This window comes from Trachypithecus francoisi, unplaced genomic scaffold (genome assembly GCF_009764315.1).
Source record: "Trachypithecus francoisi isolate TF-2019V2 unplaced genomic scaffold, Tfra_2.0 Contig01579, whole genome shotgun sequence".
NCBI classification, from domain to species: Eukaryota; Metazoa; Chordata; class Mammalia; order Primates; family Cercopithecidae; genus Trachypithecus; species Trachypithecus francoisi.
This window is the reverse complement of record NW_022681442.1, coordinates 10,429,128-10,717,485: the sequence shown is the minus strand read 5'-3', so window position 1 is coordinate 10,717,485 and position 288,358 is coordinate 10,429,128. Positions and strand designations below refer to the sequence as shown.

General features: G+C 41.3%; 1 protein-coding gene and 1 long non-coding RNA gene across 3 annotated transcripts; one reads left to right on the top strand and one right to left on the bottom strand.

Moving 5' to 3' along the window:
• Positions 1 to 86,906: 86,906 nt before the first annotated feature.
• Positions 86,907 to 177,999, bottom strand: LOC117065772. Its single transcript, XR_004430034.1, has 3 exons — positions 177,520 to 177,999; positions 101,325 to 101,474; positions 86,907 to 88,767 (listed from the first exon to the last, which is right to left on the bottom strand). It is a non-coding gene; the product is annotated as an uncharacterized LOC117065772 (long non-coding RNA).
• A 3-nt stretch (positions 178,000 to 178,002) lies between these two features.
• Positions 178,003 to 234,981, top strand: WDR11 (WD repeat domain 11). 2 transcript variants are annotated; one of them, XM_033181016.1, is made up of 29 exons: positions 178,003 to 178,327; positions 179,347 to 179,458; positions 185,517 to 185,670; positions 186,661 to 186,834; positions 189,271 to 189,457; positions 191,564 to 191,729; positions 192,164 to 192,278; positions 193,431 to 193,626; positions 193,925 to 194,028; positions 197,666 to 197,842; positions 200,322 to 200,406; positions 204,757 to 204,863; positions 207,206 to 207,281; positions 210,452 to 210,560; positions 212,673 to 212,797; positions 213,547 to 213,694; positions 215,939 to 216,045; positions 216,447 to 216,561; positions 217,288 to 217,459; positions 225,337 to 225,445; positions 226,346 to 226,408; positions 227,571 to 227,636; positions 228,368 to 228,545; positions 229,468 to 229,563; positions 230,073 to 230,238; positions 230,741 to 230,838; positions 231,295 to 231,440; positions 232,202 to 232,281; positions 234,020 to 234,981. In XM_033181016.1, exons 1-29 carry the CDS (start codon positions 178,242 to 178,244, stop codon positions 234,175 to 234,177), a joined length of 3,675 nt encoding a protein of 1,224 aa, XP_033036907.1. In that variant the 5' UTR covers positions 178,003 to 178,241; the 3' UTR covers positions 234,178 to 234,981. The 2 variants fall into 2 exon arrangements, with proteins under 2 accessions (XP_033036907.1, XP_033036916.1); XM_033181025.1 differs by lacking the exon at positions 232,202 to 232,281 and having other exon boundaries at positions 234,009 to 234,981.
• Positions 234,982 to 288,358: the final 53,377 nt, after the last annotated feature.

Below are 288,358 nucleotides of genomic sequence, written 5' to 3'. Positions count from 1 at the left end.
GCCTAAGACAACTAAGCTCCCAGGTGGAGGGGCAGCAGCCGTCACTGCAATTGCAGTCTGCCATTTTTCCCCTGCTGGTGTCAGGGAGATTGGAGGGTTTGGACCCAGGAGGAATTGCCCACAGCACAGCACAGTGGCTGCAGCAGATGGTGGCCAAACTGCCTCTTTAGGCCAGACCCTGACCAATCCCTCCTCACTGGGTGGGGCCTCCCTGCAGGAATTTCAGCAACGCCAGCCAGGGATTTAGGGACAGAACTTTGATCTCCCTGGGACTGAGCCCCTGGAGGGAGGGGTGGATTCAGTCTCCATAGATCAGCAGACTTAGTTTTTCCCCCTGCTGGCTCTGAGGAATCTGGGCAGTCTGGATGAATGGGATTTCCCCTACTACAACACACTCCCTCCACCAAGGGGCAGCCAGAGTGCTCCACTAAGTGGGTCCTGGATCCCATGCCTCCTGACTGGGTGAGACCCCCCAATAGGGGTTGCCAGACACCTTATACAGAAGCATTCCTGCTGGCATCGTGTTGGTGCCTCTCTGGGACAGAGATCCCAGAGGAAGGAGCAGGCAGTGATCTTTGCTGTTGTTTAGCCTCTACTGGTGACACCTCCAGGTGCAGGAGGGACTCAGGAAAATAGGGTCTGGAGTGGATCCACAGCCAACCACAGCAGTCCTGTGGAAGAAGGGCCTGACTGTTAAAAGAAAAACAAACAGAAAGCAACAACAACAGCATCAACAAAAAAGTCCCCACAAAATCCCATCCAAAGGTCAAAGCTACATAAACTCATGAAGATGAGAAATAATCAACAAAAAGTCACTGAAATCTCAAAAAGCCAGAGTGCCTCTTCTCCTCCAGATGGTTGCAACACCTCTCCAGCAAGGACACAGAACTGGGTGGAGGCTGAGATGGATGAATTGACAGAAGCAGGCTTCAGAAGGTGGGTAATAATGAACTTCACTGAGCTAAAGGAGCATGTTCTAACTCAATGCAAAGAAGCTAAGAACTATTATGAAGCAATAGGAGCTATTTACTAGTATAACCAGGTTAGAGAGAAACATAAATTATCTGATGGAGCTGAAAAATGCAAGACAAGAATTTTACAATGCAATCACAATTATCAATAACCAAACAGACCAAGCAGAGCAAAGAATTTCAGAACTTGATGTTTATTTTGCTGAAATAAGACAGGCAGACAAGGTTAGAGAAAAAATAATGAAAAGGAATGAGCAAAACCTCCAAGAACTATGGGATTATGTAAAAAGACTGAACTTATGACTGATTGGGGTAACTGAAAGAGATGGAGAGAATGAAACCAAGCTGGAAAACATACTTCAGGATGTCATCCAGGAGAACTTCCCCAACCTAACAAGACAGGCCAACATTCAAATTTAGGAACTCCGGAGAACACCAATAAGATACTCCATGAGAAGATCAACCCCAAGACATATAATCCTCAGATTCTCCAAAGTCAAAAAGAAGGAAAAAATGTTAAGGGCAGCCAGCCAGCAAGAAAGGCCAGGTCACCTACAAAGAAAAGTCCATCAGACTAACAGCAGACTTCTCAACAGAAACCATACAAGCCAAAAGAGATTGGGGTCCAATATTCAACATTCATAAAGAAAGGAGTTTGCAACCCAGAATTTCATATCCAGCCAAACTAAGCTTCATAAGTGAAGGAGAAGTAAAATCCTTTTCAACAGGCAAATGCTGAGGGAATTTGTCATCACCAGGCCTGCTTTTCAAGAGCTCCTGAAGGAAGCACTAAATATGGAAAGGAAAAACCATTACCAGCCACTGCAAAAACACACTGAAGTACAAAGACCAATGACTCTGTGAAGCAGCTATATCAACAAATCTGAAAATAACCAGCTAGCACAATAATGCCAGAATCAAATTCACACATAACAATATTGACCTTAAATGTAAATGGACTAAATGCCCCAATTAAAAGACACAAAACGGCAAGCTGGATACAGAGTCAAAACTCATCAGTGTGTTGTATTCAAGAGACCTATCTCATGTGCAGAGACGTCCATAGGCTCAAAATAAAGAGATGGAGGAAAATTTACCAAGCAAATGCAAAGCAGAATAAAAGCAGGGATGCAATCCTAGTTTCTGACCAAACAGACCTTAAGCCAACAAAGATCAAAAAAGACAAAGAAGGGCATTATAAAATGGTAAAGCGGTCAATTCAACAAGAAGAGCTAACTATCCTAAACATATACTGCAATACAGTAGCACCCAGATTCATAAAACAAGTTCTTAGAACCTACAAAGAGACTTAGAGTCCCACAAAATATAGTGGGAAACTAACGCTCCAGTGTCAATATTAGACAGATCATTTAGATAGAAAATTAACAAGGATATTCAGGACTTGAACTCAGCTCCAGATCAAGTGTAACTGATAGATATCTACAGAATTCTTCACTCAAAAGCAACAGAATATACATTCTTCTCAGCATCACATGGCACTTACTCAAAATTTTTTTACATAATTGGAAGTAAAACACTCCTCAGTAAATGCAATACAACTGAAATAATAATATGTATATCTCAGACCACAACAAAATAAAATTAGAACTCAAGATTAAGAAACTGACACAAAACCACCCAACTACATGGAAATTGAGCAACCTGCTACTGAATGACTTACGGGTAAATAATGAATTTAAGGCAGAAATCAAGAAGTTCTTTGAAACCAATGAGAACAAAGAGACAACAGAGCAGAATCTCTGGGATGCAGCTAAAGCAGTGTTAAGAGGGAAATTTATAGCACTAAATGCCCACATCAAAAAGCTAGAAAGATCTAAAATCAACACCTTAACATAACAACTAAAAGAACTAGAGAACTAAGAGCAAACAAACCCCAAAGCTAACAGAAGACAAGAAATAACCAAGATCAGCATGGAACTGAAGAAGATAGAGATCCAAAAAACCCTTCAAAAAATAAATGAATCCAGGAGCTGGTTTCTTGAAAATATTAATAAAGTAGACCACTAGCTAGACTAATGAATAAAAAAGACAAAAGAATCAAATAGACACAATAAAAAATGATAAAGTGGATATTACCACTGACCTCACAGAAATGAGAACAACCATCAGAGAATACTATAAACACCTCTATACAAATAAACTAGAAAATCTAGAAAAAAAATGGATAAATTCCTGGACACATACACCCTCCCAAGACTGAACCAGGAAGACCTTGAATCCCCAAATAGACCAATAACAAATTCTGAAATTGAGGAAGTAATAAATAGCTTACCAACAACAACAGCAACAAAGCCCAGGACCAGACAGATTCACAGCCAAATTCTACCAGAGGTACAAAGAGGAGCTGGTACCATTTATTCTGAAACTATTTCAAAGAACTAAAAAGAAGGAACTTCTCCCTAGCTCATTTTATGAGGCCAGCATTATCCTGATACCAAAACCTGGCAGAGATACTACAAAAAAAAAAAAAAAAAACTTCAGGCCAATATCCCTGATGAACTTCAATGCAAAAATTCTCAATAAAATACTGGCAAACCAAATCCAGCAACCTATCAAAAAGCTTATCACCATGATCAAGTCAGCTTCACTCCCAGGATACAAGGCTGGTTAAACATATCCAAATCAATAAATGCAATTTATCACATAAACAGAACTAAAGACAAAAACCACATGATTATCTCAATAGATGCAGTAAAGGCCTTTGATAAAATTCAACATCCCTTCATGTTAAAAACTCTCAAAAAACTAGGTATGGAACATACCTCAAAATAATTAGAGCCATTTATGACAAACCCACAGACAATATCCTACTGAATGGGCAAAAGCTGCAAGCATTCCCCTTGAAAACTGGCACAAGACAAGGGTGCTCTCTCACACCACTCCTATTCAACATAGTATTGGAAGTTCTGGCCAGGGCAATCAGGCAAGAGAAAGAAATAAAGGGTATTCAAATTGGAAAAGAGGAAGTCAAATTGTCTCTGTTTGCAGATGACATAATTGTATATTTAGAAAACCCCATTGTCTCAGCCCAAAAACTCCTTAAACTGATAAGCAGCTTCACCAAAGTCTCAGGGTACAAAATTAATGCAAAAATCACAAGCATTCCTATACACCAACAGTAGACAAGTAGAGAGCCAAATCATGAATGAATCCCCAATCACAATTGCTGCAAAGAGAAAACTACCTAGAAATACAGCTAACAAGGGAAGTGAAGGATCTCTTCAAGGAGAACTACAATCCACTCCAGAAGGAAGCAAGAGAAGACACAAACAAATGGGAAAGCATTCCATGCTCATGGATAGCAAGAATCAATATCATGAAAATGTCCATACTGCCCAAAGTCCCAAAGTTATTTATAGATTCAATGCTATTTCCATTAAACTACCATTGACATTCTTCACAGAATTTGAAAAAACTATTTCAAAATGCATATGGAACCAAAAAAGAGCCTGTATAGCCAAGACAGTCTTAAGCAAAAAGAACAAAGCTGGAGGCATCACACTACCCAACTTCAGACTATACCACAAGGCTACAGTAACCAAAACAGCATGATGCTAGTACGAAAACAGACACACAGACCAATGGAACAGAAGAGAGATCTCAGAAATAAGACTGCATATCTACAACCATCTGATCTTTGACAAACCTAAGAAACACAAGCAATAGAGAAAGGATTTCCTATTTAATAAGTGGTTCTGGGAAAACTGTCTAGCCATATGCAGAAAATTGAAACCGGACCCCTTTCTTACACCTTATACAAAAATTAACTCAAGATGGATTAAAGGCTTAAACATAAACCCCAAAACTATGAAAACCCTAGCAGAAAATCTAGGCAATACCATTTAGGACATAGGCATGGGCAAAGATTTTATGATAAAAACGTCAAAAGCAATTACAACAAAAGCAAAAATTGACAAATGAGATCTAATTAAATAAAATAGAGCTTCTGCACAGCAAAAGAAACTATCATCAGAGTGAACAGACAACCTACAGAATGGGAGAAAATTTTTGCGATCTATCTATCTGAAAAAACTCTAATATCCAGAATCTACAAGTAACTTAAATTTACAAGAAAAAACACTCATTAAAAACTGGGCAAAAGACATGAACAGGCACTTCTCAAAAGAAGACATTTATGCAGCCAACAGACACGAAAAAAACTTAACATCACTGCTCATTAGAGAAATGCAAAACAAAACCACAATGAGATACCATATCATGCCCATCAGAATGGCAGTTATGAAAGTCAAGAAACAACAGATGCTGGTAAGGCTGTGGAGAAATAGGAACACGTTCATATGGTTGGGAATGTATATTAGTTCAACCATTGCGGAAGATGGTGTGGTGATTCCTGAAAGACCTAGAACCAGAAATATCATTTGACCTAGCAATCCCATTACTGAGTATATATGCTCAGAGGAATATAAATCATTCTATTATAAAGATACATGCACATATATGTTCATTGCAGCACTATTCACAATAGCAAAAACATGAAATCAACCCAAATGGCCATCAATAATAGACTGGATAAAGAAAATGTGGTACACATACACCATGAAATACTATGCAGCCATAAAAAGGAACGAGATTATGTCCTTTGCAGGGACATTGATGGAGCTGGAAGCCATCATCCTCAGCAAACTAACACAGGAACAGAAAACTAAACACTGCACATTCTCACTTATAAGTGGGAGCTGACCAATAAGGACACATGGACACAAGGAGGGGAACAACACATAGTGGGGCATATCACAGGGACACTGGGAGAAAGAGCATCAGGATAAAAAACTAATGCATGTGGGACTTAATACCTAGGTGATGGGTTGATAGGTCCAGCAAACCACCATGGCACACATTTACCTATGTGACAAACCTGCATGTCCTTTATTGTGTCCTGGAACTTAAAATTAAATTAAACTTAACTTTAAAAACAGAGTAAGGGTCAGCTTGCATCCACATTCTTTCTAGGAACTTTTCTCAATGCTCCAGCCTGACTGACCATTGCCCTTCTCTAGATTTCATAACACCTGTCTATACTAGAGGAGGCAATTATGATGGGGACCTATGATTTCCACCATTACTCATAGTTATTAACCACTAAATTATTACTTAACTCCTTATCTATGTGTGGATTTTTTTTCTCCACATGGACTCTAAGTTTCTTGGGGAAGGATTGTCTGTTACAAGTCTTTGCTTTCCCATAGTGCCTAGCATATTGCTCTGTCCGTATGCAAGACAACCAATTTACTTGAGTTAATGAATAAATAAATTAATAAAGAGCAGCCAGTTATTTTGGAAAATGAAATATATAAATATCTTTTAAAACTCCCTGAAAAGCTCAGAGCAAAGAGGGGAAGGGGCTAAGTGCATGGGCACAGGAGATGCACACTTCTGGGCTCAAGTTCCAGCTCTGCCACTGGCCAGCTTTGTGACCTCAGGCAATGTCAGTCACCTCATCTGTAAAATATGGATAATAACTTAATACCCAGACTAGAGGATTGTCATGAGTGTCAAATGAGATGATATGTGTAAATCCCTTAACCTAATTCCTGGCCTATTTACATAAATCATAGCTATTATAGTCAGACTAGCTCTTATTATTGAATCATGCTTTATTACATATCAAGAGCCTTTCTGAATATTGTCTTGTGTAATTATTGACAGATGTTTAATGAACACAATGATGTGGTGGGTGCACAGTAGCAAATACATAGGCATAGTCCCTGACCCCATAGGGCCTTTGTCACATAAACAGTGAAATATATAAGACAGCTATATTTCTCCCCATTCTACCAACGAGAAAGAAGGACAGAGGGGCATGACTAAGGCTTGTCATTTGGTGACCTGATATTCAAGCTGTACTGTTTTTGCCTGCTATGGTTTGAAGGTGTCCCCTAAAAGTTAATGTGTTGGATGTGTTGGAAACTTAATCTGCAGTGCAACAGCTTTGGGAGGACTAATGCAAGGTGTCATTATTGTGAGAGTGAGTTAGTCATCACAAGAGTGACTTGTTATGAAGCAAGTCTGATCCCTAATGTCTCTGTCTTTTGCATGTGCTCACTTGCCTTTCCACCCTTTCACCATGGGATAGTGAGCAAGAAGGCCCGTCAGAGATGCAGCTGCTCAGTCTTGGACTGTCCAGCCTCCAGAACCATGAGCTAAATAAACCTCTATTCTTTTTTTTTTTTTTTTTTTGAGGCGGAGTCTCGCTCTGTCACCCGGACTGGAGTGCAGTGGCCAGATCTCAGCTCACTGCAAGCTCCGCCTCCCGGGTTTACGCCATTCTCCTGCCTCAGCCTCCCGAGTAGCTGGGACTACAGGCGCCCGCCACCTCGCTCGGCTAGTTTTTTTTTGTATTTTTAGTAGAGACGGGGTTTCACCGTGTTAGCCAGGATGGTCTCGATCTCCTGACCTCGTGATCCGCCCGTCTCGGCCTCCCAAAGTGCTGGGATTACAGGCTTGAGCCACCGCGCCCGGCCTAAACCTCTATTCTTTATAATTATTCAGTTCATGGTATTCTTATAGCAACAGAAAACAGACTAGGATACTGCCTCATAAGATGTTCTTGCCATGACAACCAGGTGGATTGTGAGAGGAATATTCTGTGAGCAGGGCTGTTTCCAAACCAGGGAGATGGTGTTCATTTTAAATGTGTTCATGTGTATGGATATTAATTTAGCTATAGCCATTAGCTTTGATTTGTTTGATGTTAAATAAATCTCAACAGACATGATACAGTATAAAATTAAGTACTGTTTGAGTCCTCAGTATATTTGCTATTAATGAGTAATTATGAATACAATTCATAAGGACTGCAAATGTATAATTTGTATGTACATGCCTATGTCAGGATTGGTAGAAAATGTGAAATATTAAGTTACACTGCTTAAGATAGTCTATTACAAGTCTACTGATGAGGTCATTAGTTTTAATTGCCTTTAAGAAGAATCTCACTACCAACATCATCTCCCCATCACCATCTGCCCATAAGATATGCCAAGTATCTGTTTGAATCCCTTCTTTTTCAAACTCTTATTTTAATAATGAATTAAATGTGTCTGTGTTCCTATTTGGTTTAGGTTGTGATCCTTAATAGCCTCTTTATGATCTATGCAGTTCTGTAGATGAAATCTACCCATGATTACATTGAATATTTGCTATAGCAATGTTCCAGCAACCCTGGAACAAACTCAAAATTTAGATTCATATTCATTTCAAACTCTGCCAATTTAGAATTTTCTTTCTTTCTGCCTGGACTCTGATGAGAAGCATCTATAACTTCTCCATAGCCAAGTCTGATACCGGGGCCTTGAAAATATGGATCAATCTTGAGTGAACATTCATTCTAGGATTTATAAGGTGGCCCCTTATAAACGAATTTAACCCAGAAATAGCTACTCGCTGCCAAAAATGTAACTTAATAGTGGAAAGGGGATTCAGAAGACCTGCGGCCCTGGCCCTGTCCTTTACCTGTCCTATAACTGCAAGTAAATTTGAGCTTGGTTTCTCTGCTTTCAAAATGGAGATGACGTCTCAGCGGGCCCTTGTAAGAGTCAGATAGAGTCACATTCATGGAAATGTTTCTTGGTGTTCTACAGCTGTGCTGGATCACCTAATTCTTACATATTACCAATGCCTTGCTTTGTCCACTTCCATAGGGAAGGGGAGGTTCCCAGATGACCTACCCTCATTTATCCAAGGAGCAAGTAGCCCATAGTCTACATCACAAATGTGGATTTAGAGTCTCTGTAAAGACAATGGAAACTGGCAACCAAATCTCTATTAAAAAAAAAAAAAAAAGGCCAGGTGTGGTGGCTCGAGCCTGTAATCCTAGCACTTCGGGAGACTGAGGCGGGTGGATCACGAGGTCAGGAGATGGAGAACATCCTGGCTAACACGGTGAAACCCCATCTCTACTAAAAATACATAAAAATTAGCCAGGCATGGTGGCAGGTGCCTTGGGAGGCTAAGGCAGGAGAATGGCGTGAACCTAGGAGGCGGAGCTTGCAGTGAGCCAAGATTGCGCCACTGCACTCCAGCCTGGCAACAGAGCCAGACTCCGTTTCAAAAAAAAAACAAAAACAAAAACAAAAAACCAGGCCGGCATGGTGGCTCACACCTGTAATCCCAGCACTTTGGGAGGCCGAGGTGGGTGGATCACCAGCAGTCAGGAGTTCGAGACCAGCCTGGTCAACATGGTGAAACCCCACCTGTACTAAAAATACAAAAATTTGTTGGGTGTGGTGGCACATGCCTGTAATCCCAGCTATTCGGGAGGCTGAGGCAGGAGAATTGCTTGAACCGGGGAGGCGGAGGCTGCAGGGAGCTGAGATTGTGCCATTGCACTCCTGTCTGGGCAAAAAGAGCAAAACTCTGTCTCAAAAAGCAAACAAACAAAAAACAATAGTCCATGAAGTAGAAGAACAGGGTAAACAGCAATCAGGAAGGAAAAGAGAATGAATTTGAAATTATTTACCTGGCTCTTTTCCAAAATCACAGAAAACAACTGGGAAAGACCCTGAGAATCGAAATACCCTCCTCCTTCCCAACTCTCTCCTGTGTATGGTGAGATTTATGGATTTAAAGGCTGTGTAATAGAACATACACGGTCAAGTCTTCATGGGCAAACCGTGGCTTCACTTCGTGACAGCAGTAGGGTTGGCAGTGAAGTGAAAACATCAGCAAAACATTTCCCTTCAAATCTATTCATGGGGACACTAACAGGGCCATTCCACACAGCACATCCTTCTATGTGTGGGGCAAAGGCCACAGATTTATTTATCTTTATTATTATTATTATTATACTTTAAGTTCTAGGGTACATGTGCATAACATGCAGGTTTGTTACATATGTATACTTGTGCCATGTTGGTGTGCTGCACCCATCAACTCGTCAGCACCCATCAATTCATCATTTATATCAGGTATAACTCCCAGTGCAATCCCTTCCCCCTTCCCCCTCCCCATGATAGGCCCCGGTGTGTGATGTTCCCCTTACCGAGTCCAAGTGATCTCATTGTTCAGTTCCCACCTATGAGTGAGAACATGCGGTGTTTGGTTTTCTGTTCTTGTGATGGTTTGCTAAGAATGATGGTTTCCAGCTGCATCCATGTCCCTACAAAGGATGCAAACTCATCCTTTTTTATGGCTGCATAGTATTCCATGGTGTATATGTGCCACATTTTCTTAATCCAGTCTGTCACCAATGGACATTTGGGTTGATTCCAAGTCTTTGCTATTGTGAATAGTAAGGCCACAGATTTAGAGGCCACAACGTGAGCATGGCTGAGACCCTGGCAAGAAAGAGTGTGCACAGGTCAGAGGATTCCGGCATCCTCGATCATCAGAAACCAATGACATTTGTCTAGGGTTAACCCAGAGTGAGGCTAGCGCTGGCCAAGTGGAACATCCTGAGCTGTTCTGTGGCTCTCAGGCTGTGGCCTAGTTTGTTGTCTGTCTCAAAATAAGCACCTTGACCTCTTCTCCCTGTGGTGTTTTATTTTAATATGGTAGTTTAACAGTTATTAATATGAAAGTATAATATATGGAGGAAAATTTTAAAATCATAGAAAAATAAAAAGAAAAATTATTTGCATTACATCATAAGCCTTTCAGCATTTTGTTCTCTTTTCTATTTAGCCTTTAAAATATGCAGAGATTTTAAAATGAAACTGGACTCAGTTTGCATTTTCAGTGTTCTGTTTTGATTTTTTACTTATCATTATGTTGTGGACAGTCTTCTAAGTCATTAAACATTTTTCAGAAATAACATTTTTAATGTATCATAGGGCTGTCTTATGATGGCTGCCAGCATGGATTATGAAAGCATTGTTCTTAGGACAAGACTATTTCCAAACCAGGGAAATGATGTCCATTTTAAGCATGTTCATGTATGCAGATGTTAATGAAACTGTGGCCATTAGCTTTGACTTGTTTGGTGCATAGTACAGGTCAGATATCCCTTATTGGAAATGCTTATGAACAGAAGTATTTGAGATTCTGGATTATTTTGTTTTTTGGAATATTTGCATTATATTTACTGGGTCAACATCCCTAATTGAAAAATCTGAAATGGCCTTTGGAGCATTATGTCAGTGCTCAAAAAGTTTCAGATTTTTAAGCATTTTGAAATTTTGAATTTTCAGATTTGGGATGCTCAACCTATAGTCCATTGCATGACTATACTGTATTTTTATTAATCATTTCTCTCTATCATGAGTTGTTTAGATTCCTTCATCTGTTTCTGTACAAATAAGCACTGCTATGTTTTATTTAATATTATAAATAAAAGTGAAACAGATTAGTTATTGTTATTTCTAACAGTGGCATATATTTTAAATATGTAAAAGTAGTAACAGTGTGGCTTGATGCAAAAATAAGCCAACAGAGTAAGGAACTGGAAAAGATAGCCAAGGAAAATATCCTAATATATATAATGTATGGAATGATAAAAAATGTATCACATCAAGGTTAAGAGTTAAAGCCAGTAAAATTAAAAACAAAAATCACAAATCAGTGGGGGAGTGATTATTGAACAAACAATGCTGGGAAAACCTAACCTCATACTATATCAGCAGAATAAATTCTACATGGAATAATGAATTAGATCTTAAAATTGAAATCATGAAAATACCAGAATAGAACCTTAATGACTAATTGTTCTTAGAGTTTAAAAAGACTATCAAAGCAATGAAAGAAATAAGGAAAAAGTGATACATTTGCCTCCATAAAAATATATAACTTAGGCCAGGCACAGTGGCTCACGTCTATAATTCTAGCACTTTGGGAGGCTGAGGTGGGTGGATCACCTGAGGTCAGGAGTTTGAGACTAGCCTGGCCAACATGGCGAAACCCCATCTCTACTAAAAATACAAAAATTAGCTGGAGGTGGTGACACATGCCTGCAATCCCAGCTACCTGGTAGGCTGAGGCAGGAGAATCACTTGAACCCAAAAGGCAGAGGCTGCAGTGGGCCGGGATCACGCCACTGCACTTTAGCCTAGGCGACAGAGCAAGACTCTGTCTCAAAAAAAAAAAAAAAAAATTAACTTAAAAGAAAGAAATGCATATGTATTTTTTTGCTTCTGTATGTATGGTGGATGAGCAGTAGATAAAACAAATTCACTCTTCTAAAGGAGCCCACATTCGAATGGAGGAAGGTGGGCAAAAATATATATATTCAGAAGAATAAAATAGGGTACTGGAAGAGAGAATGAGTATACTTATTTTCCTTTCTCAGTTGTAATCATCTGACAGGTATAGATCCTGACTTTAATTGTATTTGTAACTACCATCAAGACAGTCTTTAAGTTATGGTCCTGTAATGATCAAAGGCAAAAATGAAGTACTGCCTTTCATTTCCTGTTTACTATGCTTCTTCCTTCTCTCTATTCTTGTCTTCTGTTAATATAGGTTGTGATTGTGTACATATATTACATTATAAAATTATTGCTTTATCTTTCCTTTCAATAAATATATTTGAACATTTTATTTTTGTAATCAGATTTTCTTTTGAATTTAACTTTTAAGCTAATTTTAGGATTTACTACAGACACATTTTTCCCATTTTAAGTACTTAGCTTTTATTCTTATCATGCTTAAAATTGATATACATCTTCAAGAGTTCTTTTTTCACCAAATAAGTAAAGATATATTTTTTCTGAGTTCTTGTCTTTGTGGTAATGTCTTTCTTTTAGTTTTTCACATAACCAGCAACTTGGCCTTGGAAAATCCCTGGGAGCAAATCCTTTGTCCTCATATCTCCTTAGTTGTTACTTCTTTGTGTTTTAGTCTTCAGCATTATAGAGGGAAAAAAATCATACCAGTTTTTAATCCTTCAGAGGTCATCTATTTTTCTTTTTACTTTTATTTCTAATTTGATTTGTTTTCTTGTTTTAAACACTTGTACAATTTTATATCTATTCTTGCAATTCAATAAAGGGCCAGGATATTTTTAAACATGCGTCTATTTTTATTAACATTACCTGATACATGGCAAATCTTCTCTATATAAGTATATATTGTCTTGCACCTCAGGAAAGTTTGTTTCTTTTTATGTCTTTATTATTTTAGTTTTAGGGCTTTTTTTCTTCCTTTGGGAAACCTATGACACTTTAGTTCAGTCTTATTCATTACCTTCTGCATCTTGTATCTTTTCTTTTATTATTTTGGTGTCTTTGCCTTTTCCTATGCTTTCTGGAAGAGCAACTCACTTTCTTCCTGAATATCCTTGATTTAGTTTTTATGTAAATTTTGTTCTTTCTTGCCTCCAGTTCAAGTTTTAATTAGACCCTTCCGTTTCCTTCTTAGTTTATCTGATTACCTTGCCTCCTGAGCTTATTCCTCCCTGCGGCATTCTATTTCTGTTTCAAAAGGACAAGTAATTTTATAAATCATTAAATATGTCTGATAAATTTCTAAAAAGGTGTTTTGATATCAGGAGTGAATCAGAGTGATGCATTTCCTTTGGGCTTTCAGAATGATTTTTCTTCTTACTCATTTTATAGCTTAAAAAAATTGTTGGGTCTTACTGCATTTCTTAATTTTTCCTGAAACAGAGAGCTAATATAGGGCTGGTGTTCTACAGACAAGGCCTGCCCTGTCTTGTCTGCTCACCTGGTATCCCCCACACAGTACATGGCCGGACACATAGTAGGCACACGATTATCCGTTGAATGAATGATTGGCTAGGGAAAGCAATTCAACTAGTTTTCATCTTAGACATATGCTTTTAAAAACCTTGTATAACAGAATCAAAATAAAGGAAGGGAGTTTTATTCCTTGGGTTGGAGGGAATTTATCCCTCAGCTGATGGCTCAGTGAACACAGCAAATGGGTGATTTTTCACCATCATCTTGCTCGGATGTATTTTTCTATACTTTCCCCTGTCCATTGCCAAGAGACATTAATGAATCTTTCAAAGGTCTGGACCACATGTATCTTCAGAAGTGTCTGCCCTGCGCAGCCTGTGGACAATTATTCAAGTCATTGGAGGTAGCTGGCCCAGTCAGGAAGGCCGTCTTCCTCGCAACCAAGGCTTGGGTTTGACACCTTGTACATCCGGCATAAAGAAACTCTGTTTGCTTCAGGCCCCAAGGCAGACACAAAACAAGCATTACCCACAAAGGGCGGCTGGGAGGCAGTTTGTCTGTTATCTGTGAGGAGGACAGAAGCTCAAGCTACCCACAAAACCTGGCTGGCTCATTTTATTAGATACTCCCCACCCCCACCGCCTCCCCCCCACTCCCCACCACTTCCTGACTCTCTGTCTCTCTCACATTCCTCATCGGAGCCCTGCCTAGGAAAGTCCAGGAGGCATACACATGCCTAGTGGGCCTTGTATTGTAGTGACCATTACAAAGAAATGTTTTAAAGACTTTCTTAAGGGAGGTAAAGGATTTTGCAGAATCCCATTTGCAGGGAAAAGCCTGTTCTGTGCTGGCACCTGCTCCTATGTTTCTTCTAGGCGCCTTTGAAGGGGTCTCTAGAGCCCGTGAAGAAGGCACATCCGATGTGTGGGAGGAATCAGTGCAAGAGGGTGCAGAGGTCCGGGAGGAGCTTCCAGAGGGAAAAGCAACCTGCATCCTAGCTCCACAGGCGTGCAGCTTCCCCTGCCCCAAATCCTGGAGCTGGCTTGGCATTTTGTCTGATGAATAACGCAGGGTTCTCCAAAATAGTTTTGCTCTAAAGATCGATTTCCTCAGATATGAAAATAGAAACCATGAGCAGCCTTTTCTCCAACCAAAGATAAGACATCTCAGGATACGAGAGGGTGTCACACAACCCCCGAGACTGAAAGAGAGAGACTTGTTGAAGCCACGTGGGAGTATACTTCATTTGGTAATTATCCTCTCCCATTTTTCACCTCAAGTGTTCTGGAAATGGATGGAGTCTGCAGACACTCCAGCTGATTTCCTAATGGGTTCAAAGGAGTAATCCTGCAGAGCTCCCTGTGAACGCCGCAGCAGGAGTGGGAGGGTCTCCGGCAATGTTTGTAACACCTCCTTTGGATGTTGATTCTGCCTAAGGTGCATGATGTTCTGCAGTGGAAATGGATTGGCTCCCAGCTTTGCTCAGACCTTCAGACATTATTCTCTCAGACAGATCAGAAGCTACAGTCAAGTCAGAATGGGAGGGAATGTGTCTGGGTGCCAGGTCTAGCCATTAGGGCCCTTCTCAGCATGACTCCATGCTTTCTTCTGGCCTTAACTCCAATGCTCCTTTATACATTGCCTTAAACTACAGTAAAACCCAGGAGCTAAGCACAACCTTACTTTTCAACTTCCATTTTGAGTAGGGTGGAGAGAGATCTTCACTTGTTGCCTTGGCCTGGAATACCCTCTACCTCTTCCCCACCCACCTATCAAAATGTTTTCTTTCCACCATTACAAACTTTAGTAAATAGCCTGGGTTTTCCCAGACTAGTCTAACCTGCGTACAGATAAGGGTTGGTTTTCCTCATCATTTCTTTCCTTTGGGAAAGGCTTAACACAGAATATTAAATTCTGTTCTGCTCACATTTTACATGCAGTGGTGTGTCCATCCTTGTCATTTTTACCCTCTCAATACAAACCTTATGTACTTAGAGGCTGAATTAATAGCAAGCTACATCTAAAAATAAGAGAAATTAAAGCTCAATATTAGAAGACTTTAGGAATAAGATAACCCTTTTAATAGCATATTGCTGAGCTTTTACTAAACACCTATTACTGTGTTATTATTATTTGTGTTATTATTTTTCTAGGTAGGATTAATAAAAATGCTGATATCTGTCCTGACAAGAGCAGAGGGAAGAGTGTATGCTTGAACCATCTTTATGTTAAGAGCACAATAAAATTCATGGCTTATAGTTTCCAAAATATTGCCATGCTCATTCTATGAACTGATTCCATAAGCAAGTCTGTTGCTACCCATTTCCTTATACCTCTTGCTCCACCCCTGGCTCTTTCCTTCCTTTCCTAGGCTACGCCCATTTCTCTCCAACTGTTCTTACAGTTGTGACCTCCTCCCCCAACTCCATCCATTTTCTCATTGCAGCCAGAGTGACTTTCCAACATGCAATAACTCTGTCTTCTGTATGGCCAGCCTCGTGTTAATAAGACTCTCTACTGCAATACAGTGAATCAGTTTCATCTGTGCAGCAGGCAGGACGAACCCATTGGGCAATTACAGGGCCAGGTACATAGTTGGTGCTTAATATATACTTATTGAACAAAAAGGTGCATGACTTAATATATAAATATGTGAAATATAGCTTCCTGGCTGGGCATGGTGGCTCACGCCTGTAATCCCAGCACTTTGGGAGGCCGAGGTGGGCAGATCACCTGAGGTCAGGAGTTTGAGACCAGCCTGGCTAACATAGTGAAACCCCATCTCTACTAAAAATACAAAAATTAGTCAGGCATGGTGGTGGGTGCCTGTAATCCCACTACTCGGGAGGCTGAGGCAGGAGAATTGCTTGAACCCAGGAAAGGGAGGTTGCAGTGAACTAAGATCACACCACTACACTCCAGCTTGGGCAGCAGAGCGAAAAAAAAAAAAAAAAAAGCTTCCTGAGGTGGGTAAAGCAAATGCTATGATTTTTAGTCTACTAACCCACAACCAGCAGGCCAGGGGTTTTGCTGAATGTCACGCAACTTCTATGAACAGGAGAAGCTTTAGAATCCAAGATTTAAACCTCTTAGATTGGTGAGTTTCCTTCCACATCTTCTTAGATCAGAGCAACATTTACTTCCACTTTTCTACCTTGGCTGTATGTTTCTCCCAAAGTAAAAGAAGGACACTGGAAATAATTCTACCCTCTCCCGTGAAGACAGCATCAAAGTTGTCAGGAGACCAAATTCATGTAATATGTGATCAGTCAATGAGTTATCACTACTGTTTAGGAACAGCATCAACAATGACGTACTCATTCCAATGCATCATTTTTGTGTGTCTGCAATGCATTGTACCAAGTCTGTGCTTTAAAATCATGTTTTTAAAAGTTGTCACTCTTTTATTTTAAAGTTGTCATTCTTGTCTCCTTGTAAGACTTTTGCAAGTGTCATTTCTTCTGCTTGAAATTCAGCCTCCCTATTGTATATTTTGGCTTTTGAGTATTTTTACATCTTACCACATCAGTGTCAATGCCTTAACAAAGCACATCAGCCAGAAGGTGAGTATTTGAGCATCTATTCAGAGTCAATGCCATGCCCACTGTTGTAAAGAACGGGAGAGATACCGAGATAGCTTTACCATCAAATACTGGACCACCCAGGAGTGGAAGCTAACTAATTTCTAAGTAATTGCTCAACCAGAGATCTATAAGAAAAAGAAAAAAAAAATGACCAATTGTTGAACATATTTACAAAGGTCTTACAAGTGAGACACAAAAGACAACTTTTAAAAACACGATTTTTAAGCACAGACTTGGTACACTGCATTGCAGACACACAAAAATGATGCATTGGAATGAGTGCATCATTGTTGACGCTCTTCCTAAGCAGTAGAGGTAACTCACTGACTAATCCCATGTTACATGAATTTGGTCTCCTGACAATTTTGATGCTGTCTCCACAGGAGAGGGTAGAACGACCAGTTAGAATTCCCTTCCATCAGCTGGGCATGGTGGCTTACGCTGTAATCCCAGTACTTTGGGAGGCTGAGGCAGGCAGACCACTTGAGGTCAGGAGTTCAAGACCAGCCTGGCCAACATGGTGAAACCCTGTCTCTACTAAAAATATAAAAATTACCCAGGCATGGTGGCGTATGCTTGTAATCCCAGCTACTCAGGAGGCTCACTTGAACCTAGATGTGGAGGCTGCAGTGAGCCAAGATCGTGCCACTGCACTCCAGCCTGGCTGACAGAGTGAGACTTCTCCGTCTCAAAAAAAAAAAAAAAAGAAAGATTTTGCTTCCACCACTACTACTACTATAGACTTGATGTGATGAGGGCCCTTCCCCGTGATAAGAGGAGGACTCAGATCTATAAGAGAAATGGATTTCACAGGAGGCACAGCAGGACTTGGCAATGAGTTGCAGGTGCAGAGCTGAAAGACAGGGACGGTCTGTGTTGTCTGTCAGGCTGCAAGCTCCATGAGGGCAGAAACTGAGTCATTTCTACTGACCATTGCATTCCCAGTACCTGGCCCAGGCCCACTGCATAAGGGGCACTCAATATATATTTTCCAATGAAGAAGTGATTAAGTGGAGATTAGGGATGAGAGGGGTCCCAGAGAGCTCTTATGTTCTAAATATGTGTAATGGGAAAAATGGTGGTGCTATTTACTGGGAAGTAGAATCCGGAACTGGAATTGAAATGAAGCTGGCTTTGGAGGAGAAATGACAAGGTGCACATTAGACTCAATCTGGTGATGTCAGGTTATCTGCGTAACCAGGACTTCCAGTCTCCAAACAAGGTAGACAAGAGGCAAGTAACAAGTGAAAGAATAGCATAGTCAGAGTAACACTTGAATGAAAGTCAGGAAACCCAAATTTCATCTCTGTCTTAGTCACCAATTTACTTCCCTTTTCTGGATGTTTGCTTATCTATACAATAATGAGGTTGTATCAAACAGGTGCTAAGGACCACTTTAGGACTAGAATTCTAGATTGTAGAGGATTCTATGCTAGGCAGGCTATGGTGAGTGATGCTCAAGAAGACCCTTCAGAAGTAGGTGATGGATGAGTTAGACAGGTGAGTGTAATGGTGACCAATGGCAAGCTCAAACCCACGCACGGTGGGACCATGAACAGTTCCCTCTCCTGGCGGTTTCTTCTAGGCAGAGCATCATGGAAGCCCTGAAGGCCACAGATCATCTAGGCCAGGATTTTTCCACAAAGTATGTTCTAGAGGTGAGGTGTTAATGGATGTTTATACATACTTAAATGACGTTCTATGCTCAAATAAATTGAAAAATACTATGTTAAAAGGCATTTTTCCTCTGGACTTTTAAAATAGCCCTTAATATGCTCATTTTCTCTCTAGGATGCTAATATACTGAATACACTTCCTTTAAAAAAAAATGAAAGATGTTGTAATCAGGCAAATCTCAGCATGCAGGATGGGGCAGCTGACTCCCCACAGCCTTGCTGAGAGCCCTTGATGACACTTGTCAGTGCAGTGAGATGGCTCCTGGTGGAGCCACTGAGGATGAAGATCAGGAGAGAAAACCACATACTGTCTCCTGGACACCAAGCGCCTCTCAAAGGCTAAAGGAAGCTTCCATCATTCTGGTGTGCATATCTGCCCCTGTATCCCAAGAAGAGATCGGAGCATGTGGGTGTTCCAGCTTCCAAACATACTGGGATCCCACTGGTGAGATGATATTAGCTACTTACTTATATTCACCTCCACACCCATGTCCTCCTCCCTACCAAACTGCCCCTTTGCTCATTTCTCGTTCTGTGGGTACTTACATTTTTGTAGCATGAAGTAATGAGGACTCTGAGGACTTCCACTTCCCAGAGCCAGGATTAATTTAAAAGTTTTGTCACCAGGCAGCAAAATTCCAAAGATTACTGTGCACTTGCATTCAGCTGGAGGCACGCTCAGAAAGCGTTCTTTTGTGCCTTTAGCACGTGTGGCAGGGGCGCTGGTTGGGGCTGGACATTTACTTGCTGTTTGATTGCTGACTGTGTCACTGTTTCCTGATGATTTTTGGCATGGGATAAATGCTGTTAGTCAGAAGCAAAACTTCCTCCGTGAGAGCTACTTGTTAAATCCAATCAACAGCATTGGTCAGGCACTTATTGAAGTGGATCCCTGCTAATCTGTCCCTCTCCCACTGTATGCAATTCCAGTAGGTACTTATCATCATTCCCATAGAACTCTGAGAGGGTGGAAAGCCTATGGATACAAGATTTTCTCTCTGAAAGTGCAAATTGCATTTTTAGAGAGAGACAAGCAGCTGTGACATCCTGGGTGGGACACAGAGGGTGGGCAGAGGACTGTGGGAGGAAATGATATGCATGCCCTGAAATGGTGTCTGATGTTGCCCCCGAATAGTGAGAGGATTTGTATTAGACATGGCTCCCACCCATCAACTGTGGTCTCACTGAGGGGATAGCATTATTTGGTTCATCTGTGTCCCCTGGCCCCACCACATAGTAGGAGGTCAATAATTTTTTTTGAGACAGAGTCTCAAAAGACAGAGTCTCAAGACAGCTTGCTCTGTCACCCAGGCTGGAATGCAGTGGTGTGATCTCGGCTCACTGCAAGCTCCACCTCGCATGTTCATGCCATTCTCCTGCCTCAGCCTCACGAGTAGCTGAGACTACAAGTGCCAGCCACCACGCCATGCTACTTTTTTTTTTTTTTTGTATTTTTAGTAGAAATGGGGTTTCACCATGTTAACCAGGATGGTCTTGATCTCCTGACCTCGTAATCTGACAGCCTCAGCCTCCCAAAGTGCTGGGATTACAGGTGTGAGCCACCATGCCCGGCCTGAATTTATAATGAAACCAGCAATGTATAAATGTCTCCTTTTCTTCACATTCTCAACACTTGTTATCTTTCATCTTTGTGATAATAGCCAATCTAACAGATGTTATGTAAAATATTATTATGGTTTTAATTTGCAATTCTCTGATGATAAATAATGTTGAGCATTTTTTTGGTGTATCTGTTGTCCATTCTTTTGAGAAATGTCTACTCAAGTCCTTTGCTCATTAAAAAAAAATTTAGATTTGAGGGTACATGTATACAGGTTTGTTACATGAATTTATTGCATAATGCTGGAGTTTGGGAGTTAGTGAATGCAGAGCCTAACAGGTAGTTTTCCAACTCTTTCCCCATCCTTTTGGAGTCCCCAGTGTTTATTGTTTCCATTTTTATGTCCATGTGTACTCATTGTTTAGCTCCCACTTGTAAGTAAGAACATGTGGTATTTGATTTTGTTTCTGCATTAATTCACTTGAAATGATGGCCACCAGCTACATCCATGGTGCTGCAAAGAACATGATTTTATTCTTTATATGGCTATAAGGTATTCCGTGGTGTATATGTACCACATTTTCTTCATCTAATCTACTGTTGATGGGCATCTAGTTTTGTTTTCTTGTTATTGAGTAGTTTAAGTTCCTTGTACATTTCAGGTATTAGCTTCTTGTCCAGAGAATAATTTGCAAATACCTTCTCCCATTCTGTGGCTTGTCTCTTCACTCTGTTGATTGTATCCTTTTCTGTGCAGTATCTTTTTAGTTTGTTGAATCCCCATTTGTCTATTTTTGGTTTTGTTGCCTGTGCTTTTGAGATCTTATCCAAAACTCTTTGCCCAGACCTATGTCATGGAGATTTCCCCCTGTGTTTTCTTCTAGAAGTTTCATAGTTAGGGTCTTACATTTAACTCTTTAATTCATTTTGAGTTGAATTTTTAATATAGTAAAATATTAGGGTCTGATTTCATTCTTCTGCATGTGGATATCTAATATTTCCATTACAATTTATCAAAACCTTTCCTCTCTCCATTGTGTGTTCTTGCACCTTTGTCAAAAATCAGTTGGCTGTAGATGCATGAGTTTATTTCTGGGTCTTCTATTTAAGTCCATTGGTCTATTTGTCTGTTTAAATGCCACTACCATGCTGTTTGGATTACTATAGCTTTGTAGTATATTTTGAAGTCAGGTAGTTTGATGCCTACAGTTTTGTTCTTTCAAAAATTCTTTGACTATTTAGGACCTTTTGAGGTTCCACGCAAAGTTTTGGATTATTTTTTCTATTTCTGTGTAGAAAGCTATTGGTATTTTAATAGGAATTGCATTGAAACTGGAGGTTTTGGGGAGCACCATGGATATTTTAACAATATTGACTTATCTAATCTGTAAACTTAACACATCTTTCCATTTATTTATCTTCTTCACTTTCTTTCTTCAATGTTTAATAGTTTTCAGTGTAGAGCTCTTTAACCTTGTTGGATAAACTTATTCCTAAGTATTTTTTGGTAGCTATTATAAATAAAATTGCTTTCTTGATTTCTTTTTTAGATTATATGCTATTAGTGTATAGAAATGCTACTGAATTTGTATGTTAATTTTGTATTCTGTAACTTTACTAAATTTGTTCATTAGTGCTAGTAGGTTTTCAGTGGAGTCTTTAGGGTTTTCTACGTATAAGATTATGTTATCTGCAAACATGGAAAATTAACTTCATCCTTTACAATCTCTCATGCCTTTCCATCTCTCATGCCTAAGAGAAAGAAATAAAAGGCATTTCTCTTGCTCTGGCTAAGACTTCCAGTACTATGTTAAATAGAAGTGATAAAAATGGACATTCTTGTTTTGTTCTAGATCTTAGAGGAAAAACTTCTAGCTTGTCTCCATTCAGTATGATATTGGCTGTGGGGTTGCCATTTATGATCTTTGTTGTATTGAGATACATTCTTTCTGTATCTAATTTGATTAGAGTTTTTATCATGAAGGATGTTGAGTTTTGCCAAATGCTGTTTTTGCATCTATTGAAATAATCATATGGTTTTTGTTTTCATTCTCTTAATGTGGTGTATCATATTTATTGATTTCCATATGTTGAAATATCTTTGCATCCATTGGATGAATCCTATTTGGTAATGTGAAATGATCTTTTTAATGTGCTTTGGGATTTGGTTTGCTTGTAGAGTCATGCATTGCATAACAATGTTCCAGTCCATGATAGACTACAAATATGACAGTGGTCCCATAAGATTATAATGCCATATTTTTACTGTACCTTTTTATGTTTAGATACACAAATATATACCATTGTGTTACAGTTACCTACAGTGTTTATTACAGTAATGTTCTGTGCATATTTGTCACCTAGGTGCAATAGACTATATTGTGTAACCTACATATGTAGTGAGTTATACCATCTAGGTGTGTTTAAGTACACTCTATGATGTTTGCATGACAATGAAATCATCGAACTACATATTTCTCAGAATGTGTCCTTTTTGTTAAGGGATGCATACTGTATTTTGTTGAAAATGTTTGCATCTATCTTCATCAGGGATATTGGCCAATAGTTTTCTTATATTATTGTGTCCTTGTTAGGTTTTAGTATCGAGGTAATGCTGGCCTTATAGAATGAGTTTGAAAATATTAATTCATCTTTAATCTTTTGAAATAGTGTAATAAGAATTGTATTAGTTTTACTTGAAAAGTTTTGTAGACTTCAGCAGTGAATTCTGGCTTCTATCAGGTTCTGGGCCTTTCTTTGATGGAAGACTTTTTATCACTGATTTAGTCTCATTATGCATTGTTAGCCTATTCACACGTTCTATTTCTTTATGATTCAATCAGGGGGGTTGAATGGGTCCAAAAGTTTATCCACTCCTAGGTTATCCAATCTGTTGGTATTTAATTGTTCATAATAGTCTCTTATTATCCTTTGAATTGCTATGGTATTAGTTGTAATGTTTCCTTTTTATCTCTGATTTTATTTATTAGAGCCTTCTCTCTTTTTTCTTAGTTATTTAGACTAAGGTTTGCCAATTTTGTATTTGCAAATAACAAATTCTTCATTTCATTGATCTTTTGGATAGTTTTTCATCTGTTTTATTTATATCTGCTCATATCTTCATTTTTTTCACTTTTTCTCAATTTTGGGTTTAGTTTTTTCTAGCTTTTTGGAGTACAACGTTAGGTTGTTTATTTGAAATCTCTTTTCTTTACTGATATCAGCATTTATTGCTATAAGCTTCCCTCCTAGAACTGCTTTTACTGTATCTTACAGGTTTTGGTGTGTTGTGTTTCCATTTTCATTTGTTTGAAGACATTTTTAAATTTCCCTTTTAATTTCTTCATTGACCCATTGGTTGCTTAAGAGCATATTGTCTAATTTCCCTGTATTTGTAAAACTTCTGAAGTTTTCGCCTGTTATTAATTTCTAGTTTTATACTATTGTGGACAGAAAAAAATAAATGATATTATTTCAATCTTCTTAAATTTGTTAAGACTTGTTTTGTGGCCTAACCTATAATCTATCCTGGATAATGTTCCATGTGCAGTTGGGAAAAATGTATATTCTGCAGCTGTTGGATAGAATGTTCTATAAATATCTGTTAAGTCCTTTGGGTCTAGAGTGCAGTTTAAATACAATGGTTTTTTTTTTTGTTAATTTTCTATCTGGATGATCAATCCATTGCTGCAAGTGAGATGTTGATGTCTACTGCTATTGCTATATTTCAATCAGCCTGTCCCTTCAAATCTGTTAGTATTTGCTTTATATATATAGACTGTTCCTGATCTATGATGATTTGACTTAACAATTTTTTGACATTATGATGGTGTGAAAGTGATTCACATTCAGTCCACTCCTTGTCTAATGATGGAAAATACTGTAAGTAAAAAACACACTTTCAACTTACAGTATTTCCAGTGTATGATGGTTTTATTGTAACTCCATTGTAAGTTGAGAAGCATTTGTATTTAGGTCCTCTGATGTTGGATAGACATATATTTACAATTAGTATATTCTCTTGCTGAATTGACCCCTTTTATTACTATGCAATGACCTTCTTTGTCTCTTTTTACAGCTTTCAATTTGAATTCTATTTTATATAATTTAAATGTAGCTACTTCTGCTCTTTTTTGATTTTCATTTGCATGGAATATCTTTTTCCATCTCTTCACTTTCAGTCTGTGTGTTCTGACAGGTGAACTAAGTCTCTTGTAGGCAGCATGTATTTGGGTCTTGTTTGTTTATCCATTAGCCACTTTATGTCTTTTATTTGGATAATTTAATCCATTTATATTCAAACTAATTATTGATAGGTAAGGACCTACTAGTGTCATTTTGTTCATTGCTTTCTAGTTGTCTTGTAGATCTTTTCTTCCTCTCTTCCTCTCTTACTATCTTCCTTTGTGGTTAAGTGATTTTCTCCAGTATTATGTTTTGATTCCTTACCTTTTACTTTTAGTGTATCTATTATAGGTTTTTGTTTTGTGATTAAAATGAGGCTTACAAAAACCATCTTATAGATATAACAGGTTATTGTAAGCTGATATGAAATTAACTTTGAGTGCCATAAAAAAAGTCTACATTTAACACCACCCACCACATTTTGATCTTTTACTGCCACAATTTCCATCTCTTTATACTGTATACCACTTAAATCATTTTAGTTTTTAAAATAGTTTTATCTTTTAACCTTCGTACTAAAGGTATAAGTAATTTAAACATCATTGTTACAGCATTAGAGTATTCTAAATTTGACCATGTAATTACAGGTACCAGTGAGTTTTATACTTTCAAATGTTCTTTGTATTACTCATTAGTATGCTTTTCTTTCAGCTTGAAGAACTCCCTTTAACATTTCTTGCAAGATGCATCTTGTGATGAACTCACTCAGATTTTGCTTGTCTGGGAAAAATCTTTCTTTCTCTTTCATTTTTGAAGAACAGCTTTGGTGGATAAAGTATTCTTGGTTTGAAGTTTTGCTTTTTTATTTTGTCTTCAGCACTCTGAAAATATTATTCCATTCTCTCCTGGCCTGTAAGGTTTCTGCTAAGAAATTTGCTGATGGTCACGTTGACACTCTTTTGTATATGATATGCATCTTCTCTGTTGCTGCTTTCAGAATGTATCAGATTTTTTTTCTTTGACTGATTTTTCCTTTTTTTTGAGACAGGGTCTAGCTCTGTCACCCACACTGGCATGCAGTGGTGTGATCATGGCTCACTGCAGCCTCAACCTCCTGGGCTCAAGCAATCCTCCCACCTCAGCCTCCCAAATAGCTGAGACTACAGGTGTGTGCCACCATGCCCAGGTAATATTTTTATTTTTATTTTTTGTAGAGATAGGGTCTCACTATGTTGCTCAGTCTGGTCTTGAATTCCTGGGCTCAAATATTCCTCCTGCTTTGGCCTCCCAAAGTAATAGGATTGTAGTCATAAGCCACAGCATCCAGCCCTGTCTTTGATTTTTTTTTTTTTATTTTTTATTGTATGTCTTGGTACACTTGTCTTTCGGCTGAATTTGGAGACTTCTGCTTCTCATTTCTGGGCATTTGCATCTATCCCTAGATTATGGAAATTTCCATCCATTATTTCTCTAAATACGCTTTCTGGCAATTTTCCTCTTTCTTCTCCTTCTGAAACTTCTATTACATACAAGTTTCGTCTCTTGATGGTGTCTCATAATTTCCATAGACTTTACTCATTCTTTTGTGTGTTTACTCCTCTGACTGGATAATTTCAAATGTTCTGTTTCCCTGCTCACAAATTCTTTCTTCTGCTAGATTGAGTCTACTGTAGAAGTTTTCTATTAAATTTTTCAGTTCAGTCATTGTTTTCCTTATCTCCAGGATTTCTACCTGGTTCTTTTTTATTGTTCCTATTTCCTTGTGAATCTTCCCACTCTTTTGCATATTATTTTCCAAATCTCACTAACTCTTCTTTCTGTATATTCTTGTAGTTTGCTGAACTTCTTTATTAATGTAATTCTGAATTCTTTGTCAGTCATTTCATAGATCTTTATTTGGGGAAGCATATATTATTGCAGCTTTTTAAGTTTCTTTTGGAGGTGGCATGATTCTTTGATTCTTTGTAATCCTTGTGCCATTGTGTTATTGTCTGTGCATTTGAGGAAACAGGCCTCTCTTCTGACATTTACCAATGTCCTTTGGCCAGGATAGAGCTTCCCTACTTAGTCTAGCCTATGATTATTGGAAGGGCCTGCTGATGATGACCCCAGGCAGGCAGAACTTGTTATGGGTTCTCTAGACGGCTGGGCCACTGGCTTTGTTCTGATGTCAAATGGGGCTACTGGCTGGGCTCCAATCACCAGTGAGACCACCAGCTGGCTCTACTATCAGGCAGAGCTGCTGGCTGGGTACTGTGATGGCCTCTGGCCAGGCCTGTCACAAGATGTATTTCCTGGCTGGGCAATTCCAGGATTTGGGATCTTTAGTTGGACAGGGATGCAGGTTGAGCTTCAAGTTTAGAAAGAGTCACTTCTCTGGATAGGCAGAACCTGGGGTTATGTTTCTTAGACATAAGCAGTTGAGGATTGTGTCCTTGTCTATGTGGAGCTGTGGGGTGGACTTTTGACTGAGTTGAGTCGCTGTTTGACCTCCTGGATCAAGCAGGACTGGCCTCTACATTTCTTAAAAATGCATGGAAGTAGGAATTTCCCTATCTACATCAGGTTGTTGAGCTAGGTTTTTGGCTGTGTTGAGCCACTGCTTATCTTTCCAGGTCAAGCCACTCTAGGCCCTTTGCTTCTCTGAAATCCATGAAGGTGGGAATCTCCCTACCTAGATGGGGTCATTGGGGTGGGTTATGAGGCTGAGTGGGAAAACTAGTAGAGTAGGGGCTCAAGCAGGACTACGCTTCCCACCATCCTTCTGAAGGCAAGTAGCTCAGCTTGGTAGGGTGCACTGTGAGGTGGCCTGATACCTTTTATCAAGTGCTACATCTGACAGAAACACAGAGGTACCACCAAGATCCATGTGCTGGTCACTTTCTTTGTTTCTACCTGACCCATGAGTAATCAAGCCATGCTATTTCCCCTAGTGTTTCCCAGGAGGTGAGAGGAGAGTGGGCTTCCTGGGAAGTGCCTCAGAATTCTAGGGAAGCTAGATGACTGCCTCTATTTCTCCTTTCCCCGTGTAGAAATTGTGAGCCCAGGGAAATTCTCTTCATCTGGCATTGTGCTGACTTTAGGGAGGGGGCAGGAGTGGCATGGTCATAGTGAACTCACCCTTCTAATTTGAATTTGCTCAATTCTGCCAATGATGTGGATGTCACAGGCTTTTTTCCAGATTGAGGTTGAGGTTTTCAACAGGAAGAGGAAATAGAATAAAATGTATTCTAAGAGGATGAATGATCTGATGCTAACTCCTTCCTGATGTTGGTTTACTATTGCAGTTGTCAATCTAGATGCCTTGGTCAGAAGGATCTTTATGGAATTTAAACATGTCCTCTGTTCTCAGAACTGAGATAACCAGTTTTACATCTTCTATTTCATAAGGAAAGTGGAAGAGGTTTGTTGAAGTTTTGAAAAGGATATTCTCATCTGTGGATAGTTGCTAGTAGAACTTTCTGTGGAGGAGAAGAGTAGAGCCTGATAATTCCCATTCTGCCATCATGCTAATATCATTCCCAAAGTACTGATTTTTTTTTTTTTAAGACAGAGTCTTGCTCTGTCACCCAGGCTGTAGTGCAGTGGTATGACCTTGGCTCGCTGCAACCTTCACCTCCCTGCTTCAAGTGATTCTCCTGCCTCAGCTTCCTAAGTAGCTGGGATTATAGATGCCTGCAACCACACCTGGCAAATCTTTTTTTTTAAGTAGAGGCAGGGTTTCACCATGTTGGCCAGGCTGGTCTCGAACTCCTGACCTCAAGTGATCCACCTGCCTCGGCTTCCCAAAGTGCTGGGATTACAGGCGTGAGCCACTGTGCCCAGTGCCAAAGTGCTGAATATTTTTACTGGCATCACCTTCTGAAGGTAAGGGTTCTCTGGTCATTTCTGTGCAGCAATTTTCTGCTTTAGCGGATTGAAGAAGAAATTTTGATACACATATATCTCTGCATTTTAATATCAGAGCTTATATCCTATTCAATTCCTACTTCAAAATGTATTTTCTTCAAGCAGATCCTGCCAAAATGTGTTACATTAATTTATCTTTCAGGATGGAGGTGTTGCTAACAGAGCAATTATATATTTGCCTAGACTAAACATTCATTTCATTTCCATCAGGAGTCTCTTCCACTTTGCTTGTGAAATAGAAGATGTAAAATTGGTCATCTCAGTTCCAGGAACAGAGGATGTGTCTAAATTACATAAAGATCCTTCTGAGCATGGCATCTAGACTGACGACTGCAACAGTAAACCAACCAGGCGAAGGAGTTAGCATCAGATGATTCATTGTCTCAGAGTAATCTTTTATTCTATTTCCTCTTCCTATTATAACTTTCTCATGAAAATGAGTTTACTGAATCTTAACGTTAAATGTGCGCTCCTTCTAATTATATGGGATTTTCATGACAAAAAAAATAACAAAATGAAACATAAGTCAAGTATATACTCTTGTTTCTTAAAATAATAAGGACAGAAAATAGTATACGTTGATTCAGTTTTTGAGACCTTTTGAATTACAAACAGAATCATCAATAGAAAAATTTACATAAATAGTAAAAAAAAATTAGTTGGGGGAAACAATATAAAATCTCCATTTCATACTTGTCATACAGTTGGCGAATTGTCCCGTAAGAGTAACAAAATTAAACTCAGGAAAGTAGTTGGCAGTCAATATTTCTCTGACCCCTGCAAGTTGTGACTATAATAAAACAAAATTTGACTTTTTGTGATTACTGCTTAAAGATATTGAATACAAACTGAATATCATCAGTCTTTCTCAAGTGATGACCCTTCTCAAATATTTAAGCCCAGAGGGCATTTAGATGATATTTTAGTCAGGAATTTAACTACATACTCATGTGTAAACTAAAACTGTGAAGAAGCCAAGCTCATACGTCTTCTACCCACTTTCTAAGTCTAGGGCAGCCTAAGCTGGAATTGGAGGACATTTTAAATTGGGTGAGGTTCTGGAATATTTGTATTGGAAGAAGTTCAACTTTTTCTTACCTGTTGGTGATCAGAAAAGCTGTGGGTCCTTTCCAAGCTACAGTGCCATCCACAAGGTGGGAAAAAATGAATCCTACCACAGTACTCAGAGGTAGTAAGTAGACTAAAGAATAAAGTTGCTTTTGGCTTGCTTTTAACCAAGTCTGGCTTATTAAATTAATTCGCTACATAGGCAAATTATTTAACACAAGAGTCAGGCATATATTTAATGATCAATAAAGTTTAGTGATTGTTATGAACACAATATAGTGTATATCTCAGTAGCTCTCCAGGTGGTTTTTGTTTGATTGATTGGTTTAGTTTTCATTTTATATTGTTTTCTATAACTGTGGGTTCTGGGGAAGGAGGCACAGTTCATACTCTTATTAGTCAGGACAATGCTCAGGTATGTTGCTGTAACAAATGGTATCAGTGGCTTAAGCCAATTTCATTTCTCACTCATGTCTGCCAAGTGTGTGTTGGTAGGAAGTGTAAAGGCTCCCCTGAGTTTCTCAGAGACTCAGGTTGACGGAGGCTCCACCACCTTGTGACGTTGCCAGCTGACAATGGCTTCTAGGGTCTCTGAGAAAGGACAAATAAGGCGCTGGATATCTCACCGTCTTAGGTGCCTCAAGCCAGAGAAGACACCTGCAACTTCTCATCACAGCCCATTGGCTGGAAGCAGTCACTTGGCTTGGCATATCCTTTTCATGTGCCCAGGAAGGAGAGAAGAATCAGGTGGAAGCAAACCCTAGAAGATTCACATGCAGTGTAATCTCCCAATGAAAAGATTCCCCCAATTTTTCAAGTGTTATATCTTATGAGATTGGAATCCCTTCAATAGCAAATATTTCTTTTGTTTCTTCCAAGAGAACTATTTGACTTATATGACTGTTTAGGAAAGGAAGGGATCTCCTTCTACTAATTGACATGGCTTAATTCTGTGGATCTGGGATAAAGCTCAGGCATTTAAACATCTCATCAGGAAGGTGTTGGCTGGATACTCCATTTAAAGGATGTCTTCCCCATAAGCCCCTCACTGTTGATCTCTTTCTTAGCAACCAATTTGCTTCTTTCATAGCAACATCACAATGTGTGACGATTTTACTTCATTAGAATTTTAAGTTTTGACTATTTTCCTCATGACACTGAAGGTTCTAAGAGGTTAGCAATGATGTCTGCCTTGGTTACTCTTTTGCTCTTAGCTCCTTAAACTATGCCTATCAGGTAGAAGGAATCAATATGTTATTTGCTCAATGGATGAATAAATAAATGACTTTTTTAAAACAAGCTTTCCAGGTAATTCTGATGCAATGTGTCCATTGGCCACACTTTGATAAATACTACAGTATATTTGCTTTTCCCTTTTGGAAATCAATAATCCTCAAGTTAATTAAATTTTATTTGATTTGATTCAATCCACTTTTACAGCAGCACCAGAAGGCAGGGGCTACTACTCTGTCAACCTCCTAAAAAGAGAGGATCTAGCCTCTCTCCCTGACCCCAATGCACTCACTCAAGCAATAGTCACGGCTTAAGCACCTATACTCCAACTCATGCACCAGCATGACTACTGTAAATACTTGTGATTTGTGGCGACTTGGCATCATTCTCCTTTCCTAACAGTGGCACGGAGTTTTGGGGATAGGAAGGCTGCTGTCTCCACACCTGTACGATCTACTTTGAAGGGACCATGAAGGCACCATTTCTGTAACCTCAGTGCAGTCTCTTCATCCAAACGGGCCACTTGGACTCCCTTCCCTTCCCTAGGCCTCTACATCTTGAGCTGAGTAATGCGAGGACAGAAAGAACCAGCCGAGACCCTCCATTCCAGCACTGGTGTCCAGCTGAGATGGCAGAGGAGTTCTTCCTGCCTTGTCACCAAGACTTCCCTGCTTCATACCTTGTCCCTGTGCTTTTTACTAAACCCAGACTTCCATCTTTCATCCATTCTGCCTCTCTCTTTCTCTCTGGCAGGGGTTTCTAGCTGGCCACTCAGTATCCTTCTGCCTCAGTCACCACCCTGATTTAATTGGGAGTAACAATATGCTTCCCAAAAGTGACACTTCCCTACTTCGCCTGCCACATGCCACAGTTCTAACTGATGGGACATAAGCCAGAGTTATTGAGTATATATTCTAATCGAGTTTCTTGAAAGGGGAGACCTGCCTCTCTTGAGTATTTGCTACTCAGCCTAATTAAGGAAGGGTCCCTGGGCGAGGACAGATGCTATTTCTCCCTCCTAGCCATGGCTGCGTAGGTATGTTCCATCATGAGAAATGGATTTGAAAATATTAATTTATGCAACAGATAATCTGATTCATTACATTACAAAGTTGTTTCATTTTGCCCAAAATACTACTCATTTGGTTTCTTTAAATATCGTGTATCCCTCCCTAACTCAGTTACATTTAAAATAAAATTTCAAATACTTTTTATTTCAGTGCTACATAGTGATTAAGAACTCAGCTGTGGACACAGGCAGAGCTGGATTTGAATTTTATATCTGCTATTTTCCCCAGGCAAATAATACAGCCATACTGAGCTTCAGGATCCTTATTGAGAAAATGGGAACAAAAATGTCATCACTTTAGGAGGCCCTAGGAAGGATGAAATGAGATAATGCTCATAAAATGGGAAATAATGCTAGCCATCATAATCAGTATTATTGATCACAAAATGCAAACTCCTCTACATTGATCCATTCTGATGTATGCACTGAGAGATTCTCTGGAGAGAATCCAGAACAAGGATTCCATTCCTTGTTGTGCACCAGCAAGGACAGTATTAATGGTGATGTTCAAGTTCCTATATGTATTTTCAGAATCAGACTTGAGAAATAAAGACATTTACCGCTATTGCTTTCAAATCTTTAATTCCGACTGCTCTAAAATTCTGCAAACATCTTTGTCAATAGAACTTCCTATTAACAGTATTATAACAGTATTATAGTCCCGGGGAGAAGTAGGTTCATTATTATTTTTTACACTGAAATACAAATACAATAAAATGTATCAACTCTAGGTACATCAGTTCAATGAGTTTTGACAATTGCATAAATCTGTGTAACCACAGTCCAAAAAAGATATAGGACATTTCTATCATCCTAGAGAATTCTATCATGCCTCTTTCCAGTTAATTTTTCTCCCGAAGTCAACAGATTTCTGATTTGTATTTCTATTTATTTGTTTTGACTGTTCTAGAACTTCATATAATATGCACTCTTTTATTGTCTGAATTCTTTCCTGCAACACGTTTGAGGTTTACTCATGTTGTAGTTGTATGTGTCAGCAGTTCATTTGTGTTGTTGTTGTTGTTATTGCTGAGTTGTGTCCAGTTGTAGGGGATATGAAACAATTTGTTTATTGATTCTCCTATTAGTGGACATTTGAATTATTTCCGCACTTTGACTATTATGAATGTATTTGTACAAGTCTCACTGTGTTCAAATATATTCATTCATTTCTCTTTAATAAATACCCAAGAGGAAAGTTTTGAGTAATAACATAGATGTATATTGAACCATATTAAGAAACATGCAAATCGTTATACAAAGCACACATACTGTTTTCTATTTCCACCAGGAATGTGTGTTCCAGTTGCTTCCTTGGTCTTGACAGCCTTAGCGTTTTCCCAAGACATTCTAGTGGGCCAAGATATTCTTATCTAGTGGGTCAGGATATCTTATCCTTTTGGATTAATCAAATATTTTTATTATTTCACTTTTTCTCTTATACTGACTTATTAGCTATACCTCTTTGTAGATTTTTTTCAATGTGCGTCTGTAACTTAGTACAGTCTATCTTCAAATGATAATATACAAATTCACAATGTAAGAACTTTATAAGGCTATCATTTCACTTATTCCTTCTTGCATTATGTGTCCCTCTTGTCATACACTTTATTTCCACATGCAATCACTGCCACAATACATTGTTATTATTTTGCTTTCATGGTCTTTTTATAAAATAAATATGTATGTCTGGGTATTTATCTTAAAATTTTTAAGAAGTTTAAAAAATAAATATCAGATGTTTATCATCTCTGAAGCTCTCTTCATTTCTATATGCTGACAGGAGCTTCTATGTGTATCAATTCCTATCAAGCTGAAGAAATTCTTTTTAGCATTTCTGTAGTTTAGGTTTGTTGGAGACCTCTCAGTCTTTATTCGTTTGAAAATGCGTTTATTTCATCATCATTTTTGACAAATAGTTTTGCTGGATAAGAATTCTTATCCTTATATATGGACAATTTTGCTTTGTTATTTTGTTTTCCTTTGCTTCTTAAAACCATGACTTTAAAGACCTTATTCTGGCTGGGGGCGATGGCTCAAGCCTGTAATCCCAGCACTTTGGGAGGCCGAGACGGGTGGATCACGAGGTCAGGAGATCGAGACCATCCTGGCTAACCCGGTGAAACCCCGTCTCTACTAAAAAATACAAAAATCTAGCCGGGCGAGGTGGCGGGCGCCTGTAGTCCCAGCTACTCAGGAGGCTAAGGCAGGAGAATGACGTAAATACGGGAGGCAGAGCTTGCAGTGAGCTGAGATCCGGCCACTGCACTCCAGCCTGGGCGACAGAATGAGACTCTGTCTCAAAAAAAAAAAAAAAAAAAAAAAAAAAAAGACCTTATTCTGTGTTCTGACCTCTACTGTTTCAAATGAAAAAGCAGAAACAACACAACTTCCATTTGTATTGTTGTTCCCCTGTATGTAATGCTCCTTTTTTTTTTTTTCTAGCAGCTTTTAACTTTCTTTTCAACTTACTTTTTAGAAGTTCGATCACAGTATGCCTAGGTGTAGTTTGCTTTGTATTTATTTATCTTTCTTGAGTTGGTAAGCTTTTTAAATTAATTGGCTCATACCTTCCATCAATTTTGGAAAATTATCAGTTGTCTATTTATCTATCTATCATCCATCCATCTGTCTGTCTGTCTATCTATCTATCTATATATCTATCTATCTGTCATCTACCTATCTACACAATTTTCTGGCCTATTCTCTCTCTCTCTTTCTGATCTCTGTTGGACTATTTAATTTTATTCCACAGGCACTGGATGCTCCCTTTCTAGTGTTTTATTTTTCCTTTCCTTTTCTCTTTGTGTTTCATTTTAGACCATATCTATGGACCTATCTTGAGTTTCACTAATCTTCCGATGTGCTCACTACTGTCAAACCTATTGACTGAATTTATCATTTCTGATAAGAGTATATTTTTTTCCTTTCTAGTATTTCCATTTTAAAAGTAGTTTTCATCTCTCTCTTCATATTTAGAGGAAAAGGTAAACACCTGAGTTAACCGATGGAGGTTTACATATTTGTCATTGTTATTTTGTTTTATTAATTAATTAATTAATTTTTTCTGAGATTGAGTCTCACTCTGTCGCCAGGCTGGTCTCCAACTCCTGGCTTGAAGTGATCTCCCCACCTCAGCCTCCCAAAGTGCTGGGATTACAGGCATCAGCCACTGTGCCTGGCCAGTTATTTTAAAGTCTTTTCCTGAGAATCCCAACATCTAGGTCATCTCTATGTTTACTCTGTTTCCCCACTGACCATAAGTCATATTTTCTTGTGTGTGTGTGTATGTTTCTCTTAACTTTTTATTGGGTGCTGAATGTTTTTGTAGAAGAACAATAGAGAATGAAGTAAAGGATATTCACCCGCAGTTTCAACCTTTCTCTCTTTTCATGTTGCTTCCTCTCTGCCTAGAAATATATTACTCTCTTGTTCCAAATAAATCTCCCTCTCTCTCTCTCTTTTTTTTTTTTTTTTTTGAGACAGAGTCTCACTCTGTCACCCAGGCTGGAGTGCAGTGGTGCGATCTCAACTCACTGCAGTCTCTGCCTCCTGGGTTCAAGCGATTCTCCTGCCTCAACCTCCCGAGTAGCTGGGATTACAGGCACGCACCACCACACCTGGCTAATTTTTGTATTTTTAGTAGAGATGGGGTTTTGCCATGTTGGCCAGGCTGGTCTCAAACTCTTGACCTCAGGTGATCCACCTGCCTTGGCCTCCCAAAGTGCTGGGATTACAGATATGACCTACCACGCCCAGCCCCAAATAAATCTCTTGAACTATATCTGCTGTAGTTACTGTCCAATCTGTCTCTTTCACCTCCCCAAAGAGGAATCTTCTCCAGCCTCCGCCTGCTCCTCAGCACACGACAGTCTGACTTCTGCCCCTACCAGATCAGGTCTCCGTAACAGGTGGCTCTAGAGACTACCCCACAAGACGAGGTCTTGTCCCTGCCGGATACTTCGGAAGACCAATTTCCATTGAGCAGCCACCCTTTTGCCCTGCCAAGCCCAAGCACAGGAGATAGACAGGAATAATACCAAGGGTATCTTGGGCCACATGTTTCCTCATAAAAAGGCCAGATAGCCTGGAATGGGAGGAAGCCCCACTGCTCCAGCAGCTCAGATGCTTGTGAGGAGGGCTGGACCTGTTGATAACTTGAAGAGGGAACTCTGGTCTGTGCTTTGCTTACACGTAGGTGGCCTTCCCTCTCTGTCTCTCCCTGAAAAGAACATGGGCCTATTCCAGGAGGCTGGCATGGTCCCTGTGGGATCAGCTGGAGGGAGGACAAGACCCACTCTCCTGCTTGGGGCTCATGTCCACCTCACTACAGCCGCTAGTGCTTGTACTTTCCACTTGCTGTGTACAAAGGCTGGATGCAAATATGAAATGTTGAGAGTAAATATATAAAGTTGGTCAGTCACAGTGGCTCATGCCTGTAGTCCCAGCACTGTGGGAGGCCAAGGCAGGAGAACTGCTTGAGGTCAGGAGTTCGAGACCAGCCTGGGTAATAGAGTGAGACCCTGTCTATATCTTAAAATAGATAGATAGATAGATAGATAATATAAAAATTATATAGGGAGAGATAGATCATATAAAATTAGATACACATGTATAATTTTTTAAATTAGGCAAAAATGTTAGAAAGATAAAATGGTAAGTGAAATTGTATACTGAAATTAATCAGGCCAGGCGCAGTGGCTCATATCTGTAATCCCAGCACTTTGGGAGGCCAAGGCGGGCAGATCACTTGAGGTCAGGAGTTCAAGAACAGCCTGGCCAACATGGTGAAACCCCATTTCAACTAAAAATACAAAAAAAAGATTAGCCAGGCTTGGTGGTGAGTGCCGGTAATCCCAGCTACTCGGGAGGCTGAGGCAGGAGAATTGATTGAACCTGGAAGAGGGAGGTTGCAATGAGTCAAGATCATGCTGCTGCACTCCAGGCTGGATGACAAAGCAAGACTTCGTCTCAAAAAAAAAAAAAAAAAAAAGAATTCAATCATATGACAAAGTAAAATAAAAGTTAAGGCTAAGATGACCAAATGGTGGAAAAATTGAAACTACTTTTTATGTTGAACACTATGGGATGGGCTCAATACAAGTTCATTGACTATTCGTTCACAAGCCCAGGCCCATGAGAACTCGCATTTCCTTTACTGACTCTGACTTGACCTAATTCAGAATTCATGTCCTACAAACTTCTAGGCTGGTGGGAAAGGTGATCTTGGTTATTTTGAAGACTCAACCCACTCTACCTCCAGGTCCTGACAAGGCTCTGGGACTATTTTCAGTGCCACGGACGGTGGGAAGGGGAGTAAGGTGGGAGGGATAGTCATTATAATTTTCTTTTTACAGTGGCCCCCTTCAGCTGTGGGGCTCTCAACTGACGCTGGGCTACTGTGGGATAAGGGTCTGTTTGTTGAAGCTGGGAGCCCTGTCCTTGGATCCTGCCTATGTGGACACCGTCAGATCATTCCCCTCAGCTCCAGCTGCCCCCGTGGGCCCTGTTTTTACAGGACCCAGAGATTTCTTCCTTTCTTTTTTTTCATGGACAAAGCCTTGCTCCATCACATAGGCTAGAGTGCAGTGATGTGATCACAGCTCACTGTAGCCTCAAAACCTCCTGGGGTTAAATGATTCTCCCACCTCAGCCTCCCAAGTAGCTAAGACTAAAGGCACACTGCACCATGCCTGGCTAATTTTCAAATTATCTGTAGAGACAGGGTCTCACTATGTTACCTAGACTGTTCTCAAATTCCTAGGGTCAAGTGATCCTCCTACCTTGGCCTCCCAAAGCAGTGTGATTGCAGGAGTGAGCCACGGCACTTGACTGAAAGACCTCTTAATAGCAATCCCTTTCTGCCTTCATCCTTCAAGACTTCCTTCTACCTGGTGTCGCCCTCAGAGTTGCCCCACATAACCCCTTCAATGGTCTTGGACCTCTAAGAACAACACCCAGGACAGAAAATGTTTTGCTGGGAGCTTTTTCTCTCTGGCCATAGATCCTTACTGGGTCAAAAAACACAGAGCTTGTCATCTACTTAAAAGGGTTGGGGTCAGGGGTGGGAGGAAAGAAAGGGTAAATAAGGGAGAAGAAACCTGTATTAATCTTTTCAAATATTCTCCAGCTGTGTGCATTCTGTTCTGTATAATACCAGACAGTCATTAAAGCTAATAACATGGGAAGATGTTTAAGATTTATGAGCTGTAAAGAGCAGGGCAAATGAGTTAGTGGACCATGAGGGCATTTCTGGTATCTATAAATATACGCAGACAGAAATGACAGGAAGGAAAACCATTCATTTTCTATAAGTAATAGGAGAACAGATTCATCTTCCCTTTTGATGTATCTCTGTGTGTGTGTGTGTGTGTGTGTGTGTGTTTAACTTTTCCATAGTGAACTTGCTTTAGTTGTGTGAGCAAACAGAACAAACGAGAACAGCCAGACAGATATATTAGGGATCAAAGAGAAAATAGCCTTACAATACTCAGTCTCTTTCTTCTGTGCCCCCCAACACAGTCTTTTTAGGAAAAGATGCAGGAGGCTGGGCCTGGCTGGCAGAATGGCTGTCCCCAGCAGACCTGTGTCCTGTGGGCCTGCCAAGGCTCTGGGCACTGCATAGATGATTTCTGCCTACTTTGGAAAACATCTCTGCACCCCTGAGACTCTGCAGTGAGGTTTTCCCCGTGCACAAGGCCAGGTTGGGTGTGAGTGGGAAGTGGACTCTGTCTTCCCCAGTGATGAGGACTTACGTGCTGAGTCAGCTGAGTTGTAAAAAATAAATGTTTGGCAGCCAGCATTTGGCTTCATCCATGTTTAAAATCAGCCTGTGGCTAACCTTTGCCTCCTGGGCAATGAGCTTGCTCAGGGCCTGCTGCAGGAAGCCTGCTGCACAGCTGCTTCTCCGCCTCACCTGGTGATCTCAAAAAGCCATGCAGGGAAGCACCAGCTCCTGCCCAGCAAACACTCTTTTTTCAGCTAAAAACAAAATAAGTGATGGAAATCATAGGAAAATCTTTCTTATGCTGTGCCTTGGAGCAGGAGCTACTAATGAGTGGAATCCATCCACCTTCCAGACGCCTTAGCTGTCTGCAGTGCCCTCTCAGGAGACAAAGCCCACGCAGTCCCTCTCTTTGTCCATTCATTGCCAGCAGCTCCATCAAATTCAGCTCCCCAGATTACACTTCAAATAATGGAGCATTTCAGAGTGCTCTCTGCAAACTGAACCAGGCTTTGTAAATGTGAGAGAAGATTGTGGTTGACATCCATCATTCAGGGGTGCATTCCCAAGTTGTAAGATTCTCTGTGTTTCAGTTGAATGTTGTGCTGCAGTGCTGCACCCTGGCCTCTGACCGCAGATATCATGGCCTGTGGGAAGTTCTGATGGGAAATATTTCACCCAGAAAGGTCGAGGCCTCTGCCCTCTGCAGGCTTTATCTTGGAGAAAAGTGCAAAGAGGGGAACAGCCCACTTGTAGTTTGTGTTTATAGTTTAGCATCTCTGTGATCTCTCAACATTGATTCATTTTACTTTAAACCCTATCCCAACATTGATTCATTTTACTTTAAACCCTATCCCATGCCTGATGAGTCATTTTTCAAGCAGAAATCTGCACAGTGTGTGATATGGTTGCCCACTGTATAATAGCCATGGGTTAGAGTCTAGGAATCATTGTAGCTTTAAGGTCTTTGTTAAGAATGCACAAAAGGAAATTAAAATTAACTCCATAGTAGGGCAGCTGGTTTCAGCAAATTCAGTTGTTAAAAAGAAAGAAGTGGATTCATAATGGATTCCTCAGTCAGCCAGGGAATTTCACAATTACTTCTGGAATATTTAAGGTTGAGAATTTCTTCAGATTTTCAAAGGAAATTTTGGTAGTCATATCATGGGCTCCACTTTACACATCACTGTGAATTCACCCTGGGTAAGTAAGCATGGTGTCTATGGGTCTGTGTAGGAGATGGTCCAGATATGATCTTCTGCCCCACAAGTTTTTGACAGGACTCCTTGGAGCAGCTAGAATCTGTGAGCATAAACTGAGCGTCACCAGAACACATTTTTACTGCAGTCACGCTAGGTCTGGCTATATAGGTAAAGCATTCAGGTGTCTTCATGTGTTCAGAACAAGGGCCCCCATCTTGGACAAATTCCACACTCTCACATTCTTCATATGTCCCACCATACATTTAGCATCTTTTCTTAGAACTTGATTTGTTAAGTTCCAAATTTCAGGTGCTCAACCTATGCCCACTGAAAATCACATGACAAATTAAAACAACTATTTTTCTAACATAGCTTTGGGCCTGCTAGAGCCCATTATGATTCTGCTTGTGGCTACACCAATTCATATCACAGATCAAGTCATTTTCACCAAAGCACTCCTTGCACAATCAGAGGGAACTTGGTGGCACACAGCTGCCTGGGAAGGGCTTAGTCATCATCTTAATGTTATGGGCTGTTGGTAGCAGATCACTCTACTGAGCCAAAGATAAGATCACTTTAGTGATGTTTGTGATAAACATCCTCTCATGGGTGAGAAGCCTCAAATCAAACCTCTCACTTAGTCTGATGAAGGCGGGACAAAGCAGTGGGGAAGAGAACACATTAAAACAGCATTCAGTGATGAGCTTGTAAAGGTCAAGAAACCTAGGAAAATGAGAAGGGAGTGCTGGCACTAATGGGCTGGCTGGGGACACTTGCTGTTTTGCAAACTGATTACCCAGCGGCATCAGTGATGCAGAATGCCTACCAAGCAACTTCTGAAACAGCAAAAGCCCCTTCCTGGTCATATACCACTAAGGGGATTTTTTTGGTCACCCATTAGAGGCGATTGAATTAATGTTTCCATTTGGGGTAGGATAAGGGAGAGAGTGAGAAACAATCAGAAAAGAACCTATTTGACTTTTTTCATAAAATTATTTCTATTTTGCAGTTTATGACGAAAGGAAAAAATAGGTATGTCCTTAATGTGTCTAGCAAGAAAATAAATCCAGTACAGAAATTTTTTAAACTTTCTGAAATCAGTTTCCAGAGGGTGATTTTAACAAAGCAACAAGAATAATAATAATAATAATAATAGTCCACTTAGTACCTTGAATACCTAAATGAGCTAATATATGCAGAATGCTTTATTAAACTCTAAAACACCATTAAAATGTGAAGGCATCTTATTAAGCCACAGAGGCATGCCTTCACTTCTGTGTATACTAAGAAACAAACAAAAAGTTTTTATGTTTTTCAAGAAAGTACACTGGCATTTCTGCAAAGGCAGTTTATATTTGTGTGTTTGTTTCCTGAACACAGAACTTCACTCTGACATGACTCTAGTGGTTAATTCCAAGTCACTCCCATACAGTAGAAAATCACAGAGCACTGGCCTCTGTCTTTGGGTTTCATGAGCAGGTGACTGTGTCCGCATATAGCAGTGGTTTTCAACCAGGAACAAATTTGTCCACAGGGGATACAGCAACATCTGGAGACATCTTTCATGGCCACAGCTTGGGGGTGGGGGTGCTACTGGCAACGAGTGGGCAGAGGCTAGGGATGCTGCTAAACAACCTACATTGCAAAGGACACCCCCCCAACATTGAGTTATCCAGTCCAAAATGTCAATAGTGCCAAGACGAAGAAACCCTATCTTAAAACATGAAGCTTTTTATTCCAGTCACTGGCCTCACAAAGAAGCAGAGCATGGGAGGATCACACCTCACCCGAGAGCAGCCTGGTTCACTGTGCTGTGACAGAGTAAGAGCCAAGAATAATGTCGTGGGGAGAAACAAACACGAAGATCAATAAGAGCCCTTCAGCTGACAGGTGTGACGAGCCAGCCAGCAGGGAGTGAGGAGGCACCAACATTACTTAAGAGAGATGCCAGCTTCAGAGGCATAGATGTGCACAGGGAGCTTACTGTGGCCAAGAAGGCCCTCTGAGCCAGAAGGCACAGCATTCCCTGAGTTGGGGGAACAATCACTGGCACGTGGCACAAAGTGGAAGGTGGTGAGATGTCAAAAAGCCCGAATGGGGGTAGAGAGTGGATATTCCCTTTTAATAGAGTATCTGATGCATTTGCAGAAAGAAGAGATTATTTCAAAAGAAAAAAGAAGTTACAGTCAGCGTAGCAAGTTCTGCATTTTAGGGCTAAAAATATTTCTTCTAGGAGAAACTGCAAAGTTCATCAAAGGCGGAAGTTGTAGGCCTGAAGTACTGTAGAGAAGCCTCAGCAGCTGTGGAATCTCAGCTGAGTCTTGAAATAATAGTAAGTTTTAGAAAGGAGGATGCTGAATGTGATCTTCAGTCACTCATTTGATAAATAACGTTTATCCATCTCCTGAGCCCTAATATCTTCTGGAAGGTTTGATTCAGAAACGCTGTTGTGAGCATCGACCTGATACAAAGGGGATTATGAAGGATGCATAAACAACCTAGACCCTCTCTCTGCACCTATGGGGCTTAAATCTACATGATCTTAAAGGTCTCAGCTCTTAACAGTCCCCGGAGAAGTAAAACCTCACTTATGATTCCATGACAAAACACTCTAGGCAATTTAGAATCATTAGGTCAGATGTTTAGTCCTTAAGAAATTGGAAATCTAGAACTTGCAAAAAGGGGAATAAATGGCAATCCAAATCCAACAGTAGTAGAGAGTGAAATAACAAATGTCCACCAACAGAAAACAAAGAATAGGCTGTTATTGTTGCATGAGTGATGTGCAAGGTAATGTGCAGACAGATCCCATTGTCAAGAGCTCAGACATTCAAGGTACTGCACCCAGCAGCCCTCAGTGAAATGTTTCCTTATGTAGCAAAAGGTCTGTGCAATCACCATACAGAATCAGGTGGTTGGTCTGAAACTGTAATCACCTGTCAAGATGGAAAGCACTTATTTATTCTTATAACTTTGGCTTTTGCCCTCTGAGCTGTAAGGCCTCTGTACTCTTCCAACTATACCTAGAGCCTGAAAGCCAATGTGAGTGAAAAAGAAAATGAGAATTTAGCATCAGAAATGAGTGAACAAGGCTGGGAGCTCCCATTTTTGTTAAAACACAGGTGAATCACAGGTGGTCCAGGAGCCCTGCAGTCAATCCCCTTGATAGGCCTTTTAACACTCATCACAACATTGGTGAGTTTTCCCTTCTATGAGAGACAAATTGAAATAGTAAATTGTGACCATTGTCTAGATCTTAAGTAAGTCTCTCCAGGACCTGTGAATACCTTTCTCTGAAGTATAAATTTCTCATTATTCTACAAAAGACTTGTGACATTTCTATGAGAAATCTTTGCCCCTGAATTGAGTCAGTTGTTTGCCAGGAAAAATAGAGCAAGACCTGTCATTTAACTGTCTTCAATGAAGTAATGAAGTTGTCTTTATGTCATGCTGGCCAGGAGCACCATAACTCTTTGTCCATTCTCTAAAAAGGTGAATGAGCCCAATTATTCTGGGCCATGTAAAAAAATTTACCTCAGTAGCAAAAGGCTGCAACCTTTGCAGCTATCTCTAGAAGTTCAATTGTGTAGTGTTTATTTAAAAAACAAAGAGCAGCAGAATAATCCTTTGCCAGTTCTCTAGGTTTCCTAGGGCCACAGAACTTCCTTCTCCTTGCTTATTAAAAAAAAAAAAAAAAAAAAAAAAGGAAAAAAGTAAACTCAACTCCAGGAAGGATGACAGCTCTGATTTTATCAAGTGCCTGATACAAGAGATAAAAGTTCAAAGCTTCTTTAGGCTGGGATTTCCAAAGGCCTGGGTCAGGGCCTTAACACTCTTGAGCCTCCTCCCCTTTGCTCCATCATAGTGTCTGCACAAAGAAGATGAAGAATGCATTGAGGGTTTTGTTTTGTTTGTTTGTTTTTGGTTTGGTGTGGTTTGGTTTGGTTTTAATAAAAGGAAATGTCTGGGGAAAGGGATGAAAGCCTGTAGAGAAAATAGTTGTCTCTTATCCATACTAGGGACATAGTGAAAAGCCATGAGATAAGGTGTTACTGTGGAAAATTTCAAGTCTCTAGGAAATGTCTAAAGAAGAATTAAGTGAAGTGTCATGATTTCTGATACAGTTGGTCAGATAATGATTTATCTCAATTGTAGATTTTAATATGTCTCAGTACAACTCTTCTCCCAATTGGAGTAACACTAGAAGGCCTTTAAGGTTCCTTATAACTCTGGGATTTTGTGGTTGTTCAAGGCCTGATAATTAATGTTAAATTTACAGTGATGTTTAACGAAAGTGAATATGTTTTAAATTTCATCTACAAATAAATTATATAAATATTAAAACAAATACCAAGATAGAAGACTTAAAGACAGCCATATCAAAAATTATATTAAATGCAAATGGATAAACATTTTAGTTAAAAAGCAGAGATCAAGTGGATTTAAAAAAATAAATTACATGTTGATGACAAGAAACATTTCAATTACTTCTAAGTTTCAAAATATGTTAGGCAAACACTAAGCATTAGAAAGCTGGTGTGGCTATATTAATATCATATAAAGTAGACTTTAAAAAAACAGTATTGGCAGACAGAAGGAAGAACATTTCTTACTGCTAAGAGAATCAATTCTTCAAGATCAAATGAAAGCTCTCGGTGAAGCAAGATGACTGAGTGGGAACTCTTCAGCGAATTGCAAAGCAAACAGCATTTTTAAGCACATTGCATTAGAATGAATATATATTCAGTTGCTTAATCTTGAAAGTGAATTTGCACTGTCTGTAATTCTTATATGACCAAACAACAGATTGTCCAGACAACATATTGTCTTCGTAACAAGAAAGTCTTTCAACAAAAGAGTACAAATGAGCAAAGAATGGTTTTTAGTTCATTTCACTCTGAATGTGACCCCTATGATTGATATAAACCAAAAATAAAATTTTAAGTCCTGCAACCAACTGAATGGACCGCCCTATTAGCCAGAGGACCCAACCAAACCTGGAAAACTAGTTCAGATCATGCCAGGAAGAAGAGTGGTCAGACATACCTCAATTACTCTCTTCCCTTGGTGTTCAGACACACAACTGGCCAGCATTAACATTAAAACACAGGTCTTAAGACTGACAGAACAGACTCTCTGTAACAGTAAGATAAAATTCCAACCTGACTCTAGTATAGCATCACATGATAGCGGGACCTTGAAAGAAACCAAAGTATTTTACTCCAAAATATATTTCTATGACATATTTTGAAATGGCCCTGCCAAGCTGTTTCTTGTGGGGGAAATTTACATTGTGTAGAGAATCCCCTTTCCTTACCAGGACGTTTTCCTAATCCTGAAGAGATTGGCTGAGAGCCTAGCACTTATTAAGGGTCTGAATAGGAAACACTTGCTATCTATTGCCTCTGGGCATGGCCATCTATGATACTTCATCTACATAATAAGAACCCTGCTCTTCACAACTCCTTATTTTAACCCAGACACTTCTTTCTATTGATTCCAGGTCTTTAGATAATAACTCTTTTGACCAATTGCCGATCAGAAAATCTTTGAATCCGCCTATGACTTGAAACCTCCCCACAACCCCGCTTTGAGTTGTCCCACCTCATTTGTATTGATTGATGTCTTAGGTTTCTCTAAAACATATAAAATAAAGCTATAACACAATTGCCTTGGGCACGTATTCTCAGGACCTCCTGAGGCTGTTATAGATCATGATCCACAACCTTGGCAAAATAAACGTCTAAATTGATTGAGATCTGTCTCAGACACTTTTTGGTTTATATACAGAAGTAAATAATTCAAATTAATGAACTACTGCTCATCTCAGAAGGAAGACTTTGAATTTAGTCTCTGTGTGTGGTAGAGGACATGGGTTCTCCCTGCAGTCTAGAGATACTTAAAGAAGCAGAAAGTATCAGAGAGAAAGAATTCCCTCTCCCTAATCCAAATATGGGAGATGAGAATAAGCAGAATGCACTTAAGGGATTGCTCAAATCTGGTATTTTCCACCCTAATTTATATGATTTTTATGGAGGATTAATAGACATTTTTCTCAAAAAAGAAAGTGAATGAAGTTCTCTAGAACAACAACAAAACCCAGAGTAGCTAAGGTAGAAAAGAATGCAGCCCAGGAGGAGATTCTAATAGACTCACACAGGCAGGACAAGTGAGAGCTCAGGACAGAGAATGCAGAAGCAGAAGAGAGAGACGGAACCTTGGAGCTAAGGAGAAACCAGAGAAAGTGAAAGTGTCGGAAAGTAAAAGAGGTTCTAAGAGAGAAAAGGCTAGTCATGGTCAAAGTCAGGCAGAGAGCATGAGATCACAGTCTGACCACATTTGTAAAAAACTTCAAAGCCTTCACCAGCTCAGGATTGGTGAGGAAAATAAAGGAGTGATATGACCCAGTGGGAACAAAACTCAGACTGACACCTAAACCCAGGTGTCACCAGGTATATTGACTTCCTGTGACTATTGTGACAAATGACCACAAACTGGTTTAAGACAACAGAAATATATTCTGTCATAGTTCTGGAGGCCAGAAGTCCCAAATCAATATATTGGTAACCTTGGTTCCATTTAGAGGTGGAATCCATTCCATACCTCTCTCTTAACTTCTGGAGACTGTCAGCAATCTTTGGCATTCTTTCCTTTACAAATGCACCTCTCTAATCTCTGCCTTTATCTTCGTATGGTCCTTTTCTCTGTCCCTCTGTACTGCAAATATTCCTCTCCCATCTCTTATAAGGATGCCAGGCATTGGGTTTAAGGCCCACCCGAAATCTAAGATGATCTCATTTTGAGAACCTTACTTTAATTATATCTGCAAAGACCTTTTTTCAAAATAAGATCATAATTTGAAGTTCCATGAATTTGGGTGGTGGAGGGGATATTATTCAATCCACCACACCAATTAACTCCAAGGTGAAAGGAATTGATCCAAACTACATTACACTCCAGAGGTCTCAAATTTGAATGTGCATGTGATCCCCGCGTGATCACATGTAGATCCCAATTCAGTAGCTCTAGGAGGTAGCTGAGAATCTGCACTTCTACAAGTTCTCAGGATGCCAGTGCTTCTGGTCTGGACCATACCGAGTAGCAAAGATTTAGTTGTCCATGTGGAAAGGTATACAATTAGTTGTCTTTGCTTAACATAACTCCCAGTAAAGCTGGTATGGCCACAGATTGTTTGGAAAACAATTTCAAGTGCTTATGGGTGAAAAGTAAGAAATAAAGATAAATCTGAGTGTGAGCCAAACTGTTTTCCCTGGGCGAGAAACAGCAGGTGGAGAGATGGCTGTGTGATCTCTGTTGTGCCCTTCAATCTTCCTAAAAATTACTAGACCGACACATACCTTTTGCTAGTGAGTCACATGGAAAGCTTGAAAGCACTGAGTTTTCAGACCAGATTGGTATAGAGAGGAACAAATATCTATGAGGCAAAAGTCCCTGGGAGTTTGCAGAAACTGAGAGAGAGGAGGTATTAGGGCTCATGTGATTTGTGATATTGAAGGCTTAAACCTTTTATAAGTAAAAGAAATATCTGAGAAGGAGGAAGGCATCTGCGGTATCTGGGTAATATCTGCTAAGGTCCCATAGAAATGGCCCTCTGTGTGGCAGAATATAGACAATTCTGTCTCTAGCTTCATCATAGTTTAGAGTCTTTTATCTGTAAGTCAGAAAAGAGGTAGCATGAAAACATGGACTTTAAGTTGTCAAATGAAAGAAGTAGTGGGCAGTGTAGCTTGAGTCTCAGTATTTCAAAATCAATATCCCATCTCAATTATCAGAAGGGACATTGCAGTCACCTAGCCAACTTTTAGACTTGGTTCAATTCAAGAAATCTTACAAAATTAATTTCCCTTCTTAAAATAAAGCACTTTTCACAGAGAGGGTTGTGGGGTAGGGAAATGAGGGGTTGATTTTCGAAATGATAACACTAAAGGCTTCATTTTACTCTGGCAATGTTGAACTTCAACTGAGCTTGTTATCCTGGAAAATGGTGACAATTAGGAACGCTACTCCCCCTGCCCAATTCCCTTATGCTCTGGAACTGGCCTACTACAGGGAACCATCCTTCCCCATATGATTTAAGCAAAAATCATGGATGACCCCCTTGTTCATCCATGGCAAAGCTAGGCAGACACCCTTCAGATTTTCATTATTTGGCCTCATAAATGATTAGCTGAACTGTCCGTGATCAATCCAAGCAAAATCCTTGCTAACCAAACCTTGCTGAGGATTCTCTCCTCGCCCCAGATCCCTGAATTTTGACCCCCCCTTGCCTGAGCCAGCACACATCTCCCCACTAGTGGACTCTCCCAAGGAATAGACTGGTCTCTGGATAAGACATTCTCTGATCCACTGGCCAATTATGTCACCCTTGCATCCCCCTTCCCACACTTGGCTCTTTCCAGATTTGCTTACTCCTCCCTAGGAAAGGAAAGCCCTTTAATGGCTGACCTTGGACTTGTAGATGTCATGTTCAGAGAATTTTCCCTATTGCAATGGGCCCCTGATCCTCCTGCAGCACCATGCCCTTTGCTGTAATCCTTCAAATAAAGTTTCTCCTTATACAGATCTGGATTTTTTTTTTTCACAGCAAGAGAAATAAAGGGAAACTTGGGCATGGGTCATTGTTTGCCTAATGACTTTGAGTTAGTCAAGTCGTGCAATCTTTCTCCCCCTGGGTTCCTGAAATAAGCCTTTGATCCTACTCCAAGAGCCCCCTGAGATTAGCAGTGGCAAAGTCAAGAGAGCATGGAGCTGAAAGGCAGGACACCTGGTCTGTGTTCTCACATCCACCAATTACAATAGAAACTGTGTGGCTGTGGGCAGGTCCCAAGGCATCTGGGACCTCAGCAGAAAGAATACCTGAAAGAAAATCTTGAGTCTTTTCTTTCAGTTCTAACAGCTGTAACGTTGGGATTGATTGGAGTTTTCTGACCACTAATACCCTGAACTCTAACAGTAGTTTTGGTCTGAATCTTTCACCTAGAGCCATATCAATAAGTTCTGCTGCTGTTTAACTGTTCTCTGTGTGGTAGTGTGTGCATGAGAGAGAGAGTGTGTGTATCTCTGTGTGTGTGTGTATGTGTGTGTGTGTTTATGCGCGCACCCTATGTGTGTATGTGATAGTCTTAGCAGGTGGGAAGTGTCTATGGTGTTCTGAACGGTGCATTTGATTTTCTTTCTTCCAGCCAAAGCCTTCAGCTAAGTTGATTTGCTTTCTTCTGGCTCTTTTGCTTATGGTAATGAATAGATTTGGGTGTGTTACATATATCCACTATTAATGTGGATCTGTAGTCAGTTCTCTATGATTTTCCTAGTATGTAGAGAGAAGCCCTCTGCTTAGTGTGTGAGAAGCTTCTATTTTTCTTATTTACCTCCCAACATTGTCCACAAAGTGTCCACACACATTTCAGTGAAATGTCAGAGCAAAAGCCTCAGAGCTAAAATGACCATGCCAACTAGTTTTTAAAATACAGGTTTTCCAATTTAATCTGACATAATTTATTTTTTAGCACAGGAACCGTCAGACAAACAAATTCGTATGTTGAGGCCCATCAGGATCACGGAACAGAAGATAGTATCACCTCTTTGCCTGTGAGGCACAAGTCCCTGAGAGTTTGCAGGTATTTGGAGAGAGGAGGGGCCCATTGCATCAGGGGCCCATTACAATAGGGAAAACTGGGACAGGGTTGAGGGGCAGGAATAGTCCTCACCTTGCCTTTTACACCCTCCATGGATCCCAAGGGGCCACCATAGTGTGAACATTGCTGCTGTAGGCCAGTCACTCATTTTGGCAGGGAAGCTGAAGCTCAGACAAAGTTTCTCGTCCATGGCCATGCAGCCAGTGAGGACAGGGCTGGGGTTCTTGGCCTTGGACAACCTCCCTCCCTCCAGGGAACTCCCACTTTTACTCAGCTCACCCTTGTCACACGGTCCCCATCCCCTTGCTGGAAATTAGTAAAATACTAGTTGTTTCCAGGGATGTTTTCCTTGTGTGGGCTCCCAACCCCCTTCCCTTTTGGACTGAATTATTCTGGAAGGAAAGAATGAAGGGAGGAAGGGAGAGAGGGAAGAAAGGCAATCATTCAGCCAAAACTTCAGCTATCTGTGGCTCTTGAACATTTTTAAGTTAAGAAATATGATAGTGATGTTTGCTGTCTGCTGATTGACAATATACATTATTTATTTTAGGGTAGACCAGTCAGCTTTAAAACGGGAGTTTCGATCTAAAGAAAATAAATCCTATTTTGAAATTATCAGGATCTCTCTGAAAAATACCAGAGCATAGATATGTAAGAATACGAATAAAAATTTGAGCTCTAAATGACATCATTAGTATTGTATCCCTGCAGGCCACCATTACTTGGTGGCAAGACATGCATCACTGCCAGGAGATTATGAAGTGAAGAAAAGGCAAATATTTTGCAGCCCAGTGGATTAAAGAAATCCATCAGGCTGATGTAATGCTGTGCTCAAGAGAAATTCGAAGCCCTAACTATTTAAGCTTCTTGTATTTGGCTCAAGTGTGCTGGTTTTACAAAATAGTCACTCACAAAATTCACTATTGCTTCCCAAATCCAATTCTCCATGAACTTCTTGGCACTTCCTGCTTCCCATGTAGTTAGTTTGGGACCTTGGAACAAGTTTCAGCCAAAGGGCTCTCACAGGAAATGTCAGGTGTCACTTCCAATCTGAGGCACTGAAGAGCGTGAGTCTCTGTGCCCTCTCTTCCTGAGGTGCTCTGAAAGTTCTTTGTAAATGAAGACCACAGAGATAAATTGTCATTAGGGTGCAATCTATCGACATGACCTCTCACTGTAGATGTTGATGTGGTTTGCCTGGCTGAAGAAATGTTTATCGGGTTCCTCAACAGTTAGGTTACTCTTTTTCTCCCTCCCTTTCCATGTTCTGTGCGTTGAAAGGAAATCACTAGATTTCAGCCCACAATTGAGGACTCAGCAGTTTTATTTTTCAAAGATGGAGCAACCATATAAATTACTCGGAATTCTTCTGCATGGGAAATTTCTCTCTTCTCCCTCAATTATTTGTTAATTCAATCATTTATTTGTGTCAGTATAGACTTGTGAATATTTACTTTATGTAACACTTTGGGCTATAATCTAATACTGTCTTATGTATTTAGCTAGTTTTACTAAAATTCTTAGCTTTAACCATTGAGAGCTCTTTCAGTTGGCTCCTGCATCCCTTTGACATGCCCCATCATTGTGGGGTGTTTTGTTTGTTTGAGCTTTTCCTTACGTTTCGGCATGACAAGATGTTCCAGGCTCATCTCGTCTATTTACTTCCTCAGTCCTACAGTCAGTATTTCTCCATGGAGCCCCGGCTCCTTCAATTAAGAATAGTTTTAGAATCCAAGATCTGGGAGTTAGGTGTGTGATATGGTTTGGCTCTGTATCCCCACCCAAATCTCACCTTGAATTGTAATAATCCTCACATGTCGTGGGAGAGACCTGGTGGGAGGTAACTGAATCATGGGGGCAGTTTTTCCCATGCTGTTTTTGTGATAGTGAGTAAGTCTCACAAGATCTGATGGTTTGATAAAGGGGAGGTCTCCTGCACAAGCTCTCTCTTGCCTTCCTCTCTGTAAGATGTAACTTACTCCTCATTCACCTTCCACCACTATTGTGAGGCCTCCCCAGCCATGTGGAACTGCGAGTCAGTTAAACCTCTTTCCTTTATAAATTACCCAGTCTTGGTGTGTTTTTATTAACAATGTGAGAACGGACTAATACAACATGCTTGTTGCTACTGAGGTATCGTTGCTTCTAGACTCTCTCAGCTAACAGAGCAAGGAAATATTTATGTGTATGTAACCTATGACTATATACATACAGTATCTATAATATTTCTATGTAATGCTTCTTTAGTTTTAATTTTTTGGTTTTAAAAAACCTGCTGAAATGGATGTAGATTCTTGATTTTAAAACTTGCTTATTTTTTTTAACATCTGTATTAAGGGCTATGAAATCTCCTCTAAGCATACCATTAGCTGTATCCTACAAATTGTATATGCATATTTAATTATTATACAGTTCAAAATACTTTATAATTTTTATTGTGATTTCTTTTGTGACCCAGGGACTATTTGGAATTACATTTTTAAAGTTTTGAATGTATGCAGATTTTATAGTTATATATTTTATAATTAATTTATGGTTTTATAGCTTAATCGTATTAAATTGTATTATACTCAGAGAACATACTTAATGATTGCAATCATTTGAAATTGTTAGATTTTTGCTTTATGATACAACTTATTGTCAATTTTGGTAAATGTGTTGTGTGTGCTTGAAAAAAATATGCATTCTGTGGTTCTTCAATGCAATGTTTATGTGTGTATATTAATCTTGTTTTCCAAAGATGTTATTGAAATAGTCTAAATTTTTACTGAATTTTTATCTGCTTGTTCTATTGGTTAACAAGAGTTATATTAATTTCTCCCTTGTAATTGTGGGCTTGTCTTTTTCTCTGTGACTCTGTCAAGTTTTGTATTATATTTTGTGAGACTATGCTATTAGGTATATGCAAATTGTGAATAGTTATAGCTTCCTGATGAATTGAAGCATAATGTTACAAAATGTCTTTTTTGTCATTTGTAATGCTTTTTGTCTTAAAGTATGCCTTATCTGATATGAATATAGTTTTCTTTATATAGTGCTTGAATGGCATATCTTTTATTTTCATTCTTTTCATCAACTTATATTTTATTTGTCACCCATTTTCATATTTTATTTGCTCACCCATTACTGAGCTTTTCTTGTTTCCTATTCTGACAGTATTTTTCTTTTAATTGTTTCATTTACTCATTTATATAGAATATATTTTGGTTTAACTCTACCATCTTATTCAATGCTATTTGTCCTGTCTGTTTTATGTTCTCTTTTCTCTCCTTTCTCACTTTCTTTTAGATTAACTGGGAATTTTTATTATTCCATCTTCCCCCTTTTTAGCTTGCATACTACACACCTTCAAACAATTCTTTTAATGTGTACCCTAGAGTAGCAGCCTGTGAATTACAGACCATGGGACAAATTCAGTCCATCGCCTGTTCTTGTATGGCCTATAAGAAGAATATCTCATGGCATCTGAAAATTTAATTAAATTCAAATGTCATTGCTTATAAATAAGGTTCTATTAGAACTTTTGTTGTCTTTCACAACTACATAATCTGTACATATCAAAGATTTTCCAAAACGGGAAACTACAGCACAATTTAGAAAATAATTGAATAGAAATTATAAAAATTCTGAGGTTTGTACAAATCTTAATTTCAGATATTTCTATTAATCAAATGATCTTTTTGTTCCATTGATCAACCTTATAATAATGTTACGCATTATACATTATACATTAAATATTGTACACTAATTATGTTATTTTAATACATAAACATGTGCCAAAAAACTCCACTTTAGCTTTTGAGTATCAGGAGATTAATTTTGAAAATAGGATTTCCATGCTCAAAAGTATGAAAATGAATAAATGAATCTAACCAACTAACCTGGGCTAAAGAAAAAAAAAAAATGATGTTGATTTCGTATGTTAGCACACCAAATAACCCATGAACATTGTATTATAAGCCTTCCTGGGCCTTAACCCAAAGCAGACACGGATAAGAATGTCAAGATAATTTGGGGTGTATTCAGCAATCCTTTAAGCAAAGGTTTCCAGCAGGTAACTTGTGGCTCAGATATATTTTGCCTTTACATTGTGTTAAGTCTTCCTGTGTTTGTTGCCAGCATTTTTATATTGGGATGTTTTATATGGAACAAAATCTACATTTCTGACCCCTCTTAGAACATGGGCAGATGTGCGCTAGCATATCTCACGTAGCAACACTGGGTTGAAGCTTAGTAGATGTTGTCATCTGTATTAGGTCATAGGGCTGCTACAACAAAGTACCAGAAACTGGGTGGTTTAAATAACAGAAATGTGTCATCTCAGCTCTGGAAGCTAGAAGTCCAAGATCAACATGTTGGCAGGGCTGGTTCCTCCTGCTGGCTGTGAGGGAGAGTCTGGTCTATGCCTCTCTCCTAGCTTCTGATGGTTGCTTGGCAATCCTTGGAGTTCCTTGGCTTGTAGTTGCATCCTGTTAAACTTTGCCTTCGTGGTTCACCTGGCATTATCCCTGCGTGCATGCCTGTGTCCACATTTCCCCCTTTTATTTTATTTTATTTTTTATTTATTTTTGAGATGGAGTCTCACTCTGTCATCCAGGCTGGAATGCAGTAGTACAGTTTCCGCTCACTGTACCCTCCGCCTCCTGGGTTCCAGTGATTCTCCTGCCTCAGCCTCCTGAGTGGCTGGGATTGTAGGCATGTGCCACCATGCCTGGCTAATTTTTGTATTTTTAGTAGAGACGGGGTTTCCCTCATGTTGGCCAGCCTGGTCTTGAACTCCTGACTTCAAGTGATCTGCCTGCTTCGACCTCCCAAACTGCTGGAATTATAGGCATGAACCACTTTGCCTGGCCTACGTTCCTCCCTTTTATAAGGACACCAGTCATATTGGCTAAGGAGTCCACCCGCCTCTACTATGACCTCATCCTAAGTAATTAGGATTTGCAATTAGTAATTGCAACAACCCTATTTTCAAATAAAGCCACATTCTTAGGTATTGGAAATCAGAACTTCAACATATAAATTTGCATTGACACAATTCAATCTTTAACACCCCCTTTAGAAGGGACACGCATTCCCTCATTCCCCACAATTGCCATTTGGTAGAGTATTCATTCCTTTTTGTTTGTTATTAAGAATGCATTTAAAATGTCTAAGTTTGTGATCCTTGTCCTAAATCCCATAGGTTTAGGAGTATTTTTGTACAAAAATAACTTCTTAATAATAGCTGGATATGAATATCTGACAGGTAGACCTAAATATTAGGAAATCATAAGATCACAGGATATCAGAGAAGGGAAGAACCTCAGAGATTAACTATTGTCACCCTCTTGCCCTATTGCAGGGGGGCAAATATAAGAAATGCTCTCACTGGTCTTTTCCAAAATCATTCCCATAATAGTACCTAAGATTCTTATCATTTACCTAAGATAAAAAAAAAAAAATCCATTGCATTAAATGTATTTGAAAAGGGAGACAAGTTTGACAAAACTGTCTTTTCAGTTCCACAACACAGTATACAAATCCCTTTCCTCGTAACTTTAATCAGAAACTGGCTTGTGGAATTTGGTTTATCCTGTAGGGCCTTAGTATTATTTTTTGTTTGTTTGTTTGTTAGAGTATTTGCACTAGATGCTCTGTTCCTTAGAAAATAAAGAGACTTTCCAAGTAAATAGGTCCACTGTGTACAAATTAGAGTTCAAGAAGGATGCTTCTCAATAGTTCTGCTGTTTCATAGGCTACTTAACATACAGCATGGGTAAACATGAGTTCCCATCTACAAAGGGTTTTTCTAAATTCATAGCTTCTAAACAGCCATTAATTTTGCTGCCATATGGGTCACAAGAGGCAGGCTGATAAATCTTTCATCCGCAGTGGATTATGTTTTCTCGTATGTATGTTTATTTTCAGAATCCATGTGTATTTCAGCTGGGGTGCAACTGATCTTTCACAAAAACTCGGCAAGTGCAGAAGAAATCAATAATATACTGTACCCACCTGCTCTTGATAAATTCTGACTCCTTAGGTATTCACAAGAGAACGCAAGGAGATCCTGATTCTGCATACCATCCCATATTACAAATGACTATAAAAGTTGGTGAATAATAAAGCTTGACCTTTAAGCAGCCAGCAGTTTTCATCCAAGTCAGTCAATAGTGATGAGACCTTAATCCAAAGCCATTATGAAACTCTGATATTCACCCCCCTCAGAAGTTTGTCTTTTTATTCTAGAACTACATTGGGAGTAAATGATTTTTCATCATTATTTAATAATAGCCTAAATCACTCCCTTAAGATATTTGCCAATTTAGATCTGTTACATGGTAAATATTAAATCACATAGTTTTCTGCTCAACATATTCCTCACTGACTATAATTTGCATGGCATAACTTGAATGTAATTTCAAATAATTTGGTACAATAAATATAATGAGAAATAGATTATACCTGCCTAAAGGACAGCACTATTCATATAATTGCTAATGTACTGATTCTTCCATGTATTTTGACATGTCTTCGTAGGTGGTTCTCTTTTTTTGTTATTAAGAATGAATTTAAAATGTCTTGAGTTCAGATTTTATAGTTTTCCAAGTGCTTTCATGTTACTTGTTTCAAGATTTTTCAAAATGAATAGGAACTGTAGGAAATAGTTTATGTTATTTCCATTTTCTAGAAGAAACTGAGGATCAAGCCAGTTAGTGACTTGTCTGTAGGATACAATCCATAAGGACAGAACTGGGCTCAGGTTCAGGTTTTGTGCCAAGTACAATATTCTTTCTTCTGTACTTTGTTGCTTCTAAAAATATTGTGCTTGGGTATTTTTTTTTACCCAGTAGTTTTAACAAGCCCCACTCCAAAGCACTCTAAAACCCTGGCATGCACTGTGTTTGCAGTCCCTGTTTTACTGTTTCAAAGTAACTCATTCTATTGTGTGCTGGGATTTACTCTATGATAATTCTGACTCATATAAACCAGTGCCTGGGATATTACCTCCAAGAGTCACTGGTCACCAAAGACTTATGTACTCTGTCCTTGATCAACTGAGAGGAGAGTTTGATATTGCGTTCCAGTGAGAAAGAAGCTACCCTTTCTTTATCTGTAGCTCAGAACACTTCCCAATTGTCTTACTCATCTCTGTACATTTCCCCTGTAGCTTCTTCAAAAGGACAAATTAAATTCCTGCAGGAACATCTTTAGACAAACTATACTTGTGTTGGCACCCTTGCATTTATGTAAAAATTAAAGGAAGGCAGTATTTTTGTACAAAAATGACTTCTTAATAATAGCTGGATATGAACTAATTGCTTTCAAGGCTTTGCACATGGTGGCAGGAATTATTACATTAATTGTACACTTTGGCTGCTGGCTTGGGCATACTTGGATGAGGGCTCAGCCACCAGGAGATCCCCATAGTTGTCATCTTTCCAGATAGATGAACTTGATGTCTCCTTTGCATTGAGTATGAGAATGGTACAGGCCCTCCGCTAATAAACTGGTAAGATTTGCATTTAGCAATAATAACAATACTAACTATGTTTACTGAGCTTTGCTGTGCCAAGCACTGGGCTAGGTGCTTTCCATGCAATAATGCACAGACTCTGAAGCAAAACTACCTGAATTTGAATCCTTCCCCGTCTACTGACTAGATGTTTAACCATATTGAGTTACTTAACTTTGTTATGCCTTAGTTTCTGCATCTGTAAAATGAGAATAAGGAGAGTACCTACTTTAGGTTGTTATGGGAGTGAATGAGTTCTTAATGTCCAGCACTAAGAACAGTAGAGGTATGCAATCAGAACAGAAGAAAGGGTAGTTATTGTTGTTATAATAATAATGAAGAGGAGGATGCTGAACTCTAACCAATTGAGAGTTAAAAAGTATATTTTCTTTTCTTGACTGTATTCTTTAACCCCAACTTCAGGAAACTGAAGGCTTGGACAATATTTCCATGACTCATTCAAAGTCAGATGTCAAACAGCTAGTAAATGGCTGAGCTTGGAAAAGAACAGGTTTCTTTGTCTATGACTAACACATTAACTGATTAAATCATCCAATCCACTGGTCAAACTAGTGAAACAGCCAGCAGGTTTATGATGTAGAGGTGAGGGGAATGAGCTTGATGGTGCTATAGGATGGACAGTGGGTTTGGAATCAGAAAATCTAGTCCTGAATCAGCCTTCACTAACTCAAGTAGGTTGACTTCTCTGAGTTTCTATTATTTCATCTATAAAACGATTTCCAATCTAACCCATTCAAGATGGTTTTTCAGAGAAGCAAAGAAATAATCATATTTGAGAGAATTTTATAAATCAAACTGCCATAAATTGTGCCATTTATTAATTTTTGAGATTTTACAAAATTATTTTTACTTGTTTTTACACAGTTGTTGATTAAAATGACCAGATCACTTGGTTATTGCTTGCAATATATGTGGAATCCAAAAGCTTTTTTAACCTACAAGTACACAAATCAGCCTTGAAAACAAGCACGATAGTTAATATTGAGTGTCAACTTGATTGAAGGATGCAAAGTATTGTCCTGGGTGTGTCTGTGAGGGTGCTGCCAAAGGAGATGAACATTTGAGTCAGTGGGCTGGGAGAGGCAGACCCACCCTCAATCTGGGTAGGCACCATCTAATCAGCTGCCAGCGTGGCTAAAATAAAGCAGGCAGAAAAAAGTGGAGTGACAGAGATTTGTTGTGTCTTCTGCCCTTCATCTTTCTCCCATGTTGGATGCTTTTGGATTCTTGGACTTACACCAGTGATTTGCCAGGGGCTCTTGGGCCTTCAGCCACAGACTAAGGGCTGCACTGTCAGCTTCCCTACGTTCGAGATTTTGAGACCTGGGCTGGCTTCCGTGCTCCTCAGCTTGCAGATGGCCTATTGTGGGATCTCACCTTGTAATCGTGAGTCAACTCTCCTAATAAACTCCCCTTTCTATATATATATGTGTGTGTGTGTGTGTGTGTGTGTGTGTCTGTGACTTGGCTGAGAATGCTCTTCAATAATCTGCTATATGCATAGGGCTTCTCTATTGGGTATCTTTGGGCAGATGTTTGCAAACCTGGCTTATTTAATGTATGAAGTTTCTACAACGGACTGTGTTTGCCTTGAAAAACGAAATGAGATTCTTTTCTCTTCTCAAATGGTCATAAAGAAGCAACTCATGTTTATGTAATGCAGCTCAGTGCTGAGGCTGAAGATAAGAGTGAATTTCAATAGAGCTCTTCCAAGCACTAAAACAAAATGAAGGAAATAAGATACGATTAGGCCAGAATTCATGGAAATGAGTCAAATAATACATCTCCACCTACAAAGAAATAGTCTCATTATCGCTTTAAAAGATTTTTGTGTGGGAACATCATGTGCATATTGTTCCATAATTACTCTTTAACATGCGGTAAAAATAATTTTGCATGCACCAGTTTGAGTGTTTATTGGCTTCCCTAAAAGCAAAGTCCTTGAGGCACTAATTAGGACAGAGGTGGGAGGAGAACAGGGTCAGAGAAGAGACCCAAGGAATGTCAAAATTGGTCATTTACTCCTAAGTGGTAGCAAACAGAGACATTTTTGGTTCCGAGTTGCTTGTTTGGGTCTAGTTAGAAAAATGAATTAAACTCTGGGCATTTGCAGGTTGAGAGCTATTTATTTATGTGGACTGGAAAAATGTATCTTTCAGGGCCAAAGGTATTGGGATGGATTCAGTGGAGAGGGTGGATGTACTTTGGGCTCAGAGCTTAATATTGATCCTATAGATCAGGGGTCCTCAACACCAGGTCAAGGACCCATACCAGTCCGTGGCCTGCTAGGAACCTGGCCACACAGCCGAAGGTCAGCAGTAGGCCAGCGAGCATTACTGCCTGAGCTCCGCCTCCTGTCAATCAGCAGCAGCCTTAGATTCTCATAAGAGCGGGAACCCTACGTGAACTGCACATGCGAGGGATCTAGGTCGCACACTCCTGATGATAATCTAATGCCTGATGATCTGAGGTGGGACAGTTTCATCCCAAAACCATTTCCCCCATCCATGGAAAAATTATCTTCCGTGAAACTGGTCCCAAACCGTTTTGGGACCACTGCAGATGCCTAGGAATACTGGACATCGGATTGTATAACAAAATTCATCCTCTGAATATTCATATCCATGAGTAGTGTTTGCATTATAGGAAGTGGTGTGTGGACAAATACTACAACCATTATAAATAAACTGTGGTAATAATTGTAGTAATAATACCTGCTTTGAATGAAGGAGGTGTGCTGTTTGCCTGGTATTTTAGATGTGCCATCTAGTGGTCAGAAGGAGCATTTTCAGATTATTAAAGTCGCTCTAGTACTCAGAGACACTTGTAATATTCTGAGTACTGATTATTTCACAGTAAGTATCTGATATGTTTCTTCCTCCAGAGAAATCATTCACCATTTTTGGTAATGTATGTCTGAAGCTTTGTTGAAATCTTTTCATCTATGTAAAGCTAGTTTCCATCTCATCCTCTTCTATAAAATAAGATACTCTCTATTTGCTAAAGACAATTTGAACTGGGTCTCAGGAGAGGAGCCAGAACATACCAAATAGAGGAGAGCACAGAACAGAGCAAAAGGACAGGTGTGGGCAAAGGGAGAGAAAAGGTGACTTGGCCAGATTGTGACACTTGTCGTTGTCACAGCTAAAATGTTTGAGGTTTGGCATTGAGGGGACACTGGAATGTCAGCCGTAAAGTGATGGGTCAGGGCTGAGATGCAGAAAGGTAGCTTGGTGTCAAGCAAGGTGAGGCCAGAGGCAGGACATCTGGATGATGGGTGTGACAGTGGCCCAGCCAAAACACAGACATGGCCTGAATCAGACACAGAGCTGGTGATGGGGAGGGCTGGGGGATATACCAAGATGACCTGTGGGAAGTGGGACATGGCTACAGGCAGTGTGCAGGCCAGTCTTGCACCACTGCATCCTGACACCCGGCACATGGAAGGTGTGGAGCAGTCAGGAGGGAGAGCCCCTGAGCCCCTGCCTGATCAGCTATTATTTCCTTCCTTCCTTCCTTCCTCCTTCCTTCCTTCCTTCCTTCCTTCCTTCTTTCCTTCCTTCCTTCCTTCCTCCTTCCCTCCTTCCTCCTTCCCTCCCTCCTTTCTTTCTTTCTTCTTTCTTTCTTTCTTTCTTTCTTCTTTCTTTCTTCCTTCCTTCCTTCCTTCCTTCCTTCCTTCCTTCTTCTTCTTCTTTCTTCTTCTTCTTTCTTTCTCTTTCTTTCTTTCTTCCTTCCTTCCTTCCTTCCTTCCTTCCTTCTTCTTCTTCTTTCTTCTTCTTCTTTCTTCTTTCTTTCTTTCTTTCTTTCTTTCTTACTTCTTTCTTTCTTTCTTTCTTTCTTTCTTTCTTTCTCTCTGTTACCCAGGCTGGAGTGCAATGCTGTGATCTCAGCTCACTGCAACCTCTGCCTCCCAGGTCCAAGCAATTCTCCTGTCTCAGCCTCCTGAGAAGCTGGGAGTACAAGTGCCCACCACCAGGCCCAGATAATTTTTTTGTATTTTTAGTAGACAGGGTTTCGCCATGTTGGCCATGCTGGTCTTGAACTCCCGACCTCAAATGATCCACCAGCCTCAGCCTCCCAAAGTGCTGGGATTACAGGTGTGAGCCACCATGCCCGGCTAGCTCCGTTTTCTTAATGAGAAAAAGATCTGCCCAGGAGGAGTGGAGTGGCACACTGTCAGGGGCTTGGAGAGGGAAAGGAAGGGAATAAGAAAATCAAAAGCATCCCAAATTGTACTGAAGCACTGCTTGGGCTGAAAACCACCAGTGATGTGGGCATCTATTCAGCAAGGTTGTGCCATTCTCCCTCTGCCAAAGCAGAGAGAAAGGATGAAGTTTGTGCAAGGCCAGAGAGGGAGAACACAACACTGTCATGTCCATCAGCCCTGTCCTTGGGTCATCAACTGTTAACTGCAGTCTGGCTCCTTGAGGCTTGATAGCTTTGTGGTTAAGACCCATCCCACCTCTGCTGCCCATGGGGCAGTCCTTAACCTCTCTCAGCCTCAATTTCCTCACCTGAGAAGCAGAGATCAGAACAGAACCTATCCCCCATGCAATGTGGTTGCAGTTCAGTGGGATAGTTCATACAAAGTGCCTAGCCACGACCCTAGCACATTGCTGGTGCTAAGTTGATGGTAGCTATTACTTTCTGCAGAAATGAGTATTCCTCCACACACTTCATATATGGCCTACAAAGAACTCACTGCATCATTCCAGAATTTAGCAGTTGCCTGCCACTTGAATCTTGGAGACTGAGAGCTAATGAATGATGGTTCTAGTTCTGCCGCTTGTCCCACCTTTTTGGGTTTTTGACTTACACACACAATAAGAAGGAGAACTCTCCCACTCTGAATATTTAGGCATGCCACATTTAGTCTTACTTATTCCCTTTGCTCAGTAGCCAGATATTTTTGCACTGAGGCCATCTACAAAATCAGAAAAATAAAATCCAATCTTGGCTAACTTTGTAGTTAATTAAAACGTTTCTTTAGGCTCTTTATGAAGGAAAAAAGAAACAAATAACTTTTCACTTCTTTCTGCACGTGCCTGTATGGATGGAGAGAAGGAATTACGGTAATTAATGCTGGATTTTAAAATACCAGCATGGGGAGATAACTAGCATCTTCCAAATAAGGAGATGAGTCAGAGCCTCAGAGATGCTATGGTGTTTAGATAAATGTGAGTTATTAGGTAATCAGGAAAAATACATTACAAAAGGCAACACACAGGACAATGAAGCTGCACGCCAGCACTTAATTGTGAGCCACAGTCCTGAGTGCTCTGGTGGATAGCAGGTTTGTAACTCTGTACAAAACCTATGTTTTCCTACCTAAGAAAGGGCAGAGGGTTTTGTCCAGTAACATGCCTACCCTCCAGGACTTCCAGGTATTGTTTGATTTCCATTTTTCTGACTCAAGGTGGTCTTCCCAGGGGCCATGCTTTGGGAAAAGCTTGTGTTTCTAAATTCGCTTGATCTCCTCTTTCTGATTCCTGTAGCATCCTGGAGAAGTAAGGGTTGAGGTACCTCCTAGACTTCACAGAGCTCTGGTCTGGGGGCCTCTCTCCAAACAACAGAATAAATTTTTGTTTTGTTTTGTTGTTAAGGCCAATTTTAAGAAAAATCAAACAGAAGGTTCTGGAGAGGGAAAAATAAAACAAATTGAAAAGGTACAAGCTAAAGAACTTAATACAAGAGAAAGTGAAGGATGTGGGGGAAGGACTAGAAGTAAATCCTAGAAAAGCTACAATTCATCAGGTTTGAAGTAAGTGCATTTTCTAGTGGCTCATGGGTCATTGGTTCATGAAATAAGAAACAAAGAGAGATGTAAAACCTGGAGACTGACCCAGAAAACTCATTAGCCATCAAGCTGCCTATAGCCTTGCCTGCAGGAGGAATGGGAGCAGGACGAGGGCTCTGAGGCAGACAGGGAATGAAGCTACACCTTAGTCGGGAGGTTCCGATCCAGTGTTGACCAACCCTTATTCCATTATCACCTCCCTACGGAGTCTTTTAGGACATGGTTTATCTAACCACCCTCCTTGTGATACCACAGATATACCATAGAGCTTTCTATGTGCTGTGGCCTTTTAGAGGGCCACAAACTATTGTAATCCCCAAGAATTTCTCCCCCAAGAAACAATTTTTATCCCCTGGGAGGGTAGTGTTGCCCCTAGGTACTTACTGTGTGCCTGGCCCTGGTGTGTGTTATATCGTGTAATCTACTATTCCCATTTGGCATATAGAACTTAGAAGGGTTGAGTAACTTGTTCTAGAACAAAAAGGATTTGAACCCAGGGAGTCAATGTCAGCCTGCCTTCTTTTTTTTTTTTTTTTTTTTTGAAACGGAGTCTCGCAGTCGCCCAGGCTGGAGTGCAGTGGCCGGATCTCAGCTCACTGCAAGCTCCGCCTCTTGGGTTTACGCCATTCTCCTGCCTCAGCCTCCCGAGTAGCTGGGACTACAGGCGCCTGCCAACTCGCCCGGCTAGTTTTTTTGTATTTTTTAGTAGAGACGGGGTTTCGCCGTGTTAGCCAGGATGGTCTCGATCTCCTGACCTCGCGATCCACCCGTCTCGGCCTCCCAAAGTGCTGGGATTACAGGCTTGAGCCACCGCGCCCGGCCTCAGCCTGCCTTCTTAACAACTATGCTTCTGTTCAAGTCAGGATCACAACCTGCCCTGCTCGCAACCACCATACTGTCCTGCTCATTCGGAAAGGTCAGACCATCTCAACTGGGATGCAGAAATAACATCCCTGGAGGCAGGGCTCGTGGGATCATGACAGGTGCTAAAGGGGTCCCCTCATATAAGCACCTTCCACTGAGGTAAAAGCAACGAGTGTGGACACAGATTTAAAATCTAGTGCCTGGTTAAAAAATCCTGTTTTAGACCATTACAAGACAGAAATCTCTGACTCCATTTTCCTGTCTCTAGAGTTCTGTATTACAAACTGCCCAGCATGGAAGCACATTTCTAATCAAATGATCTCTACAGATTTTATGAAGGTGAGGAGCCCAATGTGGATCTTTTCATTCTAATGCGAAGTCTTCTGTGAACCATTCCTGATAGTCACCCATACTCTGCCTGAACATTTTCCATGTCATTCCATGTCTTTCCTCATGGAAAGATACCTCCCTTCGCCTCTTTTTATTTTAATCAGGCAGGGTATAACCTACATGAATTAAGTTATACAATTCTTTTTGTTTTGTTTTGTTTGTTTGTTTGTTTTGAGATGGAGTCTCGCTCTGTTGCCCAGGCTGGAGTGCAGTGGTGCAATCTTGTCTCACTGCAACCTCTGCCTCCTGGGTTCAAGCAATTCTCCTGTCTCAGCCTCCCAAGTAGCTGGGATTACAGGCACCCCCCACCACGCCTGGCTAACTTTTTGTATTTTTAGTAGAGACAGGGTTTGTTGGCCAGGCTGGTTTCAAATTCCTGACCTCAAATGATCCTTCCGCCTCAGCCTCCCAAAGTGCTAGGATTACAGATGTGAGCCACTGTGCTTTCTTAAGTGTACAATTCAATGACTTTTAGCATGTGCATGAATCCAAGCACTGATGTTTGTCATCACATACATTCACTTCTCGTAGGCCTATATTTAGGAAAGGGATAGCTGAGTAGTAAGTAATGTTTGGCTTTAGTGTAACATCAAACAATTTTCGACAGTGATCAGACCAAATTACACTCCCTTCAGCAAGGTGTGCAAATGTTCCAGTTGCTCCACGTCCTTGTCAGCATCTGATATTGTCTTTGTAAGTTTAACCATTCTGGTGGGTGTGTAGTTCTATCTGATTGAGATTTCAATTTATTTTTCTTATGAAGTAATGATATTGAGCATGTTTATATGCTTTTTAGCCATCTGATATCTTCTTTTGTGAGACACCTGTTAAAGTCTTTGGCCCATTTTTAAATTCGGTGTTTTTTCCTTTTCTTATGATTCCTAGGAACTTTATGTATGCTAAAAAAAAATTCCTATTAGCTAAGAAATATTATTTCAGGCCATACATGGTGGCTCATGCCTGTAATCCCAGAACTTTGGGAGGCTGAGATAGAAGGATTGCTTGATGCTGGGAATTTGAGACCAACCTAGAAAACGCAGATCCAACTTTACAAAAGAAATTTTTTAGAGAAGGAAGTATTATTTAAAATTGAAAGCTGCTCTCATGTCTTGCTCTCTCTGCCCCAACTTGGAAATCAGAGCATGTTTGCAGAGGCAAACCATCATGTTCGGGAGTGGAATGTGCCTCTTGCTGCCAGATACTAAATTCTCTTGTTGGACTATAAATGAGAAGTTTGCCCTTTTGTAGGAAAGTAAGGACACATGGTTTATATTAGTATTTCAACATAATATAAGACACTTACTTTACCTCATAGCCACTACCTCTTCCTGATGCTCTGGTCTAGATTTTGGCAGGTAGGAACAGAAAGCTTAAGGGGAAAAATTACCATTTTTATAGTCAGTACTTATGAGCCAAGAAATTATTCAAGTTATTCATTTTAATATAACTAATTTTTAAGGGCCTATAGTAATAATGGCCATTGATCACCTTCTCCGTGCCAAATGCCTGGCTAGGCATATTGTATACTTTATCCCATTTAATTTTCACCAAAGTCCTACAAGCTAAAGATGAGGAAACAGACCCACAGAGAAGTCAGAAATGTATCCAAGGTCACAAGCTAATAAAGGAAGAGCCAGGATTCAAACCTGTATTCAAAGCCCATGTCCCCCAAAGAAAAGATTACACTTTTACATCATTGTGGAGGTTGTAAGTTTTCTGTAGATGAGAAAGAACTTTAAAAATTATCCCCATCCTGTCTTTATCTTGTTCTATGAACTTCCCTTTCCAACAAAGTAGCTTGGAGTTTGTGTGCCACAATTGGCACTTAGGACTCTCATGAATTTCCAAGTCAATTCTGAGAGCAATGGCACTGTGTGCAAATGCTTGTTTAAAGATGTGCTGTGTGGTGGCAGGGCCCAGCCTGCTCAGGCAGCAGAAGGAATCAGCGCGGAGGCAGTGATCACACCAGGTATCAGCTCCTGAGTGAGCCTGCCTGTCTGTCCCTCCCTTCAGGGGCTGTGCATAAAGGCATTTCTCTCCAGCAAACATGCACATCATCCTGTCATTTTGAGCTAGAGTCTTCTTGCCAATTTGTTATCATTATCCAAAGCAAGTTCTGTGCCTTCAGACTCTTTCCCTAAGGGAAATGATATTCAATAGAGGGTCACTGATGTCAAAATGTTGGGCTCTCATTAAACTATGGTTCCCTCTGTCTTCTGCAGTAGAGAGGAACTGGTTCAGAGAAGTAATGCACAGGGTAGAAATGGAAGGTCCCCATAATGCTATTCAAATGACTGATGGTGAAATTTCAAAATATTTCCGATGTTTCTCTTAAGATTGAACCTGATTTTTCACTACAGGGGAATATACACGCTGAGTCCAGTTTATGTTCATGAAAAGTTACCCAGAGCACCACAGTGTACGGGTCACTTTAACCTGATGAGATGTGAAAATCGTGATGTTTGAAATGGCATCACAACTTGATGGCCCAGGGTGTACCTTTGATTTATTCTATTTTTGGCTCTAATAAGTGATTCTTGCTGCATAGCATTCCTTATGGTTTCTTCTGGGATACACAGTAAATAATTCTGGACTTGGAGTCAGAAGGCCTGGGTATAAATCCTTGTGTGACTATCACCCCCATCTTACCTCTGCAACATCATCTCCTGCAACTCTCCCTCTGCACACCCTGCATCAGCCCCTGGGTCTCCTCCCTCCACACTGCCCCCCCTACCTAGAACAGGGGTCCCCAACCCCCAGGCCATGGACCAGTGCCAGTCCATGGCCTGTAAGGAACCAGACTGCACCAGGAGGTGAGCAACAAGAGAGCAAGGGAAGCTTCGTCTGTATTTCCAGCCACTCCCTATCACTCGCATTACCACATGGGCTCTGCCTCTTGTCAGATTAGTGGCAGCATTAGATTCTCATAGGAGTAGCTCCCTAATGTGAACTGCACCTGCAAGAGATCTAGACTGCATGCTTCTTAGGAGAATCTAATGCCTGCTGATCTGTTACTGTCTCCCATAACCCCCAGATGGGACTGTCCAGTTGCAGGAAAACAAGCTCAGGGCTCCCACTGACTCTGCTTTATAGCGAGTTGTATAATTACTTCATTATATATTACAATGTAATAATAATAGAAATAAAGTGCACAATAAATATAATGCACTTGAATCATCCCAAAACCATGCCCTCTGTCAACCCCGGTCCATGGAAAAGTTGTCTTCCATAAAATCAGTCCCTGGTGCCAAAAAGGTTGGGGATCACTGGCCTAGAACACCCTTCCTTCAGATACCTAATGTTTCGCTCCAACATCACCTTCTCAATGAGAGCTCCCTGACCACCCTAATTAATGATGCACTATCTGTTTTGTTCATATCTCAAGTACCTAGAAGAATGCCTGGCCCGTAGAAGGTATTCAATACCTAGTTGTTTGGGTTGTTGCTGTTTTCGTCTTATTTGATCCCTTATCAGCATGGAGTCTTTAAACAAAGCCATTACTCTCTCAGAGCCTGAGCTTTTAAAACTTATAAATGAGGAAAATAGTTAGACCAACAAAGTTGGATTGTTAAGAAAATTAGATAAGATAGTGTATACAAGAATTATACGTAATACTGGTGAGAAGAGTATTTGTTGTAGTAAATTATGGGGATTTATAGGTTAAGAATTAAGTGTATATAATGCATTTGGTAAGAGATCTTCTAGAGGTAAATGTATTGACAGCATTTTGTACTTTATTTTCCACTGGTAAAAATAAGATATGTAAAGGAGCACGTCACATCCAGCATGACACTGGGAGACACAGACATGATAAGGAGGCAGAGGCTGAGGGTTGGGCACAAGGGGGTGGGAGCCAACCATGAGGATCAGAGGGTTCTGCTAAAACTGGACTTCTCAGCTACCACTTCTGGTTACCCTTGTTATGGGGAAAGGTTTCTAATGTCATTATGAGACACACACACACGCACACACACACACACACACACACACACACACAAAATGAGCTGCATAGTAATCAGAGTCCAAGCATCCCCCATGTGGTGTGAGAGCTCCATGTTGAGAAAAAGATGAATGAAAATTGGGAGGGATTTGAGGAGAGGCCCTTGGCTGGGATCACATGGGAAAGGGTATTTTATGGTTAATAAAAAGGCTACCCTAAGACTGTCTATGGAGAGTGTCTTGGGCACGGTTCTTTCTGCTGTTGTGTTATGTGCAGCATAGATAACATTCACAAAACCACCTTGCCACACCTATCCGGCTAGTTGCCCTCATGCATGAAAAGAGCTCTCACCAGAAAATAAGCGAGTTCAGTCTACTGGTGGCTTTGTTAGCAATGTTTAGGCTCCAGAGTCAAGGTCATGATTGCCCAGTGGGAACAGGCAAAGGAGTAAATAAAAGGCTCTGTAAACTATAAAGGGGTGTCCAGATGTTAATTTTTATGTTTTCCCCAGCTGCTTCTATTCCTTTTACTGTGATGCCTTAGGTCTATTAAATCATGGAATATCAAAACAAGAATAACCTGTAGAGATTGTCTGATCATTCATCTGTTCAACACACATTTTCTGCGCATCCATTCTGTGTCAGACTTAGGACTCAGCGCTGGTTAGACAAGAAATAAGTGTCATTGCCCTCAAGGAATTCAGTTTTCTAGGAGATAACAAGCAAAAAATGGAAGACAGTGGGACATCTACTACGACAGAGGCATACATGAGGTGCTGTAGAGCAGAGAAAAGGGATATTTAAGTCAGATGGATGGGTGGTGGGGTTGCTGGATGGGAGTGGCACTGTTTTGAAGGTCAAGTAAGAGTTGCCCAGGCAGAGAAAGAAAAAGACATTTCAGGCAGAAGGATGGAGGAGTGAGGAAGGTATAAAGGATCTTGGTTTGTTGAAGGAACTGCAAGTAATTTGAACTAGCTGGAATGAGGTAAACATGACAAAGTGTCCAAAAAATAAATCAGGGCAGGTTGGCAAAATATAGTTGATTAAAGAACTTGTGTCTTAAGCAAATGACTCGGAGCTTGATCATGGAAATCAAGGTGAGCCAAGGAAGTATTTTAAGGTGGAAAAGATGAGACTATATTGGTTTATACGAAGGTTACTCAGCCCAAGACATGGATTTGGGAATCAACTTGAGTAGGAAGGAGCAATTCAGACAATTAACTGGAGAAGGTCTAGACAAAGGCAATAGTTATAGCAATGGGTTTGGAGACAGCAGACAAAATCATGAGCTATTTACCAAATAGGACTAGACTTTTGTACACTCTGGGTTTCCATAAGGAAGGATTTTTTTCTTCAGCACACACTTGGACTCTTATACTATTTGTATTCTCTTCCTTCCTGAGCGAGGTGGAAGGACACTGAATTGGTGAATTTGGAAAGAATAACTGGGCATGCTCAGTTCAGCTCAGCTTAGCCCTTTTCCCTTGGAGTGAGCCTGTCTACAAGAATACAAGTACTCCTTTTCTTCATGCCCTAAATCTTATCTGGACAGCCAATCCATGTGGGATGCCCTGTTCTTGCTGCTACAATTGCATGGGTGACCCTAACAAATTTTGAGGCTCAGTATTTGCAAGCCCTCTTGGTCCACAGACCTAAAGCCATGTCTTCTACTGAGCCTCTCTAGGGAGAAAAGGTAACATTTTGGTGTCATCTCCCACTTTTTCTTTCTTTCTCAATGTGCTCAGACCTGTGGTCTGGTAGAGTGCCATTGAGTGGCAGTCCTTGAAGAACCCAGCACTGGCAATGAATAAAAGAGGTGGTCCATGAGAGACCAAATCTAAATATGACTCCCCATTTCTTTCTGCTTGGGTTTTTCCCTCTCCTCAGTTTTCCTGGGGAAAGATGGGAAGTCATTAGTCTGGATTGGAGATACAGTGGGAGGAAAGGGTTTGGGGAAGAAGATGGTGATTTTAGGTTTGGTCACAGTTACTTCAGCGAATACCAACCAAGTAGCTATGCCCCTTCTCCTCTTCCCTCCCTTATGTCAGGTACACCCCTCCTCTGTGCACCTGTGCTTGTATCTCCCATTATACACATCAGAAGATGTACCTGCAGTTGCCTACATGCCTGTCTTGTATTTTGTCTTTGAGCTTCCCAAGGGTATGATCTGTGTTTTAAAATTTCTTCACCGTAGGGCCAGGTCTTATTTGAGCCCCAGAAGTTAGTCAGCCATACTTGTTGAATTAATGAATAAATTCACTTAACCTCACCAACATGTCAGTTCCTATGTGTTTCCTCACCCTGGAGTAGTTGGTAAAACAAGGATCATACATATGCAGAAAAGGCTTCATCAGAGGAAGGGTGTCTCCTCTGGCATCAGGAGCTTCCTCCCCTAGTCTCTCTTCTCTTTCAATCAAACTCTGATACTCCCTACCCAGTGTCTACACTCCAAAGGTTTGAAATCAGAGTCCACCGTTAAATGAGAATCTTGCCACTGTTTCCAACTCATGTTGACCCAGAAGTGCAGCTCTGAGCCCTGCTGTAGCTTTGTCAGCAACCCCCTGGAAGCTGTCAGTGGGCTGCAGTCTGTGCTTACAGAGTGATCCCCCCAAAGAGATGCAGATTGTGCAGATACAGCTGGCAGGGGCTGACGCTGGGAATGACTGTGCTCTGCAGGGAGGGCATCATCAACTAATTGCTTCTACCCCCTGGGGCATGGAGAAATGCAGGAGCAGATCCGGAATGACAGTGTGATTGAGCCCCAAGCATCTAGAGTAGAGGGAAGCCTGTCTAGAGTGTTCCTGACAGGCTTGAGTCAAAAGCACTGGATCATACTTCCAAGAAAGGGAGACTTTTTTTTTTTTTTAATTTTTGAGACGGAGTCTCGCTCTGTCGCCCAGGCTGGAGTGCAGTGGCCGGATCTCAGCTCACTGCAAGCTCCGCCTCCCAGGTTCACGCCATTCTCCTGCCTCAGCCTCCCGAGTAGCTGGGACTATAGGCGCCCGCCACCTCGCCCGGCTAGTTTTTTGTATTTTTTAGTAGAGACGGGGTTTCACCGTATTAGCCAGGATGGTCTCGATCTCCTGACCTCGTGATCCGCCTGTCTCGGCCTCCCAAAGTGCTGGGATTACAGGCTTGAGCCACCGCGCCCGGCCGAGACTATTTTTTTTATTTGAAATATAACAGACATGCAGAACAGTGCATAGAAACATATGCACAGTTCACTCGACACAAATAAAATGCCTTTGCAACTACACTCGAGATAATATTTTCTGCAATGCTCTCTACAAAACAATATTGCGGCCGGGCGCGGTGGCTCAAGCCTGTAATCCCAGCACTTTGGGAGGCCGAGACGGGCGGATCACGAGGTCAGGAGATCAAGACCATCCTGGCTAACACGGTGAAACCCCGTCTCTACTAAAAAAATACAAAAAAAAAAAAAAAAACTAGCCGGGCGAGGTGGCGGGCGCCTGTAGTCCCAGCCACTCGGGAGGCTGAGGCAGGAGAATGGCATGAACCCGGGAAGCAGAGCTTGCAGTGAGCTGAGATCCGGCCACTGCACTCCAGCCTGGGCGACAGAGCGAGACTCCGTCTCAAAAAAAAAAAAAAAAAAAAAAATATTGCCTGCCCTCCCTTCAACATTTGTGTACCGTTTCCTAGTCACATCCAATATGTTGATTTTCATGGTAACCATTTTATTGGCCTTCTTTATAATTTTAACACCTTCCCGTGCATCTCTAACAGATTTGCTAATTTGTTTGTTTTAGAACTTGATATGAATGGAGTCCTACCATTATCATTTCTTGACATGTATCTTCCACTTGACATCATCTTTGTGAAATTCATTCATGTAGATGTGTATAATTGTAGTGTACTCTTCTGATTGCTGTACTGCTCTACTATGTAAATATGGCCACTTATCCATTCTACCCCCTACGGGTTGATGAACATTAAAGTTATTTGCACTTTGCTACTGGAATCATTATACTGGTATAAACTTGTATAAGTTTCTGTATGGTATGTCTGCTGATAGAGGTTCTGAGTCAATAGGTAAAGTCTGGGTATCCTCAAATTGAATAGAAATGCCAAACTCTTTTCAAAATTGGACACACCTAATCATAGTCCCACCATTAGGAGTTTGGGGACATATAAAGGCACCCTACAATTCTAACTGCAAGATCCCAAGATAACTCGCACTGGCTGCAAACAGGGAACTCCTGCAAGTCCTTGGAGCTTGCCTCAACCAGCGAGCTCCTGCAAGTCCTTGGAGTTTGACTCGTACATGAAACATGGCATTTTTGTCTCTTGCTTTTAGAATTTAACTGTTCTCCTCTCTGAGGATGGAAGAACATCACACATTATTTGTTAGTCAAAGTGTCACTCAGCTAACCTGGAAAGACAGAAGGGCAATTTAATAACATATAGATGCTTTTCCTTCTAAAGTTGTACATACAGAAGTATATTTGTAACAAGAAAATCAATTGAAAATTGAATGCCTAAAATAATACTGTAGTTTCTCTTTTGAGCTCAATTGATTTGCTCCACATACATCTGCTGAAAAACAGAGGTTTCAAACAATATGTGCTATTCAGGGTCTGAATTAAACGTCTGTTGATGTTCTCTAGTTGTAATAGGGTAACATAAGCAAAAAAAAAAAAAAAAAAAATCCTAAGAAATTCAGCATTAGTCTATTCAGGGAGTTTTTCCAAGAGAAGGAATAGCTTTGTTTTGACCCTTTTTTGCAAAACATCATACAAACCAAAGGTATTACACGTTAGAAGAGTTTTCATTTCATTACTTTAGCCTTACAAACCAAGCAGTACTTATCTACTAATTGTCTCACCTTCACCTCAGTGTCCCCAATACCTAGCATAAGCCTTGGCAATAACAGGAGCTCAAAAACATTTGAATAGATGGAGTTCTTGTACACTTGAGGTAAGGAAACTTTACCAAAATGAAGACACATATTTTGTTAAAAATCTTGTCGTCTAAGACTCAATCCCATCCAATTACTGCCCCACGCGAAAAAAAAAAAAAAAAATGTTGTAGGTCTCAAAAATCAGGCCAAGTTATTTGTGTAAAGAAACATTAATTCAGGATCTAATTATGGCCTTCTGAAATATCAGTTATTAAATTATGTTAACCAAAGGCATAAAGGAGATCCAAAGCCTCCCACTGCCTTTTCCCAGTATGTTCTAGTAAGAGTTTTTCTGTGTGATTCCGAAAGTTATTGTTTGGAAGCTCATGATACTACTTAGTCCCCCCAGAGTACAAAACAGCTTTTGAAGTTTAAGTCCAGACTACAGGGGGTATCACAATGGAGGTTTAACCAACTGTAATGAGAAGCTGATAACAATGAAAGAAATATCTGCTGGGAAGGCAATAAATCCTCTCCCCTTAATAAATGTCTGGCAGGAAAGGAACTCGTGACATCTCAAGGCTATGAGCTTACAAATTAAATCGGAGGAGATGACTTGTTGATTGATACTGCAGGTAATCAGGTAATTAACCAGTCATAGGCTGATAATAAGATACTTTTGGCTAATTAGAGGAATACCAATGAATTGAATTCAGATGAAATGCTGCAAATAAAAGGCATTTAGAGAAAAGGGCAGGCAACTGGAGAGATGGAAGGAAATGACGGTGGAGAGTGGAAGTTATACCAGTTAACAAATCATCCACTTATTCAGTGATCCAGGCTCAAACACCAAAGGCATGGAAACTTCCCCGAGATGGGTTTGTAATCCAAAATCTAACATCCAGAAGAGAAACATAAGTAGTGGAAACATTTTATTTAAATATTATTCCATTTCATTTAAAATGTTAAATAAAATTTGTAGGAGCCTATTGCTTTGGACTAGGCTGCTGCACTGGGCCCAACAGACCAGACCAATATGGAGTCACTCATGCCAAATGAAACTAATTAACTTAGGAGTGCACTTGGGTAAACAGCTGGGCTTTAGTTGGTTACAGCAGCTGAGCTTCAGTCAGTCAATTGCAGGCAGCCAGCTGATTCAAATAAGGCAAGATGCCGAGCTGTAACCAATTAAGCTGTCTCGATATCTCACTTCCATTTTCTGTCAGTAAATACTGTCTAATCACGTTGCTGGCTGGAGTTGTTTGAAAACCTGCTCTGGTTCTGAGGGCTGCCCAAGTCTTGAATTATGAATAAATGCCAATTAAGATCTTTAAAGTTGTAATTTTTTGTCTTTTGACGGTAATCTGAAATCTAATGCTCAGGGGAGAAAAAAGGTAGTGGAAGCCATATCCCAAGAATGTCTTTATATTTTGCCTTCAGCAACCCCTTAAGTGTGACTTGAGTATAAAATAGATTTTCTTTGGGAGCCATTGGAAACAAGACTTTAAATTGAAGATAGATTTCAGTCCCAGAGGGGGCTTATTTGATCCAAAGGTATATAATCTAAGTGATTACACATTCTATATGTATTTGAGAATACACTTTTTATTTCATAGATGAGTAAGGCAACACCCTCCTCCCAGCTTATTCTTATAGCCCCTGATATCGTTAGTCTTTCTGTCTCCACCCAAATCGCATCTTGAATTGTAGCCCTATAATTCCCACAGGTCATGGGAGAGACCAGGTGGAGGTAATTGAATCATGGGGGCCGTTTCTCCCGTGCTGTTCTCGTGAGAGTGAGTTCTCACGAGATCCGATGGTTTTATAAGGGGCTCTTCCCCCAACTTTGCTCAGCATGTCTTCCTGCCACCTTGTGAAGAAAGCGTCCTGCTTCCCATTTGCCTTCTGCCATGATTGTAAATTTCCCGGAGCCTTCCCCAGCCAAGCTGAACTGTGAGTCAATTAAACCTCTTTCCTTTATAAATCATTTACCCTTGGGCAGTTCTTTAAAGCAGTATGAAAACAGAACATACAACTCCTCTCCTCTCGTCAAAATACACGTTATCCTTCGGAGCCTACTCTCCCTATGCACCAATAAGACCAAAAGAGAACTATAGCCATGAGGCACTGGGAAGTGGGCAGTGGAAACCACTTGGGACATCTCTGCTTCTCTATTTTTCTGATTGACCCTTTCTCTGTTACACTCTTCCCCTTTCTCCCCTGCCTCCTCATTTCCTCTTTCTTCCTTTTTCCTTCAACCATAATAAATCCACATGAAAGAATTCAACATGCTTCTTAGTTTGTAGCATATGATCACTATCAAGTGATGCAGAGCCCTTATTTTTTATAACATTTTCTCTGAGTTGACCCCTTTAAACCACATACTCCTACTCCTTTCCTGAATAGGTGCTCAATCTACTCAATCTCTATATGCATGTATATTATCAAAAAGCATATTGGATAGATTTTTATATGCTGCAATTTACATAAATATATGGTGCTATAAATTTTGTTTCTTGCTTTTTTTCTTTCAACAATGTGTTGTTGACATTTAATCTTGCAGTTATGTAAATATAGTTCATTACTTCTGATTGCTGCTTCAAGTTCTATCATATGGTCTTTTATTTGCTAAATTGCTTGAATATCTAGTAAGTTCTTGATTGTAACCTCTTAAGCATTTTAGGCATTGAAAACATGTTAACTCTTAGCTTTGCTGTGGTGTCCCTTGAGCAGAAGTCTTTCCGTTTGATGTACAGTCCATCATTTTCATTACAGCCTTGTTTCTTGACCTTACTTCAGAACAAGGTTACAAAAATACTACTTACTTTTTCTCTTGTCAGCTTTAAACACTTACCTTTTATACTTATCTTTTCATCCATTTGTAATTTATTTTTATACAGTTTTATATATACACATAAATGTTTATATACTGTGTATATATGTATATATATGCGTGTATGTATGTGTGTGTGTGTGTGTGTATATATATATACACAGACACAAATCTCCATATAATGAACCAGATTTCTCAACATCATTAGCTACATAATCTACTATTTCCCCATACATGTGTGGGATCGTTTTCATTACTTAGCAAGTCTGCATGGATTCATGGATTTCTCTCAAGGCTATTCTGTTGTCTATTACTGTGCTTTAGTATTCATCCTTTATTACTGTAGCATTGCAATATATGTGATCGTTGGTAAGGAAATTCCTTCCACTTTGTTTTCCTGTTTCAAAATGATCTTGTCCATTTGTGAGGTTTTATTCCTCAATTTACATGTTGGCATCATTTTGTCAAGTTCTGTCAAATGACTACCAGGATTTTGCTTGGAATTGTACTGAATTCACAGATTAACTCAGAAAGAATTGATATTTTTGATAGGTTATCCCATTCATGATCATAGTATATATTCCCATTTATTTAGCTCTCCTTTAATATACCTTAATAGAGTTCTGGTATTTTTCTCATGAAGGACCTTGTATATTATTTATTAATTACTGGATACTTTAGCGTTGGAGCTATTTTAGGTGATGTCTTATTTTCTATTATATTTTCTAATTGATGACTATTTAAACAAATGTTATCGATTTACGTATGTTGATTTTTTTTATTGGAAACTTTACTAAACTCTCTTATTAATTACCAGTTGATTCTATTGATTTGGATAGGACTTAAATGTGAATAAGCTTTATGGATGAGCAAATCATCTATAAATACTTTTATTTTTTATTTTCTTCTAACTTTTATTTTAAGTTCAGGGGTACAAATGTAGGTTTGTTACATAGGTAAAGTTGTGTCATGGGGGTCTGTTGTGCAGATTATTTCATCACTCGGATATTAAGCCAAGTACACCGTTATTTTTCCTGATCCTCTCCCTCCTCCAGGCCTCCACCCATTGAAAAGCACCAGCATGTGTCATTTCCCTCTACGTGTCCATATGTTCTCATCATTTAGTTCCCACTTATAAGTAAGAACATGCGGTATTTGGTTTTCTGGTCCTGTGTTGTTTTGCTAAGGATAATGGCCTCCAGCTCCATCCACACTTCTGCAAAGGACATGAGCTCATTCTTTTTTATGACTGCATAGAATTCCATGGTATATAGGTATACATATCTTTTTCTTGATCCAATCTATCACTGGTGGGCTTTTAGGTTGATTCCATGTCTTTGCTATTGTGAATAGTGCTGCAATGAACATACACATGCATGTGTCTTTATAATAGAATGATTTCTATTCCTTTGGGTATATCCCCGTAATAGGATTGCTGGGTCAAATGGTATTGCTGACTTTAGGTCTTTGAGAATCTCCACATTGTCTTCCACAATGGTTGAACTAATCTACACTCTCACCATCAGTGTATAAGTGTTCCTTTTTTCTCCACAACCTCGCCAGCATCTATTTTAAAAAAAAAAAAATCAAAAATTAATTACCTTTAAAGTTTTCCTCTTTTCCTCACTTCTGGCCTAATTCTATATCCTTATTTACTCCTCATTTTGTAAAAAATGATTTAACTGATGAGTTCAGAAGAAACTAGGCATATGTAGCTCAGTCCTTTCTGTGTATCCCATTTGGGAGCTCACCTGCCCAAGAACTCCTTCACACTGTCAGCTATGCGGTGAGGTCAGCCTAATTGTCTGTCTGTGCCAGCAGCAGGGTAAATTTCTAAAATTCAGAGGTAAGATGTCTGCAAATCCACTGGACTGGCTGATCCAAGCCCATTCTTCGATATCAGCTTCATCGGTTATAAGGTAATGTTTTATTTCCAGCTACCTTACTCACATGATTTTTCTAATTTTTTCTGACTTGATGTGGCATAAAGATGGTGTTATTTATTATCCCCTTAACACCTGTACACCTTCTGATCGTTATACCTCTGCTGTGATGGAAACATTTATGCCCCTTCAAAATTCATGTAGCATAATCTCTAATACAAAGTATTAAGAGGTGAGGCCTTTAGGAGGTGACTAGGTCATGAGGGCTCTTCCCTTGTGAATGAGATTTAGGCTCTTACAAAAGAGGTCAGACACAGCATTTGGCCCCTTTTTGCCTTTTGACCTTCCACCATGTAAGGACACAGCGTCCAAGGTGCCATCTTGGAAGCAGAGACCAAATCCTCACCAGGCACCCAAACTTTGATCTTTGTCGGATTTTTTTTTCTGTTTTCAGAAATGTGTCCATGTCTTCTAGATTTTCAAACTTATCACTGCTTTTGTTCATAGTATTTTTTTGAAATCAAATATTTCTTTTAGGACAGTTTTGAAGTTACAAAAAGTTACAAAGATAGTACAGAGACCTCCCATAAAGCCCTTTCCCAGTTTCCCCTGCTAGTAAATCTTCCATTAGTATGGTACATTTGCTACATTAATGAACCAATGTTAATACATTATTTTAGATTCTACAGTTTATTCCAACTTTCTTGGTTTTCATCTAATACATTTTTTTCTGTTCTAGGATCCCATGATCCCATAGTACATTTAGTTATGTCTTCTTAGGTTCTTCTTAGCAGGGACAGGTTCTCAAACTTTCCTTGTTTTGGATGACTTAGACAGTTTTGTTTTTGTTTTATTTTTTGGTTTTAGTTTAGTTTAGTTTTGTTTTTTTCTGAGACACAGTCTCACCCTCTCGCCCAGGCTGGAGTGCAATGGTGCGATCTTGGCTCACAGAAATCTCTGCCTCACAGGTTCAAATGATTCTCCCTACTTGTTAGGTATTTATAGAATGTCACTCAGTTGGATCTGTCTGATGTTTTTCAGATCATTAGACTGGGATTATGTGTTTGGGGGAAAGAAGGTTACAAAGATAAAGTGCCATTTTCATCACATCACATAAAGTGTACACAATACCAACATCACTCATCACTGTTGAGGTTGACCTGGATCACTGACTGAGGGTGGGTTGTCCAGATGTCTCTACTATGAAGTGATGCTTTTTTTCCCCCTTTCCATAGTGTGTACTTTTTGGAAGTGAGGAGTACTCCACCTCGAGGACAGAGTACATAAATTATTTGGAATTCTTCTGCATGGGAAATTTGTCTGTTCTCCTCCACTTATTTATATCAATATGGACTGGTTATTCATTTTACATGTTGGGTGTTTGTTCAAATCTTACTTATTGCAGTTATATTGGTAGGTATTTTCACCTTCAAATTCTGTTGGATGCTTACTTTGCATCTTCTCCCCTTTTTCCTTGATTAATATAGCCAGAAATTTGTCTATCTTATTAGTCTTCAAAGAACCAACTTTATTAATTACCTAAATTGCTTCTTTCTGTTCCATTAATTTCTGTCCTTATCCTTATTGTTACATTCCTTCTTGTTTCTTTTGTGTTGACTATGTTGCCTTTTTTCTATCCTTTAGAATTGAATGCTAAACTTTTTTGTAGTAACCTTTTCGTTGTTGTTGCTCTGTTATATGTAATGGAAGGTTTAAATTTTCCTCTAAATATCGCTTTAGCTGCATCTCACAAATTTAAAAAGTGGCACCTTCATTATCACTCACCTTTAAGTGAATGCAATTTGCCTGATGATTTCTTCCTTGACCAATGAATGCTTATCTAACCCCTCCCCTCAACATAGGACAAATTTTTTAGTTATACGAGTTATTAATTTCTAATTTTGTTGCATTATAAGAAAAAATATTGGTTTTTGATTCTTTGGAACTTATGAAGACTTCTTTTGTGTTCATTACATTTGTTATTTTTCCAAGATTGCTAAGAATATAGCTTTTTATACACAGTCCAGATTACTCATCCTATTAATTCAAATGTATCTCTTTGCTTATATTTTCCATATGATCTGTCAGTTATTAAAAAGGTTGTCTTATAATCTCCAGCTATAGTTGCTGATCTATACATGCTTTCTGCTGCTATATTCAGTTGCATATTTTCAGGTGCATTTTGATTCACAATTAATTATATTCTCTCCTAGCTCCTTTCACAGTGTATAACTTTCCTCTTTAACTCATGTGATGTTTTCCCCTTTTAATTCAATTTTGTCTAATGGGAGCATTGTTATACGAGAGTTTGTTGTTTTTTAATATCTGTACAGTCTATATTTTCAATTGTTCTGTATTTTTGTTATATATATGTATATAACATATATGTTATATATATATGTGTATATATATATATATATCCTGGAAGCAACATATTTTTAAATCTCATTTTTGAAAATCCAACAGCACTTAAGCAGTTCCTTTTCCCTCTTTCTTGTCTCCTACTGGATAGATCACGTGTTGTTCTTGAACAGTTAACTTCTTATTTCTATTCATTTAATGGTTTCCCCTTATAAAATTCCCATGAAGTTATAACATTAATTTGTAATTTTTATAATAACTAAGTTTATACTCATTGAGAGTGTTTACTTTGTATGGTCATGGCTATGCTTTGGTTTTTGTAAGAGGGAAGTATAGGAGGTCATTGCACGTCTAAGCAAAAATAAAACTTATCTACTCACCCATACTTCCTATATCTCATTTTTCTCTCCTGAATTAATCTCTCCCCTTTGCTACAGTATTTCTTTCAAAGATGTTCTTGAAGTGGGAAACAATTTTTAGGCCCTGTGAACCTGAAAATATCTTTATCTCACAATCATATTTAAATAAAAACTGGTTACAAAGTTCTAGGTTCAAAAATGTCTATGTTCAGCATTGAAAAAATATTATTTCACTGTCTTCTTGCATACAGCATTACTGTTTTATTTCTTCCTGGAACATGCATTGAATCAATGCTGATACTTTTCTGTCTTCCATGTCTCTCAATATTAATTTTATTCTTTTCATCTCAACCCTTCCTGGTACTCTCTGGAAGAATTCCTCAACTTGAAATTCCAGGTTACTAGTTTAGTCTTTGAAGTATCTATCCAGTTATTCAACTCATCTACTGAATTTTTCATTTCTATACTTATACTTTTCATGCCCAGGATCTCCCATTGTTTCTTATCTGTAACTGCTTGTTCTTACTTCATGTTCAAATATCACTCCTTCCCTTTTAAAAGATATTTACTAGGCTTATTTTAAGTGTCTCTAGTAGGTATTTCTTGGTATACTGCCTTTCGGGGGGTGTGATCCAGAGAAGTCTTAATAAACGACTCCTAAATCCCCACCCCCAAATCGTGCATGTCCCTTGGGAATTTCAGTTGACACGGAGACTAATGTACACCTGAAGGAGAATCAAAATCTTAGACTGTGAGTTTAGGGGTGGGGGAGTATGCTTTAACCTGCACAGCCTCTGATGTTTCTATCAGGAATCAACCACTTGCAGTTTGCTTTCTCCTACCTCTCCCTACCCTGTACCTCCTGAGACCTCACCCTCAGGAAGCTCTGGGAACTTCTCTCTTCTAACTGCTCTTCTCTGCTTTGGGGTTGGAGAGGTAAGGAGGAAATTTTCAGGGGCTGGTCAGCTTCCCCACACTTTTTCTCACTCCAGAGGGTCTCTAGCTCTGCCCTGATGTTGGCTAACTGCTCTGATACATTCTGATTTGGGGAAGTGTTTTGCCACTGAAGCAATAGGAAATCAATAGCCCACTGAGGTCGGGGAAAGAGAGATAAAAGGTGCACTCAGCCAGCACTTCCAAGCACATCTCCCATCTGTGGCCCTGGGCTTCTCCTGATATAGGGAGGCTATCGTCTTCCTATCACACAGGAATTCAACTATCTTTCATCTTCCCATGGGTTTTTCATGGTTTTGGTGTTAAGTGCTGGGATCCGTCAACATGTCTTCTGTTTCTTTACCTAAAATCTCCGAAGTTGGATTTGAGGAAGGGAGGCAATGGCTTAGGTTAATTTTCCATGTTGTCCAGAATTGAAATTTATTCTAAAGATTGTGAGTGTTGATGATTATGGGAACCATGAGGCCTATAGCCCTGTTAAATGCACAATGCCTAGCACATAGTAGGTTCTCACTAAACACTGCTTCAATAAACTGATAAATTTATTCAAAGATATTTTAGATGATATGTAATGTCATGTTCTGTATTTTAACTTTTTTTTTTTTTTTTGAGACGGAGTCTCACTCTGTTGCCCAGGCTGTAGTGCAGTGGTGCAATCTCGGCTCACTGCAAGCTCCACCTTCCAGGTTCAGCCATTCTCCTGCCTCAGCCTCTCGAGCAGCTGGGACTAGAGGCACCTGCCACCGTGCCTGGCTAATTTTTTGTATTTTTAGTAGAGACAGGGTTTCACCATGTTAGCCAGGATGGTCTTGATCTCCTGACCTCGTGATCCGCCCGCCTTGGCCTCCCAAAGTGCTGGGATTACAGACGTGAGCCACCATGCCCGGCCCATGTTCTGTATTTTAACTTTTTATAGTTATACTTTGCTTGAAAAAAAATTACATTGTTTTGGCTGGCCTAAAAAGGGACAGTGACTGCATTTTAATAGCTTAATCACAAAGAAAGTCCCAAAACAGAGTAAATAGTGCATGCAGATACAATTCTGGGATAGATTTCCAATTATATTTACATTTTTCTTTCAAATACCTGAGCTTCTCTGGCTCTGAGATCCATTTTCAGGCTGCATATAATCATGTTAATACTGTGAGACTTTCAGCATTTATTAGTGCTATTATTTTCATCTATACAGCTCCTTCTTCAGAGGAACTCAATACGTTTTACAAGAGCCTACAGAATAGACATCAATTCTGTGAGTCTCAAGAGAAGGTGGAAAACACTGAAGAAGGAATGATTAACAACCCTTTCTACTGCTTATTCTTAAAGAAGAAATAAGAAAGGAAAAGAGAGAAGGAGAAAAGGAAAGGAAATCAGAGAGAAGGAAAGAAAGGGAAAGACAGACAAAAGGAAGACAACCTGCCCTCACCTCTTCTCAGTTGTCTTCTCTCCCTTGAGTTTCTGCTCTGTCCTAACCTGCTGTTCTGCTCCTGGATGCCTGGCCCTGTACTTCTCTTTTTATTGCAAATGGGCGCTTGCGGCTACTCTATAATCTCCATGTTCACCTCTGTGAAGTCTTAACGTGTATTTCACAGTGGCAATCCTGGGCTCTTTTCCCTGTCTTCAAACCACCCCCTTCCTGCTACTGTCTCAACAAAACTGTGTGTCCGTTGTTGAGAAATTTGGAAATGTCCATCAGACTCACTCTGTCACCCAGGCTGGAATGCAGTGGCTTGATCTCTGCTCACTGCAAGCTCCACCTCCTGGGTTCACGCCATTCTTCTGCCTCAGCCTCCCGCCTGCCACCACGCCTGGCTAATTTTTTGTATTTTTAGTGGAGACGGGGTTTCACCGTATTAGCCAGGATGGTCTCGATCTCCTGAGCTCATGATCCGCCCACCTCGGCCTCCCAAAGTGCTGGGATTTTACAGGTGTGAGCCACTGCGCCCGGCCTAGACTTTATCTTATCCTCCTCTTTATGGTGGAAAATTTCTCTCTGCACATTCAGCCATCCTTTCCAGCTGCAGGGGTTCCTTTCTAGCTCTTTCAATGCTATCACCTCCTCCTCTTCTATCTTCTGTTGCTGCCTTGGATGTCTCTTTCTTTCCCTCCTCCTATTTCTCTTTGTAAATCAGTATTTTATCTATTGATCACTTAATGGGTACTTAGCACTATGTGAAGCTAAGTATTTCATAAATTACCTCACTTAAAAGTCACAATATCCCAGTGAAATATATAGTATTATTACCCCTGTTTTACAAGAGATGCTTTTAAGGTTTAGAGAAATGAAGTAACTTGTCAAAGGTTGCACAGCTTATAATCAGTAGATTTCATTAGTTCCTTCCCCTTGGCCTTCAAACATGAATATATTTTGGTTATACAACTAAGAAAATAAATGAATTGCCTCTTTTGAGGCATAGCTCTACCCCTTGTCTTCCTTTCATTGCTAGTTCATTTGTCAAGCAAATAACTACCTATGTTCCTATTTTCTCAGCATCAAAACCTGCCTTACATCTTTGCATTCCGACTTCTTCATTCTGCCATCCTGCCATTGTTAGAGTGACCTCTCCAAAGTCACCAGTGGCCACCTTCTTTCTGAACAAATGACCTGTATAATCCTTTTCCTTGACCCCTCTGTAGCTGTTGATGCTATTGATAATCCTGTTTTGAATTTCAGGTGCCGGCCAACATGGCTCACTAGGCAAATTAGTGTGGTGAGTTAGATGTGCTGTTAGATGATGTGGTTGTGAACACATGGGTGAGTCACTAAGGGATGCACCTCGAGCCCATGGCCAGAAATTCTCATTTTCTTTGAGGGGTCAGGAGGCATAAATTATCTTCAGAATGGGAAGGATATCTTATAGATACAGGGCCATTTTTGCAGGAGAACGAATTATTTACCTCTTCTGAATAATGCAGAATCATGTGTGTTGACCCTATGTGCATAAAACTCTGACATCTTAAGGGCCTAGATAACAAGGTAATAATTGTATTTGCAACAAAATATAATTAACCCTGATAAAACTACAAGGATTTGGGATCTTGAGGGAATTAGGTGGGAGTAGAGTTGGGAGGACTGTTTTTCATTTTTATTGAATGGTTTAATAGAAAATGAATCTCCTGGGGATATTTTATATGTAACTTTGCCAAAGATTCTCCTAATTACTCTCATAGAAGTATATGTGAATATCACAGAATATTTATTTCCTCTGATGATTTCAGTTTCTAAAATGAAAGAAGTAGCTTAAACAAAATAATTACAGATTTTATTCCTCTGCCACATGGTTTGGGAAAAGTGGGGTCTCTGGTTAACTGGAAACATGAATGTATGTGATTTAACACACCCAAGAGAATGAGGTTGGTGGATTTTTTAATGGAGAATATACTTAATATTTACATAGAACTTTACAGCATCCAAACTACATTCACACTCACTACCCCCACTGCCTTCTCTCAGCTCTTTGGATAAAATGGAGATTCTGGGCTGGGTGCGGTGGCTTACGCCTGTAATCCCAGCACTTTGGGAGGCCGAGGCGGGTGGATCATCTGAGGTCGGGAGTTCAAGACCAGCCTGACCAACATGGAGAGAAACCTCATCTCTACTAAAAATACAAAATTAGCCAGGCATGGTGGCACATGCCTGTAATCCCAGCTACTCGGGAGGCTGAGGCAGGAGAATCGCTTGAACCCAGGAGGTGGAGGTTGCGGTGAGCCGAGATCGCGCCATTGCACTCCAGCCTGGGCAAAAAGAGCGAAACTCCATCTCAAAAAAAAAAGAAAAAAAAAAGGCGGAGGGGGATTCTAGGCCAGACACAGTGGCTCATGCCTGTAATCCCAGCACTTTGGGAGGCCAAGGCGGACAGATCATGAGGTCCTGGAGATCGAGATCATCCTGACTAACACAGTGAAACCCCGTCTCTACTAAAACTACAAAAAGAAATTAGCCAGGCGTGGTGGTGGGCACCTGTAGTCCCAGCTACTCGGTAGGCTGAGAATGGAGAATGGCATGAACCCAGGAGGCGGAGCTTGCTGTGAGCAGAGATTGCACCACTGCACTCCAGCCTGGGTGACAGAGCACTGTCTCAAAAAAAAAAAAAAAAAAAAAAAGGGATTCTCATTCCAGTTTACAGATCAGGAAATAAAAGTCCTGACAGTTGATACTACTTGGCCAAGTCTCCATTAGGCCAAGGGTTCACAACCAGGTCCCTGCCCCCAGTCAGGGCTAAGTTCCATCTTCCTCCAGCCCCTGGTGTGCAGATGATTAGTGAATTAAGGGGAGTGGACAGCAGTGAGGGCCTGGCATAGGCATGCAGGCAAAGCATGGGGACTCAGTTCACAAATACTAATGAAACTGCATGGAGGAAGAAAATGTACTTCCCCAAAAGATAAAAACCTATTCAGCTGGTGTCAGAGGGCAGCATTATTCTGCTAAAAGGACAAATTTGAGCATGATTCATTCTTGGCAGTTCCATTACTAAGGGCAGTGGGTGTTTCCAAGTGAAACCAGGGGAATTTTCTACTGAGATGGGCTCTCCAAGTTGCTAGATGAAGTATTAATGTGCATTGTGGAAGCTCGAAGGGCATTTAGATATTGCCTATGAACTTCTGGTTAGAACACCAAAATCCAGAGTGAGGAAGCGATCTAACAATGTTATAAAAATGTAAGAGGAATGGAAATGTCTATCCCTCTGAAGCAAAAACGTGTAGAGAAGAGCTTTCGGGATGCCAGTCCAGCCACAGATCCCTGAGTGTCACCCCATCCACCTTTGCACTCCCTGCCACACACAGATAAATGCATATATACAACACACGCACACGCATGGGCCTGGGCCCCAGCAGCCATACTTCTGTAATGTGACTCTGACCTCTCAGCCATAGGTGCTTACAACAGGTGTGGACTTGTGGACACCTGACCCAAGCTGGACAACTCAATTCCTCTCTCTCCAGAATTAAGGTCAAGAGAAAAAGCAAATGAGAAAGTATTGCTGAGCAATGTGGGTATCAAGTCTCTAGAAGAAAAATCCACAACCTTGGGCCCTAGAGGTTCCTACTGCATGCTTCCTTTTCCTGATCATGAGTTATTTGACTTTTTCTTTGACTTTCAGAGCTACTGCCTCAGGATCCTTCCAGCAAATTTTACCTGAGCGTAAGCTAATTTGAAGTGGGTTTGTGATACTCGCAACCAAAAGAATCTCAACTAAGTTATGAGACAGCCCCAGGCAAATGATAAATACCCTCTCCTAATGCTGCTTCGTCCTGTCAGCAATAGATTTAATAATTAACCGGTTAAATTATCAATTTATGGAAGTAATTATCATAAGGTGAAATACTTGTTTTAAAAAGCTATCTCTTTTTTTGGAAAGTTTGATGGCTCTTAAATAGCTATTAGAAAATATACTTTTAAGTTAAATAACTTGTATATGTTTGTGTACACATATACACACAGAGACACTAATATTGGAAAGTTAATTGAATTGTCAATTGTGTAATAAGAAATTTTAAGTTAAAGTTCATTTTTAGTTTTGTCAGTTATAAAATACTGTTTACTTGTTGCAGAAAATTTGAAATTGTGTTACAGTTTTGTCCCACAGATTATCCCACAGGGCTTTACTTATAGTTTATCTGATCCTAATCACAATCTGTAAGGTAATCACTATCCCTGTTTAAACAGAAGAAACTGTGTGTTGTATAGTGTGTGTGTGTGTGTGTGTGTGTGTGTATGTGTGTGTGAGAGAGAGAGAGAGAAAGAGCACCCAAATCATTAAACCAAACAAGTTTATAGCACAGACTAACCGTAAAAAATATGGAAAAGCATAATGATTACTATAAAGCAATTCATAATACTTATTGGGAGCAAATGCATGCAGAAAAAGCTTACTTTGGAGAACCTATTCAGATTTATGCTCTGCAGCCAACATAAATATGAAAAAGAGTCTATACACTTGCACTGCATTTGGCAAAAATGAGTAAAAGCGAGGGATGCCTTGGATACACTTCCTGACTCACACTTGCCACTGAGGCAGGCAGGAGGGAGCAGAGCATTATGGAAAATAATCATTTGTAGGCAGCTCTGATGTGAATGTGGTTTGCATAGTTGAAGGAGGTATGCTCTTGTCAATGGTGCTACAGCTTCCATGTCAAAAGGCAGGTCTCTCCTAAAAACGTTAAGCATTCACTTATCTCCTCTAAGACGTGAGCAGATTCTATTTTACACACCCATGCGGAAGTCAGCAGGGGTGTTTTAAGGGCTCCCTCAGTTATTAATTGACATTTAGGAAGGGTGCAGTGGCTCACGCCTGTAATCCTAGCACCTTGGGAGGCCAAGGTGGGCAGATCATGAGGTCAGGAGTTCGAGACCAGCCTGACCAACATGGTGAAATCCTGTCTCTACTAAAAATACAAAAATTAGCTGGGTGTGATGGCATGCACCTGTAATCCCAGCCACTCAGGAGGCTGAGGCAGGAGAATTGCTTGAACCCAGAAGGCAGATGTTGCAGTGATCTGAGATCATGCCACTGCACTCAAGCCTGAGTGACAGAGCAAGACTCCATCTCAAAAAAAAATAATAATTAAAAATAATTTCACAAGTAATCTATGTTCACTAGAAAAGTTTGAACTTACAACTAACAAAAAATAATAAACTCTTCTATTGATATCTGGATGAATGAATGTCCTTTCATACTTTTCTAAATATCTATATAAATGCACATATATTTCATGAAAATGAGGTGAAAATGCCTGCTTTATTTTACATAACAATATATTGTCAGCATTTTGTCATTGTAGGGAAACAATTCTCCATGAGCCTCTCACATTTCTGCACGTCTTGTGAGCAGAGGCACTCTCCACCTATTTTCCTGTCTATCTTTTCATGGATATTTATATAGTGAACGGGTGTGGAAGATAGGGATAGCATACCCCTTCAGAACAATGGCAGATGTGTTTATTGTTAACTATAAAAGATTTGGGTTTCCTAAGCTTGGAGTTCCTGTTCTGTAATACAGCCACTGATGGCAGTGCTAGTGTTACCTGGCTCTTTCTTGTCACTTTGTGGGAACTGGGACTTGAGAAACTGGCAGGGAAAAAAATACCCTGAAATTCCGACTCCTGATATTGCTGTGAGTATTAGAGACCTCTGTTCCTGACCCAGGGGTCTTGTGTCTTCTTTCATGAAGCTATGGCAGAGTTGTTAACTTATAAGTTGGGTAAAATCTGACTCCCCATGGTACTAGACAATTATATTGCTAAACTATTGTTCAACATCATCATTCTTGATAGCTGTGTTTTGACAAGTGCACTCCGATGTCTTTATCCAATTCCCTGTCGTTGGATTCTTAAACTGTTTTCATGGTCTTGCCCTTGAATATAATATTTGCATACAACGTATTTATACATTCATCCCTTATAAATAACTTTTCTGGATGAAAACTTAAGGAACTTTTACCTTTGATGAACTACATATTAAATACCATTTGAGATTTTCTGGATATTTAGCAATTAATTTCTATTGACTGCTCCTGTATCAGTGGTCCTCAAGGTCAGGCTCATTGACGGGATGGATGGGGCAACCTACGACAGAAGATGGGATGGCTCAAGTGTCAGGGGCCAGTCATCCCAGGGTTAGCTATGAAAATAGAAGGCAAAAGGTCAGAAGTCCAAAAGGATGATATAGCTCAAAAACCTCAAAAATACATTCTCACCCTAATATTCCATCTCTACAGTTCAACATGTACTTGTTGCCAAGCTCATGCATGTGAGACAAAACAAAGCCAAGGCCAAAGCCTGGCTAATTCGGCTGGTAATAGACAGTGAACCACTTACAGATTTAGACAGTTTATTATTTTTATATAGACAGTGAAAAGGGGGGCCAGTTTCCCATGATCTTTCCCAAACACCCAACTGGGCAACACTGAAATGGAAGGGATCGGATGACTACACCATGAGCTGGGACACTTGCAGATTTTGGCTGAACAGTTTCATGTTCTGCAGCTCTACTTTTGGAGTGGGGGAAACAGGGCAGAAAGTGCCAAACCTTGTCAGCACCCTGAAGACTTTGAGAGACTAACTCATGACAGCCTCCCAAGGAGAGAGGAAGATGAGTGGGAGATGCCTTCACAGCAACTCTTACAAGCCTCTTGTCCTTGGAGGAGCACAGGCATTGTGCCAAGTCATTCAAGAGGTAGCTTGTCTGATTAGGTACAAGTCACCAGGGCACCATGGTGGAACCATTGCTCCACACTTACCTTTTTATCCTATTCTCTCACATTTCCTCCAACCTCTGTCCATACGCTACTGCCTGCTGTTGCACGTTCTCCGGATATACGCCCCATGCTCCTGCAGCTATGCCTTAGTTGCAGGTGAGCCTTTAACTGGGGTCATTTTCCTCCATTTCATACCACCTAGCAAAGTCCCAATGACCTCCAAGCTGAGCTTGGTGCCTTAATATATTTAATGATGATGACATCCCAAGAGCCCAGCAGGGTGGGTATAGTATACTCATTTTACAGAAAAGGAGGGGAGTTGTTAGGGAACTTTCTCAGAGCTCTCCAGTAGCAGAGCCAGGACTCAACTCCTTTGATCCTTCGCAGGACGCAGCACAAAGCCTAACTCATAGCAAGTTAGCACAAAATGTCTGGAGAGTCACATCAAATGAATTGCAGCAAGGGGGCACAAGAGGAATTGAATCCACAATCTTGGATAATCGGATCTAATGGTGGGTGCCAGAGCAACCGATGTTCAAGGGACATGAGGCATGGGGCGCTATCAGAGTCAGAGCTAACTCGGCCTGAATCCTGGGCCTTGTATAGTCTGGTCTTGAAAGGGGAGGGCCCAGTGCTGGTAGAGCTGGGGGCTAGCTGTGCTACTGGAAGCTTGTGTTTGAGGAGAGAGGATTTGAGCATAGAAGGGGCATCACTAGGTTTGGGGTTCATCCTGATGTTCCCTAGCTTCTCCCTTCTCTCTGGAGTCCCTTCTCCTGCTGGCCTGTCTTTAGCCCTTTTAGTTCCAATCACTTTATCCTTTCAGCCTGGCTGAGCTCCCCCACTGGTCTCATTCTCCTCTTACCAGACCTGGGGTTGTCTGCTGCTTTTGGAATTCACCGTTAGGAGACGAGGAGGCAGCCACAAGTTGACTAAGCAAGGGTTATTGTCTATTTTAAGTTTCAAAGGTATCTCTGGAAATAAACACAGTTTTTTGCAAGAGTGAAATGGCATCTGTGGTAGAATTGGAAAGACAGTTGTCGTTTTGCTTGGAGTTCCTCTTCTACAGATGGCAGCTGGGCCTTTCAAAGTCAAGGGTGACAGTCTGCACGTGGCTTCTCCCCAGCACTGTACTGGGTGGTGGGGGTGGGGTGCAATACACTAGAAATAAACTTCCCTGGTTTGCTGCTGTGATTGAGGCTTCCTTCCCCCACCCCTCATCAGTCAGGATGCAGGACTCCCCACCTAGGTATCTTCCACATTGAAAATTGTGCTGTGTTGATAAAATATGGCACAGAGATTCAACCCACAGGGGCTTTGGGGCTAGGTAGGTATGGCTGTAAGCCTCAGCACTGCCCCTCTACAGCAGCTTTTGTAATGTTGAGCAAGTGACTTTGCCTCTCAGAGCCTCCATTTCCTCATGGGTAAATGGGTATAAGAGGATCTGCCTCCTAGGGTGATAGGGATGGATTTAGGGAAATGGTGCATGTCAAGAGCTTATGAGTATGTGGCCACAGCAGGAATTCATTACTGTGGCTCTATGACTGTTATCAAAGCTGTGGCCCACACGTACACCCAGCTAGTCTGCCGCAGGCTGTGATGCCTGCTACAGTGGAGCTATGATTGTAACTGTAGCCCGACCCCGGAATCCCTGGGTCCCACACCTATGGATTCAACCAACTACAGATCAAAAATACTAGAAAAAATTAAAAATAGCAATACAACAAAAATACAAATAAGAAAACCCATATAACAACTATTTACATAGTATTTAGGTATTGTAAGTAATCTAGAGATGATTTAAAGTATACAGAAGGAAGTGTGTAGATTCTATCCAAATACTATGCCACTTTGTATCAGAGACTTAAGCATCCGTGGATTTTGGTGTCTGGCACTGGGGGGTCCTGAAACCAATTCCCCATTAATATTGGGGATGACTGTATTATTATTGGACCATCTTCTCCTTTGGGGAAACCAGATCTCCACCAGCATTAATAAGGCAATTGCTATGCCAGAGAGCATTAATATTGAGAATCTCATGTTTTCATGTCACAACATCATATTTAAGGATATGTAAGACTTCTTTATCACTGGCAATAAACTCTAAAGATAAATGAGCCAGAGCCACCAAGGAATAAAAACTCCCCATCTTTGACTGTACGTGCCCAAGGATGATGCTGTTACCCTTAGATCTAAGCCCTAGGCCTGAACACAAGCAAATGGCTGTTGGTTAGTGGCCCTGGAGATCTGGAGGACTGAACAGAAACTCCCCAAATGATAACGTTCTGGGGAGTCATAGCACTGATGCATTCACTAGGCATCTACCTGTCATCTGGAGAAAGTCCATGCTGCTTCAAATTCAGAGACTGTGCCCAAGGCATCATATGGATTTTCCTCCTCTCCATCCCACTCTATGCTGTGAAACTGAGATTAATTGAACTGCTAAAATGATGAAACTGTATATACCAGCTAATTTTCCAATGGTCAGCATGACTTTTTATAAAAGTGTGTTCAGCATTTGAAAATGTATATTTTCTAACATCTCACCATGAAATACATATCAGAAAGCAAAGTTTTAAATGATTTTCTTTTATACCAACAAACTAGGAAGTATGAGATGTTCATTTGCCCTAGAGTTAGCAATTGCATAACCAATTATGAAATCTGAGAATATCACAGTTGACTTAAGCAGCAAATAGTCATGCCTATGTAATTCCATTTAACTGGTTACTCAGCTCTTTTTGAAAGGCATTATTAAGCTTGTTAGGGAACCTCAAAGGGAATCAGTTTCATTAAGCAACTAAACAATTAGACCTTGGAGTATTTAAAAAGATTACAGGCAGACAAATAGTACTGCAGACTGGCCTGTGAAATACATTCAAGAACTCAATAGACAGAAATAAAGATTTACAAAAGTCTTTCTTCCGATTGCGTTCCTTCTAATTACCTTTTTAATTGTGTTTTTTCTAATTGAGATTAATTGTTTTTTCCCAATGTAAGATATTTAGTGCATAAATATATGCATATTATCTTCATAATATTTGTATCACAGATAAACTAAAAGAAGAAAATGACCGATTTCAAGAAATAACCAATATCAGTACTTTGCTCTAAACTTTCCAGAGGCCTATATAGTACCACCAGATAGCTAAAAGCCTAGGGGCCCAAGTCAGAGTGACTGGATTTATAGCTTAGTTTTATCGCTTATTGACTCTTTGATTTTGAAAATTCACTTAAGCTTCTTTTGATTCTGTTTTCTTATCTGTGTAATTGGGATTTTAAATTGTACCTCTGTACAGCATTTTTGGATGATCAAATGAGATAGTATGTATAAAGTCTTAATGGCTGGTATTCAGTAAGTCTTCAATAAATATTAGCTATTTTATATATCTTATATAGACAGTGTATAATCAAAATGGGATTTTATTGTATCTTCTGTTTTTATAGTTCACTTTTTATTTACTGGCATATTGTGAAGATTTTTCTCTATAAATGGATGCACATCTCTTTATTATTTTTAATGGCTATATAATATTGCATCATCTGGTGCTTGATAAATTACCAGGTAGGAAGCTAAGCAAAGCCATGGTTTGGGCCCCACCCTTCCTTGCTAGAGCTCAGTGAGGGCAAAGCTCCGCGCCCAATCCCAGGTCACCCCTGATGCACCAGAGTGAGTGTTTTTACCTTGGTTCAAACCCTGTGACCAAGTTCTCAGCATTCATGGGCTCCTTTGCCCAGCTAGCAGAGGCACTAGGGATTCCCACCACTGAAGGCTGCCCAGGGAAGAGAGCCTCTTTCTTTGCTTCTAATAAACCAGCATCTCTGTCATTTGCATAACTTCTGGAGAAGGGCCAACACATTTCGGGAAGATGCTTGTTTTCTTTCAGAGGCAGCTGAAACTCATTTGAATAACCAAGTCAAATAAATTCAGAAGAAGCCAGCGCAGCATGAAAGCAAGGATTATCATTCTTGTTCCTGCCATATCCCCAGCAAGTAGCACAGTGAACCAACTGCAGAATGATAGACTCCCTGCTACAGGATGTGCAAGGTGACCTGGTCTTCCTTTACAGGTAAGCTAATGGAGGCGTGACCCCAGGTCACATGAAAAGGAAGAGGCAGAACAGAGGAAATCTCAGATATTTGGACTTCATGTTCAGAGTTCTTCCCACTCCACTCTGCTACCTTCTACTCTCTCTCACCCAAGAGAGACTGAAAGTGCTACAGTTGATCCCTTTTGTTCCCACTTGGTCAGGACATCTTGGGGAAAATTAGGGTGGACAGAGCTACATGGGTTGGGGAGGAATAGAGTACAAGGTAACATCAATGAAAACAAGTTGGTAAAAAGAGAAAGTGATGTTACCAATTCAATCCTCTAAGTGTCTAACTCAACAACAACAGCAGCAAATACACTGTGTGTGTCCACCATTGGAGCATCCCATCTAAGAGTTTGATGCATGGAGAAGACAAAGTTCAGTTCCTGGCAAGATGAGAGGAAACATCGTTCTGATCTAATATGGAATCCATTCTCAGCTCTAGCATTTCCCCCCCAAGGACCGTGTAGATGTATGATGTTCCCTGACTTATCTTTTCAAAATGCAAATCTAGGTTTGTGGTTCCCTGCCTTAAACCCTGTCAGTGCCTCTCCATTGTCTTCTGAGTGATCTACTAACCCCTCAGCAGGAATCTTTGGGGGTGAGAGCAGCAAGGAAGGGGTAGGATGATTATGAGTTTCTTAATTACACATTTCTCGAGGTCTGGAGCCCTCCAGTAATGGTGTCTGGCAGAAAACAGCCTTACCCTGCAGTTGTCTAGAAGTGGGTGACAAAACCCAGCAGGGCCAGGCCCAGAGTACTGGTCCTACCTTGACCACAGGACCTCAGCCTTATAGATTTCTGCAGTGCGAACCCAGAGAAGATAGATGCATGGAACAGACCAAAGCAGTTGCTTGCTTTTCCCCCACAAGGCCCTTAGTGTCTGAGGCTCACCCCGTCTAATGGACTTGGAGTTCGAGACAGCCGTTGACCCTGTTGTTTTTCCAGTTTGATATTAGTTATCAGTGTGCTCAGCCCTTATCTTTTAGATATTTGGCATTCAAACCCCAATCGGGACTCTTGTACATCAGCTGGCTAGGAAACATTTTGGGGAATTGGATGGTGGCTACCTGTCAGCTACCAGTTGGATTCGGGTGCTGTCTTTCAACATCAGTGTGTACTTATGCAGTTTATTGCATTTTAAAATTGTTACATAAAAATCAGTAAAAATGAAAACTGGAGGGCTGATATTAATGGTAAAAATTACTGGTCTTGTAAATGCATACAATTGAAGCAAAGTTGAAAAGCAATAGCATGTTAACAGTCTGATTTTGAAGAACATGTATAAAATAGAAGGCAATATATTGACAACATAATTTTCTATGCCTTAAAGGGCTAGTAAGAATTTTCATAATTTGTCTCTCAGAGAACAGAAGTCTTCTTCTAAAATATATTATGTATTTTCAGTTTTCACACATCTGACTGATGTCCAGTAGGAAGATCTTGACATCAAGAATCTCCTGCCACAAGGAAAGCTTTAGGGGGAAATGTGAGCAAAGTGCAGAGGGTGAGGCTGATGAGAGGCGTGGACAGGTGGGGCAGTACTGAGTTCTGAAGGCTGCCCTGATGCTGAGATTCTATAGCTGGGGCTACCCTCATGACCCCCAAAACTCTCTTATCACTAAATACCAAAGGACCGTCCCCTAAGGACTGATGGACCAGATTCACAGTGTTAAAAGAAAAACTTTAAATAAATTAAATATAACAGAGTTTAAGCAAGAGAAAGAAAAGGATTCATGAATCAGGCAGCCATCAGAATCACAGCAGATTCAGAGAGATTCTAGCACTTGCCACATGGTCAGAGCAAATTTATGGACAGAGGGAAAAAAAAGTAGCATGCAGAAAACAAAAGTGAGGTCCAGAAACAGCTGGATTGGTTACAGTTCTGCATTAACCTCCTTTGCACATGTTTGAACAGTTAACTGCCTATGAGTGTCTCAAGCATGGCTGCTGGGATTGACTGAGACTCGGCTAGCTTATAGAAGCATAGTCCTGCATTAGTGTTCAGTTTGCCTGCCTCCTATGTTAGGTTACAGTTCCTCCATAAGAACTCAAGAATGAGAGTACAAAGGCTTTCTCAGACCAGATTTTAGTTTGATTTTACAGTGATGTGGGAACTTAGTGTGAGATGTGGGGAAAAGGCACGGGCTAAGAGTTTAGGAGGAGGTGGCTTGAAGCCAGTGATATGCTCTTGGATGGAAACAGCTTTCTACTTTCACTCAGGGGTGAAGACAACAGGACCACAGGCTATAAAGAACTGTGCTCTACGGAAATGAGACAGAAATGCCTATTGTGAGCCTCGCGTGCCTAGTACATAAATGTTTATTACACGTTGATGGTCCCCTTTTGTCAAGTAGAGGAAGCAGAAGATGGTCACATTATTTTATTACATCTGTGTCAGTCATGTAGTTACCAAGTGCCCCTTGCTGTTCTCTCTAATCTTTTCAGTTTATCTTTTAGCTACTGTCATTAGGGGAAAGGAGATAAAGCGAACTGACATTTGCAGGTGGCGCTGCTGTGTGTGATTATGGAGAGACAATGTGAATGGCACCCTTGGCATTGCACAGTGCACAACCTATGCAGCTGTACAGGATGATCCTGGCTGTTGTTTGCCTCCTATTGTTATAGTAGGTAGCTAGTCATGCATGAAAAGGGCAGGATAGGGTTCCCTCCCACAGGCATCAGGAATGTCAGGCGACCATCAAGTAATATGGTCAGGCGGTTGTTACACTGTTTCTCTAAAATAATAATTGGTCGCAGCCAGCACTACAGAAAGGCAGTCTCCCAATAGACAGAAAAAACCTGAAACTGGTGATCAGCAGCTTCCTGATAAGATCTTGGGAGTTGGGTGAGTGGACTCAAGCGTGTACACTAAGAGGCAAAATGGTGGAGTTTAACTGGTATATGACCTTCTAAGAGCCTTCAACTGGTAAGGGAAGAATGCCTCAAGTGAGCATCATACAACTCCAGTAAATGGTTGTAGCGGCCCCTCCCAAGTGCTAGCAGGCCACTGTGCATGCGGATATCCCACATCAAGGGAAAAATCGGGGGAGAAGAGAGGCAAGCTCCAAAAAGTGTGCCAATATTATAGAACCCTGAGTCAAAGGTCAAACCGGGCACTTGATCTCTCAAGTTGGCTGCTTGGCCCTCTTCCAAGTGTATATGCCTTCCTTTCATTCCTGCTCTAAAGCTTTTAATAAACTTTCACTCCTGCTCTGAAACTTGCCTCCCTCGTTCTCTCACTCTGCCTCATGCCCATTCAGTTGAATTCTTTCTTCTGAGGAGGGAAGAACTGAGGTTGCTGCAGACCCATGTGGATTTGCTGCTAGTAACACTATGCTTGTGGTATGTGCTAGATCTTCCTATTATCATATCAAATTGCACTCCTAAGAGCCCTGGGAGGTGGGATTATCCCCACTTGTCACTAAAGAAATAATGAGTTGGAAAAGTTGAAGGATGTCCCAAGATCACAAACAAGGAAGTGGTGAGACTAGAATGAAAACTCTAGTCTGACTCAGCTAGCTCTCTCCTTCCTTCCTTCCTTCCTTCCATTCCTTCCCTTCTTCCCTTCCTTCTCTTCCTTGTCTTCCTTCTCTTCCTTCCCTTCTTTCCTTTCCTTCCTTCCCCTTCCTTCCTTCCTTCCTTCCATCCTTCCTTCCATCCATCCTTCCTTTCTTTTTCTTTCTCTCTCTCTCTCTTTCTTTCTCTCTTTTTCTTTATTATACTTTAAGTTCTAAGGTACTTGGAGCTGAATGCACCTAAATGCAAATGAACCATCCACCTAAGAGTGCAAAACCTATGCAATACACAGAAGCCCCTCATTCCCTCATTGCATGAGACTTTCTGTGTCTGGCATTGGCTCCCAGAGACTGGCTCTCTGGAAGTTTGAGGAGGAATTAGGGCTTTAGCAGGGGCCTGGGTTCTTCAGTCTGGAATCTGTACACTGAATTGTAAACTCTCATTTGAATTTGATCTCCTGCCTTAGCTCCAGAATCTCTTCCTCCTCTTCCTCCTTGATACTTCTTTTCATCTTTGTGTGTGAGGGGTGGGAGTCCCTGCATTAGTTAATGCTCAGTGTCCTTCACAGCTGGGGCAGCAATTCTAACATTGAGCTAGTAAAACATCAGAAGAGGAAAGAGAAAAGTCTGCCCCTGTTACAGGAAAGGGATCCCAATCCAGACCCCAAGAGAGGGTTCTTGGATCTTGCATAAGAATTTAGGGAGAGTCCACAATGCAAAGTGAAAGCAAGTTTATTAGGAAAGTAAAGTGGTAAAAGGATCACTCGATAGACAAAGCAGGACATTCCCGAAAGTAAGAGGGGCAATGTGTCCACCGTCAGTACAATGCTTGTTTATAGACAGGATGAAAAAGATTAGGCCAGGTGCAGAGGCTCACACCTGTAATCCCAGCACTTTAGGAGGCTGGGGCAGGTGGATCATGCGTTCAGGAGACCAAGACCATCCTGGCCATCATGGTGAAACCTTGTCTCTACTAAAAATACAAAAAATTAGCCGGGCATGGTGGTGGTACGCACCTATAGTCCCAGCTACTTGGGAGGCTGAGGCAGGAGAATTGCTTGAACCCAGGAGGCGGAGGCTGCAGTGAGCCAAGATGGCACAACCGCACTCCAGCCTGGGTGACAGAACAAGACTTCATCTCAAAATAAATAAATAAATATAAAATCTTGGGGAGATGTGCTCTGTTATAAGGGTTTGTGATAAAGGACTGATTTTCTTAATTATTGTATTTCCCAGGAATCAGTATTTAAAGCAAAACTAGAAATGCCTTTGTTCTCAAGATATTGGGATATCAGGACACTTCCAAGTCTAGGTCTGTTTAGCAAACATTATCAATCTATTTCCTTAACCGTAAACATCTAGAGGCTAGAAATACCTCAGTTTCTGGGAAGACGGCCCAGCAAGTCTCAACCTCATTTTCCTAGCCCTCACTCAAGATGGAGTCGCTCTGGTTCGAACGCCTCTGATGCGCCTCATCAAAAAGGAAGAGACTGCTGATGCTGCCTTTAGGACAAAGGCACAGAATTGGAAGGAACCTGTAGAGAGGAGCTGCCAGCCCCTATCTTCTCTCCTGCAGAAAGATGTGCTCAGGTCAGAGAAGGATGTTTATGGGCATCAAGGAGAAAGAGAGAGAAAGAGAGAGAGACAGAGAGAGGAAGCGAGGGGTGGGGGGCGGAGAGAGAGAGAGAGAGAGAGAGACAGACAGACAGAGACAGACAGAAACAGAAACTTATTGCAAGGCTATGGTTAGAAATTCCATGGCCTTGATGGAACAGGCAGCCACACAAGTGAGTAAAGCAGGTGGTAGGATCCATGGCAAAATGGAGATGACATGCTCTAAAGGGGCTGTCCCTACTCACAGCCCCAACCAGGTGTGGCCAGGTACTTACCCACGTACTAGGATGTACTAGGACTGGTTTTAAGAAAATCGAAGCTTTTGAATTTTAAAGAAGAATCATAATAGCTACCACTTGTTAAGCACTCAAGGCTGAGGGCAGAGCATTGAGAATCTCTCTATTTGGGAATAAGAGGAAGATCAGAAGTGAATGGAGACAGAAACTCTTGCTATCAAGAGTTGCAAACAAACAGAAAATCATGCATGGAGATAGCAGTGGAAGGGAGGGAGGTGACCATCTGCAGTGGCACCTGGCAGAGAGGTGGAGACCCAGGATGGGCAAGGAAAGACTGGTGAACATAGTGTGCAGGATGGCTTTGGTGACCTCCTAGGGACCAATTTCAGCAGAGGGACAGAGATCAAAGACTACGACGAACAGGGAAGTGGGTGGGTGGAGAAAGCAGATGCAGCAGGTGTGCACCACTCATTTCAAAAGTTTGGCCAAACTCCTTAGAATTCTGAGATTCATATTCCATCCCCATTAGTACTATTAGTTTCAGTGGCTACTTTCAATTAGTTCTGCACTCAGGCATCCGCAGCCTTTTCCTTCCCACTGTTCAAGGCTATTATCAGAAAGAAAAAAGGAAGCAACTCAGTTGGGATCTTCTTTTTAAATGTTCATCAAAGAAAGAAAATCAGCAAAACTGCCCAGTTTATTCCAAGCACAGCAGTGTAGAATCCAACCACCAAATTTAGTTCTGCCTGAATCTCTAATGGGGGAGGTAGAGGTGAAACTGTCATTCTTCAGTGCAAATTTCTTCAGATTTACCTGTAGGTGGGGAAGCTATGAGGCTTCCCTTAGGACAGCATTTTTTTTGGTGACAGTCATTCCTCCAAGACGCAAGACCCCTCTTATGCAAGACTTTGGCTCAAGGTCTCCCTCTTGGTCTTCCTGAAACTTGCTTGGAACTGCAGTGCAGCCTGAGACTTCTGCCCAACCCCTTTCCTGTCCTTCTCTCATTCATTCACAGGTGTCAGAGTGGCACAGCCATTTGAGAGCTCTCACAGTTGCCTCCCCATCACAGGTGTGTGTGTCACAGGTGGTGTGACCACCACCAACACTGACTTCTAAAATATTAATCCAACTGCCCCGACCCTTTTTCTCTTTTTTGAGACAGAATCTCTGTATCACCCAGGCTGGAGTGCAGTGGTGCTATCTCAGCTCACTACAACCTCTGTTTCCTAGATTCAAGCAATTCTCTTGCCTCAGCCTCCCTAGTAGCTGGGACTACAGGTACGCACCACCACACCCAGCTAATTTTTGTATTTTTAGTATAGACAGGGTTTCGACATGTTGGCCAGGCTGGTCTTGAACTCCTGACCTCATGATCCACCCGCCTGAACCTCTCGAAGTTCTGGGATTACAGGTATGAGCCACTGCACCCGGCCCCCTGACCCTTTTAAGGGAAACAATTGTACTTCTCGTTTAACATTTTGATGTAGTACAGGTTTCTGCAACTGAGTACTTGTAACTGCATTATATTTAGTTGTAATGCCATTTGGGGCACTAGGTATGGTGCATCATATGAGAAGAGGCCTTACATTTGGCTGACTCAGAGTCCAAAGGATAGTGCAAATGTGTTCTAGTTTCCTGATCCTTCCATAGAGACTCCAACCTGGGCACACACGTGGGCATTCCCTTTCTTTCCAGTCTCCTTCCCTGACCTCACAACCATGATTATTTGATTTATTTGAGCTATTTTTTCACCCTAGGGTCCCTGGCTGCATCCCAGAAGTGTGTGCGGCATCTTCAGGTTCTGAGTATCACTCTAGGCTCAATTCTGGAGAGGAAGTGGCAGGCACTTAGCTAAAGAAGCCTTACTTCCTTCGGATTTTTCAGACGTGAGCTTTAAGAGGGCAAATAGCCCCTCCTCTAGCTAAGTTTGCCAGCTTTAGCTCTGATATGCTTTTATGCCACCCTACCAAAGATTTTTTTCCATCTTTTTATTAACTTTGCCAAACATTCCCAGGAGCTCTGCCTGGAGTGATGGAGGTAGGGGGAAAGGGGAAAAAAAAAAAAAACAGAAAACAAACCCATCTCATCACAAGTATAAAGCTCTAAGCATTGGGAGATAATGAACTAAAGTTATATAATTTATTTAAACATTCTTCCACCTGAGAGAGAGCTTAAAACCCCTGAGAGTCTTTTCTGAACTACACAGAGGGGAGTGGAAGAAAAGATGTTCTGATTTAATTCCTACACTTTAATGAAAGCAATTGTCCTGTGTGCATCATTATTTTTCTATTATCTTAATGCATCGGTTAATGAAAATTTTCAGAGCCCATTCACATGGCTACAGTAGCTGAGAAGTTAGATTGCATCCTCTGCCCTGTGGGTACAGATGCAGCTGCACTGCACATGGGTTGCCCTCCACACATCAAAATCTCACCAGTGCTAACCATAAGTTGGGCCACATATGCCAGCCTAAGGGTACAAAGCAGCTTCCATTTCATCCAGATGGATTTCTCTCCCCCATTACCTTCCATTGGCAGCATCACTGCAGAGATAGCCCATTCAGAAGGTGCCCTCTGTGTTGATGGTGGCAGATTCGTAGCTCTTGGGCACCATGGGCACTCAGGGATCCCAGACACTTCAGGCATGACACACAACTTTGGGGCAATAGCTTCCTCTATATGAGAAGACACACTATTTTTAATGTGTAAGGAGTTCAGACTTTATCCACTGCCTGTATATAACAATTTCAGAATTGCCAGCTTTGCTTTTCTGTATTTCTCCCTCTTTTCCTTATTTCTGAGCGCAGAAAGGGCAAAAGCTTATGCAAAGCCTGATGAGAAAAGAGGTAGGAAAGAAGAATGTATTTCCCAGGCAGCTTCATGGGGGTGGGAAGATGAAACTGGTCAAACGGGTCATGATAGGAAAACGACACTAAGGCGGCAGGAACAGGACCATCTGGATGGGAGAGAGTGTACTCATGGCATGGGAGTGAGAAATCTCTGACTAATTGGGGGTGGCAGAGAACAGAACAAGAGAAGTTATAAAGATTTGGGTGTAGATTTTGCTCTTGGATCCCCCATGAATTGTTGAGAGAGACCTGAATAAAATTAAATCCCCTACATGGGCTGCAGTTCTTCAAATGTGATACTCCTCTGAAACTGGCCCACTGGGTCTTAGCTTTATGGACAGGATATTTTGTGTCTTGGCCACTCTGTGTCCATCCACCGTCCAAGCACCAGGACCAATGTGAAGGGACAACAATGTAGAACTACCGGCTTTCAAAGGATGAAGTCACATTAGAGATCATCGAGTCTAGCCTCATATTTAATTCAGGAAACTTCCTCGTGCTCCCTTGCCTTATCTCTGGTTAAAGGATTCCAATAATATGAATTTCAGGTTCATTGTAGAGGCAGTCAAATTGTAAAACTCATGCCTTGAAGTCAGAAGGTGTGTTCCAGACATTTACAATGGTTAAACTCCTATTCCCTGAGTGTCAGGTCTGCCACCTAGAAAAGGGTCACAACAGTCCCTTTCTAGAATATCAATGAGGGGAATAAAGAACTGAATGGATGCAGATACGCTCCAGAAAGAACAATGCAGATTCTAATCATGAGTACAGCCTCCTGACGCAGTGGCCTGGACTGAGCTTATGTGTTGACCAAATATCTGGTCAGATTAGTGAGGTCCAGTGTGGAAACAGTGATAAAATAAGTGATCTGATGGAGTTTTGGTTTTAAAGCTCTGATGATGTGCTTATACCCAGCTATGTTCAATTAATGATGGGAAAGCATGTTCAAAAGACTATCTACACCAGGTGGATAGAGAACCTTGGAAAACCAACACTTTTCCAATCAAAATTATTTCATTCATAGAACATTTTAGTAGCTATTTCAAATATCCTTTCATTTAATGAGCTTGGTATCTGAATAAGAATATATCATAGGAAATGGGAGTCTTAGAAAATCTGACACTAAAGTAGAAAAAAATTGAAAGAAAAATATTCCAAAATAATTAAGAGTGCAGGAATTTGAGGAGAGCTTATTTTTCTTCTATGTGTGAAAAATATCTACAATAATGCTATAATGCCTTAAAAATAACAATCGTGTTATAACAATACTCAGCACAATTTAATGGGTATCTTTATGTATGTTCTTAGGTTAATTATTTCACCTTTCACTACTTCAGTTTCTTCATCTTCAGAGCAAGGGGATTCAAATAGATGCTACATAAGGACCTTTCTTCTAACAACTCTATTTTATTGTGTGAAAATTTCACTTACATACAATAGATGTCACCCCATTGAAAAATCTTTCACCTTCACAGTAGATTATTTTTCCATAGGAAAAACACATCTTTTGTTAACAATTATAAGCATCTTGCCTCAGAAATAATAAATAGAAGAATGGTAGACATTTTGCATCTTGGAAATTTTTCACTAATGCAAGAGCAAATAATACAAGAATGATAGACGTTTTGCATTTTGGAAATCTTTGACTAATACAAGAGCTATGACACTGTGACTGGCCATGAAAGGATGGGTGTTATACAGCACATTTACACCTGGTTTACCCAATGAAAACTGGCGAGTTTCAGACGAGTTAGTGCCCTTTGAGCCCATCTCTTTTGTGGTGCATAAGCCTCACTGCCATTTGCTGCACACACGACCTGAGTGCTCATCTGTCCCAGGGCAGCTGCTGTTGCCTGAGTTGACTGCCCAGCCCAATAAGCCATTATGTAGACAAGAATGTGGTGGATATGCACAGCAGTGCCTTTGAAATTTGCATGCTCCTTAAAATCAAACTACATCTCATATGCAAAATATAAAATTAAAAGAAATTCATGAATGGCAAATGCTACTGGGTCTAATTTTAAAGTATAATTTAAATAAAATAGAGTACTCACTACACATTGGAAAGGAAGACTTTTAAGAAAACTCCATATGAGTATTTAAAATGTTTGATTTTTGCTGGGTGACACAGTAATAAAAATCCAATATTTGGTGCCAGACAGACTAACTTTCTAGGTCTGATGCTAAGTACTTAGCACCTCTGAGTTTCAGTTACTTCACTGGTAGAATGGGCATGTGGTAGATTTCTTTCTCCTTCCTTAGATAACCTGAGTTATCTTTAATTCTGTGGTATAGTTTATAAAATGTTGGAAATATTTTATACATATCTACATTTGCTTTCAAAGTTTCCTGGTACACGTGATAGCAGCAATACATCTCCATCTCACTGTGCTCTCCTTGACTATTGATGAAAGGAACCGGGAAGAAAGGCTAGGGTTTCTCACCATTATGATTACTAATTTGCTAAAGCATTAAATTAATAGCAGATCCCAGGTCCTAATCCTCCAGTCCCATAAAGGGATAAAGGCACGTCTACTCTACCACCAGCTATTTATGCTGTTATCTTGTTGCTTCTTGAAAATGAAGCTATTTCTTACATGCATGGATAATCCACTTTTTAATTTTTATTTTTTGATGAGTCTCACTCTGTCCTCGAGGCTGGAGTGCAGTGGCACAATCTTGGCTCCCTGCAACCTCCGCCTCCCAGGTTGAAGTGATTCTTCTGCCTCTGCCTCCTGAGTAGCTGGGATTACAGGTGCACACCACCACGCCCAGCTAATTTTTGTATTGTTAGTAAAAAGGGGGTTTCACCATGTTGGCCAAGCTGGTCATGAACCCCTGGATGCAAGTGATTCACCTGCCTTGACCTCCCAAAGTACTGGGATTACAGTGTGAGCTACTGCGCTCAGCCAATAACCCACTTTTGAGACTGGATTTTTATAGATGCACATGTGAGACTATGCAGCATAATTTAATACATATTGTCTTATTGTGGGGATAAGAACAAAATATGTATTTGTAAAATTCTACAGTAAAAATGCAGTGCTAGCACTCAGATCCTCATAAATGATAGCATCTGTCGCCATCACTGCTTTTTGCCTCTCCAGCAGCCATCCCCGCTTATACTCCCCTGCTGGGGGAACCTGGATCAATGACAAACAGAAGCTCAAAAGGTTAGAAACTCGCTTTCCGGTTGTTCTTGAGCCACTGGCAGCCATGACACCTAGTTTTATTCAGAGACATTAGTGGAAACACCTTGGGGGATCTTCTTGGAAAGATTTCCCTCCTGGAGAGATACGGGCTAGAGCTTCACCCCATCTTGCTTTTGGAGTTTTGGAAAACTCAGAAGATAGCAGAGGCAACAACCTGGTATCCAGACATAACTGGGTTACTGAACGTGTTATTTGGAAGGAAAAATAACCCTTATTGCTTAAACTGCCTTTAGTCTGCTTTTGGGTACTCTACTCCTTGTAGTTGAAAACATCCCCCCAACTGCCTGTCCCACCATTCCACTCTGGCTCTGAGCCTGCCTACCTCTTGCTTTTGTCCTGGTGTGATCTCTGGCACAGCCAAGAATACTGCCAGAAAAAAAATGACACAAAGTTGGCCTTTTCTCAATCCCTTTGAATGCACTGCTCCCACATGTCCTGACGAGAGACATGAGGCCCTGAAATCAAATTCCCTTAGGAGCCTCAGGGAAAGAGACTGAAAAGGGCAGAGCAGGAAGGAGGGGCAGGCACAGGTGAGTTGGTGACACTGAAGTGGCCTAAGCAGCTGTCACTTGCCCTGGAAGAGCTGCAGGGCACCTGAGCTGCCCCCTGACCCCAGCAGGAACCACAGGCTGTGAGCTGCAGCCCCTGTAATCCCAGAGGTGACCTTTACAGGCTAAGGCTGAGTTGTCCAATTGTCTGAACCCTAAGAGATAGTAGCTGAGAGAAATGCCATTGGCAATTGCCATCCACAGGTCTGCAGAGAGATGGCGGAAGTTTCAGGGAGCCCCTGCAGCAGGGAGAAGCAATTCTACAGCCTCTGCCTTGATGAATGATGCTCTGTAGGGCACTGCGGAAACGTTGGCAAGGGTTCCACGAAGGACTGGGCTAATAAGGAAGTGCTGAGTTGCCAGCTGAGGCACCCTGCTGCTCAAATGTCCCCAGCTCTCTGCATCCTCCTCTCCTGACTCACCCTGGACATGTGTGCAGTACAGAAGGAGCTTATTTCTCTGTTATATTCACCCCTCAGTGTCGACGGAAAATAGTTTCCCTTCACCAGGAGACTGTCCCTAGAGAGTGAAGCCCCCAAATCTAGAGTTGATCCAACTGTGAAGGACCCAAAGTTCCAGTCCAACCTTCAGACGGCAAGCAGTAGATGCTGCCCGGGCAAAGATGCTTATGCCTGCAGAGATCAGCAGGAAGGTCCCATGCAGGTAAATCACAGACTGGCCACTTTCACTAAGAAGTGAAGCTCTTCAAACTATGGGCAGCAGAGCAGGATGCTTTGTTTATAAATATTGGCAATCTCGAGTTTTCTGAAAAGCTTGGAATGGCTCACAAGCCTTCAATAAATTCCAGTTTCTCCAATTCTTTGTGCTCAAGTGTATTGACATAGCACAGAATGAAGTGGAAATGTAGCAAGAGATGGTCAAGTTGGTGACAACCAGTTGATATCACTAACTTGTCTATTGATGTCACTAATATCAATCCATGGCTAAGTTTCCCCAGAGCTGCGCCCATGTGCCCATGTAAGCATTGCAGTAATAACCATAACAGTGAATATGATGGGATGTGCCAGACACCAGGCTCATGTGCTTGTCGCTGTCTAATCCTCATGACCCTATGCAATAAAATTTCCTTTTTTTTTTTTTTTTTTGAGACAAAGTCTCGCTCTGTTGCCCAGGTGGGGGTGGAGTGATGCGATCTTAGCTCACTTCAACCACTGCCTCCCAAGTTCAAGCAATTATCTTGCCTCAGCCTCCCAAGTAGCTGGGATCACAGGCGCCCACCAGCATGCCCGGCTAATTTTTTTGTATTTTTAGTAGAGATGGGGTTTCAGCGTGTTGGCCAGGCTGTTTTCAAACTCCTGACCTGAAATGATCCACCCGCTTCAGCCTCCCAAAGTGCTGGGATTACAGGCATGAACCCCCGTGCCTAGCCAGGAATTTACCTTCTGTGCAGCATTGGCAAGTTACTTATTCCCTTGAAGCTAATAAGTAACAGAACCAGGACTCAAATATGTGTCTGTTGGAGTCCAGGACCTGGGTTTTAGACCACGGTGCTATACCACGTTCTCTGAACTGGCCCTGGGAAGCCCCACCTTCCTCCACCCATCCTCACAGTGTCTTTCCCCTGACATGTTGCTTTTAGGAAGGTGGCTGATTAACAGGTTCCGTTATTTTTCAGGTGATTTGAAAGGGCAGTTGCAGACCTGTCAGGAAGTTTGTGGAAGCCAGGGTGACTCAAAGGTGACTTGCAATGGTGCAGCATGAGAGCATCTGTCTAGCAGTGGAGCGGGTCCAGGCCCAGGCTCACAGTGTTGCTGGCTCTGCCCTCCTGTTTCTATGGTATAAGCAGACTGGCATTATACTTGCCCAATAAAACAGGGGCATTCCTAATTAATATCCCAACAACATTTTACTAACAGTGTGTGTGTATGTGTGTTATAGGGTGAGTGTAGTTAGAGTATGTGTGTGTATTCAGTGGTATTATAGCATACATGATTTACATCATATAAATGAAAGGGAACATCACTATTCTTCTGAACACAGCGATTCCTTATGGCATCTCATCATTGGCAAGAATTTTGCTTTAGGGGCTAATCTATAGCTTCTAAGTCAATAAAGCCTTGTAAATTAAGCCTACGTCACAAGGCATTTTTTCCTTTTTATCCAGCTTTCATGGCTGGCCATAGACTAGAGAATTGGATTCTGGCTAAGAGGACACTTAAAACCCAAGTCATAGACCTTCCCAGAAAGAGAAATTTGATTCAAGAATTTAAAAATAAATTGTGAACACTTCTAGTAAAACAAGACACCTGAAGGCCTAACATGTACCACCTTAGGCTTCGTTAGGGCAGCTTTCCAAGCTTCCAAAAGAACGTGTGAGAATTTTAGAAATAGCCCTAGAATCAAACTGAACTTTCTAGGTTTGAACTACTTTTAAGGGGAGGGCTGTGTGTGTGTGTGCACGAGTGTGTGTGCCTGCGTGTGTATGTGTCTGTGTGTGCCTCTGTGTGTATGTGTCTGTGTGTGTGTGTTGGGAATGGTAAAGAGGATACTCCAGGCTGTTAGTGCAGGGAGAATTTTCAAATTAATTTTCTTTTGTGTGCTGCCTTACAGAAAAGACCCATGCAAATGAAACATTCTGAAGATCCAAGTGCTTACTTAAAAAAACACAAAAAGGCCGGGCACAGTGGCTCACGCCTCTAATCCCAGCAGTTTGGGAGGCTGAGGCAGACGGATCACGAGGTCAGGAGATTGAGACCATCCTGGCTAACACGGTGAAACCCTGTCTGTACTGAAAATACAAAAAAAAAATTAGCCAGGGGTGGTGGCGGGCGCCTGTAGTCCCAGCTACTCCGGAGAGGCTGAGGCAGGAGAATGGCGTGAACCCAGGAGGTGGAGCTTGCAGTGAGCCGTGATTGCGCCACTGCATGCCAGCCTGGGGGACAGAGCGAGACTCCATCTCAAAAAAAAAAAAAAACTTTAAAGGAGTCTATGAGACCAAACCTTTGTAACTCAATAGTTTGACTAGGAATTCCTATTCCTTCTGCTTTTGAGCACCACAAGCCAATTATTTATCATAAAACTTTCTAGGTTGTCATCAATATAAAAGTTGAGAAAGCATGTCACAAAACAGGGTGCTTAAAACCTTTAAAAACAGCCACCTTATTCTCTTTCCTTTTGGTTAAACACCATCAACATGACTGCATTTTACTTAACTAAGACAAAAGATGTGAAAGCTCCATTTACTAAGCGAGAGAACGATCTACTCTAAATCATTAGCAATTATAAAGTGTACACATATTTCATTATGAAAGACCTGGCTATACATTTATTTTGTGACCCATCCATTGGTGAGAAATATTGTTTGCACATATTAGTGGTTGTATTGGACAAATGATTTATATTTAATATCTCATTTTCACTTCTCAGAAGCACTTTGGAAGTAAGTGTTTTGTTTATGCTGAGAACTGTGGATGGTTTGCACCTCCTATGACTGCTTCAGGCAGCTTCGCCAGGCTGAGCTAGCACAGGAACCATGTGCTACATATGCTTGAAACACTCCAGGTTTCCTCCCTATGCAGACAATGAAAGCCATGGGAAATTCCCTCTCCTCTGTATCAACAGAAGTAGAGTGTAAAGCAGAACCCAGCTGTTATGGGCCGCACTGTGTCCCCCAAAATTCATATGTGGAAGCCCTAACGCCCAGGACCTGGAAATGTAACTGTATTTGGCGATAGGGTCTTTAAAGAGGTGATTAAGTTAAAATGAGGCCTTTAGGGTGAGCTCTGATCTATTCAGACTTGTGTCCTTATGCGAAGATGAAATTTGGACACAAAAGGAGATACGAAGGATTTGCGTACACAGGGTGACAACCATGTGAGGACTCAGGAAAAAGGCTGAGTCTACAAGCCACAGAGAGGGGCCTCAGAGGAAATCAACCCTGCCGATATCTTGATCTTGGACTTCTAGCCTCCAGAGTGATAAGAAAGTTCATCTTTGTTGTGTAAGTCACCCAGTCTGTGGCACTTTATGGCCACCCTAGCAAATTAAGACATCAGCTTGCTTATCCACTGGGCACAGATAGATCTAGTGTTATGCTGATGATTCTCCAAATATGACAAGCCCTGGAGGTTTAATGTCAGCTTTGCCCCCATTCCACTAAAGGAGAGCCATCTTCTGTGAGTAATGATTTCACCAAGAACTTTTCTTAAACTTTTGAGAGATGTCTGACCCATGTGATTATAGTAACTGACCAAGTCTTTAATTAATAATGCTAACAACAATCATTACCAGCATTTATTGGATGCTTATGATGTGTCAGGCTCTGTACTGCACACTGTGTGTGTTATCTGGTCATCATTTCAATCATATTAGGCTGATATCATTGTTAATCCAACTTTACAGAAAAAGAACTCTATCTTGCCCGTGGTTACATAACCAGGAAACCCAGCTTGGACCCGGGTAGCTTGTCTCTGGAGCTTATGGTTTTAATCTCTAAGCTATATTCACTGGTGATGTCAGTGGCCTTACAATGCAAGCATCTGAAAATGAAGTGATACCCTTATTTTTTCCTCCAAACAAGTGACTATGATGATAGAGGACCACATTCTCCTCTGAGCAGGGCCTGCTTTCTCTCTACTCTTCTATCTTGCCCACCTTCCAAAGTTTATCCACATCCTGCAGGAAGCCTTCTGACCCTACCCTATCCGATATGGTTTGGCTGTCTCCCCACCCAAATCTCATCTTGAATTGTAACTCCCACAATTCCCATGTGTCGTGGGAGGAACCCGGTGGGAGGTCATTGAATCACGGGGGTAGGTCTTTCTCACGCTGTTCTCATGATAGTGAATACGTCTCACAAGATCTGATGGTTTTTAAAATGAAAGCTGCGCAAGCTCTCTCTTTGCCTGCTGCCATCCACCTAAGATGTGACTTGCTCTTCTTGCCTTCCACCATGATTATGTGGTCACCCCAGCCATGTGGAACTGTAGGTCCATTAAACCCCTTTCTTTTGTAAATTGCCCAGTCTCAGGCAGTGTGAAAACACACTAATACACCATCCAAAGTGTTCCATCACTCCTACATTGCTTATTGATGAAACTCTTCATTTGGTACTTGGTATATGCTGACCTTATATTCTCATGTGCATTTGTCATGTCTTACCAACTTTTATTCAAGAAATGTATGTCAGTATTATGTGACAGACATTCTAGGAGGTCACCTTCTGTAGCTTTCATTTGTTAGAAGGAGGTTGCCTCATAGAGGTCAGTGTGGGGTAATAATCTGGTTCATCGGACAATGACCATAGGAGATCACCTGAGGTTACCTGGACAAGGATCTGGGTGACTAGGGGCCCCCATCTTCCCCAGTAGAGCATAGGAGGTTGAACAGCCTGCAGACAGCCAGCCTCTAAACCCAGACTGCCAGGGCCCGAGTGGGTGAGCATGTCCCTCAAGGGCAAAGCTGCTGTCACTCTTGCTCTATATGGAGCAAGATGTGTCAGATGAACAAATCAGTTTTCTCTCACATGCCAACTAGTATCAGTCACATAGAGGTTTGCACTGAGAAACTTATGGTCTGAGATGCAGGAAAAGGGTTATCCGGAATCACTTAGAAGCACTTTTTAAAAATAAGAGTGCTTAGGCCCCCCCACCCCAGACTGATTGAATTAGAAACTCCTGGAGGAGCTGCCCAGTTGATTCTGGCATACAGACAGAGACAAGTGGAGAGAACCCCAGCCCTCATGGTGATCACACCTGGGGAGTGAATTAGTTGGTTCTGTGAAGTGATAGCCCCACAGTAGGTCATCAATATCAGTTCCCATCCACCTTCTTTTGAAGTCCCCCCCCCCCAGTTATCTACTAGGCACATAATAGGGGCTGAGTAAATACTGTGGGTTAACGGACGTGTCAGCTCAAATAAGAGCAGAGCTTTGCCATGAAGGGCAAGCAGAACACCCTGGGGGAGGAGAGTGACCAACTTATCCTGATTTTAAAACTGAAAGTCCCAGGCAAATCAGAGTGGTTGGTCATCCTACTGGGAGAAGAAGTGAGATTCCTGCAACATCTGTACCTCCTACCTAAAGCACTGAGATTCAAAACTGGGAGACCCTCAAACTCAGCTGCAAGGGCTGTCCACATTCCTAGCTGCCACTTGACTGTGACCTAGGACATCCACCCAAGGGGAAGGTAAGCTATCTCCAGCAGTGAGAGGAATTAGGCATGTTAGCACCAGCTGAGATAGGTTAAAAAAAAAAAAAGGGGAAAACCCGCCACCCAGACCTCAATATTAAATTTGACTTGTACTTCCAATCTGCGAAAGCTACTGCCTGATTATAGAGGTGTCGCATACGTGGTTTTGTTTTGTTGTGTTTTGGCAATGAATTTATATTGGAGTCACCCAAGACTCCTCTGATGCCCTGCATGGGGACATGCCTTCAAGTGCCGTTTTACAGACATGATCAGCTCTTTTCATCCGTGGGTAAGAATTTCAAAAGACAATTTTGGCAGCTATAAAGGACGCTTCTGGGACAATTGGGAAAATTCGAATATACATATGGACAATTAGATGATATTCAGGTGTGATCATGGTGGCATGGTTAGATAGAAAAATGTCCTTATTTTTTAGAGGTACATACTGAAATTGTTAGGGATGATATGTTGTCTGTAATTTACTTGATAATAATTCAGAGAAGAAAACTGGTGAATATCAAGACAAAACCATAGTAACAGGGGATTTGTATGTAGAAGGTGGTTTCCCCAACTCCACATGGTGAAATATGATGAGATGATGGAAGTTGTTTTTTTTTTTTTCTTTTCTTTTTTTGATGGAGTCTCGCTCTGTCGCCTGGCCGGAGTGCACTGGCACAATCTCAGCTCACTGCAATCTCCACCTCCCGGGTTCAAGCAATTCCCGTGCCTCAGCCTCCCAAGTAGCTGGAACTATAGGCATGCACCACCACGCCTGGCTAATTTTTTGTATTTTAGTAGAGACGGGGTTTCACCATGTTGGCCAGGATGGTCTCGATCTCCTGACTTCATGATCTGCCCGCCTTGGCGTCCCCAAGTGCTGGGATTACAGGCATGAGCCACCGTGCCCGGTCAATGAAAGTTCTTAATGATGATGTTGGTTAGTGTTCATCCCATTTACTATTAGGGCATAAGAAAATGGGTAATTCTTTTTATTTTACTTTAAGTTCCAGGGTACATGTGCAGAACGTGCAGGTTTGTTACATAGGTATACGTGTGCCATGGTGGTTTGCTGCACCTATTAACCCATCATCTAGGCTCCCTCCCCATCCCCCCCACAGCCCACAACAGGTCCCATGTGTGTTGTTCCCCTTAAAAATGGATGATTCTTAATTTTCCTAATCTCTCATTGAAAATAATGGTTTTAATGCTAAAGTCTGCAATTTTTTGAAGCCCGCAGATTTCTAAGGCCTGGCCTGCTGCAAGAAGTGCATTTGAATGAGCACAGGTTGGGGAGCTAGAGGGAGCTGGGCCCCCATGCTATTGTTATGGCTGTGGGACCTTAAGCAGGTGGCAGAACTTCATGGAAACTCAGGCTCCCTCCTTGCAAAGCTGTGATGGATGCAGAGCTGACTTGGGACAGGTTAGATAATCAATGAATGGGAGATTCTCTTGCGGGGATGCAGGAAGGGAAAGGAAATGTAATTTTTTCTTTTTTTTCAATGTAGAGCAAACAAAGAGACCTGACTACCAAGTTTAGTACCAACCTTCCACACCTGTGGGATAGATGTATTAACACACTGAATTAATGGTTATTGGAACCCAAAGCTGTCCCAGGAAATATGCATCACAGGAAGTAGCCCTGTGACATTTACATTATAAAAATTATTTCTTGAAGTAAAATCAACATAGGCAGATTTCTATTATTAGTTAGCCCAACCTGTATTTCTATACAAAGGAAATTAAACTTAATATAAGTTGAACTCATGTTTTCCCATTTCCAACCTTAAGTATAATGAAAATTACTCCATTTATAGAACAGATACTATGGGCCAAACACATCACTAGATGCTATTAATTTTCATCTTCAGCACAACCTAATGAAGTGGATGTTACTACCCAATTATGCCCCATTTAGCAAAAGTAATGAATATCAGATAGGTGAAATCTCATGACCAAAAGCCATAACTGAAAGACAACACTACCAGCACAGTGATGAGAGAGGCACCATGACCTTGCCATCCCACCGACTGTTCCCCTTCTGGCCCTGCTACCTACAAGCCATAGACTGTTCTGGGTCTCAGTTGTCTTCCTTGGTAACATGAGAATGATGATGGGAATGAGCCCATGGGATCCTGAGGATTAAATGAGCTAATGTATTCATCCATGCAAAGCATTTAGAACAGCTTCTGGCATGTGGTCAGTGTTCCGGGAGATGAGGCTAACAGATTTAACAAGTAAAATCTGGCCAGCAGACCCTTTATGTTGCCTTCATAGTGAATAAACTAGGCTGGTGGCTCCTGTCATCACTCACCCATGGGTACAAAAATACCGTTAGATAGAAGGATTAAGTGCTAGTGTTCGACAGCACAATAGGGTGACTATGATTAACAATAGTTTATCGTATATTTCAAAATATCTAGAAGAGAAGATTTGGAATGTTCCCAACACACACAAAAATGATACATGTTTGAGGTGATGGATATCATGATTACCCTGAGTTCATCATTACACATTGTATGCATGTTTCAAAATATGTACCCCATAAATGTGTACAATTATTATGTAGCAATAAAAAGAGAGGGCTGGAAAAATTCAAGTCTTATTCCTCTTGTTATGCTGTTCAGTAGGGCTGAGGCTGGCCTGTTCCTGGGCTTCTGGCCCCAAAGGTCATTGTCCAGCCACAGCACCCCCTCTGGTTGGCTTCATCACTGGCTTTCTCTGCATATTAGAGTGATTCAGACCTGCCATGCTTTACTGGCTGTACTTCAGAAACGCTGTCTCTGCCCTGACTCTAAGGTTGTCAAATCCTTAAAGCTTGTTAGGACAGGGCTTCAAAACTCTTGCTTGGGGTTCGTGGTGTTTAGTGATACAGTGAGCAAGCTGCCTCACATGTGAAGAGGAAATTTCTGCGGCTGAGAATATCTTGAAAGACAGAGTTTAGCCAGGAACTCTTGAGGATAAACAAGCTTTGATATATTACATTGTGTGCACATAAATGAACATCGGTCCCTTTTCAGATACATTCCAGCCATACCATGATGGATGAACTTAGGTTGGCCTAGGGTTGGCGCGCTTCTTAAAATGTTTCTGTATTTGTGCACAGCACAAGGGTTCCAAGCTGAACTGGAATATAGGATGTGAGGGAAGTGGTGCATTGCATTGTCACAAAACAGAGGAAATGATTCAAAGAAACAAAAAGAGGAGTATTTCAAAAGTAAAAAGGGGAATTTCTTCCAGCCACAGATATAAATTGAAGAAACAGTTCATTCACTCACTCGCCTATTCATTCAACAAATGCTCATGGAATTCTTGTGTTGTGTGTCAGGCTCTGTGCAAGATGTGGAGATAGTTTAATGAGCAGCACTTGGTTCCTGCACTCAGGACTCCCACTCTGGAGAGTGAAGGCATCCATCACTGATTATGTTTGGCCTTGGGTACCTCCTCTGTGTGCTAGACCTGCTTTCAGCCCTGAGGGGATGGAATCAGGGCCTAATCTTTTGCCACCCTCAAGGCTGGTAATTGTGTCTTCCTTGAAGTTGATGAGATGGTTTGAGACCTTCCTCAGAGTAGAGACAAGACTATCACCCCCTTATACCCCAACTCCTGCTGCTTTGAAGTGCTCCTACCCAGCTCCTCCTTGCTGAAAAACGTTCTGGGGAATTGCAAGACAGGCCACCCCTAACAATTCATATTCTCCTTCCTCCTGTCCTTCCTTCCCTCTAAAGAAATGAATTACATATTCCATAAGCATATATAATTAAAGAAAATTAAATCTAATGTATCCTTAGCCCATCATGTTCATGTTTATATACTCTCTGTGCTTATTACTGGCTATTACTACTCTTATTGATCTTAGCTTATACCAGGAATTTGAGGGTGGAGATTTTAGTTGCTGTTGTGATTGACATAAACATCCTTCTGCCTACCTATTGGATGACTAAAATCCAATCAAGTGATTAGCATTTACTGTGAACCTACTACGTGCCCTGCACTCAGTACTATGAACAACAAGGAAGAAAGATAGGCACGTTGTCCTGACCCATTAGCCACGTGCCCAGCCAGTAGCCCCAGGCTGAGGATGAGCTAGCACTCAATTAGAACAAGCCCAGAGCATTCACCTCCCTTTCTGTCCCAACTCAATCCTCTTGGGCCCTCTCACCCTCCACTCTCTGAAGAATCCCCGATCCAAAGCAGAACATTTGGACACAGCTGTGTTGACATAGCCATTTTGCTTTGAGTTATGTTTTGTGACATAGTTGCAATGTGTATTACCAAGAATTATGCACAGCAAAAACTTCTGATCTTTTTCTCTCCCGTTTCCACCCCCACTTCCTCTGGGAGACATTTACTTTTCTGCATTGTCTAAACTGCTTTTGAGGTACTGTCTTCTATTTAGTGGTGTTTTCTTCAAAATCTATTAGAATGGAATTAGTCTTTATGGGTATGTTCCTGACTTCCAAAAAGTCATTATAAAGTAGGTTAATGCTATTAAATAGAACTTATGTATACTGCTGGGTCCTGAAAGAATGATTACAAGTGTATTTGAAGCCTCCCTCTGCAATTTGGGGAGGAGAGTAAGTGCTTCTTTTTAGGAGACTGAAAGGCAAATGGCACCGTGGAGACAGGAGAATGGGGAAGGCCAGCTTCTTTTGGTGGGTCACAGGGGTAGATCGAGATGGTCTGGATTTGGGGAACTTCGGATTTTGTAGGAGTTGCAGAAACGTCTGGCACTCACTGACATGTGGCCTTGACCGAGTCCCTCAACTTCTCAGAGCCTCAGTTTTCTTATCTGTAAAATGGGCATGACAGTGCCTACTGAAACAAGGTGACATAGGAGAGAATAAAGAATAAGGTCTTCAAAGCTTTATGGTAATAGCCTGAAAAGAAGTTGGACTGAACTTGGCTTAGTCTCACCTCACCTGGGTTAGCACTGTCCCACCCCAGTGTTATTGGAGGCTGGATAATTCAGAAATCCAACATGCTTCATGTAGAAATATTGTCTGGGTCTCTCACTGAGACCATTGGATCAGTCCACACCCCTGTAGGTGAGGCTGAGGTCCCCACTGTCAGTCACCTTAAGGGAGGTTGGTCTGGAAATTGAAGACTCAGAAGAGCAGCCTTTGATGGGGATGAAAAGAGGGAAATGAAAACTACCACCTTTATCCTCTCCATCAACCCAAGGTCTCCTGCACATATCCAGGAACTTCCAAGTGGCCAGGTCACCAGGGAATTCCCTGGAGAGGCAGTCTGGGTTGCTCTAATTCCCTTTCTTTTCTCAAATCCTTCAGTGATGTCTCTTGCCTGGTTTAACTGAGGAGTGTAACTGTGAGGGACAGCAGGAAACAATTTTCCACAATGATTATTCCCACTATGCTTCACAGAGCCCTCTTTCCTGGCTTTGCAAAGACGTCCTAAATGTCAGACACTTTCGTTGAAGTCACTTCATCTGGGTAATCAGATGTGGTCCTGCCCATTTTTGAAGGTCAGGCTCAGACGTAAGTGAAAACTGCTCCAAGTCCAGCCAGGTCTTGGAGGAGGAACCTCCTCCTCCTCCAAGGGAAGGAGCCACAGGTTACTTCTTTATGCACAGGCCCTCCTCCTGGCCCTAGGGTTGGTTGGGGAGGAGAGCTAGGCGAGGGGCTGGAGGACAGATATCTCTCTGGTGACCGCCCTGCTGTGGTCACTCTCTCCTGGGAAGCATCTCTGGTACTTTAGCTTATTTTCTAGGCCCCACTAGAGGGTCTCAGTTCCTAGCTGCTCTCCCAAGCCCAGGTCCTTCCTTTGTGACTTGGCCTCATCTTCTCCCAGCTGCTGGTGGCTACACACCCACTATCCTCTGATGTTGGAGTGGGGGTGCCTGCAAGTCTGCAGTGACCAGTCACGCCCATCTCTCAGAAACCAGGACTTCAATGGAGCAGCCACTGTCCCCTACACTGGGCTGGATATCAGTTTACCCCCTTCTCCCCCACACTGGGCTGGACATCAACTCCTCCCCCACTCCCCCCCCCCACACTGGGCTGGACATCAGCTCACCCCCCTCCCCCACACACACTGGGCTGGACATCAGATCACCCCCCTCCCCCACACACACTGGGCTGGACATCAGCTCATCCACCTCCCCTATACACACTGTGTTGGACATCAGCTCACCCCCCTCCCCCCCACACACACTGGGCTGGACATCAGCTCACCCCCCTCCCCCCTACACACACTGGGCTCCACATCAGCTCATTCCCATCCCCTGCACACACACTGCATGGACATCAGCTCACCCCCCTCCCCCCACACACACTGGATGGACATCAGTTCACCCCCCTCCACCACACACACTGGATGGACATCAGCTCATCCCCCTCCCCCACACACTGGGCTGGACATCAGCTCATCCCCCTCCCCCACACACTGGGCTGGACATCAGCTCACCCCCCCAACACACACACACTGGGCTCGACATCAGCTCATCTCTTCCCAGCATAGCTCCTCTGCAAGTGGTGGGGAGAAGTTCAGCAGCCCAGGGGCTGAGTGGGAAATGGAGCATTAGTTTTCCCTTCTCATAGGCAGTCACAGCCTTGATCCCCTTAGTGCTTCTAATCAGAGGAGCAGCAGGAAGTGAAGCGAGGCCCTCCTTATCCTTTCCACAAAGCAGGGGAAGCTGCACCCCCTTGCTCCCGGCATCCTTGGAGACAGAGGGCATGCTGCTGAAAAGCCACCTCCCCGGAAGCTCCAAAGGGAGATGAACTGCTCACAGCTCACTAATTCTGCTGTTTGTTGTTTTTATTTATTTTTTTTTACTGAGGTTTAACTCACATTCCATAAAATTCATGGTTTTTAAGTGTACAATTCAGTGGGTTTTAGCACATTCACCAGGTTGTGCAACTATCACCACCATTTGATTTCAGAACATTTTCATCACCACAGAAAGAAACCCCAAAGCCATTAACACTCACTTCCCATCTCCTAATCTCTCCAGGCCTTGGCAATCACTAATCTACTTTCTGTCTCGAAGGGTTTGCCTATTCTGGACATTTCATACTAATGGAATCCTGGAATCTGTGGCCTTTGGTGTGCAGTGTGTTTCACTTAGCTTAATATACTTGAGGTTCATCCACACTGGAGCACGTATGAGTAGCTCATTCCTTTTTTATGGCTAAATAATATTCCCTTGTGTGGATAGACCACAGTTTATTTATTCATTCATTAATTGATGGATATTTGAGTTTATATTTCAAACTTAGATCGTGGGCCACTTTGAAACCTTTATTAGGAAAAACTCTGGATCTTCACACAGCCATTTTATTGGCTAAAGTTACAACCGAGGTTGTTTTATGGTAGGCAGATGAAAGAGTGGAGGAGGTGTGGGCAGAGCAGGTCCCTTTCCTCTGTTGGGTCTGTGCAGTGCCAGCAGAGGCTGCCCTTCATGAAAGCAACTGAGACAGCAGAGCCAAGGCCCTAGAGCAGTTACGGGCAGCAGAAAGTGTTTAGTGTGGGAGCACAACAGAGGCTGGAACAAGTGATGTGTGAATAAGCCAGCCCTCTGGGCAGGGGAAAAGCCCTGCTTTGCAGCATTTGCTCATTTCCACGGTATAAATACTCCCATTGTGGCCAATTTCAAGTTACAAACTAGGTGATGCTGAACACAAACTTGGGAGAAATATGCACCATGGGGTTGGTACAACCAGTTCCAGGACACCACTGGGCTGGAACTCAGCTTCCTACACATGCCTGAGAAAGCAGCTCCCTGGGGACCGCTGGGAAGCAGCTGGAGACTCTCAGAGGGGGTCAGTTTCCAGCAATAAGGCACCTCGCATCATGCCCAATAGTGTTTCCCTCCCCGACCTTGTTCCAAAATACCAGTCACCTCTTTTTTTGTTTGTTTGTTTTGTTTTTTTCTGAAACGGAGTTTCATTCTTGTTGCCTAGGCTGGAGTGCAAAGGCATGATCTCAGTTCACTGCAACCTCCACCTCCTGGGTTCAAGTGATTCTCCTACCTCAGCCTCCCAAGTAGCTGGGATTACAGGCACCCGCCACGATGCCCAGCTAATTTTTTTTTTATTTATTAGGGATGAGGTTTCACCATGTTGGCCAGGCTGGTCTTGAACTCCTGACCTCAGGTGATCCCCCACCTTGGCCTCCCAAAGTGCTGGGATTACAAGCACCAGTCACCTCTTTGAATTAGGCAGCAAAACCAGAGCATTCCTGGGCAACTAGCGTTTGGTTACTCTAATGCTTCCTCATCATGTGGGGTCACGTAAAAAGCCCTTCTACTCACTGCAAGTCCCTGACTGTCCTACCAATGGAGGAATGTGGATTGATGGAGTGTTTGGTCACAGCTGAAATACGACCCTCTTGGAGCTTCTTTGGAAAATATGTAATAAGGGAAATGATAGATCACTATTAAATAAAGAATATTGTGTAATAGTTCACAATACTATGATAATAGTTCATAGAAATATAAAATGACAAGTGTTGAAATTGGAAAAAGTCCGATTCTTAATGTCTATACCTGTACAGTCCAGTATGGCAGCCACTCACATGTGGCCGTTAAACATCTGAAATGTTATTAGAACACACCGAGAGGTGCTATAAAATATACACTGTCTCGAGTGTTTAGTAAATTAAAAAATGTAAAATCTCTCTTTAGTAAGTTTTATAATGATTACATTTTGAAATATAATAGTTTGGTATATTGGATGAAATAAAACTAAATCATTTAAATTAGTTTCACTTGCTTCTTTTTACTTTTTAAATTTTGTTTAAAAGTTTACATTTTAAATTGCATGTGTGACTTGCATTTTGTTTCTATTAGGTAGCGCAATACTAGATACTATTGGACACCCCTTAATCAATTTAAACAACAGGAGCTACATTTTACTATATGTCCAACACCAAATGAAATTATGTATGTATATAATTTTATTTAATCCGTTCAACTTTTTGATAGGACTCATTATCCCTGTGTTGTAAAGGAGAAAACTGAAGGTCAGAGAAGTTAAGTAACTTATCCACGTTCACACAGGGAGCCTTAATTCAAATCAGTCTTTGGCTCAAAGTCTGTGCTGTGATGCTTTTTGCTAAAGCAAATGAAGGATTTCCTAATCTCTAATAGACATGTAGGTTAATGAGAAAGACAATTTGTTAGCAGTCTGTTTGTTTTGGTAACTCTATATTTTGATAGGATTTCAAATTTAGAGAAAAATTGTAAGAATAATACAAGGAACTCACAGGTACGTTGTCCAGACCCACCATCTATCTATAGGCTAGAGATAAAGAGAGAGAAAAAAGAGGATTTTTCCCCTCAAACCATTTGGGAGTAAGCTGCAGACATCAGGTCCATATACCCCTAAGTCCTGATGTGTGTGTGCTTCCTAAGAACAAGACATTCTCTTATTTAATCACAATCCAATGATCAAAATTAGGAATTTTAACAGTGATATAATACTATTTCTCAATGATAGTCCATATTCAGATTTCATCAATTGTCCCAGTCATGTCATTCTCAGCTACTTTCCCCACTTGGTTCAGAGTCTAGTCCAGGATAAGGCATTACATTTAGTTGTGATGTCTCCTTAATCTCCTTTAATCTAGAACAGTTCCTCAGCTTGGTGTGCTGCTTGACTCTGATATTTTTAAAGAATGCAGCCAATTATTTTGTAGAATGTTCGTTAGTATAGTTTATCTGGAATTCCCTTAGGATCAGAATCAGGTTTTGCACTTTCAGCAAGAATATTACAAAGTGTTCCTGTTCTCAGCACATATTTGCTAGCTGCTTTTAAATATTGTTTATGAGACTTTAGCATAAAAATAAGAAATAAGTCTTTCAAAAACACTTCTAGGTTTGAAATTGATCCAAATATTCCTGTGCAAAACAAGTGTAAATCTTAGGTATAAAATATAGATAATGATAAATACGGATTATAATAATTATAATATGGCTATATTTTCGTATTTTCCTGACCCTGTATAGAAAACAATTTTTAATTCAGTCTAGCAATTTGAAAGACTAGAATGTACGAGTTGGTGATGGATAGGAAAAGAGAGTGAGTATAAGGTCATTTAACCACTAAAGATAATTTAATTTCAAGGCACCTGTTGTTTAGAGTAAAATAATTTCTTTGTTTTCCTTTCTCTTTCTTTTCACTTCAATTCATATAAGTGCTTTGATTAGAGTCATCAAACTGCCATTGCCAGATCCACTGCCATGCTGCAAGATGATGGTGTTTGTTCAGAGTTAGCAGCAAACTCTTACAATCTCCTTTCATTCAAATGCTGTTTTTATTGCAAGATGTAACACCAGCAACCTAAACTGTCTCTGACAGTCTCATATTTTTCTTGTTTAAGAAACAGCTGTCAAAAGGATCTGTGTGAGCTGAGCAACTGACAAATTACAGGAAAATTATATTTTTAATCAATCACTTGCCTAAAGTCATGGAAGCTAATATGTGATTTATAGTTCTCCAGATATAACGCCATTTAGAAACCTTTTCTTTCATCACAGGGCATCTAGTAATTTTTGTGGCTTTCTTCTTATCCTGTGGCCAAAAAAAGCATGTCTAAGACAAATGCACTTTAAATATAAAGATTTAGACTGAAAGGAAAAGGATAGAAAAAGATATACCATGCAAAATGTGAGCTTCACAAGCACGATGTGATGTGGCTATATGAATACCAGTCAAAATAAATTTCAAGGCAAGGAATATGAATAGAGATAAAGCACATTTAATAATGACAAAAGGTCAATTCATCAGAATACATGACAATACAAGACGTATATGACCTTCAAAATATACAAAATGTATCGAGAAATTCAAAATCCACAAAGAAAAAAATGACAATGTTAAAGAGAGAAATCGAAGTAATTGGAGATTTTAACACCTCTTGTTCAATAATTGACAGAAAAAATAGGACAAAAAGATGGGTAAGGATATAGAAGATTTGACTATCAACAAACTTGACCTGACTGGCATTTACCGAACAGTGGTAGAATACACATTCACTTTTTAAGAACACACGGAACATTCACTGAGAGGCCATATGCTAGGTTCTAAAATGTTGCAATACATTTCAAAATATTGAAATCTTTAAAAGCTTATTTAGAACCATAAAATTAAATTAGAAATCAATAACAATAAAGTATCTAGAAGTCTCCAAGGGCTTAAAAATTAAACTACACCCTTGTAAAAAAAAAATGCACAGGTCGAAGAGGAAAGTATAAGCAATAAGAGAATATTTTGTACAGAAAAATGATTTTAAAACACACGTCAGAAATTCAGAGATTCTGCTGAAGCACTGACTTAAGAGAAATGTATACCTTTGAAACCACGTTTGCAAACTTATGATAGAAAGAAAAATCTGACATGGCTGATTGATTCCATCTCACTTCCAACCTCACAGGCTAGTTGCTTTTGCTAATTCCTGGGCATGGGCCAAGCTAACTTTGGGAGAAATTTGGTTTATATTTTAAATGATAATAGCCCTTCCCCAAAACTTGTAAAACTAATGAAAGGCCATCAGGTTAGGAGAATGAGAGGGGCTGGAATTCTGCTAAAATGTAAAGTAGGTACACAATTACAGCCATTTTTCCAGAGGTCACAAGATTTGTAACTTCCCCAATTACTCCTGCAGGTAACATTACTATCGTAGAACCCAAGATTGGCTTTCTGAAGTGTCTTTTCAGGGTTTTGCACTTCTAATAACCAGATGGCCCCATTTGGACCTGTGACTCAACCGGTTCTATGGCCCCACCTAGAAGCTGACTCAGCTCATGAGGACCATATTTCATACCACTATCACTGCATCCCCAACCAATTAGCAGCACCCATACCCTAGCCCCCTGCCCACCAAACTATCTTTGAAAAACCCCTAACCTCCAAGTCTTCAGTGAGATTGATTTGAGTAATAACTTCCTCTCTTACCTGGTGTGACTAGTCTCATATTAATTAAACTCTGTTTTTATGGCAATGCCTTGAGTCTCCATGAATTGATTTTGTTTGTGCAGTGGGCAGGAAGAACCAATTGGGCAGTTACAGATTTAAATCTGAAATCATTGACTTGAAATATTTCTTCTTTCAAAATATGTTTTCACATTATGAAACTAGGAAAACAATAAGCTTAAGGGAAGAAAGAAAGATAAGCAGAAATCAAAGAAATAGAAAACGGAAAAATAATAGAGAAAATGATCAAGGACAATAGCTACTTTTGTGAATAAAATGGTAACATTGATAATCCCACAACAAGACTTCACTTGAGGATTGATCAGAGAATCTGAGCCAATATGAGGAATATAGAATATGGTAAGAATCTGACCTCATGCAATTGGGCTGTAAACCAAAAATAAAATTCTAAGCCTCTTAGCCAACTGATGGATGCTCCTCTTGGCCAAGGGCATTCCAAAGTAAACCTGAAAAACTATTTAATGCAAGGATGGAAAGGAGTGGGGGTCAGACATGCCTCATTGTAACCTCGTCCCTGTGGAATTCAGGCACAACTGATAAGCATTAACATTAAAACAGAGATTCTAAGACTGAGAAAACAAACTTTGTAGCAATAAGATATCAAATTCCAACCTGACTCTAGTATAGTATTCCATGACATGTAGCAGGCCCTGAAAGAAATCAGTCTTTTGTCCCAAAATATACTTATTTGATATATTTTGAAATGGCCTGGCAAATCGGTCTCTTGTAGGGAAAATTTACATTCTATAGAGACTCCCCTTTCCAGGTCTTTTTCTGATCCTGAAGAGGTTGGCTGAGAGTCCAGCACCTTTTAAGGGTCTGAATAGAAAACATTTGCCATCTCTTGCCTCTAAGGGTGGCCACCTATGAGACTTCATCTACATAATAAGAACCCTGTTTTCCACAACCCTGTATCTTAACTCAAACACTCCTTTCTATTGATTCTAGGTCTTCAGATAAGCGATTGCCAATCAGAAAATCTTTGAATCCACCTATGACCTGAAAGCCCTCCCACTTTGAGTTGCCTGCCTTTCCAAACTAACGAACACTTTACATGTATTGATTGATGTCTGTCTGTAACTTCTGTCCCTCTAAAATGTATAAAATCAAACTGTAAACCAACCACTCTGGGGACATGTTTTTAGGAGTTCCTGGGGCTATGTCACAAGCCTTGGTCACTCATATTTGGCTCAGAATAAACCTCCTTAAATATTTTACAGAGTTTGACTCCTTCGTTGACAGGGTAACTGGTTAAACGGTCTGTGAAACAAGTGCTTCGGTGTCCAAAGCCTACAGAGCCGTCAGTTAGGAACAAAACCTGGACTAGAAGTGGGAGAAACCGGGGACAAACTGGAGCCTAGAGAACCCACTGGGATTCAGAGGCACAAGCTGGAACCTGCATGGGTCTTTCACTGCCTCTGAGTGTCCAACTACAACATCTCAAGTGGGCTGCTGGTGCTCTTGTTGTGCAGCTGCATAGGTGACTCAGCCAGGGTTGAGAAAAGCTAGAGGCAGAAGCCCAGAAATGAGGGAAGCTGTAGGCCTGGCTCTTGCCCCCACTTATAGGATGAACCACCAAAGAACCAGCAATGTGCAGGAGCTCAGCCAGCCACACCTTCCCATATGTCCACTGGCTGCCACTTTATTCTGCTGTGAATCCCAAAAATCGGAAACAGGTCTCAGTTAATTTCGAAAGTTTGTTTTGCCAAGGTTGAGGACACATGCCCGTGACACAGCCTCAGGAGGTCCTGACAACATGTGCCCAAGGTGGTCAGAGCACAGTTTGGTTTTATACATTTTAGGGAGACATGAGACATCAATCAACATACATAAGATGAACATTGGTTCTGTCTGAAAAGGCAGGATAAGTCTGAGTGGAGAGGGGGTTTGTAGGCCATAGGTGGATAAGAGAGAAATGGCTGCATTCTTTTGAGTTTCTGATTAGCCTCTCCAAAGGAGGCAATCAGGTATGTATTTATCTCAGTGAGCAGAGGAGTGACTGAATAGAATGGGAGGCAGGTCTGCCCTAAGCAGTTCCCAGCTTGACTTTTCCCTTCAACTTAGTGACTTGGGGTCCCCAAGATATTTTCCTTTCACACTGTCTTGCACATCTCATGTAAATTTCTCCTGGGGACAACCTGACTCAGAACCAAACAGAGAAGGGAATTCTGAGAAAGGTGGTTTTTGCTTTAGCATGTTGACACAATACCTATCCACACTGAGAAAACAAAGAAAATACAAATTACCAAAATCAGGACTGAAAGAGGTGATACCACTATAGATTTTATAAACACTTACAAAAAACAAGCCCTGGCTCATTCATTCCTCACCTTCAGAATTTCCTGGTTGTGTGTGCTCCTGGGAGAAAGAAAGTTTACATTAAAAAAGAAAAAGACATCCAATTGCCTATCCTTCTCGTTTCCTTGCTGAGTTAAATATATCTATGTATTAAAGCAAAAATTTAAACAATTGATCAATTAGAGTATTATGATGTACTTTGCTAAAGGATTCTTCAGGCAGCAGAACGTGGACATGTTTCATGGTAGATTATTATTTCACTGACAAGCTCAAGGGCAAGAACAATGAAATTTAAAATCATTAGCCTCTGCACATTAAAGATTGGTGAGAAATGAGGATAACATTTCTGAAATGAAAATTAATATGCCCACAATACTTTCAAGCAGAATTAAACACAATCTTCAGACCCACTTATTGCCGGAAGTGAACATTCTTTGCACATGCTGCGGCTCCTTTGTTTCCTTACAATACAGGTTCTTTGCCTTTTGTAGTCAGGATTAAATGACATAACATCCCTCACTATGCAGAGCGTTGTGCAAATAGTGATCATGAGAAAGGAGCCTGTGAATTGGGTTTCTGCTTTATTTGCCCATACAAAGAGAACAGAGACTTCAAGAGTAACTTTCCCATTGTCTCATTATTTGTCATACAACTCAGCACACGCTGGAAGACAATCACAAGATGGGCACACAAAGGTTTGATCGAGGTCCTGTTACTCAAAGCTCCCCTTTGCCTCTATCTCTACTGCCAATGAGGAAATGTATGTGATCAATTAACTCACACTAGCATACAGAAGTGCCTTCTCAGATCACAGTCTTTCTAGAAAGATACCTGGAGCCAGATATGGTGGTTATTGCCTGTAATCCCAGCACTTTGGGAGGCTGAGGTGGGTGGATCACAAGGTCAGGAGTTCAAGACCAGCCTGGCCAACATGGTGAAACCCGGTCTTCATTAAAAATATAAAAATTAGCCAGGCACAGTGGCAGGCACCTGTAATCCCAGTTACTTGGGAGGCTGAGGCAGGAGAATCATTTGAACCTGGGAGGCGGAGATTGCAGTGAGCCAAGATCGTGCTGAGATCATGCCACTGCACGTGCCAGGCTCTGCCTGGGCAACAGAGCAAGACTCCATCTCAAAAAAATAAAAAAATAAAAAAAGACACCTGGAGAAATGAACTACAGTATGGATTTTTAATGGTAGAATTTCAAGCACTGTTGGGGTTGAGTTAGAAGAGATTTGGCTACTGTGGGAGGAATTTTTAGACTCTGCTTGAATCCTTTCTCCCTCTCTCTGCTTCCTTCACTGTTTCGGGGGAATCTAGAAAGTGCCAACTACCTCATGAGCAGGTGGGTTAACGCCTGCCTTGACTGGATGTTTGATCTCATTAGCCAACAGTTTCCTTTTTCATCATTTCCAACAGCGCCATTGTTTATGACCCCAGATAGACCTGGGATGCTAGTTACCAGCCCAATCATGTCCATTCTTACATTTCATGTCTTCTGTCAGAATTTATGATGTAGTATCCTTTGGAGATCACTAAAAACATCTCTAGAGGAAAGAGCTTCTGTGAAGCCACTGAGTCATAAAACTGTCACCCAGAGAGGGGTATTTCTCATGGCTCAGAAGCTGTCTGCAAGAGCAACTTGCGGGAAGGAAGAGTTAAATGAGACAGTCGGTTGCGCAAATACTTGAGTGAGAGAGCAGTGAGAGCGATTCAATGAGCTTTTTCTTCCTCTAAAATTAATTACAATTTTAAAGGCTGGCAGCTTGATTTTATATTGCAACTTTCTTCAATTAAATCTACATTTTTTTCTGTCTTACTTCATGTCATCTCACTAATTGGTTTCAGCATCTACTTGTGCCAATTGCTACCACCCAACTGTCTTTTCTTAAAAGAAGCTGTTTTACTAAAAGAAAATTTAAAATGTAAATGTATCCTATTTTATATTGCCTCTTCCTTTTCTGCCAGAAGAGAGGTGGAAATAACTGATCAGTGAAATCCTAAGAGGCCCAAACTGGAGTTACATTTTTGCAACGTGCAGGACAGTGCCATGAAGCTATCCTGTGTCTGGAAACCTGCGTTCATTCTCATCCAGTCAATGCATATTGAACACCCACTATATGCCAGGCCCTGGTCTAGATGCTTTGAGGTCTAAGCAGGATCAGTCAAGTGTCCATAAGAGCTTCCTCCAGCTTCCCAGACATGGCAGAATCAGTATTCACACTCAAAACTCTGTTTCTGGTGGCCTTTCCCCAAACCGTTAAAATCATGGCAATGTCAAGTGAACAGTTATTTCCTTATTTTCCTTCAAAAAATGCTAGTAGTGATTGTATTACCACCTCCTCCACTAACATCCGTTTTGAAAATAATGGCAATTCAGTAAAAAGCTTAGAAAGCAAAACAAAGCAAAATTATTCTGTTTTATTAAACAACATTAAAAGACTTGGTTCAAAACAGGGACTGTGTTATGCTCAGTTGGCTCTGACAACCAAGTCAGCAGGGAACCCTCCAATTTCTTACTATCTGTGGGTGCTAGAAGGGCTTGCAAGCCTGCTGTGTGTAAAAGGTGGCAATCAAAGAAGCCTCTTAAAACAAGAAAGGGATTTGAAATGGCTGTGTCCAACTGGTTGTCAATCTGGATTCCAGGGGCCCTAGAAGTTCAAGGTGATGCTCCAGACCACTAGGAGGAGCTGTTGAGGGTGGCCGGGGGACCAACAGACTACAACCTCCAGTTCCCCACCCCAACTTCAACCCAAAGGGTGTCCCTTTCACCTGTCTCACCTACCTGTGTCCCTTGGATCAATCCATGAAAGAAAAGAGCTCCACAGAAGAAAAGGGCTCCACAGCCTTAAAAATATGGAAACCCACTGGCCTATGACCTGCTCTAGCCTGCTAGAGGGCAATGCTGATGACATATTCTCTTTGGGACTCAAATAGTTTGAAACAGCAAACATTTTGATGAATGACGAAGTAAGAGCTGGGTTGGCCAACACTGTACTGCTACAGATGATGCTTGCTCCTCTCCTGCAGTTCTGCACACTTCCCCACCCAGCCTCAAGTGCCTGGGGAAGCCAAGCCAGCATAGCACAGCCCCCAGATACTTTAACATTCATACTTCAGACATTCAAGTCCGCATTTCCATGCAAGCCTGCATAATGCGAGGAAATTTAGCTTGCTTAAAAATAGATACTCCCAAGGCTGGGTAGTGCTCGGCCTTTTTTGCTGTAAACCAAGATGCAGCAGATGGAGCCCTTAACCATTAGTCTTTTTGTTCCTTCTTTTTCTCAGTTCATGAAACAGTAAAGGATGAATTCAGAGAAAAGTTAATAAGAATATGCATCTAATGAGTATTGCAAAATGTTCACTTTACAGTGATGGATAAAGCCATTTTGGAGTCAATCCTAAAAAGTCAAGACTCCTGGGTGTCAAGTCAGGATGGAGTGATGCACAGAACCTAGAGGGGAAGCAAGCCAGCCCCCCAGCAGATGCAAGGGTTTATGCAGAAATTTGAAAAAAGGCTGCCATTTATCAGGTATTTATCATGAGCCAGGACCTCTGTAAATAGCATCTCTAATTCTCAAAACAACCTTTTAAGTATTTTCATTTTACAGACAGGAAACTGAGGTTCAGAGAAGTAGTATTATGTCCAAGCCACCAAGCTAGTAAGTGACAGAACCAGGTTGCAAATCAGATCTGCCTGATTGTTCTCTTCCTGCTTCGCACACTACCACACTGTTTGCACATCTCCAATGACAGGGAACTCACTGTCTTCCAAGCCTAAGGAATAAAAAGCACTTTGTGTTGAAATGAAACCCACTGCCTGTTACTGCTACACCTAGAACCTGCATCTGCCCTTTGGAGTCACACAAAGTCCATCAAAGAGGGCTTCCACAAGACAGCCCTCCAAGGAATTTGAAGAAAGATTGTGGAGCTCAATTTCTCTTCTCTAGGTTAAGCCTCCTGGGGTTGGGGTGTAGGGCTCAGGATGTGGGTCCTGGAACCAGACTGCTGGGGTTCAAGTTCCTGCTCAGTGACCTACTGGGTGAATGACATGAATTTCAAATTTTCTTTCCCTCAGTTTCATCTTATACTTTGTCTCATCTGTAAAATGGTGTGAAAGCAATAACACCTACTTTTTTGTGTTTATGAGAATTCAATAATTTATAGAAAGCACTTGGCATACAGCTTGCAAACAGCAGGAGCTTAATAAGTGACAATGATAATCAGTACTCACAGCTTCCAGCTGTGTAATGATCCTGCTGTTTCGCCTCTTGACCTTTTCTTATTGATGTAGGGGCCTCTTGAATGTGATGTGGAAACAGAATGGAAAACTCCAGGACGGGCCTGAGCGGCTTGTAAGAGAACAGCACCATCACCTTTATTCTAAATGTGATTCTTGTTTTAACATAGGCAAAGAAGTTATTAGTTTGGGCTATAGCCACATCATACTGGTAACTCGTATTAAACTTGGAGTTAACAGAAACCCCTTGGTATTTTTATTCCACCCTCCATGCCATCCTAACTCAAGGGCCTTCTGAAGTCTAAAGCCGGAAGGTGGCTTGCTCAAATTAAGTGGTGGGTAAATGGGGGTTGGTTATGCATTATCTGTTTTTTCAGACATTTGAAATTGTCCATATTTTTTTAAATGAGGGATTTAAAGATTTCCAGGACTTAGTCTGGGCCAACTTAGTGACGATTGAATGAAATATATTGAATGTACAGATGGAAAGATGGATCTGTTAAGTCCATGGATGTGAAAGCTGAGGATCTAAGATTTTGAGGAATTTTCCTGGGTCTCAAAACCAGCCAGAATTAGGTTTTGAAGACTCTGAAGTCTTCAAGCCTGTGGAAAGAAACTGGCATTTATTGCTTTTTGTACCAGACCCTCGCCAGGGGCTTTACCTACCTTTTCTCATTTAATCTTTACAACCAACTTATGCCGACAAAACCAAGGTCCAGACGTCACCCAGTGATGAATGGCAGGGCTCAGCTCCAAACCCAAGCCACCAGACCACACACTGCCTCTCTCCAGTTCTGTGTCAACAGGTAGTTCTATATGCAAAGCTATCTATATTGTTTTAAGAATAACAAGTAACATTTAGCAACTATCTGCTGGCTCCTCTTCTAAGTGCCTTATTTCTTTCAACTCACTAATCCTCATAGCAACACCATAAGATGTGAGGCAGGGAAAATGTAAATATCTTCCTCAAGTTCATCATTAATAAGTAGAAGGACTGAGATGTGAACTGGATGGTCTAGTCTATGGTCTGTATATTTAACAACCACAGCCTATTGATTCTTGTCTATCAACCTGGAATCCAGAAATACTTGCCTCATGTAGGCATCCTCCAGAATTCTTTGTCCTCCCTTTCTCATGTATGCCTCTTTCCCCAGACCCTTACCTCCTTTCCCCCCACCCCATCATAAATGGTTGCTTCATTTAAAACGATCTAACACAAAAATTGGTGAAATGATTATCAAATTTGCAGAGTACTCAGGTTGATGTGTGTCAAAGACATTTATTAGGTAACCAAAGATGCCGATTCTGGCTTGTTTTCTCAATTCCCAGCTCTAAAAGCTCGACAAGGAACATTACTAGAAAAACACATGCTCTGTAGTTAAGATGGATGAAACTGCAGTTTGTATTGATTTTGGTAAGACAGCTAGTTAAGAACATGTTTAATTACCTGATCCCAGGGGCTGTGTTTGAATTAACCAGATGCTGGTTCCTCTCTGTACTGGAAGATGTTCTCAACAGATTCTTATTGATGATATAGGAGGATCAATGGGTAAGTGGGCTTCAAAGTAATTAATAATGCATGTTTAGGTTAGAGATTTCAATAACTTAAGAGAATAAAATATGTTAATTCCCATATCATCAACAGCAGTGGTTTGCAACAAAGGACGACTTTGTCCCCCAGGGGATATTTGGCAACACTTAGAGACTTTTTGGTTGTCACAACTGGGGTGAGAGTTGCTACTGGCATCTATTGAGCAGGGAACGCAGCTTCTCCTAAAATTCTACAGTGCTCAGGACAGCTCCCCAGAGAAAGAATTATCTGGCTCAAAATGTGAATAGAGCTGAGGCTGAGAAACCCTAATCTATAACAATACCAAAAGAATATAAATAATAATGAGAGAAAAGTTATTGATTTCACAATACAGAAAATGATTCATAATAATAGATTGACATTGGGGCCCACCATCACATCAACTCTATTTAAATGGATTATAATGGTAATAATTTAGTTGAAGGTCACACTGAAGCAGTTATCAGTATCCAGTGAAAACATTTCTAGCCCTGTTTTTCTGTAGAAATTGTTTCACAACAGCCAGTTTTTCTGGGATTCACAAATTCAGGGATAACATGCAACACATGGGCTTAGTGTTAACATAACTACAGAAGGAGAATTGACTTATAAACCTGAAGACAGGCTGGGCACGGTGGCTCGCACCTGTAATCCTAGCACTTTGGAAGGCCAAGGCAGGCAGATCACTTGAGGTCAGGAGTTCGAGACCAGCCTGGCTAGCATGGTGAAACCTTGTCTCTTCTAAAAATACAAAAACTACCCAGTGTGGTGGCACATACCTGTAATCCCGGCTACCCGGAAGGCTAAGGCAGGAGAATCGCTGGAACCCAGGAAGTGGAGGTTGGCTGCAGTGAGCCGAGATTGCACCACTGCACTCCAGCCTGGGTGACAGAGTGAGACTCCATCTCAAAAAAAAAAAAAAAAAAAAAAACCTGAATACAAACGAAGGCTCAAGTGAGGGTGTCGCCTGCTTAGGTAAGCCATTTAAGTCCCATGCGTGGGCTTCCCCAATCTTATAATGAAAGTAATAAAAAAAATTCCTCAAGCATTAAGATGATTATATTAAATAAAGCATATCAGCCCCTTAATAAGAAGAAAACACTATCCTACAGAAGGTTTTATTAGAAGAATCATTATTACAAGTAAAAACAGACACCTCAAACAGCCATAGAAATTGCCTGGTAATTCTAAATTCTAATAACAAACCCTAAAAGAGTTATGCCCCAGTCAATTCAATCCAAGACTTAGTCATTCTTTTCTAATAAAACATGATTGCTTGAATTAAATGCTCTTAATAATATCTCAGAATTAGATAATGGCAGTGCACCTGGAGATTTCTCTATTATCAACAGAATAGCATCTCTTTGAGAAGCAGAAATGGTTGCGTGAGTTCTGAAATGAGACTAGAAAGAACAAAAATAGATACGGGGAAAAAGAACAATGTATAAAACAATCTTTCAATTAAGACCAAACAGAAAAAAGAGGCATATAGGCCAAAATCTGGGGCAGAGAACACTCTTCCCTTATGGTTTTGGCATTAGACAAGTTTTTCATGTTTCAAGAGGACAGGAACATGATTTTAGTAAAATGAAGGCTGTATTGAATAACTAAAGGCGTGAAAATAGAAGGACAAACAATTTTTAGAAAATAAAAGGCAAACATAATGCCCTAAAGAATATCCTTGATTAAATAATTTATTTTTTCTGAGTTGCATGGAACAGGAGCAGGTAAAACTGTACCCTTCTGTAAAATTAAGTAGAACTCTCTATATAAGGATATCAGGAGCAGAGTGTCCCCTTTTAATTTGTAAAGTGATACACTTTAAGAATTGCATGCAATGCTGGCCCAAGGCTAAATTTTCATATCAAACACAATGAAATTCAGGAGGAACTTATACCAAATTAATTTTCTCAAAGCATACATTGATTTGCTCACTTCCTACACTCCATACAAATTCAAAAGCCAGCTGAGGCTCTGCAAAGAGTATAAGTTCAGACCCTCCTCCTGCCAGTCTCCCTCCCATTCCCTCTGTTGGTTGTCACACCTACTTTTATGCACAACTCCCTCCCTGAATTAGGGCCCTGGGTCCCCTGCTTTCCTCTTTCCAAGGCTGCTTTTGCTGCTGCTTTTCCCCAGGAGGCCCTTCCCCAAACCTCACATTTGGATCCTAGCCATCTTAGCCGCCACCCCTCCAGGAAGCCTCCCTGACTTCCCCAGCTGGAAGGCTGCCAGCAGCCTATCCTGCAGCCCTTCCCTCACCTATCACACTCTTTGTATTCTAGATTATTTTATTCCTGGACCCCACACCACGCTAAGCAGTAGAGAAGGAAGGAAGGGAGGGAGGGAAGCCCTGGTCTCAGCATCCTTTGAGCACTTGCTGCTTGCTTGCCCAGCATTTCCCCAACATCCTTGCTCTTCCAACTCTTGCATAATCCTGGGGAGTTAGCACACTCTGCTTACAGAGGAGAAAACCTTAGCCTCTAAGGGAAGTCCCCTGCTCTTTCCCCTACTCTGTGTGGCCACAGCTTCTCCAATCTGCCTGCGGCTCCCCACCAGTGGTGTGTTGCTTCCTGTAGCCTGCCTGGACACTTTTGGTGCTAATGCTAGAAAAATGAATTCCACTGACAGACCTCAGCATTATTTGGTGGGAGCCAAGGAGACCAGTTGTTTTAAGCATTCCTGGAGCATTGCCTCAGGCCACTGGATAAATTCTGGGCAAGCTGATAGCCATTGCCCCAACCCCAACCTACCTGGGTCCCTGTAAGAAATAGATTCCCTCACGCCAAGCCCATGCCTGGGCTACCCACACAATGCCATGAAAAGTAACAGCGTGACAGGCCCTAGCATTCATGGCTGCCTCTGTATAAATATTCCTAAGATGGAAAAGTCGTCTTAGACTCATGGTGGCTTTTTAGGATTGTGTTTACATCAAACGCAGGCACTAACTTGGGGAACATCTTGACAACCCACCTCTCTCCTTCCTCTCTGAGGTAGCTCTTGTAACCCTCCCCTTTGCTCTCTCTGTGCCAGCCCCACTGGTCTCTTTGTGTCCCACAAATGCACTCAGCATACTTGAGCCTAGGGCTTTGCAGTGACTGTTCCCTCTGCTAGAACACTCTTCCTTTGCACATCCAGATGGCCAGATTCCCCTCATCTCTTCCAAGAGCTGGCTCATGTGTCGTCTTCCTGACGAGGACTACAGGGGCACCCTTCTGAAAATTGCAATCACTTCTCACCCAAGCACACCCTCCATACTCCCAAGCCCCACACCTGTTCTATTTCTTGTCTCTGTAGCATTCACCACTGTACTAATATTCTATTTATGTTCTAACTTTATTTTTTCTTATTTTTTGTCTCCACCCACTCTCTCCCCATAACAGCAGGAATTGTTGTCAAATTTATCTCACTTTTCTATCTTAAGTCCACAGCAGAGTGTCTGGGGCATAGCAGCACTCACGTTCAATAAGTACTTGTTGAGTGAATAAACCTTAGAACATTTCCCTGGTATTGTGGTTCAAATGTATGTGTCACCCTAAAATTCATACATGGAACCTAAGACCCATTGTGTGAGTATTAAGAGCTGGGGCCTTTAGAAGGCGATGAAGTCATCCCTCCTGAGTGAGACTAGTACCTTATAAAAGGGCCCCGGGGAACCAGCTAGGTCCTTTTTGCCTTTCTGCCTTCAGACGTTTAAGGATGCAACAAAGGCTCTCACCAGACGCTGAATGCAGGTGCCGTCATCTAGGATTTCCCAGCTTCCAGAACGGTGAGAAATACATTTCTATTGTTTATAAATTACTCAGTCCATGAGATGTTGTTATCACAGCATAAATGGACTAAGAGACCTGGCAGATTACAGACCTCATTTTAATGTTAAAAAAAATTAGGATGAGGTAATATATTAATTTTCTATGACTGCTCCAACAAATTACCACAAGTTTGATAGCTTAAAACAACCCAAATTTATCATCTTACAGTTCTGGAGATCAGAGTCTGATACGGGTCAAATGAGACTAAAATCAGGGTCTCATCTGGCTTCATTTTGTCCTGGGAGCTCTGGAGGAGACGCTGTTTTCTTGCCTCTTCCAGCTCCTAGAGGCTGCCTGTATTCCTGTAATTCCTTGTAATTATGTTGAGCCCACTCAGATAATCCAGGAAAATCTCATCTCAAGATCCTTAATTCAATGACATCTGCAAAGTCTCTTTTGCCATGAAAAGAATTATATATTGATAGGTTTTGGGGATTAGGGCATGGACAACTTTAGGAGAGGCAGATTATTCTACAAGTAAAAAACTTTTTGCCATTTACATAATCTTTTAAAAAGGTTTGATTAATTATTAAAATGTTTACGACATACGGAGGAAGTACAAAAAATAATGTCTTTTCACCAAAAGCAAACAGCTAACATTTGTCATATATGTTTGGCTCATAACTTTTGGAAATAAAACATTGCAAATACAGCTAAATCCCCAACCCACTTCTTATTTCCTTCCTTCTTACCTTTCCTCAAAAGTATCCACTATAAGGCTAATGGGAATTATTGTCATGAATGTATTTTTACCGGTTCTACTGCTAGGACTCAGAAAACAAAAGCCCAAAATGCAAGCCTCGGAAGCAGCTTCAGAAGCAAAAGTTTTTCTCTGACCTTCTCCTGCTGTCCTGTCTCTCGTTCCATTCTCCCCTGAGGCTAGGCAGAGAAATTAGAATCTCTCTTCCCTAAGGCAGGTCATGGAAACCAGAACCCCTCTTCCCAAAGCCAGCCATAAAATTAGCCGGGCGAGGTGGCGGGCGCCTGTAGTCCCAGCTACTCGGGAGGCTGAGGCGAGAGAATGGTGTAAACCCGGGAGGCGGAGCTTGCAGTGAGCTGAGATCCGGCCACTGCACTCCAGCCTGGGCGACAGAGCAAGACTCCGTCTCAAAAAAAAAAAAAAAAAAAAAAAAAAAACTTAAAAAATATTACTTTAGGCCGGGCGCGGTGACTCAAGCCTGTAATCCCAGCACTTTGGGAGGCCGAGACGGGCGGATCACGAGGTCAGGAGATCGAGACCATCCTGGCGAACACGGTGAAACCCCGTCTCTACTAAAAAATACAAAAAACTAGCCGGGCGAGGTGGCGGGCGCCTGTAGTCCCAGCTACTCGGGAGGCTGAGGCAGGAGAATGGCGTGAACCCGGGAGGCGGAGCTTGCAGTGAGCTGAGATCTGGCCACTGTACTCCAGCCTGGGCGACAGCGCGAGACTCCGTCTCAAAAACAAAACAAAAACAAACAAACAAACAAAAAACAAACAACAAAAAATATTACTTTAACTTTTCCTCCACCTTTCTGTGTAAAAACGGACCATGAAGAAATTCTCTGACCTACCTTATTTGACTGTAGGTCTTAAGAGCCCCATTCCAGAGAGGGTTCTGCCTCACACCCAGAAGGAAGGTGTGTAAACTCTGAGAGGCCAAGAAGAATCTAGACAGATGGGCCTTGCTAGTTTTCCCCACTCAGTCGGCTATTAGCATTAGATCATACATTTTCTGTCCAATCATGTTTCTACATGGTTGTTGAACTTAAGCATAAAAATGGACAATTTCCCCTGTAGCTTTGAGTCTTTGTTCTGAAGGCTCCCGCGTATACACTAAATAAATGTGTATGCCTATTCTCTTATTAATCTCCCTCTTGTCAGTGATTTTCAGTGAAGCTTTAGAAGGTAAAGGTTCTGATACTACAATACTATATAAACTATTCTGTGTTTTTAAAATTTAGATAAATGGAATAATACTGTTCATTTCTTTTGCTGTTTGCTTTTATGTTTTGGAAATATACCTACTTTGGTACCATATTGATCTACTTCCAGCCTCCACTTTATTCAGAGACCTCAGATTATTTATCTATTTCTCTACTGATGGGTAGTGTCCACTCACATGCTATGAAATAACAGAGCTGCGCTGACACCCGTGGATATGTTCCTTTTGTGCAAATGCGGGTTTCTCTAAAGGAGAATGTACTGAGAAATGCCACATCACTGTCTGAAGTGGTCACTTGGACTAGTTAACATCTCCAGTGATGGTACAGCATGCCCATTCCTATACATCCCCGCCAACACTAGGTATGAACATGCTTATTAACTGTCCTAAGCTGATGTAAGTGATGTCTGTGTGTCTTACTGCTGATTCATTTTGAAATGTGCTTATTTGTGTGAGAGGTTGAGAATATTTTCTTGTTGATGGATCATGAAGGACTCCCCCTCAGGGAATTTCCTATTTATATTATTTCCCCCATCTTTCTATTGAGTTTGTCTTTTAAATAGGTATTTATACATTCTGGTTACTGATATTTTGTAAATTTACATGGATTGTAAAATCTATTCTTATCTTTTCAGGATTTTTCCTGCTTCTTGGCAAGTGAGTTTGTAATTTTAGTTAGAAAACTGTATCACACTTTTTATTTGTGACTTCTACTTTTCCTATCCTGAAAAAAAATTTCTTCAAATCAGTTCCTATTCAGTTCTCATAAAGATATTTGCCCATGTTTTCTTCTAATAGTTCCATAGTTTTGTTTTTGACATTCATATTTTTACATTATAGATTTTTAATATGATGGCAGATAATGATCAAATGTTATCTTCTTCTGAAAATGTGCTAGAATTACTTGTTTGGTCTATTACCTTCTGCTAATTTTAAAGCTGCCTCTGTCATATATCAAGCTTGCATCTATATGTGGCTCAGTGTCCAGGCTGCCTGACATCCCAAGACAATGCTGCACTGATTTATTCTCTACAGCTCCATGGTAAGTGATATGGTTAGGCTATCTGTCACCACCCAAATCTCTTCTTGAATTATAATCCGTATAATCCCCATGTGTCAAGGGAGAGACAAGATGGAGGTAATTGGCTCATGGGGGCAGTTTCCCCCAAGCTGTTGTCATGATACTGAATTAATTCTCAGGAAATCTGATGGTTTTATGAGTGTTTGATTCATTCTCCTTCCTGCTGTCTTGTGAAGAAGGTGCCTTGCTTCCCCTTCACCTTCCACCATGATTGTAAGTTTCCTGAGGTTTCCTCAGACATGCTGAACTGTGAGTCAATTAACCTTTTTCCTTTATAAATTACCCAGTCTCAGGCAATCTTTATACCAGTGTGAAAATGAACGAATACAGTAAGCTTTGCTATCTAATAAGAAAAATTTTGTTCCCCATCCCAGCTTTCTCCCTTACCACACATATGGCCGCTTCCTTTAAATTTGTCTGGGAATTTTTTCACTCTTTACTCTTATATAAGGCTTTAGGATCAGCTTGTCCAATTCTGAGAAAAGTCTTGTTAGGATTTTTATTAGACTAACAATGAGAGTGTAGAAGTGATATGTCTTCTTTATAACATTAAATCTTCCTGCCAATAAACTGGTATTTATATATCTTCCTAAATCTTTCAATAAAGTTTTTAAAAAATTTTGTTGTATCTGCAAATGTCTGTTACAAATATCAAGTTTAGTGTTTTTTTTTAAATTACATTTTCTAATTAATAGTTCCTAGGAAATAAGAACAGTGTTCATTTTTATACTGATCTATCCAGCTACCATGTAGAACTGTCCTATTTCTCAGTAGCTTTTCTGTAGCTACACTTGAAATTTTTGTGTCAAAAAAATTTTGTCTACAATAACAGCAAAATAAAATAACAGCAATTTTGTTTCTGTCTTTATAAGTCTTACACATTTTATTTATTTTACTGCACTGACTAAAAATCCTTTTTTTTTTCAATGTTGAATTGAAGCAGTGATGAAAGCAAGGAAAATTTTATTCCTAACTTCAGAGGGAACATATGCAATGTTGCACCCTTCAGGTATGATATTTCTGTACATTTTAGGCAGAGACTCTTCATCAGGTAATGCTGTTCTTTCCTGTTTTTAGATTGCTGTTTTTTTAATGAATGGATGTTGAATTTTGAAAAAAAAAAAAAAAAAGTTTACGTTTGAGACGCAGAGAGTAGCATCCTTAGAGAGTAAACTCGGCAGTCAATGCCTGGATCTTATGAACAGTGGATGACATGTTATTTTCTTTTTTTATTTTAAGCTCAGGGTATAAGTGCAGGTTTGTTACATAGGTAAAGTTGGGTCATGGGGGTTTGTTGTACAGATTATTTTGTCACCCAGGTATTAAGCCTAGTACTCATTATTTTTCCTCATCCTCTCCCTCCTCCCATCCTCTACCCTCTAATAAGTCCCAGTGTGTGTTGTTGCCCTCTGTGTGTACATGAGTTCTCATCATTTAGCTCCCACTTAACTTTTATGGTATGTGAATTATATTTCAATACAAATAAGATAGATAGATAGATAGATAGATAGATAGATAGATAGACAGATAGACAGATAGACAGATATAGATAAAAGCTCACTCTCTGAGTGGCTTTTATTCAGTGCAGCAGAACCAAAAAGCAGCCAGCGCCCTCCGAGCCTAATGTGCTCCTTCTCACCACGCAGCTCTTGGCTACCTCGCTTCCTGCCTCTCTCAGTTGATTCCCTGTGACTCCCTCCCTGCATGGAGGAGAGACAAGTGAAAATGAAAGACAGATGAGTGTGTAACTGGAGAGCTCTTTACATGATGACGGTGTTTCTGCTTCATTGCGTGAAACAGAACATGGAGCAGTGATAAAACCCAGCCAGATCCTTTGGGCTGACTTCCAACCGTAGGTGGTGGTTACTCATTAGAAAGGAGCAAACACCGTAATGATTTCAAAACTAAAGAGTGCAAAGCCAAATATTCACTAATAATCACTCATCAGGGAGAGCAGATAGCACAGGTTGAACACTCCTGAAGACAAAAGCGCTTGGCTGCAGGGGGTGAATGTGCCCAGGGTCCACAGAAAATATCAAGTCAGTTACCTCTTGAAGCAATAATGGGAAAGTGCGGCTGGACTCCCTAGAACTCTGAAGCTGAGGTCAGCAATGCCTCTGCTTCTGTCCAGCTCCCTAATCACATTTCTACAAGGCACTAAGCACCTCCATTTTTCCATCTGTAGAATAGGTATCTTGGTTGCCATAGACCAACTTTTCTGGTGTTTTAATTAAAACTAGGAAAACTGTCTTTTAGGATTGGGCTGCTAGCAATATGGAAAGGAGCACAAATTTCTGGGTAATGGAGCGCAAATCTATTCTAGTTCAAGTATTTGGAGTTCCTGTAAATCTTACTCTATATCCAGTTGTTGCTTGAGAAATAGTATTATCAACAGACTGTAAACAATATGCTTTTTAATCAACTGTGTCTCATCTGAGCTGTGATGCATCTTTGGCCTTGTGAAAAGAGAATGTTTATTTAATAAGAGCAGCTGCTGTAATTTGTCAAAATCATACCTTTTTCTGAAATTATTCCCCTGCTCATAAATGATAGTGACTTTTGCGAAAGAGTTTTTCATTACTCTATTAGCTGGTTCAGTAATCAGAAAACTTGCTTTGAGGGAATTGTTTCAAGATCATGTCATATCACACAGGGACCCCTTGGGAGTCATCTACATAAGCTTTCTAAAACCTAACTTTTAAACAGCAGCAACAGTTTGCCTGTTTGCCTCCACATTTGTCCCATATCCCAAATCTGAGCTCTCTTCTCTTTGAAACTTCTCTCCATTTCCATCAATGCTTAGTGAACATCTGCAGGGTGTCAAGAGTTTAAGAAGTGACATTCATCTAAGAACCCAGGAACACCCAAATGTGTGTGTCCCTGGCCAGCCTTTCCTTTGAAGTTCCTGAGAAACCTATACAGCAGAAAGTCACCAAGAATTAGTTTTTGATTACTATTTTGGCATTGTCCCCAACTAAGTTATCCTGGTCTGCTTGGGACTGAGGAAGTTTCCAGGGACATGGGACTTTCAGTTTTAAAACCAAGACAGTCTCAGACAAATTGGGGAAAATTGATCACTGTTGTGAATTCAATTCTGTGTCCACCCCCCACCTCAAAATTCATATGCTGAAGCCCCAACCCCCAATACCTAAGACTTTATTTGGAAATAGGGTCATTGGAGATGTAATTTGTTAAGATGAGGTCATACTAGAGTAGGGTGAGCCCCTCATCCCAGCTGACTGGTGTTCTTATAAAAAGGTGAGATTTGGACACAGACAAGCACATGGGGAGAAGGCTACATGAAGGTGAAGGCGGAGGTCAGGGTGATGCAGCACCAGCTAAGGAGCCCCCACGATTGCTGGCAGACCACCAGGGGCTGGGGGACAAGCATGGGCAGATTCTCCCTCACAGCCCTCTGAAGGAACTGGACTTTGCTGACAGCTTGGTCTTTAACAAAAATCTGGACTCACACAACAATTATGCTGGAAGGTCACAGATAAGGGAAGAGTTCGGGTAAAATTTGAGGAGTAAGGTGATGCTGAAACCACAGATAGGGAATGAGGTCAATTCAAGCTTCCCCAGGTTTCAAGAGGCCTTGCATGGATAGTAGGAACCCATGTCCTGTTCCCAGGAAGCACACTGGGATTGGGACTGTGGATGGGGCCTTGGTAGGACTTCCTATAAAATGAGTCAGGATTGAGCCTCCCAGGCCCAGAAAAGACCCCACATGAAGCCTGCCAAGGAAGCCCTGCAGCTACCCACCCTCAGGGCAGTGAGCTGTACTTCTTAAATAAAGAATATGAGTCACCGACTGGAGGAGCCCTCTGTAAATATCCTGGACTCTGCCCATATTTTCTAGGCTTGCATACAACTCAGAAGCGGAGAAGGAAAACCCGTATCTTATGACCAAGACTAAGTTTCCAATGAGTCTGGTTGGTGGGAGCTCAGAACAGATTAAAGTTGATTTAGAAAAATAAAAACACTCTGACATTTATCACGTGCACAGATGTAGGGTAAGACTCATACCCACTACCCATTCATTGATTCTGACAAGATGTGCTTTTAACTTTGCAAGCTGAGCTCCAATAGGCTGATGTCTCCAGACTCATTTTTTGTCCAAGCTTCCTTGCCTTAGGTGAGCAGCAGTTGCTACGGAGAGAGACACGTCTTCCCCAACCCCAATCAGAAGTCAATTGAGGAGATTCCTGAAGTGCTATAGCTGTGCTGAGAGGTGGCAGGAGGTTAGGCAGAGATGGGAGTAGGATAACAGGGAGACAGAGAAGCCTTCTGTGCTGTGGATGGTGGGGGAGAGGTGAAACAGGGATGGGAATGGGATGAAAAGAAAACAGAGAAGTCCATGTGGATGGGAGACAAGAGGAAGATAAACAATGTACAGTCCAGCCCTGCAGAGGCCTCTGGGCCCCTCTAGAACTCCAGGAGCCCCCTCAGCTCCATGGTTTGCACTCCCACCCCAGCCATTCTTGGCTTCCCTTCAGAACCCTGGGTGCCTATCAGGTTGAATCATAGCCCACAGCTCACCGCACTGTCAAATTTGTGTCTGCCAACAGAAAGGAATGTATTTCAGCCAGCAGGAGAGGGAACTCAGGATCTGTGGCAAGGAAAAATGGAATGCAGAGGAAAAACTCCATTAAAAATTCTCTGAGGTGCCAGGATCATTCATCTTCCTCTTCTGGTTGTCAGTGGGCCACTCTCTGCCTACAGCTGCCACCATCTCTCTAAAGGAAAGAAACACAGCATGCTTATTTCCCTCTACTAATTGCAGCATCAGACAGATCGTTGATAAAGCCCTGCAACAACCTCTCAACCTAACCTTTTACTGTATCAGTAACCTGTCCTGCAGATGGGAAATGGGAGTGGGAGCCCGCCCCTTCCCCTTCCCCTTCCCCTCCCTTCCCTTCCCTTTTTGAGACGGAGTTTTGCTCTTGTTGCCCAGGCTGGAGTGCAATGGCACAATCTTGGCTCACTGCAAACTCCGCCTCCTGGGTTCAAGCGATTCTTCTGCCTCAACCTCCCGAGTAGCTAGGATTACAGGCATGCACCAACACACCCAGCTAATTTTGTATTTTCAGTAGAGATGGGGTTTCTCCGTGTTGGTCAGGTTGGTCTCAAACTCCCGACCTCAGGTGATCCACCTGCCTCGGCCTCCCAAAGTGCTGGGATTGCAGAGGTGAGCCACCGTGCCCGGCCTAGCCCACTGCTTATCAAAAAACTTCACCTTGTTGTGGCCTCTTTATCCTTCATGTGTGTATCCTGTCCACCAGTCCATCTTTCCATGATTGGTTTGCACACGGCCACTTCAGACCTCCCTACTGCCCAATGTATCTCCTGTTATCTACCTAAAACTCATGAGCTTTAACCAGGAAATTGGACTTCGAATTCAAAACAAGAAAAACAATTAGAAGACCCGAAGTACAGGGAGTGCTCTATTTTACTTCTTGCTGTTTTGTATTTATTTCCCCTGAGACAGAGCACTGTGGAAGGGAGCCCCATTCCCAAGCATGGTGTCCAATACACTGGTGAGTCGTGGTAGATTATGAGGCAGGTCACAGGCAATTGCTATCACTAAAGTCTGTGAATAAATCTCTTTATAATAAAGTAGAGAGTATGCAATGGTATCCTTACAATAAAATTACTTCTACTCATTTCCATTTGGATATGCCTTCTTGAGTGGAAGAAGGCGGTGGAGCACTGTTGACACACACCTCAGTCACCTAACTACCAGTTATGGTTGTTAGATATGGTTGTAGTAAAAAAACTTTTTCAAGTTTTTCTTGAAATCTAGTTATACCCATGGGGATGTATTTAACACGTGTCACCACTTGCCTCTTCTTTTGACAGAAAGAATAACTGGGCTCAGTAATGCACCTAGAGACTCAGATTCCAGACCTGCCCACTTGCTTTACTATCCAAAACAACCATGACACATGACTTCTCTGGCAGGGTGTTGGCCAAGACAAATTGAACTATAGAAGATCCTTGGCTTGCCAATGTTCAAATGATGAACTTTCAAAACTAGGAGCGAAACTGGCTGCAGAGCAAAAGCATTTCAGCTCTGCACAACACCAACAGATGGCGCTAAGTGTCACCCTCGTGGAGAGCAGAGGGACCTCGGAAGGGCCTTTGGAAATCTAATCTGGTTTTGAGTTATTGGTGGGAATATGTACCTTTACGATGGGAGAGTTTGAAGACATTGCCAAGACACATGCTGCAGCATTTGATCCTTTCTGCTGCACTGGCTTCTGCAATTAACATGTTTTCACCAGTGAAACTCAGGTTGGGGGGAGAGCATTCTTCCAGGTTTATGCCTGTTGTCATGGAGTAATTATAATTAATGTCTCCTTTCACAGTGTCCTGGTTTGTAGAATAAAATATCTGGTCCACCCACCCAGTGGGATCTTTGAGAAGCTATTCATTTTAGAGTCAGCATCTGTGGGCTGGCTCCAAGACTGTACTTTGCTTCCTTGGCAAACACCACACTACATCAAGAGGGGGCAAAAGAATATGATTGTGCTATTTTTACTTAGAATCCAAGTGGTAGTTTATGAAATACAGGGGTTCTCAACCTCAGCACTATTGACATTGGAGCTCGATAATTCTTTGGTGTTTGGGGAGGAGGGGTTGGGGGCGGGAGTCATACGCATTGTAAGATGTTTAGCAGCATCCCTGGCCTCTACTTGCTAGAGGCCAGCAGCACCTCCCCACTCTCTCCCAATTTGTGACAACCAAATACATTTCCAGACAGTCCCTGTATGAGAACCACCATTTTAGTGCTTTATACAAGCAGGATTCAGTGTACAAATCTGTGTCAATTCTACCTCGGACAGTGATGGGACCTGAAACAGCACGCAAAATCAGGGAGTGAGAAATGCTTACCTTTAGCATTTGAAAGAATGGGTTGGTGGTCATGAGCTCAAGATTTACAGTCAGACAGGTTTAGGTTTCAATGTGGCCCTGTCACTTTCTAACTGTGTAACCTTGTGCAAGTTACTTGATATTTTTGAACCTCAGTTTCCTCATCTGTAAAATGGATTTTTAAAAATCCCCAGTGTGATGGTTGATTTGGGGTGTCACCTTGACTGGACTAAGGGATACATCCAGATAGCTGGTAAAGCATTGCTTATTCTCAGTCACTTCATTAAGAATGCTTCAGTAGGCACTAAGGATCTCTCTTTTCTGCTAAAAGGGAAACCTAGGTGGTTTGGTATTTGGTTTGAATGATTAGGCTGCCCCAGGTGTGTCTATGGGGGTGTTTGCAGAGGAAATTGGTGCGTGAGGTGGAGGAGTGAGTGGGAAAGATCCATCTGTAATGTGGGCGGGCACCATCCAATCAGCTAGAACCCTGGATGGAATGAAAAGGTGGAAGAAGGCAACTTCTGGCTCTCTCTTGCAGAGCCTTTACACACTTCTCCTGTCTTCAAAATCAGAACTCCAGATTCTCCAGCCTTTGGACTCTGATCCTTGCACCAGTGCCTCCCCCCAACTCCAAAACCTGAGTTCTTAGGTCTTCATTTTTGGACTCAGAGTTACACCACTGGCTTCTTTTGGGGCTTCTGTGGGGAGAAGTAAGCTGAGAAATGGAAAGAGAAGAGAGAGGGACAGAGAAAAGGAGTAGAGGTGTGGGCAGGGGGAGAAGTCAGTGGGATAGGGCTGGGACCAGCAGTGGGAGGGAGAGCCACAAGAGAGTCCTGCAGTGGCGGTGGACCATTTTCAAGCAGAGAAGCTTGGTGTAAATGTTGGGGCTGTTTGTGGGGTTACAATATTACCTCCTTTATCTCCCCCTCAGCTTATCAGTCAAGTTGATTCTACTAGTAACTTTTTTGTGTGAGTGGAGTTTAAGGGAAAAATCTTAAAACATTAAACCAGAGCTAAGTGCCAAGTTGATTCAGGTGGTATGGAATCAACACACCCTAAAGCAGGGGCCCAGCGGCAGGGGTGGCAGCCTGAGGACTCTACATCCATCAGTAATTGCAGGAATGATTGTAGAGGCTTTGTGTTGGAAATTCAGAGGCAATCTTATCTAGACCACAGGGGTGGCAAGGTCCTACCCACCATCAGAGTGACATACCACCCTCCATCTTTTTTTTTTTTTTTTGAGATGGAGTCTTGCTCTGTCACCCAGGTTGGAGTTCAGTAGCACGATCTCGGCTCACCACAAGCTCCACCTCCCAGGTTCACGCCATTCTCCCCATTCTCCTGCCTCAGCCTCCCGAGTAGCTGGGACTACAGGTGCCTGCCACCACACCTGGCTAATTTTGTATTTTTAGTAGAGACAGAGTTTCTCCATGTTGGTCAGGCTGGTCTCAAACTCCCGACCTCTGGTGATCTGTCCACCTCAGCCTCCCAAAGTCCTGGGATTACAGATGTGAGCCACCGCACCTGGCATCACCCTCCATCTGTTATTGCCACTTTCAGAGCTGACTCTCTGATTTCTAATCGTGTTTATATGTAACAAAGTAGACATCTCTGAGCATGAATTATCCTCAGTGGAGAGAGGATCTTCATAAAGACAAACTTGCCCAAGGCAGGGATGGAAGCCAAAAAGATAAAGATCTGAAGCAAGAGCCTGAATGATGATTCTGTTTTAAATTTATGAGTCACATCAATGATTTGGCCATGCCTTGTCAACATGATTTCTTGATTCATGGTCTTCTCCTTTACAAGTGGAGAAGTTGAGACACATGATAGGTTTAGAGTCAAGTCTTTTATTGAGCATCTGCTATTTGGCCATGTTTTTACATACATTAATTTATTTAGATGTTTCCCAGAATTCTTTCATTGAGGTACCATCTCCACCATATCAATGATGAATCGACATTGTTCCACATTTTTGGCTTAATTAAATTTGTATGATAAATGATAAGAGGAAAATCAACATAGCTTGCCATATATAACAGGCATCCATAAAGAAAGTAGCAGATGGATATTGATGCCTGCCAAAAACTCTGATCCCAGATCTGTTCTCTCTGTATCAAAAAAGACATTGATAGAGTCAGAGAAGATCTGTGTAGGCCAAATTGAAGTTTCCTCCTAAAGTCATTCTAAAAAAAATATGAAAGAAAGTTGAAAGGGGAATTACATTCTTGCTGAAATGCAATGTTATTTAATAATGTATGTGTACCATCTAGAATCATCTCAGCTAAATTTACCAGTGGTATGCACCACGTTTTCTAGAAACACCACCTTATTTAATCCTTACTAGACTAAGAATTATTATTATCTGCATTCTGCAGGTGAGAAAACTCAGCAAAGTGGAATGATTTGTCAGAGACACAGAGATAATAAATGGAGGAACAGGGATTTAAATCCAGGCATATCAATTAGACAAAAGAAATAAAAGATATCCAGGTTGGAAAGGAAGAAGCAAAACTGTATCTATTTGCAGATGACATGATGATGTAAATAGAAAACCTTAAAAACTCCACACAAAAAGACTATTAGAGCTTGTAAGTAAGTGAGTTTGTAGGATATGTGACTAGTGTATAAAACTAAGTTGTATTTCTATATGCTTCCAATGAACAATACAAAATGAAATTAAGAAAACATTTTATTTGTCAGAGTATCAAAAAGAATAAAATACTTACGGAATATAACAAAAGAGTTAAAAAAGACTTATGCATTAAAAACTAAAAAGCATTGTTGAAAGAAATTAAACACTTAAATGAATTGAAAGACATCTCATGCATATTTAGGGACTGGAAGACTTAGCGTTGTTAAGATGCTTGATCTACAGATTCAATGCAATTCTTATCAAAATCCAAGCTGGCTTCTTTGCAGAAATTGACAAGCTCATCCTAAAATTAATAAGGAAGTTAAAGGGGCCCAAAATAGCCAACACGCTCTTGAAGGAAGAACAAATTTGGAAGACTTGCACTTCCCAATTTCAAAAATTAGTATAAAGCTACATTAATCAAGACAGTGTTGTACAGGCATACAGATAGATATATCAATGGCATATAACTGAGAGCCCAGAAATAAACCCTCACATTTATGGTCATTGGATCTTATTTATTTATTTATTTTGACAAGAGTGCCAAGACAATTCAAAGGGGAAAAAAGAATAGTCTTTTCAATAAATAGTGCTAGAACGGCTAAATGTATGCAAGTAAACTAATGAACTGCGACCCCTACCTTATATCATATGTAAAAATGTATTCAAAATAAGTCAAAGATATAAATGTAAGAGCTAAAACTATAAAACTCTTAGAAGAAGACATAGTTGTAAATCTCATGACAATGGATCAAGCACTTAAGGCACATATCAATTAAGATATGACACAATACACAAGCAACTAAAGAAAAATAAGTAAGTTGGACTTCATCAAAATTAAACTTTTGTGTGTCAAGGGACATTAGCAAGTAAGTAAGAAGACATACTAGAGCAGGATAAAATTTTGCAAATCATATACCTGCTAATGGTCTAGTATCCAGAATATAAAAAGAACTTTTACAACTTAACAATAAAAACATGAAAATAACCCAATTTTAAAATGGGCAGATGATTTAGACAGACATTTCCCCAAAGAAGATATGCAAGTGGCCAATAAACACTAAAAAAGATGCTCAACATTACTATAATCAGGGAAATGGAAATGAAAATCACAATGGTATGTCACTTCACATTTCCTAGAATGGCTAAATAAAAAAGCCAGAGAATAACAGGTGTTGGCGAGAATGTGGAGAAACTGGAATCCTCTTAGACTGCTGGTTGGAATGTAAAATGGTTCTGTCAGTTTGGAAAATAATATGGCAGTTTCTCAAAAGTCTCAACATAGAATTACCCTAAGAGTTAGCATTTCTACTCTTAGGTATAAGCAGGAGGAATGAAACCTGATGTTCACACACACACAAAAATTGTACAGGAATTTATGCAGCAACATTGTTTTAAATAGCCAAACAAATGGAAACAACGAAATGTCCATCAATAGAAGAACAGATAAATATAAGTGTGATATAAATATACAATGGAATATTATTTTCAGTCATAAAAAGAAAGTACTGATACATGCTACAACATGGATGAACCTTGAAAACATGGTAAATGAAAGAAGCTGAACACAAAAGGCTGCCTATTTATGATCCAATTTACATGAAATGTCCAGGATAGGGCAATACAGAGAGACAGAAAGTAGATTAGACATTGCAAAGGGCTGACAGGACGGGGGAAATAGAGAGTGACTGCTAATGAGTACGGAGTTGCTTTTGGGGTAATGAAAAATGAAACTTTTGAAGAATTAGGCCAGCCATGGTGCCTTACACCTATAATCCCAGTATTTTGGGAGGCCGAAGCAGGTAGATCACTTGAGCCCAGGAGTTCAAGACCAGCCTGAGCAACATTATGAGACCCCATCTCTATAAAAATAAAAATAAAAATAAAAAATTAGCAGGGCATAGCAATGCTGCCTACAGTCCCAGCTACTTGGGAGGCTGAGGTGGGAGGACAACTTGATCCTGGGAGGCAGAGACTATAGTGATCCAAGATTGCACCACTCCACTCCAGCCTGGGTAACAGAGCCGGACCCTGTCTTAAAAAAAAAAAAAAAAAAAAAAGAATAGTATTGATGACTGTACAACCTTGCAAACATTTAAAAATCACTGGATTATTATTATTATTTTTTTTTAAGTGGGACAAGTCTCATCAGTGCAGACTTTGGGAATGGCTGAATCCAGGACCTCAACAATATCATTGCCCAAGGTCTCTCCTTCTGCAGCTCTGCTTTTCTCTGGGTAACTCCACTCTCAGGCTGCCTTCTCCACTTGAGAGTCCTGTAACCCCAGACCTACATGCTCCCAGCTTTGAGTTCAGCCCAAAGAGAAATTCTCTTTTCTCAACATTTTACATAAGTTTGCAGCTTGACTGTGTCTGTGGCCATCCCTGAGCCATCCATTGTGGCCAGAGTGGGTGGAATATGCTGATGGCCTAGACCTGAGTCATGTACACACTGGCAGTAGCCCTGGAGGACGTGGAGGGAGGGAGTTGGTGACCCCAGGCAAACCAAGGCAATGAGAGTGGGGGTGGGTGAGTGGTTTCCCCAAAGATAAATGTGGCATTCATGCCAAAAGCAGACATGGATATTAACCAGGCAAAAACAACAGAGGTTGCATAAATAGCTGTGTGGCCTTGAATAAGTCTCTATGCCTCAGTTTCCTCATCTATAAAATGAGAATCACAGTAATGCCTGCCTCTTCAGGCGGTTAACGCTTAAATAAGTTCAGTGATATAAACCACTTAGTACACAGCATACACTATGCAGTGTTAGCTACTACCATCATTATCATATGCAACATCTCTTCTCAGATTTCTATAATTAGCCTTGGTTATTACTTCGGTTATTTACTTCCTCATCAGAGTCTTTCTTTAGTTGTCAGCAATTTTTGAACCCTCTTTAACAATAGTCAGCACTTATTTTTTTGCACGAAATGATTCTGAAACAGTTTGCAAGTTTCTACATAAGAAATTGATGCAATAATAACAGCAGCAGCAGTAATTTCTATAGGATTACTAGAATAGAGCTATCATCATGGCCAGGCTTTCTTCTACATCTAAATTTCAGATATTATTGATCTTAAAGGGCTTCTATTACCAGAATTCAGAAGCACTGAATCAGAATTCAGAAAAGAATGTTCTAGATTAGGATTCAAAGTGCCTTGACAATGAGATTGTACAGTCTGGCTCATTTCTATGGTTCCTTGGAGATTCACCTTCTCCATGAGAAAAGAGGCCATCTGCAATTCTGCCTGATTCCAGAGTCCTTTTATTTGTTTACTGGGTACTCATGCCAGAGGAAAAAAAGGCAGCTTCCAGATCCGTGCAAGTCACATTGAATTGGTGCTTATATTTACAGATAAACAGCTCCATTAAACACTGGAAAAGCCTTCTTATACTTGGACAACCAGGTGAAAATATATAAATTGAATTTCACACTCATGGCACAAATTCATCCTTACAGTACCGTCCCCCAAAGCACTTCAAGTGATTTTGTGCAAAGAGTTTCTGAGATTCAATGATAAGATATGACTGCTCTGGGGGAGGGGGCAATAGGGAGAAGAGTTATTTCATTAGCATTGTCGGCTTTGTCACAAGGTGACATTATGAAAGAATTTAGCCTTTTCGTAAACTATGAAGGGAATAAATACATATCGTAATATTGGGAAAACTGCAAAAAGGCCCCATCTGGATAACCCACCACTTTCATTATGATGTGCTTATGGTTGAAAGTCAAATATCTGAATTTTGAAGAAGAAGAAAAAAAAGGTTTGGCCTACTCCGTGTTAAGAGAGAAGATACAGATAACATTCCAAACAATGGTTTGTATGGGTGCTGCTGAGCTCAAGGCCCAGGCAGTATGGTGGGTGTGGTAAGGGTCTCCTCAGGCCGATTTTAGACCCTAGACTGAAGGTGGCTTCTAGTTACCTGGACTCAGGTATCTGTCTCTTCCCAGGGCTGCTGTCTTTCCTGCTGGGACAGGGAGAATAGAGGACAGGCAACTCTTAATAATAAACATCCCTCAGAGATTCATTATGAGTCTATAGCAGGGATAGCAGTCACATCAGAACTGAGCAGATTCTCAGCCAACTGCCTCTATCCCCACCCTACACACATGGGGGTCCATGGAGAGGATCTCTAACCTGCTGCCTGCCAGCAAGCCCCAGCATTACTCAATAGGAGATGTTAGGCAAGTTACCTTATTTTACCGAGCCTCAGTTTCCTCATCGTAAAATGTGGATGCCTGCTCATAGTGTGCTGTGAGAATTAAATGGGATGACAAATGTGAAGCCCTGAGCACAGCACCTGGATTATGGGAGCATCCCCCACCCCTCCTTCTTTCTAACATAGAAGAAGGTAGAGATTCTCAATTCCTCTTTCAACAGTAATAACAATAACAAGCCACCACAGTCTACAAATTTCTGTATGTAATGGGATTCACAAGAAATTGAGAAGTACATTTCTTTTGAGCACAAACACATTCAATTTGTTTTACTGTATTTCTAGTATATATAGAGAAAAACAAAAAATACAACTCCAAGAGACCTCAGTACTAGTCTCTCCTCTCCCTCTAATGTGTGGTATGACCATTGATATCCCTTGGTCAGTCTGATTCCTGGTTACCTGGAAAAGGTGATCTTCACAGTGAATTCCAGCTGTGATGGTTGCTGACTGATTCTCCTATGTGGTCAAGGCTCTGTAGAGTGAACCTTTCAGGGATTGTCTGCTGAACCCTTTCCTTCTTCCAGAAACATTTCCCCATCCACATGGCTATATGGGTTCTCTGGCTTTCCTTGGCCAAACAGGTTCTTTCAAGTACCTGATCCAAATGGGTGAGTTCGAGTTCTTCTTCATGAGATGTTCTGAAATTGGGAAAGCGTCATAGGAAGCAATGAGATATAGCTCAAAACATGCTGACAATCACCTTGCCAGCCATCTGGTGAAAAATAGTCTGCAGCAAGAGAGAAAAAAGCCAACACTGAGAGAGAAGCAGACAGGGAAGAAGCAGAGAGAGTTTAGTCTGTACTTGACTCCCTAGTTCCAATTGTCTCACCTGTGCCCCTCTCTGTTCTGAAGTTTTCTTTTCTCACATTCTGTGAGCCAAAGAATTCTCTTTTTGTCAAAGCTACTTTGAGTTGGTTTTCTGTTCCCTGCAACCAAAAATTCTGATTTGGATCATCTTTTTATTTGACCTAAGCATCTCTATATTCATCTGGGATGGCATGGTTTTTAATATTTTATTAAACCTACTGTTATGCTACCCTTGAAATTCAGCTTCTGTTGCAACAAGCTTTTATTGCAAGGGAACAGGGAGTTCTTCCGTGGTATATAATCCTATCCTCTCCAGGTTCCACAGATATCCTGTCTGTGAGGGCCCAAAAAGAGGAACATGCCACAGAGTAAGCCAACACCAGCCAGGGAGGATGGAGAGGCAGAGCCGGCTGGGGTCCCCCTGAATCTGCTGCTGTTAGGGATTTTCTATCAGTGTGGAGTTTATTATGAATGGACCTAACTTTCAGAGGAGAGTGCAAATTTTCTCTCAAACCAGTTTGAAAACATTTAGGCAGAGTTAAAAGTCAACAATGACTTGAGGCTCTGAAGTCCTGCATTCTAGCCTGACAGAGGAGGGTTTCCCTGGTGGCTCAGCTCTCAGATGAAGCTCAGTTTTTTTGTGTGAAACATCAAAAACTCAATGTTTCTCAGAAAGTTCCAAAAAGAATCTTATTTCCCAGGCAACAGCTTTTCACTTGCTCTCCTCCCCCTGGGCCTCCACAAATTAATCATGAATATAAATAAAAGCACTACTCAAGTCAGTGACTGCTGCCATGCTCTGCCTGTTGGGATAGCAATGGAGAAATCAATAACAGAATGAGGTCCTAAGAAAAGCAGTGGAGCAACTCAAGGCTGAATGTCCAGACTATAGCTGGGCGGCTGCCATGCTGGTCAAAAACAGGGCCTGCCGAGCTCCAATGCTGCAGGAACACATGGGAGCCTGACTTCGCAGGAGCCAGATGCTTCCTGCCTTCAGAGGAGCCTGATGCTTTCTGATAGGAGGCAGGTGTGCCTTCTGCATCTGATGCCATCCACTGACAAGGAGTATGGACTGCTCACTAGCTGTTATCAAAGAATGCTTCAGACACTGCTTATGCCAATATTATACATCACAGTTCAACTTTTGAAGGGTGTATTGGTTTCAGTGTCAAAGTATGTCAATCTGGATGCTTTAAGCTGCAGTAACAGAAAACCAACTCAAATTGATTAAACAATTTGGGGATCCATTGCTTAACAAATAGGACATCAAAAGATAGGGTTGGCTTTGGTTTAATTGGCAGAATCAGGTTCACGGTACAATCAAGACCCAGGTTCCTTCCAGGACTCTGCTCTGTTGTCCAGGCTCAACTGCATCCTAAAGCATCCTCTTGATCATAGACTGGCTTCTAGCAGCAACCAGGTCTACTCCTTTGTTCACATCCAATAAGAGAAAGGGTGAGTTTCTTATGGAAGACTTCAGACTTTCAAATAAGTATGTTTCCAGAAATTTCCAGCAAAATGCTTCTCATATCTCATTAACCAGCTGCATATCACATGCCAATTCCTGAACCAATCCCTGATAAAGAGGGAGAAACACCCCTTGGACCCATCAGGACCATTAGTCAGGCTCCAGGGATCCAAGAGAGTATTTGGGAAAGGGTAGATAGCAGAATCAAGTCTGGTTTCTATTAGACAAGAAACAGGAAATACATGGCTAGACAGGCATCCAATAATGCTAACTAGCTTAAAGTCTGAATAGCCCACTTACCTTTTTAGATTGCAGTTTCAACACAAAGACACTTTGCAATACAATTCTTCAACTCCCACCTCCATATTCCTCACCTCATAAGAAGCAGTAGGAGCCTTCATCAGGAGAGACAGGTGAGGAAAATTGCTCAGGTTGTTCTGAGAATCCTTGCTGGGTTTTCTCTTGCAGACCCTTAATGCAGTATGGTAAAGTCTTCATCTAGACAAGGGCATTTGCAACATCTTGACATCAAGTGTACAGATTAGAACCACAGTCCTCACACTCAAGGGTGCAGAAGAATCTTGGGATGGGGGATCAGCTTTGTTCAAAATGCAGATCTCTGTGCCCCAATCCTAGAGATTCTGACTCACTGTGTTTGGATGAGACTCAGGAATCCATATTGAACAAATCCAGCATGAGACTGGGATGCAGGTTTTCTTTGGATCACACAGAGAAACAATGGCCATGAGCCATGTGTTGTGTTAGGCTGGCCTCTCCACAAGCATACCCAGAGAAAAGGGTCTTTCATGACAGTGATTAACTAGACAGTGTTTCTGGAAAAACAGTTAGGAAATGGGAAGTGGGACTGGAAAGGGAAGGAAGCTAAGTCAGGCTGCAATATTAGTGAAGTCCCATGGAGGTGAACCTATGGCTCGGTTCCACAGAGCAGCTCTGGAAACAGTGGAGGACAATGTTGTCCCAGTCAGCAGAGAAGGAAGCTGGAATAGTTATACTCCACCTCACCCTGTAAACTGCAGTCATTGGTTAAGCACCCCAGGGTACTAGCAGCTGGGAGTAAAAAGCCTTTATCAGGAGCCATTGTCCACAAAAATGGTAAAGGTGTCAGAAAGGAAGTATGGGCAGGACACCTACATTGTCTGCTCCTTATATTGTAAGTATATTCAATCACTTCAAAAATTTTATATGTGAATTATATCTCAATAAAGTGTTACTCAAATGATAGATTTTAAGATATATGCTGAAGAACTGTATACTCTGAGCTCCACAATGGACCATGAAACCACACAACATACAAAGGATACAGATCATCACACCGCCTGCAGGCTAGACTCAGGAGCAGGATTCCGTGTTCAACACTGACTCCTAGTACTTCAAATCAGCTATGAGGTCTCCTCATAGTTTAATAAAATCATGTGAATATGGTCAGGCGCAGTGGCTCATGCCTGTAATCCCAGCACTTTGGGAGGCTGAGGAGGGCCAATCACTTGAGGTCAGGAGTTTGAGACCAGCCTGGCCAACATGGTGAAAACCTGTCTCTAATAAAAATACCAAAATAAGCTGGGCGTGGTGGCGTGCGCCTGTATTCCCATCTACTCGGGAGGCTGCGGTAGGAGAATCACTTGAACCCTGGAGGCAGAGCCTGCAGTGAGCCTAGATCGTGCCACTGCCTTCAGCCTAAGAGACAGAGCAAGACTCCATCTCAAAAAAAAAAAATTACATGAATATTTGAAAAAAAAAAGTATATATAGACAGCACCACTTAGGAACTCCCTGTTTTTCCCTGAGGTAAGAGCTTGTTGCAACAGAAGCTGAGTTTCAAGGGTAACATAACAGTAGAGACAAAGGCTCATAAAATGAATTCAACAAAATCATGGTTGCCTACTGAAGATTAGAGATACGAAGATGTCTGAGACTGGTTTCTGTTTGCAAGGAGCTTACAATTTCATTTATTCATCCATATAACAAACGTTTGTTGAACACCTATAATGTGCCTATCACTGACCTAGTCCCTGGAGAATATCCGTGAATACAGGAGACAGGTTCTCTTATAATTGAAGTGGGGAGACACTCAGCAAAGAGGTACGTGATGAAGAGATAAACAAACTTACACTAAAGTGCCAGTAGTGATGAGTTATGGAGAGAAAATGGCAGGTGAGGGGGCCTGACCTCCAAATGATGGGAGACCTCTCCGAGCATGTGTGTCCTTAATGTTGTCAAAGTCTATACATAAAACTCAACTGGGGGGTCAAAATGGCAGATAGGAGGCAGGACTAACTTGCAGCTCCCACTTGGATGGACAGAGCAGCGTGTGGAGACTCACACTGTGAACTTTTGCTCCAAGAACTACTGCAGGAACATAGCAGGAAAACTGAGAGAATCCACAAAGGCTTTGAGGGAGGTGGAATGCCTCTGCAGGCTCCATGGGACAGCTGAGGAACTGTCGATTGGCCTGCCTTCTCAGCTGGGAGGCTTATAGCCCGGGGCAAGTTTTCAGCCCTGCTCACTGGCTGCTGGGAAATAAACTCAGTGCTGTTGCAGGGGCACGGTGGGAGTGAGACCAGCCTTTTGGTACTTGGCATACCAAACCCCATCTTGGCACCTGCTTCAGAGAAACACAACCTACAACAGGCATCAAAGAAAACTTCCTGGAGGAAATGTTCCTTCAGGCACGTTCTGAAAGACTGATAGGAGAATTAGGCAGAAGAGTGAGAGAAGGAGACATAGCATGTGCTAGTTAATAGAAGTTCAATTCCACTTTCATCTGGGCCTCCCTTGTTCTGTGTTGAAGGCTGTTTCTGGCTAGTGTGCAGGAGAAAATGTAGTTTACTCACTCTATTAATGAATATTGAGATGGTATCACAAGGAGGCTTGGGGGCGAGATGCATGGATAGATCTCTGTGCCTGGACTCAGACTTTGAGAATATTTGTGACTCATGAGAATTACCCTCAAAAGGTAGCCACTGTGCGGATGTCGGTCAGTCCTCTTCCCCGGCTAGCCCAGAGCTTGCTCATGAAGCAGAGGCTGTGCGTGGGCTCCACAACATGGACTTCTCTCTAAAGACAGCCTTGGCAGTGCCACAGCTGACAGTACAATCTGATGGCAGCGACAACCAAACCTAAAACCCCAAAATGGTGTAATAATCTGGCAGCAGCTTGATCACACGAGGTGCTTTTCACCATAGAAGGGCAGAGCTTTTCCCTCACTGGAATAGGCCCTCTTACCTGGACTTAGATGTGTTGCTTCTGCCCATGATGCTTTTGCCAACACCATCCTCCATGACTTACTGGATACATCACTGTAGCCCACACAGCATCCCTTCTGTTCTAGAAACTTCCTTAATTGTGAGAAAAGTGTCCCTAGGAGGCACTGGGCTAAGGAGCCCCATTGTCCTATCCACAACCCTATGTTTTGCTAGATTAAATAAACTGGAGCAAGGTGTACTGTTAGGTCGAACCATATGAAAATGATAACATTCAACCATTTTCTGACCTATAAAAATGACAATTTCATATGACTCAACCCAATAACTAGTGGGGTTTTGGTGAGGCTCTCCTAGGACAGCAGACTACTGCATCTTGACTCATGAAAGGTAATAAAACTGCTAGGCAGGAGTGATATTTAGAAGCATAAATATAGGAAAAAGCATATATGAGCCCCCAAATCAACAGACCATGGTAGATATTTCTCATTTGGAGAATCCAGACATATTTTCTATGTTGTGAGAATGTCAAGCTCATGACCTAGCACAGCCAAGTAGATGATTCTGTCTGGGACTTTGAACTCAAAGGAGAGAGGCAGTCAGAGGCGTGTGTGTGTGTGTGTGTTGGCTGTTGTGGATTAAAGAGTCCAGTGATGTAGGCGTGAGTCTTGCAGGAAGGAGGAGCAGGATGTTCAGGGGTGGCAAGGCCAGCAGCAGTGAGTGTCCAGCTGGGAGCAGTGTGGTCTTGAGCGGATTCCCGGTGCAGTTTCAATCGGTCGTGCTTCACCTCCTTTTCATTCCTGCTCAAACCTAGTTTTCCAGTCTTCCCATTGAGTGTGCTAGTTTCCAGACCCTCTGACAATGAATCTTTTTTTCTGGTTATGTTAACCAGAGTAGTTTCTGTTGTTTATAACTCAAAACATTTATAAATACACTATCTTTTGGCCAGAGGTTTTACACTGCTTTCTAGATAATGGTATTTAATCAGCTTTTTTTTCTTTTATTATTATTTTTTTAGACAGAATCTTGCTTTGTCGCCCAGGCTGGAGTGTAGTGGCACAATCTCGGCTCACTGCAACCTCTGTCTTCTGGGTTCAAGCAATTCTCCTGCCTCAGCCTCCCAATTAGCTGGGATTATAGGTATGTACCACTGTGCCCGGCTAATTTTTGTATTATTAGCAGAGATGGGGTTTTGCCATGTTGGCCAGGCTGGTCTCGGACTTCTGACCTCAAGTGATCCACCTGCTTTGGCCTCCCAAAGTGCTGAGATTATAGGCGTGAGCCACCGCCACTGGCCGTAATCAGTTTCTTGACAGTAAAAGAATGCACATGTAAAGTACACCAAGTGAACAGTGGGCAATGAGTAGGAGGGCAGGTGTATTCCTTTTATTCACTCCTCTTTAGTTACTGTTTCTTTCATATTTTTAAAAAAAAATTATTGTGATAGCAATTTGTATTTTTTGGAAAAATCACTCATTTTATTTAGACTTTCAAATTTATAATATACAAGTAGGCATGAAAAAATTTTTTGTTTTCATTGCTGTAACATCTTCATATTTCTAATAATGTTCATTTTTAAAAAGATTTGCCACAGGGTAATCCGTTTATTGTAGCAGTTTTCAACAGAGTGATTTGATTTATTAACTATACTTTCTTTCTATACTCAACTTCTTTTGCCTTCATTATATCCCTCTACTTGGCAGGAGAAATTTATGTTTCTTTTCCAACATTCCCCTAAAATTATTAATGTGGTCATTTTTTCTCTTTTTTTGTAGCAATAAAAGCATTTAAGTTAATTAATCTGGTTCAGTTCAACAAACATGTATAGGGTGCCTACTATGTGAGACAGTCGCAGAGCCAGAGAGGGGGGTGCAAGATAAATAAGACAAGAATATTTATTTATGTCTCAAGAGGGAACAGGCAGATGAAAAAATACATTTTAAATGATAGAAATATAATAGTTACCTTTAGATAAGATTAATAGTTATTTTTTTCTTCTATACGTTTTTGTTGTTGTTGTCACTAATATTTCAATGGTACTTTTTTTTTTTTTTGAGATAGGGTCTCCCTTTGTCACATAGGCTGGAGTGCAGTGGCACCATCATAGCTCACACAGTCCTCGAACTCCAGAGCTCAAGTGATCCTCCCACCTCAGCCTCCTGAGTAGCTGGGTCTACAGGTGCTTACCACCATGCCTGGCAATGTTTGTTTGTTTTTTAATTTTTAGTAGAGATTAAGTCTTGCTATGTTGCCCAGGCTCATCTCGAACTACTGAGCTCGAATTGCTGAGCTCAAGCAATCCTCCCACCTCAGCCTCCCAAAGTGCTAGGATTATAGGTGTGAGCCACTGCATCCTGCCCCATGATACATTTTTGAAAATTTACCAATATTTCATTCATGAATACATACTAAAGTCAGAAAAATAAAGAAAATGTATTTCTTTAAAAGAAATAATATGACAGCACTAAAACCAGTGGTATTAAGCCTCAAAATCTGAGATTCTAGAAAGACCTCTAGGTTTTCATGGAGGAAAAGTAAGTCAAAGAAAGACTAAAGGATGTTCCAGGCAAAGGAAGCAGATTATCAACAGGGGCCCAGCAACGGGAGAAAAGTGGCATTGTCCTGGTTGAATGTGAGCCCCCTGAAGCCTGTCTCCACATCTGCTGACTGCACTGCCATACCCCCGCTAATTGTTGATTGGTACATGTACTACAGCTGAGTCTGCAGTGCTAGACTTAACAGATGCTTCATGAATATGTGCAAACTTGAATGAAGATGGATGGGGTAGGGGTAGAGCACCATTTCCCAGGAGGCCATTGGGAGCCCTTGACTTTTAAAGATGAAAGAAAATTTTACTGCACCCAGCTCTGTGTTTTAGAAGAATAGGTACTGTTCAGGGGTGGACAATTTCCCCATTGTTTAGAAAGAACAGTCTTTACGTGGTCTAATGTGTTCATGTTAGAGTTACATTGGTATTGCAGAGTTTGCATTAGGGTCCATTGTTTAGAAATTGATGTTGTATTATTATTACTTCTTTGAATCACCTACTACCTACATCATATTAAGGCACCTACTACTTCTTTTTGTAGATCAATGGACCCCAATGCAAATTCTGCAATACCAATATAACTCTAACATGAACACATTACCATGTAAAGACTGTTCTTATGGGCTAACTGCAGCAGAGAACCAATGGATTCCTCAATCACAGACACCATAAATGTCTTTGAGAATGGCTGTTGTGTTGGCCTGTTCTGCCCTGGCTCTCAGTAGTAACTCACAGTATTCATATCCTCTACTTCCAGAACCCCCAGAGGGTGCTCATCTAGGAAAAACAAGGCTACAAATGAGAATATTTGAAGCTCACTGTCATTTTACCAGATGGCTGGCAAGTTATGGTAGGAACTAAAACATTGTATGTGTATATATGTGTATATCATATAAGTATATATATTTTTTGTATTTGTGATTATATATGTATAAATATATCCACATACATACACATGCACACACATACACAAGGGGTCTTCAAAAGTTCATGAAAAATATACATTATGAAAACATTATACATGGATTTCGTTTTGCAGCAAAATAAACTTGTACTGACGTGTTATATAACATATCTGAACAGGATTTGGTTTGAGTCAGTAAGAAGGATACGACATCGGTTTGAAAAGAGTCACTATCAGAGCAATGTGAATACTGCTAAAACTGAAGAGCAGTGTGAATACTGCTAAAACTGAAGAGCAATGTGAATACTTCTAAAACTGCAGAACAAGCGAACATTGTATTTACGGTGAAACTGGGGTGGAAGAATGGTGAAATCGTTGATGCTTTACAGAAAGATTGTGGGGAAAATACCCCCAAAGAATCAGCAGTTTACAAATAGATAATTCATTTTAGGAAGGGATGAGGCCATGGTGAAGATGAAACCCACAGCAGCAGACCATCCACATCAATTTGCTAGGAAAACGTTCACCTCGTGTGTGCCCTAATTGAGGAGGACTGATGATTCATAGCAGGAACAATACCCAGCACCATAGCCACCTCAACTGGTTCAGCTTCCACCATTCTGACTAAAAAATTAAAGCTGAGCAAACTTTCCCCTCGATAGGTGCCAAAACCACTGGACCCAGATCAGCTACAGACAAGAACAGAGTTTTCAACGGGAATTTTAAACAAGTGGGATTAAGATCCTGAAGCATTTCTGTGAAGAACTGTCACAGAAGATGAAACATGGTTTTACCAGTACAATCCTGAAGACAAAGCATAATCAAAGTAATAACTCCCAAGAGGTGGAAGTGGTTCAGTCAAAGCAAAAGCAGACCGGTCAAGAGCAAAGGTCATGGCAGTGGTTTTTTTGGAATGCTGAAGGCATTTTGCTTGCTTTCTGGAGGCCCACAGAATGATAACATCTGCTTATTTTGAGAAAGTGAGCCAAAACTTTAGTAGAAAAACACCTGGGAAGGCTTTACCAGAGGGTCCTTTTCCACCGTGACAATACCCTTGCTCATTCCTCTCATCAAACAATCGCAATTTTGCAAGAGTTTTGATGGGAAATCATCAGGCATCCACTTTGCAGTCCTGATTTGGCTTCTCCTGACTTCTTTTCTGTTTCCTAATCTTAAAAAAATCTTTAAAGTGCATCCATTTTTCTTGGGTTAATAATTTTAAAAGACGGCATTGACATGGTTAAATTCCCCAGGCCCTTAGTTCCTCAAGGATAGACTGAATGGCTAGCATCATCACTTACCAAAGTGTCTTGAACTTGATGGAGCTTATGTTGAGAAATCAGGTTTATATTTTTTATCTTTTAATTCCATTTTCCATAAGCTTTTTGAAGTCCTCTCATGTAAAACATATGTCTATGTACATATATATGTACATATATGCAACATATATGCAAGATCTATATTAAGTACTGCATATAATATATAATCACAAATAAAATTCTACTTGCTGTGCTGCTTCTCAATAAATGGCATTGTTATTCAGCTCACTAAGTTTTATAGGATGTCCCTTTCTACAATTATGCAAGAATTCTAGTGGTTTTCCCTTTTAAAAATGTAAGTGAAATTTAAGCCTGATTCCTACAGGGAATTAATTTTTATAATCACTACATTCTGCCATGAGGAGGATTAATTACTGTTTTCCTTCTCTACTCTCTATTGAAACTATCCATGCAAATGAAAAAAAATGTGAGGAACTTGGCACAAAGCAAAGCCAGGTATGACTTATCTAATTAATTTGACTGGCAACCCCTGAGTATTACAGGTCCTCCTCAAAAGACCATTCGTCAAAGGTAGAAGCCAAATTCTCAGGAATTGGCTTGTTCCACAACCACCTGGCTATGTTTATCCTGAGAAAGATATGTGGGTCTGGTCGCTGTCTCCAGCCACCTGCACCCAGCCTCCCACCTGTTGAGCTACGTCATGGTACCCAGGGACCAGTGAAGGCAAGGTATGGCTGGGAAGCCCAGGCTCCCTGCAGGCCAGAGAGTGGAGCAGGGTGAGGGGGAAAGAGGGATAATGCCTCCAGCACCTTCCAAATCTGGCCTCAGGTTTGGAAACACCTGAAACTTCAGATAAAGTTTATTTATTTATTTATTATTTATATGGCCTATAGTCAGACGTGTTATTGCAAATCTAGAACACTATATTGTGAAAGGACAGTCTGGCATTCAGGCAATAAAGGACACACTAAATTAAAGGTCAGTGTATTTCATTCCACTAGAAATGTTAAATTTCTGTATCTCAAAAAATTCAGAAAATAAAAGACATGATAAATTAGGAAAATATTGCAAATGCTTACATCCAATCATTAAATGGAAAGAGAAGAGTACAAATAGTACGTTATATAATAACATCAATTTCATAAAATTAATATATACATTTTAAAGGAAGACAGTCAAAAGAAGACATTCTTGCTAGTGATAATATAATTAATTTTTGTGTTTATGCGTTTCTGAGACCTGTATTTTCAACAAGTATTTATTTATTCTTAAATATAGACATTTTTAAAAGTAAAAAAATAGTTCTACTTACTTCTGAGAATTATCTTGAGGAAATAATTAAACCAACCAGAAGTATACAGATGCCTACTGTAACTTTATTATTATAAAATTGGAAGTAACTTAAATGTTAGGTCATAGTGGAAGACCTAAATGAGTATTGTATATGCACTCTAACAAATGTGATAAAATCATTCAAATGGTAATGATGATGATTACATAAAGATTATAAATATGATTATGATAGAATATTCAAAGAAAAAAATTAAGATGTGCATATTATATAAATATGTAAAATATATCATTTGGACAAGAACTAGGGGGAAATGTGTAAATATAAAAATAATTCCATTAGCAAATGAAGATTATGGATGCATTTTTCTCTTTTTAAAAAAAAGTTGTTATATTGTTGCTTATGTTTCAAAAGAGTAGGATGAAATTGTCCTGAGGCACTTCCATGATAGGTTAGGACGCCATGAGCCCTTGCTCTGTCCAATGCTGGCATCCAGGCCTCTCAGTTCAGTCTGTCCACACTTGTATCAGTCCATTTGTGTTGCCATAAAGGAACACCTGTGACTGGGTAATTTACAGAGAGGTGTATGTTGGCTCACGGTTCTGCAGTGCCATGTACAAGCATGGCACCAATGTCAGCTTGGCTTTTGGTGAGAGCCTCAGGAAGCTTACAATCATGGCAGAAGGTGAAGGAGAGCAGCGTGTCACATGGCAAGAGGGGGAGTAAGAGAGAAAAGGGAGGAGGTGGCAGGATTTTTAAACAAGCAGCTCTCCCCTGAACTAACAGGAGAACTCATTACCACTAGGAGAGCACCAAGCCATTCACAAAGGATCCAGCCCCATGATCCAAACACTTCCCACCTGGCCTCTCCCCCAACACTGAGGATCACATTTCAACAGGAGATTTGGAGGGACAAACACCCAAACCACATCAACACTCAAGGCTGTTATAGAGAAGATTCAAGGCTGTTATAGAGAAGACTCTGATTTACAAGTTAATATTATCCTGAGTAGAAACACAAGTATGATACTCAGAGATCCAAAGAAACAGTGGTAAACTGGCATTTATTTTTAATTGCAACAACTGGAGGATTCTGAGAAAGACCAGCTAAATTTATGAAATCCTTAAACTTGTTACAGCATCTCACAAACTATTTCCACCAAGGCTTGGCTCGTTAAGAATGAGAAATCAATAGAATTATTTTTTCCCCCAGAAATCATGATCACACACCAGATACAAACTTGTTAGGTTAATGTAATGTATGAAATGCTCTTCCATAAGCACCGTGTTCAGACATTGTTTATTTGAACTAACACAATTCTGATGAAGAAATCAAATAAGAAAGTCCTGTAGCTGATTTTTTCTTTAAAAACAGTCAATCACTGGAAAAACACACATTGACAGAATGTATGTAGTCCCAGGGATGAGACATGCTGCGATCCACTTGTGGCTGAGGGAGCAGGGCTCAGGCCTCATATAGAGAGCAGGCCAGAGGTTTAGCAACATGACCTGGAGTTCAGGGCTCGGCTCTGTCCTCATGACCACAGTAAAAGCACTGACTGAGCACCTGTCCCTTGCCTCCGTTACATACATGACCTCATTTAATCGCCACAACAACTTTCCCAGGTGGGTTACTATTAGCTCCATTGTTCAGGTGAGGAAACTGACGCTCAGCAAGGCAAGGTTGCTTTTCTAAGAGCACACAGCAAGTGATGGACCCCCTGGCTCTGGCGCCCAAATCACCTAGCTCCTCACCTGGTGTTTTTCCCTCTACAGTATATTAACTACAGTCTTTCAATTAGTGACTTTATCTTGGTACCTTACCTATATGATTTCATTTAATGATTATGAAGTACTATTATGTATTATTTTTATCCTCTAAACTTTCCTAAAGTTACAGAGCTAGGAGGTAGCTGGGACAGGGTAGGACTCCTGTCTGTCTATCTGCCTAAAATTGCAAAGCCCTTACTGTTTCCAGCAATACCCAGCTGCCTCTCCTTGTGCCAAGGGTGTTAGAAGAGCATATCCCCCACATAGCCTGCTCAGGATAAATGAATTTCATCACGACTGCTCTTCTCACAAACATGCTTCAGTCTAATAAACCTTAATCACCATGTCATAAAGTGCAGTGACTAATCCGTTGTACTGTGATTATCACCCATAATAAGTAGAGACATAAAAAGAGATTAATAACGAGGGTAGTCAAATAATACATAGGACTGATGATTATCCACAACGAAGTAAGTAGTGAGTGGAACGTGTTTGAGGAGAAAAGATAAATCAATGCCGGATCTGAGCTGTTGGTTTAGTGCTCTCCCTACTCAGCCAGTCACCCACTCTGCTGCTGACATTGTCTTCCATGTTACTGGGTGATGTTTCTTCAAAATATCTTGTTGTGCAAAGTATGCTCTCCTGGTCCCTATTCAACCCCTGTGAGAACTTCACAAACACTCCTAAATCTCACATGAAGCAGCTCTATATCCTGGACAGAGCCCTGGCTTAGCAGTGAGAAAACCTGGTTAAGGTTCATTTCTGTCCTCAGCTAGATATGTGATCGTGAGTGTCACTTAATCTTTCTAAGGTTGAGTTCCTTCATTTAGAAAATGGGATTGGGGATACCCAAAATAAGGTTGACAAAATAAAGTTCGCTGGAAATTCAAATGCTTGTGGTTAAATAATACAGGATTAGCTGATTTAAAGTGCCAATGTTATAAGGAAAATAATCTAACAAATGCAGTAAAAGTCTTGGCACATTTTGATGCTAGAGTTGGTGGCAGTTGGAGCGCCAAGCACCAGGAAAGTGTTCTGAGTCAAGACCAGGACTGAGAAGGGAGGCTCAGTGCAGGTCAAACCAGGATGAGACTGAAGGCAACATCATACTGAAAGGTACACAAGTTGTAGCCCCTCTCCTTTAAAACTTAACTCCTGCAGTTACCAGAGGCAAGCCCTGAGCAGCATCCGCCTAAGTAAGCAGCCTGTGACTTGTAGAGTGGCTGTCCCTGCCCACAGCTCTTGGAGAGCACTGGGTGGGGCACGCCTGGCAGCTCAAACAGCTGAGTCTTTCACTGAGTGTGAAGACAGCCTGACCCTTTAAAAAGAGTGGAGTTAACCCCTCCTCTGGGTCAACCTCAGCAGTAATTTTCCAAATGCCGCATGATGCATTCACTGTTATGACCCCCTAAAGCTCTTGTTTTAGTTCTAGAGCTAGTCTAAAACTATTTACCACTGGTTTTTTGAATCTCTGTGTGTCATACTTGCATTTCTCCTTAGGGTAAGACTAACTTGTAAATCAAAGTCTGCCCTAAAACAGCCTTGAGTGTGAGCAGACTGAATTGAGAGGCCTGGGTGCCAGCAACAGCCAAAGCAGGAGTTCATAGAGCCCTCACCTATACTGAAAGTGCCTCAGGACAATCTCGTCCTACTCTTTGGAAACATAAAGAATAATACAGCAACTTTTTTAAAAAAGAGAAAACTGGCTGCAGTTTTGGTGTCCTGGTGACTCACACAGCAAATTCAACTCCATTTTTAGCCAAATCCTTATTATTTCTTCTCCTGCAAGCCACTCCTTAAAGAGAAAATATAAATATCTCCCTTCAAATTCAAGATGGTATAGCTTAGTGGGGTCAGTGTTATTGAAAACAGGAGGCCTCAGCTGGGCAGAGTGGCTCACACCTGTAATCCCAGCACTTTGAGAGGCTGAGGCGGGCTGATCACTTGAGGCCAGGAGATTTAGACCAGCCTGGCCAACATGGTGAAACCTGTCTCTAACAAAAATACCAAAAAATAGGCTTGGTGGCTCATGCCTGTAATCTCAGCTACTCAGGAGGCTGAGGCACGAGAATCACTTGAACCCAGGAGGCAGAGGTTGTAGCGAGCCAAGACCATGCCACTGCACTCCAGCCTGGGTGACAGAGTGAGACCCTGTCTCAAAAAAGAAAGAAAGAAAATAGGAGGCTAGATTCATGCTCCAGTACGGTCAGCAAATAATAAGGTACTGTAGGAAGCTAGGTGCTGTTTTGGGTTCTTTTAATATGTTATCTAATTTCATGTTTTTCATCATCCAGGAATAGTTACTCTCCTCCCTACAAATAACAGAAGGAGAAAAGGAGGCTTAATGAGGTCAAGTAATCTGTCCAAAGTCCCAACAAACGCCCTCCTATTACTAATGCTAATCTTCCATGACTCTCCAGGGCCAGAAGAAAATCCAGTGTGAGGGGGTTAAAAAGTGAAACAGGCTTAGCTCACATAGAAAGTCCTTAGCTCATCTCCTAGCACATGGTTAAATGCTCAAGAAATGATACTTGGCATTAGCAATAGAAGGGCATTTGAAAGCCTTTAAAGAAACACACAGAATGCATGGATTTTATGGACTTGTGCACGGAGAAGCCTGTGGTGCTAGAAGATACTGTGTAGGACTGTCACCAGTGTGCCTAAAGTTGCTCATTATCTTGCCGTTTCACATAAAATAAAACAGAAATGCAAATAAAAGCTACACAAATAATGAAACATATAAAAAAGAAAATTTTCCCTTGGACTCATTCAATTAGTCCTGGGAGTAATGCGCGTTGTGCTTAGATACACAATTCTCATTGTCAGAGTTGTTTTCCCTTTGCTTTTCACAATCAGACCACAACCAGGCCAGTGCTTGATTTTGGAAATAAGACCTTGACCACAGCCCTTTGCCTTATTGGGAATGTGTTGCTCAGCTAAGTGGCTCAAAGTCCATGCTGCCACCTACAGGATGTGAGAACATTTTGGCAAATTATATATCTGACAAGAGACTCAAACAGGCACTGTGGCTCCTGCCTGTAATCCCAGCTACTCAGGATGCTGAGGCAGGAGGATCCTTGGAGCCCAGAAGTGCTAGACTACAGTGAGCTATGATCACACCACTGCATTCCAGCCTGGGTCACAGCCTTGTCTCAAAAAAAAAAAAAGAAAGAAAAAAAGAAAAAAGAGACTGGTTCTAGAGTATATGAAGAACTCTTATAACTCAATAGTGAAAAGACAGATACGTCAATATAAAAATAAGCAAAGGATCTAAATATTTATTCAAAGAAGATATAAATGGCCAATAAGCACTTGAAAAGATGATCAGCATCATTAGCCATCAGAAGAATGCATATCAAAACTACAATGAGAACGAAGATGGCCAAATAGGAACAGCTCCAGTCTCCAACTCCCAGCGCAAGCGACACAGAAGACCAGTGATTTCTGCATTTTCAACTGAGGTACTGGGTTCATCTCACTAGGGAGTGCCGGACAATCAGTGCTCGTCAGCTGCTGCAGCCCGACCAGCAAGAGCTGAAGCAGGGCGAGGCATCGCCTCACCTGGGAAACGCAAGGGGGAAGGGAATCCCTTTTCCTAGCCAGGAGAACTGAGACACACAACACCTGGAAAATTGGGTAACTCCCACCCCAATACTGCGCTTTAAGCAAATGGGCACACCAGGAGATTATAACCCACACCTGGCTGGGAGGGTCCCACGCCCACGGAGTTCCCTCATTGCTAGCACAGCAGTCTGTGATCTAACTGCAAGGCAGCAGCGAGGCTGGGGGAGGGGCGCCCGCCATTGCTGTGGCTTAAGTAGGTAAACAAAGCCGCTGGGAAGCTCGAACTGGGTGGAGCTCATAGCAGCTCAAGGAAGCCTGCCTGTCTGTGTAGACTCCACCTCTGGGGATAGGGCACAGCTAAACAACAACAACAACAAAAAGCAGCAGAAACCTCTGCAGACACAAACGACTCTGTCTGACAGCTTTGAAGAGAGCAGTGGATCTCCCAACACGGAGGCTGAGATCTGAGAAGGGACAGACTGCCTGCTCAAGTGGGTCCCTGACCCCTGAGTAGCCTAACTGGGAGACATTCCCCACTAGGGGCAGACTGACACCCCACACCTTACATGGTGGAGTACACCCCTGAGAGGAAGCTTCCAAAGTAAGAATCAGACAGGTACACTCGCTGTTCAGCAATATTCTATCTTCTGCAGCCTCTACTGCTGATACCCAGGCAAACAGGGTCTGGAGTGGACCTCAAGCAATCTCCAACAGACCTACAGCTGAGGGTCTTGACTGTTAGAAGGAAAACTATCAAACAGGAAGGACACCTACACCAAAACACCATCAGTACGTCACCATCATCAAAGACCAGAGGCAGATAAAACCACAAAGATGGGGAAAAAGCAGGGCAGAAAAGCTGGAAATTCAAAAAATAAGAGCGCATCTCCCCCTGCAAAGGAGCGCAGCTCATCGCCAGCAACGGATCAAAGCTGGACAGAGAATGACTTTGACGAGATGAGAGAAGAAGGCTTCAGTCCATCAAAATTCTCAGAGCTAAAGGAGGAATTACGTATTCAGCGCAAAGAAACTAAAAATCTTGAAAAAAGAGTGGAAGAATTGACAGAGTAATTAATGCAGAGAAGGTCATAAATGAAATGACAGAGATGAAAACCATGACACGAGAAATACGTGACAAATGCACAAGCTTCAGTAACCGACTCGATCAACTGGAAGAAAGAGTATCAGCGATTGAGGATCAAATGAATGAAATGAAGCAAGAAGAGAAACCAAAAGAAAAAAGAAGAAAAAGAAATGAACAAAGCCTGCAAGAAGTATGGGATTATGTAAAAAGACCAAATCTACGTCTGATTGGGGTGCCTGAAAGTGAGGGGGAAAATGGAACCAACTTGGAAAACACTCTTCAGGATATCATCCAGGAGAACTTCCCCAACCTAGTAGGGCAGGCCAACATTCAAATTCAGGAAATACAGAGAACGCCACAAAGATACTCCTCGAGAACAGCAACTCCAAGACACATAATTGCCAGATTCACCAAAGTTGAAATGAAGGAAAAAATCTTAAGGGCAGCCAGAGAGAAAGGTCGGGTTACCCACAAAGGGAAGCTCATCAGACTAACAGCAGATCTCTCGGCAGAAACTCTACAAGCCAGAAGAGAGTGGGGGCCAATATTCAACATTCTTAAAGAAAGGAATTTTAAACCCAGAATTTCATATCCAGCCAAACTAGGTTTCATAAGTGAAGGAGAAATAAAATCCTTTACAGATAAGCAAATGCTTAGAGATTTTGTCACCACCAGGCCTGCCTTACAAGAGACCCTGAAGGAAGCACTAAACATGGAAAGGAACAACTGGTACCAGCCATTGCAAAAACATGCCAAAATGTAAAGACCATTGAGGCCAGGAAGAAACTGCATCAACTAACGAGCAAAATAACCAGTTAATATCATAATGGCAGGATCAAGTTCACACATAACAATATTAACCTTAAATGTAAATGGACTAAATGCTCCATTTAAAAGACACAGACTGGCAAACTGGATAAAGAGTCAAGACTCATCAGTCTGCTGTATTCAGGAGACCCATCTCACATGCAGAGACATACATAGGCTCAGAATAAAGGGATGGAGGAAGATCTACCAAGCAAATGGAGAACAAAAAAAAGCAGGGGTTGCAATCCTAGTCTCTGATAAAACAGACTTTAAACCATCAAAGATCAAAAGAGACAAAGAAGGACATTACATAATGGTAAAGGGATCAATTGAACAGGAAGAGCTAACTATCCTAAATATATATGCACCCAATACAGGAGCACCCAGATTCATAAAGCAAGTCCTTAGAGACTTATAAAGAGACTTAGACTCCCATACAATAATAATGGGAGACTTCAACACCCCACTGTCAACATTAGACAGATCAACAAGACAGAACGTTAACAAGGATATCCAGGAATTGACCTCATCTCTGCAGCAAGCAGACCTAATAGACATCTATAGAACTCTCCACCCCAAATCAACAGAATATACATTCTTCTCAGCACCACATCACACTTATTCCAAAATTGACCACATAATTGGAAGTAAAGCACTCCTCAGCAAATGTACAAGAACAGAAATTATAACAAACTGTCTCTCAGACCACAGTGCAATCAAACTAGAACTCAGGACTAAGAAACTCAATCAAAACCGCTCAACTACATGGAAACTGAACAACCTGCTCCTGAATGACTACTGGGTACATAACGAAATGAAGGCAGAAATAAAGATGTTCTTTGAAACCAATGAGAACAAAGATACAACATACCAGAATCTCTGGGACACATTTAAAGCAGTGTGTAGAGGGAAATTTATAGCACTAAATGCCCACAAGAGAATGCTGGAAAGATCTAAAATTGACACTCTAACATCACAATTAAAAGAACTAGAGGGGCAAGAGCAAACACATTCAAAAGCTAGCAGAAGGCAAGAAATAACTAAGATCAGAGAAGAACTGAAGGAGATAGAGACACAAAAAACCCTCCAAAAAATCAATGAATCCAGGAGTTGGTTTTTTGAAAAGATCAACAAAATTGACAGACCGCTAGCAAGACTAATAAAGAAGAAAAGAGAGAAGAATCAAATAGATGCAATAAAAAATGATAAAGGGGATATCACCATCGACCCCACAGAAATACAAACTACCATCAGAGAATACTATAAACACCTCTACACAAATCAACTAGAAAATCTAGAAGAAATGGATAATTCCTGGACACTTACACTCTTCCAAGACTAAACCAGGAAGAAGTTGAATCCCTGAATAGACCAATAGCAGGCTCTGAAATTGAGGCAATAATTAATAGCCTACCAACCAAAAAAAGTCCAGGATCAGATGGATTCACAGCTGAATTCTACCAGAGGTACAAGGAGGAGCTGGTACCATTCCTTCTGAAACTATTCCAATCAATAGAAAAAGAGGGAATCCTCCCTAACTCATTTTATGAGGCCAACATCATCCTGATACCAAAGCCTGGCAGAGACACAACAGGAAAAAGAGAATTTTAGACCAATATCCCTGATGAACATCGATGCAAAAATCCTCAATAAAATACTGGCAAACCGGATTCAGCAGCACATCAAAAAGCTTATCCACCATGATCAAGTGGGCTTCATCCCTGGGATGTAAGGCTGGTTCAACATTCGCAAATCAATAAACGTAATCCAGCATATAAACAGAACCAAAGACAAGAACCACATGATTATCTCAATTGATGCAGAAAAGGCCGTTGATAAAATTCAACAGCTCTTCATGCTAAAGACGCTCAATAAATTTGGTATTGATGGAACGTACCTCAAAATAATAAGAGCTATTTATGACAAACCCACAGCCAATATCATACTGAATGGGCAAAAACTGGAAAAATTCCCTTTGAAAACTGGCACAAGACAGGGATGCCCTCTCTCACCACTCCTATTCAACATAGTGTTGGAAGTTCTGACCAGGGCAATCAGGCAAGAGAAAGAAATAAAGGGTATTCAGTTAGGAAAAGAAGAAGTCAAATTGTCCCTGTTTGCAGATGACATGATTGTATATTTAGAAAACCCCATTGTCTCAGCCCAAAATCTCCTTAAGCTGATAAGCAACTTCAGCAAAGTCTCAGGATACAAAATTAATGTGCAAAAATCACAAGCATTCTTATACACCAGTAACAGACAAACAGAGAGCCAAATCAGGAATCAACTTCCATTCACAATTGCTTCAAAGAGAATCAAATACCTAGGAATCCAACTTACAAGGGATGTAAAGGACCTCTTCTAGGAGAACTACAAACCACTGCTCAGTGAAATCAAAGAGGACACAAACAAATGGAAGAACATACCATGCTCATGGATAGGAAGAATCATATCGTGAAAATGGCCATACTGCCCAAGGTGATTTATAGATTCAATGCCATCCCCATCAAGCTACCAATGAGTTTCTTCACAGAATTGGAAAAAACGGCTTTAAAGTTCATATGGAACCAAAAAAGAGCCCGCATTGCCAAGACAATCCTAAGTCAAAAGAACAAAGCTGGAGGCATCACACTACTGACTTCAAACTATGCTACAAGGCTACAGTAACCAAAACAGCATGGTACTGGTACCAAAACAGAGATATAGACCAATGGAACAGAACAGAGTCCTCAGAAATAATACCACACATCTACAGACATCTGATCTTTGACAAACCTGAGAGAAACAAGAAATGGGGAAAGGATTCCCAATTTAATAAATGGTGCTGGGAAAATTGGCTAGCCATAAGTAGAAAGCTGAAACTGGATCCTTTCTTACTCCTTATACGAAAATAATTCAAGATGGATTAGAGACTTAAATGTTAGACCGAATACCATAAAAACCCTAGAAGAAAACCTAGGTAGTACCATTCAGGACATAGGCATGGGCAAGGACTTCATGTCTAAAACACCAAAAGCAATGGCAGCAAAAGCCAAAATTGACAAATGGGCTCTAATTAAACTAAAGAGCTTCTGAACAGCAAAAGAAACTACCATCAGAGTGAACAGGCAACCTACAGAATGGGAGAAAATTTTTGCAATCTACTCATCTGACAAAGGGCTAATATCCAGAACCTACAAAGAACTCAAACAAATTTACAAGAAAAAAACAAACAACCCCATCAAAAAGTGGGCAAAGGATATGAACAGATATTTCTCAAAAGAAGACATTCATACAGCCAACAGACACATGAAAAAATGCTCATCATCACTCGCCATCAGAGAAATGCAAATCAAAACCACAATGAGATACCATCTCACACCAGTTAGAATGGCAATCATTAAAAAGTCAGGAAACAACAGGTGCTGGAGAGGATGTGGAGAAATAGGAACACTTTTACACTGTTGGTGGGACTGTAAACTAGTTCAACCATTATGGAAAACAGTATGGCAATTCCTCAAGGAGCTAGAACTAGATGTACCATATGACCCAGCCATCCCATTACTGGGTATATACCCAAAGGATCATAAATCATGCTGCTATAAAGACACATGCACACGTATGTTTATTGCGGCACTATTCACGATAGCAAAGACTTGGAATCAACCCAAATGTCCATCAGTGACAGACTGGATTAAGAAAATGTGGCACATATACACCATGGAATACTATGCAGCCATAAAAAAGGATGAGTTTGTGTCCTTTGTAGGGACATGGATGCAGCTGGAAACCATCATTCTTAGCAAACTATCACAAGAACAGAAAACCAAACACCGCATGTTCTCACTCATAGGTGGGAACCGAACAATGAGATCACTTGGACTCGGGAAGGGGAACATCACACACCGGGGCCTATCATGCGGAGGGGGGAGGGGGGAGGGATTGCATTGGGAGTTATACCTGATGTAAATGACGAGTTGATGGGTGCTGACGAGTTGATGGGTGCAGCACACCAACATGGCACAAGTATACATATGTAACAAACCTGCACGTTATGCACATGTACCCTAGAACTTAAAGTATAAAAAAAAAAAAAAACTACAATGAGAACTACTTCACACCCACTAGGATGGCTATTATAAAGAAGACAGATCACAATGAGTGTTGACCAGGATTTGGAGAGATTGGAATCCTTGCACACTGCTAACAGAAATGTAATATGGTGCAGTCTCTGGAAAACAGTCTGGCAGTTTCCTCAAAAAGTTAAATATAGAGTTTTTATATGAGCCAGCAATTGTACTACTAGGTATATACCCAAGAGAATTAAAACCATATATTCACACAAAAAATATGTACAGGAATGTCCATAGCAACATATTTGAAATAGCTAGAAAGCAGAAACAAACCAAATGCCTATCAGCTGATGACTGAATAAATAAAAGATGGTATATCCATATAATGAAATATTACTCAGCAGTGAAAAGGAATAAAGTACTGATATATGATACAACATGGACAAATCTTGAAAATGTTACGGTAAGCAGAAGAAGCCAGGCATAAAATACTACATGCTTTATGGTTCCCTTCATATGAACTGTCCAGAACAGGCAAATGTATATAGACAGAAAGTAGATGAGCAGTTGCTAGAGTTGAGGGATGGCAAGTGGGGAAAATGGTGAGCAACTGCTAATGGGTACAGGATTTCTTTTAGAAGTGATAAAATGTCCTGAAATTGGTTATGGTGATGGTTGCTAAACTCTGTGAATATATTAAAACACAACAAATTAGATGGATGAATTGTATGGTATGTGAATTATGTCTTAGTAACGCTGTTTTTTTTTTTAAATCTCATGCTTCCCAGGCAGCTGGAGTTTCTTCCAACTGGGCTGTGGAGTACATGACATGGAAGGCAATGTGGTTAAAGGCATATGTTTCAGAATCAGACTCCCCTGGGTTCCAATGCTGGCTCTGCTTTTTATTGTCCGTATAAACTTGGGCAACTCCGTGAACTTGTGAAAATATTTGTAACAATACAGTCTTTGTGACTTTGTGCAGATGAAATGAGATGATGCAGGTAAAAGGTTTATCACAGTATTCACTTTGCGAGTGCTCAAAAGGAAGCAACTGTACTTATAAAGTAAGGCAATTTATTCAATTACATATTATTTCTTCCATTTCTCGTGTTTCCACCACCAAATCAAAATAGGAATCAGAAGTTCACATGCATTTATCTCCGCTGACTTCAAAAGAAAAGGGTAAAAAAGTTGTCCTAGTTTAGGGATGTAAATGATTTAGCAGTGGCAGGGTGCCCTGAGTGTGCATTACCAGGCTTTGGAGTTTATGTCATCAGGCATGGGGCGAAATGGTAGCTTTTGAGGCATAAAAGAGGAGCATAAGTTCTGTCCTATTAAAGAGATCAATTGCCCGGTGTGTCCAATATTCTGTCTTCCACTCTGGCCAAGACAGATGCTTCAGAGAAGGCCATAAAATCCATTAACATACTTAATTACACACTCTTGTATCATGGCAGATACATTACTGTCCCAAACCCAGCCTGTCCTTGCCCTACGTATCCAACATCCATATCTTCAAGATAGCTTGCAGATTTAAACTAATTAATCTCTCTTTCTCCAAAAGGCTTTTTCTTACTAGGGGGATGGGAGGGCTGGTTACCTGCTGCCTGCCCCCATCTGTGAGCTACTGCGCTGACGCCTGATTGTCACTTTGTGCCTGTTTGACCTTATGCTTAGTGGGCATTTGGAACTGCTGCACCGTCAATCATTTGTTGAAGACCAACTGTATGCCAGGAAAGGTGCCAGACATTGGGGCAAAAGGAAGACTAGGATTTTGTTCCTTTATGAGAGGAACTCTAAGTCTACTAGGGAATATGTAATTTTTCCTATATTATGATTACTTAAAAATGTGTTGGCCTCCCCTTTGAGACAGATATATCTGAAGATAATAATAATATAAGGTATAACTACTGAAATTGCTCAGAACAGCAAAGTGACTACTCAGAGGTCACTATGAAACACTTCCGTTTTCATTTATTTAGTCTCATGGCTGGGTCTAGTTGTAAAGGGAGTGGGGGAATGTACTCATTTAATGGAGGGACAATGTGCCTAGATATAAACTGAAGTTCTATCCCTAAGAAAAAAAAGAGAGAATGAATTCGGGGAACCAATTAGCAATCTTCTCACAGGAGGCATGGAAGATTTTTAATCAGAGAGTGGTAAATTTAGATCTGTGGTTATGGGCACATTTGGTGGCCTGCAAACATCAGTAGGTTAGGGTGTGGGGTAAGGAAAGGTAAGACAACAAGGGAAAGGAAGGGAAGCCGCGGCAAAACATGATCAACTAAAAGCCAAAACATGATCATTGGTTTGAATAACTAAGAGGATATAAGGTGATCTTTGAGAAAGCTGTTGTACAAGAGTGGTAAGCTAGACACAAAAGCCTGTGATGAAAAATCACCAATATGTTGTCCCTTCTGTTGCTCAAGGAGCTCACAATGCACTGGGGAGAGAAACAGACATCTGCAAATATCATCTCTGAAAATAAATCATTGCATTAAGTGCTATAATTAAAGCGTATAAACCCAACACTGAGCACAAAGGAGGGAGGGACTGGGTCTGACCTGGAGAGCAGCAGAGGAGAAAGTGCGAAATGAAAGGTACCCCAACAACAGACAAAGGGTCACACTTGGCCCCAGACATAGTGCTTCTTCCTCAAGTGCGAAGGGAGTATTGCCAACACCAGATATGCAGTGTTATCTGTATTTGGAAATTGTTTATATTCGGGCCATTCACCTCATTCAGTCCGGCAATTTCATTCAATTAATCTCATTCATTTATTAATCTCATTCATTATTCTCTGTAAACCCCACGAGAGCGGAGACTTTGTGTCTTCTGGATCGGTAGATCCCCCATGCCTACTGGCGCTAGTAGTTGCCCTAAATTCACTTATCAAAGGCAGAAAGAATAACTGGGACTCTTCTCTCTTACTTTTCACGATTTCCAGCAGGGCACAAAGGCCTACAATCCCGACCTGAAAAAAACAGACTTGACTGGAGGCAGCGCCTCCTCTTCCAAACACAGCCCCGGCTGTCGCAGATTAGCACAACGGCCTAAGCGGCGGAACTCTGGAGAGTGCGGAACCTGGGATCCTAGGAAACTGAAAGCAACGGAACCTGGGGGCGATGGAATCGGGAGCGGTGGAACCCGGAGCCTGTGGAACTTGAATCCAGCGGAACCTGACAGCGGCGCCCAGGGGGCCACCCGGACTCTGTTTGGAACGGAAGCACGTGTCCGCCGTTTCCTGGTTGCGGGTCAGCGCCGAGGTCCTGGGCTGGCAGCCGGGATGTTGCCCTACACAGTGAACTTCAAGGTGTCGGCGCGCACCCTCACGGGAGCCCTCAACGCCCACAACAAGGCGGCGGTGGACTGGTGAGGGCGCCGGGCTTCCAGGTCGCCAGGATCGGCCAGGAATGTGTGAGGGGAAGGGGGAAGAACAAGAGGTTTCACCCCCTGGTTAGTTTGGCCTCGCTAAGACAGGCAGCCGCCCTCACACAATGAGATTGCTTTTAGTTGGTGGATTTCTGTTGTTACAAAAGTGATAATAGCCCCGTGTGGGAAATTCCCCCATGCAAATACATTTCCCCTCTTTCTCGCCTATTTCTCTGCTGTTTTCTCTGCACCTTGCCCTTTTGCCATTCCATTCCCCTCTCTTTACCTCTTCTCCAGCTTACAGGTTTCTCTCTCGCCACCATTAATTCCCTGTCCACTTTCTCTTTCCCATCCTGTCTTTTCTTTTTCTTTCTCTTGTATTCCTGTTTTCCTTAAACAATGTGCCAGACCCTGTGCTAGGCGCCTGTTCTCTCACCTGCCCTTTTCACCTTCTCTTTTCGGGCTCCTCCTGTGTAGGACATTCCTGTCTTCAACAGGTCGTCTCTATTACTGTATGCTTTCACTATAAATTACCACTGCAGCTCTGAAAATTACTCATTAGACAAATGTAAGGCAAAATTCTGTGGCTGTGGGATGTTGTTAGGAGGACCGAAACGTCTTGTGCAGTGTTTGTCATTTTATTTAGTTGGAAGTACTGGGGTTCGTTGCGGTATCCCCAGGCACATTGTGGATACTAAGGATTAGAAATCGGGTAAGCGAAAGACGTATGCTCACAAAAACAATCAGAGGGCACAAGTTCCTTTTTATGTCCTCGGGTCTCTGTTTTCATATCTTTTAGAACTTTTTTTATCCGAATGAAAAGTGAATTTCAACAAGCATTTTAAGCTTAGCGAGATCTTTTATTCAAATAGGATAATGATAAATACTGGCCTTTGGGTTTAAATGATTTTATTAATGGTGGTACATATGAATTAGATTTATCATTTATTTAGGCTTGGCAAGAAAGAAGTTGTCCTGCTTTGTTCTGTACTTAAAATTTAACATTACTGTTTTGCTAGGGGCTGGCAAGGTTTAATTGCTTATGGATGTCATTCACTTGTGGTAGTGATTGATTCCATTACTGCCCAAACTCTTCAAGTTTTAGAAAAGCATAAAGCTGATGTTGTCAAGGTAAGTAAAATCCCACTTTGACCCTAACATGTTGTCTAGTCTAAAGTTTAATACTGTGTATCACTAAGCTCTCATTAAGTCTTACGTGTAAGTGTTGAATAGCTTTTAAATGTAACAATCTATTTGGGGTAGCCTAGAATTTTCATATATATGACTTAATGTCAATACAGGATGAGTTATTAAATGCTAGTTGTTAGATCATTTTAAGGCAAATGAAAGACACCAGTTCTACCATTTACAAGACCACTCAGTCATTCCTTAGTTTTGAGCACTTAGCATGTGCTATGGATATGGAGATAATTCTCCATCTTGTAAGGCAGACTTATGGTGTGGTAGTGTGATAAGTGAGACTTGCTTAACACACTGTGAGAAAACAGAGGAGCTTCACATTGCCTGGTTGTGAGGAGAGTCACAGACGTTTTTTCAGTTTCAAGACTAGTAGACAGTAGTTAGCCAAGTAAAAAATTGACAAGGAGCATTGCAGGGAAGAGCAAGAATATACACAGAAGTAAGTAGCGTGCCATAAAGATGGCACACTTGTAAGAGTGATGGAATAAGAGGCAGCCAGAGAGATTCAGCTGTCTGTTCTGAAAGTTTTATAAGATTATGAAGGAGTTTGGATTTTTTTTATTTTTATTTTTATTTTTTTGTGTGTGTGTGAGAAGAAGTCTCGCTCTGTTGCCCAGGCTGGAGTGCAGTGGCACCATCTCAGCTCACTGCAAGCTCCACCTCCTGGGTTCACGCCATTCTCCTGCTTCAGCCTCCTGAGTAGCTGGGACTACAGGTGCCCGCCACCACACCCGACTAATTTTTTGTATTTTTAGTAGAGACGTGGTTTCACCATGTTAGCCAGGATGGTCTCGATCTCCTGACCTTGTGATCCACCTGCCTCAGTCTCCCAAAGTGCTAGGATTACAGGCATGAGCCACCGCGCCCAGCAGGAGTTTGGATTTTTGAGTATGAGATTGATGTGACCACATTTGCATCTTAGAAAAACTCTGGCAGCAGTGGAAGATCTGCTGGAGAAATGCAAGACTGGAGGCAGTAAGATCATTTAGGGGACTTTTGCAGTAATTTTGGCGGAAAATTCTAAGGGCCTAAAATAAAGCTGGGGCATGGAGAAGTCATATTTAAGAGCTGCCTAAGAGATAAACCTGATAGCCTTTATAGTGATCAGTATAAAGGAGAGTAAGAGAATAGAGTGACTCCAAGGTTTCTTTTGGTGTAATTGAATGACAGTGTTTCTAGTTATCAGAGGTAAGCATCTGTGAAGTCAGTGAATTTTAGGTTTTCAACAGCAAAGTCTGAGGTGCCTGTAATGTATTGCATTATAGTGATCCAAGCTTTAGGAGAGAGGTCAGGATTAGACATAGAGATTTGGAGTCTTTTTCTTTTTCTTTTTTAAATAATAGCTTTATTGAGATACTCATACCATAAAATTTACTCATTTAAAATGCACAATTCTGTGATTTTTAGTATATTCACAGTTATGCAGCCACAATTACAATGGACTTTATTACCTCAAAAAGAAACCGTGTATCCACTAGCAGTCATTTTCCATTTTCCCGATTTCCCTCATCCTTTGGCAACCGCTGATCTCCTTTCTGTGTCTGTAGACTGGCCCATTCTGGACATTTCATATAAATTGAATCATATAATTTGTGGTCTTTTGTGCCTGACTTCTTTCACTTAGCATAATGTTTTCATGGTTCATCTGTGTTGTAGCATATGTCAATACTCTGTTCCTTGTTACTGATGAATAATATTCCACTGTAAAGATGTATCACATTTATTTTATTCATGGACGTTTGGATATTTTGTAATTTTTGCCTGTTACGAATAATGCTGCTTTGCACATTCATGTGCAAGTTTTGTGTGAACTTGTGTTTTCATTTACCTTGAGTATATTTCTAGGGGTAGAATTACTGACTCATATGGTAACTCTGTTTAACTTTTTGAGGAACTGCTGGACTGTTTTCCAAATTAGCATTCCCATTAGTAATGTATGAGGAGTCCAATTTATCCAAATCCTCACTAACACTTGCTATTCTCTGTTCTTTTGATTATAACCATCCTAATGGGTATGAATTGATTCTCATTGTGGCTTTGGTTTGCATTTCCCTGATGGCTAAAGTGGAGTATCTTTTCATGTGCTTATTGGCCATTTGTATATCTTCTTTGGAGAAATGTCTATGCAGGTCCTTTGCCCATTTTAAAATTATATTATTTATCTTTTTATAATTGAGTTGTAAGATTTCTTTGTGTACAGTAGTCCTCCCTTATCCAGAAAGGAAATGTTCCAAGACCCCAGTGGATGCCTGAAACCCTGGATAGTACCAAACCCTATATATATATTGTGTTTTTTCTCATACTTACTTACTTATGATAAAGTTTATAAACCAAACCCTGTATATACTGTTTTGTCTCATACATACTTACCTATGATCAAGTTTATAAATTAGGCATAAGAGATTAACAATAATAACTAATAATAATAAAGGATAACAGTTATAATAATACATCAGCATTACTACTCTTGCACTTTGGGGGTATTATAAAGTAAAATAAGGGTTATTTGAATGTAGCACTGAGATACCACAACAGTTGATCTGATAATCAGTGTGGCTGCTAAGGGCAAGTGCTGTATAAAGCATGGATGTTCTGGACAAAGGGTTGATTTATGATTGAGGCAGGATGGAACAGGACAGTGGGAGATTTCATCATGCTATTCAGAAAAGTGCATAATTTATGAATTGTTTATTTCTAGAATTTTTCATGTCATATTTTTGGACCTTGATTGATACATGGTTTACAAATATTTTCTCTCAATTTGTGGGTTATCTTTTTACGTTCTTGGTGGTGTCTTTTGAAGAACAAAACTTTTTCATTTTGATGTAGTCCAATTTATTATTTTGTATTGTTGTTGCTTGTACTTTTTGTGTCATATCCAGGAAACCATTGCTTTCTCCAATATCAAGAAGATATATACCTTTGGTTTTTTCTTAGAATTTTAGAGCTTTAGCTTTTAATCCATTTTGAGTTAATTTTTATATATGATGTGAAGTAGGGAAAAATACAATTAATTTTTGTTTATTGACCTATATTCTGTAATCTAGCTACCTTCACTTAGATCTATTTAATAGTAATTTTGGGTGAATTTTTCTAAGTAGACAGTCATGTCACTGCAAGTGACTGCAGTTTAATGTTTTCTTTGATAATCTGTGTCTTCTATTTCTTTTTCTTGCCATGTTGCATTGGCTAGGACTTCTACTACAATGAATGGGAGTAGTGAGAGGGTACTCTTGTCATGTTCCTGAGCTTAGGGGGAAAGCATTCAGTCTTTCATCAAGTCTGATGTAAAGTATAGGGTGTTTTGGGAAAAATATATTTACCTTCTCTTTCCCTCTCTGTTTCCTTTCCCCTACACTGCCCCTTGGCATTTCTGGAGCTTTTATTTCTTTATGTAGGTCCAAGTTTCAGTCTGGTATTATATTCCCATCTACTGAAGAATTTACTGTAAGTTCTTGAAGTGCCTGTCTAATACTGGTTGATTTTCTTAGCTTTTATTTCTCTGAGAAAGTATTTCACCTTTGTTTTTGAAAGATAATTTTCAAAGGATATAGAATTCTGGGCTTACAATTTTTTTTTCTAATAGTACTTTACAAATATCACTCCATTGGCCAGGCACAGTGGCTCACACCTGTAATCCCAGCACTTTGGGAGGCCGAGGTGGATGGATCACTGGGGTCAGGAGTTTGAGACTAGCCTGGCCAACAAGGCAAAACCTCATCTCTACTAAAAATACAAAAATTAGCCAGGCGTGGTGGTGCACACCTGTAGTCCCAGCTACTTGGGAGGCTGAGGCATGAGAACAGCTTGAACCTGGGAGGTGGAGGTTGCAGTGAGCCAAGATGGTGCCACTGCACTCCAGCCTGGGCAACAGAGTGAGACTCTGTCTCAAAAAAAAACAACAAAATCACTCCACTATCTTCCAGCTTACATAGTTTCTGATGAGAAATTTTTGTCTTTGTTTCTCAGCATTATTTCTTTTTTCCTCTGATTACCTTCAAGATTTCCTTAACCTTGGTTTTCAATAGTTTGATTATTAAAAAAAAAAAAAAAATATATATATATATATATATACATGGCTTGGAGTTTACCTAAATGGGATTCAACACATACATATACAAATATATACACATATACAAACATATATGTACACATAGAGACAGTCACTTCTTGTTATTCATGATAGCTATATTCTGTGAAGTTGTTGCATACACTGAATTAGTGAATACTGAAACTTTATTTGCTCCTAGGGGTTAGGTTCTTGTGAGGCTCTGGTCACAACATTTTCATCAACTGATCATTACATAACCTTGCTTTATATGTGTTTCCATTTAAAGACATATTATTTAATATGTTGATTGATCCACTAACATTGAACTCATAGCCAACAACACATGCCTGAGCAAAGCTCATCACATATATATGTATGTTTTGTAAGACACATCACAACTTCTCATACTTAGAAACAGTAGAAGCACTATGCTTGGGGACCTATTTAAATAGTTAAATCACCAGCAAAAAGAACAAAAATGTGAAAAATGTGGTACTAAATAAATCATGACATGAACACTTGTTTTGCAGTTGTAAAAACTAAAGCAAGAATTCTTATTTGGCTTTAGCTGGGAACACACATGTATGTTGGGTGACATTTTTTCACCATTCTGCACTTGTCCACAAAAGCACTGCAAGTATTGATTTTGAGGTTGCAAATTTTAGTGAGTAGGTAAATGGACAAATACAGAATCTATAAATAACTAGAATTGACTGTATACACATATATACACTATACATATTCTATTCATACACATTCTATACCTATGAACTGATATATATTCAAACATATACACATACAAATATACATGCACACATACGTATGCATATATACACATACACACTTCATTGAAAAATTTTTGCCTGAGCAAAAGATCTATTCCAGGAAAACCTTAAGGCCTATTCACACTCATTTTCAGAAAACGCTGTTTCCATCTTTTTCATGAATACTACTGCAACTGGTTGGCTTACTTTCCTACCTTAGCATTATATATGAGTGTATTTATCTTTATACACATGTATGGATATATACATTTGTATATATTTATAGATTTGTGGCATTTAAATCTACTTATTAAGCGGAGCTTTTGGACACTGTACTAAGTCTGATAGAAATGCGAACAGAGACTACATGGTCTGCCCTATGGAACCGACAGTTGATGGACTCATGAACAGGCAAAAAGAATGTAAATAAAATAAGTACAAATTGTGTAGTTAATGCTTTGAAGAAAATAAGCAGGATACTGAGAAGAGAGGGGTGGTAGTGACCAGGGAACGACTGACTCCTAGTGAGGACTATGAAATTTATCCCTTACTCTGTCAGTATTCATTGTTCAAGAATTTAATCAGATTTGCCCTGGAGTTCTTGTGTTTTTTATTTTAAAAATTCTATTCTTAATATTGTTGCTAGAGGCATGAAGCATTTTTTTTTTTTTAGAGAAAAACTTAATATTTTGTGAAAGAGGGAGACAGCTAGAGTTTTTCGTTTACCTTTGCCTTCTCCTAACTTTCCCTCTGCAAGGTTTTTGTGTTTCTAAGTTGTCCCCTTTTAGTTAGGAGACTAGAATAAAGAAAAAACATTCTGCTAAATGTGATTTTAGGTATTTTGTCATAAATTAGATTTTAGGAAAACTGATTTCCAAGGCATCCTGGGGTTTTAACCTAAGTTTCCCAAAATATTAAGGCTGTGAATCATTTTTCATATTTTAAAGCAGGTGCATTGTGATGTGTTAAAAAACAATTTTTTAACTGCAGTTAAAAATATATACCAAAGTAACAAAAATGCTGCCTTCAAAATGAAAACCCGTTTTCTGTTTATTCTTGCTAAATATTTATATAATGTAAATGTAGTATGGGTTCTGGTTGATGTTTTGTGAAAATTATGTTCCATTTCATCCAGTGCAAGTATTTACTTGATTTGATTTCTTCTTGATACTAGGTTAAATGGGCCAGGGAAAACTATCACCATAACATTGGCTCACCATATTGCTTGCGCTTAGCTTCTGCTGATGTCAATGGGAAGATCATCGTCTGGGATGTAGCAGCAGGAGTAGCTCAGTGTGAGATCCAAGAGCATGCCAAGCCTATCCAGGGTGAGGAAAGTCTGCTCACCTAAGTGGGCATGTTGATATACTTACTCTTGGAGCGGTTTTTTGGTTTTGGGGGTTTTCCCCCGTTGATTTAATTTTATCAATTCCAAGTTAGCTCTTGATTATGTTTTGCCTTTTCTACTGATCTAAATCTGGCTTTCTTTCCTTATTAATAAACTTCTAGGCATATTTCTTCAAATCTCAACTGATTTGTGCTTTGGTAAAACTCATTAATTTCAATATCAGCCTCAGTCAAGCATGATAAGAAAAATTAAGTGTTACAATCTTATAATCTAAGCTACAGTATAAGGCAAATTGGCCACTGCTGTTAGGAACTAGCCATCAGTGCTTACTCTACATTAAGTAATTTGTTCATTAACAGAGGTGAACAAAATTTTATTCTCATTTCCATATAGATTGCTTATTTGCTTACTTCATGTTACTGACCTAAAACCAGTACAGTATTCTTTAGACTCAAATCCTCTAGTGGCTCTCTTGACTGAATGCATTTTTTAAATGACTATTTAAAAAATATTTATGAAATACTTAACTGTGTACTAGGTACTGAACTGGATCTTTACATATTCTGTTTATTTTTTGAAAAACCATGAAAAACTGTAAAGTTCCGTTAAGTAATTCCACAGAAACATCAGGAAAGTCTGACATCTTGGTTGTCGCTAGGAGAGTTTATCTTGATTTTATAGTTTTAAGTAATGAGTAGGGCAAATTGCTTTTTATTTTCTTTGAAGTAATATTTCAGATTACTTCAAAATTTTGACCTTGAGATTTTAACCAGACAACTTATTTTTATATGAAATAAGTTTTTTTTTTTTCCTGGAATCTTGACATACACACACACACACGTCACATTTGGGGCTGGTGGTTAAGTTTTTAAGGATTATATTTAAAAAACGAAACATCAAGGATAAGTTAGCCAAGGCTTTTGGAGAGTGTCGTTTCTGAATTTTGCCTTTCTTTATCCGGACTTTGCAGATGTTCAGTGGTTGTGGAATCAAGATGCTTCTCGCGATTTGCTGCTTGCTATCCACCCACCGAATTACATTGTGCTCTGGAATGCCGACACCGGCACCAAACTGTGGAAGAAGAGCTACGCAGATAACATCCTTTCTTTTTCTTTTGACCCTTTTGACCCCTCACATTTAACTTGTGAGTAACAGTTATTTGTGGAAAACGAGTTGAGATATTTATAATATAGTAATGCTATGTACATGAGATATACACATGCACACATTATACATCTATAATGTTAAAATGACTGGGTTAAGTGGAGAAGCATGTCTAGTCCATGTATCTGCAGCTCCTAATACATAGACTCAATCATTTGCAAATGTGATAATTAAAAGTTTAAATCAGCAAGCTACACCTTCTCTGTGTTGAATTTGTAAATAGTATTAGACTAGCCAGGGACAGAGAGACTTTGACACTCCAGACTTAATTAGTTTTTCTAAGAACATTTAAATAACTTGAATCAAGGGTTTCATTCAGTCTGTGGCCAAGTTAAGTTCTTGCTTTTTAAAAAATTGTACTAATTCACGCCATTCATTTTGAGTGCCATAAACAGATGCATGTAAAGAAGAAATAAGCCTAAGCAAATTTTTTCTTGCAGAGGTAGTTTTTGCTAATATGCTTTAAATGTTTTCCTGAGCTAATGGTCTAAAAATGAGATTTGCTTTAGATATTTTTATGGCTAAATTGTTTAGAAAATATTTAATCATCCAACAGATATTTCTTGCGCTATTACTACTCTCCTGGGAACCAAGATGTCTCGGAACCCAGAAGGCAGGAACCTTCACAGAGTTTGCATTCTAGTGAGAAGAAGTCATATCATAAACTATGAACACAATGAATTAATAAATTCTAGTGTAGTAAGAGGTGACAGGTGATATAAAGACAGGATAAAGGGGATGCAGAAGAATGGGGGATGAGAGCATGCAAGTTGTATGAGATAAAGTGGTCAAAGTAGGCTTCACTTTGATAATGATCAGAAATGTGAAGGAGGTAAGGAAATTAGCTATGGTAAGAAATGTTTTTCCTGGATTTGAATGACTCAAAATTATTTTACCCATCAACTTTTATTGAGGGGCATGTGTGTGTCTGCATATGTTAAAGGAGGAAAAGAAAGGCAGACAAGGCGAAATTATAATAACATGGGAAATGTGGCTCTATAAATATGCTACAATGTGTTTAGGCTTTTATGTATATAAATGTATATGAACGTGTGCATACATACACTCACTCGGTCACCAGTTTGCTCACTTAGGTGCAGTGCTGGGGAAACACCTAGGAGGGCTGGCCCAGTTGGCAGAGTCAGGGAAGAAAGACATCACGAAGGAAGGGAGGCAAAGGGGACCTTGAAGGATGAGTTCTGGAACCTGAAAAGGCAGCAAGACTTTCAGCTAACTTGATTGCATCAGCTCTTTACATCTCTGCAATTTGGTTGATGAAAGCATTGTGTGTTTCAGAGTGTCAGCTGACCTAACACCTTTGGTTTACTCAGATTGAATGTGCTGCTAGGGCTGTCATAACTCTTGAATGCGCCCTTGTTCCCTGTGCTTAGAGAAGCCTTGCTAAGGGCCGGGACCCAGGGTAGTAAGGTTTTTCTGCTCATATCTTCCAGTATTAGCCCCTTGTTGAGGGGGATCATTTTTTCAGTCATAAAAAGGCATAATTTGTATTGCTAAATGTGGTGCTCCTTCCTTGACTATTTTTGTTTCATGTACACTTAGTAAGTCACTGTGGGTCCACTACTTTTTTTTTCTAAATATTAAGGGAAAATAATATTCTTTAATCATCTCAAGATTCGATCTGATGCTTGAGAAGAAAAAGGAAATATATTGAGACTGAGTAGCTCAGGATAAAAATTTGGTATCATCAAATCAAATATTTGAACTTAGCTAATTGGGATATGCAGAGCCTCTTAAGTAAGGCTTTTTTTGTTGTTGTTGTTGTTGAACTTATGGGATATGTTCAAGTTTTTTTTTGTTCTTTGTTTTTTGGTTTTTTTTTGAGATGGAGTCTCGCTCTGTCACCCAGGCTGGAGTGCAGTGGTGCTATCTCGGCTCACTGCAACCTCCGCCTCCCAGTTCAAGCAATTCTCCTGCCTCTCTTTCCTGAGTTGCTGGGATTACAGGTGTGTGCCACCACGCCTGGCTAATTTTTGTATTTTTGGTAGAGACGGGGTTTCACCATGTTGATCAGGCTGGTCTCGAACTCCTGACTTCATGGTCTGCTCGCCTCTACCTCACAAAGTGCTTAGGATAATAAGGAAAGATTTTTAATGAAAGTCCATGCACTGAATTTATTTAGAAGAACAAACACTTGTTCTTTCTGCCAATAACCTTATGTTATCTTTTTAATATAAGAATAATTTAGAATGCCAAGCTTGGAGGCCTCTGATGAATTGTAATGGACCACCTGTTTCTCTTCAACTTGGAGAACATTCCCATTATGTTATGACTGCGTAACATTGCCAGTTACATATTATTAAAATTATCATTATATTGCTCTCAAAATTGTATTGGAATAAAACTGTATGCTAAACTTGATTAAACTTTAATCAGAATTTTGGTTTTCTCAATATAGTGCTCACCAGCGAGGGTATTGTTTTCATCTCAGACTTCTCCCCATCCAAGCCTCCCTCAGGCCCTGGGAAAAAAGTTTACATATCTAGCCCACACTCTAGCCCAGCTCACAACAAGCTGGCCACAGCCACAGGTGCCAAGAAAGCTCTAAATAAAGTAAAAATTTTAATCACTCAAGAGAAACCTAGGTAAGTTACAAGTGTAAAATAACAACATTCATCTACTTATCCTATATGAAAGCATCATTTTTGGAGATATACAAAGACTGATTTTTTTTTAATCTCACTTTTTCTCATTTCTAATTTTGAATTTATTAGAGGAAAAAAATATGTATTTTGTTCCCTGCCCTAAGAGGAGATTCAGCATTTAACATTGGCTTTGTTTCCACTAACTGTGCTCAACTTCCCCACTGACCTTTATAGATTAAAATTTTTGAATTCTGATTTTTACTTGTGAAAATCGTGATGATCCTAAAGTTTGGGTCATTGAATGCATTAAAAGTTTGGGCACAAAAGCTGGATACTCATTTTAAATACATTTTCCTGACTTAAGTGCTGTGCATTCTCATTAAGCAGTGAAATCGGAGTGTTTTTCTTATGCAGGTAAAGATGTCTCCCATCTTGGTTAAGAGTCAAGGCTCCGGAAGAAGCTGTAGTTATGTGACTTTGAGAAACTACTTTAATCTTACTCAGATTTCTCTCTCCCAGTCTCTAAAGTAACGCTTTAAAGTATTTCGTAGGGTTGTTTTAAAGATCAATAGATCCAATAATGTAAGTAAAGCATATAATGCCATTGATACTTAGTCATTTATTTAGAAGATGTCGGCTGTTACTGCTTAAGAAATTACAACTGAATAAAAGTTTATTTTAAGTAATTTGATGTATTCGAAATAGGTTTCTTTCTTTTTCCTGTAGCTATAATCTGTATATTATTGCTTTGGCAGCCTTTTTTTATTTGTTTTGGCATTCATTTTCAGATAGCCTTTATTTTTAGTATGCCAAGATTACTCTGTCTAGGCTTGGTAAGTAACTACTTGAAAAATATGTGGTACAAATAGCTCTACAAATACATTTTGCACGTGTGTAGGTGTTACTTTTATATATTAAACCGTAGGCTGGTTAAGCTCACTAGTTAATTTATCTCTCACCCTGTGCCAAAATGACTTAAGGTTACTTCTTAAGTATCTTAAGAGAACTTTCTATTTTTATGTATTCCCTCTCATAAACAAGAAATTATTTGGCAGTCTGAATAGTTTTATGTTTTATATTTCTTAAGTTTTCTCTCATATGAATTATTGGGGAAATACATTATTTCTTCATGTAGAACTGCTCTGGGTGCTTTCACAGCTATTAATTCATGTACTCTTACTACAATTCTGGCAGTAGTAATATTCCCATTTTACAAATAAGGAAAACTGAGTCCCACACCAATTTAAATACAGTTACTCAAGCTCACCTAACTAGGACATGGCAGTCAGGATTTTAATGCAATAAAAATGTCTCTTTCTAGTTTTGTAAACTAACTTTACTTTAAATTTCAAAGCCTTTTAATAAAATTAGTATGTAAAGTGAAAATAGTACATAATTGTATGTCTATTCCTATTGAAATATATTTAATATAGAAAAGGTGATTAAATGTATGCAACAATCACAAATTATTAAAATGATTTTTCAGACCCTAACAATCTCTTAAAATCCTTGTAGTTTGACCTGTTTTATTTACACACAAGAAAATGCTGTAATATAAGTGAAACTTTGTCTCAAAAAAGATTTAAGACAGCTTAAAAGTGAATGCAGGCAGCCAAGGGGAAGTTACTGACCCAAAACCATACAGATAGTCCAGTAACTCCTGGTCCAGGGGCCCTAATTACCCTAAATGTTGATGTTTTCATCCTGAGTCTTGATTTTAACAGTTTGTCTAGTACTTTTAATGACAAAGTAAAAGTAAAATAAAACTATCTTATGCATGCCAGCTATTATTATATCATCATTTACAATTATTATATCATCATTTACAATGTCTTGTATAGACTTAATAATATTATACTACTTTACTAATATTTCAAAAACGTAGAAACACTGACATTTCTACCTGTCCTATACAACATTATTATCGTTTGGATTTTGGTACATAGTAGAGGTCTTAAGTTTTGGATACCAACCCATGTTGGTCATTTCAGGGAAGAGTTGTACATTTTTATTGTCAATTTTTATGTGTAAAGTACAAAATTAAATCTTTTATTAGCTCTCATATAAATGAAATCTTTGACCCAAGTAAATGTTTACTTTTTCCAGTGCTGAATTCATAACTCTCAATGATTGCCTTCAGTTGGCATACCTGCCTTCAAAAAGGAATCACATGTTGTTGCTCTATCCTCGAGAGATTTTAATCCTTGACCTTGAGGTGAATCAGACAGTGGGTGTGATTGCAATAGAACGCACAGGAGTTCCGTTTTTACAGGTATCTACAATTCATAAATTATATTACTCAAAATTATTGAGAGTGTTATATTAAAAGAAGGCCATAATCTCGCATAAGTCTTGTCTTCAGTTCTCCACTTTCTTTTTTTGATTTATTGAAAGACTAACAACACTATTTTAGATTGATTTTAGATTTTTTTTCTGTACTTTTGATTGGTTTGATTTATCCTAGAAATTGTGACTGATCCTGAGATATTTATTGAACTATTTAAGTTACATGGATAAAGACAAATTGTTTTAGAATTATAAATGGATATTTTAAATGTACATTTAGTTTTAAAGTTTGGAGATTTGTTTATTTTTGTTTCTTTTTTTTTCTTTCACCCGTATTACCTAAATATGAATTTGAGTTTCACAGTATATACTTTATTAATCTATTGTGTTTTAAAAAATAAATAAATCATCTATTTAAAGGTAATACCCTGCTTTCAGCGTGATGGTTTATTTTGTCTACATGAAAATGGTTGTATAACTTTACGTGTTCGAAGATCGTATAATAACATTTTCACCACTTCAAATGAGGAACCAGGTAAGTTTCTGTCTCACAATAATGTTATATTTTTCTTCAAAATTATTTTATAAAGCTTGATGTGGTAAATACTAGCCAAGGTATAGAGTTAATGATACTCCTTGCCTTGAGGAAGTTTAAAATATGGTTATAATAAGAGACATAAAAAAGTATAAGCCCGAGATTAATCTCTTGATGTTAAAACAGTGCACCTCCTGTATACATCAAAGAGAGTAAAATTTTGTGTTTCTTGATCATATCCATGAGCCAAGTTGATATTATCTTTTGGAATTTTTTTTCAGTGCAAGTCCAACCTTGTGTGCCTTTACTATTATACCCTCTTGACTTGTTGGCTGTAAGAACTTCCATTGTGGGGGCCGGGCGCGGTGGCTCAAGCCTGTAATCCCAGCACTTTGGGAGGCCGAGACGGGCGGATCACGAGGTCAGGAGATCGAGACCATCCTGGCTAACACGGTGAAACCCCGTCTCTACTAAAAAAAAAATACAAAAAATTAGCCGGGCGAGATGGCGGGCGCCTGTAGTCCCAGCTACTCGGGAGGCTGAGGCGAGAGAATGGCGTAAACCCGGGAGGCGGAGCTTGCAGTGAGCTGAGATCCGGCCACTGCACTCCAGCCTGGGCGACAGAGCGAAACTCCGTCTCAAAAAAAAAAAAAAAAAAAAAAAAAGAACTTCCATTGTAAAGTGACAGAGGTTACTAAGTCTCAGTTGTCAAGTCAGTCTTGTCTCGGAGAATGGAAATAATGTTGTTGTGAAATTATATACTGTGTAAAGATCAAAGTGATTTTCATGTCTTTTGGAAAGTACAGTTATTTTCAGGCTTATAGACTACTACAAATAGTGATGGAAATTTATTCATTAATTATATATCACTGTTGATCCTTTTTCAAAGCATTGACTTTATTTTAAAAATATTGAAAAACAAGATATCTTGATTATAGTTGTTATTTTGGAGATTAAACTTAGTACAATCATTAAGTGAACTATCTTTATATTCAGAAAAAATTTAGCAATTGTAAAAAGTGAAGCCATGCTTGACACTGCATTCGTGAAGGAGTGATACCCAAATTTAGTTGAGGTTTTATTTAAATTAAAACAAACAGTAGTGGTATTGATATGGCTGCTTTCTGATATTTAAAACAATTTTATGTGAAGATCCAGATCCAGTTCAGGAGCTTACCTATGATTTACGAAGCCAGTGTGATGCAATCAGGGTGACAAAAACCGTCCGTCCCTTCAGTATGGTGTGCTGTCCTGTCAATGAGAATGCAGCAGCCCTCATAGTGAGTGATGGCAGGGTCATGATATGGGAACTCAAGTCTGCAGTTTGTAATCGAAATTCACGGAACAGGTAAATTCAACAGGATCATGGTTTTGGGGTTTTTTTTTTTTTTTTTCTGTTTTATAAAAAATTTCCATAATCATAAAAATAGGAGGGCTGGTTTCCTATAAAAATATTTTTAAGGTAATAATTAAGGCTTTAGATTATTAGGGAATTATGTAAATCTGCTAGAGCTATTTCACCTATGGGTAAGATGAGTGAATAATACAAAAATAGAATGCCATGATCTGGACTTAATAATTTGAATTCCTAATACGTAATACAGATTTTAAATATGTAAAACCTTCTAATTATTATGTCTTTGCAGTAGTTCTGGTGTGTCACCTTTATATTCACCAGTGTCTTTCTGTGGAATTCCTGTAGGAGTGCTACAGAATAAACTCCCAGACCTTTCCTTAGATAACATGATTGGTAAGCTTTTTTCCCCTCTAACTCCATGTTAAGTATCCTTTCTGAAGGGCAAAATTAATAGAATCACTCACTTGTAATCATTTTAAAGTCAAAAAAGTGAATGCTTGAGAAAACTAGAACATGGAATCATTCTTTCCTAAATAAATCAGTGGGGTTTAAAATACTGAAGTAGAAAAGTGCCTAAAGTAGCATAGGTTTGCAGTATAGATGTTAGAAATAGAAGACATTCATTCATGAGACACTGGTGTAATGAAAGCAATGACGTTAGGCATCTGGATTTTGGACCTAGAGCCAATGCTGAGCTGTTATGCCAACTCAGGACCTTGCTGTTTGCTGGTTCCTCAGCTTGGAAAGAAGTACATACTTCCTCTCTGCTACTCCTAATTCAATATTCAACTCAGATGTTGTTTTCTTTAATCTCGCAAGTCTCATTTAAATGCTCTTCTTTTGTTTTTCCTAACAGTTATCAGCTGTATTGTAAGTGTGGGTTTTTCCTTCTGTGTCATCTCATCAATTATAAGCATCACAAGGGTGGTGCAGTGTTAGATTCCGTTTTGTCTTTCCCAGCACTCAGCACAGTACCTTGTGCATTCCTGTTTTGTAGTAAATATTTACTGAAGGAACAAAGTAACTGAGCAGTGTTAGAAAAGATTATTTTAACTTTTTGACATGAATTATTTTTATGTTGGGGATTCTTTCAACAAATCATTTTTGGAAATAAAATGTTCAAAGTTATTTAATTATGAGGCCAGTATATATTAAAGGGACAATGAGAATTTGTGATTTCAAATTTTATGCTACTTGAAATTGTAAGACTGTAAATATGCAAAACAATTTGGACATCTAATTCTTTTTAAATTGTTGCTATGGTTTATGAAGGATTTTCTGTTTTATTATTTATTCTACCATAATGTAACTGAAAACGGATATTATTTAGGAGGGTTTTGTTGTTGTTGTTGAAACGCTAGATAGGTGATGTGCTAGAAAGAGCATTGGCCGGGCGCGGTGGCTCACTCCTGTAATCCCAGCACTTCTGGAGGCCGAGGTGGGCGGATCACCTGAGGTCAGGAGTTCGAGACCAGCCTGGCCAACATAGTGAAACCTGTCTCTACTAAAAATACAAGAATTGGCCAGGTGTGGTGGCACATGCCTGTGGTCCGAGCTACTCGGGAGGCTGAGGAAGGAGAATCGCTTGAACCTGGGAGGCGGAGGTTGCATTGAGCCAAAATCGCACCACTGCATTCCAGCCTGGGTAACAGAGCGAGACTCAGTCTCAAAGAAAAAAAAAAAAGGCATTACATTATTAATTACATTAATCAGATCACATTTATTGGGAACTTAATACTGTGTTAAATGCTGTGCTAAATATTCTATGTATTACCTTGCTACAACTTTGCATTGTAAGTAATATTATCTCCATTTGATATATGTAAGAACTGAGGCCCAGAGAGATTAAGGCTTTAAACCACACAGTCACACAGGAAGAGCCAAAGTGTGACCCAGGTAATCCTGGCTCTGGAGCCTGCTCCTTAGCAATGGCCTCTGGTCCTGACAGCTCCACTGTCATCTTGGGCAAGACCGTCATCCATCTCTAAGCCTCAGATTTTTCATGATTTCGGCCAGTTATGAAATTGTTTTGTTCAGTGATACTTACTATTATATTTAAAATTCTTTCTCTCTGGTATCTGTTCTACCAGACATAAATCCATATGGGGAAGCCTGGACAGTACTTGTTTTGCAAAATTTGTTTTATCGGTAACACAATTTTTTGAGTTAATTCACCTTCTCTACTCTTAATATGAAAACTTAAAGTGAAAAGAATTATAAACACACACAAGAACAGCACTAATCAGTTATATGGAGCCCATAGAAGTTTGAAATTTTATGCTATTTAGGTACCTAAGTGATATAAATTACATTTTTAAGAGACAAATGGATACCGATTGTATAGCAGTTCTTGACAATGTAGTTGATTTTAAAGTGTTAAGTAAAGCTTCATACTTGAAAACATTTTAATTTAAACTTTTAATTTGAAGTTCACTCTGTTCTTAGTGATAATTGAAAGCAATTCAGGTAAATACAGAGGCTGATTTATATTCACTGGACAAATGCTGATACTTACTAAGGCCTAATCTGCCCTGCATTGTGAATTGCCACTGATGGAAAATACTTGAAGAAAAATGTGGCATTTCCTGGGAGTCAACTCAAAGCCAACATATGTATGTGTGGCCCTTACCTGTTAAGCTTCCTATTCCTTCATATTCCATCTTTTTTAATTTTTTATTTAATTTTATTTTTTTGAGACAGAGTCTTGCTCTGTCACCAGGCTGGAGTGCAGTAGCGAATCTCGACTCACTGCAACTTCTGCCTCCTGGGTTCAAGCGATTCTCCTGCCTCAGCCTGGCAAGTAGCTAGGATTACAGGTGTGCACCACCACACCCAGCTAATTTTTGTATTTTTAGTAGAGAGGGGTTTCACCATGTTGGCCAGGATGGTCTCGATCTTCTGACCTCATGATCCACCCGCCTCAGCTTCCCAAAGTGCTGGAATCACAGGTGTGAGCCACCATGCCCAGCCTCCATCTTTTTTCAACCAAAGTTAGGCAGAGAGATTGGTATTGAGTATGTGGTTAATCCTAAGGGATCATTTTAATAGGATTAAAATGCTATTTTTTCTATATATTTTGTGGATTTTAAAATAACATTATTAAAACAACTTTACAGCTTCAAAAGGTTATATTCACCACCCACTTAATTTACATTTTTCCTTTCACACTATATACATGTTTGTGTTTATGTGTATGTAGACATATATGTATATACATGCATATTCTTTCTATTTTGGGCAGGTTAATCCCAATATTCTATAGTGGTTTATAGGAAGGAAATTTGTATACCTTTTTAATGAACAGTCTTGATTTTGTTGTACTGTTTATATTTAGATTTTGTTAGAATGATTTTTAATGGAGTCATCTTTTTAGTTTGAGACTTGCTAACCTAAGTACAAATGGTGTTTGGGAAATATGCCATTGAAGTCTTAACTATTGACAGTGATGGCTTATATATTATACACATGATTTATGAATATATATTTGCATTTATTTTATATTGACTTCTAAAGCTTATGTTTTGTAATTACACTGACACATTAAGGTTTCTTATTAGAAATTATGAATGAGTTATTTAAACCTGTTTTTCGTGAATACCAATTTTGTATGTACTTTACAGAGTACATCAGATTGAAAAGTAACCCTTTCAAAAGGCAGTAAAATGAGAATGCAGTACAGTAGTTCAATCTGCAGAAGCTGTTCTCTAATGCAAGTTATCTTGCTTTCTTCTGAAGCCTGTGTAGTGCTTTAATACCAGGAATATTGACTGAAACAGTGTCTCTTAGAATACATAGGTCCCTGAATTCTGGATAGCAGGACTCGGGAGTAATCTATCCTTTGATGTGTTAGTCGATGCAATTTAAGTCCTATAGCCAGGTATGGAGTCATGGTGTCCCTAATAACTCCAGCCACTAGTGTACTACCTTATACTTTTAGACCTGAAGAGCATTTCTACTGAAAATTTTCTTTAGCTTTTTAAGATCTGCATACAGTATAGTTAATATATTTGTTATTTTTATTACAAATCAGGGCAAAGTGCAATTGCTGGGGAAGAACATCCCAGAGGTTCAATTCTGCGGGAAGTGCACCTCAAGTTCCTGCTGACGGGACTGCTTTCAGGACTGCCTGCACCACAGTTTGCTATCCGTATGTGTCCACCGTTGACCACAAAAAACATCAAGATGTATCAGCCACTGCTGGCTGTTGGTGAGTATCTGACCTGGTCTTTTTTTAACTCACTTTATAAGATGTTTAGGTTTTCTAGTTTCTAGAAGTTCCTTTATTCTCTTTTAGGATGCTTTAAAAGGAGGTAGAGGCTAAGTGAAACTGTGTAAATACTCATCCTGGAACTTTAAAAAAATTTTTTTTCTGTCCTTTTATTCCAACCATCTTATACTGAATTGGAACGCTAAGTCTTCTTCCACCTGAGACTGGACAGTCGAGTCTCTGACGCTGTCCGTTCATCTCTGAAATATCAGGAGGCTCATCCCTGCAGTGCTGAATCCCAGGCTCCTTGTCTGTAATTGGACCACCCCAGTCTTTATGTCATGTCAGTTTTCGTTGGGTCTTTATTGACTAAAAATATAGTCAGGGTTAATAGTTTAAGAAAAGCAGGGTTCTTCTTTTGCTAAGAGTTATATATCAAATATTATTTAAAGTGCCTATGGTCCCTATAAATTAAGATTTGCCTTTTGGTTTGAAATTGTGTATTTGTATGTTATAGGTAGAAAAATTTATCTGGGTTTCAACTTTGTCACATTGATTTCATAGTAATGTGATGAACCTAATTTTCTTTACAGCATAGAGAAAAAAACAAAATTTAGTTTGCTATTAAATAGTACACATGATTAAAATACGTTTCTCCAAAACTTTTGAAAAACCGTGTATTTGTTTGAAACTCAACATTTCTTCTTAAGATGCAATTGGCTGGCTTCTGGCTTTCTCCCCCAGTCTATTAACATGTGATTTGTAGTGAAAGCCTCACCATATTTATTCTGTGGCTAACATGGCTGACTTCTCAGTGCTAAAGACTCATTTGGGTATTACTGTTTGGTAGTACCCTTCTGTTTTTTTCTGTGCCTATGTTTTGAAAGTGATTTGATTTTTATGATTCAATTGTCTGTATATGTGTCCGGGTTTATATAATGCAGATAAATGTTTAATTTTTGCTTTAGAAACTATTAATATTTCACCATTAATAGATTTTAATTAGGATTCATCAGTATGCTTCATATGTGCATGTATGTATTATGTCAGTGTTCCTGATTTGTCAGTTAGGATTTTGTCAATTTCTTGGGGAAAATTATTCCTTGGGATAGCTATATAATAAGAGTTATGGCAAGGTCTGAGATTTCCATTGTAGAATAAGCTGTATTGGTATGTAGTCAGTATCATTTACTGAATTTAGTATAACAGAGTAAAAATATAAGTGCCTAAAGGTTTGTCTAGAGTGTCACTAAGAAAGATAAAGAGTTCAACTATGGAATTAATTCTTGTAGTGCCCCTAGTGCATTAGATCATAGGTTCAGCATTATTAAAACTTTCAGATTATAGAAATCATTTGATTATTATGAAGTTCCGTTAATTGAAAAATTTTAGTAATTTACTTTCTCAGTGCCAGAAGGTATTATTATAAAATAGATGATAGATGTAAACAACTGTACAATGTGTTTTTCTAGAATAGTTTTGCAAAAGATTTCTGGAGTTTTATTCAGCAAATAAGATAATATTGGAATTTGCCCAGCATTTTTACTTCCACTGTCTTGCTTTGTATGAATTCATTAATTTTTAAATCATGTGCAGTGCAAAAGTGATTGTCCATATAGACTGTGGACTTTTCTTGCTTAACTTATAAAAACACTATAGAGACTGAAGCTTTACTTTTTCATGTATGTCCATGTCCCTTCCGTTTAAACTTCAGACATACTACCTGAGACCATGAAAAGCTTTGGAATAATAACTGTAAACTGTTAATTGTAGTGATAACAGGATACTAATAGTTAACCAAGTGCTTACTTTGTGCCAATTACTGTGCTAAGTGCTTTATGTTTTCCCATTTAATCTCCAACAAATAGATTTTCTACTCTTCCCATTTTAAAGAGATGAAAACACAGATTTAGTGTGGGCAAGTGATTCATCCAAGAGTATAAGAAAGAGCCAGGGCTTGAGCCCAGGTTTCTTTAATTGCAGAAACCATAGTTAACCATCATACTTTTCTCTCTCGTCAGGGTTTATTTAATATAAGAGACAAAACAACAACAAAACTGTGTAAAGAAAAATGAATAACCCTAGTTAATGAGCTCTGCTAGATTGCTTATTTGAGGATCAGCTACAATAAACCTTCTGAATCTCAAAAAGTATAAATTCCCATGTGTATAAAAGCTTAGGAAAGTGTTTCTTCAAATTGTATGTGTATTAGTGTAAGTTTTAAGATCTTTCTGTGAAAAATCTATTCCTGGAATTAAGCAAGGTTTTTGAGCACATGAGGTTAGGCCCATTTTTTTAAAATAAGGAAGTGGACCAGAGAAATTAATTCTTTTTTGTTTGTTTGTTTAAGCACATCGCTTGGGTTTCTTTTATAAAAGATAAATGTTGTTAAGTGATTAAAATCTTGAGAAAAGACTTTTCTTGCAAAGTGCTGGAACTCCCACTGAATTAATGATCTTCCATGATGTCATTTTGAAAGGTACAAGTAACGGTTCTGTCCTGGTGTACCATCTCACCAGTGGTCTGCTACACAAGGAGTTAAGCATCCACTCATGTGAAGTCAAGTAAGTACGTCATCGTGATGGTGACATCACAAACATCATATCAGAAAAAAAATTCTCGTAGACTTTTCTACATTCAGTACTCCATAATGATATCTGCAGTGGTGAGTATTTGAAAAGTTCGAATAATATTCATGTCCAACTAATGGCTATGTTAATCAAGAATGATAACTAATTGTTTGTTGTCTAAAGAACATAAGCAGTAGAGAATGTTTTATCTTTTATTAGGTTGTTGCAAAAGTAATTGCGGTTTTTGCAGTTTTAATGGCAAAAAACAGCTATTTTTGTACCAACTGATATTGTTGCACCTCATTTATTTCTCCTGAGGGCCAGGCTGTTTTCTCACTGGATGTCCTTATGTTGCCTTGTTCAGGTTTATTTTATTTATTTATTTATTTTGCTCAAAATTATTATCTTTCATTATTTTTAATTTATTTTTACTTTAAGTTCTGGGATACACGTGCAGAACGTGCACATTTGTTACATAGGTATACGTAACGTGCCTTGGTGGTTTGCTGCACCTATTAACCTATCACCTTGGTTTTAAGCTGCACATGCATTAGCTGTTTGTCCTGATGCTCCCCCTCCCCTCAGATGCCCTCTGCCGACAGGCCCTGGTGTGTGTTATTCCCCTCCCTGTGTCCATGTGTTCTCATTGTTCAACTCCCACTTACGAGTGAGAACATACGGTGTTTGGTTTTTCTGTTCCTGTGTTAGTTTGCTGAGGATGATGGCTTCCAGCTCCATCCATATCCCTGCAACAGACATGATCTCATTCCTTTTTATGACTGCATAGTATTCCGTGGTGTGTATGTACCACATTTCTTTTTTTTTCTTTAATTTTACTTTAAGTTCTGGGATACATGTGCAGACTGGGCAGGTTTGTTACATAGATATACATGTGCCATGGTGGTTTGCTGCACCTGTCAACCCGTCATCTAGATTTGAAGCCCTGCATGCATTAAATATTTCTCCTAATGTTCTCCCTCCCCTTGCCCCTCAACCCCCAGCAGGCCCCAGTGTGTGATGTTCCTTTCCCTGTGTGTATGTATTCTCATTGTTCAACTCCCACTTATGAGTGAGAACATGCAGTGTTTGGTTTTCTGTTCCTGTGTTAGTTTGCTGAGAATGATGGCTTCCAGCTTTATGTCCCTGCAAAGGACATGAACTCCTTTTTTATGGCTGCATGTTTTTCATTTCTATGATGATCCATCAGTAGGACTGCTTATGACAAATTCAAATAAAGTCATTTTAATTGTTAATTTGTCTTATTTATTCTTTGTTTAAACATCATCAGAACACTGCATAGCATTTATTCTTTGATTTTTAAGACCTGATCTGCTTATGAGTTCTGTGTATACAGAGCTGTCTGTGAGGGAAGGCCACATTGACAGAAGAGTGCTTCTTGCTTTCTGTTCCAAAATGCGTACCTGTACTGTCCATAGCATTATTCTGCTGAACACAAGGCTATTTTTTTTTGTGTCCTATCAATGATAGATTGTAGAGTTACACATATAAAATATGAATTTCCAGTTTTTTGTTTGTTTGTTTTTTGAGACAGAGTCTTACTCTGTCACCCAGGCTAGAGTGCAATGGTGCGATCTCAGCTCACTACAATCTCTGCCTCCCGGGTTCAAGTGATTCTTGTGTCTCAGCCTCTTGAGTAGCTAGGATTACAGGCATATGCCACCATGCCCAGCTAAATTTTATATTTTTAGTAGAGATGGAGTTTCACCATGTTGACCAGGCTGGTGTTGAACTCCTCACCTCAAGTGATCCACCCACCTCAGCCTCCCAAAGTGCTGGGATGACAGGCGTGAGCCACTGACCCCCCCTGCCAGTTTCCAGTATTTTTTTATGATCTTTCAGTGAAAGCTTAAGAAAGGTCATTTTCTGTTTTCTGTACATTAAATTTAGGTCTTGTGTATAAAAATTCTCAGTGAACCCTTAGCAAACACATTATCCTGAGTACATACATTTTCTTAATGGAGAAGGGTTAACGTTTTTTTCCTTTCTTTTTTTTTTGAGATGGAGTTGCGCTCTTGTCACCCAGGCTACAATGCAGTGGCACCATCTTAGCTCACTGCAACCTCTGCCTCCCAGGTTCAAGCAATTCTCCTGCCTCATCCTCCCAAGTAGCTGGGATTACAGGTGTATGCCACCATGCCCAGCTAATTTTTGTAGTTTTTAGTGGAGACAGGGTTTCACCATGTTGGTCAGGCCGGTCTTGAACTCCTAACCTCAGATGATCCACCTGCCTCTGCCTCCCAAAGTGCTGGGATGACAGGCGTGAGCCGCCGCGCCAGGCCAGGTTAGCCTTTTAAGTATCACAGCTTCTGATTGTGATGGACATCTCTGAGAAGTTTGCACTGTCTTATTGTTTCAAGTGCATTGTTTTGTGGTGCAGCCCAGATGACTGTTTATTGCCACCTTAGGCTGTTCCTGTACAGCCTCTCCCCAAATACATTTGTGTGGAATAATAATGTCTTTAAAAACTTTGGGCTTTTGAGGTGCAGTGACAAAGGTGTCTGTTTGGACTCTTTCAGGCTGTTAGTCATCTCTTCTCTTCTGTTGCAGTGTCTGTAGCTTGCCATTCTGACACCTCTCTCTCTCTCTCTTTCCCATCTACTCTTCTGTCGACATTTCCTTTCACCTTGCCTTATGTGTCTGGTGTTTCCTTTTATGGTCAACACTAACCAGTGGAAACTCTCCATTTAATCACTACTTATTCTAGGGATTATGTTAAGTATTAATACTTTGCATGCATCATTTCATTGAATCTCCACTACAATTGTATGGGGCAGGTATTGTATTTCCAGTCTACAGAGTAAGAAACTGAAAATTACAGAGTAATCTGTGAAGGAGCTAGATGGAATTCACTTTAGGCCTTTCAAGCCTCAGAGCCTGAACTCTTCACTTATCCTTACAGTACATATGCTACATCTCCTGCTGAAATACGCACATAGGTTAGTAGGAATCATATTGGCAGTAAAATTAAAATGTTGGCTGAGCCAAGATTTGTGCTAAGAATTTCACACATGCTTCTGAAAAGTCAAACATGTTGTCATTTTTTTCAAACACAGAAAGTTTTAATAGCTAATTAATCAGAGGTGTATTAATTTTAAGTAAGGTTTATTGTCCTGGATTAGTCAGGTTATAGATGTCACTAAATACTTGACTTATACATGCTAAGATAATATTTATGGTTGAGTAACATTGAAATTGATTATAAGTGTTACTTGGGATACTAACTCTGAGGGATATACTACTCAGGGAGATAAATGTTGTGAATGATCGTACAAAGATACTCTATTTTTACATGAATTTTTCCTCTTCATTGCCATTTTGAAAATAATTTGTATTTTATATTCAGAGATACTAGCCAAGAGAACGCTAAAATCCTGCTTTGTGTTTCAGTTAATGTAATTTTAGTATTATAATCAAAAGCCATTAAGAAAATTTCACAGAAATACAAAAATTAGCTGGGTATGGTGGCACACACTGTAGGCCCAGCTATTTGAGAGCCTGAGGTGGGAGGATCTCTTGAGCCTGGGAGGCAGAGGTTGCAGTGAGTTGAGATCGTGCCACTGCACTCCAGCTTGGGTGACAGAGTGAGACCCTGTCTCAAAAAAAAAAAAAAAAAAAAACTTTCACGGATGTATTATAAAAATCTCTTAACTTTCTAGCAGTAAACTTAAAACATTTTAGATTTTCATGTCCAAATAAGGTTAACTTTTAGAAAGTTGTTTTCCTACCTTTTATTAAGTGTCCTTTTAAAAATCATAATCTGAAGCACTTGAAGGTTTGTGTATACTGTGCCAGGGACTCATGACAGCAGATAGTGCAACGTGTGTATGTTTTTAAAAGCTTGTTTTAACTCACAATGCTTTACGGATATCTGTTGAGTATCTTCTCTATGCTTATAAACAGACAAAGCCTTTGAAGCTTATAATGCAATGGAAGATACTTAGAAGTAAACAAAATAGAGAGGTACATATGGATTTTCTTAGGTCATTAGTTTGTGTCTTGGTCTGGTAGGCTGAAACTACTGTAATATGACTCTCTCCCTGGCCACATTTTAATAGTCATGTTAATACTGATGTGAATCTTGATAACTAAACTATCTTGTCATTACATTTGTAGATAAAGTTTTAGTTAGAAATAATTTTGTATGTGTTAGGTATGGTAATACAGTCTCAAATAAAAGGTCATGTTAAGATAAAAGGTCATGCTTACTTTTTAATTAATTTGTGTAATAAAATTTAGGTCTTTGGAAAAGTTATTTTTCAAATAAATGAACCTTTCAAATAAAAAAGAGTATTAGTTTAACCTTTATCTCATTTCCTATTATAGGGGTATTGAATGGACAAGTTTGACTAGTTTTCTTTCTTTTGCTACCTCAACACCAAACAATATGGGATTAGTGAGAAATGAACTTCAACTGGTTGATCTTCCAACAGGTTTGTTTTTAAAGATTCAAATTGATTTGTCATATTGAATAAACATGTTGCTATTTATAAAACATATTTGAAAGTACTTCTTTCATCATGGAGTTTTTTCTTATATTTCATGTTTATATATTTATTCTTTTATTCTTTAATAATTGCCCTAGAAAGGCTTCATCGTTGTTTGCATGGAAATGTTGTTGGCACAAATACGTGGTAAAATGGAGGACCATTAGCCTGAACAGACAGATTCATTAAAACATAGGAGGATACCAGTTCTACTTTTAAGTGCATTGTTATATATAACCAACTTTAAAAGATCGATTTAAAAATAACTCTATCAATGGACTTTATTAGCATCTCTGCTGAAAATTTTGGCCTTCATAGGAAACACTTAGAAAATTTATAGGTTAAGGATTGTTTTTAAATGCTCAAATTTAAAACTTGTAATAGTCTCCGGCTGAATGAATAGAAAAACTTAATTTGGGATTTTGAAGATTGTACAGTAGGAAACATCCCAATAAGGTAACTTTTTCAGAATTGTTAAAAGCCTAAAACCAGTGAATTTCAAAATGAAGAATTTGAAAATATGCAGTAGTTTCAAAGAGGTCTTTTTTTTTTAAACAAAATTGTGATGAGTTTCTTTAAAATGGTATAGCAACATGAATCATATGCAGATGATCTTAACCAATGAGAGCATGTGTATGTATGTGTAAAATGAATAAATCACATAAATGGTTGTAAATCAAGTAAGTTGTAAACAAATGAAGTACATGGTCGCTTTTTTCTAGTCTCCATATGTATTTTCAGGCTGTCAAAGATCCAGCTGTTCTTACTTCTCAGGGTGTGTTACTAAACTTCAAGGAACCATCCCCATCTTTAGTCCAGTGTCGCTGCTCTAGTCTCACTGGAAGTGACCTGCCCGTTGACTCTCATTCCTGAGTTCCTAATTTGCCAACAGAGTGGTACTGGCTCTCTCTAGTGATCCCAGGGATAAAATGCTGTTATCTAGTATCATTGACTAAAAAAAAAAAAAAAAGAAAGAAAAAATCCCTGTTTATTTGCTTTGGTCAGCTCAGATTCAGGACTGTTAGATAACTTAAAATCTGCTTTGCACATATGGACTTTTAAGGAACAAAGGTCTACAGTAACAGTTACTGATTTCCTTAAGTGGGATGTTTGAGTTCATAGATGATAGATTTTATAGCCTGGGCTTCTAAGGAAGGCAGCAGACTAGTGCAGTCAGGACAGAACGTGGGCTGTTTGGGGTATAATAATAGTGAGTATAGTGAGATTCCACATGATGGAATCTCAATGAAGAGCAGGAAGACATTTAGGCCTTCAGTTGGCCTTGAATTGAGTATGTTCTCTCTTTTGTTTAATGTAGATAAAAATCTATCACAAGATACTAAACATACAAGTTAGAATTTATACTTTTTTTATTCACAGAAAATCATGTAGCTTCCTTTGTGGGTAACTCACTCTTTCACAGCATACATGAACACGGTAGTTATTCCCTAGTTTCCAGTTTATAAAGATGTTTTCAGAGGAACATGTTCAAAATATTTAACTAGTATTTTACACATGGGACAAGAAAATCTTAAATACATGTTTCAAGAGTTTTTTCCCCACCAAGTTAGTATTTGGAAACATGAGAATGTTTGTATTAAATATTACTTTAAATAAATAGTTTTCGCACCAGACAATTGCTGTCCTATAGATATCTTAAAACTTAACATTGTTTTTTTAAATTTCTAAAATTGAATTACAGAACTCAAGAAACTGTGTAACAAATGAAAATGCCTTTTTACAAAATAAATATCTGAATATGTGATGTATTATTGATCGTTAATTTGTAACACTTTTGAGAATATTCTTTGAACTTATGTTATTAGAAACAGCTTAGAAGCAATTGGGCACCGTGGCTCACACCTGTAATCCCAGCATTTTGGGAGGCCGAGGCAGGTGAATCACTGGAGGTTAGGAGATTGAGACCAGCCTGGCCAACATGGTGAAACCCCATCTCTACTAAAAGTACAAAAATTAGCCGGCGTGGTGGCGAGCACCTGTAATCCCAGCTACTCGGGAGGCTAAGGCAAGAAAATCACTTGAACCTGGGTGGCGGAGGTTGCAGTGAGCCAAGATCGTGCCACTGCACTCTAGCCTGGGTGACAAAGTGAGACTCCGTCTCAAAAAAAAAAAAAAAAAAAAAAGAAACGGATTTGAAGCAAATGGAAGAATGAATAGGAGAACAGAGGGCAGGAAGGGTAGGATCGATCAAATTACATTGGTGTGGCTTCTTGTTTTTCATACATGTTTTATGCACTGTTCTCACTTTTTAAAATTTGTAATTAAAGGTAGGAGCATTGCTTTTCGCGGTGAAAGAGGCAATGATGAATCTCCCATCGAAATGATTAAAGTATCTCATTTGAAGTAAGTGTCAGCCTAAAAAAAAATATCTATGGTGGTATCACAATGAAATCTCATGGATTTTTTTCATCTTTAAGAAAATGGGAATGTGCTGGAATGCACATAGAATCTTTTTAGTGATAGCAAATAGTGATATGCAGCCCAAAGAAAATATTTTGATTACAAAATTAAGTTGCTATCACTTTTAATTCTCCACTTCTAAAAAGATGAGGTATTTTCCATGAATCGTTGTTTACTTTCGGATAAAGTTCTTATGCACTTCTATCTAAGCATGGAGTTACTGAGTGAAAGAATCCATTATCTTTATGTATAATTTAAACCCATTTTGCTTCCAGAAATTGAGTTTTGTTGTTTCAGGGGAAAATAACACGTAAAGCAGTATTATTAAAAATAGAAACCGGGCTGGGGGCGGTGGCCTAAGCTGGTAATCCCAGCACTTTGGGAGGCCGAGACGGGCGGATCACGAGGTCAGGAGATCAAGACCATCCTGGCTAACACGGTGAAACCCCGTCTCTACTAAAAAATACAAAAAACTAGCCGGGCGAGGTGGCGGGCGCCTGTAGTCCCAGCTACTCGGGAGGCTGAGGCAGGAGAATGGCGTGAACCCGGGAGGCAGAGCTTGCAGTGAGCTGAGATCCAGCCACTGCACTCCAGCCTGGGCAACAGAGCGAGACTCCGTCTCAAAAAAAAAAAAAAAAAAAAATAGAAACCGAATGAAAGTCAATCAAAATTACAAACAAAGAGTAAGCTTTCTAAAATAGTTTTCAAACTTGTTTTGGCTTTTCTAAGATCTTTGCATTACCATATAAATTTTAGAATCAACCTATCAGTTTTACCAAAAAATATTCCTGAGATTTGGATTGGGATTGCTTTGAACCCATCAATCAGTGTGGGGAAGAATTGGCATCTTAACAAGTTTTATAATTCATGAATGTCATGAACGTGGTGTATCTTTCCACTTATTTAGGTCTTTTAAAATTTCAGCAACATTTTGTAGTTTTCAGTGTATAAGTCTTACATATTGTTAATTATATTTTGTGTTTTTGATGCTTTTATAAATGGCATTTTAAAATTTCAATTATTTATTATTTTTATACTAAAATAGTTAATTTTTTGATATTGACCTTGTGCCTGGGGACCATGCTAAGCTTAGTTATTACTTCTAGTATAGGTGCTTTTGTTGATTCTTTAGGATTTTCTATAGAGACAGTCTCGTTTGCCAGTAAAGACACCTTTACATCTTTTCGATCTATAGGCCTTCTTTTTGCTTGCACTAATTAGGACCTCCTGTATAGTGTTGATTAGAACTTAGAACTTTGCCAGGTATCTTGCTCTAATCCTGGATCTTATGAAGAAAGCATTCAGTCTTTCAACACTAAGTATGATATTAGCTGTATATTTTTTGTATATTTACTTTAGTTGAAAAAGTTTTGTTCCTAGTTTGCTGAGCCTTTGTATCATGCGTAGGTGTTGAATTTGTCAAATGCTTTTTCTGTATTCATTGACATCATCATATGGCGTGTGTGTGTTATTTTGTTTTTCTTTTTGTTTTGAAGTTCACTAATATGGTGAATTACATCGATTGATATTCAGATGTTAAACCAACATGACATTCCTGGAATAAACTCTAGTTGGTCATGATGTATTACTGTTTTGGCATATTGCTGGATTTGATTTATTGATATATTATGAAGAATTTTTATATCTATGTTCATGAAGGATATTGGTCTCATTTTTATGTAATATCCTTCGTTTTGGTATCAGGGTAATATTGACCTTGCAGGATGTGTTGTAAAGTATTCTCTCTCCTTTTTTTTGAATAATGAGTTTGTGTAGAATTGATATTATTTCTTACTAAATAGGAAAAATTCATTAGGCAACCCATCTGAACCTAAAATTTTCTTTGTGGAAAAGTTTTTAAATACAAATTCAGTTTTTATCATAAATACAGGACTATTTAGATTCTCTACCTTGTTTTGAGTTTTGGTAATTGGTGTCTTTCAAGTAATCTGTCCATTTTGTTGAAGTTGCTGAGTTTATTAATTTATTGAAATAAGTTTGTTCATCATGTCTCTATGATCAGTGATTATCTCTCCCACTCCTAATATCAGTAAATTATATCAACCAATTTTATTTATTGATCTTTTCCAAGAAACTACTTTTGGTTCATTTGATTCTTCTCTATGATTTTTCCATTTTCAATTTAATTGACTATCATGCTTATCTTTTGTTCTTCTGCTTACTTCTTAAATATGCTCTTCTTTTTTTGCATAGTTTTCTAAAATAGAAACTTAGATAATTAAATTAAGATGATTCCCTAAAATGTAATGTAAAGATTTCGTGCTATGTAAGCACTACTTTTCCTGTATCCTACAATTTTTGATATGGTAATGTGTTCTCATTTTAATTCACTTTATACGCTTTGACAATTTCCATGGGATGTCATTCAGAGGTGTATTTTTTAACTTCCAACTATATGGGTGTTTTGCCAGATATCTTTCTGTAAATTTCTACTTTCTGTTGGGAGTCACAGGTGGTCCTGAGTGGAAGAATCTCAGTCCTTTCATACAGGGAATACAGGGATCTTCCTACTCTTGTCACATTTCCTCTATGTCAGCCATCATTTGCTGAATAATATTTTAGTTCCTCATAATGCTTATTGAGTAATCAGTGCTCAAATTATGTTAATTGAATTGCACTCATTGACATCATTCAGTACTTCTTCCAGGCTTAACAGAAAGTGAATAAAGTGGCATTCATTGAATACCAACTGTAGTAGGATGATAGAAGCTTTACATATTTTTTCACTGAATGCCTACCATAATCTGTATATCAATTCTTTGAGGTCTATTATGAGATTCCCATGTCATATGTGAGAAACTGAGCCTCAGGAGGGTTAACGTAAGTTGCGGCATCAGGGTTTGAACCTGTGTCACTCTTTCTTCCGAGTTGGACTCCTTGCCCCATTGTGTGAGACTGTATGTTCTCTCACAGGTCATCTTAAAGCTTTACCTTCTTAGGACTGTTCATCATGGGTGCTAAATGGTGGTTTAAATTGTCTATATTTAGAATGCATCAGCTGAGTTTTTCAATTTACTGAACTTTTTATTTGGTCTAATTCATGGTGAAAGCTTTGCAAAAAGGGGCTTATTTAGCAGTTTTCTTTATTTTAGGCAATATTTGGCAGTTGTATTCAAAGATAAACCCCTGGAGCTATGGGATGTTAGGACTTGTACCCTTCTTAGAGAAATGTCCAAAAACTTCCCTGCAATAACTGCTTTGGTAAGTTACAGTTTAAGAATTAAATAGTTTATTTAGGTATGTATATATGTGGTGAATGTTTTGCTTAAGCTTGAATCAAAATCATTACTGCCAATGTCATATTTTCTTGTTAAAAATGTGTGTTCAGGGAAGATGATCTAAATAAATGGAGATAACTCTTATTTTCTAGGGTGGATCAACCTAATATTATATTAGTGCAATTCCAATTGAAATTTCGTTTGGATATTTTGAGGAATATGATAAACATGTTGTAAAATATTTATGAAAGAATAAAGGTCCTAAATAGCTAAGTCATCCTTGAATAAAGAGGAGTAAATGTAGGAGGTATGGGTGGGGTTTGCCCTTCCTACCTGATATTAATATATCTTACAAAACCATGGAAATAAAATCAGTATTGTATTGGCACAAGAATAGGAAGTGAGTCAACATAATAAAGAGCTCAGAAATAGACCCATGAATATTTGGGGACTTAATATACAGTAAAGCAGCACAAATCAAAGAGCATGGACGGACTGTGTAATAGATGGTGTTGGGAAAACTGTCTCACTTTATGGAGAAGAATACTTGTTCTCTACTTAATACCATATATAGAAGTGAGTGTCACAGCACTAAAGACCTAAATGTAAAAAATGTAAAGCTATACAATTGAATATGACAAAATGCAAAATATTTTTGTGACCTAGAGGCACGAGGAGACATCAGAAGCTCAAACCAAAAGGCAAAAAGAAAAAAAGAAAAGAAAAAGAAACTTAATACATTTAATCAATCAAGATTAGTGCTTTCTGTTTGATGAAAAATATCATTGTCAAACTTAAATACAGAAGACATTTTGGGAAAACAAATTTTCCAGCGTCTAAATTTAACTAGAAACTCCTGCAAATCAACAGTGAAAAAAAGCAGGAACCCTAGTGGAAAAATGAACAAAGTCGGTGAAGAGCTAATGAGAGGCAGAGAAACCTAAAAGGCCAACAAGCCATATAAAGGAATGTTCAGACTCATCAGTTTTCAGAGATGTTCAAACCATGATATGGATCTACCTTTTAGACTAACAAAAACTGGAAAGCCATGTAGTGTCAAGTGTGGGTGGAACATAGGGTATGGGAATCCTTGTGCATTGCTGGTAGGAATGTAGACCAATGCAGCCATTCTCTAAAGCACACTGGCAGCACTTGGGCAAATACAGACATCCTCTGTGTCTGCTGAGCTCTTGGTTGTAAAGGAACTCTTGCGAGGATATTGACTGCGGTGTTTTTTGTCATGATGTGAGTTTGGAGACCATCTCTGCATGTTTTTTACTGAGAGAGGAGACAGATTAACAGTTGGCTGATGCAGCCATGGAGTGTTACGTAGCATGCAGAAACAGGAGGAAGAGGACTTAAATACAGTGGAAGGAGTAAGAAACAGGATGAAATACATATGTATATACACACACACACACACACATATAAACACAATACTGTTTATGTAAATTAGAAATACATGTGAAATAACTACACGTTCAGAACTTATACGTATATGAGGATATTGGACTAAAGGTTTTACAATAGGCAGAATATAAAAGAAGATATAAATAAAACAAGTGATTTTCGAGGGATCTATGGATGATAAAAGGACCCTGGTTGGAGAATTGTGATTGTCTTATCCTGTGCACACAAGAGATGAAGGAGGAGATGAGAATAGGCAGTACTATAGTTGAATTCATTATTTTCATTTTGTAAAATTTTTAAAAAATATCAAAAGGGGCCGGGCGCGGTGGCTCAAGCCTGTAATCCCAGCACTTTGGGAGGCCGAGACGGACGGATCACGAGGTCAGGAGATCGAGACCATCCTGGCTAACACGGTGAAACCCCGTCTCTACTAAAAAATACAAATATATATATATATATATATATCAAAAGGTCAGACCTTTTGGAAGTTTGCCATAAAAGCTCTAATTAAAATGCATTCATTTAGCTTTTCTCTAAGTAGGTAAAATCTAAAGAACAAATTGTGGATTCATGTGCAGTAATAATAAATGATACTGGACAGTGGTGTGTGTGCCCAGCTGTTCTGGAGGATTCTTTGACAGAAGGAAACCTAGCACTTCTCCGTTTGCCTGCCTTTGCTTTACAGGAATGGTCACCATCTCACAACTTGAAGAGCCTGAGAAAGAAGCAACTTGCTACTCGAGAGGCCATGGCCCGCCAGACTGTAGTCTCAGACACAGAGCTGAGTATTGTTGAATCATCTGTGATCAGGTACAGTACAGTGTTTCTTGACACTGTCATTTGTGCTGTTAGCATCATGTCTGGGAAGTTGACAAGTGTCATCCAAAGGTGTCTGTGGTAGCAAGTTGGACTCTGCTTTTGAACATACTTAGTTTCATCTTTTAGTACATACCCAGATTACTAAAAAGTTTATTTTATCATTTTTATGATTATACTATACTGTTTATTGTAACTAATAACAAATGCAGTAATATTCACCCATCAGCCTCTGTTAGTACATGTGATCATTCCAAGTGCCCTTCTACTCCATACACTTCAGTTCCTGAAATTCAAATGAACATAGCATAGACATAGAGATAGATCATATTATCATTTATGCACACCAAAGAAAATGTATTGGGAATCCTAAATTTGTGCACTATCCCCATCCATGCCAATCTTACAGATAAAAAGCTTCAGAGATAATGTTGGGTCACTGTACAGCCTCCCTTCTGTTGAGGAGAGTTCTATAGCAAAAACCTCTATGAAGTTTATTTCTCTTGTATTAAGTTTAGATCACCATTTTTCTCTGTCCAGGGTAAACTTCCTCTGATGTTATGACTGTTTAGGAGTGATTCATGTTTACCCAAAATTAGTTTGGGCAAATATTGGTTTCAGACTTTTCAAAAAATAGTTTTGGACCTCCTCTTAATGCATCTGTACTTTGGTCAAGTTAATTAATTATGGGTATCACTCTAGGGAAAAGAAACATCTTTATCTTATTTTTCACCATCCCAAAGCTTGCTGCAGGAGGCAGAAAGTAAATCTGAACTTAGTCAGAACATCTCTGCCCGGGAACATTTTGTATTTACGGATAATGACGGCCAAGTTTATCATCTCACTGTTGAAGGAAACTCAGTAAAAGATAGTGCTCGGATTCCACCAGATGTGAGTACAACCTTAATTAAATCTTCAAGAAGATTTTGTTTTGTTGGTTCCATATCCAGTGAAGGCATAGTTAAGTTGGAAAACTTCAGAAAAGCCTAATGTAAATAAACTTTACTTAAGGAGATATTATCTTCGATTAAACCTGCTAGAGAATACTGCAGGAGAATAACGCTGTAACTATTTTGATTAAATGTTTACTGTGTGCTACTCATTTTTATCCCCATAATAATCCATGAGGAGTTATCTCCATTTTACCTGTAACAAAACTGAGAGAGAATAAGTAACTTTCCCAAGGTTACCCAGCTTACTTATATGGCAGAGCAGTGTTTTAAACTCAGGCCTGTCTGACTTCAGTATCTGTCTTCTTTCCATTTCAGGCATTACCCTGAAGGATTTGACTTACAATCTAGTATTATTTTTGGATAATAGTAATCAGGTTGTAAGTGTAATAGTATTATTAACATTTACTAACTTACATATTTCCTTCTTATGGCCTTGTGGAATCTGTAACTAAAGTTTTGCCATTAATCATTCGTGTCAGCATGCATCTCATAGATAGTTTTTAATAGATGGATCATGAAAATGTTTATGTTAACTAATACAGGCTATTATAATGGTTAAATGAAGGCATGAGGGGATTTTTAAAAATATGTATATTTATTTTAAATTGCTATCTAAAAATAGAATGCTCTAGTAGAATGCCAACCCCCCATAATTTTATAGGTGGCTTTGGGGTCTCATAAAGTTACAATCTAGATGTTGGCTGTGGCTACAGTCTTTTGAAGTGTAACGGGGCAGAAGGATCCGTTTTCAAGATGGCTGACTCACAAGGCTATTGCACATTAATGCTGACTGTTGACAAGGGACCTTAGTTCTTCCTCATGTCCATCTTTCTGTAAGGCTGCTTGAGTATCTTCATGACATGACAACTGGCCTCTCCTAGAGCACATGATCTGAGACAGCAAGAAGGAAGTTGCAGAGTCTATTATGACCTAGTTTCAGAAGTCTTTTCAAAGGCAACTTCTTAAGTAACATTCTATTATATTGTTAGGAAAGTAGATATCTTAAAGTGTTGCTTCATGTTATACAGAATTTCATTTCTTTAATATAACTAAGTTTTTAAATTTACTTTATTATAATATTGATTTTTAAATCCAGTTTTTGTTTGGTTTCTTGACTATTACCAGAGTTTATGCAGTATTCAGTGTGTATGCTAGTCTACTAATGGTCAATTATTCAAACCACTAGAATTTTCTTACTTTTTACCATGGATACCATTTGAATTTTTATATTGTACAATAAATGCAAAAACAAGATTTCTTTTAATAAATAGCAGTAATATTATTTAATAGCTAACATGTATTGACTATTTACTGCATGGCAGGCATTGCTTTAAGGCCTTTGCCTTTATAAATTTATTAATACTAGCAACAATTCAAATTACACGAACTTCTTTATTGACAATAAATCCAAGACAGAAAGGTTAAGTAAACGTACCTCAAATCACATGCCAGTTTCAAGCTGGGATTCAAGCCCAGGCAGTCTGACTCCAGAGCCCAGGCTGCTGAGCCCTCCATGATACCGCCTCTGAGCATCTGTTAGAACTGCAAGTTCCTTTCTTATTCCTTTCTTCCTCCAAGTTAGATTGATTATAGCAGCATTTCATTCTTATATTGTGCTTCTGTATGTAACTTCTGTGCAAAGCTTTCTATGAATTTAAACTGCGTATGCCTTTAGTAAACAGCATTTCTTCACCTTCATGATTCCACAGTGTTCCAAAAGGTATCAGTGAAACTCTGGATCCTTTTTTTCTATAGAAAAATCACCACACAATTAGTTATAAAAGAGCTTTAAGTTTCCCTTGGAATGGATTTAGTTATCCTTTTAAAGGCAGTGTGAGATGAGTTTGAGTAGGCTCTCTGGAAAACCTTCCCTTTACTTCTCTCCTTTTGTTACTTTAATTTCCTTTTTTTTTTTTTTGTTTTGAGGTATTTGTTCCTCAAAAGACATCCCCTCTCTTTAAATCTAGTTCCAGTAACTACTTAATGTCTATCAAGTTGCAATCTCTTATTTCTTCATAGTTGAAATTGATAGGCAGTGTAGCTCTTTGTTAGTGTCTGAAGTCTGTTTTAGGATTTGATGACTAAAAGCATACTAAAGCACAGCCCTTTAAATTAAGTTTTATTAAAATATTTATATATGGCATAGTGAAATTTATATGTGTCTGTTGCTGTTGTTTTCTAGGGAAGTATGGGTAGTATTACCTGCATCGCTTGGAAAGGTGATACGTTAGTTCTTGGAGATATGGATGGAAATTTAAATTTCTGGGACTTGAAAGGCAGAGTATCCAGGTATAAGCCAAGAATGAAATCTTGTTATTTTGTTTAAAAAAAAAAAAAAGAATGACGTCTTGGTATGATTCCATTAGAGGCTTGTGACTTGGCAAGCAGGGTCAGTAAACTCGTGGAGGTGTAGCTTGGAACCTCGGGTCTCTTCACCTAAACTTGGGAGGATGGGCCTTGAGCCAGTCATTCTTAGGAGATAGTTGTCTGCAAGTGGCTTCTGCAGAAGTCTTAGCTGACCTTAAAGGGCAGGCCCTTTCTGTCAGATGTGGCCCCCAGTCCCAGCAAGTAAAGGGTTCTCCCGTCATCAGACCTGTCAGAAATGGAAATAGTGAGAGACATTAGACATACCTTCTGATGACCAGATCTCACTCTACATTGTATTGGTGTTTTTGTCTCTTTGTCTTCAGAGGAATACCTACACACCGAAGTTGGGTGAGGAAGATTCGTTTTGCTCCTGGTAAAGGAAATCAAAAATTAATAGCAATGTACAATGATGGAGCTGAAGTGTGGGATACTAAAGAGGTAGGCCCTCTCCATGAGGAAAAAATGTAAATGGATTGTTAGCCATAGGAACTGTGCTTTGTTAAAAAAAAAAAAAAAAACTTCTTTCTGATTTAGAAATGAAAAGTACTTAATGAGTTTGTCAAGTTTCTCATAAATATTTTCTTTTAAAAACTTTTACTTTATGATATTTCTGTTCTAAAGGTAACAACTCAAGATTCATTTATTTATTTTATTTTATTATTTTTATTTTTTATTTTGAAGTGGAGTTTCACTCTTGTCACCCAGGCTGGAGTGCGATGGTGCCATCTCGACTCACCACAACCTCCGCCTCCCGGGTTCTAAGCACTTCTCCTGCCTCAGCCTTCTGAGTAGCTGGGATTAAAGGCGCCCACCACCACACCTGGCTAATTTTTTGTATTTTTAGTAGAGACGGGGTTTTGCCATGTTGGGCAGGCTGGTCTCAAACTCCTGACCTCAGGTGATCTGCCCACCTCAGCCTCCTAAAGTGCCGGGATTATAGGCGTGAGCCACCGCGCCCGGACAATTTATTTATTTTTTAATATTATCACTGTCTTTGAGACCTTTAAAATGCTGCCTCTTTGTGGAAGGAAGATTGCCAGAGGCTGCCCAGTTCTCAGCTTGCACTGGGCCTTTGCCACAGACTGTCTTCCTTGACCATTTAATCTAGAGTAATAAACATCTTCCTTTTCTGTCTGGAAGTGATGCCCAAATTCACTCTTGAAGGTTCAGATGGTGAGCAGTTTAAGAAGTGGCAGAAATGTGACCTTTCGTATATTGGATGTGGACTGGTGTACGTCAGATAAAGTGATCTTGGCCTCAGATGATGGGTGCATCAGAGTCCTGGAGATGTCTATGAAGTCTGCGTGCTTTAGAATGGATGAACAAGAGTTAACCGGTATGGAATCCTAATGATAGGGGGCTTTGAAACCTGTCTTTACTTTGCCACAAGCTGCTATATTTTGGGGAGAGAGCTGCTGCTTCTGTTTCATTTCAGTCTTATTTTCTTAGAATCTGAGTTTAAGAAAATATATTAAGTTGAAGCGTGAGTGTTTTTACTGCTGAGATGCTGCAGTCTTCGTAACTATAGATGTCAGTTATTCCCAACTCAGGTTTTATAAGTGCCCCTTTTTTTTTGACTCTTTTCTTTGGTTTGTTAACAAGATAAAAGATGTTTACATTTATAAAAATGGCTTACCCAGAATGTAGGTGAACTCATCAGAGGACATAAATCTAGTGATAAGACTGCTGACTTTTAAATAATGGCCTTACATCTTTTGCAAACATATATCATTGAAAAGTCACTTTGGAAAGTGTTCTGGTTATTATGAATTTTGATGCCGATGTGTGACTAGTAAAATGACTAGTCAAGCAAATTAGGAGACTGCAGTATCTTGCTCTGTTTTGTATGGTTGTTTTGATACTGCTTTTTACCAGAATAAAAAACATTTTAGTAGAATATACCCCATATGTGACTCCTAAAAAAAAAAGAATGGGATGATTGTGAGTGCATCCATTTATCAGTTTAAAAGGCAGCTTTTGGCTGATGAAATACAGTGTTCATCCTTGGAAGATAGTTGATCCTAATTGGAGCAGAGGAGGGAACTTCTTGCCTGAGTATTCTCCCAGCACAACTTTGGTGCACACTCCAGGCTGATACATAGAAAATTTCATGAGACTTTTCTGAACCTTTGTAGAGTCAGTATTTGGCACTTCAGACACAGTAAGGTTTTGAAAATCTGGTTTTTCACTTTGTGCTCATGCTTGAGACCTACTGAGTTGCTACTGATGTTAGTGGGGCTGCCTTTAGCTTACGTTAGGTGTGCTTTGGTGTTTGTCACTGCCCACCCCTGCCCACTGCATTTGGGCACCACCACTTCTTACTGTGTAACTGACTGCCATCAGGTGAAGCCAGAATTCAAGACCTACTTTCCCACGTCTGTCCTTGAGTCATTTGCCAGCTCTGGGGAAGCATCAGGATGGCCTCCTAGGAAAGGGCAAGCATTGGTATTCATTTGAAACCTATAGGTATTGAGGAAATTGAAGGAACTTCAAGGGTGGTTTTGGAAAAAATTAGTTACTAATTCTAGGTAAAGAAGTGTGGAACTGCAGTCTACATGTTTGGAGAGCTTTTCTTTCACTTTTAATATAAAATTTGAATCTAAAAAGCTCCAAAGTCAAGGTGTAGCTTGTTCTTAAACTGACTACAGAAATGGAGTCCACCGTATTAACCCATGTTCAACACCATACTTGAACATCTAGCCTGTGGCCAGATTTTAGATCACATGTTTCTTTTAAAATTTTTCTAATATATATTTTTTAAAATTATTTTCAATCTTGAATGTTATAGCCTCAGCCAGAAAGAGAAAAAAATCCAAATAGCAATCAGGAAAGGTCAATGCAATTGTGTATTCATTCCACAAATTGAGCTTTAAACTCAGAACAACCCTCAATAAATGTTAAAGAATGAAAACTGTGGTAGTGTAAATGTGAAGTGAGGAAAAAGACATCTGTGTGTTCACCTCCAGATTCATGGCTGATTTGGTCTTGGGGAAAAATGCTTAATATAGTATATTTCTATTCTGAGGAATTAGAAGTATATTTGGGGCTTACTGACATGGGATAAAAATAAAATAGGTCATAGACATTGGTATTTCCTATGTTTTCTTCAGTTCTCCTTGATAAGTAGAGAATATCATAAAATATTGATTCACATCTGTTCATTTTTTAGAGCAGCTTAGATAGGCCACTTCTTCCTCTAATAAAGAGGGCAGTCAAATTAGAAGATTAGAATTCCTGTTTTTGAGTTGGAGAAACTTTCTTATCTGCTGCCTAATTTGTCAGAGGCATAAAGTGCCATCAAAATAAATCTTAATAGTCTTTTTTAGCAGCATCTAAAAGGAATGTAAGAGTATGAGATTTGTTTAATAGCATTCTAGTATCATGCAGTTTCCACACCCTTCCAATAGTATTCACTTGATATCAGGGACTGTTCAACCTAATTTCCTCCCCAGTGTTAAAGGCCACTGCTAAGCACATTTTTCCTAAGTAAGCATATATAGAAAGAAGCTTTCCGAAATCAAATTTATGCACAAACCTTTCCTCTTCATCTGCCACAGCTTTCCACAGTCATTTTCAGTAATCTTGGGGCATTCAGAAACGTCTCACAATGACTTGCAGATGAGGGGAGTTCCAGGGATGCTAAACAACCTGGAACGATCTGGTGCAATGAAGAATTGTCCTGCCCGAACACCAATAGTGTTCCTTAGCTCTCTTTTTCCCTGCTCATTGAATCACACTGAACAAAATCACAAAAGGGCCTTTCCTTCCCAGACTTCCAGCTCACCTTAATGTTGCCTCTTCCAAGTGGTGGAGGAGTAACTTTTTTCTACTGCTTTACCTCTTGGCTCTTTGATTACTGGTTTTCTACATTCCTGTCATGTAGGTAGCTAAAAACCGGGATGTTATGATTCACACCTCACATAACTTTAGCCCAGGTGGAGCAGAATCTATGACAAACAGCAGTGATGCTAACTGCTTTTGCATTCTAATTGTGTAATTTTAAGAGGTGAATGAGCTCTTGCAGGTGAGTTTCTCCAGCTGTGAATTGATCACCTATTACTTTTTCGTGGCTGATCTTTACCCTTCAGAAGAAAGATTTAAATTTACTTGAGGGAGGGAGGTAGTAAGGGTCAGTTTCAGTTTGTTCATGCTCACTGGGATGCTGTCAACAATATTTTGCTTTTGGAGAAATAACATGTATTCGTTTTTAAAAATAAGATATTTCCCTCCTGTTACTCAGGCTTGGTAAATGTTGTCTTGCTTGCATGATGTAAACACTCGACGCTGCTTTCTATGTGGATTCTCTTGTATCTTTTCATTTGTTCATTGATTAAGAAATTACCACACAGCATGAGAACTTTCCTTGAACTATTCCAAGATTATTATGTATAGTTAATTTTTTCCCCTGACATTTACCATTTCCAAACATACTGTGATGTAATACCAACAACTACTACGTGAATCTACCTAGAACATACACATATACTATCTAAAACATGAATGGGGCTGACTTGAGAATTATATAGATTGTCATCTATGAGGGATGAATAGAAAGAAAGTTCAGTAAGCTAGCCACCTGCATCCCTTTCAGTGCTAAGTGTTCAGTGCTTCTGCAGGTAGTTAGATAAGCCTCATTTTTCTAAGATACAATCCTTCCTTTATAGCCCAGATGTAAAAGAAAAGATGACTAAGTAGAAATTAAAAAAAAAAAAATTCAAAACAAAGGAAAAGCTTTAATAAGAATAAAATTAAGTGTTCAATAAGCAAAGCCAAATACAAATGATTACCTGGGGGAAAGTAATTTACAAGTCACAGACTGTCTACAGAGGGGAAAAACAGATAAACAAATGACCCTTCAACATATGAAATGATACTCAACTTTATTTATAATAAGAAAAATATTTGACCTCCTACTAGTAAGGATAAAAGAAGAAAAAGAAATTTAAAAAGTAAAATTTTAAAAAGAGAAAAATACAAATTGAAATCGTTTCTTACCTATCAGATTCAAAAGCTTGAAAATATACTGTGCTGGCAGGGCTGTGAGGAAACAAGCACTCTCATCCATTGCTCACAGTGAGATCCTTGTAGGAAGGAATTGGGCAATATCTAACAGAGCTACATGTGCATTTAACTTTTTACCCAGCAGTCCCAGTGCTTAGAATTTAAGATGTACATTCATACATTTTAAGATGTACATTCATACATTGTGACCAAAATGCACACAAATTTATTCATAGCAAAATTTTGGAAAAAGCCTAACTGCTTAGCCATAGATTGGTTGAATAAATTTGGGGACATCTGCAGAATGGAATAATCTATGCAGCTGTGAAATAGTGAGGAATAGCTCTATGACCTGATGTGGAGTGATATCCAGGATATGTGTAAGTGAAAAATGCAAGTGTAAAAGAGTATGTATAGCCTGCTTGTGTGCAAAGGTGAATTTTATACATAGGTGCATGCACACATATGTTTGCTTACTAACACACACGTACACAGAATAATCCAGAAACCAATGAGAATAGTTAGAGGATGTAGATGGAAAAATGGAGACTATGGGGATAGCAGTGAAACTTCTCTATATTTGTTATATAGTTTCAAGTTTTGAACCATTTATGTATTTTACATATTCAAAATATACAGTGAAAACAAGGGTGAAAGAAAAAGCAAAGCCTAATATTGAATGCAAGACACATTTGAACCAAACTGTATAACAAATATTGGTAACGTAACTACACACACACACAAACAGTTCAAATAACTAAAACACAGAACTTCTCACTCACCGCACACCTTTAGTGGTTTATATTCTAAGGACAGAATTGCTAAGGGATGTTGAGCTTTACTTGAGTAGTTGACAGTGGCACTAGTAATTCTGAAGCTGTTTTGTGCATGTTATAGTCTGGAACAAATTAGTAACCAAATTGCAGTTTTTGGGAACCAGGGTCTGTGCTGATAGAAAGGGAGATGCAGATGTGAAGTGGCGGTGGTGGGAAGAAACACTCCAAGGGTGGATTTGGATTGATAAAAAATCATGACTTCTTGAACATGTATATTCCCTGGCTCTGCTCACAGAGAGTTTTCTTGCAATGACACTCAATGGCAGTGAGCACACATAGCACCCAGATTTTACTTTGTAAATTCCATTTCCAGGCTAAAAGGAGCCAGAGGTTCTTGGACAAAAAGTTTATTTCAGGACAGAGGCACAAAAAGTGCAAGATGGGTCTGGGGCATCTTGTGTGGTGCCGGAACTCAAATAAGGAATTGAAAAACCAAAGACGACCTGACATAAGAGGCTTCTCCTGTCAAATTGGGGGTAGTCTGAGCATCATGTAAACTATGGTGGTATTGATGTACGTGCAGAATACCAAAGAAACCCTCACTCCATAGTAATAGTCACAGTAAGGAAAGGGGAAGTGGGCAAGAAGCAAAAGCTCAGGTGGACAGAAGAATGCCAGCTGACAAATGCAGAAATAATAAGAATAGAAAGTCAGCAGTTTGCAGCCCCTGATACAATAATTAATTCAAGCAAGGATCACTGTTAAAAAGGATGTTTGAGAATAGGAAATGCAATCTGACAGTATTTCCCCCACATGTTACTTACTAATTAATTATATGGGGGGAAGGTGCCCTGATAAGAAAGTTCTGGTGAATACCCCTTATCTAGATGATCAGAGTTAGTGTTTCCTGTAACCAGACAGCTAACATGTTCCTTCTGGTGCAATGCAGTGAAAAGTACACAACATCCTTTGTTCAGACTCTGCCAAAAATGTTTAACCTGAGTCTGATAATCAGAAAACAGAGAAGTTAGAATGTAGGGCATTCCCCACAGCTGCTGACCAGGACTCCAAAAATGAAAAGGTCATGTAAGGCCAAAGCCAAAAGGGAGGAGGAGCATTCTAGATTGGAGTAGACTAAAGAGACATGACAGTGCAGTGTACCAGCCTTGACTGGGCCCCAGAGTTTTAAAAATAATACAGCTCTCAGGACATTTGGGGAATAACAAGGGACTTTTGAATTTGGACTGCATTTTAAGTGATTTTACTGAATCAATGTTAAAATTCTTGGGTGTAAAAAAAGTATTATTAAAAATATTTCCAATCACTTTCTGGCTTTTAAATGGAAAAGTCCACATAAAATATTTTATGTATAATTTAATTTTTATTTAACTACATAGAATGAAGTTTTCTAAAGCAGAGCTTTCCAATAGAAACATAATGTGAGCCACATATGTAAGTTTAAATTCTAGTATCCACATTTAAAAAAAAAAGAAATGAAATTTGTTTTAATTAAAATGTTATTTAAGCCAATATATCCAAAGTTTTATTTCAACATATAATCAGTATTAAAAGTTACTAGTGAGACATTTTACTTTTTTTAAGGTATTCATTCTTCAAAATTCAATGAGTATTTTACATTTATTGTAAAATAACTTGAATTGCCCTCTAAATTTAGAGGACAAATTTTCAGCAGAAACAGTCAAGCTCTATTTAGATTTTATGAAATTTTCAGTTGAAAACCAGTAATGTATTCAAGTTGTTTCAAACAAACTTAAAAGTCATTCAATGACTGAATCAATAATTACTTTTTAAGTTTAAATTAAATAAGACAAACATTCATTTCTTTAATTATACTAGCCATATTTTAAGTGACTATCATATTGGATATAATACTGGATAATTGCACAGTCTAAAGTTGATGTGGATCACTGATAGGATTTGGCTCTGTATCTCCACCCAAATCTCATGTCAAATTGTAATCCCCACAGGTCAGGGGAGGCAGCTGGCGGGGGGTGATTGGATCATGGTGGCAGATTTCGCCCTTACTGTTCTTATAATAGTGAGTGAGTTCTCAGGAGATCTGATGGCTTAAAGTTGTGGCACTTGCCCCCTCGCTCTCTCTCTCCTGCTGCCATGTAAGATGTGTCTTGCTTCCCTTCACCTGCCATGATTGTAAGTTTGCCTCCCCAGCCATACGGAACTGTGAGTCAATTAAACCTCTTTTCTTTCTAAATTACCTGGTCTCGGGTAGTTCTTTACAGCAGCATGAAAACGGACAAATATAGTCACTTAAATAAGCCAATGCTATTTAGCTGTTTAAGTTTGTGTCATTTTACATAATTGCATCTATTCAAGGAATCCATGGATAAAGGCTGTGCAGGATTCTGGAAGGGAGTTGGTAATAAGGCTGAGTTGTAACAGCCAAGGCACCACTAGAAAATTAGAGCTAAGGTCGAGTCCTATAGAGTATAGGGTGGTCAGAGCAGAGCTGCTGGGCATTGCAGCCTTTAGGTCTTCTGCTTCTTTGCACTGAAACATGTTGACAACAAGGCAAATCTTGTTTGTTAGTGTTCTAAGTAAGCCAGCTGCTGGATGTGGGGGATGCTAGGGCCTAGGGTCTAAGAAGATAGCCCCTGTGTTCAAGGGCTGCCATTATAAGTGAGACCTGGGAATGCTAGTGATCACAGGTGGCCCGATCCCTTCAGTGACATACTCAAGGTTGATAGGCCATGTTAATTGAATAGTCTCAGAAAAACAAAAGTACAAAAGGCACATACAGGTAAATATATTTATTTTTAATATTTAAAAATAATGAACTTTATTGTTATTTGTTGAGTCATTGCATTGAATCCTTTATTCAAATAGTACCAGAGTTGTATACAACACAGGATACTTAAATTTAAAAAGGGAAAAGAAGGCCGGTCGTGGTGGCTCATGCCTATAATCCCAGAACTTTGGAAGGTCAAGGTGTGCAGATTGCCCAAGGTCAGGAGTTCAACAACCTGGACAACATGGTGAAACCACATCTCTACTAAAAATGCAAAAATTAGCCAGGCATGGTGGCGGGTGCCTGTAATCCCAGCTACTTGGGAGGCTGAGGCAGGAGAGTCGCTTGAACCTGGGAGGCAGAGGTTGCAGTGAGCCGAGATCTCGCCATTGCACTCCAGCCTAGGTGACAGAGCAAGACTTTGTCTTTAAAATAAAATAAAATTTAAAAAAAAGAGGGGGGAAAGAAGAATGTTAATCAGATTTGAATGCAGAGACTCTCTGCTCTTGGCTTATGTTTCTAAGCAGTGACTACATTGAATATACTCTCTCAGTTGTTCCAGATTGACCTGTTGCTCTCTGCTGACTACTCTGTAAATGATTTACAGCTGAAGCTTCATTGTAATGTAAAACTTCATTTTATTTTTAAAAACCTTTCTTTGTTGTCTAGAGCCTGTGTGGTGCCCCTATCTCCTTGTTCCAAGGGCATCCCTTGCCTTGAAAGCCTTCTTATTACACCAGCCTTGGAATGGACAGTATTCTTTGGACATTTCTCATGTGTAAGTTTTTTCATTTTTCTTTGTCTTTCATAATTTACTTGTGGTTGAAGGACACCCATGAAAGTCAGCCATGGCCTGTACTCCAGCATTTAAAGGGAATGGAGCCTTTAAAGCCAACAGAAGGTAGAGACACTACAGAATTGCCAGGCTGCCTCTGGGTTCTCAGGGGCCTTTGTGGAAGTGTGGGTCAGTGAGGAGCTGTGAGGGCATGTATTGCTCTCAGGTGGCTGTGTGCTTGTCTTATGGTCTGAACATGGATGTGTCATGATGATGAAAAGGATGCATGTGAAGAGGGCAATGGAAGCCAGGGGAATTTGGAGCCAGGCACATTCTTTTTAAAAGCAGCATCATTAGCTTCAGGGGTATACTGTGTCTTATAAATCTCAATATTTGCCTCATTGCAAAAAAATATTCACAGAAACTATTAGTGATTATTAATTAAATTCACAAATATTACTGAACTCCTGCCACGTGCAGCACGGATGGGGGATTTAAAAATAATGCCAGGAAGTGTCTGTTCTCCAAGCCCTGTCTCCTCAGAATATTTATTCTGCAGAGTTTAGTGAATGAGCAGATTCCTTTAGTCATTGCTAAGTTCTTCATTAAAAGGAATCTAACCTGATAGATTTTAATGCCTGCTAATAAATTTCCTGGTTTCTTGAAAGCCAAGGAGACTTTCTTTACTCATTTTGTTGTTTTTGACTCAATAAGATGCAAGCAGATATTAAAGTTGATTGGTGGGGTCCTGAGTAGATTTTTGTTATTTTGGTCTATCACCAGGTTTTTCACCAAGAACTACAAAGAAGATTATCTCTATATTAACACAACTTTTTTGAGGTGAAGAAATACATGGTTTTAAGTGAAGAGATAATGAACTCATTCAAAATCTTTTCTTTACAGTGACTATCCAGAAAATGAAGAAATAAAGAATCTCCTCCAAGAACAGTTGAATTCATTGTCTAAGTAAGCACTCCATGTTTTATTAAAAAATAGGAATATGAGAAAGAAAAATATAATTCAACTTTACAAAATTAAAATGTTACGTTTTAGAAAATATTAGTGGCCCAAGAAGAGACCATTCTGTTTGCAGAGGTTTGCTTCCCTTTAGAGTCTGTGTTTTGCAGAAAAAGTACTTACTCAGTAGTTACAGTGAGAGAGCATCTGTCTTCACCAAGTTCCTGAGCACCAGCTGCTCTGGTCTCGCATCAGGGCAGGACTAGATGCATAGTGTGAGCGTCCTTGTAGCTCAGCCTGCCTCTACTACAAACGTCCATGAAACCTCCCAGTGGGAGACGAATCGCAGGGTGATTCTGGGTCTGCTTCCTGCTTCTAAAATGAGTTCTCTGTGTCAGGTGCTGGTGTGCACAAGTCTGGCTAAGAAATGAATGTGCTCCCTAGAGCCAAGGGCATTTAACAGAATGTGCTGGGAATAAGAAAGGAAAAAATATGGGCCTACAGGGAGTTCTTGGGGAAAGCATAACACATGTTTGCAGTCTAGAATCTGTTACATGTAGTTATAGTATTTAACAAATTAAACATGAGATTTTATTGATGGAAAATTCAAAATAATTAGTTTTTTCTATGCAAAGATGAACATTTATGTTTAAATGGGAAACTATAGATTTAAAGAATATCTTCCTGCCTGATTTGTGAATATTCAGTATTTTGACTATTTTAGAAACATGAATTTATAAAAGCACTAACCATTCTTCCTTAGATACTTTATTTTTGGAATAGTTTCAGAATAAATTACGAATGTCATCTTCTTTAAAGTATTTACTGTTCTTGATGATTAGTAAAATGACTTTGTCAACAATGGCATTCTTGTTCCAGTAGTTAGGCAGCTGATACTTTCAAAAACTGTTGTAAGCCTATAAACCAGAAATGAGAGCGCTGCAGCTCCCTGTGGTGGCCAAAAGCTGCTACTTCTCCAAGCCTTGAGAACACTCTCAGCCCCCTTCAACTTTTATGATTTCAGTGTCATGGTTCAGTACCTTGTCTTGTGTAAATTCTACACATATTATTTGAGTGGAATTTTTCATTTCAAGAGTATATTGATCAACCCCCATGCTTTATTCTTTGATTGAAAACTTTTGTCTTACTTTTGTCCGGATTCCTTCCGCAGTGAGATAAAGAAACTGTTGCTTGATCCGGAATTCACTCTCTTGCAGAGGTGCCTGCTTGTTTCAAGGTAATATTGTTTGATGTATTCCGTATAAGGATTTCAAGTCAACTTGTTTTTTTTAAGGGTTTTTAGTTACAAACACTTCGATTTTAGAAAAAATGTATCAGTTCATCCTTTAGATTTAACTTAATTTTGATAGTAGTAATAACAAATTGGGAAAAAATCAAATTGCATTTTAAATGTGAGATCTAGGCCTCCTCTCTGGAAAGCACTCCCTCCTACAGCTTTTTAAAATATGTGTTTTAAAATATCAGATACAAACTGCATATATTTAAATATAACAATAAATTATATTTAGAAGCAATAACCTCTATATCCTGACTTACAGTAGAGTTTGTCACTTATAAAAAAAGACTCCTCTCCCTACAGAATAAATAGCACATTACTTTCGTACCTTATCTAGCCAGTTATCCCAGAGGAACTTCTTCCTAATGTGAATCAGTGGCCCACATTGAAAGGTATGCTAATGGCAAACCAGGTAAATAATTGTTCTTAACACAGAACGGAAAGATGTTGGGGTCTGAAGGGGTCCTGTGAAGTCAGGTCCCTGTATTGTTGGAGGCCCAGTAGCAGGGCTGGAGAACTTGCTGCCTCCCCCTTTCACCCTGCCAGGCCCCATGCCAGTATCCCAGTGGACATGTGACAACACTCCCTTCCAGTCCTTCAGTCTACTCTAGCAAGCCATCCAGGCCAGGTGTGCTGTAAGTGCAGTCGAAACATTGCTTCATCCTTGCCAGGCTCTATGGTGACGAATCGGAGCTGCACTTCTGGACTGTCGCTGCCCACTACCTGCACAGCTTATCCCAGGAAAAGTCAGCCAGCCCAACTGTTCCTAAAGAAGCTGCTCCTCGAGACAAACTAAGCAACCCACTGGATATATGCTATGATGTGCTCTGTGAAAATGCCTACTTTCAGGTAGTCTGCTTCACATGGCAAAACCTTTAGAGCTGTCATCTTGATTACTTATATCTTTGTCAATATCTTAAACTTGGGAAACTTTCAAACTAAGTTACTGTTCAGTAATAGAAATAAGCCCTTGAAAATTAGCTGGGTGTGGTGGCACGTGCCTGTAGTCCCAGCTACTCAGGAGGCTGAAGCAGGAGAATCACTTGAACCCGGGAGGTGGAGGTTGCAGTGAGCTGAGATCGTGCCACTGCATTCCAGCCTAACAGAGCAAGACTCTGTCTCAAAAAAAAAAAGAAAAGAAAAAAATAAGAAAAAAAAAAGAAAGGAGGGGAGAGGAGGAGAGGGAAGGAAGGAGGGAGAGAGGGAGGGAGGGAGGGAGAGAGGGAGGGAGGGAGGGAGAGAAGGAAGGAAAGGAAGGAGAGGAAGGAAGCCCTTGGTATGTTTGCATTAAAAAAAGCCTGATTCAGGATTTGAAAAGCTCATAGGCAATTACTGAGTTTTTTACTAAGCATTAAAATTTTATTATTAAACCGTCTTGTTTAATTTGTCTACCTTTTTAAGTTAGCTACATTTTAATTGTCATTAATTTTCTATAAATAACAAATACTTTATACACTTGATTTGAAGTTGCTGTTCGCATCATAATTTCTTTAACCTCCTGCAGAATACTTCAATGCACATAGGTTTTTTATCCAGCTCTACTTAAGCGTCAGTTTTTGTAGGCAGGCAGGTATGCATTCAAGTGATAATATCTATCAACATTTTTTCTTTCCAAATTCTTATTAAATGTTTGGAGCGCTGTAGAGTTGATTATTAACCTGAAAAGGCAAAGTAGTTTATTAAAGTGATCTTATTAAGTACAGTAAAATTTAAATAATTCCAGACTCTTATAATCCAGGCTTAATTTTTCTTTTTTTTTTCTCAATTCTAGAAATTTCAGCTAGAAAGGGTTAATCTACAGGAAGTGAAACGGTCAACTTATGATCATACAAGGAAATGTACAGACCAGCTCCTACTCTTGGGTCAAGTATGTGAGTTTTTATAACTCTTTACATGCTTCGTTAAATTGCTAGTTAATTAGCATTTCAGAGCAATATATCTGTATGTATATATCTCATAGTATTTTCCCCTTGAATGTACCTCCTTCCCTATAGACAGTTCAGGCTTTCTTTCAAAATAATACCAATAAACCTCACAAGAAAGTAAAAACATATGGTTAACCAGCTTGTAATTTAGACTTCCATAATGTCCAGTGGAGCCCAGCTGTTTGTTTTGTTTTGCTTTTGTGTCTGAATTGACTGGTGCAAAGCTAAAATAGGCAATTACTCAAGCACGTAGATACACCAGACTCTGGCTTTATATTTGTCTCAAAATGGTAGTGTAGCACCTCTGTTTAATTTTTATATTTGTAAACAAAATATTCAATTGCATTTTTTGAAAATGAGTGTTTTCCTTTAGTTTTCCACATTATGAATTTTAAAAAGTTATGTTGGAGGAAAATGTTCTCGTAATTAGAAAAACCGTTTCTCTTACTAGACAGACAGAGCTGTGCAGTTGCTGTTGGAAACAAGTGCAGATAACCAGCATTATTACTGTGATTCACTGAAAGCCTGTTTAGTCACTACTGTCACCTCGTCAGGCCCCTCTCAGAGCACCATTAAGTTGGTGGCGACGAATATGATTGCCAATGGCAAACTGGCAGGTAAGGCACACTTGATGTATTTGTCATCTCTCTGAAAAATGAGACCTTGTTCCCAGCAAAGTATTTGATTAGTAGGGACATTTCTTTCTTTTTTACATATGCTGAAGAAAAAGAATTATTGCTGCCTATAAATCAGATGACTATAATTGTCTAAACCAGAATTAATTGTTTACACTTTTCAGAGTGAAAGGGGGCACTATTAATAATTGCTGAGATAATAGGCATAAATCCAACAATCCTAGGCAAACCAGAACAACAAAACCTGTGAGAGAACTATGCTTTCCCTACTTATTCTCCAGACTGTATTGTGCTTCCTACCCTGGTTACTTGAGTAATAACAGTAAAACCCTTAATATTATGTTTCAAAATTTAAATCAAGCCTGTCTTCAGTAGGTATAAAATGGACAAGACTAAATAAGGTCAAATGGGGATTTAACTATTTAATGACTTCTCAAAGAAAGAGCTACAATATCACTTGAGGGGATGTGCTTTTGTCTTTCAGAGGGCGTTCAGTTGCTCTGTCTGATAGACAAGGCTGCAGATGCCTGTCGCTACCTGCAGACATACGGCGAGTGGAATCGGGCTGCATGGCTGGCGAAAGTAGGTTGTTCCAAGTTTCAGTAGGTGCCCTCAACATTTGGGATAGAAAGTTCAGTCCTGAACTTTGGACTTATGACTTAGAAACATTTTTTGGCCTGCAAAGCTGCTTTGCAAATATTTTCTTGCAACCTTCATCCTTTTCCTATTCTTTATAAGTGTAAATTGCATTACTTATTTAAAAATGGATCTTGCATTGGTAGCAATTAAGTAAAAGCAGCTGCCTCCTCTTCCTCCCAGAGTCTGAGCCTGAACTACAGTCCAGAGGTATAGCCAGGCCCTGGGTCCCGTAGGCACAGACTTAGCATTATTCAGGGTATGCAGCAGCTTCAGGGCAGTGTTCTAGTCAAGCAGAGCCTAGCCTGTGTTTCATAGGAACAGAGCTCACTTTAACTGAATTATTATTTTTTCTTTATAAGCGCAGGATGTTCTTGTTGTTAACACGGGCATCTTTCTCAGGTCCGTTTGAATCCTGAGGAGTGTGCAGATGTTTTAAAGCGGTGGGTTGACCACCTTTGTTCTCCACAAGTCAATCAGAAATCAAAGGCTCTCCTGGTCCTCCTCTCTCTGGGCTGCTTTTTCAGCGTGGCAGAGACGCTTCACAGGTAAACCGAGAGTTTACATGGGCTGCTCAGGACTGCCCGTGAGCAGTCACTTCATGTTCTCTCGTGGTTCTAGCAGGTGATGGTACTAATGTGTGAAGTGAAAGAAGAAGTATACATTTCAGGTTTGTCAAAAAACCCAAAGGAGAGTAGAACTGTCCATGTTCATTATGTCTTCATTTGGTCTGGGAGCTATGATAGTTTCCTACTAATATGCAGATCAAACCTAACAGGCACCTAGTAAAAAGGAATTTAAAAGTCTTCAGAAAATTGGGGTCCATTGAGCTTTGACTAGAGCAACTGAGAGGAGGCCCAGAGAGCAGGGGGAGAGGTGACAGAAGGCATGGTGAGGTGGAGACATCCTGTCTGAAAATCTGGAAGAGGAACAACCATCACTAATTGTGGAGCATTTCATTTATTCAAAACTAAGGGAGGTAGATTAAGGAAATATGACAAAAGATTACTTGTCAACTCTGGACACTGAGTACATGGGCACTTGTCATCTCTGTAGATTTTTGTGTATTTAAATTATTTCACAATTTTTTAAAGTATTAATTTTAAAAAGCTTGGTTTGGAGATGTGAGTATTCTTCCCTCCTTTTTTAAATAAACCAGGGCTTAGAAAAGTGCTTGTATCTTAATGCAGTACGCAGGTTTCCAGGGAAAATGTGTAAATGTCTTTATACAGAAATATACCCTTCAATGGTGCTGCCCACCAGTGACATAAATCACAAAGCATAACTCTTGTTTTGTTCTGTTGAGCAGCATGAGATACTTTGATAGAGCGGCCTTATTTGTGGAAGCTTGCCTCAAGTATGGAGCATTTGAAGTCACTGAGGACACAGATATCCTTTGCAAGGTTTTTATAGTGACGAGGAAGAAAGGGACATGCATGGGTTTTGGAATTTCCCTTAGTTGTGCTGCCTGGACAGGAACTATATTATATTGTGAAAGATCCATGTTCTGATTTTCTGATTCACCAAAGTCAGGAAAGAGGGAGAAATTAGAGGACAAAGAATCAGAAAAGAAGGTGGCTGCACCATAGGTGTCAGCCACTAGAATGGAGGGAGGCAGGAAGGACTGTAGAGGACAGGGCCCCCAAGCCTTGTTTGAACTTAAAAAGCAGATGAAGGAATGATTTGGGGAGCAGGTAGAAGGACCTGGTACTTTCAGATGTACTTTTTCCAGACCAGGCATTCCATGGAATACATCTCATGTATTTATCTAGAAAAAATAAACTGGAATAACTAAAAAAGACTCCCACGATCACCTCTAATGACAATATGCTATGGTACAAAATACAGCACTTAAAGAGGGGTGTTGCTCATCCAGCCACCATGATCCACCCATCAGCCGGAACATTTTATTTCTTCTAAATGTCACTTGAGCAACACTGGTTTCTTTGAAAAGAGTGAACTTGAGAATGCAACTCCCAGGACCAGAAAAGAATGAACTTGGGCCAGTGCTTATGTGGCCCTGCTGCTGCTCACTGCACTTTGCTTCAAATTCTTAAATTTGCTCTCATTTCTACATGGCAGCTACTTGGTTCTCTCTCTCTTTCTCCCTCTTTCTCTCTCTGTGTTATATATATATATATATATATTTTTTTTTTTTTTTTTTTTCTTACAGAAAATTAAACTAAAATTTTTTTTTCCTGTTTTTGAGGCAAGGTCATTCTCTTTTGCCCAGACTGGAGTGAGTGGCACAATCATGGCTCACTGCAGCTTTGACTTCCTGGGCTCAAGCAATCCTCCCATCTCAGCCTCCCCAGTAGCTGGGACCATAGGTCCACACCACTGTGCCTGGGTTTTTTGTTGTTGTTTTGTTTTGTTTTGTTGGTAGTGATGCAGGTCTATGCTGCCCAGGCTGGTCTTAAACTCCAACTCAAGCGATCCTCTCACCTTGGCCTCCCAAAGTGCTGAGATTACAGGCATGAGCCACCCAGCCCTACACTGAAAGGTTTTTTTAAATTAAACTAAAGCCTGAGCCTACTCAAGATCATGTACCTAGTCATTGGGAAGGTGACTGGTTCAGTGTATCTATTTTGAGGATCAAAGCATCAGCACAGAATACCCAATAGGCTGTTTAAAAAAAAAAAAAAATTTAAAAAACAATAGGCAGGGCTTTCTAAAAACCCAACATCCAGATACTGGGTTTTGAAATAAATATGTTGAGAAATAAATATCTGCCCCCAAACTGCCAGCCTCTCAGACTTTCAAATGGAATGAAGATATGCAGGTTAAGTTTCTCTTCTCATATCATTCATCTTCCAATCTTTAGTTGAGTGTAGGTTGTGGGAGAATCTGGGAGGATGTTGGTTGAGTCCTCTGGAAGGAGAAGCTTTGGCCTCAGCTGATGCGAAAGGTAATGATGGTACAGACTGAGACATGGCCTCCTATAGCTGGGAATCACCCTCCGCCTACAAAAAGGCTCCTGTGTTCATCCTATGCTGCCCGCTGTGGACACCAGGTCCCTTCCGAGCAGCCAGCAGAGCAGACGCAACTCACCTTTCCTGTTTCTGGGAGCCTGTGCGGAGCCTCATCACAGCCCTTTTTACTCTTCTTTTCCTTAGCTATGGTTTACAGAAACTCGTCACTGCTGTATATGCAGATTATGCCAGGAGTTTGAAGAATCTCGGTTTTAAGCAGGGAGCAGTTCTCTTTGCTTCAAAAGCTGGAGCAGCTGGCAAAGACTTACTAAATGAGCTTGAGTCCTCCAAGGAAGAACGCATCGAAGAGTGACAGCTTAATAAATTCCAGGGAATCTGACCTGGAAGGCAGATGGGAGGGGGCTGGTCTGACTGTGGTCACCACCACAGTCCGGGATGAAGAGGAGTACAGGGTCCTGTGAGCTCTTTGACCAATGTTCTAAGGCTATGTGTGCCCAAGAGCACGTGAGCGTCTATGTTGGGAGTAAGTGTGTATCCTGTGTTGATCTCAGAAAGAATGTGAATGCTTAAGATTTTGAAAGTATATAATATTTTATACTTTTGGAGAGAGCTTTAAGAGTCCCTGGAAATACTTTTTAATTTTTTTAACTTAAAATTCAAGAGACTGAATCACTTTTCTCATTGATTAAATGTAAACATGATTGAGAAACCTATAGTAAATGAAATTTGTGAGGTGTTTTCTCAAATATATGCTGCGCCTGTACTTATATACAGTCTTTCAAGATACAAACAGGGCAGAAACATTTAAACTAGTATTAAAGATAGCTTACCAAAGCATTTTTGTTTTCTTACCTTGAAAACACAGAACTGTTAATTCCTTGGTTTAAGCAGTCACTAAGTTTTGTAACTTCAGGCTCAGAGGCTATAGGAGGTTTTAAGATTTATGTTTAGTTCGGTAGGTGAGGTCTTTGATATTTTGAATTTTAACTCCTTTTATGATACATCACAGTAACCTCATTTTTGAAGTATTTGTACTTTAATGTTCTCTTTGTTCTAATAGTTGAAATATGAGATGTAACTGTTATAAATTATTGCTGAAAACGTAAATGCCTGTAACTTACAAACATGATAAATAAATAAAAAATTCCCTCCAGGCCTTTGTGTTCTGCATTGCTGTGCATGAGGCCAGGTGATGAGCTGGCTCCTCAGGCGTCATCTGGTCGTCCAGCCTCGAAAGCCTGGCTGCTCCTGCTGTATCCAGAGAAACCTGTATGTGGGAATCCCATGAGTACGGCACAGGGCAGGAAGGACACCCACACCCTGGGCAAGTCTACCTCTGAGTTCCCGGGTGGGCACGTGGCTTAGTGCCACAGCGCTTGGAGATGAGGGGGTGAGCATTTCCGTCTTTTCCCTCCTGAGCCTGTTGGGTGACACATCATACCCACCAAGAGGTACAATTTTTAAAGAGAAGCATAGCCTCTTTCTACCCTTAGACCAACCAGTCTGACACCCTCTGCCAAGGAACTGAGCTCCATGGAAAGGAAGGCCTGTCCCAGGAATACTTGTCCCCAGCTCGGTGCTTTGGCAAGTGGTTCTGTGTCCGGAGTTGGTTACTTCCAGTGGGTTCTTGGTCTCACTGACTTCAAGAATGAAGCTGCAGACCTTTGCAGTATTACAGCTCTTAAAGGTGGCACAGACCCAAAGAGTGAGCAGCAGCAGGATTTCTTGTGAAGAGCGAAAGAACAAAGCTTCCACAGCATGGAAGGGGACCCGAGCGGGTTGCCACTGCTGGCTGGGATGGCCAGCTTTTATTCCCTTGTCTCTGCCAACATCCTGCTGATTGGTCCATTTTACAGAGTGCTGATTGGTGTGTTTACAATCCTTTAGCTAGATACAGAGCGCTGATTGGTGTGTTTTTACAGAGTGCTGATTGGTGCATTTGCAATCCTTTAGCTAGACATAGAGCGCTGATTGGTGCATTTTTACAGAGTGCTAATTGCTGCATTTACATTCCTTTAGCTAGACACAGAGCACTGATTGGTGCGTTTTTACAGTGCTGATTGGTGTATTTACAATCCTTTAGCTAGACACAGAATGCTGATTGGTGCATTTACAATCCTCTAGCTAGACAGAAAAGTTCTCCAAGTCCCCACTTGACCCAGGAAGTCCAACTGTCTTCACCTCTCAGTTCTAGAAGAAATTCAGGATCCATTATTGGTCCTGTACATGGCTCATGTTTCCTGCCCTTTCTTTGCCTAGGCACACTGCAGTAGACTCTAAAGGCCACGGGCAAACACAGCTTTCTTTACATTGTTTATTATTTGTCCAGATGTATTTATTCAACCATTGTCTTAGCTTTGGCTGCTATGACCAAATACATAGACTGAGTAGCTTAAACAACAGACATTTATCTCTCATAGTTCTGGAGGCTGAAGGTCTGAGACCAAGGGGCCAGCAGATTTGTTCCTGGTGAGGAACTTCCTGGCTGGTAGAGCGCTGCCTTCTTGCTGCGTACTCATATGGCCTTTCCTCTGTGTATGCACGTGAAGCAAGCGGTGCTCTGTCTTCCCCTTATTTGAGCCCTAATCCCATCATGGGGTCAACCTCAGCCTAATTACTTCCAAAGGGTGAACCCTCAAATACCATCACACTGGATGATACGGCTTCATTATGTGAATTACCAAACTTAGGAATCCGAGAGAAAGAAAAAGCTTTATACCAGAGTCGTGCATTCTGAAAAACGAAAATGCTTTGGATTTAAGGCCAACAAATAGGTACTGAGGCATTGCCTGATTGTGAGAGCAAAGCAGGGCCGGGCATGGCAGCTGGGTGTGAACACAGTGAGCAGACAAGGCCCAGAGCCTGGGTTTGCGTCAGTCTAGCTGGCTAGTTAGCAGTTAGGACTCCCACAGAGACACAGAGACCAAGCCTGTGTCGAGACACAACTGGAAACCCCCTTCCAAACAGAACAGGTGATCTCTGGTGATATTCACGGCCACATTGCTGAAAACTCATACTCGCCTCCATCAAGCGTTAGAAATCAAGAGCTGAACAAGCGTGAATCGTTTTTCATATTTAGCCTTTCTGAATATCTTTTCATGAAAGATCGTTAAGAATATGTGTTGTCAACGCACTAATGAGGTGTCTTCACGAGCTGAAACAAGCAGCTGAAATTGGGAATAAGACAGAATGACTCCAGGGCAGCAGCCCCTGGCCCCAGTGCCAGCCCCCACAGAAGCTGCTGGGCAAGGCCTAGGCCCTTCCCTTTGCCACAAAGCCTGGGTGGGGGTGGAGGAGCCACCCTGGGGGTGGGGCTTCAGGAAGAAGGCCAGGTGGTGGATGGTAGGTGCTTCCCCTTGGCTGGTCTCAGAGCCATTTCCTGCACCCTGTTACCTTTTTCCTGCTCTGTTGCTAATGACGTCCTCTGCCGAATGTAGCTGGCTGACCCACCACAGTCTTGCTCTAGGTCTAATCGTTGCTTTGGTCGTAGTGGCAGGACATTTTATTCTTTCAAAATAGTTAACAGAGCAGATTCATATAAGCCTCATGTCCCTCACACAGGTACCTGATCAGAAAGTCTCAACATGTAGACATAATTAAATATGAAAACAATTTCTCTCTCATCTATTTGATTACTGGAGGCTTCCTCTTGCCTCAGGATGGTGTTAGGTTTCAGTGAATCCTGAGCTCTGTGACTACCCAGGATATTCCATTCTCAGCAATAGCATGTGACTGAAGTAAAGCATTCAGGCACAAACTTGTAACAGTGCTACGGAAATAAAGGAGGGCCACGCAGGGATGGCACACAAGGGAGAATGTTCTAGGCAGTGGGGATGTTTATGTGGGAGCCTGCGTGAGATTATTTTGACTGACTCAAAATGATTTGTGAATGAAAGAACCCTTTTAATTAAAACGTAACAGCAGTTTTAATCGATGACATGTTGCTGCCACTTTAAAAGAAGGAAGGAGGAGCTGGCTTTTTGAAGGCACTTCTGGAAACTGCTGGAATCCAGTGAGATGTCAGGTCTAAGAGGAAACTGGAAGGACAGACAGCCACTGCTTCGCCTTGCATTGCCTTTCCTGCAAGGGTTCTGTATATTTTCTTTCCTTCCATGTCTGTTTGGTCAGCACACAGCACACATTCAAAATAACGCAGGAAAGCCCTGCTTTTCTCCTGCTGAGAGATGGTGAGGCTCTCACAGGAGTCCCTGCAGGCAATTTCAGGCCTTTCTCTTTGGTGTTTGGCCTGATGCCTAAAAATGCCAAATAAACACCACTCCCACCTTATTTTTTTCAAGAACATTGAGAAGTATGACTTAAGATAAAATATATCCTAAGTATAAGAGAAATAAGGACATTCTGGGTTCCACAGGTGACCTGGCATGATTTTTAGCTTTCCCATCTTCCATATGTAAAGTGAGCAAAGCCAAGGACAATTAAAGATGCTCAAATTGCCTGGCGCTGTGGCTCACGCCTGTAATCTTAGCAGTTTGGGAGGCCGAGGTGGGCAGATTGCTGGAGCTCAGGAATTCAAGACCAGCCTGGGCAACATGGTGAAACCTCGTCTCTACTAAAATACAAAAAAAAAAGTAGCTGGATGTGGTGGTGTGCACCTGTAGTCCCAGCTACTTGGGAGGCTGAGGCAGGAGAACTGCTTGAACTCGGGAGGCAGAGTTTGAAGTGAGCTGAGATGGCACCACTGCACTCCAGCCTGGGCGACAGCAAGACTCCGTCTCTTTAAAAAAAAAAAAAAAAAAGGAAAAAAAGAAAGATGCTCAAATTATCCCAGTGTGGTGGCGGGCACCTGTATTCCTAGCTACTTGGGAGGCTGAGGCAGGAGAACCGTTTGAACCTAGGAAAAGGATATTGCAGTGAGCTGAGATCACACCACTGCACTCCAGCCTGGGCAACAAGAGCAAAACTCCACCTCCCGAAAAAAAAAAAAAAAGAGGCTCTGATGGGCTGCTTCAGAAAGACGGGATTTGAACAAATCATTGAGAATTTAAGAACAGATAAAAAGACAATCCTCAGTAGTCACTGCCTTAAAAATGTAACCAGACTTTGGGAGGCCGAGGCAGGCAGATCACAAGGTTAAGAGATCGAGACCATCCTGGCCAACATGGTGAAACCCCATCTCTGCTGAAAATAGAAAAAAATTAGCTGGGCGTGGTGGCGGGCGCCTGTAGTCTCAGCTACCGGGAGGCTGAGGCAGGAGAATCACTTGAACCTGGGAGGCGGAGGTTGCAGTGAGCTGAGATTGCACCACTGCAGTCCAGACTGGCACAGAGCGAGACTCTGTCTCAAAAACCAAAACCAAAACAAAATATAACTAGAGGGATCAATTTTCTCTTTGCAGTTAGGGTATTTTTTGGTTTTGTTTTGTTTTGTTTTTGTTTTTGTTTTGAGATGGAGTCTTGCTCTGTCGCCAGGCTGGCGTGCAGAGGCGCTATTCGACTCACTGCAACCTCTGCCTCCCGAGTTCAAGCGATTCTCTTGCCTCAGCCTCCCTAGTATCTGGGACTACAGGCGCGTGCCACCATGCTCAGCTATTTTTTTTCTATTTTCAGTAGAGACGGAGTTTCACCATGTTGGCCAGGATGGTCTCGATCTCCTGACCTCATGATCTGCCCGCCTTGGCCTCCCAAAGTGCTGGGATTACAGGTGTGAGCCATCACTTGAAGCAAGGCAGCTGACATGGAAGCACAGAAAAGCTGCACACGATGGGGTCTCTGCTGTTCCTGTTCCTGGTCAGTGATGTTGCAGGTTTAGGGTCAGCAAACCACATCTGGCAGCCTGAATCCCTGCCTGTTTCTAGAAATACGATGTTACTACAACAAAACTGTGCCCACCTGTTCATCGTCTGGCTGTTTTCAATGATAGTGCTGAAAAGTTAGAAGGGAATCAAGTGGCCTGAAAAGCCTAAAATATTTACTATCTGGGTCTTTACAGAAAAATAGTTCAATAACTCCTCTAGGGTCGAAATGCTTCCTGGTGATGAAATCTCAGCTGTCCAACTGCCGTATTGTTTACAGACTGGTATGAGGTCCTTTGTAATTTTTCTACAGTTAGGTGCATTAGAACCTACCTCCTTAGAAGGCTGTTGTTATCAGCTCCATCCCATCTGGCTTCTTCATAGGCCCAAGTTGCCATGGGAATGGGCGCAGGGGACTCCAAGATTTATCGGCCAGGCTAACCTTAGTCTTATTGTTAATAAATCTGAGGTAAAATGCATCAACAGATGATTGAAAAGTTTAACTCCAAGTGCCATTTCGTTATGAAATATTTGTAAGCAAATCTCCATTTTACTCCAGATACTTCTGAACACGTTCTGCTATGAGATCTTCACTTTATTCCAATCTTTTGCATTCTCCCATCATTTTTAAGCCAAAGTACTTCAGGCAGGCTGGAAGATAAATAAAATTTGTGTCCCAAATAAGTGGCATGCACTACTGTCATAGAAGAGAATCCATGGGTGCAGGGACCCATGTACATCCCACTTGGGAAGCGCATCTCAGGTCAGGGAACCCTACAGGGTCCAATGACTGGGGCTTCAAATAATCCCAGAGAGCTGGGCCAGGAGGTGGCACAATAATCAGAAGTGAAAAATGTACAAGTCTGCAATATAATCCAATGGAGACAATTCAAGGAGGAAATTGGCAAACCATTACATTTGCGCAGGTATATTATGGAAGGAAGGGAGGGAATCCTAAGAAACAAGGCTGATTTGGGGAGACATAACACAGATCATTTTCTTAAGAACTATCTGCCCAACAACACATTTTAGTCCTCCAGGTTTTTACTTCCCAGTGTTCTTCAAAAATGTGTATCAATCAGGAATTTAATTGAAGAACAGCTCCTTGTTTGAAGTTGCTGATCTTCGCCTAGAATAGGCCAAGGAAAATATACCTCATCCCGTTGAGGAGTTAGAAAGCTCTTTCAGCAGATCATGTTGCAGCAAACCTGACATTAGTTCATTCGAATGCTAAGGATCTGATCCGAGCTTGTGTTTCTGGAACTGCCAATGCACATTTCAGAGGGCCTCAGTAACTGTCAGCCGAGCCTTGGTTTTGTTTTTTGCCTTTGGCAAACCCACTCGAGAATGGTTCTAAACACAAGGACCAGAGATGTGGAACAGGGTGAAAGCAGTGGGGCTGGGAACACCTGCTTCCCGGCAATCTGGCTGCCTGGCCTTGGACAAGTTATCACCTGAGCCTCACTTGTAAAATGGTGATACAGGGTCTCCTTCCAGGGGTGGCTGAGAGTCAGAGAAGGGAGCTGCGAGGGCTTGTCAAGATCAAGGATCTGTCAGCTTAGCTGCTCCTGGGAAGGAGGCTGAGACTCACATTGTCAGTTTTCATTCACTAAAGAGAGTCTTGCTTGAGGGGCTCAGATAAGCAGGAGCTGGGATTAGAGTGGGTGGGACTGGGAAGGAGAGAGAGAAAAAAGGAAAGAAGCAAAGATTGATTCCCCAAATCTCTAAAATCTCTCACCCTACAAGTGCAGAAAGCTTGCTTTGAGCAGAAAGGACTTGATCCGGAGCCAGGTAGGTCACCTTCTCTCCTGGAGGCAGCTCTCGAAACAGGCTCTGTGGGCTTCTGGCACTTCCTCCCCTGCGAATCTCACGCTCCGCAGGTCTCCTCCTGCCTGAGAATTAAAGTCTCTCCAGTCCTTTTGCTGCCTCACACCTCTGATCCCTGCACCCCCAGACCCCCAGCCCCATCCCATCCATGGGAACCACCAAGCTCCAAGTACTCATTGAGCCACCACCTCCTTCCAGGGACTCACCACCCCTGTAGGGGGGCACAGGGTCACAGCGGAGATCAGCCAACTGGGGTCATTGGGAATACCTGAGTTGGGGCTTGGATACAGACTCAGTGGGAGGGCAGCAGTTCTGGGGAGGTGGGAGGAGATGCAGGTAAATGAAGGGGGCCAGGGAGCAGCCCTGTGGGTAGGGGGCCGGCCAGAGGCTGGCAGCAGGAGAGGAGACCCCTGCACGCAGTGTGGACAGTGGGGCAGAGGTGAGCAGGCGGGAGGGCACATGCCACTTAGGGCCCAGTGTGAGCTCAGTGAGGGGCTGCAGCCAGGATCCCTCCTGCAGAGGAATCAGTCTCAGTGTGGTCCGAAGAGCCCCAGGAGTTCAAGAAGGTGGCCAAGCCATGGCAGGCAGAGGGAGACTCAGGGACAGGAAAGAGAACATCAGAACTAAGGGGAGTCCTGGGAGTTCCCTGCGGTCCAGCAGCAGCTACAGCACGGAAATGGTTCTGCAGCACCGTTTCCAGATTGCCGGGCTCATTTAGAACCGTCTCAGCCTGCCGGGGGGGAGACTGGAGAGGAGCTGCCCACAGCCTCCAGGGTGTTTCAGAGCTTGGTGCTTGCCCTGCTCTGTCAGCAATCAACACAGTCGCTGTGATGACACTGAGCTGCCTTGGAAGGAGATGCACAGGTAATGGGGACCTTTCTCAGGAATGCCACAGACTGTGCCATATACCCCTCCTCGGGACTTTACTAAACCTTAGAGAAATTATGAAATCCACCATATGTTTAACGTGATTCGGCCTGAGGGAAAAGCCAGAGAGGGGAACTGAATGTTAAATCAAGACTGAAACAGCCTCAGCCCGCATGATGAAGTGAGCAGCCACACATTTAGGTCCCCAAAAGGGTCACTGATAGGGTCACACTGGTCTGGCCCAGGAAGGGTCTGTCTGCACCTGGCTACTGAGAGCTGAGGCCTCTGGAGGGCTCAGCGGAACCAGTGGAACCAGCCAGCACCAGCCTGAGTCCTCACCCCAAAGGCACCGGAGGCCTTCCCACCTGACTCTGCCATGACAAGTGCCTTGACTGTCTGCAGTGTTCTAGAAAGGTGACCAACAGGTGTAGGCTAATTATATTTCAAAAAAAAAATTTTTTCCCCCCGGCACATATAACAAGACTACTCCTCTCCCCTCTTCTCATCAGATTCCATTTCCTTTATCAAATGCACATGGTGTTTGATTTAAGTGCAATTCTCAGAAAATTTAATAACTGCAGTGTTTAGTTAGTCCGACAACATTTATTGAAGTGATGAATACAGAAAAAAGTACTTTCAAGGAAGAAAAATTATGTGTCTTGTTTTGTGTTTTCTTTTCTCAAATCTGTAGACAGGTATGAAACCGAGCAGCAATCTCTGTCTTGAAAAGCTGGTATTTCTGTTTCTAGAACGTATGTGTGTTTGGGGTGGGGTATAGAATAGAGGAGTGAACTGAGTCCTTCACCCACTACCTGGTCTGCTTGCTCTGCCCACGCGTGTCCCCTCGGCAGCCCTGCGAGTGCCTGAGCTGTGGCTCCCCAGGCAGTAAAGAGCTAGGCCCTGCAGCCAGACCCCCAGAGGTGCTTCCCAGCTCTGCCATTTGCCATGCCTCAGTTTCCCCATCTGCAAAATTGGCTTAATGACAGTGCTTCCCTCGTGCAGTCACAGAGCTCTTAGAACACAGCTTGGCAGAAAAACGTTGCCTGCCACTATTTGTGCTGTAAAAGCCCTATCTCTTGGCTGAATGGAGCTCAGTAAACCAATGGGAGAAACAGGTCCCTTCCGAGATCTCCCTAGATCCCTATTCAGCCCCTGGTAGGCTCACAAGAAGGGCTCAGTGTTTGTGGGAGTGAGTATCTGTGCAGAGGGAAGATCAGAATCCAGAGGTGACAGTTTAAGGTTAACATATTATTTTCTCAGCATTTCAAAAGGAAATGCCAGGAAACACTAGTCCCACAAGATATTCCTGAGAAAAAACAAACGGGATAGGGACCAAATGAGTTGGGAAAACGAGGCATTTGGATGTCTCCCCTCAGAGCTTCCCAGTGCACGTTAGCACTTCAAAGGCTCTGAGAAGTCCTACCATAAAGACACCTGCTTAAATGTGTTTCAGCCAATACTAGCTAAACCCATTTGCTGAGGCATTTCCTTCTCCCCTCGTTGCTTTCTCTCCCTTCCTCCCTCCCTCTCCCTCCCTCCCTCCCTCCCTCCTTCCCTTCCTCCCTTCCATCCATGCTGTGAATGCCCCATGGAATCCTGCTGGATTCAGAGTGGGCACAGTTGCTCGAGAAGCACAGGAACTTGCTGGGCGTGCTATAGAAACTGTTTTTTTGTTTGTTTGTTTCTTTTTTTTGAGATGGAGTCTCACTCTGTCGCCTAGTCTGGAGTGCAGTGGCATGATCTCCGCTCACTGCAAGCTCTGCCTCCCGGGTTCATGCCATTCTCCTGTCTCAGCCTCCCGAGCAGCTGGGACTACAGGTGCCCGCCACCCCACCCGGCTAATTTTTTGTATTTTTAGTAGAGATGGTGTTTCACCGTGTTGGTCAGGATGGTCTTGATCTCCTGATCTCGTGATTCGCCTGCTTCGGCCTCCCAAAGTGCTGGGATCATCCCAAAGTGCTGGGATTACAGGCATGAGCCACCACACCCGGCCTAGAAAGCCTTTCTAGGCAGGTAACAGAGCAATGATGCCGCTCTCTCAACAGGATTTCTGGAAGGCCCAGCAGTGCAGTACCAGGGATGACCCAGGGCTCTAAGTCTTATAGGAGGCTGGCATCTCAACCATGGAGACAGATGGCTTCTTTCCAGAGCACAGCCTCAGGGCTCCCTTTCAGCTGATCTGCCCTTGGCTGATGCAAAAGGATTTAATGTCTTTTCCCAGAGAGAAACGAAATACTTTCTATATAGGAAGCTGAGAGACCATCAAACAATTTTTTCCAAGCCTAGAAGTTTCATGGGGAAGAAAACAACAAAAACATGTAAGCCAAATCAAACCAAACCAAAACAAAAGCAACTCTGAGAACAGAAACACACGAATGAGATTTCTGAGGCTTTACAAGCTTCTGAACAATTCACGCAACCACAACCTTCCTTCTTTTTTGTTTCTTAGGATTCCCAGGGTAAGAGGACTCAGCTTTGCCATGGTCCCTTCCAAGTGGCATCCTGTCTCTGCTTACACACCTCCAATGATGGGCTGCTCACCACCTCCCAGGCTGTCCCTTGTATTACTCTTAATTTCCGTCACCAGAATGTGCTTTAGATAACAGTAAGATGGGTCCAGAGATCCCCCACATCAGACTGGTTGTCTAGTGTAGGCATTGAAACTCTGGATTCTGAATTAGACCTCCTGGGTTAGAATCCCAGCTCCACCACTTATGAGCTATGTACAAGTAGGCAATGTGCCACACTGCTCTGTGCCTCAGTTTACTCACCTGCAAAATGGGGGATCACATGCTGGACTTATCCCATAGGGTTGCTGAGTGATAACACTCATATCAGTGTGTGGCGCATAGTGCTATACGAGGGTTTGATGCTATTCCTTTCTAAATTGTGATGACTTGGGACATTCAGCAGCGCAGTCTTTTCTAGATTCTCCACCAAGCACATACAGGTCTGTGCACTTAGCCTGGACAGCTCTTTGGACTTACACCAAGCAGCCATGTCCCAAAGGCACAGTCATGGCACCAGGAGGGAAAGGCCAGGGAAAGACCGGGACACTGGGCGCTACTCTGTCCACTGTCCACTGTCCACTGTGGTAAGTTCTTGTGCTGAAAGCTCAGGTCCTCTATCTTCCCTTTAGATGATGGCCTTCTGGTCTCATTTTCTGATTCACTGAGGCTCATCTAGAGACTCTGGACGTGAATGTTTGTGTAGCTCATCACCCTCTTCTCCTTCTGCAGGAACCTATGTGGCTGCCAATAATGAAGGGGTGTCCCCTAACTTCACTCACCATCTGCTTTTAAGCCTTGGGATCTGGTAAAGGAGCAGTGTCCCAGGTGGAATTCCCCAGGACCCTGGGATCAGGAACCTGTTGCCTCTTGCTGAAGACAGCCCTGAGGACATCTGGAGGCAGTCTTAGTCCCCAGAGATGCTTCATCCCCCAGCCCACAGACCCAGTTTCCTGGCAGTGCCTTGCCTGTTTCTCTCCTGGGGATGTACACAGGTGCCCCACTGGAAACAGCTAGAGAGTAGGTGAGGGACAGGAGGATGGAAAGGATATTGGGCCAGGTCAAAGTACATCACAGATGGAAAACATCCAAGTGACCCGGATGGGACAGCACCCATGAGTGGGTGTCCTGCTGGGAGCCCCTGCTAACCTCAGACTCTCAGGAAGTGAAGCTTCCATTGATTCACACTCGCCAAACCATGCACCATCTGACCCTCACAGCTTCAGGGTAGCCACGATCACCCCACTTCACAGAGGAGCGAACTAGGCTCAGAGAGGCTGAGAAAACCGGGGTGACCAACCATTCTGGATTGCCCCAAAAGGAGGAGTTTCCTAGGACACCAGACTTTCAACTAGGACAGTCCTGGGTAAACTGGGACAGTTGGTCGTGCTGCAATTAAGTGACAAATTTGAGATGCAAGACACAGCCCTGCCTGACATACTGGTCTGAGCTGCTTCCACTCTAAACAGCTTTCCAGAGGAGGGAGAATTTAGAAAGATCTGATCGGCAGTGGTGCTGGAATCCCAAGTGTTCTCTTCCTGTAGGAGGGGGAGGCTGAGTTCAGTCAACAAATGAGACAGGAAGGCCCAGAATCCAGCAGGGGCCAGAATTAAAGGACTGTCTTCTTAGCCGTGCTCTGTTGGAAAGAACGTAGTTTTCAAAACATTTTAAAACTTTTTTGCGTGGTGGACTTTGGCCATTCCAAGTAAACTTATTTGCAAAACTGCACCACGTTATACCATTTTGGTTTGGGTTGCTCTCCTTTCATATAAAAACTACCAAAGAAAGCCATTACTGCTGCTTCTGCCCTTACTTTTCTTTTGAACAAATAAGAAATGAAACAGTACCTGTTGGCTGAAAACCAAAACATCAGTCTACAGCGTCTGGGCTTTAGAACCAGGATGCTTTTCCTGCTGCCTTGGAGGTGGCTCGGTTTTTAATTACAAGGCCAGCAAAAGACAGTACTCGCTCCTGCCAATGGCACTAGGGTCATTCTTCATGAGGACAGGGTCACAATGGCCACTAGTCATTCCAACCCTGGTTTCAGAGATTGCCACGCCTCAGGGCCACCTTCCACTGTTTGATCTACTCAGGAATCCTGGTGGGATCAGATTCAATAAATAAACTAAATAAACCTCCAATGAGGTTTAAATAAAGCTGTAACACTGCTTGCAGGCGGAAGCATTGTGACTGTTAAGATTTCATAAACAGTCGGGATGTTGCCTGCACTTGCAGGGGGATGAAACTTTAAGAAAGCTCCAGAGAGGTTGCTCCGTTTCCTTGCATTTGTTTCCCGGCCCACCCCTACTCTCATCTCTTCCTCCCTGCTTTCCTTTCCTACCCTGACCAACTTGCCTGTTTGCCACTCCTAGTGAGTCTGGCTGAGAGTCTTGCTGGGTGTGAATTAGACCACGTGAAACCACTTAAGGCCATTAGCCTGTTAAGTGGAGAATCAAGTCCCGACTAACACAGAGTGGCCTGAGCTCACTCTCCAGCTGCCAGAATGAGGGCAAAAGCTCATCTGAAAGTTCGTGAAGATCCAGCTCCCATCTGAAGACACAGGGAGGCACTTGTGCCTTGGAGAACCAATGACATGGAATGTAGTCCTGGGAAAACCTCCCTTTGTGGCCTGGGCCTGTGAAGCAAATGGCACTTTTAGCCTTCGGTCATCAGACTGACCCTTATGTTCATTAGAGTCGGTGGCTTTAAGCCATCAGCTGCTGAGGCAGCTTAACTCATATACATTAGTGGGAGGATGAATGGAAATGCTGTGTTTGAGAACTGAAAGGCTAGTGGCTTTTCATAAAGTCATCACGATGCTTGGTGAGCCTCAGGCCCAGCCTCTGATGAACCTTCCCACAGCCATCCTCCCACACCCTGAACCACAGACATGAGCGTCCACCTGAGCTGAAACCAGGACTCTGGAACGTCTGACTCTCCTGTAGTGGAGTGAATAGTATCCCTCCCAAATTCACCTCCATCTGGAACCTCAGAATGCGACCTTACATGAAAATAGGGTCTCTGCAGATGTAATTAAAGATCTTGAGATGAAATGCAATGACTGCTATCTTCACAAGAAGAGGAGAGGACACAGAGACTCACACAGAGGCAACCGACATTTGATAATGTGAGAGAGAGATTGGAGTTGTGCTGCCATAGGCCAAGAAACCCCAAGGTTTGCCAGTCGCCTCCAGAGGCTAGGAAGAGGCAAGGAGGGTCCCATCCTAGAACCTGCAGAGCGAGCATGGTCCTGCCAACCCTGATTTAGACACCTGGTCTCCAGAACTGCGAGAACAGATTTCTGTTGTTTTAAGCTAGCACATTTGTGGTTATTTGTTACGGCAGCTCGAAGAAGCTAACCACCTCCAATGAACAAAAATGAGGACCCAGAATTCTTCCAGGTCCTCTTCAAGTTGTACAGATAATCTCCCTGCTTTTTGCCCAAAAGAGTAAGAATTCTAACTCTACCCTCCTGTCCTTCTCTCTGGCTGAGGGTGGCTAGGAGGAGGCCTTTTGCTTGTGTTTGTTTTATTTGGAGTCCTTGTCAGGTAAGGATCCACTTTCTACAAAGAAAAGGATGTCCTTCAGTTGCACCTCTGGACCTAGAAATTCCATTTGCAACCAGATTTACACCACAAGTTCAGTACCTTCGGCTTCTGTCACCATGTTTAGCATTCCTCCCAGGCTTGGTGGCATTTCTTTCTGTTGTCCGCTGCTGATCAGAGGGAACTGTGAACACTAGCAAGTCCCAAACTCATAGCCTGGGGAACTTCCAGCTTGTCAAAGACATTGGACCCATGATGGTGGCTTGGGGAAGATTTCAGAGTCAGGGAATCTCTTTGGCTTTAGCTTTCTAACGTCTGGAGCCCAGAATCCCTTTTGCCAATATACTCCAACCTATACTCCCTGGAGCTGTAATGCCCTGCAAAATATTAACTGTAATGTTAATGCCCTGCTGCAAAATGCTCCAGAGGCCTGGAGGAAGAAAACTGTAAGAGTGAGTGAGCAAGCAAAGAGTCTTCTTTGTTTAGGGTGTGGGAAAAGAAAGCAGAAGCATGATACAAGCCAGAATGATTCTGAACTTTCACAGAAAAGAGGAATCAAGGGCAATCTAAACTGTTGCCTGTCTGGGGCCTCTCTGGGGCCCTGCCTGGTTGTCCCATGTGCTTTTAGGCAGAGGCCATGTAGTTTCAGAGGCAGGTGCCAGCCCACTTATTTTGAGGCAGTTCCAACCTTAAATTGTGAATTGATCAAGGAATCTGCATGACTGATGTCTCCATGCAGGCCTCCTCAAAGGGGCTGGAAAATAAAATCTCTGAAGGGCAAGCAGTCGATATCACCCTCGTGCTTTTAAGTCTCACCACAGTGTGCAAGCTGGAAAACCAGAGAAGCTGTTAGCGTAGCTCAGTGTAAGCCCAAAAGCCTCAGGGCAAGGGAAGCTGATAGTACAGCCCCAGTCTGAAGCTGGAGGGCTGAGAGCCCAGAAGGCTGCTAGTGCAAGCCCAACAAAGGCCAATCCAGAGTGACGTCCAACAGCAAGAGGAGAAAATGGCACCCACTTTAGAAGAGAGAGAGAGAAGAACGAGAGCCAGCTGGGTACCCCCCTCCCTCTGCCTGCTTTGTCCCGGCCACGCCCCAGGGGATTGCACGGTGAGCCCACATTGAAGGCAGATCTTCCTCCCTCAGTCCACTGACTCATACCACAATCTCATGTAAACCCCCACATAGACACCCAGAAACAACGCTTCACAGACATCCAGGGCTCCCTCAATCCAATCCATTTGACACCTAACATTCACCATCACGATCATGTACCACTCACTGGCCTGTCTGTGATGACCTGGATGGTAAGTCCTGGACAGGTCTTGCCCACCACACCATCTCCAGCATCTTCTACAGTGTTGGACACTTCCAGGTCTCCATGCACCTGCTTCATGATTTGACACATTGGGGTCCTGGACATTCACCGGCCATGTTTTTTTTGTTGTTGGTGTTTGTTTTTTGTTGTTTGTTTATTTTTTAAGATGGAGTCTTGAAACAGCCACCCAGGCTGGAGTGCAGTGGCACGATCTCGGCTCACTGCAGCCTCTGCCTTCTGGGTTCCAGCGATTCTCCTGCCTCAGCCTCCTGGGTAGCTGAGATTATAGGTGCACACCACCACCCAGGGCTAATTTTTATGTTTTTAGTAGAGATGGGATTTCACCATGTTGGCCAGGTTGGCCTGAACTCCTGACCTCATGATCTGCCCACCTAGGCCTCCCAAAGTGCTAGGATTTCAGGCATGAGGCACTGCGCCCAGCCCACCGGCCATGTTTTTACTGGGGTGAGGACAAGCCCATCGGGTCTGTAAGTCACCCTTATTTACAGTCTTTGCTTCTTGCCTTCGTGTCTACTTTGTTTGATATTAGCACAACTACACTATTTTTCTTTTCCCATGTGCTTATATTATTTTACGTTCAGCCTTCTCTATTCTTAACAATGTGTCCCTTCTAAGTGCCAAATAATTGGGTACTTGGTTTTTCATTTGCTCTGTCTTCCAACTGGAGATCAGACAATTTACATACAATGATGTTACTAATGTGGTTCCGTTTAAATCCATCATCTTATTATTTACTTCCGGTTTTTCTCACCTGTTTGATGTTCCTTTTCCCTTCTCTTCTCTTTTGGATTAGTATTTTTTTTTATTATTACTCCATTTTCTACTCTATTGTCTTGTTGCTTATAGATTCTTTTCTATCCACTTAGTGATTATCTGTTGGATTACGTCATTTGTCCTTGACTTATTGACGTCTAATGTAAATTTGTACTTCCACTTTCCAGAAGAGTGAAAAGGACCTTAGAACATTCTAGTTCTGTTTATCCCTCTTCTGGTTTAGGTGCAATTGTTATTGTGTATTTTAATTCTTTATGCATCCGAAACTCCCTCAAGACATAATAATTATGATTCTATTTGCTGAATACCCCTTTAGGCACGCCCACATTATCTCTCCTTAGACCTTCCTGTATCTCTAAGCTGCCATCTGGGATCCTTTCTCCTCTGCCTGAAGAACACTTTTCTGTATTTCCTTTGGTGCCCGTCTACTGTTAATAAATTCTCACAGCTTTTGCTTGCCTTAGCTGTCTTCATTTTGCTTTCATTTCCTTTATGGAAAATCTCAAGCATACAGAAGTAGAGAAGATAATATAATGAACCTCTATGGACACATCACCCAGTTTAAACAATAATCTCTCACCTGCATGCTTTACGGCTGTTTTCACTGTCTAGTCTGGGTTGGGAATTATCTATCTATCTATCTATCTATCTATCTATCTATCTATCTATCATCTATCTAGAGAAAGAGAGAGAGAGAGAGGCAGAGTCTCTCTCTGTTACCCAGGCTGGAGTGCAGTGGTGTAATCTTGGCTCACTGCAACATCCGCCTCCCAGGATCAAGTGATTCTCCTGCTTCAACCTCCCAAGTAGCTGCGACTACAGGTGCATGCCACCACACCCAGCCAATTTTTGTTGTTTTTCTTTTAGTAGAGATGGGGTTTCACCATGCTGGCCAGGCTGGTCTGAACTCCTGACCTCATGATCTGCCCACCTGGGCCTCCCAAAGTGCTAGGATTACAGGTGTGAGCCACTGCACCTGGCCTGTATTTTTAAAATATTAATATTTTAAAAATTAAATTTAAATTGAGAATTTGAATGATGTTGTCTTCCTCCAGAGAGGATTTACTTTTGCTTTCTGCAGGCAGCTAAACATTAGAAACCCCAGGTTACTTAAATCCAATTAGGACCTGAGATGATTCAGAAGTAGGCATTGACCTTTGTGAGGTTTGGCCTATTTCTGGTGCATTTTTTAGAGTGTAGCCTTGCAGAGCCCGCCAAGCTCCTCGTGTCTATTAAAGGCCCCACTTAGATTCTCAGCCTCTCAGTCACCACTTGCAAACCCAGGAAAAAACATTTTGGCCACTGCTTGAAGATGGAGGTGAGATTCCAGAGGCCCCGTTGCCCTATCTATGTGGTCTACAGGATGCACCGTGCACTGTTATAATTGCCAAGTAAGGTATGCTCCCCAGGTCACCAAAGGAAAGCAAGTCTCTGTCAAATGTTCCACAGGTTTTCATGATGTTTATCTTCCGCTAATGAGCAAAATGGCAAAACACAGTGCATAACAGGAAGTGTGGAGATGACCAGCAATGTTGAGGTCAATGGCTATTTTTTTTCTGGATGTGTTTGTGGTTATAATATTTAGGAAAATAAAAACATGCAGTGCTGCTGTCTTTTTGGCTACTTGACTGGCGTCGTTTGGCTGGTTTGTGGGATTGAACGAAATGTTTACACATTTCTGGTGTCACACAAAGAGAGCCATTGGGCTCCTTGATTTGTGCAGCTGGATTGGAGTACGGACTAGGTTGAGATGAACCCAAACTTCTTTCTTTTATGGATGACTGTGATCCACAGGCTCTAGAGCAAGTCAGAAAGTCAAGTGCTGGTAGGGATGGAGCAACCAGAGTGTGAGGGGATGGTCCAGGTGTAGCACTTATGCCCACCCTGTGTGAGGGCTGCAGGCTCTCAAAGATCAGTAGCAGCCATTCAGCTCCAGCTGACTCTTGGCACAGACAAATTGGAACCCAGAGTGTCAGATCCCTTGATCTTTCAAAAGAAGCCAGAAATTCAAATAACTAGGTGAAATAGCCAATTTTTGGCTTGACTGACAAAAAAGTCCAGTGTAAGCCAAACAAAAGATATCTCTGGGCCAAAAATCAGCCCTTGTGTTGACAGTTTGTGACTTTGATAATAATAAAAATAAGCATAGGCATTGTGGTGCATCTTTTCTTTTCTTTTTTTTTTTTTTTGAGACGGAGTCTTGCTCTGTCACCCAGGCTGGAGTGCAGTGGTATGATCTCGGCTCACTGCAAGCTCCGCCTCCCTGGTTCACGCCATTCTCCTGCCTCAGCCACCCGAGTAGCTGGGACTACAGGCACTCACCACCACATCCAGCTAAATTTTTGTGTTTTTAGTAGAGACGGAGTTTCATCGTGTTAGCCAGGATGGTCTCAATCTCCTGACTTCTTAATCTGCCTGCCTTGGCCTCCCAAAGTGCTGGGATTACAGGCGTGAGCCACCGCACCCGGCCTGTGGTGCATCTTTTATTCACTATCTTAAGACAACAAGAAAACTGGCATATGTGCAACACTTCAGGGCGTCTTGGTCTTGCTGTACTACTTAGGGCCCATCCTGGACACACTTGGGCTTCTCCATCTGGGCTTCCCAGATGTTTCTGCCTCATTCCTGATCACCAAAATTGTATGTGCGAATTTTGTTTAAAGTTGTATAACCACACTACTTATTCAGGTGGAGTTCTGAAAGCTGGGGCCTGAGCATCTGAGGCTTGTACAGCAGCCCAGGTGATTTTAATGTGCAGCCAGTGCTGAGTTCATTTCGCTCCTCACTCCCCTGTCCTCCTAGGGGAGGGATGGTGACTAAGATGGTGACTAAGTCCCTGATAGCCACACTGTTTGCCCAAGTCCCCAAAGGCTTAGAAAGGACCATTTCCAAGCAAGATGTCCACACAACCTGGGCCCACTTTCTGGACCTGTCACAGGACAGGAGAAAGGGCATGAAATTTGGCAATAAAATACCTGGAGTGGTGTCCTCTGTCACTTCCTGGCTAGATTGGACACTTTGCTATTTGACCTCCTTTTTTTCTACTTTTAACAAGATGGTGATGCTGGTGCTGGTGAGATGGAAAATTCTGCAAGCAGCTAGCAAGCTGTGGAGTGTGGTGCACACATGGGCGCTGGTAGCAAGCTGTGGGGTGTGGCGCACACATGGGCGCTGGTAGCAAGTTGTGGGGTGCGGCGCACACATGGGCGCTGGTAGCAAGCTGTGGGGTGAGGTGCACACATGGACGCTGGTTTTCTCAGGTCCTCTGCCCCCAGACTTTGGTGCCTGTCCAGCCTCTGCCCCTCCTCTGCTCTCCCAGGAAACACTCTCACACTGCTTCACGCAGGCCCTGCCATGGGACCCACAGTCCTCAGGGAAGCCCTCTTGCCTCAACGTCACCAGAACCTTTGCAAAGGGCCCTGTCACCCCAGAAGTTGAGCTCTGGGGCCATGCCAGGTCTAGGACACAGGGCTGGAACGTGGCTTCCCACGCTTATTAGCTCTGACTGTGGAAAGGACCTTGGTCCTTGTTACTGACATCAGCCTCTTTAGAGAGGCAAGTGGGCCGTGAGCACCTCAGTTCTGCCCTCTGCTCCCCACCCAGGCTCCAGCCCACTATGGTTTGCCCAGTGTGCCCCCACCCTGTCTCTGCGCCTCCCCTCTAAGGCTCTGTCTGGGCAGAGACTCACTGTCCCCCTCCCTTCATCCTGCCCTGAGCCCTCAGATTCCAATAGCATGCCCTCCTGGCTGTTGGGCCATCAGTATCTCTGCATTCGGTCATGATTTTTTTTTTTCCCACACAGGAAGCCCTAGAATGCTGCCACTGTCTTCTTAAAGTAGCCATATTTTCAGGAACAGAAGTCCCTCCCAGTGATCGGACATGCTGCAGGGTACACTTGGGGGTCAAGGACCAACCCGAGGGGATGAGAATAACGTGGGCTCTGGATGCACATCTCTTTATAGCTCCACCTTCCCTGCTTGTCCCTTTCCCTGACTAATTAATGACTCTACCCATCACCCAGCCAATCTAGGTGGCTAGAAATCGTCCTCCACACTTCTGGTGTGGGCAGGGGGTGTCTCCAGATCACAGATGAGAGTTTGCCCCATGTGCTGCCCCAGCCCTTTGAGGCTTCCCTCCCATCTTCAGAATGATGCCCCCATCTTGGCCTGGCACTCCCTCCCACCAGACGCTTCCCGGGACTCAGCCTCCTAGCCCCACCCCACCCAGGGCCGCATTCATCCCAGGTAGCAGCTTCTGCTCCTCAGGTGCTCCTTAGGTGCTCCTCTGGTCCTTGGGTGGGCCAGGAACTTCTCATTCTTCCGGAGGAGGCCTGAGCAGTGAAGGAAGCCCTTGACACTCGCTTACTGGGGGTGCAATTTGACAGTTTTTCCATAGCATCATTTGGTGAGACAAATGAAGTCTTTAAAGTGGCTAAGAAATTCCACTTGTAGACATTTTGCCTGGCAAACATGAATGGGCACAAAACTTCAGCTGCAAAGATGCACTTGTAGCAATCTGAAACACCCCAGTGTTGCTTAAAGCAATCCTAGCGCATCCACACAATGGAATCCTAGGTGTTAAAAACCCTGAGGCACATGTAAAATTTGTATTTGGAACTGTCACCCCTGCTCTAGACTTCTGAAAGACTTCTAACAGACCTCTGGATATCCCTCTTTGCTCCTTTCCAAATCATTCACACCTGGCATTGGGTGAGAAATAAAAGCCTGAATCATACCATTGGGCAGTTTAAAGCCCCATAAGGCATTTCCACTGTAATGAGATGAGCATATGAATTCCCTCCCCAAGCTGTGTACCATCAAGGCCCTGTGTGCTCTGTAACCAGGCGCTTGTCTACCTGGGGGTCCCACAGGAGGACACCGGCCTCAACCTGGGGCCCTGAGCTTGTCACAACCCTGTCAAACAGTGCCTCCCTCCCGCCCTGCTCTGGCCACACCCACTTTCTATCAGACCCCTGGGATGCACCTAGCCCTGCCTCATCTCTGGACTTTGGATATGCTATTCCTTGCATCAGTCGGCTTCCCCTTCCTGGCACTCAGGGTAACTTCTCTGCATCCTTCATTTCTCAGAGAGGCTTCCCTTAATCTTTCTGTTCAAATGGGGTCGCTGCTATTATTCCTCACTGTACCTTGTTCTTTCTGTTTTCCCTTTTCCATTTATTACACCTAGCAAATCCCTAAGGACAGCATCCTGGTGGGCTTTGTTTACAGGGTACATCCAGCACTGAACACTTTGTACTCCCCACACAGAGGAGGTGCTCAATCAACATGTAAGAATGCCCATGCTACATTGTAATTTAAAAAGCAAACTACAAAACAGTATGATGGCATATATAACATAGCATAGTATAATGCAATAGAATACAAGAACACATGGATTAATATTAAAAAATCCAGAAGACTCTTCTACAAACCCTTGTCAGTGGTTAAGTATACACGGTGGGATTGTAAATGGTTTCAGGTGTTCACCTTCTCTGTATTAGCTTTTTTTTTTTCCAGATGTTAACTATATTTTATTTTTATTTTATTTATTTATTTGTAGAGACAGAGGTCTTGCAATATTGCCCAGGTCAGTCTCAAACTCCTGGCCCCACGCAATTCCCCACCTCAACTTTCAAAGTGTTGGGATTACAGGTATGAGTCACAGTGCCCAGACTGAATCAATTTTTAATAAATGGTAACAACAGCAATTATTCCACAATAAAAAAAAAATTTTGCTTAATTCTCATTGTAAAAAGACTCTGCCCACAAATCATAGCCCTCACTCATTAATGATTGTGACTAATTAATTTCAGCTAATCCATTTTATGTGCAATTTCTGGCCTGCTCTCTGTCTTCCTGAGGCTGTAATTTCAAGAAGGGATCACCTACCCTAACAGCATAGTCTTTATAATTCATAGTCAATGCTCGATCAACAGTTGCTAAATGAACAAATGAATGAATGAATGAATGCAAAACAGGACCGTCTCTGAAACTGAAATCCCTGCCCTTGATTATGTCTGCCATCAGATGTGCATCCCCAAAATGCAGAAATCCTACTCAAGAGCAGAGGCATGTTACCACTCACTGGAGTTCCATAGACATCACCTGACCACAGAGACTTTCTAAGTATTTGTCCCTGAGAAGTCTCTGCTGCAAAGTTCGGATTAAGATCCGTGTGAGCTGTGGAAATCTGAACGTTCGCACAGCACTGACCCTTTTAAACACGAAACGAAAACGAAGAGTCAGACTCTTGCATTTTTCCGTGTCTTATTTCAGTTTTAAAGATGGACAATATGATAAGAAAGTCTGTTTCTCTTCTGGATTTCTATTTCCATTTCTCTATGCTGCAGGTCTGGCGACCACGCTTGGAGACTCCGTGAGCCAGAGGACTCTGCCCGACTGCTAGGGAGGCAGGAGCTCTGGTGACCTGCTGTGTGGCCTGAAGGAAGTCACTGCCCATTCTGAGCCTCAGATTCCTTGTTGGCAAGCAACCTCTTAGGATGCAGCTCTGTGATGCTGTGGACCGGGCGTCGCATCGGCATGTCTCAGCCGGCACCGGACAGCAGAGGGCAGCAGAGATCAGGAAACGGCGCCCCGGCAGGCGGCTTCTCCCACTGCTGAAATGAGTTCTCTCACCTGTCCCTCAGCGCTCCTAAACCATTAGCCAGAGAAAAAAGACATTTCCTCATTCCTTTGCTCTCCGATGACTAAGAAAAGTGAAGTGATGCCTTACACTGAAATGTATTTCTTAGAGTTGGATCCTTGTATTATCTTTTTTAAAAATTATTTTATTATTTTATTTTTATTTATTTATTTTTGAGACAGAGTCTCGCTCTGCCGCCCAGGCTGGAGTGCAGTGGCCGGATCTCAGCTCACTGCAAGCTCCGCCTCCTGGGTTTATGCCATTCTCCTGCCTCAGCCTCCCGAGTAGCTGGGACTACAGGTGCCCGCCACCTCGCCCGGCTAGTTTTTTGTATTTTTTAGTAGAGACGAGCTTTCACCATGTTCGCCAGGATGGTCTACGATCTCCCGACCTCGTGATCCACCCGTCTCGGCCTCCCAAAGTGTTGGGATTACAGGCTTGAGCCACCGCGCCCGGCCCTTGTATTATCTTGAAAACCCCTCTACATCCAGGAAAACTGCAGCCCAGAGAGGGGAGGAAGAGCCCGTGGCCTCCTGCTGGTGGTAGGTTCAGGAACACGCATGGGCCTTTCCGCTCCGTTCCAAGCTGAGTTTTACATTCCCTCCTAGAAGAGAATTGGCGAGTGGACATGCAGGTAGCTCTCTTCCATGGTGCTGGGGGGCAGGAGGAACCCCAAGGACTCATGGATGTAGGAAGGACAGGAGAAGTTTCCCAAGTAGGGCCCCGTGCATTTAGAGCCCCCTCCACACGGAGCTGGAAAAGGGAGTTCCCTGTAAATGTGTGACCCTGGAGTCCCCAAACATCTATTCAGAGACAGCAGATGAATCCCAGACTGCGCCTCTCCAGCTGGTCTTCAAGCTCAGAACCCCCTCCTCGTTTCCAAGTGTGGATCCATCTGAATGAAGGGCCCACACCTCTCCCCCATTGTGGATTTCACATTTCCTAGTGCCTCTAAGTCACCGGGAGGGGGCAGAAAATTCTGCCTCCTAAGCCCCACCTGCAGGGACTCCATTCATCAGGTTTGGGTGTGGTCCTGGAATCCACTTGATAAACAGACGCTGAGGGTGGTTTGCCCAACCAGACCTGGCCAATCTCTGGCCTGGAGGTTAAGCCTGGGTGGTGAAGGTGAAAAGATAGGTGGCAGGCAACACTGGGAATTCACAGTCTCCATTCTTGGAATCATACTCCTCATTCACAGGGAAAATTCCTTGGTTCTGGTACCTTCCCTGCAACTGTCTCCAATCATCCTAACATTCTGGGGGCTCAAGATGAGAATAAAAGTGAAGGTTCCATACCATGTGTCAACTATTAAAATGTTATCAATCTGAGGCCGGGTGTAGAGGCTCATGCCTGTAATCCCAGCACTTTGGGAGGTCCAGGCAGGTGGACTGCCTGAGTTCAGGAGTTCGAGACCAGCCTGGGCAACACGGTGACACCCCATCTCTACTAAAATACAAAAAAATGAGCTGGGCGTGGCACTGTGCACCTGTAATCCTAGTTACTTGAGAGGCCGAGGCAGGAGAATCGCTTGAACCTGGGAGGCGGAGGTTGCAGTGAGCCAAGATCGCACCATTGCACTCCAGCTTGGGTGACAGAGTAAGGCTCCTTCTCACACACACACAAAAAAGTTACCAATCCAATCAGTTGTTAGAAGATCAAACACATAATTTTTCTACTTTGATAAATACATCTTCATCATCATGAAGGCAAGGTTTGAATTTAGAATTCTGAAGAGTTGCCTCTCGGAAAAAGGCAGCACAGAGAGCCAGGCTGCAGCCTACCCCCTTCACACCTCACCCCACTTGGTTTTTTAGTGCACACACGTGTGTGTGTGTGTGTGTACCGGTGTGTGTGTGTACCGGTGTATATACCCACCAGTCCCACATGTCCATGCCCCCACCCAGTTCCAGCTGAACCATCACCCACAGAAGAATGATGGACCCAGGGAGAGAGGCTCACACAGACCTGCAGGTTGGCTCAGGGTTCCAGGTATCTGTTACTCTAAAGGAAGGGGAACAGGATCCAGGGGAGGTCCATCCCCAGCTCCAGGGACCCAGAGCCTGACGAGACAGAGCAGGCCCTGCCCCTGGCCAGTGGGAGGTGGAGGCCTTGGAGTTATAAGGAGCTGTCAGAATGGTCCCACCAAAGCCACACTGGCTTTGGGCCCCTGGGATCCTGACTGTGAGGCCTTTCTGAAACCTCAGGTAGGCCTGACAGACAGACAGGGCTGCAATCCAGGGCTGAGCGCCTTCCTGTAGATGGGGCTCCAGGAGGGGCTGGGAGGGCTGCCTGGAGGAAGGGCTGTTAAAATGCAGCTCTCTGGGCCCTGCACCAGCCCTTCTGAATCAGTGGAGCTGCATATCTACTTTTTAACAAGACCCTCCTTCCTAAGGATTCTAACACAATACTAAAGTGTGAGAAGCACAGCTTGGAAACATTTTGTTTGATTCATGCAGATATCCACAGAACATCCCCTCCCTTGGCACTGTCAGGTTCCTGTCCCCTGCAGCCAATAGGGAGTCAGCTCTTCCCCACTGCCCACCAGGAAAGACGGGGTCTTGCTACCTCCACTAAGAACAGTACGAACAGTTCAGCTCTTCCCCACAGATTCTCTCCCTCCTCAAGTTTCAGTTCTAATTTCACCTCCTCAGGGGCACCTTTTCCAAAACGGCTGCCATCTCCCGGCCCTCACCACCACATCCCCTCTCCTAGCTCCTTCTTGGCCTTTACCACAGGTGCACATTGCCATGCCTCCCCCTCTAGAATATAACCCCTTCCCCAGGGCCAGGGCCTGATATGTGGGAATCATTCCTTTACTGTAGTGTTGCTGGGATATAATATGCCTATAAACCTACTGAGTATTTGATGAATGATGACTAAGGCCACTACCACTCAGCAATTCATTCATTGCCTCTTCCCACAATGGGACAATGGGGCAGGTGCCTTTTGGATAAAGAGGGAAGGTGTAGGTGGCGGAAGCCTCCCAGCTCTGAAGACTCTGCATGGCTGTCTGCCTGCCCCTCCGTGAAAGGGGCAGCTCTCCCAGGAAAGCAAGAGAGGAAGAGGGGCCAAGAGAGCTCACAAATGGATGTCTTCCCTTGTGAGGAAGGATTCAGGGCTCAACACGCTTCCTGGGGCTGCGTCTGTACAGGTAGAAGGAAGAGGCTCAGTTGGCTCCAAGGCTGGGCCAGCCCCAGCCCTGCAGCCTAGCGGTGTGCAGGCACCCTCACTTCAGAACATGCTTGTATGCACTTGCTATTCTGGCACGCCATGAACTGTTTCTTGGCTGCCTTGTTAGGAGATTAAGCTTTCTCTACAAAGACGAGAAAGAAATCTCTAGCAAAGGCCTGACTAGAGCTGACCCCCAAGGAGGCGGTGGCAATAACTGATGGGCACTACATTTGTCTAATTAATCTTCTTGTCAACAAAGTTGTTCTTTGCCAGTGCCAGCTCTGACATCATCCTGCAAGCTTGCCACACTGGTTCATGTGCCAGTGAACAAAGGCTGCCTGTGACCCAGCACTACACTCCCCAACCACCCCCAACACATTGCTGCCTGGAAATGGGTGGATGAGAACAGAGATGTCACGCAGCTGCTGGCTTAGAAGGGGCCCCAGGGAATCACAGGTTGAATGAAAGGTGGATAAAGATCTGGGAGGTTCAGGGGATCCCCAGGCTGGAAGGAGCCTGGTTTCTAAATAGGACACGATGCCGACCCTCTTCTTCAGGTGAAACTTTGGAAAGTTCCATTTGCCATGCAAACTACTCTTGCCCAGGGTGGGTTGCCTCAAGAGTGACCCAGGAAAGTTCAGGTGGTCAAGTTGCAAAATCCAGTGCCTTCAGGGCCCAGGCAGAGATGTCATCTCCAGTGCCCTGGGATGAAATCTCCGGATGTCCACGAGGCTGACTCGGACTTTTGGGATTGGGAGGCCTTGTGGTCACAAGGTGAGTCCAGGCCTGAACACCAGATACAAATGTTCAAGAAGACTGTGCAGATTTACGGGCTAAGTCAGAGTCCCTGGTAGCCATTTCCTACCTCTATATGGGGGTTTTACAGTGATCCATGGTCTCATCCAGGCCTTCCCCGACCATCGCATCCCACACACGGCCTCCCTTCCGATTTTATCTTTAGTCCCTCTCCCTGTTGATTTCCTCCAAGCCCTCATCACTGTCCAGTTTCTGCTTATTTCTGCTCACCTGTTTATTTCTGCTCACCAAGGAGTCTGTGAATAAAATCTGGAGGAGGGGGTTCCATGAACTTGGACAGGGAAACATTTATATCATTATTTTCACTAACGTCTAACTGAGATTTTACAGTTTACTCAATTATGAAAATAGGCAACATGCTACAGTGTATTCGCAGTGTCTGTGACTTTGTCTCCAACAGAAATCACAGCTGTTTTTCTATCACATCGTAGTTGATGCAGTTATCTCAAAATATCAGTTGGGCTCATCACTATTTTGAAATGACTGTAGTTAATAGATTGGTCTGTAGATCCTGTTACATCCTCTATCAACAAAGAAAATATACGACTATAGCATGGCTTAAAAATATTTTGATAACTGCATATCAGTATAATCGGTTTGTTTCATAATCCTGTGTATATTAATTTATGCTTTTTTCAAATATTCTGGCCTCGTGAGACTGGCAAGAAAGACGGTAAGCTATCTTTTTCGTTCTCTTTTCTTTTTTTTTCTTTTCTATTTTTGAGACGGAGACTGTCACTCTGTCGCCCAGGCTGGAGTACAGTGGTGATCTCAGCTCACTGCAACCTCTGCGTCCCGGGTTCAAGCGATTCTCCTGCCTCAGCCTCCCGCGTTCTCTTTTCTATCCTTAGTCCCGACCTTGGGTTCTGGCACACAGTAAATGCTCAAGACAATATTGTTGACTGAATTAATGAAGGAACCACTGAACAAATGAATTAAATAAGCGAACTGAACAAATGAACGTGAGCCTTAACATGGCCGTGCCCACGCCCATGGACCCATGTATTCTGGAAAGTGCAGAAGGTTCCACGACCCTTTGCCACTTGAGCTTCTGTCTCTGCGACATCCCCACTGCCACCAGGAAAGACGAGGGTCTTGCTACCTCCACTAAGAACAGTACGAACAGTTCAGAACTGACCAAGGCGTCCCCGCTAAGACTCCACTGGCCCATTACCTTTGTTGCTCCAGCCACATGGAGCCCAGAGCTGGAGGTAAGGGGATGATCCTAAAGGGACGCAGTGGTTCCGCCCATCGCCGCGTCCACAGGGACGGAGCCGCGGCCCCGAGCTGGCCACGCGATGGCGCTGTGCACCCGGCCGCGGAGCCCCTGCACGTCCGGCTCCCGCTCGCGCTCTCGGGTCTGGGTCCGGACTCCAGGCTCGGAGCAGGGGTTCGGGCTACGGTTCCCGGCTCCGTGGGACTGCGGGGCTCTCTGCCTGGGAAGGAAGCTCGCTGGCCGCCTCGGGCCTCGCTGCAGCCCAGCTAGGTTAACCAACCAGCAGCTGCTCAGTCATCCATCCGTTCCCTATCAGCTGCGTGGGAGTGGGGACCATGCCTAGGGCGGGAGGCGTGGGAGCGCAGGACGCCCCGCGTCCGGATCCGGCTGGAGGGGCGAACGAAGAGGGTTCTCCATCCCCTGGGGTAAAATCTCTGGGCCCAGGCTTTGAGACCCTCTAACTCGCCATGCACACCCCGTGTCTGCAGAGGGGGGCCATAGTTCAGAGGCCAAGCCCGCTGTCGGAAGGCAGCCAGGCGGACTTGAGTCCCAATTCCTCCTTCCTTTCTGTCATCACTCTCTTGAAAATGAGGATGATAAAGATCCCGACCAGTTGGTAGGATTGACGGAGATGGGGCAGCACAGGGCTCCTAAGCACAGTGCCCCGCGCCGAGTCAGCACTGCGGGGCGCATCGTCTGCAGCCACGTGGGCTCGGACCAGTTGACCTGGGCTCATCTCCGCAGCAGGGACGAGGTCCGCCCTGTACTTGCGGCATCGGCGTGTGCTGGAACTGAACGAAAAGCCTGCGGAGCTGCGCACGGTGCCTGGCACACCGCTAGCAACCCTTCCCTTCCCTGTTCTGCACCTGTCCCGTGAGTGGACAGGAGGACACCCAGGGCCTCCGCTGCCTGTCCAACACTACGGTCACCCCAGGGCCTAGAGGCTTATTCCCTGGAGATGGGACCCACGCCGAACCAAGGTCTCCCGTTTTCTAGAGAGAACTTGGGCAGCCGGGAATGCCACCCTTGGAAGGAAAGGCAAGAGGGAGGTGAACATTCATCCCAAGGCCGTTAAACATGGGGAGAGGCACTGCTGGAAAACTGTTCTGGTCAGAAAGAAGCTGCTTAGTAAACCCAAGAGGCTCAGCGGAAACCCAGCCGAGGTGCTTGAGGACATGGGGAGGCTCCAGCTCTCTCCGTTCGATGTCTGACGTCTGCACTGCGTGAGTCCCAAGGCTGTGTCCCTGCTCGGTGTCCCTGGCCCACCGGCCCTCCGGCCTGTCCCTGTGCGCGGTCACTGGGGCATGCAGACCCGAGCCGGCCCTCCCTGAGTCAGCCAGGGACCCCTGAGTGTTGATAATTAAGAGATACACGTCAAGAATGTAAATTCCTGTGGTTCCCAGCCTAGGAAGAGTTCATTCGGTGCCTCAGGACAATTACAAGCCGAGGGAGACTGAAAGAGCCAGTGTTACTGTTTAAAATGTTATCAGTTTAATGAACTACTTATGAAGTGTTAAATGCATGCAAGTGTAAACTGCAACATCTGGGCTTGTGTTTTATTTGTAGACTTCAAACTGGGCGCTTGGTGTTTTGAAAATGCCAATTAACGGTGTAAAATCAGAATTTCTAATGGGAGGAAGAAGATATTTTTGTGATATCTCCCTAAACTATCTCAAAATGTCGTTAAAACATGCACATTCACACACAAACAATGCAGCTACAAGGACTTAAAGGATTTTAATTTTAAAAAGCGGGAATTTGCTGCTCTCTTCTTTGTTCTTCATTATATATATTGCTGGAGGAAAGAAGAATTTAACATCAGAGGTGTCATCAACGCAAATTTCTCAGAGGTTGTTGTAGGAAATTTGTCATTTCTACCCATTTCTTCCAGGCCAGAAAATAGTTCGCCTTCAGGAATATTTACTGTGCTTTCTTGAGAAAAATTTCCAAGCTACCCCTTGAAGCAACGAAGTTGGATTTGGAACAAGTGGAAACATTATAAAATTGCTTATTTTCTTCCAAAATTTGTATTTTTCTTCCTTATTTCCTGTTAAATCAGTGCCACTCATTAGCAACCATATTTTTGCATTATATACTCAGCAGAATTTTTGCTCCGTGACTGCATTCCAAATTAAACTTTTACATTTCCAGGGAAAGTGTAACAAATGTCTAAATCAGTCAGAAGTTAAACTAATGAGAGGAAGGGAAGAAAACTCAACTTTCTTCTTCTTGTATGAAAGTGATTGCTTTTTATCTGTTTCAAACTTTGGGGACACTTTTATCCCTGGGATCTTGAAAGGATCATTCACAAAGCAAGAAGTCTCAGGAAAACAAAAAGATGTCTAAGTTCAGCACTGTTGAAGAGTTCTGACGAATGCTGGTTTCAGGAAACAAAGGCAGACACTTTGAGGATTTCATTGCAAGATGTGGATAGGGCTGCCTGTAACCAGTGGCCCTATGTTGGAGCTGGAAGGATGTCCAGGCTGGAAGGATGTCACAGGTTGTATGGTGGAATTCCGCCATGAGATAGCTTACGCAAGATAATTCCGTGATAAGGTTGCAAATAGAGACTTTACCCTTTGCTGAGTGTTCCTTAATGGACAGCTACCAGTCTCATTTATGGGTGCCCCTCTGCCAGGGTGCAGTGAAGAGAGCTAAGTGCAAGTTACTGCTTTCTGGCCAATAGCACATGATTCTCTTAATAAAAAGAGGGTGACCATACATGTTAATTTCCTGTCAACGTGTCCCAGCAAAGCCCAAGCTGTTCCTTCACTCTGTCCTTCTTGCTTCTCCATTCCAAAGCAAAAGGCCACTGTGAGCCAAGAAAAATCAAAAGATCAGTTTCTTGGAAGAAAATTGTAAACTTGACCTCTTAGAGGGAGATAGTGTTGGCTGTTCAGGTCAACAAGAGTTATATACACACCAGGTCTGCTGTAGCCTGGACTGTGCCTTTTAAGACATTTTTAGTAGCATGATTCAGCCCAGAATATTTTGAGAAAGATGTATATTAAAAATATTCTATCACAATGAGGAGAAAAGGGTGAGGGGATGGTATTTTAAAGCTTCAATAGCCAAATTAAACCGTGAACAGATGAATCAATATAACAGAATGTCTCAAACACAGGCCCTAATAGAGGTAATATATAGACAAAAAAAATTAGTATGTGGTAGAGATCTGTGAGGAAAGAGAGATTAGTCAATAAATGATGTCAAGACCAATCATATGGAAAAAATTAAAGGTAATCCCTATACCAAAATAAATTCCACATGCATTTAACACTTATGTGCAAAAATAACATACAAATGAAAGACAGGTAAACTTCAGATCTTGAGAGCAGGACTTTATTGATACAAACGCTTAGGAATAGGTTAAAAAGTAAAAGATGATTGAGTTTGACGACAAAAACATGAAAACTTCTAGATATCAGTAATACTGGAAAGATGTTTGGATAAATGTCAGAAAGAATCCATTTTTATGTGAAAGTTTATTGCAAAACAATGAGAAAAGTGCTATCCTAAAAAGTGCTATACTGTTAGCACCTAAAAAGTGCTATACTGTTAAATTGGACAAAGAACACAAGTAAATAATAAAAATATGAATATTCAACAAACAAGATTTTCAAATATCAAAAACAGAATAAAAATTCATTTTGCCCATCAAATTCCTATACGACATGCACCGTTACACATTGCAGGTGTGACTTTCCACCAACAGAAACTTTGTGTAATTGACGGAGGGCCTTAAAAGTGGTCATATACTTTTGTAATTTTTTTCTATTTCTACAAATACTCTACAATCAGACAAAAGTACAAAGACTTATTTTCAGGGATGCCCACTTTGGGGATTAAATATTGTGAGAAATAAGCTCTATAACCAGTAATGAGAATTGCTGCCATCCAAATGCTAGAATAATATGCAGCCATTAACTTTTTTTAATATTTAAGGATGTGGGGGCATGATCATGATGTCATGCTAAGTGCAAGACTTTGGATGTAGAAAGGTACATATTGTATATAGTAAAGCACTAAAAAAAAAAAAAAAAAAAATCCAAAAGTTTTCAGTGGGGTTAGCGAGAATTGGGTATAATTTTCTCTTTTTATGTGCTAATTTTTTCTGCAATAAAATATATAAATTTATGATAGAAAACAAGTTATTGAAAATAGCCTGACCATCTCTGTATGATCTCCCCACACAGACCCTGTTGGCAGCTGGTGGGGGCAGATGTTTTTCCCAGGCGGTGGTGAAAACATGCTTAGCAGGAGATATGGCTGTGTTCTCACGCTGCAGCAGGCCTGGCACTCCCATGAGCTTCTTGCATGTTCTTTCTACATTCATCCAATCCCTCAGCAGCCCAGCTAGGGGAGGAGAGTCTTCAAAACCCTCAAGGAGCTATGGCCTCACTTGCCCACAGTGATCTGCCTATCTATCTCTCCACAGGTACAGGTCTTGCTCCCCTACATTTTTCTGTATTGTGGAAGATACCGTCAAATTAGGGGTCTCTTAGGTCTGAGAAGATGTTTCCGTGCTCTGTCTACTATGAAGTCAATGGGCCTCATTCTGTGTCTTAGCCAAAGATAGGCACAGATAGACTCCACCAATCCCAATGCTTCCTGTCTCTGGACTCTGTCACATAAATTGGAAAAAGAACTTTAAAACATGCTCAGGAGTGCAATTGGCCTTCAGAGCTGTCCCTTTTAAAGATTTACTCTAGTGCTGTATACAGGGGTGTGCTGGAGTCCGCTCACACTACTCGTGAGAACCAATTGTGTGCATCTCTTCCCAACTCTTGTTTATCACATTAGTAGCTTAAGATTGGCCATTGTAGGAGCTTTACACCACAGAAATAGCTGAATGATACAAATCAGGGTGGGTTTTTTTTTTTTTTTTCATGGAGAAAAATTTACAAGCACACCAATGGCTATGCTTAAAACAACATTTTATTGTCTCTCCCAGTTTCTATGGGACAGGAAATTGAGAGGGACTTGATTAAATGGTCCTGTGTCTCTTATGCGGTTGCAGTCAGAGGGTGTGGCTGGAGCTGGGAGAGGGGGAGGGTGAGCAGCTGGGGGTTGAATGAGAATCTCTCACACTTTGTTGTCATGTGGTTTCTGCATGTAGGATAGCTTGGGCTTCCTCACAACATGGCGGTCAGAACAGTCAGAGTGATTCTCAGGGCTCCAGTTAGTTTTCTGTTCCCATGGCAGAGCTGAATTGCTTTATGATCTGGCCACTGAAGTCTGACAACATTACCTCCACTGCATTCTGTTGGGTACACGTGAGTCAGAAGCCCATCCTCATTTAAGGGGAGAGGAATTACACTCCACCTCTCGATGGGTGAATGGTAAGTTTCTCAAAAAGCATGTAGGATGAGAAGTATTGTTTTGGAAAATATAATCTGCCAGAGAGTTTAAAAATATACTTTGGGATTTGCCTTTCAAGGCTACTGGACATTGTTTTCTAGATATTTGGTGGTGTGGCTACCTTTCCACTGTGGAGCATATATTTGATTTGTGAGAACAGACAAAAGATATTGAAAGTTGACTCCAGCAAACAATGCAGATAACTCTGCAGGATGACAGTGGATCTGGAATAGGAAATGTTACAATGGTAACAGCCCGCTGAGACCTGACCAGGGGCCCAAAGACATTTCCAACTGGATGGAGGAGCCCTTCTCAACTACATCTCAGAAATAAATGCACAGCCTTCGAAGGGGGCTGCTGTGAAAGACAAGGTGTTCTGGGCTATGTTTTACAAAAGCGCCATGTTTTACTTCAAAACCTGTCTCGTTGCCTTGTAGCCCCGTTGTACTTTTCTTTGGTAACCATCAACATATTTCACATTGTATTCGGCACATGGTAGAGACAAAGTAAATATCTGAGTGACTGACTGATATAGCTAAGCCAGGCCCTGGTTCAACTAGATCCTTAAGCATTAGTTGGACTTGGCCATCTATCAACAGAGAAGGTGACCCTTTCTCATCAAAACCACTTACAGAAATTCCAATGTGCTTAAACTGGAGGACTCAGGGTGTGAATACAAATGTGCATTTCTCTTGATACACACTTTTTAGTTCATCTCTTTCTAAACTTCATACATCTATTTCCTACCAGCCTTGTTGACAGGGCTCATAGAGGGGAGGGGTGGGAACCATGGATGCTACTCCAGGGTTCTTCACGGCCTTAAGGCAAACCCAAATGAACCTTCACTGGCTTATTTCTGCTGAAGCCACCCAGCATCCTCTTTTAGTTCTTAGACCCCACTTGACCAATTATGCACCAACCATCAAATATTTACCAGGGTCCTAACCTATTCTGCCACTGGGATAGAGATGCACATAAAAATCCTTGTGCATCTGTACTTTCTCATTAATTAAAGCTCAGAATTTCCCCTCCCTGTCCCCAAAATTAAAACAATCCTTTAGTAAGATTCATTATTGTAGACTTATTGATCCTGAGATGGGATAGTGGAGACAGTTCCTGCTCACCAAATGCCATATCCCCTTTCCTGAGCACATTTGCCAGCTTCCTTGCAGATAGGTGGGGCCGTGTGACTAGTTCTGGCCAATGAGCTGAGAAGGAAAATGATCCATGGAACCTCTAGGGTTCTCAAAGAAACTCCCAGGTTGATGCGTGATTCTGGGTTGGGTTGGGATAGCCAAGGGTTCTCTTCTTCCATGGGAATAATAGAGGTCATACGTTCCCAAGAATGTAGCCACAAGATGCAGGAATCACCATTAGTCTGGTTCTTTAAGTGGCTCTGTAGAGCACTAGCTCCCTTGAATATCCCTCAGCCCCTGGCCAATCTGTACTGGGTTCCATTAAGACACTAAAGTTTTAGGAGTAAGTAGTTCTTACAGTAGAGCCTCGCCTAGCCTGACTAATACACATGGTCCACAACTAAAGAGCAGGAGCAGGAGTTGGCCAGGGGCTCATGAGAGGCTAGCTGAGTGGTCCTATTTACAAAGCACGCCACTCAGCTGGTCCAGGTGTGAGAAGCTACTTGGCTAGTGGGAAAAATTCCACCTAACTTTTGTTTTAGGAAAACTTAAAATGAGACCCTCAATGGCCAATAAAGGACATTTCCTTTGGACACAATAAATATTTGATATTTGACATGATTGTTATTATGGGATATATTTGTGGGTTCAGGCTTATGATCATGTGTAGAGAGTCTAAAAGTCAATGTCTGATGAGCTAGGTGAACATTTGGCATTCTGAGAAGAATATGTAAACATCACGTGTGTGTGTGTGTGTGTGTCCATGTATCTATAAAGTTCAGATGAGTTGAGAATATAATAAACAAGAGTTTTTAATCTGTCCATTTTGTAGCTGGCAACCCAATGACTCTACACTAGAAGCTGATATCAAATAATGGGAGATTTTCATAAACTAAGTGAAAGAGGCTACAAAATCAGCCCCCAAAGGAAGGTCAGTTATATACTAAAATATTAGGCAGTGAAATATAGTTGTTAAAAGTGCATTTTGGCCAGTTGTGGTGGCTCATGTCTATAATCCCAGCACTTTGGGAGGCCGAAGTGAGCAGATCACTTGAGGTCAGGAGTTCAAGACCAGCCTGGCCAACATGGTGAAACTCCATCTCTACTAAAAAATACAAAATTTAGCCAGGCTTGGTGGTTTATGCCTATCATCCCAGCTAGTTGGGAGGCTGAGACATGAGAATTCCTTGAACCCAGGAAGCAGAGGTTGCAACGAGCGAGAATCATGCCACTGCACTTCAGCCTGGGTGATGGAATGAGACTCTGTTTTCTTATTTTATTTTATTTTTATTTTTTATTTTATAAAGTATATTCTTTGAATTCTGCCTGAGTTAGAATCTTGGTTGCACTCCTCTTCAGATGTATGACCTTGGGTTAGTTATATAATCTCTATGTGCCTCAGTTTCCTCATTTGAAAAATATTGATGTCATATTATTAAGGCAATTAAAAGCAATAACTCTGCATTAGGATTATGTTTGGCAGTTGTAATAGCATACCTCAAATAACAATGTATCTGAGTCACCATGGGCTTCTATAACAAAATGTCATAGACTGGGTGGTTTAAACAACCGATATTTATTTCTCACAGTTCTGGAGGCTGGGAAGTCCAAGATCAAGGTTCCAGCAGATTTAGTTCCTGGTGAGGACCCTCTTCCTGGCTTGCAGACAGTTGCCTTCTATCATGGTGGAAAGAGAGTACTCTAGTTTTTCTTCCTCTTCCTTTGAGGACAGTAATCCCATGATAGGGATTCCACTGTATGACCTTATCCAAACCTAATGAACTTCCAAAAGCTCACCTCCAAGCACCATCATGTTGGGGTTTAGGGTTTTAACATATGAATTTTGGGAAACATAATCATTCAGTCTATAACATGGTGGCTTAAAAAAAGAAAGATTTCTCTTACCCCCAAAGAAAGACCAAAGCTAGGCAATGGTATGTAGTCCACGGTATCAGAGACTCAGGCTCCTTCTAAGTTGTTGCTGCTCCACCATCTTCAACAAGTCACTTCCACTTAATGACCTAAGATGGCAACCGGAGTTCCAGCCATCAGGTCTTTGCTCCAGCTAGCACGAAGAAATATGAGAGAAATACAAGGCAAAGGTCTCATTCTGTACATCTCATTGACTGGAACTTGGTCCCATAGCAGCACCTAAATGAGACAGGCTTGTAGGCTTGTAGATGTGGTCTCTATAATGGGAAGCCATGTGCCTAGCTTAAAACCATGGGTTCTGTAATTAAAGCAAAGTAGGAAAGCAGTTATCAGAGTATATAATTTGTAGTCTGCTTGAAACAGTGCCTGGTACTCAGTGAGCAGACAATGAACATAAACTATTAACTCTTATCAGAAGTCCTCCATATTGGATGGAGCTAGTCATGCTTCAAGCACATCATAGGCCTCATCACCATGCTCAGAGTATTTTTTGGCTGAGTTTCAAGCTCAGGTTGAGTAAACAGACTGCCTTTCTGCTTTAACAGAGTAGCTACAACAATTAAAACATTAAAAATAGCTAAATAGTTGTTAAAAGTGCATTTTGGCCAGGTGTGGTGGCTCATGCCTATAATCCCAGCACTTTGGGAGGCCGAGGTGAGGTCAGAAGCTCGAGACCAGCTTGACCAACATGGTGAAACTCTGTCTCTATTTAAAAAATACAAAAATTAGCCAGGCTTGGTGGTTTACATCTGGCATAGAATAGTTAGACTGAATCTTAGGTTCCCTGGGAGAGAACATAACTGCACCTGAATGATGCCTAGGGCATTGGTGCACTGTGGCGGCAAGGGGAGCCCTGGAGGAGCAGTTATTCCAGGGGACATGCTCCTCCAGCTAGTGGGAGGGTTTCAGACAGATGTGGCCAAGTGTAACGCCAATAAGAACTGCTCTGGTTCTTCTCAAGGACATATAAGGTGACATGTCATGGTAGCTTCTCTTCCCAAGCTCATGGGTGAGGGTGGAGGGAATAAGAGGAAGCAGAGGACAGATGAGACTTGGAGAAAGCCTTGGATCTGGGAAAAACTGCCACTCGCAAACCTTGTCCCCAAAGCCTTTGGTTGCCAAGACTTCATGGGAGCCACTGGCCCCACCCTAGGTTTGCACGACAAATGAGGGAATGACTTGTGGTGTTCTAACCTCTTCCATCTCTGACTCTCTGGTTATTTTCCTGGAAGCAGAGGCAGGAGAGGCCCTCTATGCCCCAGGCTACTCAGCTATCTCTTAGGGGCTTCACCCTGTGAATGTTTTATTTTGATTTATTTTTTTGGGACAGAGTTTCACTCTTGTCGCCCAGGCTGGAATACAGTGGCACGATCTCGGCTCACTGCAACCTCCACCTACTGGGTTCAAGTGATTCTCCTGCCTCAGCTTCCCGAGTAGCTGGGATTACAGGTGCCTGCCACCACGCCCAGCTAATTTTTGCATTTTTAGTAGAGACAGGGTTTCACCGTGTTGGCCAGGCTGGTCTTGAACTCCTAATATCAGGTGATTCGCCCGCCTCGGCCTCCCAACGTCCTGGGATTATAGGCATGAGCCACCATGCCCAGCCCTATGAATGTTTTTGGATCCTGTGTTTCTAAACCAGTGGTTCTCAAAGTATGGCTCTGGAACCTCTAGGGTTCTCCAAGAAGCTTCCAGAGAGTTTACTAGGTCAAAACTATTTTCATATTATTACTAAGATGTTATTTGTCTTTTTCACCCCCATTCCCTCATTAAGTGTACAGCAGAGTTCTCCAGTGGCTGTGTGTATGTAACGTCCCAGCAGAGTGAACATCCACCTGTCTTCTGTTCACCCAGACTTTAAGGAAATTTGCAGATATATAAATCAATCCCACTCTTCTCAGCTGATATTTTTGTTTTGAAAAATATAGTTGTTTTTCACCAAAATGCATTATTTAACATGTAACAAGTTTATTATGTTATTGTAAATAAATCAGCATTTTATTTTTTAGACCTTCATCCAACGATTTATAATGGAAATTTTTTTTTTTTTTTTTTTTTTTTTTTTTTTGAGACAGAGTTTTGCTCTCATTGCCCAGGTTGGAGTGCAGTGGCACCATCTTGGCTCACTGCAACCTCCACCTCCCGGGTTCAAGCGAGTCTCCTGCCTCAGCCTCCCAAGTAGCTGGGATTACAGGAACGTGCCACCACACCTGGCTAATTTTGTATTTTTAGTAGAGACGGGGTTTCTCCATGTTGGTCAGGCTGGTCTTGAACTCGTGACATCAGGTGATCTGCCTGCCTTGGCCTCCCAAAGTGCTGAGATTACAGGCATGAGTAACTGTGCTCTACCTCAAGTAATATTTTAAATGTTTATAGTTTTAATTTCTAAATATGGCAAATAGCAATAAACAGAATCCCTATTTTAAAAAAGCTCTTTTGGGTTCTCTGCAATTTTCAAGATTCAAAAGGGGCTCTGAGACCAAATAGTTTCAGAACCACTATTCTAAGCAAAAGAATTTTTGTACAAATTGGTGTGTCGGTACACATTACTGCACATGCACACATACATACATTTAAAAGTATATTGTGACCACATATCTTTTCATACCTCCAGACCAAGGATTAGCAAACTTTTTCTGTAAAGGACCGGAGAGTAAATGTCTCAGGCTTTTTGGGGCTGTCTGGTCTCTGTAGGGACCACTCAGCCCTACTGTAGTATCACCAAATCAGACACAGATGATCGCTAATAAGTGGGTGTGGCCATGTTCCAATAAAATTATTGATGAACACTGAAATTTGAATTTTGTATAACTTTCACTTTGTATAATTTCACAAAATGTTATTCTTCTGCAAATCTTCTTCTTCCACATAAATACATTTACAAATCAGATAACATCCTTGTTTTCTACTTTTTGACATGGGAAATGTGATGATTCATGCCACGTCACTGCTTTTCTCAGTGCTATCAATGGCCTTTAGATTAAGTGGGTGGTGAAGGTCAAGGGAGTCATCAGAAGCTTGCTTCTCTGCAAGGGGACATGTGAGCTGGGTGCTTATGCCTCAGAGACGTCTAGGAGGAACCCAGCCAAAGGCAGGCCTAATGAAAGAAGAAACTGAGAAATGCATTATGCTGAACTGGGATCCAAAGTGTGTAACAAGCTCTAATATTTATTTTCCCACTCATTCAACACACACTGTATTTATGTGCTTACTATGTACCAGGCATTAAGAGTTAAAAGATAAAATTTGAATTCTATTTGCCAAAGAGATTTTCTGGAAAGCTTTTGGGAAGGGATGTCCGCGAATACAGGAGGCCTGTAATCCACAGGCAAGACCGCTGCAGTCTGAAAGATTCATACACCTAAGACACATACAGTCACTTCTCATCATCTGTGGTGGTTATGTTCAATACAGGCACTCTGAACACCGAATTAGCATGTCCTGACCCATTGCTCCCAGGGGAAATACAAGGCTTGGTTCCTGTGAGCCTCTGATCATACTATTTTTGTCAACAGATCAATGCATAACCGTGTTTTATGCGTGTTTCTGTATAAAGACACCTTATTTAATGTATACTGTTGACTCATTGATATTGAACTCAGTGTCCATGGCACTATAACGTATGCATGAACAAGCTTATCTAACACATAAAATCTCTCTATAAGGCAGGAAAGACCCTTCTTGCGCTTAGGAACACCAGATGGCACTTCAGCACTGTGCCTAGGGGCCATTTTAAACAGCAAAATCACCAAGAAAAAAGCACAAAAATGAGAAAAATATTGCACTAAACAGAGCATGAAAGGACACTTGCTCATAGTGTGAGAGCTGAGCGTGCGCATATGTGTTCATCACTCTGTGCTTGTCTGTGAATGACCGTGAACATGCTGCAAGTCTCAATTTGGGGGTTACAAATTATCAAGTAGAACAATTTGCCAACATGGAATTTATGAACAATGAGGATCAATTATACATATTTTTGGTATCAGAGAAGAGCTCACGCTGGAAACTGGTACACTTGTTTGGGAGTGGAGTTGGGTTGTGCGCACCTAAAATCTTTGATGCTGGGAGTTCAATCTTGCAAACTTATCTGGAGAAAATTATCAGGCAAATGAGTGAATGACTGTGTGCAAGGATGCTCATTTATAATTTAATGGAACACTATGCAATCATGAAAATGCATTGATGAATACTTATTAACAAGAAAAGTTTATGAAATGTAAAGTGAAAATACAGTCAAACAATACACACATCATAGTCGCATTTTTGTGATTAATATATTTTATTTATGATGTCTAAAACAGATATATTTAGTTTATAATCTAGATATATTCAATTTCTGAGTAGAAAAAATTCTGAAATTATAGCTATTACTAAGGTACCATGTCTGGGAGTTGGGATTATAGATGAATTTAGTTTTGTTCTTTGTACTTTTCCGTGTTTTCTAAATTTGTTTACAGTGAAAGAACTGCCTGTATAATTAGAAATGTATTGTTTCACAATGAAGATTTGTAAGGTTCTTATTCTATGCCAGACACAGGGCTAAGTTCCTTAACTCTTGAAATTTTATTAAAATTCTATGAAACAATCATTTATATTTCACTATTTATTTAAAAAGTAGAAAAAAACCTCAAGATTCCCTAACCTCATTCCTCAGATTTGGAAGGCCCTCGAAGGCCAGCTCCCCCCGACACATCTTGCTGCCATTCTGGGAACCGGAATCAGAGGTGGAGACTCTGGCCCAAGTCCTCACTGCTCAGAAAAGTGCTGAGGTCTGAGTCTTTCCAGCCAGGGCAGAATTCCTGGGGCTTGGCCACAGGGACAGGACTAACAGATTCAGGCAGGAATTTTGTCTGTCTCCTTCTCTGTTTTTAAAAGAAATAGGCACTGCCTGAACTGGGTTGAGCCTTGTATTATCTGGTTTTCTTCAAAGCCGGAGCAAAGACGAGCTGCTGCTATTCAGTTATGTGGGACTGTCTGGGGAACGGGGTTTCTGGGAGAGAAGGTACTCTGCCCAGAAACAACTCAATTGTCAGCAGGGCCCATTACTGCACGAAGATGAGCTTAACAGATGTCAGCCCATCGGCGTGAGAGTTTCTGCTTGTAATTTATCCTTTGGAGCACTGCGCTATCCCCAACTTGTATTTTTCTAACAGTCAGCAAATCAAAAAATGACCAAAGGTGATAATGGGGACCAAGTTTGGGCTCCCACCCTTTCCACGTGGCACCTTCCCTAGTACCAGTCTCTCTAGTGTGATACTTGACGAATCCCTGACTTTCCAGCTTTTTCGTTTTACTCCATTACTTAAACACTGCAGAGCCTACTAGATTTGAGGCCAGAGGACTTGGATGCAGGTGCCAGTCAGCCACATCTGCCTACGTGACCTTGACTAAGTCACTCATCCTTTCTGGCCGTTGGGTTACCCATTTGGAAAATCAGTTCGAAAAATTAGGTCATGTTTTGATTTGTCGACTTAAAAAAATGCAGGTTGGGCATAGAGCAATGGGGTCCTATCCTGGAGATTGGATCATACTCCTGCCTGCAGAGGCATGTGTCTGTCACGGCAAAACCCAGTGTTTGGATTTTGTGATGTCGAGGCACAATCAGAGGACAAAATGGGCTACTCAATTTCAGCATCAAGGAGCTTAGCTGGGAGGCATGGCTGTGGGCAGGAGCAGAGGGACCTTCCAAAAATCACACCACGCAAGGGGTCTCCTGACCTACACAGAACAAGGCATTACCCCCTGAGGCCGGCCGATTGGAGCTCCTGGGATCACGTGGCAGAATTAGGCATGGTTTATGGTTCTTTTCAAGCAGCCAAATTCTCTAAGAGTGGTGTAAATGTCAGTTTCAAGAAAATCCATTCTAAAAGCCTCGATCAACTTTTCAATCACCTGCTCCCCCTTTCCGCCCAGTTCTCCTGAGAGCCCGAGGCGATTCTGAGATCAGAGAGCATAATTACAAATGAACTGGGGCTCTGGGGATGGCTTACAGCTTAATTAGCTCCCATCCCTGCACTGTCTCCATTGCTCGCCTCACGCTCAGCTCAGCACCCGAGTTCTGACTGCCAAAGAATTCAGAGCAGGAGCCTCTTGGCTTGTTAGCATGCTCTCCTCCGTCCCTCCTGACACTCACATCTAGGCTGCAAGTAGGCTCAGCTGAGGTGATAGAGAGTCCTCAGCAGCTCTCGCTGCCTCTGTATGTGCATCCGGAGCTGGCTGGGAGTTGGTGCTTGTCTGGACCGGCCCGGAGGTGAGGTGCACCATGGAATGTGGAGTGGCGGCGGCTGCAGTCACTGCACCTGCTCAGCCCGGCCTAGGTCAGGAGGCTGTGGGCTGCAGGTGTGCTTCCAGGGGCGTCTAACAGGGCAGGGACCAGGCATTGAAGACACCTGGAGTTAAAGGGCGCTGTCTGATACCAGCTGGGGGAGAGAGGGGATGGGGAGAGGTAAAGGCTGGGATGGCCCCTGGGCAGAAGTCACCCTGGGCAGCAGGAGCTTCCCTCTAAGCACAGCCACGGCCCTATAAAGGGCTTTGGGCTTGTGCAACATTAAAAGGAAGAAACTACAATTGTACCTTGAGGATTCCTCTCAAGGAAAAGTGCAAACCTGTAAGCTGATTTCTCGGTCCTCATGACTCCCTGGTGGCTTAAGGCTTGGGCTGTCAATGAGTTTCTAGCTTGCAGTGTGTGACTCTACCCTAGAGGAAACTCTCTCTCTCTCTCCTGGACAGGAGGAAGCCTGGAGGAAGAATCTTGAGGACAAAAAGAAAGGTCATTAGCTGGGCAATAACACCTGTCCAAGAAGACAAAGGGAGGAAATAGCAGGGCCGCCTGCTCCCAAGTCGGATCCACCCTCACACCATCTGGCTGCCAGGGGGTCTGCCTAGGCTTATTGGACCAAAGACCCTACAGAAGGGTTTAAGCCTTCCTCTGAGACAGGAAGTGGAAAAACAAAACTGCAATAATGTTGAAGTGAATGTCTCCAAAACATAGTATTACCTCTGAAAGTCGAGGTCACTCTACTTCAATCATTACATAAAACTGTGTTCTAATGTTAGCCGGGGATGCATTTCAATCTGTTTCATATAATAGGGAGTCGTTTCCCCAAAAAGCAAGTGCCTGAGGCTTGTAAAGCTCTTCACATAGACCTACCCCTCCCAAAAGAAACCTGCAAAGAGATGGAAGGAACATGAATCTGTTCAGTCACAAAAGTACCGAGGCCTCGCAGGGACCACAGCCCCGGTCCGGGGCCAGCCACACGTCTCCAGGAAAAAACTTCACTGTCAAACAGATCCTCAGCACTCCCATCCTCAAAACTGCAATCACCTGCTAGGTTCATGGTGAGAACCTGGCGAGGAAGCCATGTAGCACATGTACAGAGAGGCCAGTGCCACAGACTTAGGCCTTCCTTCTTCGTGAAGGATGATTAAGTGGGAACATTCAAGGGAGAGAATGAGAACTCCGTCTATCTCCTCCTATCCTGGATCAAGAATTCTCTGTTCTGCTTGCTGTCCTTTACTGAGAAGTGCCCTGTCTGCTTCCCTGGGCTCTGAACCGTGCTGCATTTTGGTTATATTGTTAGGAAACCACGGTTTCTGTGCACATGGTGAAGCCAGAGAGACAAGATGCTTTCCACATTTGTACCTTAAACAGGCATTCACTGAATGCCTACCATGTGCCTGGCAGGTGCTATTTTTGAGGTGCTCAGAGGGTGGCAGGGAGATAATTTTGGCACAACAAAATTCCCCAGAGTAGGGGAAGGCGCAGAGTGTGGAGAGGCCTGGAGAATAAAGGATTAATTCTAGCTGAAGGTAGGGAGGCCTCACAGAGCAGGCCACCACCCCATGTCTCCAACGATGGCAAGGGTGTCCCTGAGGCCAGACCTGAAAGATGGTGGGGACTTAGTGGGGAGGGACTGAGGTGCTGGGAAGGACCCAGGCTGGAGAAGTGGATTGTAATTCAAGGGAGGGACACTTCATGCCACCCTGAGGAATTGGGAGAGCACCTCCTAGTCTATAGGAGCTACTGATGAAGCCCAACGAGGAGACACTTGTTTCTGGGCTGCAGAGTAGAAAACGGAAGGGACAGGAAGGAAAACAGAGGCCTCATCCACTGACTGCTTTTTAGCAACATCATTGCTATGCATCAGTCACAGCCATGACGGGGTCACACCACTGTTTTACCCTCCCAGTGTACCCCTGGCTTTCTTTGTAGCTTTTCTGTCTAAAAACCAGCAGTGTTTTCATGAAGGCCAGAGATGGGTTTGGATCTAGATCCAGGGCCAGTTGGAAACCCCAGGCCTTGCTCCTCACACTGTGGCCTGGGGACGGCAACATCAGCATCACCTGGGAGCTTGTGAGAAATGCAGAGTCTCAGGCCCCACCCGGACCCACTGCATCAGATTTCCCTAGCTCTCCAGAGCCATGTGTGACTTCCTAAGGATTCCTGGACCAAGAGTGGTCACTCCCTGGAGCAATGTGAACTGAAGGACGGACCCTTGCACTCCCAGGCTCAGGCCACACAGGACAGGGCAGGAGTGAAACCAGGAATTCCCTCCAGGTTCTGAGCACAGCTTCCGCTTCAGTTTTCCAGTATTCCAGGTGGGAGACCCGCCAGAAAGGGCTCGGCCACTCTCAGGCACACGGGCATCAGACGCACCGTCAAGAAGCAAAACAACCCAGGAATGCAGGTGAGCTCACGCCGCTGAGCAGCAGTAATTCATGCTGCAACAAGTTACATGTGTTTCATAGAGGAGGAGGCCTGTACAGGTGGAGTCACGCACCCGTACCTGTCAGCACTTACATTATCCATGATTATCCGGATTTTCTTTCCATTTGGCCCCAGAGAAGGAGCTGCCACACAAAGAGTTCAACAGAACGAAGTCACTGGCCTTACTCTTGGATAGAGCAGTATCCACAGATGTAAAGAATAACCAGTCTAAGTGTGTGTGTGTGTGTGTGTGTGTGTGTGTGTGTGTGTGTGTAGGAGACATGCGGGTCAGACCTCAGGGCTGCTGAGATATGATGTACCCTAAAGGGAACATGCAGAGAAGCTCTCTACCTTGCTGCTCTGAGGGTCACAGTGTGAGAACAACTTTTTCATCATGTTTAGGGCCTTGAGAATTTGAAAATAATAAAAAGGAATAGTTTGAATTAAAATTTATGGTTGAGTCTGCCTGTCTGGGAGGAGCTGGCTTAGTGGGCAAGGCTGACGCCAGCCAGGCTGCAGGGGCTGGAAGAAATTGGACACCAGCAAGGCTGCGAGGAGGGACAACTCTCCCATAGACCTGTGCGGTGGGCCCTCTTGGCCAGCCGCTCCCAGCTCTGGTTGCACACTGGATGCTCCTAGGAGAGCGTTTACAAAATGCTGATGACTGGGCCACACCATAGACACAGTAAATCTGAACCACTGGGGTTGCGGCCCGGTGACGGAACGATTTTTAAAGCTCTCCTGGTGATTTTAATGTGATGTCAGGGTGAAGAATCATCGGCTGAGGCCAAAGGCTCCAGGCTGGAGGAGAGCGGACAGGCCCTTTGTTTCTGCTCCTGGGTGGGTCTTCCCCTCTGCCAGGCAGGCATACAGGCCTCAGTGGGTGCAGGAGGGGTGCTTTCTAACATTTAACTCCTTGGGAATTTTACCAAACTATGGATAGGGACAGCGAGTATGACAAATCTGTCTGCAGGGCTGTGGCGTCAATTCTGCAGCAGCAGCCCGTCTCTGCTAGCCTCCGAACACTTGCTATGGACACTTACAATCTCCACCAAGATGCACTTTTCATTTTTCAGAGAACGTGTACACCAATGATCTTATTTGATCTTGTGTATTCGTTTTCTATTGTTGATGTAACAAGTTACTGCGAAAGTCATGTCTTGAGACAACAGACTTATTGCCTTATAGTCCCGGGGCACTAAAATCAAGGTGTCAGCAGGTTGCATTCCTCCTGGAGCCTCTTGGGGAATATCGGGTTCCTTCGCTTCTCTGTGTTCTAGAGGCTGTTGTGTTCCTCTGCTGGTGATCGCCTTCCTCAAATCACTCTGACCTCTACTCTGTCTCACATCTCCTTCTCTGACCCTCCTGTCTCTGTCTTCCAAGGACCCTTGTGTTTACATCAGGCCCACCAGGATAATCTTCTCATCTGAGGATCCTTCCCTTAGTCATATCTGCAAAGTCCCTTTGGCCATGGAAGGTCACATTCACATGTTCTGGGGATTAGGATAGAGACATCTTTGGGGGAGCCATGACTCCATCTCCACGCCCTGACAACAGCCACGTGAGTCAGCTGTGCGTTATTATACCCATTTGGCAGATGAGAAAACTGACATGTAGCCAGAGACCTAGGTTTTAGAGAGCAAAGGTGAAACTAAATTCTTGTTATCCTCCACCTAGTTGTTGCCCTGCCCTCCTGTGGAGTTGGTTATTCCCACATACTTTTGTTGGACAGTTTCATGGGCACCCAGTTACTGATACAAAATTACTGCCATCAGGTTGGGTGTGCATCGCCACGGGCCCAGGAAGCCAGTTTCTCTCTCTGGGTTGGTGCCCATGGTTCTGGACGTCTCTAATCTCCTTGACTAGGTCTATACACCTTTACACACAAATGATTACACACACCTCTCCTCCGTGGCATTTGTCAGGATGCTACCATTGTTTATGTACCTCTGTCATTAATCTCAGCCTTTCTCTTTCAATGGTAAACTCCATGAGGACAGAGTACATACTTGCTTTTGCACTCCGGCACCTTGTAGAACGTATGTGAACGTTTAACAAAAATGTGTTAAACAAATGAATGTTTGCCAGCAGTCGAAGCCTTACAGATAACAAGCAACTGCTCCTTTGCCTTGTAGAAGCTGTGGCTGATTGCTTTGGTGTTCCCATCTACTCACTTCCCTGTAGGAAGATTACGCGTCCCTTTCATTGGCCTGTGACTGCAGGGGCTGCTTCCTGCTCCACTGCCAGGCTTGACAACGTGACTTGCTTTGGCCAATAGAATGTGAATGTGAATATAACAGAAGCCATGTCTGCGCAGCTCTTAGAGCAGTTCCATGGCTTTGCTCTGCCTCTTGTTCTTTTCCCTTTCCCAAGAGAATACAATATCCAAACTATAAGATACTTTTTTGGCATGTGTCCCAGAATAAGACATTAAGGAGTGGAGCCATCATGTTCACTTTGCAGCTCTCAATATGCATAGGATTGAAACTGTTGTTGCTGTAAACCAATAAGATTTGGAGGTTTTCATTATTGCAGCATAACTTAGCACATTCTGACAAATACAGAAGTCATTACTGGACAGCTCAGGGCATATCCAGGTTTCCTTCCTCCCCAGTGGTGACCCAGGTTACAGCCCTGGCTCTACCACTTGCAACCTGTGTGATTTTGAGAAAGTCACATCACATCTTTGGCTTCAGATTTTTATACCAATAGATAAAAGCTTCTTCTGGCTTCAGAATCAGCGTATCTGGAGATCTAGCCTATTATTCAACACTTGACCTCTGTCCTTAATGAATTATCTGCAGATGGTATATGATGCCAGGGAAGTTGTCCCAAATTTTTAGTATGACAGTTACGTATTCTTAGGCAAACTTTTTTATCTCTCTTTTTGTTTCTAAAACTCTTCTTATTTGTAAAAGGGACATTTATCACACAATGTTGAGGTATGTCACCTAGCTCACAGTAGGTACTCAATAAATTTAGGTGTCCTCCCCTTTCCCTTAGCTACTTGATCAGATTACATCTTTTCAAGTGTACTTTTTAAGCATCCTGTATGCCCTAAACTTGGGTGCTTTGAGGGAGGGGGTGAAAATCCCTGGGAAAAAAATGCACATAAATGTACAACATGTTCATAGCAGCATTACTTCTAGTAGCCCCAAAGTAAAAACAACAGAAAGGAATATTATTTAGCCATAAAAAGGAATAAAGCACTGATTTATGCCACAACATAGATGAACCTTGAAAAGATTATGCTAGAGGAAAGAAGACAGTCACAAGTGGCCAAACACTATATGATTCTATTTACATTAAATACCCAGAATAGGTAAGCCCAGGGGGAGAGAAAGTAGCTCTGTGGTTATCTAATTTACCGGGAGGCTGCAGAGTATGGAGGGTGAAGTGGGAGTGGGAGGGTTGGTGGCTAATATGAAGTTTCTTTCTGAGGTGATGAAACTGTTTTGTGGTTAAATAGTAGTGATGATTGCATAGCTTTGTAAATATACTAAAAACCACTGAATTGGACACTTTGCTTTAAATCATGTACTTTAAAAGTATGGAATGTGTGGTGTGTGAATCATATCTTAATATTGAAAAAAACCCAACAACCTCAGAGGGACGCAGAGTGATGAGTCCCAGGGGCTGCTGGCTCAGCTGGAGGAGCATTGCCATGCCAGCCCTTCTTCTCAGCCTCGTCAGGATTATCTTGCCTTCTTCTCCTCCTAAATCTCTCTTCTATTCTGTTGATGCCGCATGCTCCAGCAAAGGGAAGGGTCTCTTGTTGCTTTGCTCAAAGGAAATGGTTAGGAGTTTTCAAAGATCATTTTATTAAAATTTTTAAAAGAGGCCGGGTGTGATGGCTCACGCCTGTAATCCTAGCACTTTGGGAAGCCAAGGCAGGTGGATCACCTGAGGTCAGGGTTTCGAGACCAGCCTGGTCAACATGGCAAAACCCCATCTCTACTAAAAATACAAAAATTAGCCGGGCCTGGTGGTGCATGCCTATAATCCCAGCTACTTGGGAGGCCGAGACAGGAGAATCACTTGAACCCAGGAGGTGGAGGTTGCAGTGAGCCAAGATCACACCACTGCATTCCTGGTGTGTCCAGCCTGGACAACAGAGCAAGATCCTATCTCAAAAAAAAATTGAAGATGTAGGGAATAAAAATATAAACACATAAAAAGATGGAAGTGTTCTAGAGATCATATTCTGTACACTGAAGCACAGGCCAGCACAGGCAAGCACAGGCCAACTCTGGGTCTTGTGTCCTTTCCACCCCCTCAGCCCTGTCTAGGGGAACCGGCCCTGGAGTCCCACGTGGAAGCTCTGGAAAATTTCCTCCATTCTCCCTTCCCTTTCCCGCTGGGCCTGAGCCCTTGCTGGTCATGGTCTAGTGGGAATGGATGGCAATGGGTTGGTGGTCCTCTCTGTATAGAATACCACTTTCTTCTCTGCAGACCCAGGGACCAAGGCACTGGTGAGTGGGAGAAGGGGGCATTTATGAAAACTCTTAGTCCTTCCTTCCATTCCCCATTCTTCCCCCTACAAGAGAAGGAAGGGTCATTTCCTTACAACACTTGTCGATGGACCCATTGCAAAGCACCCAGAAAATCATAACTTCTTCTTGCTTCACAGAAGACTCTCAGCCCCTCACTCCCATCTTTAATCTATAGTTTCAAAGATCACCAACTCAGTTGTTAGAGTATCCTAGTGAAATAGAGAGAAATAATTACTCTTCTCTGTTTTTCACTTGGATGATTTTAGATTTTAAGATCAAACAATCTTTGCATGTGTTTTGTATTGGTTGGAGTCCTATTGGCCACTATTACATGACCAACTTGAGCTGATAGGATGAAATCCCCCACATACAAGAGAGTGGATGGGTAGCACCTTGGGACCCCTCCAGGGACCATCATCACCAGTGGGGTTGGGGAGTGTTTGCTTTTCCTCACCAGTCCCCACTTACCTCTGAGGGTTTGGCTGGCATTATCCAGAGAGACCTTGGGATATGGGAACATGATTTGTCTACTTCTTCAGGCCTTAGAAGCTTATTTACAAAGCCCTCCAGGTCCAGGGTTGAAAGGGCTCACAGAAAGACATAAGATGTTCTCAAAACAATCCAAGACCCAGTCAATATTTATAACCCAGGGCTTTAGCTCAGGTGGCTTCATGAGACTATTTGAGCTCCACTTAACTACTGTGCATTGATCATCTATGGGAGCCCTTTTGCCTGCTGGCTCCTTTATCTTTATTATACTGTGCAGTTGGGAATACACTTGACTCTCAAAGGCTCAACTTGTACCTTTCAAAGGAAAAATTTCCACCTTATTTTTAAGCCCTATCTTGTTCCCCTGCAGTCTGAATAAACATTACTCAATAGCTGGAGTTACTTAAGCATCAATCATTTCCATTTCAAGGAGAAGGTAAAGGGAACAAAGATGTAACAGCACAAAAAGATTGAAATTTAACCTCCACCGCTGGGTGCTTTCCAAGCTTGTTCAGATTAGTTCACCAAAAAGAAACCCCAGAGAACTGATGTTACCTCAAGTTCACTGAAATTTTCTTTCTCTCAGGGATTACACTTGACTATGAAGCAAGTCATCCTGGAAACCCCAGGCAGGTGATGAACTTGGCTAGTGAGCAATTTGCTTTCTTTTTTTTTTTTTTTTTTTTTTTTTTTTTTTTTTTGAGACGGAGTCTCGCTCTATCGCCCGGCTGGAGTGCAGTGGCCGGATCTCACTCACTGCAAGCTCCGCCTCCCGGGTTTACGCATTCTCCTGCCTCAGCCTCCCGAGTAGCTGGGACTACAGGCGCCGCCACCTCGCCCGGCTAGTTTTTTGTATTTTTTAGTAGAGACGGGGTTTCACCGTGTTCGCCAGGATGGTCTCGATCTCCTGACCTCGTGATCCGCCCGTCTCGGCCTCCCAAAGTGCTGGGATTACAGGCTTGAGCCACCGCGCCCGGCCACAATTTGCTTTCTTTAAGTGACTTCCACAAACCTTTTACGTTCCTCTTATCTTCAATGCACCTTCCCTCAAATGGGTCTCTTGCCTGGCCTCCCCCATACCTCTATCCAATACAACTCACAGTTCATGGCCTTCCCTTCTCTCTCTCTCTCTCTCTCTCTCTCTCTCTCTCTCTCTCTCTCTCTCTCTCTCTGTCTCTGTCTCTCTCTCTCTCTCTTGATTCTTTCTTTCCCTCCATCCTCCTCTGAAAAATAAAATCACCCTGTATAGAAAAATTGGCCTCCAAAATCTCTACTTTCTCCAATCTCATTGACTTCCCAGATGCCCTTGTTGGCTCCGAGATGCAGAAGTCCTCTGCAGAGTGGCGACAGCGTGTGCCTGGGTGTGGTCTCAGACCACCTGTTCTCAACTCCCCCGGGGAGCTTGGTAAGCAGCTAAATTCCCCGAACCCTATCTGTCTTTACTGAATTAGGCTCTGGAAGTAAGCCAGGAAATCTGCATATTAAGCAAGCTCCCCAGGTGATTACTGGCCCAAGGAAGTTGGGGATCTGCTGTACTGAGGGAGGATATTGGCTTTGGAGTCAGAGAAACACTTGATGGGTTTTGTGCTTTGCTCTTTGCTAGTGGCATGATTTTTAAAAACAGCTTTATTAAGATAGAATACACATACCATGAAATTCACTCATGCACAAATCAATGGTTTCTAGTACATTCACAGAGGTGTGCAACCATCACTACAACCATTGTAGAAAAATTTTATCACCCCCAAAAGAAACCCTGCATCTGTTAGCAGTCACTCCCCATGTACCCTTAGGCTCCCAGCCCTAAGCAACCATTAATCTTATTTCTGTCTTTATGGATTTGCCTATCCTAGACATTTCATATCAATGGAATCCTACAAAATGTGGTTATTTGTATCTGGCTTCTTCCATTTAGCATAATATTTTCAAAGTTCATCCGTGTTGTACCATGAATCAGTACTTAGTCCTTTTTATGGCTGAGTAATATTCTACTGCATGGATATGCCAACTTTTATTTATCCATTTATCTCCTGATGGGCATTTGAGCTGTTTCCAGTTTGGGGCTATTGGAAATAAGGTTGCTGTGAACATTAGTGTACAAGATTTTGGCATGGAGTCATGCTTTCATTTCTCTTGTATGAGCTAGGCATGGAATTGTTAAGTCATTTGATAACTTTTTTTTTTTTTTTAATACAGAGTCTCTCTCTGTTGCCCAGGCTGGAATGCAGTGGCCGGATCTCAGCTCCACCTCCCGGGTTTATGCCATTCTCCTGCCTCAGCGTCCTGAGTAGCTGGGACTACAGGCGCCCGCCACCACGCCCGGCTAGTTTTTTGTATTTTTTAGTAGAGACGGGGTTTCGCTGTGTTAGCCAGGACATTTGGTAACTTTATATATAACATTTTGAGGAACTGCCAGGTTGTTTTCCAAAGTGACTGCACAATTTTACATTGTTACCAGCAGTCTATAAAGTCTGTAATATCTCCATATCATTGCCAACACATTTATGTTCTTTTTTTTAAAATTATAGCCACCCTAGTGAGTGCACAGAGGCATTTCACTGTGACTTTGATTTGCATTTCCCTAATAAATAATAATGTTGAGCATCTCCTATAATGATTGGCCTTTTGTATATCTTCTTTGGAGTACCTAATGTAGGAAGGCATTTAACTCCTCTGAGCGTCAGTTTCCTTGCCTGTAAATTGGAGTAATTGGCAACTAAATGAGGCAATGAAGTTGGAGTACTTGACACACAGTACGCACTTAATGAAGGTTCACCTTCCACACCACTGATTTTTGAAACATGTCATCCTAGACAGGCTGGAGCCATGATAACCAGAATTCCCTTTCCTGAAAGGCTCTGGGTTGGGATTGGCCAGGGGAGGCATCAGTGGGAACTCTGGAAGACACAGGTGGCTCAGTAGCCACTTCAGGCTCTGAAGGTTGGCACAGTGCGCCATGGCAGCTCATGCATGCTGCTGCTGCTCTGTTGTCTCACTTTGTTGCCACGAGGCAGCAGGTGCTCCTGCAGCTCTGTCAGCTCCCACTGGATCTCCTCCTTCAACTTCTGTAAGTCCTGGGCCAGGTGTCTGTGCATTTCCGTGTCAAAGGGCACAGTTTCTTCAGCAGATCATCTGTGTTATTAAAGGTGCATGGGAGACAAGCTTGGGTTCCAGTTAGTCCTCACGGATTCCAGCTTATCCATGCTCCCTTCTATTCACATTAGACTTTTTTTTCCCTCTCTGCTGGGTCTAGCTGATCTATATCAACTTCAGGCTTAACACCAGAGGCAACCACCTTGCATAGATTTTCCTACCAGCTTTTCGTACTGTATATAGCCCAATTCCTGTGAGAAATGCCTGATTCTGTATCATTCAGAGTGACTCTGATTCTCTGATTGAGACAGTGAGATGCAAACACCAAGGGCAGCTGTGGCATCTCCCCAGTTAGAGAAACAAGGGGCTGGGATGAAAGTTGGTCTCCCCAGCAAAAGTCAACATGTGGTGACCTGGAGTTCTTCCCATACCAGTAACCTCAGGTCTCCCCAGGCAGAGGTGAACCTCCACTAACCCCTCCTGTGTAAGTTTCTTATGACTGCTATAACAAATGACCACTAACTTAGGGGCTTAAAACAACACAAATTTATTACCGGTCAGTTCTACAGGTCGTTAATCCAAAATAGGTCTTATGGGCTGAAATCAAGGTGTTGTCAAGGCCACATTCCTTCTGGAGGCTCTAGGGAAGAATTCATTCCCTTGTCTTTTCCAGCATCTAGAGGCTTCCTGCATTCTTTGGTTTGTGGCCTCTTCCTCCATCACCAAAACCAGTAGGTAAGCATCTTCAAATCTCTCAGTCTCTTAGAATGACCCTCAGGCCCCCTCTATAAGGAGCCTTGTGATTATTGTGGTCTCACTTGGATAATACAGGATAATTTCCCCATCTGCAAAGTGCCCTTTTCTATAATGT

Excerpts from the sequence above, each read along its gene's own strand:
- WDR11 (XM_033181016.1), top strand. The coding sequence starts at position 178,242 with ATGTTGCCCTACACAGTGAACTTCAAGGTGTCGGCGCGCACCCTCACG. Across the intron at positions 212,798-213,546 it reads GTTGAATCATCTGTGATCAG|CTTGCTGCAGGAGGCAGAAA; the intron begins GTACAGTACAGT and ends ACCATCCCAAAG. Across the intron at positions 230,839-231,294 it reads GGGCTGCATGGCTGGCGAAA|GTCCGTTTGAATCCTGAGGA; the intron begins GTAGGTTGTTCC and ends CATCTTTCTCAG.